At 40.1% G+C, this 238388-nt stretch overlaps 21 protein-coding genes across 28 annotated transcripts; 12 read left to right on the top strand and 9 right to left on the bottom strand.

Annotated features, from left to right (window-relative positions):
* The first annotated feature begins 2543 nt into the window (after positions 1–2543).
* LOC119550684 (serine/threonine-protein phosphatase alpha-2 isoform) lies at positions 2544–3694 on the top strand. The gene has a single exon (XM_037859547.1). The coding sequence runs from the start codon at positions 2615–2617 to the stop codon at positions 3662–3664; it is 1050 nt and encodes a 349-aa protein (XP_037715475.1). The 5' UTR covers positions 2544–2614; the 3' UTR covers positions 3665–3694.
* A 3347-nt stretch (positions 3695–7041) lies between these two features.
* Positions 7042–71461, top strand: LOC119550682. Of its 3 annotated transcripts, none has more exons than XM_037859544.1 (9): positions 7042–7223; positions 9010–9358; positions 50560–50852; positions 50970–51113; positions 55976–56082; positions 57868–58041; positions 61847–62001; positions 62062–62341; positions 68628–71461. In XM_037859544.1, exons 2-9 carry the CDS (start codon positions 9103–9105, stop codon positions 70192–70194), a joined length of 2976 nt encoding a protein of 991 aa, XP_037715472.1. In that variant the 5' UTR covers positions 7042–7223; positions 9010–9102; the 3' UTR covers positions 70195–71461. The 3 variants fall into 3 exon arrangements, with proteins under 3 accessions (XP_037715472.1, XP_037715473.1, XP_037715474.1); XM_037859545.1 differs by having other exon boundaries at positions 7042–7248; XM_037859546.1 differs by lacking the exon at positions 7042–7223 and adding an exon at positions 7371–7386.
* On the bottom strand, positions 12525–13261 carry LOC119550685 (transmembrane emp24 domain-containing protein 2). The gene has a single exon (XM_037859548.1). The coding sequence runs from the start codon at positions 13209–13211 to the stop codon at positions 12600–12602; it is 612 nt and encodes a 203-aa protein (XP_037715476.1). The 5' UTR covers positions 13212–13261; the 3' UTR covers positions 12525–12599.
* A 240-nt stretch (positions 71462–71701) lies between the features above and the next one.
* LOC119551119 lies at positions 71702–72802 on the top strand. Its single transcript, XM_037860303.1, has 2 exons — positions 71702–72109; positions 72176–72802. Exons 1-2 carry the CDS (start codon positions 71908–71910, stop codon positions 72796–72798), a joined length of 825 nt encoding a protein of 274 aa, XP_037716231.1. The 5' UTR covers positions 71702–71907; the 3' UTR covers positions 72799–72802.
* Positions 72803–79037: 6235 nt separating this feature from the next.
* Positions 79038–80275, bottom strand: LOC119551441 (putative gustatory receptor 58a). The gene is made up of 2 exons (XM_037860784.1): positions 79256–80275; positions 79038–79205 (listed from the first exon to the last, which is right to left on the bottom strand). Exons 1-2 carry the CDS (start codon positions 80273–80275, stop codon positions 79038–79040), a joined length of 1188 nt encoding a protein of 395 aa, XP_037716712.1.
* A 192-nt stretch (positions 80276–80467) lies between these two features.
* Positions 80468–81752, top strand: LOC119551893 (putative gustatory receptor 58b). Its single transcript, XM_037861495.1, has 2 exons — positions 80468–81481; positions 81543–81752. Exons 1-2 carry the CDS (start codon positions 80468–80470, stop codon positions 81750–81752), a joined length of 1224 nt encoding a protein of 407 aa, XP_037717423.1.
* Positions 81753–82524: 772 nt separating this feature from the next.
* Positions 82525–83813, bottom strand: LOC119551955 (putative gustatory receptor 58c). The gene is made up of 2 exons (XM_037861650.1): positions 82752–83813; positions 82525–82701 (listed from the first exon to the last, which is right to left on the bottom strand). The coding sequence occupies exons 1-2, from the start codon at positions 83811–83813 to the stop codon at positions 82525–82527; spliced, it is 1239 nt and encodes a 412-aa protein (XP_037717578.1).
* A 1057-nt stretch (positions 83814–84870) lies between these two features.
* On the bottom strand, positions 84871–87051 carry LOC119551216. The gene is made up of 5 exons (XM_037860453.1): positions 86319–87051; positions 85664–86240; positions 85525–85595; positions 85173–85462; positions 84871–85115 (listed from the first exon to the last, which is right to left on the bottom strand). Exons 1-5 carry the CDS (start codon positions 86963–86965, stop codon positions 84871–84873), a joined length of 1830 nt encoding a protein of 609 aa, XP_037716381.1. The 5' UTR covers positions 86966–87051.
* Positions 87052–89746: 2695 nt separating this feature from the next.
* On the top strand, positions 89747–90302 carry LOC119551487 (protein FAM76B). Of its 2 annotated transcripts, none has more exons than XM_037860850.1 (2): positions 89747–89840; positions 89950–90302. In XM_037860850.1, exons 1-2 carry the CDS (start codon positions 89786–89788, stop codon positions 90285–90287), a joined length of 393 nt encoding a protein of 130 aa, XP_037716778.1. In that variant the 5' UTR covers positions 89747–89785; the 3' UTR covers positions 90288–90302. The 2 variants fall into 2 exon arrangements, with proteins under 2 accessions (XP_037716778.1, XP_037716779.1); XM_037860851.1 differs by having other exon boundaries at positions 89826–89890.
* A 535-nt stretch (positions 90303–90837) lies between these two features.
* On the bottom strand, positions 90838–98705 carry LOC119551351 (sodium channel protein Nach). 2 transcript variants are annotated; one of them, XM_037860670.1, is made up of 9 exons: positions 98155–98705; positions 94158–94355; positions 93543–93827; positions 93236–93472; positions 92679–92833; positions 92390–92455; positions 91714–91805; positions 91054–91159; positions 90838–90982 (listed from the first exon to the last, which is right to left on the bottom strand). In XM_037860670.1, exons 1-9 carry the CDS (start codon positions 98703–98705, stop codon positions 90873–90875), a joined length of 1800 nt encoding a protein of 599 aa, XP_037716598.1. In that variant the 3' UTR covers positions 90838–90872. The 2 variants fall into 2 exon arrangements, with proteins under 2 accessions (XP_037716598.1, XP_037716599.1); XM_037860671.1 differs by having other exon boundaries at positions 92649–92827.
* Positions 98706–111038: 12333 nt separating this feature from the next.
* Positions 111039–111485, top strand: LOC119551440 (keratin-associated protein 17-1). The gene has a single exon (XM_037860783.1). The coding sequence runs from the start codon at positions 111039–111041 to the stop codon at positions 111483–111485; it is 447 nt and encodes a 148-aa protein (XP_037716711.1).
* Positions 111486–112181: 696 nt separating this feature from the next.
* LOC119550570 lies at positions 112182–112830 on the top strand. Its single transcript, XM_037859360.1, has 2 exons — positions 112182–112322; positions 112380–112830. The coding sequence occupies exon 2, from the start codon at positions 112435–112437 to the stop codon at positions 112678–112680; it is 246 nt and encodes an 81-aa protein (XP_037715288.1). The 5' UTR covers positions 112182–112322; positions 112380–112434; the 3' UTR covers positions 112681–112830.
* On the bottom strand, positions 112761–114196 carry LOC119550569 (serine protease inhibitor 42Dd-like). The gene is made up of 3 exons (XM_037859359.1): positions 114135–114196; positions 113007–113966; positions 112761–112948 (listed from the first exon to the last, which is right to left on the bottom strand). The coding sequence occupies exons 1-3, from the start codon at positions 114154–114156 to the stop codon at positions 112830–112832; spliced, it is 1101 nt and encodes a 366-aa protein (XP_037715287.1). The 5' UTR covers positions 114157–114196; the 3' UTR covers positions 112761–112829.
* Positions 114197–115029: 833 nt separating this feature from the next.
* Positions 115030–116060, bottom strand: LOC119550678. Its single transcript, XM_037859537.1, has 2 exons — positions 115999–116060; positions 115030–115866 (listed from the first exon to the last, which is right to left on the bottom strand). Exons 1-2 carry the CDS (start codon positions 116038–116040, stop codon positions 115306–115308), a joined length of 603 nt encoding a protein of 200 aa, XP_037715465.1. The 5' UTR covers positions 116041–116060; the 3' UTR covers positions 115030–115305.
* A 5735-nt stretch (positions 116061–121795) lies between these two features.
* On the bottom strand, positions 121796–215154 carry LOC119549000 (leucine-rich repeats and immunoglobulin-like domains protein 1). Its single transcript, XM_037856607.1, has 5 exons — positions 214539–215154; positions 151722–151788; positions 141831–142787; positions 137182–137342; positions 121796–124996 (listed from the first exon to the last, which is right to left on the bottom strand). The coding sequence occupies exons 3-5, from the start codon at positions 142665–142667 to the stop codon at positions 123769–123771; spliced, it is 2226 nt and encodes a 741-aa protein (XP_037712535.1). The 5' UTR covers positions 142668–142787; positions 151722–151788; positions 214539–215154; the 3' UTR covers positions 121796–123768.
* LOC119549001 (serine protease 27) lies at positions 132430–136912 on the top strand. Of its 4 annotated transcripts, none has more exons than XM_037856609.1 (7): positions 132430–132670; positions 132727–132772; positions 132832–132992; positions 133048–133536; positions 133601–133649; positions 133726–133853; positions 136476–136897. In XM_037856609.1, the coding sequence occupies exons 1-7, from the start codon at positions 132463–132465 to the stop codon at positions 136835–136837; spliced, it is 1443 nt and encodes a 480-aa protein (XP_037712537.1). In that variant the 5' UTR covers positions 132430–132462; the 3' UTR covers positions 136838–136897. The 4 variants fall into 4 exon arrangements, with proteins under 4 accessions (XP_037712537.1, XP_037712536.1, XP_037712539.1 ...); XM_037856608.1 differs by lacking the exon at positions 136476–136897 and adding an exon at positions 133912–134401 and having other exon boundaries at positions 132432–132670; XM_037856610.1 differs by lacking the exons at positions 132430–132670; positions 132727–132772; positions 132832–132992; ... (1 more) ...; positions 133601–133649; positions 133726–133853 and adding exons at positions 134524–134757; positions 134812–134857; positions 134917–135077; ... (1 more) ...; positions 136160–136208; positions 136283–136413 and having other exon boundaries at positions 136476–136911.
* Positions 158574–160146, top strand: LOC119551439 (CD109 antigen-like). Its single transcript, XM_037860782.1, has 2 exons — positions 158574–159479; positions 159567–160146. The coding sequence occupies exons 1-2, from the start codon at positions 158574–158576 to the stop codon at positions 160023–160025; spliced, it is 1365 nt and encodes a 454-aa protein (XP_037716710.1). The 3' UTR covers positions 160026–160146.
* LOC119548999 (CD109 antigen-like) lies at positions 160780–165650 on the top strand. Its single transcript, XM_037856606.1, has 8 exons — positions 160780–160895; positions 160959–162149; positions 162213–162474; positions 162539–162767; positions 162827–162907; positions 163023–163122; positions 163179–164268; positions 164381–165650. Exons 1-8 carry the CDS (start codon positions 160834–160836, stop codon positions 165434–165436), a joined length of 4071 nt encoding a protein of 1356 aa, XP_037712534.1. The 5' UTR covers positions 160780–160833; the 3' UTR covers positions 165437–165650.
* Positions 203311–204509, top strand: LOC119549002 (serine/threonine-protein phosphatase alpha-3 isoform). The gene has a single exon (XM_037856612.1). The coding sequence runs from the start codon at positions 203463–203465 to the stop codon at positions 204411–204413; it is 951 nt and encodes a 316-aa protein (XP_037712540.1). The 5' UTR covers positions 203311–203462; the 3' UTR covers positions 204414–204509.
* A 5802-nt stretch (positions 215155–220956) lies between the features above and the next one.
* LOC119550708 lies at positions 220957–222866 on the top strand. The gene has a single exon (XM_037859587.1). It carries the CDS (start codon positions 221031–221033, stop codon positions 222849–222851), a length of 1821 nt encoding a protein of 606 aa, XP_037715515.1. The 5' UTR covers positions 220957–221030; the 3' UTR covers positions 222852–222866.
* A 3672-nt stretch (positions 222867–226538) lies between these two features.
* LOC119551144 (transmembrane protease serine 9) lies at positions 226539–227642 on the bottom strand. The gene is made up of 2 exons (XM_037860335.1): positions 226923–227642; positions 226539–226868 (listed from the first exon to the last, which is right to left on the bottom strand). Exons 1-2 carry the CDS (start codon positions 227640–227642, stop codon positions 226539–226541), a joined length of 1050 nt encoding a protein of 349 aa, XP_037716263.1.
* Positions 227643–238388: the final 10746 nt, after the last annotated feature.

The following is a 238388-nucleotide window of genomic DNA, read 5'->3' as shown; positions in this document are numbered from 1 at the left end:
TTCGCCCATATAAAACGAAAGATGGTCGATTCGTTGGCGTTTCTGGGCGGAATGGTTAAATAGCTGTTGAGAAACACCATCAGAAAAAGGAAAAGAGTTAAACAAGATTGTTACCTTTATTCTTTCTTCAAAAAGCAATCAGAGAAAATTTATTTTATAAAAGCGTACTGATTCGGTCGGCTCCGCAAAAAAAGTGGACGATTATTAAGTGGCACTAACGCCACGTTGACATTTTTGTGATGCGTTGCTGAGCACTGCTCAGTTCTATCGATATATCGCATTTTCCAAAACTGGACGTAGAGAACTAGTTCTATTTGCAATTTAAAATTGTATTTTAAAAATACCAAAATACATGAAAAATAAAATTTATGTTTTAGTTGATTGTTATGTTGCTATTAATTGGGCCAATGCAAGGAACAACAAATTACATGAATACTCCGTAATTATTCCGATTTTTTTCATATTTTATTTGTTATTCTAAAATATTTAAAAAATACTATATATCGGAGTAGACAGGAATGTGATAAAAAATATCGAAGCTATAACAAGGAATAACGCTATAGTCAAGTACCTCGACTATCAGATACCCGTTAAACAGCTTAAGGGACCAAAGGGAAATGGAGATATGCAAGCAGCAGAGCGAGATTGAAATGCGCCACCTACCGGCGGTAGACAGTCTGAAGCGTTATGGGCGTTAGAGTGGGCGTGGCAAATTTTTGGATCAATCGATAGGTATTGACAAGACCAATACATTTCAGTTAAAAATTTTTATCTAGCATGAAAATTGTGGGCGAAACAGGCTTGGGCGGCTTGTGGGCGTTACAGTGGGCGTGGCATAATCGCGTAACAAACTTGCGCTGCGTTAAAAGGCTACGAAATCTAAATCTGAGATCCCAATTATCTATCTTTGATAGTTTCCGAGATATCCACGTTCATATGTACACAGAGAAAAAAACGGAACAATACCCGATTGATATTGTCTCCTCAATTTTCACATATCACCTTTTACATATCAAAATAATACGAATTCATATCAGCATGATACGAATTCATATCAACATTTCTAATTGATATGATTTTGCATCATATTAATATATATTCGTATTAATTTGATATGTTTTTCATATCAATCGTAACATCGAAAAGTCTTCGAAAAAAAAGTATGACTGTGCTTTCGTATTTTTTGTGTATTTATGGTATTAAGTATGGTACAAAAGATATTTTTTGACAGAATTGCCGCGGCCACTCTAACATTCGACGAAAAGTGAAAGTGTACAAAGTGAAACATTTACATATGTTGTTTCTTTATTTTTGCAAATGGTAAGTTAAGTATCTCATTTTCAATTGTACTTGATGTTTGTCTAATTCTAAAAATATTTATTTCTTGGACACTTTAACGAGCGCTTCGGCGGATGACAACACATACTGCACTACACAATGTCAAATGGCTGGCCAAGATGCTGAACTGGGCAAGTTGGCGTTCACCACTTCGCTGGAAAGCTTCTATCGAGGACAGAAGAAGGACTTCCTGGCGCTGATGCAAAGCTACAGGAGGCATCCGAGTACAGAGTGATCGGTCATTTATTGCTAAGTCCTGGAATAATTTTTATAATTGATCCGAAATATATAAAAAATAAATGTTTACAGCGATCTTATGGGTTTTCAATATTTATTTGTTTATAAGATTCAAAAAAGTAAAAACAAAAGTGATTAATATTGATATTACAAACATATCAATCTGATATGAAAGTATATCAGTTTGAAATGAAAGCATATCAGTTTGATATGAAAGCATATCAGTTGGATATTACAAAATACCACAATTTGGTCATAACTTTGATATGTGCTCATATCAATCTGGTATGAAAAATACCAAATTGACATGTTCGAAAATATCAATGTCATATGTTCGAAAATATGAATATGATATGGCAACATAAGGGATCAAAATTGATATGAAAAAATACCCGATTGATGACCAGTTTTGGTATTTTTTTTTCTCTGTGTATATACTTTATGGGGTCGGAAACGCTTCCTTCTGCCTGTTACATACTTTCCGACGAATCTAGTATACCCTTTTACTCTACGAGTAACGGTTATAAAAATAATGCTTGACCTATAATAAAAGTTAGCTTTCAATATTTAAAGATTCGCGCTTATAACATTTTTCTTGCCTTTATATTTTGGGAAAGATTACCAAAATTGGGGCTTTGAGTCATATCTAAGTAAACTTGGGTAAAACAAAACCGCAGATCTTGTAGGTAACATTTCTTTAGAATTGTAAAACTTTATTTATCCGAAGTATCTTAAAGAATTGTTTTTAAAGTTTATAACTTTGTAAGGAAGGGTATATACATTTTTATAAAGATAACACCTTTATTAATATTTTATAATTGCTTTAAAAAAGCATAAACATTTTTATAGGTATACAAGTTATTATTAACAATTATTATTGTTAATAACAACAAAACACTGAAATGCTTATAGGCATTGCCTTATCTGTTGTATTTCTAAAAGGTTTGTATTTTCTTTTCAGCATTACAGTTGCTAGAAAGACTTTTGTTTGAACGTAGTCGAACATTTTAAAAAATTTTACAATTATAGAGAAATCCAGATGTCCCGCCGTTCAATGAGTGTGTTAAACAGCGGAAAGGAGTCTGCCAAGAGCAGCATGGAAAAGGACGAGAAGAACCGACTGGCCCACCTGGACGCCATCATCAATCAGCTGAAGACCCAGACCCTCGGGAACCGGAGGGCGGGTAACTTGACCGAGGCCACCCTGGCCTACATATGCAGTACGTGTCGGGAGTTGTTCCTCACCCAGCCGATGCTCCTGGAACTCAGTGCTCCGGTGAAGATCTGCGGGGATCTGCACGGTCAGTTCAAGGACCTCCTGAGGATCTTTCAGCAGTGCGGCATACCGCCGGCTTCCAACTACCTGTTTCTCGGGGACTATGTGGATCGGGGTCTGCACTCGATAGAAACCCTGGCCCTGCTGCTGACGTACAAGCTCCGCTATCCGGAGACCTTCTTTTTGCTGCGCGGAAATCACGAATCGGCGGATGTCAATAGGGTCTATGGGTTTTTCGACGAGTGCAAGCGAAGGTATAGCATTAAGTTGTGGAGGTGCTTTGTGGACTGCTATGACTGCATGCCAGTGGCTGCCATTGTGGCGGATAGGATCTTCTGTGTTCATGGAGGCCTAAGTCCAGATCTTAATAATCTGGATGATATACGGCGCCTCCATAGACCCACCGAAGTGCCTAGTGATGGTTTACTATGCGATCTCCTCTGGTCGGATCCGGATGAGACCACTGGCACCTGGGCGGCCAATGATCGTGGAGTAAGCTACACCTTTGGAGCTGGAATAGTGGAGGGCTTCCTGCTGCATCACAAGTTCAACCTGATCGTTCGCGCCCACCAGGTGGTGGAGGATGGCTACGAGTTCTTCGCCGACCGCCAGTTGGTCACCATCTTCTCGGCCCCCAACTACTGCAACATCTTCGACAACAGCGGAGCCGTCCTCGTGGTGGACAACAATCTGGTTTGCCACTTCGTTATCATCCGGCCGAGACCTGGGCTCCGGCCCACGGGATTCGAGTCGGACAGTGGATCCAGTGGTCCCGTCGGACCTCCACCCTCGGCCAAGGAAAAGAGAGGTTAAAATAAAAAATTTATAAAAAATATTAATAAAATAAATGACCTATGTATATAATGTTCTTTCTTTTTTTGCATTAAGATTAAATGAAAGTGTTTCATATAAACCTTAAAAATATTTCCGAACTTAATACATTTTCCCATGTTCGAAATAATTTAAGAATCCTGTGGTGTGTATATTTATAGATTAACAAAATGTTTTTAGACCCATTCCAGCCAGTTAGAAATTTAAGCATTTAGTATTTGTTTCTTTTAAAATAATATTTATTGCAAGGTGACCATGTCTTAAGGAAAATATATACAAGTTGTTTATAAAAATTGAGAAAGAAAAGTTAACACTAACAAAATCAGTTAGCCTAGTCTAAGTCCCTTATAACTATAGATGTTTTCCGCTTCAAATATAAACACTAGTAGCGAAGTAATCTTTTAATATTACTATATCCCGTCCAGCAACTACAGCCGATTCCTCCGTTTCCACAAAATAAATATGAAATATTAAAAAACCTTGGCGTTTAATTAATAGAATCCGATAATTAAAACCCATTTTTCTCTTTTCTTTGTTCGGCTTGGAATCATTAAAATGGCTTTCAATTGTGGCTTAATCGAAGGACAATTGAAGGTCACCGCAGCCGTGAGGCCAGCAAAGAAATATGTAATAAATCTTCATTTAAATTTAATTAAAATTGCCAATGACCGAGAGGGTGGCGGATACAAAAGCGGGTTGGAAATGGGACACAAATCTGTCGCCCAGACGAGAGGAGGGCGGCTAAGGAGACCCAGGGGGTCAGAGGTTAACAGCTTGGCAGGTGACTGAGGTGGCGGCGGCGGCTTCTGTTTGACTTTGCAAAATGTCTACCTGGCCACACTTTATGCCAGGGAAAATAATTCCATGAGCAAATATTTAAATGCGGCCGACGGGAGAGCCTTTCTGCCCGGGGCGGAGGTCTCCTTCTGTAAACCCGCAGGCGAAACCCATTTTGTTTACAAAAACCAAGCTTCGTAATTTATACATTCATGTGTGTAAACATAAACAAAGGTTTTCCAAGGCAAGGAAAACCGCCGGCAGGTGAAAGGCGGTGGACTCCTCCCTCAAAGAAAATAACTTTAATAATCTGGGCAAACACAAATAATTACACAGCTTGCGTGTGTGTGTGTGTGTAGAAAAACAAGCAACTGTCTGCATAAATATTTATTATGTGTTCAATTGCAATGGCCAAAGGCATTGGCAAATGAGGGTGGCGTATACGTGATTTCTGATGCGCAGCCGGCACATAAATCACATATTTGCGGCCGCCTGCGGCCATTTTGAATTGTAATTAATTTGTAATTTTTTGTGCATATTTATCGCACAGTTGTATCCCATTTAAATCAATTGTGTAACGAATTTGTTAAATATTTTATGGTCTGCGTAAATTATGAATTACAAATGTAGCCCCGAAAAGTATGCAACAGCCACTGGAATTCCTTTGATATTGATAGGCTTTCCATTCCGATTAAATATTGATCAAAGAGCAGCCGCACCTCTTCACACTTTTCAGATTTCCACACTTTCCCTATACGGCTTAATATGGGACCCAATAAAATATAAATGAAAGCCAAGACACTTGCCTTTATGGGCAACAAAACTTTATGTAGGCATTCCGGAGGCGTACCACAAAAAAGGCCGAAATTAAATAAAAATGTAAGCCGAAACGCTGAAATGATATGGGGGCACTTAAAGGTGCCACATGTCGGGGGTAAATAGCCTCCAACAGGACGGCAGATGATGTATAAAAATGTCAACGGCAACAAGAGGCGAACTTGTAAGTGTCAGCAGGAGATGGGGAAAACTTTACCAAACGGTGTCAAAGCATAAAACGAAAATTAAGCAAAAGAAAAAGGCACATCTCGGGTTTTTTTTGTACTTTTTAGTGGCCCTACCTCTGGTCCTGACACCTGCGCACATCCTTGAGGATGGCCAGGAAATGAGAAAATAAAGAGAGCAGCAGGACTGGCAGGACTACCTGCAGCTGAATCTGATGGCTGATAGCCATAAAAAATACCTCCACTTTCCTTCGCGCCATCTTAAAACTCAGCCGTTACCATTATACTTAAAGGTTATGGGGGCCGGTTCCAGTGGCTGGGTTCCGGAATCCTCGGAGCGGTGGACCAGTGGAGCAGTGGAGCGCAGTGGTCCGTGGCCCAGTTGCTCCGTTTGCCGCGATCCCCAATCTAATTGGCATGCAAAGGTCGTCGCCAGCTGTCCACGCAAAGAGTCGCCCTTGATGATGACCACTTTGGGTGCCCCCAGCCACTCCCAGGTCGGTATTCTGGGAAGGAATCATTTTTAAGGCGATTTTCTCCCCATTTCTTTTCTGTACTTCGTAATCTCTATTTTGTAATTAAAATAAGGGAAGAAAGCAAATTTTTTTTCCTCCCTCCCACTTTTTATGGTAATTACAATGAAATATTAATCTTTATAATGTCATTCAAAGTACATTATGGACTTCTAAAATGTGTACATTGATTTTATAACAAGACCCAAAAATATTCGACCGAAATAGTATACCTAGTACTAATATTATGTTTGAAAAATACCAACATTTGTTTTAGTTACATATACCATTTAAAAGTTTAGCATTTTAGCAGAAAATAATAGGACATACTTAAAATTGTTATTTATAAATGAATAGAAGCATTAAGATTAAAAAAATGCTGATAGGCTTTCAGATAATATAGAATTATGATAAGTAATATTCATAATCGAAGCTATGAACCTTTGAACATCGATTAAAAATTGAAGAATAAATAACTTAATAATATTAGACTTCATTCATTAATAGGAATATAAATAATATTATTACTATTTCATCACTAAGAATGTAGACTTTTAAATATAACTTACTCTAAGATAATGCAATAATGTTGTATAAATCCAGATTTGTAAAGCTAGTAAAAAGATTTAAAATTTTAATATTTTATGATAATACAAATTTATATGTATGAGATATTTTTTAAAGCACTAAGTACTCCCATTTTCCCAGTGTACCTTAATAATCCTTAACACCATTTCCCCGTTAACCGATTCAGTTGCTTACATAATTCCAAATCAAAACACGGGCTTTGTTTTTGTTGTTCTCGACCACGTGCGAGCTGCGCTGCGAACAGCTGATTAGGCGTAAACAAAAGTCAGATGGTTCGGGAGAGACAGTCGTGGAAAATACTGGAGAGATATTACGTACAAATCAGAGCTTTCACGCTCCCCGGAAAAAGGGCTTTACCGTTTCGCTCAGTTTGCGTCCGGAAAACCAGCTTCACTTTCATTCGGGGCTTCGGTTTTCGTCGCGATTCGGTTCGTTTTCGCCAGGGAAATCTGAAAAAATCGCCAGTTTGCCGTGGCAAGTCGAAGCCTGAGGTCGTGTCGGAGGTCGCAGCTTGGTTTTTCCGAACCATCTATATATCCATCGGATTTCGCTACAGCAGCTCCATAAATTCGCGCTCAGTTCGTCTGCAGAAGTCAGCAGAAGCGGTTCACAGTCGTCCGTAAAACCATTTTCAACCCGGAAAAGCAGTGTTTTGTGTCTGTGGTGCGTGATTCTGAATTGTGTAATTGTAATGGATGTCCTTCGTTAAGATTAAATATTAAATTTTCAATGCTCCGCGGGGATGGTTAACCACCCCCCACCCCCCATTGACTCCAGGGCGGCTACGTGATTTTTTATAAAGTGCCTCTGCAAATACAAAATAAGAGTAAAGCAAATATAAAAAGAGAAACGCGTGCCACATCCGTCAATGGCCATCAGGATTTTTCCCCTGCCGTTTTTATTTTTGTGTTGGCTTTTGTTTTTGTCCTTGTGTTATTCTTTCCCAGCGGTTTTTGTCCCTTTTTTCGCCATATGCCGCAACTGAATTTGGCCCGATTTTGATTTTTATTGCCATTCGCTCTTTTTGTTGCTCCCCTCTGAAGCGTTTGCATAAATAATTGAATGCGCCTAGAGGTGCAATAAAAACCCGTGCGACCCATTGAAATATTGACCCAGCTGAACCCACAGAAGGACCCGCCACGAGTCCTTCGGTTGAGTTGGCCAAGCAGGCATTCATCATTGAAATAACAGCGGAGGGGTTTTATATTTTTAATGAAATATAAAACTCGATGGTCCGCGAAAGAGGGAGCCATCTATTAAAGCATTTTAAAAAAACACATATGAAAGTTGAATTGTCAAGTTTTTTAGTGTTGTCTATAAACTGGAACGTAAATCACTTAAATTGATAAGAGAAAATAATATCATAAATAATAATGACTAACGATGGCAATCATGGTTATAAAACATATAATACCTGCATTGAAAAAACAAACAATCGATCCAAACAATTGAATAATATAAAAACCACTTTAAGCTTTTAAAAAACAGTAAAACTTTAAGGACATATCAGGGCAAAAAAGTGAAATGCGTTTAATATGTACCTGTGTAAAAATATAACAACAATATTGTATGTGCTGGAATCAATCGATTTGTATAAATCCTGCAGGCTTTTAAAAAACTATTTGCCAACTCACAAAACGGTGACACCGATTTCACACAAGGTCTATTTCAATCTCCCCAAAAAAATCACACTTTAAAGGCATTTCAGGGGGAAAAAAGGAAAAAGAACCAAAAGTGTAACCAAAATATTTCAGCCACATATTTCTTGGCTGGCTCACGTCGCCAGGTTGCAGGACTCGGATCCTGAGCTCCTGGCCGTGCTGGTGTGGGTCCGTGTCCTTTTTGGCTCGTTAGTTGGTTGACCTCCAGGCACCACTAATTGCTGCAATTTTTCAAGCTCCACAGAGCGTCGCCGGCCCTTAGTTGGCTGCCAGAAAAAAGTATTTTTGCTTTGCATTTCCTTCTCTTTTTTGCCATTGCCAATTTCCATGGAAATGCAACTGTGAGTTTTTGATATTTATCAACCTAAAAAATAAAAAAAAGCACTTGGGATGAGAAGATGGCGGAGAAAACTGCGAAATTTCTGTGGTCGTCCTCGAAAAGTCCTTGACATGTTGGCCCCATCTAATGAAGAATGATTGCCAACGGTTCGCCTCCTGGGATTTTACTCATTTTTCAGATCCCGCTGGATTTTCGCCATGACTAATGATGACCAAACAATGAGCCATTTAAAGATGGCAAACAAATATGGTAGCCGCATAAAAAATCAATTATTGAGCAAATTGCTTTTTAATTAATAGCAAATATGGCCTAATGAATGCGACTATAAGCGAGATTAAAATGGAAATATTTGCAGACCCAAAACAGAGAAAAGCTTAAAGAAAATATTTGCAGAGTATTTCACAATGGTTGTTTTCTTTTCTTTTTTATTTAAATAATGTTTTAATAGGTTATATAGCATATGAAATGAACGAGTAACATACGAAAAAGTGCAATCAAGAGATATAAACGGGTATTTGTGAAAGTGAAGTGCGAAACCGAAATGCACCAAAGCAAACGCTCCAGCGAATTGTGCAATCAATACCAATACCAAAACCTAAACCGAAACCGAAACCAAAACCAAAGTCAAGGATCCAGCGGAGTCGCCCGTCGTCCGACGATGGGCCGGAACAAAGGAGCCGCCGCCGGAGCGGGAGCAGTCAGCTGTGGCCTGTTGATGCTCCTGCTGCTCCTCCAGCTGGTGGGTGAGCGCCTGGCGACGCCGTCGCCCTCCTCCATGCAGGCGCCCCAGAAACGAGGTAAGTGCTGCGATGTACACGAAAAATAACTAGGGACCTATTCCTGAAGAATTCGCGTTTTTTTCTTTTTCAATGTCTCTCGTAACATTTACAATTGTTTGAATACAATTAAAGGACTGTCCCTGAAGAATTCGCGTTTTTTTCTTTTTTTAATGTTTCCCTGCTTTACAACATTCTACAATATTTATTAATAATTTTTGAAGTGCTTCATTTACATTTAAATTTGTTTGAATACAATTAAAAGACTGTTCCTGAAGAATTCGCGTTTTTTTTTTAATAAAACCTAATTTTGTAAGTGCTGCGATGTACACGAAAAATAACTAGAAGCCTATTCCAGAAGAATTCGCGTTGTTTCTTTTTTTAATGTTTTCCTGCTTTACAACATACTACATTTTTTATTAATAATTTTTGAAGTGCTTCATAGCATTTACATTTGTTTGAATTCTATAAAGGGACTATTCCTGAAGAATTCACGTTTTTTTTTTAATATTTCCTAATTTTGTTTTTATATTCTGGCACTTACTAAGAAATGCACTTTTGTTTATTTAAACCTTTCTAAAAATTGCAATTTCAGTAATCTATAATCATTCTATCGATAGATGCATTAGTTATTGTACCATTCTTATAATTTATTCAAAGTGAATACAAAGCGCTGCAATGATTTATGTTCCATTGTGCAATGTGTTAAACAGCCATTTGTATCCCACTCAGATGACTATTTGTCTATTAAATATATTTAATGTATATTTATGTTAGTATGAAAAAAAGTGATCTAACGGGATAAGGTTTTAAGGAATGTTTAATGTTTATAATGTTTAATGATTAAATATTAGTTATCCTCTTAGCAATATGTTTAATATTTTTCTATGTTTAACACATTTTAGTACAACGTTGTAGTTGTTTTTTTTTAGTTATTGCTTAATCTTGTTGTCTACTTTATATTCTCTATCTTCTATCTACTACCTTTTGATTATTAATATTTAAAGTACTTAATACCTACCTGAAATAGGCCCTTTTCCTTTCATTTTATGGCATTTTTTTCGGTGCAACCACTGTCGTATGAAATGGCAAATAAATGTCAAATAATATAGCTCTAACCCCCCAGCTGCCCCCTTCTCATTCCCGTTCTCATATGGCTTGTGTGTTTGCTGTGTTGCGGGTAAATACTCGTAGGCAGGACAAAAGGCGCACCATGTTGCGTATACGCTACGTTGCCATGGCACCGCGCTGCCATTGTTGCTCTAGCCGGAGCACTAGTCCTCATACCGACGACTGAGGCTGTGGCAGTATTTTATTAACATTACATTGCTTTCAACTCGGCCTGACATAATAGAAAATTGAATTGCCACGATGGGCGTGGTGGAACGAAGTTGGATGGCTCTGAAGAGGGGGAGGACATTTGAACCCAGGGCCATCACAACTCAAAAGGAACCAACCCAAGGCTAACCGCCGCCTTCAACCCCCGGCAGCTCTGCAAGTGATGCAATTAAGTGAACAGCTCTGAAGGATGCAAAACATAATTGAAGCCAGAGTGCCATGAGGTCCTGGCATGCGATAATGATGAGAGATGATGGGCCATCGGAATGCTGAGTGGCTGCCGGTGGATAAATCGATTCGGAGCCAGAACAGAGCACTAGTGTTTTCCATATACCTAAAGATAAATTGGTGGTTGATATATATTTACATAATTAGTTTTAGATAGAATTTTAAAGTTGGAAAAGGATTAGAAGTTTAATGTACTTCACAGACACGAAACAGATCCCAGAAACATCCGTCGGGGAACTAGATTTTCTCTCTGCATTTTAAGTAGCTTCTGGTTTAGTGGCTAATAAATTTTGCAAAGAATTGTTTTCTGGAACCTATCCAAGCAATCCTTTAAACTACTTCCCTAATTTAATATGGATAATATCTAAAAGTTCAAAAATGATTACAATTTTAATATACTCCCCATCAAACGTCGCCACAAGGGAAACCGTAGAATGTAAATTCGAAGTAGAATTCTTGGAAAATATCCATCAGGGAGCTTGATTTTCTCTCGGCCAGCAGCCAGCTTTTCCCAGCCTTCATTGCTTTTCCTGTTTTGTCTTGTGAACTTTATTTTCGCGCTGCTCCATTGGCTGCTAGGATACTTGGACCACATTTGCCTCCATCCCACTACTGGTTTCCATCCTGCTCCCCGAACTTTTGCTTTCATTTGACGCTGGGGAACAATATTGTACCGAGTCGGGTGTCCTTTATTCATTCTTCTTGCGCTGCCAGATGCCGCGTCTCGAGAGCTCCCACAACATGCTTCATTTTATTATGCAACAACCGACGGAAAAAAAGCGGAAAACTTGCTACTTTATAGGGCAATGGCAATATATATAGTATATATATCTACCCATAGCACGGGAATAGAAAAAAAAAACAAGAACAGGATCGGGAAAAAAACTTGACGCGACATTGTCGTAAATAAGAGGCAAAAACTTTGGCTTTGTTTTCGCCAAGGACCAAGGAGCCAGGATACAGGGCCAGGGAAGAGAGAATAGAGAAAGCGGCGGGAGAAAGTTGTGAATGAATATGATAAGTTTCCGCCACGACTGGTGTATTGGCCATGTGTGGACAGCCGTCATAAATTTCCAGTGCTAATCCAATGCGGGGCCACACTTTATATAGGTGAAGTGAACTTTATGGATACTTGAACCAGCCCCCCGGACGGAGAAAGTTTTATGGTTTGTGAAGCGTGAAATATGCAACAAATTGAGGGGAAGAAAAGCCACAAGGAAAAGCTGAGAAGGAAACAATTCTGCCACTTTCTTAATTTAATGCTTTGATTGCGAACTTTTAATCAAGCAGCTCAGAAGTAGGTTACGACCTCACAAACCAATAAAGAAAGAGAAAATGCGGTGAAATACCTTATACTTACTAGGATATTCACATGTGAAATACATTTAGGAATTTATTTTCACAACAAAGAGCTTGCCTTTTTTACCAAATTAATATTGTGGTTTTTGAAAAATATTTAGCAGTACCTATAACCTTAACAGCTTAAAACTTTTACATAAATGAATTGTTTTTACCATTGAATACAGTATATTTGATATTGAGAGTTCGCCATTTTTTGATTTCCTCTTTGAAAATTGTCTTAGATTGATCTAAATTACCATCATATTTTATTAGCTTTATTTTTTGTGAGGTCTATTGAGGTGCAGGAATACATTTATTACACAATGATCATACTGAGTAGCGAAAAATCCCAAAGTTAAACCACTCGCCTGACTTCAAAGAAATGCTTCAGATAGTACACCTCCAGAATGGTCATGATAATCAGCAACATGGGTCCAAATATAGACCATGCCAAGACCCGGAGTTCCACCATATCGCTGACTTCCAAGTGACCGCGATAGCGAAAGTGCATATACTCCTGTTCCATCTTGACGGCCCCCAGCTTGGAGGACAATTCGTTGATCATGGTTTGTACCGTAGCCTGCTCGATGACATCGTCCCATCGCTTCGAAGTATCCTGGTAGTACTCCAAGGCCCTGGCTATATGGAACTGGAACATCAGTATTTTTGGGGTCAGCGTGGACATCTTGTTGTCGAAGCACAGTTGGTACAGTCCATCTTTCATGGCCGTGAAGGTGAAACTGCCCTGAGTGTCCTGATCCGAGTGGTGGAGGGGATCATCTCCTGGTCCCGAGATCTCCACACCCACATCCTTGAAGCCGCCCTCCATGACCTCGAAGGATATGGTGACCTTATCGCTGGCATTGGCGTGATCGTAGAAGCACATGGTCTCGTGGGCATCCACTGTGATGATGAAGCCATAAGCTGATTTCAAAAGAACCAGGATAACTAGAAGAAACGACAGCATTTTTGATATATTTCGTTACTGGGCTCCTATATTAAGTACATTTCTATTGAGGTTAGGGACTGGAAAAGTAAATGAGAAGACATTATTCCCCCGGCCAAGCCCGTCGGAGCTGAATAATTGAATGCTGTGCTAATTTAACCAACTTCTCTTCATTACGAACGGACCATCCACCCCATTTTGATCCCCTCCCTGTACAAACACCCTCCAAATCAAATTAAGATGATAAAAGCAAATTGCAAATTGTCAGATCCCAGTGCCCCGCCCCCAAAGTCGGCCCCTTGGCAATGCATATTTGATGTTATCGATTCCTTGGCCCATCAATTGTCAAAATGTCATGCATTTTTAATGCCATTTGGGCGGGCGGACACACATTTGGATTTTCCGCAAATCATTCTTCTTGCTCTTGCCATTCGCCCATTGAATTTTGAAGCGATTTATGGCTTTTGTGTTCAGTAAAATTTTAATGCAAAATTCTGAACATTTTTCAATTGTTCTTTGCCCTCTTTAAAAGCGAACAAAATTTATGTAGTTATAATTATTTTCGGCTGTAATTTCAGTGCTTTGTCCGTGGGCAGAATGCTGAAGTGAACAAAAATTTATGTATAGCAATATTCGCGTACATTGTTTGCATCAGTGAAATCAAAACTTTTGTTAATGTAATTCCGCTAATTGCCATGTTCCTTTTTTTTCCAATAATATTTCCCTAGTCGCAGTAATAACTGCTATTAAAGCTTAAGGTAATATTTTTGCTATTTTATGATGCTGTAATAAATTGCGTGGAAATGCATTCAATTGTGTTTGGTCATGTGAAACCATACGAAATTAACGCCGCTTCAGCGAGACTGTAACAAATTGATTCAATTGCTGTAAAAATGTACTCCCTTCAACAATTTGTTTATCGCCAACGATCCACAGTTTATGTCGCACCTTAAACAATTTTACGAGTCGTCAATTCGACAGCCAGGAAACCCCTTCAACTCCACACGGACCCTCAACTATTTGCAAAATGTTCTCACACCCAGTCCTCCAAAAGTCTCCCCTTCCCTTTCTCGCCGGGTACACCCATCTCACTCTCTATCTCTATAGAAACATTCTACAACTATTTGCTGTGTGCTCTACTTAAACATTTTTTCCCCGTTAGCTTCGCTTGTTCTTCATGGGTTTTTTCCCCGAGTTCGTTTGTAGCCCGCACTTTTGAATATCCTTTATGATATTCAATTTCAAATTCTAATGCTTTAAGCGATTAAGTACACGCTTTACGCCACTTAACTCCATGTCGCCCGCTTTAGACGGTGTCAGCTGCCCTGCTGCCCCTCCAATCCTCCAATCCCCACATCCCGACGATTCCCAGCCAGATCCTATCCTGATCCTATCCAGTTTCGTCCCTTCCCTGCGATTCGCGGTATTTGCCGACTTCAGTTACTTTAGGCGCCGGGAACACTTGATGCCTGCCTGGCCCCTGCCTATTTTGCACTGAGAAAATCATCTAGGGACTCTTCTATGAAGAAGGAACCTTGAAAGATATATTACTATTATTGTTTTAACTATTAGAAGTTAAAAATATTGAATCCCGGTTTTAATAAGTGGTTATAATCGGTTTTATAAAATTTATTTAAATAATTATACTCCTTTCTAGGAATGTGTGACAGTACTTTCACTATAAGGAACGATAGATATTATGTTTATTGGATTTTCGTGTTGAAGGTGCTGAAATTGCCTACTCAATGTGATTAAATCTGTGCAAACTAAGACAAGAAATACTTTTAAGTTAAATATTTTTAATTACACTAAGTTTCTTAATGAAAGACTACCTTATTTGTTTTTGAACAGGTAATATGGTTTTAGCTTAATTCCTCCTGCTCATTATAGTCTTGAATTTTATATCATCTTGATTTTTAAGCAGTTGGCTTACAATTTTGTATATGAGGGACGTCCTTTATAATATGTGCAACGCAAAATGAAATGTTTTTGTTCATTCCATAGTAAAAAAAGGCAAATTTTAGTTTTACTTATACTTTTCAGAACATTTCTTCTACTCTTTAAAATGTTTTTGGATGAGAAATATTTTCCCTTTTATTTTTGGTAACTATAGATCATTTCTCTCAGTGTCTTACCACTCCTGGCCCATCTTTTTTCCCATGCCACCCGCCGTGTCGACATGACATCGACGCTCTTAAGTGCCAGTTCGAGTTGGCCCCGCCACTGAATTTCCCTTTCTTTTATTTTTCTGTGCCGTGTTAAAGGACTTTTTGCTGGATTTTTCAAGTGCGTGCAGCAGCTTAGGAGCAGATGTGCGTGTAGGTGTGGCTGTGACCCCCCTCCCCTAAAAAGAAAAAGAAGGGGGGACAGATTTCGCTACGGTTTTCCCGTTGCCAACGATTGGGCCTGGCTTAAAGCGGCTTAAATTACGTATACGCCCAGGCGGTCAGTCAGCCGACAGCCTGTGGATAATAGCCAGGCTATTCACCCCTCCAACCCCTCTTCTTTTCCCAGTTTCGCCGCCTCTGTCCCCTTATTTTGCATTTTCTGAAACTATTTTTTCTACACCTTGACTAGTTTCGGCATCTACTCAATTATTATTATGCCGCTTGGGGGAAAAGTTCCCATGGACTCACGTGCCTTTGGCTTTGATCATCTTCCCTGCACTCCTCCCAGTTTTCCTGTTTTTTTGTGTCCCGCCCCTCATCCCTCACTTTTCTTCATCAAATCGCTTTTGTGGCCAGGCCATTCGTGCGTGTTCTAATTTGTTTGCAACTCTACGTGTGTGTCTCTTGTTGATTGCCTCTCATGTCCGCTTTTCCCCGCCCCCAAAGTCACATACCCGCCCTCGCACCGGGTCCACTTTTAATGCCCTTTTAAAGGTGCAAATGATTTCATTTCGGTGCCTTGCTTTTTATATCTCCCGGAATTAGCCCCATTTTTTACATCGTAAAACGTGATGAAATTGCCCTCGTTTTGGGCCTGCTTTTCGGTAAATATAGAAATTAACTTGAACGCTGTCTGTTAATATGGTTACTGAAATAATAAAGTAAAATGAATAGATTTAAAAAAAATACTTACCTAAATAAATACTTATTAAATAAAGAAGTATATATTTTTTTTAAATATGGCTTATAAAAATAATAGTTCTACAAGTATATCATATTTAAACTAAGTCAAATATACTTATTATTTTTAGACACATATGTTCTTTTGAATAATATAATTCTCTTCTTTTGATGTGGCCATCATAATAAATATAAAGAAGCTACTCAAAAATAACACTGCATTATAAACATTTTATGGCATTTGGAATGTTGTGCCTATTAAATCTATAATTTATTTATTAACATTTTATTGACAAGCAATTCCTTTGAATAAGCCAAATCCATTTATGTGACCCACTTTTCGAGAAATATAATGTTGGCCATGCCATTTCCTGCCTCATTGTAAACGTCTCAAATCCCTATTTGGCAAACAACTCAAAGAAATCGAGGCAAAAGGAAAACAGTTGAACAAGCAAACCAATCGAACTGATAAAAGGGGCGCATCCTTGCCATAAGCTGCCCAGGAATCGTGCTAATCTCCACTTGAAAAACACTTGACGGGGGGCTGGGGGGTCGGAAAATGCGAGGGAAATGGAAAAGCCATGAGAAATGAGCCGAAGGCAGCCTGTGAATGAGCTGTAAAAAGGCTCAAGCATTGACAATGCCTTTGGTCTTCCATGAGATATCTGCCGCCCACTTTCTGATCCCCCGCCCCCTAATGGGCTAATGGGCGTGGCAAAAGTGGGACATGACAACAAATTGGCAAATTTCGTATTTTTTCCAGCTTCTTTTCTGTGTGCGTGAGTTCTGTGAGGATTTATTTCAATTGAAAGTGCCGCCATGAGCTGTCAACATGAATCCCTTAGCCAGACTCTAGCAATAAGTCAGCTAACGAGCTTCAATGAGGCATGCCAAGTATTTCCGGTACACACACATTTGCACAAATCACACACTCACATGTGTTTAGAGAGAGAGAGAGAGAGAGGGGTGGATGTTGCAGAGGGAGATGGAGAGATCACATAGCTTGGCATTGAAGTGCTGCTGCATTTCGTGTCCTCAAATTTTTGTCCTCAATGTGTTGGCATGAAATTTACATTAGAATTTCCTCTGAATTTCTGTCTACAATTTCCAAGACAGAACGGGACGGCAGTTCTAAGAATATTTTGCATAATTTTGCGCATTTTCCAGAGCTGTAATTTCTACAACATTTCGCTGGCAAATTAAATTGCCTGCCAAACGATGCTGTTAATGTCTGCGTTGCTATTTGCATTTGACATTTGTTTGTTAATTTAATGCATGTTTTTATGGGGCGATATGCATGCATATTCCTATCTGGCCCTCGTCTGGAAATCAACTTGCTAATTGGCATCGGGTTTCCCCGGCTAAGCCCACTCAATTAGTCCAAGTTTCTGGGCCAAAGAAGTTTCTGACGCTTGCGGCTTTTCCAGGAAAACCAAAACGCTTTTCCCAAAGGCTCCAACTACAATCGTTCGAACACACAATAGCATTGAAAGAAATTACATTGGTTCCTGTCTGGTTCTGAAAATGTATCTTTCAAAACTTATAGTTACTATGCTTAAAGATGAAAAGGAAAAATACATTATTATTACAAACTAAATGAAAGTATTTAAGGGCAACACAGAAAAACCAAAAGTGTTGGCAATATTTATAAATATGCTCAAAAGTATGCAGCATTATATTTTTAACCAGGAAACCTTAAAGAATTTATCTGAAATCCATAACTTTTATTGCAAACTTTTAGACACTTTTGAAAATAACTTTCTTTTATCAAGTCAAAAGAATGTTTTGACATAAGAATTGATTTTTATTCAATTTAATGAAATATTTTCATAAATTAGGATTATATATATTATTATATTATATTATGTAGCATCCTAGTGAACTAGCCACATAAAATATTGAATACCATTGAAATTATATCCTCCAAAATTCCAGTATAAGCCAAGAATTTCTTCCAGTGCACCCACATTCTGGCGTCTATCCGAGTCCTTGCGAAGCATTTGACATTTGCAATTTTGCGTCACGCTTGGCGGACAGGCAAAAAGGTTTCTGTGGCTTTTGTGGCTGTCACTTGGCGACCGATTTCGATGGCATTTGGACACTGGACTTTGGCATTCATATTGAACGGCTTTTGGCTTTGATTGAACTTAAATGAAGCTTGATGCGGTTAATGGGGGGGAAATGCCGGGCCATGTGGGGGGTGTGTGCGTATATCAATTATGCAGAGTGCAGAGTCAAAGAAATAGGGGAGTCACAAGGATATTGGATACGCCTCGCCACCGCCCCTCCATAATACCCCATAAATATTAAATTTCTTGGCATAATACTTCATTTGAATTGCTCAGCACACACGTACGCTCCACTTAAAGCATCTCACTTGGTGTAGCAATTTTATGCCCTACAGTCGTCACATAAATCAAATGACAAACGACAAACTCAACGATAATCACTTTTCCAACGGCGCATTCAATTAACAAATGTCGCCAGGCAACAATAACAATAACCAGGCAAAATTTAATTAAATATTCCTTAAACAGCAAATAGCAGTGGGATGATGAAGGAGTGTTGAGAATATATGCAGATTGAATTAAGTTTTATTCTTCACGCCCTTTTTGGGGGGAGTTTTCTGGGCTGGCTAAGGGGAGGTGTTGAGGGCAATGTTTAGCAGAAAATCGCAAACGTGTGTGTAATCCGCACAAACACACTTACACGCACACACCAACACACGCAGACAGACCGACACTTTTGCGGGAGCCACGAAAAATTTAATTTTCTCACATTACTTGTGCATACTTGGAAAAGCCGGAGGCGAAAAACCGAAACCAAAAACCGAACAGAGAGCACCGACAAACCGAAACGAGCACCTACCCAAAAGCCACCCCCTGCCCCTGCCCCTTCCCCTCCCCCGAACCTTTTTCCCCACCCCCCACAAACACAGTCACACTTTAACGTATGCGTGATATTGAAACAATGTGAAAATTGCGCATACGCACAGTTGTGTTACTTCGCACGCATTGTTCTCTGGCCGGGCAGGGGCCCTTAACCCCGTAACCCCGGTGAGCAGCAGGAACCACGGACCAGGGACCCGAAATAAAAAATACTTTATTTGATAAGCAAGTCATTTGCATATGGCAAGTTGACATCCGCGCTGCGGGGTTGATTCTGGGGGGAAGGATGCCTGGCTGTCAAGAGGGCGTGAAATTAGAAACTCTGCTCAAATCAGCGTCGTGCGAAATATGTTACCTCACTGCAAAGCTAAAATTAATTAAACAGCACGTACAGTCGGGGACTAATCCAAAATAAACTTAAATTTCGTTAATTAATAGAGCGCGCCTAGTTGTATGCAACAATTTATTTTAAATCCGTAAGATCTCATATCACTGCATACTTTTTGGCAATTTCATTGGTGATTTAATATCTCGTATGATTAATGACAGTTTGGGATAATTATACAAATATCATCAAAATCAAAACTTATAATACAAAAGAACGGGGAAGTGTTTACGTTGAGGTAATGCCTAATTGTATGCAACAATTTAATGTATATCCATAAGATCTCATATCACTGCATACTTTTTGGCACCTTTTCAAGTGATTTCATATCTCTTATGATTTATGGTAGCTTAAAACAATGATACAAATATCATTTAAATCAAAACTTAAAATACAAATGAAGGTTATGGTGTTTTAGAAGTAAATATTCCCAACAAACAAACAATAGAATTTCAATTTATTGCTCCTTCTTTGACTTGAACAGTATTTTAAGAGCTCTTGCATTTAACCCTGAGTAATGAAATATTTATTGAGGATATTCTATAAAGTATTGGCGCATTTATCAATATTTTATCGATTATGGCAGCTCTGTTGTTCATCTAAAATTCCATTAATCTACTTCGTTGCAGAAACCATTGAATAGTTGCAGCAAACGCATTTTTTACGACCATTGTTCGATAAAACAAGGCTTCAATAAACTGATACCCTAAAACAACAATTCTTGCTATTTCCCCAACCAAAAAAAAACACATCCATATTTTTCCAAACAATTTCTGGGAAGATTCACTGTCAACACAGGGTCTAAACCCAACGAGGACGTACATCATCGGCCATTATATAGTTCCCAGTTAGCCGGGCCAAGCAGGCAGCTTAACCAGATATTCCATATATATATATATCCACCCCCTCCCCTTTTTACCTCGATTTGCTCCACTGGCAGTTGAGAATTTTTCGGGGTAGAGGCGACAATATTTTTGCACAATTTCCATTTTATTATTGCACATAACCCAAAATGCCATTTATTTTTACAAGTGCTTGTTGAAGTTTTCTCCATTTCTCTACACTTGCCGGCAGTTACAGTAAGTGGGAGGGAGAGACACAGAGAGTGCGAGTGAGATGGGGAAAGGGCAAAGGGTAACAGCAACAACAATTGCGATGCCAAACACAGAAATTTATGGTCATTTGGGGAATTTTACGCTTTTTCAGCTTTTTGAGCGCCGCATTAAATGCTTACATGTTGATTTAACATCCTGAAGCATGCACAGTTCCCTGGGTCTTGGGAAAGCCTTCCCGTTCCCTTCGCTTTTCGCCTTTTCCGCCTTTTCCGCTTTTCCGGCAACTTAAAATGCTACTTTGCATGCACTCGTCCTGGCCTCATTCCCCCATCCACATCCTTTGTACATCCAATTCCTTCTGCTTTGTTTTAGCGCGCTCAGACTTCGTTTTCGGCGCTGCAAATCTTTGTTTATTTGCAGCTAAAATGCAAGGATTTATTGTAATTTTATACACAAGAAGGGCCCGAACCATGGAAAGCAAGCCCTCCGGCCGAGCTCAACAAATTGTTGGAAATTATGGCTCAAAAGCCAAGCGCTTTCATAAACATATGGCGGCAAGGACCAGATTTGTTTAAAGTTTGCCCGTAAAGTAGGTAAACTTATTCGAAACAAAGAATGCAGAGATGGCTTAAAGTTTGCACCCGGCTCACTCCTTTTGTAAATGCTAGAAACGGTGAGCTTGTGCAGATTGCACGGTTCTTAATTAAAAAAGGGAGTTTTCCAGGGAAAGCTATAATTTGTAACTTTTAATATGAACGTTTACTTTTAATTATTTGGTAGACTCTTGTGAGCTTACAAAATATCCGAAGTATTTGCGAGTTAATTACGAATTATTTGAAATTTAAGAAACATTTTCCTTCATTTAGTAAATTTTATTTTAAATTGAATGTATATAAAAAACCCTTTTCACTTGATATTATTAAATTTCTTTACGTATGATAATGTTTACCTATCCCCAGTTATTTATTTACCTAAATTATTGGAATTATTTTTCTTACAGTTTGCTTAACTGAATAACATATTTTCTTAAAGAATAGTTAGCTTCTAAATTTATATAAACAACCCTTTTATTCAGGGCAAATACTTGTTTACATATGATAATGTTTACCCATCCCCAGTTATTTATTTACTGAATTGAATGGAATGATTTTCTTACAGTTTGTTTAACTGCATAACTTATTTTTTAAAGAATAGTTAGTATTTAAATTTATATAAAAACCTATTAATAAAATTCAGGGCAAAAACTTGTTTACATATGATAATGTTTACCTATCCCCAGTTATTTGTTTACCCAATTGAATGGAATGATTTTTCTTACAGTTTGTTTAACTGCACAACTTTGGTACCCAGAGTCAAGTACCATGTGTATAGTTATCCAACTATCTCTAGCTAAACCCTCACCTAATGAAGCATAGTTACATCGTTGAACCATTTTCGATATGGTTTCCATTAAGCATTCTCCACAAAAACACTCTCAGCCGAAGGCTCCTCTAAGTCCTTTGTTCTGCCGTACGTTTGTTCTCCCGTCCCTGCAATCCATCTTCATTCGAGGGCCACAAATCAAAGTTCTCACAGAAATGGCTTACACTGTACATGGCTAACACGAGGGGTTGGGGGAACAGAAGTGGTATTGAGTAGAGGAAAATAGGAAAAATAGGGAAAATAGGAACAGGGAGCCAGCGGAGATTTCAAGAGGAAATTGCGCTTTTACCACTCGCACTTTTACTTGGCTGCGTATTTGAATGTTGATTTTTTGAAAGGAATTTCTGCTCTCAAAAGAAATGCCAATGCAACGGGCAAGTGTAAGAGTGAGCGGGTGCACTGGAAAAAATGGGATATGTGTTGGCTTTAAATTCTCGTGCGAAAGTGCAATAAATAGCATTTAAAGTTGAGCCAATAAAATCTTAATACATGTAATATGTGTATCTTATATAGCAATAAGTTAAAAATATTATCTAAATAATATATCATCATATATATATCTTCATCATATATAGGTTAAAATAAAATAATTCTATGAACATCAATCGTGGTTCTTGTATACTTTAAGCCTTTGGAAAATGTAGCACCCATGCTAGTCCCAAAATTCTTGGGACTTTAGAAAATAAATCAGACACAATAGCCAAAAATTCCGGAGATCCCTTAACATTGTTTCCGAAACCCCTATGTTTTCTAACTCTTAGAAATATCTCATCATCTGTTCTCGATTTTGGCTGCCATATTATTTTAGGTAAGCCTACAAGAATTTCTCCAAGTGCACTCGCTGAAAATGGCCAAGTGAGCGTGCAATGAGAACCGCATCTCTCTTGTGTGTGTGGGCCAAAGTTTGTTGTGTGTTTAGTTGCGCGTACTGCAGCCATTTTTTGTGGTTAAAAAGCGAACACACCCCGGAGAGAGTGAGACAAATAGGAATGGAAAGCGTATTGGGGGCGGGAAATCATGGGAAAATGGGGCTGCACAAAAGCAGGCGGCCCATATGCATTTTCGAGTGCCCGACGGCGGTCAAAGTAAAAAGCATCGGGCCCTCGCTTTGCTTTTGTGTTTCACTTTGAATATTCACATGGGTGTGTGCGAGCTTGTGATATGTCAAAGTAAAACTTTGCTGGCTCCTTCGGGCGCTAGACTGTAATCTCTGTCCGCTGTTTGCCATTTTCCATTTTCCATTTTCACGGCGCCGCGTCCGTTTTCGGTGGCCCCCGAGCCATATTGTTGTTGCGGGGGAAGCCCAGGAAAAGTCACCACCCACAGGTCCACATGAATACATAAATATTTGCATACATTACTCGTATATTTGTCCCAAAAGTGCGCTCTTTTTTGGTTAACAAAAAATTAAAAGCGGGAAGAGGTTGGCGGGCCAGCCCCGTATATTTTTGATGAGTCCCGCGGGGACGAGTAAGTCCATGCGATATGCAATATGCTTTCTTTGTTTTTCGCCCTCACTATTTAGTTCGGATTTTTTAAAAATTCTTTGTGGCTTTAAAGGTAGTATAGTAATTGTGGTCCTACCTAAAGACTCATCAAACTTAAAGGCATTAGTTCAGGCTCTAAATCATTTTTAAACAATAAAAATATGTTGCAGGATTTTCTTAAGCCATGAAATAGATTAATTTGAATTTAAAAATATAATTTAAATTTTTTATGGTCGTTTGATGCTTTAAGTCCAATCACTTATCAAACTCATCCGCATAAAATCATTTTTCATAAGCAAAACATATTTCAAGATTATTTCAAGCCATTAAGGAAATTATTTTGTGGTAATAAAAATGTTTGGCAAAATAAGCAATCTTTAAAAAATTCAAATAGATAAGCTGGACTCATCCTCACACAGAATCTCCATTAATAATCCACAAAATTTCCACCTGCTAAAAACTATCAAGATAATTTGCTAAATTTTGTGGCTGCCACAGGCAGCTGAAAAAACCAGGAAAAACCCATGCACGAACGAAACGAAACGAACTTCTAGTATTTTGGCAGCACCTGGTTATGGGAAAACTTTAAGCACATTATGACGTTTATTAAAATGCTTTAAACGAAGCTGGTTAAGGCACGTTTTAGCCGAACATTTTCGGGCCAGTGAAATGTGAAACTTTAATGGCAAACGCATGCAGACAGACAAAAGTTTTTGCTCGGGCCAAGGGGAACTTGAAGTAATTTGCACAGTAATTGGGTATTAACCTGGCTCACAAGAAGAGCGTTGAATAAATGGGCGTAGTTTGAGGCACGTTCTGCAGCTCGGTTCGTTTAAGAGCCCGGCACTCATATTGCTCATACGCCATGTGAGCTGCGGGCTGCTCTGCGGTCAGTTTGATGGATTTCCTTGTCCTCCAGGGGGTTTTCCAGTTTCCGCCGTCAGTTACCTGCCCTTTTTTTGTTGTATATTCAAAACTTGGTTATCCATTTTCAGTTCTGTTTCAATTCCACCTCTGGCGGCTGTTTTTGCACCATTCTGGGGCCTTTATTTGATATTAAATATTAACAAAATGGCCTCAATGTACAATGTACAATGTGCAGCAGGGGCGCATCAAAAGGGGATCCCTTCGGCGCTCTCCTTTTAATTTTCACCACCTACGCCCCTGTCTGCCTGTATGTCTGTAAACTTTGCACTTTATCCTTAAACACATACCCACGTGGCTGCATGTGTTTCGTTTATAAATTTATATAGATGTTGGCTGCTGTTTGCTCCGCAAATTTTCCTATCCATTTTTCCCCCAGTTGATGTTGTTTATTTGCCCAACTGACGCATTGCTGTTGTTGGCCCTGTTGGTGTTGCAACTGCTGCACGCGATGTTGTGAGTCTTCTGGCGGCTACTTTGCATGTGCGGTGGCAATTTCCAGGCACCCGTAAAAGGTTTTTCACCTATTTTCAGCCGCGAGTTGTTTAACTTGATTTTGCTTGCGGGGGAGTGATAAGGGCAGCGGGAAATACATCCATGAACATAACTATCTTTATGGATGAGTTTATGGAGTTAAAACTTGCTAAGATACAAGCTGAACTGTTGTCTTTTAAATAAGTAATAATAGTAATAAAATTAAAAACTGGTTACTTCAGATACAGATACTTTCAGTGTTGAAATACCATTTTATAAAAAGGTTGATCAATAGCACATGATATAAAAATATTTAAAAATGTTTTATAATATCTTTTAATCACTCTAAGCAAATTAAATCAATTCGCATTATTGTAATAAATTATTTATGGTCTACAGATTCCTTTATAAATTTTAAGTGATATCTTCAGAAATCGAACAGTATGTAAGACGGTCACCTAAGTAAATGTATACCTTTTAAATATTATCTTTAATATACATGTACTTTCATAGCATTGTATATGAAACCATGTATTATTTAAAAATCTCTTTTTCTACTAATTATTAATTTAAATATTTCTCAGTTTTGTCTCTGTTTTACTAAAATAAGTTCTGCATATTTTATAAATTAGACTGTTTCAATTATGAAGCTCAAGCTCAGACTTATAAATTTTCTTTTTTATTTGCCTTTTTTGAAATGTTTAAGTTATAATTGAATAAATTTTGCTCAAATTTTGTCAGTTGGACAAATTAACCGACAAACTTACCAAAATAAAACAAAAATGCAAACAAGTTTATATAATTTATATAAACCCCTTGAATGATTCTGTTTCGTTGAAGTTCCCTTGCTTTGTGCACACACATGGCAACCCTGGCGCTGGGAAGTCCCCCGAAATTCCATCCCAATTCCATATAGTCGGCTGTATTAAGCAGCTGTCGGCAGCTGTTGGCCCAGCACTGATAATCACATTTCGCGAAAGCTTTTTGTTTCGGCCCAACTCACTCGCTGCCCCTCTCTTTCTGGCCCACGCCCTGGCCGCTTCTCTCTTTCGCACACATGGAAATTAAGTTAATGTTTGCTTATGAATAAGCAAATAAGCGTCTGCAGTTGGCTGGTTTTTCCGGGGGAAAAGGGAAACGCGGGGAAATGGTGGAGCAGTCTGTTCGTGATGGACTCGCTGACGTTTACATTTTTGAAATGGCCAACACGTGTTCCCCCCAGCCACTTTGCAGAGTCCACCCAACACCCACAGACCACCCACCAAACACCACCCCCTTTTCGAGTCCTTGAAGCCCCCGCTCATTTCAATTTGCTTGCATTTCAATGCAAAACTTTTTCCATTTTGGCCCAGGCTTTCATTTCTCCGAGTTCTCGCTCACGTTTCATACGATTGTGTGCAAAATACTTTGTGTTTTGCTTTCTCCTTTCTCCTTTCCCCTGCGAGGGTGTGTGTGCTTGTGTATCTGTGTGTGCCGGCATAATTAGCATTCTCCGTGCATTAATATTAATTAGTTAGTTATGCTGTGGCGCCTGGATCCGGATCAGTACCGGTTCCGTGGATGGTCAAACAGTGTGGAATATGCATATATATAAGTACGTGTATGATAATAAGGGAGGAGCTCTATCTGAGGCAGCTCTACGAGATGGAAGGGGAAACTTCCATAGATTCTGTACATCCCATTTAAAATGCTAACGTTAAAGAACAGTTTCGGATGAGTTACATTCAATAAAAAAGCCAAAAGCTTTTCGGTTAATAAAAACTACCCAATATATCGGATTAATTCAACGCTCTTTTGTTAATCTGCTTTTTAAAAGTAAAAGCGAGGTTCAAACAAAAACCAATCAATTCTTTAAAAAGGTTTGAAAAAGAGCAGGAAGAGTTATTGTTAACTAGCAGAGCTCTTTTACAAATTAAATATATTTTCCAGCCATACACAGAGAAATTCTGACGTTCTCATCTGAGTTGAAAATGTTCTTAAAAATAGAACGACATTTTTAAGTTGAGAATGTTTTTATCCTGCTCGAATCCCAAATAAACTATAAGTTCAGTCCTTAGTGTATACTTACCAAATAGTTGTTAAATAAACTGAATTTAACTTTTCTCTTCTCACCATTTCGATCTTATATTGATACCAAAATGTACATACACGGTTTTTAAGAACGAATGTTCTCAATCCAAGAACAATGTTCTCAATTCAAGAACAATGTTCTTAGATAGTTTTCTCTATGTAGGTAAAATTAAATATAATTTGTCAACTATTTGCTTAATAAATTTAAGCTATTAATAATCTAAAAAATACATTTGAAATTAAAAACAAAGTAGGGTTATGTATCACACTAATTAAAGCTTTGCCTTCTAAGCCTGCTCCATTTTAAGGACAGCCTCCGTGGACCTGGCGAAATATTCATGTGCCGAAACCCTCACAAAAACCGAGCAAATTTACTGCCCATGTGCAAATCCTGTAGCCCAAAGATACCAACTGCAGTCGGCAAAGTGCAGCAGGTCATTAGGCCCCCCTTTTCGGCTCGAAAAGTCTGGCGAGCAGAAACTTGGACCGGCAGGAGACAAAACTTAGAGCATCCAAAGCCGCTTAGGCATGTCCATAGCTTCCGGTGGTCGGGAAAAGTTCGGAGCTCGTTGCTCCTACTGCCTCTCAAAATCCTGCTGATGCCCGGGCCACAATGGCAAACAAATAGAAATGTGAATGTAAATTTTATGGCTCCGCAAATAAAATCATTTGCTGCGACAATTTCCACAAATGAGAGGAAGGGAAAGCATTTAAATAAATAACAAGAAAAAGTATAAATAATAATGGCAAAGTGGCAGGCAAACAGAACGGACCGGACGGGCCGGGACAGGACAGTTGGCAAACAGGACACACAAATAAATGGACAAACAAACCAAGCCAACAAGGTGCCATGCCAAATGGTCTCCGGCTCACGCTGCGTATGAGTGATATGCCTTGGGGGCGTAAAGCTCGGGGCCTCGGCCTGGTTTTCGGGATCCGAATTGGAATTGGAATCGGAAGCGGCGCTTTTAATTTATGCCATTGTTGGCCGAATGGAATCCAGGCCAATCAAGTGCAATTTATATAGACATTTGCCAATGAAACGGCTTTACAGTTACAGTTTGCCGATGTCAATTCATTATTTACAGTATGTAATGAGGATATGGATGATAATAGCAGTTCGAGGGTCGCTTAAAAACATATATGCCATCCGTACTTGCTCTGTATACTCTTATTTACCCAATATATACCCATATCATCTACAGATATTTATTCATTATGTATTTTATATAACCCATTACTAGTTGGCCAACTCTCGCTCATAAAACCCTTCATAAAGTGAACTTTTTCAACTTCATCTCCATTTTAAGAATGTTGCCTAATTGCCTTCTGTTCACATGCCAATTTGCCTTGTTATTAAGTGGAAACCGAAAATACCTTATCGAGGGAGTAAGAATAACAACCAGGGCTCAAACTCTTTCCTCCGAGTGTCCTTCTATCTGTCTGCTTTTAATGCATTCCGACATGGAGCTGCCAAACAAATATGCAAATTCTGGCAAACATCTGCAATGCCTTTGAATGTTTTTGGAGCTCCTGCTGCTGCTGCTGTCGATGAACATTCAATGGCAATGGCACCGGCATATTGTACCGACAGACGGGCTAATGGCAACTTTGTCCGTTCTTGGCTTCAGTATCTTCGAAAAAGTATTGTGGCACTGCGGAAAAAATTGTAAATAAAGAATTTTCATTTTGTGTGAATTTTATATTATCAAAAAAAATTATTCTTAGCCCCTAGTTTGCCTTACAACTAAAATAAATATTATTAGGGTAGTAAATACTAAATTTGTTTAAATGACTTTTGAATTATTGTTTTAAGAATATTTATTTTTAAATTTTCTTACACTTAGATTTTGTATTTATAATGTCAGTAGTGCCTACTTTAACTAAATATCTAAAATCCCATTCAAATAAATATTTAGATATTATAATAATGGCTTTAAATATTTTGTTTTGAAGTAATTTCTAGACTTCCTAGTGACTTGAGAAACATTTATTTTACATTTATGAACATATCTTATTGCGATCTAAAATAAAAATACTTTTGTTTAAGGAAGTATCTGGTAGATAATATTTTTTCCCGTGCAGCAAGCACATATGAGAAGTCAGAAACCCAAGCAGCAGACAGCAGCTAGAGCAACAATATCTAATCAAGTTGCCATGTTTGAATGGACAGCGTGGCAGAGGCGCTCCTCGCTTCTCCGAGGGAAGTTCGTTGTGTTTGCATTGACATTTGGTCGTCGGAGGGGCCATTGGCACGTTGCCTTTGCATTCGAATTAACAGTTTTTTTTGGCACCGTTGTGCTCCCTCTGTTGCCCCTCACCTGCCTTTTTCCCACTCACCTGAGTGGCGGACCAAAGGTAAACCAGGTGATTTCTACTTTGCTGCCTTTGGCCCGGGCTAATCTCGGCACATTGCAATTTGGCGAGGAATGCTCAATGCTGATTGCAATTGCCTAGGATTCGGCAGAAAATGGGAAAAATCAGAGCAGATAGCGCCTTATGCAACGATTAAATCGAAATTCTTGGCCAAACATTGAATCTGCAGCCACAAAAACAATATTCAATACTCAAACAAAACCTGGCAAGCTCCCTCTTCAAATATTCCTACAAACTCTGGCCTTAAAAGAGAGGAACTTCATTTTGGTTATGGATACAAAGTGGACAGAGAAAAATCCAGGTTGATAGGATTTTAGAAACATCTAAACCTCTTAGGGTAAAATTTTAGGATGCAAGCTAGAGAGAATAAAATCAGATTTATATATTTTTAAAAATGTATTAAGCTGAAAGACTAGTTTTTTGTGATTAAAAAAATAGTAGTCTTTAAATAGAGTTTACCTTAATTACAATAATATATTCTTCCGGTGCACAAAAGAGCTGCTTCGCAGACACGAGTGAAATAATACTCTCAGAGATCAGAGATAAGCTCGGGGATAACATACATATCGAGTGCAAGAATCAAACACAAACACTGGGGGTACGAGATGGGGAAATGATTTCAACAAAATTTTAATTAACAAACCAATTAGTTTTGTGTTATTTCGAATAAAATAAAAAAGGACGGAGAGAGGCGAACTCAACTCGTTGCCAAAGTTATAAAAACAAGACAGCAAAGGAAAACAATGGCAAACAAACAGCATTGACCCAAATCAACTTGAAAAGGAAGCATGTAAAAAGCAAATACGTAACGAAGGCGTAGATAGGGATTCAGATACGGATATGTACGACTATACAGATACGGGATGGGGTCAGGCGGGGTCAGATGGGAATGGGGAAGGGAACTCGAGAGCTGGGGAGAAGTTCAAGCTTAACCGCAGGCCACAAGCTTCGGATCCGTTTTCCACATTGCAGCAGTCTATACGGCAATTTAGATAAACTTGTTCTTGTTCTTGTTCTTGCTCTTGCCATTTTTGTTGGCCATCCTGTTGTTGTTGTTGTTGTTGCTGTTGATATCCTGGCATTGACCAGGCCAAGAGCACCAGATGCTCACCGCAAAAAGGCAAAAGTCAAGCCCCGAATGCAGGTCCTTGCGAGTTCATAAAACGACAATCTACTCGCATGGCAAAATAAAAGAAAAACTCGGCAAATTTGAGCAGTAATCGACAGAGGTGGCGGAGAGGGGGTGAAATGGGGGGCTGGGCTGGCCAAAGGGAGCTGAATTGCAGGTTAGACCACAGGACTTTGATTAGACCTTTGACCTGTGTTCGGGTTCTTTCTGCTTCTGGCAAAAACTGAAAGTGAAAAGGTTACCTCGTTGATTTTGCCCAACAAACTATGGTGAAAAAGATTTTGATTTTAATATGAAATCGATTTTCTGTATTTTCTTATGTCCTTCAATCGGATTTGATTTACATATTGTTCTGTTATTTTCCTTCTCCTAAAGCCTTGAAAATAGTTGAATTCATGAAATATCAATTGTCAGCTTATAATATTTTAGTGAATTTAAAATACAGAATACCTACTAAATTGTATTTATTTTGGCTACAAATTTATAAAAGAGTTATGATCAATTGCTAGTAGTTAATAAAAATTACTTAATGATCTTCAATATAATGGCATTTATTTATTTCAATAAAACTTTTCATTAATATCTATTATTAATTATTATTATTGTTATTATTCTTAATGCTAAAAATATTTATATTATATTATATTTATTTTAGTGAACTATATTTCAAGAGTATTTTATTTGCTTAAACATCTTAAATATAACCAAAATATTCATATGCTTTAAATACTTTAATATTTTCTCTATAAATAAGTACTTGAGAATTTTATTACAATATTAAAAATAGCCTATTTCTTATCTCTTGCAGGTAACTATTTTCTGGAAACTTAATCAGGTCCGATGAAATTACGAAGGGCTGGCGAAAGCGCCTCCTTGCCGGCTAATGAGACTCCAACTACGTGGCCGTCGTCACATCATCAACGGGCCGAAATCACGGCTCGTTCCCTTACTTACTTACCCGCCACCTCGAAAGCACCGCAGATTGCACGTGAAATTCGCAAATTATGCAATTAACCCATTTCCAGCGAGATGGCCACATAAAAGGCAACTGCCAAGCAGTTCCCGGCCAAATGAGGTGTGCTCGTGTGTGTGGCCACCGTTATGGGTATTGTGCGCCTTTTTAACTTTAAATAGCCGCAGGCAGGCAAATCTTTTTCATAAATTCGCACGGCAGCTTTTTGGCCAAGGCCCAGGAAAAATCCAGCGCAGAAACAATGGAGGCCAAGGAAAAAGGAGAGGGAATCTCGGTTAAATTCAAACTGACGCTGCAATTAAGCATAATGTCCTTGCAGGGATAACGTTAAGTGGCGCGTGAAATTACATTAATCATTGAAGGGATTTTTACATGCAACGGCGAAGGAGCCGACCGCAAAGGCAGTTGCACCTGAAGGTCCTTTTCCCGCCTTTCCCCCGCTTTCCCCCGCTTTCTCTCTTTTACTTTCTTTTACTCTCTGTTTGAACGGTGGGCGGCCTGGGTGGCGGTGAGTGAGTCCTGGTCAAACAGGAGCTTATTTTGTGGGCATTTCGCCGACCTTCTTTTTTCGTGTTTGCTTTTGGCATCGAGCGAAAGGAATGAGTTGGCAGCGGAAAAAAGGTAATTTTTAAGGTCCACAAAGGTCGGAGGTGGTGGGCAAAGCTGGCCAAAACGAATGGGTTCCGAATGTTACTTAAACTAATGAAATTACATGTATATCTTGGCAACCAGAGGAGGTTATTGGCAATTATTCAAGTGATTTGACTTCATTTTAAAGGGAGCACATACAAATAAATAGAATAACAACCTTAAAAATGGAATAATCTTTTCATATACAAATATTTAGAATTTTTATTAAAGTATAACTGCCTCAAATTTAAGCAATTTATTATTTGGACATTTAATTGGCCATATTAAAGTTGAAAAATTTAAACCAGCTCATGGGGATAAGGGGAATTTTCTGACTTTGAATCGAATCAGAATGTTCCCCTGCGTTTGAAATGTTTGCTTTACATGTGCACATAGGAGTTATTGATGTTTGCAATTTGGATTCGTGCATTCAGAAACACATTTCGACAGTTGAGATTCCATTTGTAAACATTTCGGCAATCATTCATTCTTCAATTTCACAAATTGGCTCTCAAATGTAGGCGGAATATGGCATATTCCCCATTTTTCCCATAGACGTATTGCACACTACTCCCGCGGCATAATCAAATTTTGCAGGCAAGCAACAATTTCATTTTTAGGACCACGCCTTCTCACAGCCCTCTATTTCAGCCAGTTGGCTTTGGCCTTACTTCATATTTTTTGCGAGCCTTTTTCAGGCCACGAATCCGGGTAATGGATAGCAGGGGTGGGGGCGGGAAAGCGGCAAAAAAGGGGCCCAAACTCAGTTAGGAACGAAGCCCTTGAACTATGCAAATTTCGGAAATGAAACTGGGGAAAAAGGAAAGGGGGATCCCAGAACACAACGCATGATGCAAACTTTAATTGCCGCGAATTCTGCTGCGGGAATGGATTTTTTGGCGGCTGTAACTTGATAATTGATTGCTCAAAGTAAGCGAAGACCCCAAAAGGGGGTCTGAAAGGGCTTTTGATCAAAGCAGAGCGAGTGTTCTGCCCGTCAAGCAGAATTCCATTTTGCACTTCGGCCCCAAAGGAAAGGCAAACACATTTCAATTAGCGCTTCCCCTTCCCAGCGAAAGTGCAGCCCCTAAATAAATGCACAGGGGTTGCTCCTTGTTCGCCATCGGATTTGCTGGCATTTGCAGATTTAAATCTGCGGAAAGCTGCATTTATTACAGGGAGTTTAGTTGGGGGTACTGATACCGATGTGTCCAAAATAAAAATATTATTTCAAAAATGTTGAGCAAATAGTTATGTTTCAACAAAGCTATGTCATCAGAAATGTTATTGATATCTCTGGCAGTCAACATGTAAAAGTTTGTAAAATGAAACGAAATGGATTAAGCTTACAAATTGGTTTAAGCATTCGAGTCATGAAAAATATTTAAGCTGTTATATGAGTGAATAAGAATTAAAAAAGGGATGCGTGTAATACGCTTTATTAAAACAGTTATGTATAATTATTCGAATAGTAGGGAAATTAATACCCTTATTCATTAAAAATATAATTAAGCACGACTTTTTAAAAAATCATTTAAAAATGATTTATAAAGTTTTCAATAAATTTCTTCCTTTTTCCCGCAGCAAAATTAAATGCAAAGGTTCCTATCGCAGGCTCAAGTTCCCTTCTTTTACCAAAGAGGCTTTTAAAACCAGTCGTTCGTTCTACTTTTCCCCCATTTTTCTGTTCCTATAAGGCCTGTAGCATATATGTACACTCAGGGAAAAACACCGTGCTAAAAACAAGTACAAACAGCCTTGATTTAAGAAAAATTGCATGCTTAACATTTAAGAACGTTCGTGCTCAAAAAATTCTCATATTGAGCACATTTTGGAGTTTTTATGTCTGCCAACTCTAATAATTCCCAACTGTTTATTCTGAAAGTACTCAGTATATAAGGCGCATAAATAAGGTAGTGTTAACGCCCGTGAGCGGCAAGTCGTAAGTAAACTTAAAATATTTATATTATTTATATATATCTCGTTTATTTCGTTTCAGTTTCCAATACTTATTTCTCTTACTAGCATAAAATAAAAACTCATTTTAGTTTCATAATATTCATATACTGATTTAAGAATTATTCGTCCTTAAATCATGCCTGCAAATTTCTTACTTTATTATTAAATCGTTCTTGTTTTTAGTCCAAATATGACTTGATTTAAGAATTATTCATACTTGATTGAAGACCGAAAGGTTCTTAAATCTAGTATTTTCGGTCTTGAAAATTCGTGCTCAAAAGTAGTATTTTGTACTCGCGTTCTGTATTTTCCATGCTTGGCGAAGTTTTGACACCGAAAATACTAGGTTCAAGCACGAAATACTTGATTTTTTTTCTGAGTGTAGGCACATCTATGAAGTTCATTTGATGTTGCTTCTGACTTTGGCTTAGTAAAGAAAACATTTGCGGGTCTCCGCTCGATGATGACGTTGATGTCGTTGCTGTTGTTGTTGACAAAGCATAAAGTGCAGCATGCTGCAGAAGGACTACCTGGACCACCTGGTCCACACACATAAAAAAGCATAGGATAGGTAGGGGTTTTTATTATGTCACACAAGTGCTTCCTATGACACACAACTTCCTGGTTAAGGTGCAGTGCAAAGCACAGAAACAGAAAGAGTGCAGTAAAAGCAAAGCTGAAACAAGGACAGCTCCTTGTTTGTTTGCCTGTGTGAAAGTGCACTGGGGAAAAATATATCCTTAGAAAAATATTCTTAAGAACTGGATATTACTCTGGTAAAAGTGTTAGTTTTAAACCTTACCGCATAACTTTTTATTCTATTTTTTTTGGGTATATATGCATACTTGGTTAAACATATTTTATTTTACGCTACACTGATCAAAAATATGTTAATTTTTACTTTAACTAAAACCGAATTCAATTACAATACCTCCTACAATATTTATTGTTGTTAAAAAATATCTTTACCTGAATTTTGCCTTTAAAGCAATTTTTTAAATATTGAACATTTTTTAAAAATTGGGTTAATCCACTTAAATTTAGAAACCGCTTTTCAATGTTGTTCCTTGATACATCGTTTTAAAATTCCCTAGAAATTTATCCAGGTGTAGTTGCCTGCCTTAGTGAATGCCAAGAAATAAAAGAGTCTATTATGAGTGCTACGCCTTCTGGGCGGCAAAGTTTGTGCCTCCCCTCGCCTTTCGGGAGCTAGTAGCTGATATGAATTTTGCGGCTGATTCCGGGGGAAAGTTGTGCGAAAACTTTAAGTTTCTTGCCAGCGAGTTATCAATTGCCAGCACACGAGCTCTCGAGGCGAACTCGAGTCGTTCCGCATGGCGTATACTTAATGCCCGACTCGAGCGAGTACAAGAAGCTTTGCCACACTCACTTAACCCTTCCCTGCCCCTTTCCCTGCCCCCCCCCCCCCCCCTCTACCCACCAATCAGCGACCACACGAAATTCGAAACATTCTCAACTGCTACTTACATAATTGCCAACTCCCCGAAATCCTTTCGTCCTCGGCCCAAACTGTTGCCAAATTCCCGCCGAACTTCATCAAAATTCCAATTAGCGCTTACACTCAATTACAAGGCGCAAGGCAGCTGCCACGCCCACCCGACCAAAGGGGCGGGGCGGGGCGAAAGCAAATACAAATAGAAAATACCAAATACAAAATACAAAATACAAATACAAAACACAGAGCCACAAAACACTGCGCCGAGTACATTAAAAACTTTTCCACGAAAATTGCCAAAGATTTTCGGGTGGAAAGAGTTTTTGGCAAATAGAAATAGGAAATGGAAGTGGAAATAGTATGGGGGAAAAGCGAATGGGAAACCCTTTTGTTGCGCCTTGTTGTTGTTAGAGGCAGCGTTTTAAAGTCAAGCCAAATACAGCAAACGTCATTAGGTTTTCGGGGGGCGGGGATCCTTCTGGGTAAATATTGACAGCCAGCGAAAGGATGTGGCAAAGGAATCTCGCAGAGGAAAGCCAAGCCGCCGCAGGATATTGAAATTCATGTGTAATTATGAACACAAACCCAGGCCCTCGCACAAGGACCTTCTCCTCCTCGTTATCCTTTTGTAATTATTGAGCGCCAGGCGCACAATGCGAACAGTTCTAGCAGCAAATGTGACTTTCCAAGCCGCCCTTCGCCACAAAAGCCCTTCGCACATAGGTACACCCACATATAGATTCATCAGCCAATGGGGAAATTAAGCGAAACGGCAGTTGCTGGATGCAAAACATCCCAGCAAACCCCTCCGAGTGATTTCATCAACGTAATACGATAAATTTCATAATGAAACGATGCGTAATTGCCCCAAGCCCGTGGCTTGGTTAAATATATATGTGGGAGATGGTGTACATACGGCTTTAACCGGGGATTTTGGGGTATTCGGGGATGTTTTTGGAAAGTTTAATTGGCCCTGGAGTTGGTGAAAATATTAAATTAAATCAAAACATGGGAAACAGCTGAAGACTTATGTACCAGAATTCCTACAGGGGAATTAGATTTATTAGGTTTTTTTTAAGTATTGAAAAAAATAAGATCAAATTATATCAATCTATAAATATTTAAAAATCTCAAAACTAATTTTTTATAGCTAAACTCTATAAAAAATTAGTTTTGAGGTTTTTGGATGGTATAACCCTTGATTAAGGTTAAAATATTAAATTAAAAAATTAAAAAATCTGAAAACTTTGACATTATGTATTATATTTAAATAATTTTTCATAGAATTTAGGGAGGTTTTTGGAGAAAATATTAAAATGAAACAAATCATGAAAAACAGTTCAACAAGAAGTTTTTATATTACAAATAGTCAAACCTGAAAATTTTTGAAAGTCCTGAAACTCGTTAGTTCTAGCCCATTTAAAAGAAATTCCAAAAGGTTTAAAGATTCATTTAATATACTTATTTTTTGGGGCATTCAGATATATTTCGAGAATGTTTCATTAGGCAAAGAAAGCATACTATCCTAAACAAACTTTTTAAAAAACTCTCAAACACTCACTATTAAAACCTCCATCACTTACTTCTCACCTCTTTTAAAAGACTGTCAGTTCGCATTTACAGATTTTAAGATTTATTGTATTTCACTACATTTACCTTCCATTAAAACAATTCAATTTCACTTGCCAGCGATTTTTTGCCACCCAGTTTTTTCCGATTCCTTGCACAAACTTGCAAAAAACTCAAACAAAACCCATGAAAAATATATGAAACACCTTAAGCACATTGAATACATTTGCATGCACGATATGCGGAATGTATTTATAATATTTTTTAAAAATTTCCAGGTGAAAAAATGGCCAGCGGTGTTTTTGCGAAACAAAGCATATTTTGTTTTTATTTTGCTCTTCGGCGTGTTACATTTTTTATGCGTACGCGTGAAATTTGTTTTCATTTCATTTACAATAAAAATATTCTGGATGCCCCCGATTTTGTTGGGGCCTCTGTAACTGTTTTATGTCAGCGACAAATTCAAATGCAATAAATTTTTATTAATTTCTTTGGGCTTTGTGTGTGTTTTGTGTGTGTGCAGTGGGTTTGTTTGCTCTGTGATTTTGAGCAATTTGTTAAAGCAAATATTGAAATAAATTTTGTATCCGTGTCAGCTTTGTGCAGCCTCTCTCCCAATGTTTATTTGCTCTTGCGATTATGCAGCCTTTGATTTGATTTATTTATATGCACGAATAGCTTTGATTTATGGAAATTCGTGTCACTCATATTTTCCCCTGAATTTCGGATTATATGGCAAATAATGCTGTTAGTTCTCTCGCTCGATGGCTCCATTTTCCAGGTATATGGCTTATGGTATTTAATATAATATCTGAGCTGAGGCATCTGAGGCGGGTATATCATATTAACCGGGTCGCTTTGGCTGGGGATTTTCGCGGGCTGAGAAAGCTTTGCAAAAACACTCTCAACTTTGCCATACAGTAATTTCCTGTCAAACTTTTTGCATTGTAATTGAGTGTAAAAGCAAAACTTTGCCTACTGCGGGGAAAACGGGAAAAATGTAGGAAAACCATCCTGTCTTGGCTCTTGTATCTTAACTATGTTGCCAAAGCCAAAAGCCGCAATTGAGGAAGCTACTCAAAAAAAATAAACAAAAATAAGGGAAAACTTCCATAAACTGTAGCCAACAATGGTTGGAAAAGGGGGCGGAAAATTGGGGGAGGGTCCTCCACATATGCTGCGGCTTGAATTTATGAAGCTTTTGTTTTCTTGTTTACTTGCAGCCAGCAAAAAACGTAAACCAAATTATGGTTAGAGTTTTAACTTGTTTATTACGCGAGGCTCCCTTTTCTTCGCCGCCACTTGAGACAAGTTTTTTAATTTAATTTTCAAGAAAATTCATGAATATTTCTTTCGCACGTATCAGAAATCTTTTATTAGTCTCAAAAGTTTTCTTTCGGCAACCAAGTCTGAGTTAAGCTCCTCAGTCAACACATCTGCGGAGAGTCTGTGGAAAATTTGCAATTAAAATGCAGCAAAAGAAGTGGAAACTCCGAGTTGAACGAGGGCGGTGAACGTGGCTGTGTGGTGGAAGTCCTTAATTGTCGGTTTGGTTTTTGGTATATATGTAGGCGAAATATTTATTGAGTAATTAATAGCTTGAAACTCGGAAAATCGTTTATATGATTGATGTGATTTGGGACAATTAGTAATCTATACCATACTATGTTTAATGTTGATAAACTTGAACTACTTTACAGCTCAGATGGTTCTTATATAGCTTAAATTTCAATAGAAGTTTAATATAAATTAAAATATTGAAGTTAGGTTAAGTTGGATTCGTAGATATAAATGCTAGGCTTTCCATGAAATTTATACTGCTTAAATATTTATTTTGTTTAATTAAGTATTGGTACTATTTATATTTCAAAACTGGAACTACCTTCTTCATAAAAATGTTTAAATATTGCTTAACTTTAATATAGTAAGAAATAGTAAACGTAACTTAATTATGTACGTTAAGATTTTCAGGTAATTTAGAAGTAACATAAAGAGAATTATTAAACTTTCCATTAAACATAAAATATGAATAATTTTTTGAGGATTTCTTCCATTTTAATATGTGTTCTTTAAAGTCAAGAAGCTACTGCAGCTCTTATAGATTTATGAACACAACTGCAATCTTAAAGATGTATCGTTAATATACGATTTTGGTCAAAACCGAAGCCAAGCCACAAGCTAAAGCCAAACTGTACCCAGCTGAAACCATTATCCTTTTGGCAGGCTATTCAGCCCACGGCGCGATGGATGGCGAGCCAAATCAACATTAGCATTGCTCATACGCCCCATTGTGCCGTCCGCAAATTAAACGCCTGGCTCTAATCGGCTGCTTGGCTGTCTGCTTTCGCAGAGAGCCGTATAAATATTAATAACCTTTCGCATGGCAGCTCGGGGCTCCGCCGCCCCGACTAGCTTGTCAAACACATCAAAGATGGCTGAAGGGTTCGGATTTCGGGGACGGGGAAATGCTATACAATTGCTACAAATTGCATTCGCCTGGCTTTGCTTTGTCCGCGGAAAGTGGGATACATGTCGAGTGGTTGGGGAGTTGCGGGGGCCTCCTGTGCCAAAACATCAGCCTAAACAACATTACAACATGCATCATCAACATAATCAGCAACAAGCGCGGCTACAACGGCGACGGGATGACGATGATGAGGGCTGTTGTTTCGGGGGAGGCCGGCGGGAAATGGAGCTAAGCATCGCTATACGTCGTGTCATTCAACCGATATCGCCCGATCTGCGGGGGCGGTGGGTATGCCTGGGCGGGGTTACCTAGTTTGAGGATAAATTTAGACATGTGCGTGCTGTGCTCGACTTCATCATCTGCCTTGATTCTTTTTGCTTCCTCTGTTCCAGCACTGTCAAAAATGTTTATCAATTAAAGAAACTCATGTAAAACTCTTTTAAATCTCCAAACCTCTATTCATCGAGTCTAAGAGTATGCTACACAATATTTAAGATACCGAAATAAGACAAGATGTTGAGAAAAAAATATAACAGCATAACTTTAGACATTTCATTTTAAGTCTTGTAAATTTTTAATATATGGTTTATGTAAATATGAAATTTCTTTATTTTTAAGAAAGTTTCCTAGGTAGAGAATAAATTCAGACACGTGTTTTCCCTGCTTTATCATCTAACTTATTTCTTTAAGCTTCCTGTACTCAATGATAAAAATGACCTAGAAAGCTATGGAATTTAAGACCTTTATCTAAGGTGTCTTAAAGTATGCTATCCTCATTTCTTTAAGCTTTATATACTCATTTGCTGTTAAAAATGCCCCAGAAATCCCTGGAACCTTAAAACATTTTCTAAGGTGTCTTAAAGTATGCTACAAAATATTTCCATTCGGGAAGTACAAAACATAAATATTATAAATAAATTGATTGTATACTTTTGGTCAAATTTTATTAAAACTCTTAATAGTAAATAGTAAATATTAGCAAGACAGTAAATAAATACTATCTACTTTCTAATAGCTTTTCATTTCATTAGTTATTTTTCCCGGTGAATGTTGCTCCACTCCCCCACTTGAATGTTTTCTTTGTGTGTGTTTATCTGCGTATTAAATTGCAAGCTCGTGCCTTTCCTTGTATTTGTTCTTCGCATCCATTGTTGTTGCTCCTCGCTTTCTCCCTCCCCCTCTTAACTTTCCACTTTCCATCTCTCTCCATTTCTCCACGTGGCTTCTCCCGCTGCCTTTGTCATTTTCCTGCCGTTATTTTTATCTGCACGTGAGTCTTGCGAGTCCATTTCAGTTTACTTAGCCCCCGCTTTCTCTGCTTTCTCCGTTGCTCTCATTCTTTCTCCACTGGCTCTGCCTTAAATTGTCTGCTATAAGTTTTATTATCTCAGCATGTTCCTATGTACCGAACGGATGAGAGATAACACAAATAACCGTAGAAATAGTCTATCTATGCCGGGGCGATTGATGGGCAGAAATAAAGTTGATTTATAAATGATATCAACTTGAAAACAGCGTCCATGTGCGTGGGAATTAGGTGCATCCATCTTTATAAATCATTCCTATCGACGTCAATTAATCGCGGACTAAACTTAGGGATTAATGCAGGAAAAATGTATTAATACCTATTTGTGAGGGAAAAATGATAGTGCTTACTTTAAGAATATTTTCATTTTGGTATTTAAGAAATAATAAGAAGTGTGTGTCGGTTAGTATTATTAGTATAGGATATCATATGTGGCTGTTTTATAATGTTTTTGGAACACTGAAATTACCCAAAACAAATATTTTTGAGCATTAACTTAGTGCTTGTTAAAGCAGACTACTTTCTTTACCTGTTCAATTTTTGCCTAGGTACTTGAATATTGTTCAGCTCAAATGAAGATTCTTAGTATAAGGCAATTTTCGAGAAATATATATTTTTATTAGAATTTAATATTTTTATAAATATCCAAGAATCTTATTGGGTTCTGGGAACCTTCTTCCGGCTGAAAATCCACTTGGCTTGGCCAAGAAGACAACTCAATCTCGCAACATCTTCACCCGAGTGATCTGAGTCCAGTGTTTTGCTGCCTGAGTTCGTGTGTCAGGGTGAGTCAGGATAGGGCCAACAACAGGATGTGGCCAGGACACACACGCACACTCGTACACGTACACGTACACCTAGAGGAGCAAATGTCGCCTGTGACTGACTGACTTGATTGTCTTCTGCCAGTCGGACGGAGGCCTACAAATTTGTTGCTCCTCCAGTTGCCATTTTACTGGGGAGTCGACTCGACTCGAGTCGTTCATGCCATGCATGACAATTTTCCGGGGGCTTTGGGGGGTTTTCAGGCGGTTTTCCAGGGGGGTGGTTCATATGTATACAGCACAGTACACTCACCCACTCGCTCACACGTAAATTTCATGCAATTTGTTATGTTTTATGTGGAGGGGCTGTGATGTTACGCCTGGGAATCTCAAAATGACAGACTTCAATTTATACAATTTATTTTATTAAGTCAAACGTTTGTCTCTGCCTCTGTCCCACATTTTCCGTCTCTTTTGCTCTTTCTCCCTCATGCTGCCCGTATGTGCGTTTTATTAACAAATTGATGAAACAATTTCCGCAGCGTTTAATATACGAAGCCAATTTTTATCTCTCTTTTTGTGCTTTATCCATCAACTTTTTGGATTTCCGTTCTGAAAAATCCACATCGAAACATAAGTGGGTTGGGAAAAAGAGTAGCCAATTTTATTGTGAAACGGATGGACTTTAAGATTAAAAACGTTATTAATAATTATACCATTAAAAAATAATATATATCTGTGAAAAGAATCATTTTATGGCTACCGTTTGCCAGATTATAGAGCAATCCATTTAAGCAGTTTAAATATAATGCGAAAAGGTTTTGCAATTTATACGACTTTCGTTTTAAAATTGGTAAAGTAGTATTGTTATTATTATTATAAGAAATGGGTTGCCTAATTAAAACTAAAAAATATTTATAGATGTTGTATACCGAATTCAGGGGAACCCCTCATAAAAATCATATTATAAAATATTATTTGATTCATTGAAAATAAAACTGATTTGGAAAGCTCGTTAGTTAAACAAAGTTCCTTGACATATGATACCCCCATTAATGATAATTACAGAGCATTTCAAAAATGGGAAATGTTCAATTCATTTTCAGAAAAACCGAACCAAGTTCTCCTGAAACATTATACCCTCATCAGAGATAATTACAGAGCACTCCAATAGGCATTACATACCGTCCTTTTATGGGTCCGTTAAATTTTCATTTTTAGTGCATGCACATAAAAATCTACGAAATTGGCAAAATTCAATTGCTCCTGGCCAAGAGCAGTGGCAACAGAAATATCTGAATGAGGGCCAAGACCGAGGAGCAGGCCATGATGGCCACCTAAGCGCCCATATAAATCTCAATTTATGTTGGCTATTTAGAAATTTTGGGCACGCAGCAGCCATTTCGACTTAGGGCTCTCCGGATAGACGGGCTGTGTGGCATTTCCATGCTTTAGGCCTCAAAATTATTGAATCTAATTAACTTAAATGAAATGAATGAAGAGCAAGCGGGGCCCAGGACCCGTTTAATTTATGGACGTGTATATAAATTCATTTCAAGCTCTTTAATTGCTGCCAAATGGGAAAACGTTTTCATGCCTGACCAACTTCGGTATGTGAGTGTATGTGTGTTGGCTGGTTTTGTGTCCTATGTGTGTAAGCCATTTCGGGTTGAAGGTCAACAGATTGATTGGGGGGATTAGGCTACGACTTTGGCCTGAGGCAAGATGCGGTTTTTGCTCTCCGTTGCTGCTGCTTATTGAAAATTGCTCGTACTTTCGGGAAAATGGAGGGGAAATGGGTTCTTTTCGGGGGGCAACGTGGCCAAAGTTGCTTGAAATTGATGGGATAACAAAATGGTACTGATACCTTGTAATTAATCATGGCAAATGGGTCTGGCACGAACGAAAAGGGGGCGAGAATGTTTTTAATATTTATAATGCGATTTAGGGCAGATTAGGGAATTGTGTACCGAGTGGAGGGCAGGCAGTTCAACAAGAAAAGAGGTTTTCGCACCCTTTACTCACAGATTTTTGTAGATAGCCAGGGAAAGCGGCTTACGGCGTGTTGCCAAGGCTGTAAATATTTCAAGGGGAAAAGTTGAAAGATGGTTATTAAAAATCAATGGGCGGCTTAAAAGTTGATAAATGGTTTTTAAGCTGGGTGATTCATGTATAATAAATCTCTACAAATTGTCCCAACTTTTAGATAAAAGTGATTTTAGCTTGAGTAAAGATTTATGTCTTTCTCTTCCTTAATCCTCATTTTTAAAGTAAACCGCAAATACCATTTTATTCAGTGAATTTCATTCCGTTTCCAATTACTTCCTGCATTAGCAACCAGTTCTGATGAACTTGTCAAGGGGAAACTTCCACTTCCTTCCTCACCTTTCACCTTTTCACCCTTATCCCAAGCTGAGTTGTAAAGTTTCCTGCTTTTGACTCCTCTGCAAAAGATTGACGTTCGGTCTGCTCTGCTCTTGACATATTCGATACAATGAATAAATTCGTGAAAATTCGCCTCAGGTAAAATTTTTTGTGTGCTCATGCTGATGGGATTTTACCCAACCTTTTCTTTATTTAAATCAATGCTGTGCATTCAAACCGAACCCTTCATTTGGCCAGGAAGTAGAGCAAATAGCCCCTGGCAGACAGTTGGCCTAGACCAAGGCCATTTAACTAATGAAGGAAAACCCCAAGACTCAATCTCAGATTTCTTTTGCAGTTGTCACCCACCAAAAAGCGCACAAAAATCAAGAAATGTCAAAAAATTGTTTGTTGAACGATTTCGCCCGAGGAAAAAACAGGGGAGTTTTGCAAGAATCAGCATAAAAAGTGTAAAAGGTCGCCGCACAAATATGGCCCTCGGGTCTGGCCAAATAAAATCTGTAAAAAAAGGGGAGCGAGGGAAACTTTTACGCATCGCAGCACAAAGTGACCCTGGCAAGGAAGTCTTTGCGCAAAGGACACCCAAATAAAAATAAAAAGCAAACGGAAGAGAAACCTTGGAAAGAGGATCTGAAGAGCCGCGTAAGGCGATACACAGACTTTGCCTGTGGAGATATTTCACCAAAAACTGCCCGAAAACTGAAATGCGAACGAGAAAACTTTTTAATGGATTTCCATGTTGATAAAATTATCACAAAACAGAAGAAAAGCGTGCACCGGGAGTATCAACACAGCAACTTAGGCACTCTGAAATAAATTTAAATAGTTAATATTTTTAATAAAGTTAATATAAGGAAAAGTAAAGATACATCAAAGCAAAACAAATTTAAGACAGTTTTTATGAATTCTTTTCAAAGAACGCATAATTTAGGGAGAAATAAAAGGAACTTGTTTAGGGGAAGTGTTTATTTCCAAGCTTTGAAATATTATCCTTACCCCTTTTAAGCAGGGTATATCGACATGGAGCTCTGGAAAGTATTTTCGGCAATATTTTATTTTTGTTATCGCTCGAGTTCGAGTTTTGTTTCTGCTGTTATTTGGTTCTGACAGATTTGCCCGGCTTAGGATGCGAATTTACCTCAAAGTGTTGCCCCTACCGCCCCGAAATGCCCATCATTGGGCATTCAATCAGTCTGTCAGCGAGTCAGTGAATCATTCAAAGACTGAGCGGTGCAGGGAATAACTCGGCCCTCCACTTGGGTGTGAAATTTGAGTAGGCAATTTTAATAATTTAAGTAAATGATCCATCACCGTTACAGTTAATCTATCAACGACAGTCGGAGCATCCGCAGGGGAACTGGGGAGTTTTCTTTCCGTAGCTTTCCTTCTTAACAAATTGTCTTGTTCAAAAGTTTTTTCTTTGCCCACAAAAGAATGCAAAAAAACTGAAAAAATAAAAAGAAGAGCATCGAATGAGATAAAAAGTGACGGGGAAAATGTTGAGAAATGTTTTTGCTCTGATAAGAGAGAATTTGCTGGCTATTAGTATTTAAAGCGTCAGGTCATTTATATTCATTTGACTGCAGGAATTTAATGGGAAGGGAAGCGGGCATTGAGACCAAGTGTTGATGGATAATCTTAATATCCTTGGAGTGGACAAGCCAACAAAAAGGACCAAAGAGCAGATAAATGCCTCAAAGGAAACTTTCTTTAAGTTGCCTGTGAATGGAAATCGTTTAAGAGCAATAACAGAGAATTGCAAATGGAATAAAATGGAAACATGCAATTTTCCATTAATTACATTTAAACAAATAATTTTATTTTCTCAATTAAGCCAATATGAAAAATCAATTATTCTTTTACTTATATTAAGCAACAAATATGCAAATATCTAAAATATTTTAATATTTTCTCCGCCAAAGACGTTATATATATTTTATAAGAAAATAAATATATAGTAAGAATAAGAAAATTGTAGTCTTTTAATCTGTGGGCATGTATTCCAATATTAAAACGAAAATTAAGAAAAAAAAACACTAACCAATGCTTAAAGCTTAGGAAACTTTGAAAGGTTAACCTAGACATTATGGAAAGGTCGATCGGTTATTATTTAAATTGATTTTTCCTGACCCTGACAAACCTCTCGTAGCCGTATTAATTTAATATGTCAATAGATTTCCCTACGCATTTCATCCAATCAAACCTTGGCAGTTGTTTCCTCGAGAAGACCCACTTCAATTTTTGATGGCCAACCGTAAGTTTTGGAACCATTTTTGAGTGCTCCTGTTCGGCAGTTCCTTTTCCAATTTTATGCAAATTTCTTGTTGTTGCCGTATTTTACGAGTTTTTGGGCTGCTCGTTGTCGTCAAGTGGTAAATCACTTATTTGAATAAGTCAATTCCATTTCATTCCTTGCGTCCCTTTTCCAGGGCCCGGGACCCCCATTAAACGTCAATCTTTATGAGGCGATGGGAGTTCCGGGAACAGCCTCAGCTGCAAAATAGTGAAAGCCGCTTTAGGGACGAAAATTCTATTAAAATATTTATGCAAATGCAAAAAAGGAGAAAAATCTACGAGGCAGCGACAACTGAAAAGCCCCTTCGATCTGATTCCCGCACTTTCCCCCATTTTCCCATCCGCTTTTCCACTGCTGCTGCTGCGTATCTGCGTGAAAAATGTTGAACAAACGATTTTCATAATCGATTTTCATGTCTGCCACGGCAAGGCCTCAATGGCGGTTGACAGGGGCGGGGGGCGTGGCAGGGTTGGGCGGAACGCTTGTCAACCTTTATCAGAAAAGGGACACACAGAAATCAGGGGGCGGGGAAACCCCAAACCACCCAACCCCCAACCCACCCGAAAAGCCAAGGGAAAGCGGAGACAAATGCTATGTGCGTCTGTTGACAATATATCAACATGTGGCCAAGAACAGAAGAATCAGGCAAGGAAGTATCGTGGCTATGCAAAAGACCAGCGACTTTCAGCATTTTCCCAGCTTTTCCAGCTTTCCCTTAAGCTGGACCAGGAACTACTGAATCCTGGGCGAGGCGAAAAGGAGATTGAGTCCACTAGTATTTCCTACTTCGCAGGTTGCCCGAGCACATCTAATCGATTCGCCTCAAAGGATAAAAACTGGAAAAGGGAACTGGAGAGAAGCTAAACTCTAGTCTACACGCAGAGAAATAAAGCAGATAATAACAATGGGTGTATTATAAAATTTCAATCTGAAATATAATGAATTCCAAAAGTTAGATTCCATTGCCAATAGATTTGTAGCTTAAGTAAGCTTCTCTATTTTCCAAATGAATATATTCATCACCATTAAATGTTTTTAACTTTATATTTTTTATTTTAGCCAATAAAAAATAGGCAGTGCAATGATATAAATATAATGTATGTGAGAATTTAAAAGGCACTGTAAATAAGCGTTCTATATACATCAAACAGTTAACTCAAAACCAAAAATCAGTGTATAGCCGAAGTCAGTTAAATAACTCCCTTAAAATGTTGTACCCTTCAATTCTAGTATTTAAATACCTCCGGTACTACATCTAATTTTTCCTCTGTGTAGTCCCCTACTTGATATTGTTTTCTAGTCGCTGTTGCCTTTCCGTCCCCAACTTCAGCTCCTCAATGGGCTTGTAACCCATTGAGTGGGTGTATCGCATGTGACAATAGTTGTGTGAACTTTACAGGACGAAGATTAAGGACCAAAGAACGGGGATCTGGGATCCCAGAACCCAGGGAGCACCAGAGCAGGGTGAAGTCAAGTGGAGAGGCTGTGCTGTGAGCCGACTTAAGGCTTAGCAAGTGAGTGAGTGCCACCAGTTGGACTTTGCCGTCTGGCACTTGGCGAGTGTTTAAATCATGCCTCAGCCTGCCTTCTCCTCGAACTGCAACTGCTGACGGGGCAAAGGCCTCGGCTGAGTGATGGTCTGTTTGCTTTTCTTTCTTGCAACGCACCGTAAAAACTTTTAAAGATCTTTCGTCAACGTTTTCATCGGACATTTGGGAATGCGGAACTGGCGTTATTTATGGGATGGTCTGGTAGAGTACCCTCAGAGGTTCAAGGATAAATGTACGAACTTGTGAATTAAAGTTAAGTTGCCGCTCATTATAATGGCTTAACTTTAAAAAAACAAGATACAAGATACTTATTATTATTGAGTGCCAATTCATTTGTCTGTATACTTATTGTTTCTTAAACTTTAAGAACTTTGTATTTCTTTAAAAAGCAAATGTCTCAAGTTTCCATTGCCCCACTTTTATACACCCATCCCACCTCCTTTAACTTTCCCATTCCACCGCTAATTACCAAAAGCTGAATTTGAAGCCACAATTTTGCCGTTTATCTTTGACAGGCGACCGCAGGAAAGTAAAACAGGCAGATGGTTGGGATAAATGAGGCGACACGGCGGGGGGCCTTTCTATAGAATGTGTATTACATAATGAAACGCTGATAAATTAAACAGATTTGTTAGACGCCAGCTCGCCTGTCGCCTTCGGCGATTTCCATCAGGCAGCGGGCGCAACCCGTCCAAAGTCCACCCCCCAAAAGTGTTACCTCCCATCGGGAGGTATCCACCGACCCGACCCCTAATCCTTCTTGATTTCAGCTTAAGGAACCCACAGGACAGGATGGGGATCCTTGTTAAGCCCCAGACCACATGCCGCGCGGAGATGGCGATATTGGCTGGCGGTTTTAGTGGTTCCGGATGGGTGGTTCCGTGGGTTTGCCTGCAGCTAAGCTGATTGCGTTTCGTCAAAATTCTGATGTGCTATACGTTCTCGCGTATCGATTCGCACAAAAGGGTCCCTTTGAAGCGATAGCCTAACTCCCACCCCCACCTTGTGGTTCCCCCCTCTATAATCTAAATGAAAGTGTATGATATTTCATTTAATTAAATCCTGTTTGATGTTATTTCGAGCGGCTTCTGCAAAAAGCTCTTCTCGTATTAATTAAGTGCCCGATTCAATTAGAGGTGACGGCTAAGGATATCCCTCTTTTGACTTTAATTATGCAAGGCACTCGATGAAAGACGTGGGCTAAAAGACTTTTCCAACACGCTTTTTGTGCCCAACTGTACCCGGTATTTTCCTCACATTTGTCATTCATAATTTAACCGAGAGACAGCCGGCAAAAAGTTAAGCAAATAATAAAACAGCAAAACAATCAGGGAATGCAAACTGATAGAAACAAAAAATGTTGGTCACGTAACCTCCTTGTTTGCCAACTCCCGCGAAAACCAACAAGTTCGCTTCTCTGATTAAAAAGTTGAGCACAAGAATATTTTTGCATTATAGGCGAAAAGATCCTCGGCAAGGACCTGCACTCGCCTTTGGGGTAATTTATAAGGCAGGCAGACCCCACAAACACTCGACGCGAAAACCCGACTCTCGACACGATTCTCTTCCCGTTTCCCCGTTTCTCCGTCTCAGTTCTCTGAGTTCTCCTCAAAATTTTACGCGCCTTGACTGCTAAAGTGGGCGCTGCGGGGGCGTGGCAGGACCTTCCCTCCTCTTTTTGTATTTTTTGGTCTTTGTCACAGTCAGGGACAACGACGTCTGCGTCTTTTGCATGTGGGGGGTTCGAGACCCCAGCCCCCCTGGAAATAAAGACCGTAAGGGGGTGGCATTGTTAACAGCCAGACTTGAATTACAAATTCAGCACAATGTCCTTTTGTCATTTATGCATTTCGCTGTATAAATTAAGCACAATGAATAGAAACGGCCGCAGGAGCTCTGAGCTGGTTTTTTTTCCGTTTTTTGTTCCTCTAGATAAAAATAGAGGTTAGCGGTGGCCGGGGATTAATAAGCCTAGTCCTGCGGTTAGCATGCCCACATGAAAGTACCTTAAAATCCCTTGGTGAGATAGGCAAAAAGCACAACACAGCTATCTAAGCTGGAATCAAGAGCACGGCTTTGGGTTCCCATGGACCTAGAATGGGAGATGAAAGCTCTAGGGGGAAACCCATTGTTAGTTTATATTTAAGTTCATCAACAAGATTCATATCAACAGATTTCAGTTTAAATGTGATTCGTTTTTTATGTTAATTTACTGAAAACTATCAGTAGAGTGTTATTGGGTTATATTTAAATCTGTCAAATGAATTCGAACAAATTTTTTAATATTTATCCCTCTATAAATTAAATACTAACTGTTAATAAATGTATTCGCATTATGTTACCAATCCTCTCTTTATATAAGAATTAATGAAATGACTACATCAGAAATTCCATTTGACTTGGAATTATAAAATATTTTAGCCAACCTACATATTGTATTTGGCATTTTCAATGTATTGACTTTAAAAACATTGTTAAAATTCAGATATCCTAAAAAATTCGTACAATGCTTCCCATATATGTATAGTATACATTGCATACACCTTGTCTTTCATTAAACCAATAATTATATTGTATAGAAATTATATTTCACTTTTATATTTAAATATTATCTTAAAATAGCTGAACCTTAGTCATGTCCATTTCCATTTATGTCCTTATAAAAAAGATTTAAACGAAGGCCAATAAATTACTATAATAAAGGCTTACTTAAACTAACTTAAACTCTATTTTCAGGTGGGAGTGGCAGCGGCGGAGGCGGTGGTGGCGGAGGAGGCGGCGGCGGCGGCGGTGGGAGTGGCAGCTCGTCGGACGTGTCGAGGGACCACTGCAACAAGACGGTGGACATCTTCGAGGACATCAGCTCGCCGGAGGTCAGCAGCCAGAACGTGGGTCGTCCGCTGACCTGCTGGTACCGCTTCCGCACCCTGAAGGGGGCGCCCCGCGACTTTGTGCTGCGCCTGCGGTTCAAGAAGTTCAAAGTGGGTCAGCTGCTCAACGCGACCCACTGCGATGGTGGCTACTTGCAGGTGGGTGTGGCCGCTGGCCGACTCTTGATTTATCTCCTCCGCCTGTCGGGGCTAATTTATATCGCCGCTAAGCGATGACATATGCGAGGCACTAAATCGAGCCGCCCCTTGTTGCAGATTGTTGACGGCAATGCCAAGACGGATGTCTCGAATCGCCGGGAGCCCGGAATGTTCTGCGGGGAGGCGGAGCAGCCGCAGACATTCATCAGCGAGACCAGCTATGTGAAGGTCCTCTTCCACACGGACAACTTTACGGATCAGGTGAGGTGCAGCCGGGCAACCCGGCAACCCGGCATCCCGGACACTTTCTTTCCTTTCTTCGTCATCTCATATAAGATCTCGGTGGGACTTTTCATTTTTGCGCTCCAGCCAGGAGAGAATTCCAATTACTGCCGGAGCAACAAAGACGGGCATCCTTGAAGCTCTGCCGTCTGTTGTCCTCTGTCGCCAGAGTCTTGCCACTTACACTAATAAACAAAAGTCCCCTTGTACTGGTTCCTTGCATATTTCTAGGGCTTTAGATATATATCTGCACGGAGAACAATTCTTTGTGAGTCTAGAATGGGGTTAAGGAATTTAAAGCTTGGGATGGCATCAAAATGTTTAGGGCCAAGATTCTTAAGCTAAGTAACTTCTTTAATAAGTTTAGATTATTTATTATTTAAAACATCATTGATACTGATCATGATTTAAGCTTATATAGTTAAATCACAGGATATAATATTCTAACATAATGATAAATAGACACAATTGTCTTTAAACACAATTTCTGTGTTTTGAATTTTCTACTTTCGGTTTATCTGACCTTTTCCAAATTTTTACAGATTTGACTTTACTTGATATTTATGAGTAAATAGCCTTAGTGATTCAAATCCTTCCTTAATAAATCACAGAAAAACAATGCTTTGGCATTTTTTGATATTCTAATAAACTATGATAAAACTGTTTAAATATTTTTTCCTAATTTTGTAAATTGGGTAATTTTTTTTTTTATATCCCCGCACTTTCCCTTAAATCTCTTGAATATCCTAAATGAATATTTAATATGTTCTAATTATATACAAAATTCCATTCAATGGAATTGACGTGATTTCTCCCAGTGTGCGTATATAAATGTCTGTGTATTTATATTTATCACATAATTTAAGGAAAATATTACAGCACACAAGTCTTGGCAGCCTGTCTTCGCCCTTTTCACTCCTGTCGGCCCCCATTTTCCATTTTCCCTTCCGCTTTTCCCGCTTTCCCGGCGCTCCCTGTCGGCTGGGCTGCTGCCATGTCCTGACCCGTGTTGCTCTATCTGCTCGGCTGCATCTATGCAACTCACTTTCGCACTTAGCGAGAGTTATACACACAGATACTCCACACCGCTGTGAGTGTGCTTTATTTTCCCTATTTTTTCCATTTTTTCTATTTTTCCGTATTTATTTTTCCCCTTTTCTGTATTTTTGCATGCATTATTCAGGAGTGGGGCGAGCGTCTATGGCGTGGGTGGACGGCACTGTAGTCTGGCCCGCGTCTGTCGGCGTGTCCTGCGTCCTGTCTCCTGCATCCTTTTTGGCTGGCTGGCGCCGTCAGTCTCCTCCTGCTGATATACACACAGCACACCAGATTATATATATGTATATATGTATGGACGCATATCTATGTGAATTTTCAGTTCACAACTTGAATTCTATTTAGCTCTGCCCCCGTTCGCCTTTCGTTGCCATTTTCCTCTGATTTTCCTCACTATGTTTGTTTTTATTATTTTTGTTTTGCTTTTTGTCAACTGCTTGGCTGCTGCGTTTTTGATGCGGTATTTGCATTTATAAAATGAAAGATAAGTTCTTTATGTCACATAAAGAATTTCAATATTTATAATGGATTTTTTTTGGTGAGGGCGGAAGGAAGACTGTTGAAAAATGCATGGCTTGCAAATGGTAACAGATGGAGGGAAATTATATCCGAAAGAAATAAGACAATAAAAATTGTTATTAGACGAGGAAGTGGCAGAAAAAGTAATATCTTTCTTTTTGATTCAAGTTTCTAAAAGAAAGAAATTGGGGAAAAGAAATAGATGTCTTACAACTGCCAGAAACCCACCCCATTCCGACGAGCTTAGCCGGTAAAATGGCTTTGTAACATTAAAATGTTTTCAATTAAAGTAACTGATAATATATAATTTACTTTTATTAGGAGTTACTACAATACATAATACATAATTTTTGTTGGGAACTTGTACATGCCCATCTTCAAACCAATTTCCAATCTCCCCCTTCCATCACAATGCCATAACCTTCAAAATCACATCCCACTGAATATCCATAACTCCATTGGAGCCTTCCTGCTCCACTCAATCCCGAAGTCAAATAGTTGCCCCCCTTTTCGCAGTGCGTAGTCAATGCAGGCGATTGGCTTTATGGCCCGGCTTACAACAAGTTGCAGGGATGTGCAAACACAAACAACCGATTTAAGCCATGAATGAGTGCTCCAAGCTCGGAGCTCGGAGCTCCGGAGCGGGCCGGCTGGAGGGGGTGGCGAAAAGGAGGGTCCTCCGGCAGGACTGGCAGGACACCCTCCAGAGTGTGTCTTATGCACACCTTAATGGAGTCATAAATATTTATGAAAACTCTCCAAGCTCGCTGGAAGTTGCAAGTTGAAAGTTGGAGGATGCTGCGCTTTGTATTCCTCCTTTTCGCTTTTCTCGCTTTTTGTTTTTCCGGCAAGCAGACGGGAACTTTTTGCCACTTATTCGGCGCGAGTGCGTCGGATCGGCAAGCCAGGGGCTTTATTCAGTAATAAATAAAAATAAGCGACAGCTCTGGCAATGTAATAACACGATTTAATGAGGGACAGGATAGGACGGCAACTACGACGGCGGAGGACGAAATAATTTCGCATTCGCATTAACATAAATTCCATGCGAAATAAATCAAATATAATTTCACAAAAACGGGACGCCAAAGAGCAGGCGGCAACAAATCAGTTTGAAATTTTAATTTATTCGAGCGCGAATTTGTCAGAACATTAACGGGAGGACGACCGGAGAACCTCATCGGCATAATCGCCACCGCCATCATCATTATCGTCCTCATCGAATGCGAGTCGGGATCAGCAGCTCCACTTTTAAAAATATTCAATGCATTCCAAATCTGCACAGGGAGAAGTGGGATATATAATAATGAATAGTACCATTTTGTTTTTAAGAAACAAACATTTTAAAAAATTTTAAGGATTTCCTATAAGTTTAAAATACCTCTCTACCGACTACAACCTCAGATAATTTATCCATTATTAAGATTTTTTATAATAAAACTGCGTCTCTAAGGACTAAAACCTCAGATAATCCATCCATAATTCAGATTCTTTATAATAAAACTCTAAAGAGTAAGTTAAATTTTTTAAGACTGGTCCTAAATATTTTTATTGTATTATATAGTACTTTGTACGTTATAAGACATTTTGTTTGTAATATTAAAATTCAGAATAGTAATATTTTAAAGTCCTATAATAATTTCAAATGTAGATGAATCTATTTGAGAGATTCGACTTTTTATGTAGATCCGAAGAGTCCTAACTATATTTTCCCTCTGTGTAACCTCCAATATGGGCATCCACATATATATATATACGAGCAGAGGACTGCAGCTTTGGGAGATACTTTTGGGGTGGCCAGGGCGGATAGGTATCCACGTGAGCAGCATCTGGATAAATCGAAACGAGGCTGCGTCTGCCATTGTTCACATCGTTAAGTGGCACTAACGTCATTGACGCCGGTAACGCATTTAATATTGACATGTGCATTACGCCCCTCCCAGGGCCCCGAAACCCCTCCCCCCCCAACCAATGGCACTCCCCTGGTGAAATCCCCCCGAAAGACCCCCGATGGAGAATGGCCAACGAGGTTTATGCGGCCATCAAGGTTGGTGGAGCGATTTGGGAGCGGGGAGAATTGATAACCATGACGTTGACTTTGCGGCAGGTGGAAATGGTATTGGAAGTGGGTGTGGTACGGCCCGTAAGGAAATCGCTTTTGCGGCTGTCTGTCGATAATTTCGACTTCGATATCCGTAATTGAAATGAATGTTTTTCGGGGATGGCGCAGCATGAATTCGATTAGCAAGCAAAGCGAATCAAAGCTTGCAAATTGGCAATAATCATTGCTTTTGTTTAGCCTATCGAGTTGGTAAACGTTGTGGAACAAATCCTGTTTGCTTGTGTGCATCGCTAGTGTTTTATAAAGCTGAATAAGCATTTATTGCAATTTGCCATGTATTATTAGGCTCATTAAAAATAGCAGTTTATTTTGCTATCTAATTAGCTTTTTAAAAATGTATACATTTCTGTTTATTTCATAATTTAAGAAGCTTTAAATCTTGTTGAAAAATAATGCATTCTGAGTATATTTTATTATTAAGTAGCTCTAATTATTTTTTTTTTAGTTTTTGATTGACAATATTTCCTTGAAGTTTAATATTTTAAAAAAGAGTAAAATATTAATTTGGTGTGGTATTCCAACAACTTATTTAAAGATAAATATATTTTAAATTTTTAAATAGTTGTGTTAAGGGCATGGCGAGAATGATAAAAGAGCTGCCTTCAATTATTTGTTACCATTATTGTTCTGAAATACATATTTTTTCTGGCATCTTGGTTCGTTACCCTTTCGCAAACCCTGCCTTTTCACCCCTCATTCAGTCCCTTCACTTCTTTTGGCCATTTCCAGCTGTGTGGGCGGTGGGCGGTGGGCGCGGCCTGAGGTGAGGGGGCGTGGCAGCTGCCTACGTCACTGCAGCACGTCATTAGCGCTGATGAGGCAACGGCAACCGTTGCAAGGGAACAACAGCCAAACAGGATGGCAGAGGCTCGGGGAAAACTCGCAGTCTTGTGTGGGCGTGGCAGGTGGAGGGGGTAGCAGGGGTGGCAGGGCAAATGACATTGCACATTTCCATGTGGCAGGCCATGGAATGAAAAGCGGGCGGAAAGGGGGCGGGCTCAGGGCAAAACAACACGCAATTGTCTGACGGCGAGCCAAGCTGGAGGGAAATTGACAAAATTCATCAGCACACACACTGCGTATACGTGATTTTCCGCCATTGTCCACTCACCCCGCACTTTTCTCCATATCTCTCCCATTGCAGACCTACTTCACATTCGATTCACGCGCGGAGCAGCAAACGGAAGTCTATCTGCGATATGGCCAACATCCGGAATTATATCCAAATCGCCGCGGCGAAGTTGTCCAAGGGTGAGTAGATGGTCGAGAAACGGGTAATCAAATGGGTTTCCAAAGAGGTTTTTTTCGGGGATTTTATAGCCCCGGCGTTAATTTAATTTTATCACAGATTTATTGAGCCAAGCAGGGGGGGGGGGGGGGCACACATATTTTTGAGGGGCCTCTCCAGACAAGGTCCTTGTCTTCGATTCGCTGCCCCATTTCATAATCATACACGAGTCGGAAAACAGCAGAGAAAATCCGGCAACAGAAGGTCGCATTAAATTGAATTACTTGTGCTTTCTGCACTGCGGCAAACATAAAATTCGCGAGCGGGAAATCGAGGGGACTTTCCGTACGCCTGAAGGATGGCTGGAAAAGTCGGCAATTGAAACCGAATTCCGAAGAATTCATTTCGCTGGGTTGGAGCCTTGAAGCACCTCCCACACCCGGAGCCCTGACAAAAATACAAACTTTGCAGACATTAAATTTTATTTGATTCTCTCTTTGGAGTTGCCATTTTTTCTATATTCCTTGCCTCTGCCAGTCCAACTTTTATCTTAATAAAATAAGTTGCAAGTTTTAAGCAAAGATTTGGCAGCAAGTAACGAAGCAGGGAGGAATATGCTAGATTTACTCAAATGATATTTGTGCATATGCAGGCAGATGGTTGGGGAAAGTCTGCGAACATAAAGTTTTCGAGTAGGCATTTTTCTCGAATAACTTGCAATTGCAGATGGTACTTGAAAACGCAGGCAAAACGAACGAAATTCAACGAGATATGGCCTGCCAAGAGCTGTTATTAATTTCTTTTTGAATACTCTCTGCAAGTTAAATCAAAAGTTTAAAAATATGAAATTTATGTTATGCATTTAAAATTAAAATGTAGGCAGATAAAATAGATACCTGAAAATAAACATAGTAATTTATATATCCAGCAAATACAGAACATGGAATATGATTTAAATTAAAGTGGGCTCCACTTCAAAAAGTGTTCAAGAAGCAGTGAAATAAATCGTGTTGGTGAATATAAAAATCAATTGAAATAGTAACTGTGAATAGCAAAAGGGCGCAAAAATTTATTGAATGGCTTCTCTCAAGAACCCTTGCTCGCAGTTAAACCAGCATTTTTACACATTAAGTGGCATCAAGAGCCAGCTCTTTAAGATCCCATCAAAAGGACCTTCCCCTCTGGGAACGGAGGGTTATCCCTCCCCATCGCCCACATGGCCAATATGATTTTTATGCTAATTTTGCGGTCACGCGCTTCGACACCAAAGCCAAAACCCAAACGCAATCGAGGAACCAAACCAAAGCAAATTGCCAAAGACATAGTGAAGTGGAATGGGAATGGATATAGGGATAGGGATAGGGATAAGAAAAAGGACCAGATTCAGGGTAAGGGGAATAAAAATGGTAATCATATTTACGCTGGCCCCGCCTTTGAATGATTTTCCATTTGTTTTACTTAAACAAATTGAAAATTATACCCACAAAGCCCAGAAACGAATGAAAATTTTACACAATCTTTTGTTGTAATTTAACAACAATTTTACAAGCTCGAAAAAAAAACGCAGTGAAATGGGTGAGCGAGTGGAACGGGAATTTCCAAATCAGTGAACACAATTTTCTGGCTTCCTTGACGCAGCTTAAGGACTGGGCAAACGAACCCGAAAAGTTCGCTGGATCATTTGGGACGCCTTCTGGTGAAAACATTTATCGGGGACTCTGGTCTGAGTGATATAACCAATTTGAAACAAATTAAATTAAATATTTCCATGGCTGTAATTCAATGATTTTGTATACTTGTATAAACAGGTCCTATTGCGAACGGGAGTACCGGGATTGTCGCCTGCAGACCTGCTATGTTCAGTCGCCCGCGTATCCTGGCCTGTATCCCCGGGCCCTCAACTGTCGCTATAAGCTGCACACCCGCCAGCCGTACATTAAATTGTATCTGCAGAACGAACAGTTTGCAGTGGACGGTCAAAGGTGAGTTGGTAATGGATTAGCCACAACAAAGAATGCATAATAATTTGATTAATGAGTGTACGTTTATGTTCATTTGTAACCAAAGCAAAAACTATTACAATCGTATTAGCATTAGATAGCAAATTGAAACACAAAATAATCTGCGTGGCAAAAATATAATTTAAATGGTCTTTGTTTTTTGACTTTCCATCAAAGCTAAAAAGGCTTGTTTTATTTATGCAAATTTAGTTCACCTCCATTTATCCTCGCTCGGTTTTGGTCTCTTTTTTCAGCGAAATTAGTGCTAAATGCAACACCCTGTAATTTGTCATTTTGGCACGGCGATTGCACAATCCACAGAATTCGACGACATTGGGGCCAAAAACATGGTTGTTGCACCGGTCGTGTTGTTGTAATGCATTTGGCATGCTGACAATGACAATTTGACAGAGCGTTCGTCGCAAAAATTGGCACCAATTTGCTGGAAAACGTTGGCGACATGTCCTCATGGCTTGCAACCCAGCGCATCTGTATGCGTCACTTTCTGCATCCACAGAATCCGTATCTGTATCTGTATCTGTGACTGTGTTTGTGTCTGGCAAAATTGGCTAAAGGATTACGTTTTGAGTGAGGTTGCCCTCGATTGTGGAGAAAAATGGGGCGGGGAGTGGAGTGGAATGCCTGCAGTCATGGCTGTCTTGTGTTATTAATGCCAAAATGATGAAATTGTCTGAGGAGAAAAGCGATTGCACCCACCTTAGGGTTCACCTTTCCTTTTAGCTTCTTAGATGTGCAGATCTTTGGGATATTTATTTTATTTGTGACTTTTGAGGAGCAAGAATCTTGAATTTCAGGAAGTTATAACTAGAATAGTAAGATATTATATTTGTTTTCTAAATAGAGGTTAGGTTTTATGAAAAACCTTACCCTTTTATTATGATTTTCGAATTTCTCTGTTAAAGAAACTTTAAACTTCAAACGCATTTCGCCGACCTACACATTCTCCCTTGGCCATTTAGGCCAACTCATTTGCTGACGCACCTGCAAATGGCAACCTTTTTGGGCTTAAATCAGAACTTTAATATTTTATTACCGACCGACCCTCGACCAAGAAGGCAATAATCCCCTGGACGGACCCCACCTCTGCTCAGTCGCGACAAATACAATTTACATTTGCTTAACCGAAATGACCTTTCACAAAATATTTGCTTTCTCATGAACTTGGAGCAGTGGGGGTGGGTCAAAGTCCTCGGCCGTTTGGGGACTTTATGGTTGGGTGGGAAAAACCTTCAGCTTTTAACACTTTGCACATTCCCGGCACAAATGGCCGGCAGAAGTGGCCGAGTATCTTTAAGCTTGTTTGATGTGCAAATTCTGGAGTCAGCATATTTCCCCAGGACCATCCACTGGCCATCTATAGATAGTACTCCACTCCGACTCAGATTCCCCGGCCCAGCAGCACGTGCACATCGGGCAACAGCAAGCTGGAATTAGATAAGCAACATTCAATTTATTTTTATAGATTCAATTTGAATATTTACCTTTTGAGAAGTCCAATGGCAAAAGACGACAGACGCATGTCAAAGTTGCCAACTTTGAGTTGGGTTCCGTTGCGCCACTGGCTGAAGAGAAGGGGTGAAAGTGGGGATACTCGAGCTTCAATCCCCCCAAAGTGTGTATTAATTTGCAAGTCTAAGTTACTTTCGGGGTCTGCAGAAAAGGATTAGACAAACAGCCTTTGCCAGGGAGCTAATCATGGTGGACAGCAGGGTCTGTAAATGATTTTCCTGAGAAGAGGAAGGAAGTTACTTAAATACTGTTTACTTGGGCATCGGAAAGGGATTTTAAAAAAATATAGATCAAAATGCAATTTAAATAGGACAAAGTAAAGCCAGAAAGTATCGAGTCAATATCAATAATCAAATATTTAAGCTTCTCTCAGCATTTTTCCCACCATATCTAAACAATCAGTATAATCCGCCCAGGCCTTGTATAAATCCGCCATAAATCCAGTTCATAAAACCCGACCTGTTCGACAGACCCAGTTATACAGCTCCTAAATTGAGGCCGAGTCAGCAGAAAGTTCCTCCCGTGCTGCCGCTATTTTATTTTATAAATCACTTCAGTTTATTGCACAGCTCCTTTGGCTGTCAAAAAATACAACCCACAACAACACTCCTAATTTCTGTGCGATATACCAAAAATATTTCTGCCTTCGCAGCAGAAAAATTCAGTTCGCAAAACTTCGACGGCCGGATGCCAAACAAATGCAAAAGTCATCGAGTAAAAAAGTTTTTTAATATGCCAAAATTATTACCAGTCAGTAGATGTTTTTTCGCTCCTTTCTTTCCTCCGTTTTGATATGTGGTGTGCTGGGTTCTCAGAGGGGAAAAAGGAAAAGTTTTTCCCCCAGACTAAACAGTCATTTTCCCCCTGTCCCCCTGCTTTGTAATCAACTTTCGGGCCAACAACGCATTTATTATCAATAAGTTGGACTAGCTCTTCGCAGACTCGGAGAAAAACTTGCTGACAAAGTGATTAAATTGACTGAAACGAACCGACTAGCTAATAGAAATCTATCTATCTGCTGGATAGATGGATATAGATACAAAAAAGTTGGTCAAAAGTTTCTTCCCCAAACTTTCCGGCGATTGGTCAAAAAAGCGAAGAGAGTGCAGAGAAAGCAGAAAGGCTCAATGGAACTGTCAATTAAATTGCTATTTTTGTTACACTGGCCTTTGGCTCCGACTCAGCGACTGGTTCTCTATTTGATTAAAGTTCAGTTGGTAATTGCCAAAGTTAGCTTTCAATTAGAAAGTTCGCACACACAGGTGAGAGGCATTTCATTTGCCTTTTGAACTGCCCACCAATGCCAATCAGTCTGCTCCGCCGGGGAGCTAAAATTCAGAATCCCCGTCATCAATGGCCGGGCACAAAGGTCACTTTGTCTGCCCCCAGTCCTTCGACCAGCAGTCAGGGTTATGTGCCATTCGCCAGACGGCCGGCAAAAAATTAAAAGCATCCTCGACCGTCTGACGCAAGAAATTAGAAAAGGCTTAAAAACAGACGCTTTGGATTTTCCGCCGCCTTTTTTCCTGCCTTTTCCATGAGAACTTTCTTTTTTCCCCCATTTCCCGGTTTCCTCGGGCTGGCAAAGTGCAAATGAATGTCATGACCATGGGCGCCGAGCACTTAAGTTATGAAGCTCACAAATCATTTATTCAAGTCCATTTTAAAAGCATTTGACTGACAAGCCAACTGATCCCTCTCAATGATTACTTTTTGTTGAAGTTTGATAGAGATTTTACAACGACAAGTCTCAGATAAAAGTTTTAAAAATTGTATAAATTACAAACGCAGTTACACCTTTTTTTGTTTAAGTACCCAAACACTGCATACTTTCAATAATTTGTTAAGGCAATAAAAAATCCCAGATTAAATCAAACATTTGTTGAGTTTGGATTAAAGGAATAAATCCACCCATTAAACCCCCGTGTGTTAATATAAAAATCAGTTAAAGCCAAAGGTTTTCCCAGCTACATCTCAACCACGCCCCTGTTTCACCAACATTTTTTCACGGATTTCCGCCGGCACTAAAAGCATCAGCACTCAGTCAGTTATTCAATTGCCAGCCTTACTCTTTATTCCGTTTTTTGCCTTTTATTTTCTTCGTTATTTGTGGAACGTGAGTTTTTTAATTGTTCAGTTTTTCACAATTTTTTATTGAATCGTCGGCGCTGGATAAATTAAATCTACCCCTTCGCCACTTTCATAAATGTAACAAAGAAGTGGGTAATCAAAGAGCGACTGTTTCTGCTTATTGCAGATGTGAGAACGTGATGACCTGTCCCATCAGACCCATTGGATCTGGCAATGAGCACTGTCCCTTCGACTGGCTGGCCGTCTACGATGGGCGGGACGAGCACTCCCCGTTGATAGGAAAGTTCTGCGGCCTGGGCAAGTTTCCGTTCAGCATCATTGGTGAGTACCGCAGATGGCGGGTGACCCTTCGAGTGATCTAAACAATTTGCATATCCGCAGGCACCTCGCAGTACATGTATGTGGAGTTTGTGACGTCGCCGGCGGGTCCGCTGCTCAACACGGGCTTCCATTTCAACGTTGGCAACTGGCCAGGCCATGTGGAGACCGCCGGGATCAAGCACGGGGTCTGCGACTGGCTCCTCAGCTCCGACTCCCTCAAGGACAGCAGCGCCAGCGAGGGCATCTTCCTCAGCATCGCCCACTGGTATCCGCCGAACACCTCCTGCAGCTACCACATCAAAGGACATGTCGGCGAGATTGTGCGCCTCTACTTCCCCAGGTAGGCATTAAGAATTCCATGCATTTCATTGGGCATCTTTTACGAATGTGTGCCATACTATCCGGTCTAGCCCATTCCGTCATTCTATAACTAGATGTGTATAATTTCGGAGCTAGACGTTCCAAAACTTCAAACTAAGGTAGTATTAATATTATTTTATTAAGGGTTTTCAACCCATTTTCAACTATATGTTTGATCCTTTATTTCAGTAGCCTCTTCGTTATTTTTCTAAACATATTTGGAATATTTATCCACATGAAATTCCATTAAAATTAATATTTAATTCCAACTTCTTATAAAGAATCTGTTTTTCAGTGAAACACTCGACCTTATGTGCACATCCTTACGGGCCAGAAGAAACCACTCTCTTTAAAAATCTTTGACTCATTAGAAAATATACCTTAAAAGCTTAAATTTTCGGTATAAACATGTTTTTGGAAACTAAACAATTTAACTATTTGTGGCCAAGGCTTCGATTTCAAGTCCCTAGATGGTGGTGAAAGCTAACTTTCAGGAAAAGTTACACTTTTAATCAAAAATCAAATAAGTTTCAAGATTCTTTTAAATTATCATGTCTGCAAAAACATTTGCAAACTCGTACCTCGGGTCTCAAGATCGGGGTCACCACTTGCCACTTTGCAATTGCAAGTTTTTCCATTAAAATTTCCATTTTTGAACCAGTTATCCCGACAAGGACTATCCCAGTTGATCCCCCTTCGCAGTCCGAAATCCTTTGGCCGGCCGTTCGCTGGAAGTGCAAAGTTTTGCGGCTGTGTGGGCGGTTGGCACTTGCTCCATCGGATTCCTTCCTATACCATCTCTTTCTGGGACAATCCTCGGGCCTTCCTCATTGCGTTCTATGCTGTAAGCGTATTTTAATGAAATTTCCCGCAAAGATTTATGTGACATTTTAATTTAACGTGTCGAGTTGGAGTTGTTCTTTGTGTTCTTACCCGTACATAAATCCAAATATATATGTATTTTTACTTTGTCGCCGTTGTCGGCGTTGTTTGTGTCTGGAATGCTGCTGCTGGGAAGTGTCTGAACTTTTGGCCAAGTGTCGCATTGATTGTGCATTTCATTTTGAGTATTTTCCACTGCATTTCCCGCCACCATGCGCTGCGAAATATTTTATTGTGCTGCGGTTTTTGGCTTTGCATGCCGCACTGAGTGGTAAAGGCTGTGGCGAAGTTTCCAGCTCCCTGACACTTTGAGGGCACATCAATGGTGGCGAGGAAACAGGAGGAATACTAAAGTTTTTAAGCTGATAATGTAAAATGAGGGGTCATATTGAAATCATCGTTCACGGATTTAAGTTTATAAGGAGCTGAAGTTTGACTTGTTATGTCCTCTGTCTTGAAGATGTCTATCTTGGGTTTTAAACAAGAGAAATAGAAAAAATTATACAAGAAGGAGTGCTAAAAACATTATTATTAAGGAGAATAATATAACATTTGATACCTCCGAAGATTTCTGCCTAGTATCCTATTTAAGTACTCATAAAAGTCTACACTTCACAAGATTAAAATAATAAATAAAAACATTTTAAAACATCAGATCATTCAAGATCTCCAAAGAATTTAGTCCAATATGCCATGAATTCATTTAAATTAGCTTTAGTTTTTCCTTTGTATAGTGGGATAATGTCTCCTCCGAATCCTTCTCGTCCGTAATCTCGAGTCCTACCATTTACACAAGTTCGCTTCGAGTAATCCAGCTGCAATCGCAATGATTCTGGAGCACCTCCTCCGCCTGAAGAAGCCAAACAACCGCTTGATGTTGCAGCCCTGTAATTTATGCAGAAATTGTTACCGAACATTGCCAAGTTTTTGCTGGAAACGGCTAAAGAAAACTATGTGTACAGGGCAAACATCACAACAGCACATGGGGAAGATGGCAGGATCGGGCGGAGGCAGGGGGTGTTTTAAAATATCAAGCAAGTTTTTGCCAAAAGATAAATATTTATGACCACCTACAGAGCAAAAGAGGAGTTCCAAGGGAGCCTCCAGTAACCATCGTAAATCCATTGTGCTGCTGGATAACAGGGCAGTGGGCAGAGTGGGTGGAAAATGGGGCTGGGGATTGGGGGTTGGTATTGGGGGTTGGGTTCTGGGGTGCTGGAAAAGTTGTGCGCACGTTTACACCGATTGCCATTAAGAGTTCAGAAGTGGGCAACATGATTGCGTGATTACAGTGCACAAAATGCAACCGAATAGGGTAAGCAATCGAAAGAGAGAGCTGTATTCTGTGCGAAAGAGATGGCCAGGGCTACGTGGATTTGCCATTTTTTCCGTTTTGTTTTCCCTTTTTGGCCAAAAGTTCAAAGTAGACGAAAAATGCAATGGGAAACTGCGTTCGGCACACACCCACAACATTTTTCCTGCTTTTCTGGCCAAGTTTTTTTCCTTGTGGTTGTTTTTATTGCCAATGTTGTTGTGGTTGTTTTGGGTTGTTGCTGCAGTTTGTTGTTTCTGCCAACTTCACTCAAGTTGCAGCCGACAACGCCAAGGCAAAGCAACAACTACTGAGGCAATAAGAACGAGGGGCCACTATGGAGATCGAAGCTTACAATACCCTGCCAAATAGGTGCATAATATGACACCTTTTACTTAGAGAGGTAACTTTTACTTATATTATGGGATCTTTGGAAGAGGTGTCAATATAAATGTCTATAAAATAAGAGCTAACTGAAAGAAACATTTAATGTAGTCCCTTTTTAGCTCGTTCATTAGTCTGTATTATTCACGGAATCTCAATCTTCTCTTAGTCGGATCTAGTAAACATTTTTTATAATTAAAAAAATATAATATGTTTAAAATTAATATTATTAAAAATAATATATTTTTAAAATATTGAATACTTGCTTGGGCTTATCCAAGTGTTTTTGAATTATCTATCCTAACGTGACCTATCACTAATAGAAATATACTTTATAGTGTAAGTCACATCTCCTTTCCTATCGAGGCAAATTATCATATCCCCTGCAAGGGTATTGCCCACAAAGGCAGGCCATTAGGAAGGTTTTCTCGCAGTCCTCTTCGCAACTGTCAGTTTACATTTACCTCGTACACCTACCTACCCAGTTTCCCCGCCCACATAAGCCCCTGAAAGTGCGCCACCCACCTAAGTGTGTAGGAGCTGTTGTCCTGCTGCCTGTCGCAGGAGTCCCGAGTCCCGAGTCCCGATTCCCGGGTCCCAAGTTCCGAGTCTAGACGCTGTCGACATTGTTTCCAACAAAGTTGCTCATTTAAGTAACATGTCATGGCTTTGCTTTCGGCTGCTCGCCTGCCTTCCTCGTTTTTTGTTTGCTCGGTCTTTGTCTTCCACCTATCTACTGCGATTTTTCCAAGTGAGCTGACCAGATGTTGAACTACTCCTTGAGTATATTGCACTTAAGTTTGCTCCTTAGTAGTGCGGGGACGGGGATGGATAAGCAATCCATTTGCTTGTGCAGAGCACACACTTTTCCCAATAATGTTGCGAATGTTCTCCCGGGGGAGTTGCCTTGTACTAGTTTTACTAGCTACTAACAACTCATCAGCGTCTGGTTTAGTGCGCCATTATCCGATAGATTGTGTTACTATTGTGCATTAATGTCCACTATCATTTGCCAGTTCCTATTACATTGCGTTGTCGTTTTGCGACTGGAAGAAACAAGGATGCAACCATTATTTGCTGAGATACATTTTTGATGACCTCTTCAAGTTTAAATTATTACTATTACCCAGTGGATTCCACTTGTTATTACATCTTTATTTACCGGATTCAAGTTCTTCTGATCCTTGTATCTTTTATTACACTCAAATGACTAATAAAATCCCTGGCTCCCCCGTAGTCACCCTTGGGCAATCTTGCAAATATCCAAAAATAAAATCAATTGTAGCTATCTGGTACGTTTTTTACCCCACTATCGCAGGGCCATTGGATCCCTAAAAAACGTAGCAAAAATCCGCTTGAAATGCACAAGACATGTCGCATACTTGGGCTATTTATAAGCCTTATGGCCACATAAACTGACGCTCTGGGCTTTGGCCACGGCACCAATCGACTCCCATATGCACATAACCAGGCTAACCAGTTGACAACAGACCCCGCGACCCCTGCCCCATCACCACCCCCAAAATAAACCCGCCCACTGAGTCAGCATAACGGGAAACTCGGACTGGGAGTTCGGAGCTCGGGGTTACACTGAGGGAAAGTCACACCAAAGTTCTAGAACCCATGTGAGAAATATATACTATAGGAAATTTTGACAATATAGGGATAAAAATTCACCATTTCATGTTTATAGACTATCTTAAAAACGCATTTTCAAGAAAGTTGAGATAGTTTTTAAATATAATATAATATATATAATATAAAGTCGGACAAATATAGTTGTATTGTATGTACAAAATAGGAATTAAAATTCACCATTTCATGTTAATAGACTATCTTAAAAACGCATTTTCAGGAAATTGAAGATAGTTTTTAAATATAATAATATATATAATATAAAGTCGGTAGAATATACTTGTAGTTTATAGTTGGGGATTAGTCGCAAAGCATTTCCTAACAGATCTTAAACTCATAATTCTTGGCAATTGAGGACCCAATGTTGCTCATATATTAATTAAGAAGAAGGTGATGAAAACAAAGATCTTGCGTTCGATTTCCGGTCATTTCGATAAGATACGACGTACTGATTCGAAAGATAAAGATCGTTTTAATAGGTTAATAATACTATCTAAAGTTGTGGACTTAGTCACATTTTTAAAAATTTACCAGCTGGAAACTCTTTCCAAATTTAGGACACAATATTCTTAACATCACTTTTTCACAGTGTAAAAACTGGAATTGGGCTAGGCTGCAAACGGATTACGAGGACATGCCGCAGGGTGTCGGGGCTTACTTTTCGACGACGCGTACGTGAATAACGGTATGGGCACGTCGAAAAGCGCCGAGAAGGAGCCGGGGGATATGGGGATATAGTTGGGTAAAAAAATAGTAACTCTGCTCCATTATGAATAGTGGGGGCGAGACTCACGGGCATAAAAAACAAGAGGGAAACCAAATGAAATTTGTGCCACACTGCTGCCTGCCGGCGACGTAGATTAGGGGGCGTGGCTGTCGCCCCCGCCCGCGTTCGCCAATCCCCCTTCAAACTGCTGATGATGGTGATTTTTCTCCGAGCCCCACCCCCTCCCCGAAACCCTTGGTCCTGCTTTTTTAGCCAACTTTGTGTGAGTTAATAAAATGTTGTATTATGTCATATTTTTGGATAGAGCCAAATGTAATTGCATAGAATGTATTCACCGCACTCTGAATGGTAGTTATATAAAAGGATATTCGCAAAACCTACACAGGGGTCGAGTTATATAACCATTTGTGGATTTTGCGGGATAAGTAACCGAGAACGATGGATGGAATTTTTAGGGGCTTTGCAGTTGTGTGTACTCGGCTTTTGTAGTATGCGAAAAAATGTGTTTTAAAAGTTACGAAACCATTGTATATGGTTTGTTGAACTATATTTTAACAATATGTCTTCAATTATAATCCTCTGAACTCCTTTAAAATCTATAGAACTTGATGCTAGTCATTTTTTTAGCACTGTGATGTTATCGAACCTTAAATAAATAATGTAGGTTGATCTTTTCATTTCCGCTGACCTAACTTGAATTTCCCGCCCCTAAAAAGACTGCAGTCACATCAACTAGCAACGTAATGCAGGAAAACTGCAGAAAATTGGCCTTCCACATCAACTCCCTTCAAATATCCTTGGCGCTCTACCATCGTTTTTGCCAGCCTGCCACAAATAGTTTTGGAATGCAATTTGATGGAGGCAGAAATGCAACTCACATCGCGACCCCAAAACCCGAACGACGCTACGTGTGTGCGATAGAGATGGTTCCAGTGGGCGAAAGAGAGACAGTACTACTTTACCTGTTGGCAGGTGGAATTTATATTAAATTGTAGGACGTAGGGACACGGCCAGAATTGCGGCCTGGCAAAGAGCCAGTACTCGAGTGAGGTGTTTACCAGACGCGACTTATGATTATGGCAGGCACTGTACCACAAAAAGATGTATCAGTGAACTGCAACCGATTTTCTTCACAAATTAAGCGTGGTTTTACTTGGTCATATATCATATTTGATTCAAATCTTTGATTATGAATCCACTTCTAGTATATTATGATAATATTGTTTCAGATTTAAAAAGTTCTATAATTTAAAAAGTAGTATTAGGCTTAGAATTCTACTAATTAAAATCTATTAACTTCTGAGTTTACCTTTCGATTATTTTCAGTTTTCGCATCAATCGCATCGAATCACCAATTCTGAAGTACGAAGGTGACTGCGGTGAATCCTTGACCATCTACGATTCGGATCATGCCGATCCTGCGAGGATCATCAAGACCTTCTGCGACACCTTCTCCCGGCCAATGGAGAAGGTGGACTTCGTGAGCACCAGTCCCTCGCTGTACGTTCAATTCGACTCGAAGACAGGCAGCTATAGCGGCAGCTCACTGTACTACTGGGCGCACTACGATTTCTTCAACAACACCCGCTTTGGGGATCCTGTGCCGAACACCCTTTGCGATGAGGTGATGTACGCCTGGAAACATCCAGGTGGTCGTCTTAGATCCCCTCTGAATTCACTGATTTTCAAGCGAACCGGGGGCAGTGATGTCCGCTGTCAATACAAGTTTGTCACGGATCGAAGGTTATATGCCAGGGCCATTATCGAAGTGAATGCGGTGTCCTTCAAGGAACTTCCCTATAACAGCAATGCTTGCACTCGCTGTCACGAGGAGCGTGTGGATAAGCTGGTGATTTGGGAGGAACGGGATAAGTACCAGAATAACCTGGCCTGCTTCTGCGATAATATTCCCAGGGCGGTAAGAGTTATATCTTCGGCGGATCAGATGAACCTGGAGATGATTGTGCAGGGCCAACATGCCATTACGTCCTATTTCAAGAATCCGAACCCCCTGTTCGAGGCAACCTATGAGTTTGCCCACGGTCCCTTGTGTGGACCCATTACCCTGGGACCCTCACCAGATGGTGAGCTTGTGTTCCCGTATAAGAAAGCCCTGGCCATGGTCTCGGGCCCCATGGCACCGCCGGAGCATCATTATCGCCGGGAGAAGTGCATCTGGGAACTGAAAGTGGCCGCCCAGCGGGATTTGTGGCTTAACTTGGAGAAGGCTCGCTTTGCGGATCGCAGCTGCGAAAGTGCCAAGATCGAAGTTTATTTGGCGGGACGTCTGGAACCGCGCTTTGTGGTTTGCCCGGAAAACATATCCCTGGCCAGGGATTTGCCCATACTGACCACAGCGGAATTGGGGGCCACGGGTGCCGATCAGGAACCCCTGCCCGTGCTTATCCAATATACGGGAGATGGTCAGCCGGGACGCAACATCTTCCGGCTGGTTTGGACGGAACTCTTCCACCTGCCCCGCAATCCCGATGGCAGTTTGGCCGCCTCACTCCTCCAGGATGGCGGATGTGATTTCCGATGTCCTGGCGACACTGAAGTCTGCATTCCGAAGCATTTGATCTGCAATGGAATAGCCAACTGTCCAAATGTGACGCACACTTCGACGTTGTCGCAACTCACCCGACATATCGAGTGGAATCTGGAGCAACTGGGACTACTCCATCACGCTGGCGAGTACCAGCAGTTGGTCCTTCACGATGAATCACCCGAGATCTGCCTGAGACGCGATCTCAGCGAACTGCCATATGGAAAGTTGGCTCTAATAACCCTGGGACTGTGTCTCATGTTCGCCCTGCTCTTTGCAATTTTAAGACGAATGTGCAGGAGTTCGGCCAAGCAGCAAGGAAGACACCATCTGGAAGAGGAATATTAAGAAATGATTTAAGAGTGGTTTGTTTTAAACATTTTATACTTAAAGAACGAGAATTTTAACCCTTTTATATATTATTTACCCAATATTGTTAGCTATGTCTAAAATTTCCCTTATTACTTTGGACGTTTACTACAAGTTTAAGTAAATAAAACTGGAAACTTTATAATTCATTTTGGTTAATTAGTAATTTTAAGAAACCAACCAAATGTTGTATTAGTTTTTAAACATTTAAAAACTATCTTTGGGATTCCTGCAAGGGACTTTAATTTTTCCAACTGAATTACAAATTGAATAGGAACCCCTCATAACTATGTAAGTAGCTCTGCCCAGTCGAGTCTATAACTTTCGCTCTACGTGACATCTAATGAATATTAATTGAAAATAATTGTACGATAAAAACTATAAAGCCCTCAAACATATAAATGTTTAAAAAACACACTCACACAAAAGAAAGAACTTAAACTGCCCTGAATAAATTAATTAAAACATGAAAAATTGTCACGTGATAATTGTTGAAATAAAAAACGGAATACTTTAAAAGGCATAAAGAAACTAGATTTTAATTAAGGTAGACAGGTAAAATGACAAAACCAAAATGAAGCCAAAACGAAAACAAGCGTTTAATTCAAAGTCATAAGAATAATTAAAATAAACAATTGTTGGTGGTTTTTATTAGTTATTATATCGGTAAACTACAATACGAATACATTGTACTATTGTTGGCAAATTGTCAAGCAAAACCAGGCGTATATACATACATATATACATGCATATGTATATAATGTACGATATACAATATATAGGGTATATTTTTTGCACATAGATTTACCTAGTCCATAATTGAATAAAGAACTTCCCCCGTGAATTCCACAAATTGTGGCAGGAATTTTAGAAAGGAGATACCAGAATCGATAACCCCCAAAGAAATTGTAAATTGAAACCTAACAAGGGTTCTAGAATTTAAGTCTATAAAGTAATGGATTCGGAAGAATTATGGGTTACAAGAAAAGATCCCTGTTCCACTTACTCCCCCGCAAAAATTGTTGACAGTAAACTCCTCACTGAAACTGAAAAACTTCTTAAAAATAGATTCTGCACCTCAAAGGTACAGTTGACCCCCACAATAAGTATGTAAAAACCCCAAAGAAAGATTTAAACAGGAAGGCCCCAGAAAAGAATGGAAGTTAATACCAACAAAGAAATGAAAAAAAAGGAAATTAGGACACATATTTTAGTGTACGTCAGAATTAAATGTATAAATAAAAGTACGAAAATAAATAAATGAGAAATTGAAAAACCGTTGAGTACGATTGATGGGTTTCTCGCTTATGGAGCAAGTTGGCAGCCCCGAAGCGCGACAAAATGCAGCTCTGCGTTGAGGGGTTCGCTGCAGAAAGAAAGGAGAAAGCAGCAAATGGGGAGCAAATGTCATCGAAAGGGAAAGACGAAGAGGCCTGTGGGAACGCGAGGGAAAACCACCTCATCGCCGCTTTAAATGTCAGCTGACCCAAACGCAAAAGGTCCGGGGACCTCTCAACTCCTGTCAAACAAATCGTCGTGTCGAGCTGAACAGAACGTCTGGAATAGGGCAACGCGAGTGAAATTGTGTAAATCTCTAGACCCAAAAACCAGTTGAAAGTTCTTCTCTGCCTTTCTTCTTGCATCTTCGCTTGGTTAGAATACCGGACTTTCGATTTTTGACTTCGCCGTAGAATGGAAAGATTTGGAGTGCCGCGTGGTAAGCGTCCCCGGGTGCAGGTTTCCTTGGACGACAAGGAGCGAGCCATAGCCCGGATTCGTGGTGGTGAGACCAAGGCCGGTATTTCCCGAGAGCTGGGTGTCCCGGAGTCCACGGTTCGCGGTTGGGTGAAACGGGCTGAACAGCGAATGGCCCGCGAGGCAGTTGGCCAGCCAGGTGAGTGTGGAATGAGGGGCCTTTACACCATTGCCCTATGATACATATATCATCCCTAACGAACAGATACTGCCAACTTTCCCTCAATCCTGGCCATGACCTTGGCAAAACCGCAAGTCACCATCAGCACAAAATCATCGGCCTCGTCAGTCAATTCGAAATCGTCATCCTCATCGCCTCCGCTGGCCTTCCAGTCCCTGAAGCTGCCACAAAAGCGGAACATCAATGGTCATCCGGTGGCACGTCCACCCCAGGACTACCAGCCAAATTCGGCAGCTGCTCCCATTCACATCCCCGTGCCGATTCCCATGCCTTTCCCCATGCCACCAGTGGTTTCCTCCGACAGTCAGCAACAGATTAACGCCTGGTTGCATATCTTCAATGCCGGAATCCTGAACTTCACCCTGATTGCCAGCGCTGCAGTGCTCCAGGCTCGTTCTCGTGGCTTGGATCGCCTGCCGTTATGGCAAATTATCACGGATTTTGTTGACGAGGCCGGACGCAATGTATCGGCCAATGGGGGTCAGTATGTCGAGCCAGTGCCATCCGTTTTGGACGCAACGAGTCCCAGGCAACGACAGGTCCAGGTGCCAGTGCATCCGTATCGCGGAAATGTGAAGGCTCCACCGGTTCACATCACCGCCGAGGATGACGAGGATTGCTCTACGGATGCTGAGATGGAACACTGACCATTACAAGGATATTAGTTAGGAGATTAAAACATATCATTAAACATATTCATAAAGATTTTCAAGTGCCTTTTATGTTTAAAAAGGGTGACATGCTAAATGGGTCAGATATATTATTCATCTACGCAAATTGAATTATACTGACTTAAGAATAAAGAAAATCATATCAATGGATTTCATTGATTTGACAATATAATTGGTTTTATTTTTCGAATTTCAGAACATTTGGGCTGATGTAAGAAATAAAAGTTTGGTTTATCCTTTGCGCTAGCCTAAGCAGATTTTAAAAATATAAATTAAAGAGGGATGTTGTTAGGAATGTATTGATCTCCATACATTTTCAAATGTCTTTATATTCCTCTTTTTTTTGTTACACATTGTATAAAAGTTCATTTGAAAAATCATTTATCAATCAGATTAATGTCTGTGTCAAAAGAATCGGCTTTCTAAATCCCTCGAGCGGTTGCCAACTCCATAAAAAACACCCACTGCAGGCCGCAATACAGAACGATTGGCCACCCAAAAGTTTACCTCAATAGCCTCGATATATGCAAATAAAATGAAATGCCAGTCCCTGTCAATGGGATTATGTTGTTTAAAGCAAATAATTGCATTTTAATTAGCAGCGAAATAAGTGCGATAATTGGCCTCGAGCCGGAGAGTCTGGAATCGGAATCCCGGCCAGGAATCGTCGGATTCGGGTGGGCTGGTGGATTCGGGCGATGTGGGCGAACATCTGGGCCTGGATGTGGCAGCGTAGTGAATGAATCAGATGCGGCTGGCTTTATTAACCATATTATTATTTCATTTCGATGCGTGTCATGCAAATTTCTGCATTTCAGCCGCTTTGCCTTTGTTGCTGTCTGGTTCGCCTGCCTTTTGGCCGTGTCACGTAATTAAGCGGTTTTATTTGCGGCTTTGCCGCACATTAATTGGTCATGTTAAATGTAAAATTTCATTTTCGCAAAAAACGCGAAACGTTTCCATAAATGAAATATATTTAATTTTTTCCCAGTCCGGTTACCCATATTTCAGCATTTATGAAAATGATTTTGAAGTGGATTATAGATGAACTCGACTGTGAACTGTTAGTTGTGTTTTGTCACTTGGCTGTCTGGTTGTGCGGCTTGTATTGCTGTTTTGGATTTTTTTTTTAAATTTATTTTTGCATTTATCCTTGAGCGAACCAATTAGTGTATTGTGACAAAAGCAATTGCAAAAGTTGTCTGCGCACAGAATGGTTTTCAGTTAGACAGGGGTTTTTATATTTTTTGTTGGCCTTGATTGCTCTTTATTAAATGTTTTTAAGCCATTAGTCTGTATCTTTTAATTATCGTAACATACTGAACAATGAATATAAATATGCCTGCATTATTAAGTAGGCTATAAATGTAATTCCAAAGTGACATATTTAGCCCTTATAATATTTAGTTTAGGCACTGTCCGTATATTCAGGCGTAAGATAGGGTTACATTCCTTAAATTAGTAGATTGTGTGATAATAAGTATGTGGAATAATGTTGAAAATTGAACTGCTACTATTTATATAACTCTGTATTACCTCTCCCTAATTTTTTTGAACTTAAGTAAATGCTGTGCTTTTTCTTTTACTTATACCAAGAAAGATCTCCTAATCAGCTATAATTTAATTAAATGCATTTTCCATGTTCACTCTAATTGCACCCCAATCGTGCGGCTGGCAGGCATTTCCATTTACCTTTCACCCAGCTCCATTAACTTGGCCAACGTCTTGGCCCTGCCACCAAGTACCACCCACAAACACGACCGCAGCAAACGGGCCAAACTAAGCCAGTGGAAATGGCCAGGAAAAGGCCTTGCGATTATCCACACAGTTCATCGACGAGGGCGAGAGTGGCTTTAACATAAACTTTTTCCATTTACCTCCCTGGCCATAAAAAATATGGATAAGGGACTTTCGCCTTGGCCCCAAATGTTAGACGCGGAGATTTGGGCGCCCGTGCTTTTTCCGGATTTCTTTTGCGATTTTCCCAATCATTTTCGGCATTTTAATGCCAAGGCAAGGGCGGAAAAGCCTACAAGGCAGAGTCGAGACCGTGTGGCCTTTGGAAACGTGTATCAAAGTTGATTATCGTGGAATATTTTTCAGCCTGGATTGAGCCAGAGATTTGTGCCTGTGGCCTGGCCTGATTTGCGGCACACAAAAAATCCTAATCCCAGGGATTTGCGCCTAGGCACCTGCTGCTCTGCCTGGCCATAACTTCCAACTTCTAACTGGGATGATGAACTTGTTGAGAAAAGTTGGCCAGTTTTCGGGGCAGAAATGCAACTTTAATGGCCACGAAAACAATAAACGCTTAATGGAACATGGGACCGAGCAAAGATGTGGCGTTGGCAAGGTGCTAGGTATTGTGTGCTGGAACGGAAGCGGAAACGGAAATCATATGGCACCGAACACTAGAACACCCGCACACAGCTGCAGCTGCCATAAAGGTGCTTGGCTTTTATGTCCAGCGTGGGAAAGCGCGGAAAAGTGCGGGAAACGAGGGGAAAACTCTAGTGGAGCAGGGAACTTTCGACCCAAAATAAACGCATTAGGTTTTCCGAATTGGAATTGCGGTTGCAGCTGCCGTCAGAATCCGAATGCCCAACAAGTCATAAATCAAACACGTTTAATTAAACTTTACGCACCGGGGTTTCCCTCCCCGGAAAATTTTTCGTCCTGTTTGCTTTCCCCCCCTCTCCATTAAAACCCTCGAAAAGGAGAAGAAACTTTCCGACTGTGCACTAAGTAAAAATGCAATTAGAATTGCCAGACGAAAAGGACTCCGAATGGAAAGCAACGATCTGCGGAAATGGCCACGCCCCCACCGCCTCTGCCGCCCCTTGGACTTCTGGTCACGTGGCGGTACGTGCATAACCGTTACTTGCATTGGCGGAATTGTAAACTAGCCTCAAGTGCCCTTAAAGTTTAAGCACATTCGAAATTCGAAGGTGGTGCTATCACCTAAACGACTGCAATTGCAACCAGCTGCTGTTCGGTTTATTAAAACCTAAAAAAACCAACTAACTTTGGCAATTCTCTGAGTTACTACTCTAGATTTTTTATTTTTATTAAAGACCCTAATATAAGGTGTGTGTCCCAGTGGTTCCTGTGTACTTGAAAAAATTATTTATAGTAAAATGTGGGTACAAAGTAAAAGAAAAGTATATAGAACAGTTTCCCTGAAAACGGTCTCAGGATATCAATTTACCTTGCTTTTTAAGGGTATCTATCTATACGTATTTAAGTATAATACTTATTGATGTTCTACTGGTTCATTTAGTAGTTTATACAATACAGTTTCCCTGATAAGGATCTGAAACGCCACCGTTGTACTATTTAAAAAAACTCTGTCAATGAAAAGTAAATAAATCAGTATCTCCGGTGCTGGATAAATAAAACTCTATTAACCGACATGGATTACATGACCTTTTTTGTATGTGACATATGCTTTGAGCTTTTTCAATATTTTATACATTTGTAGATCGGCTTTTGGTAGCTATATTTATAGTATGTTCAATTCATTTTTTCTCCTACTTTGGGAACAAATGTAATCCCACTCCAAGTTCGTAATACCGTAGTTCCCTTTCAAAACAATAAAGGTTTGCACTTCATTTTTATAAATCCTCTTATATAATGAGTGCTCCTTAAATTCCTGCAGTTTTGCGCTTCCATTTCATTTGGTATTTTCCCAAAAGAAAGCCACAACTTGTTAAAAGCCGCACAAATGCACTGGCAGAAACTGTGAATTATGTGGCAAAATGTTTTCTCGCCACCTTCGCCTTGCAGTTATCACTTGCCACTCAGACCGCACCACCGCCCACAGCCCCACCCACGCAATGGAACCACCCAAACCACCCAGCCACCCACCGCCTGTCATTGCGAAGGAAATCACGCAATAAACTAGCGGCGAAAACAAAACTTTAACTACTTTTTCCGCTGGCCGCAGAAACTCAGTGGGAAAACTTTTTTGAAACAATACAATTTATATTTATGCGCAGAGGCGACGGCGATGACAAAGAGGGTTTTGGGTTGGGAAATGGTCGGAAAATGGGTGGAGGGGTGGTTGACTGACCCAGAAAATGGGCGGCTAAGGAAAATGCTGGCCAGCATTTTGGCAAAGAGCAAGCAGCAGCCAAGGCAGGAGAGTTTATTTTAAGTGTTGAAAATAACTTGACCCACATTTGTGTGGTTCCCCTTCCCGGGACTTCCCCCTGTTTTTCCCCGGTGTTGATAACTGTTTTGCCGACCCCCAAATTCCCCGCAAAACTCGTTGAAAAACTTGTCCATGTCCATTCAGAGGGCTCAATGTTGAACGAAGCTTAGTCCGAAACTATTGCCAAAACTTTATAACAAATTAATTGCATTTTAAGGGCATGCAAAAACCAGGGATGCACGAAATATTCAAATTTTCATTCGACTCACTGGGCTGTAATGGAGTTTTCCAGTTTCAAATGGGGGTTCCCTGTCTGACCTCTGCGAATTATCGCTTTAAAAAAACACTTAACTACATTTGCGAAATTCTTTACTAAAATCTTAGAACAACTTTCTTTTCATTTGGTTCTTGAAAATGGAAAATATTGGAAATTTGAAAAATCTAACTTTAAAATGGGTTACAAATTTAAATCTCTTATAAAAGACATTTTCTAATGAAGAGGAAGAATAAAAAATGTTCCAAAGTCTTGGTATGCAATCCTTTTAGTTTTTGCGATATAGGTTTTAATTTGTAATTTATTAATACAATCTTCTCATTTTAAGCTTCACTGTAGATTTATTATTCTCGAAAAATAATTTATCGGGAAAAGTTGCAAGTAAATTGCTAATTTATCTGCCCTATTTTTGCCCATTTTCATAATTCTCATTTCTGTTTATTACTGTCAAAGGGTTAATTAAAGCAGCCCAAAGGAGGGGCAAAAGTGGCTTGTTTGCCAAATAAACTTACCCAGTTTGCTAATTAGTTACCAAAAGAAATCGTGTTTGCTCTCGTTTTGTGGTTTCGGCCATGTCACAATCACAATCCCCAGTTCAGTTTGCAATCGATACACAAAACCTTGGCCAATTAACCCCATCCCGCCCCATCTTCAGCTAGTTCGGGCCCAAAAACAATACGATCGAAGGACGAGGAAGTGGCAGGAGCAGGGCGAAGGAAGAATGATGAAGTAGGAGCTCATAATGACCCGAAATCCTTTCAGTCCAAATGGAAATTCCCCAGTCGTGCGTATAATTGGAATTAATACAAAAAGCAGCCGAGGAATATCGAACCACAAGAGGCGGTAAGGGGCAAAAGGAGTGGCTTAGGCTATCGGATAGTTTTGTGCCCCGCAGGCCAGATTTAATGGCTAAATCCTGCTCGGGGCCTGACTTCCTGAGAGCTTGATTAAATTTGATTTGTTAGCAGACAAAGAGGTTTCGCTACATGGTATTAAGTCCACAGCAAGAAAATATCCTATTTTCCTTTTGGAAATTTTCCATTCTGTACTGGTCTTACAAAACCAAAACTTCTAATATTTTATTTGTTATGTCAATTCATAAATATACGATGAAAAACAAATACACTTGTTGTCCAAACTGAAGAAACATATGTATTCTTATTTTACGAATTAATATATGTAATATTCCTATTAATTCCTATGTCCTATTTTCACACAATTGTGAAATCCCCATTTGCTGACCACAGTTGCTCGATTTTTCTCTCAGTGCCCACATATGGTGTTATTTTGTATGGAGTGTTTGGACTTATTGAAATTGTCTTGGTTGCGGAATTTGTCCTAGCTTCAGGGCGAATTATAATACAAATAATTTTTGGCAATCTATGTACATATTTATTTTTGTATGTATAATTGATGACCCACCTTGATTACATACATATGTAAATACATTATTTCTTAGGAAGTCTTCTCACTCCATGTGATACGTATTCTGTGTTTTTGTTGTAGCTCAACGGCGGTCGAAAACACATTTGATTAATTGATTTTAATATTTAATTACTGTTATCGTTTGTAATGAGCTTTTAAACACGCGTATGTTATGTGGATATTTATGTGTAGATTCACGAACTTCCGTTTTCTGCGATCGAATTTACCATTAGCTAGTATAGTTCTTAGCAGATTGCGCCTCTAACCTATTCAGTTATTTAGGAACGGTTGGAAAAGAACACATTTTAAATACTTCACCATTTTACCCATTTATATGTTTTCCAAAAACATGTTTTAATTACATTAATGACTTTCACCGACTTTATTCTTCAAATCAAATTGTACAAGCACCAAAACTTGAACAAGAACGTAGAAAAAATAAACCAAACTCGTTTGTTTATTGAAAACAAATAATCCGCAGACCTTATAAGTAGCTGGATGACAACGCAGGTGATCGGAGAATAGTTCCAGCTTTAAGAAATAATATTAATTTAAAATATATTTTAGCGCAAGCTTACTACCTCCAATTGAAACTCCCTTTTGACCAGCTCCAGGTGACTGAATTCCCGCAGGCGGTTTCCCATTTTGAGATCACTTCTGCGGGTCACATCATCCACAACATTCATCACCAGAACCGCACTCCAGTAATGAGAAATTAGCACCCACTGCCCCAGGATTCTGGTGTAAAATGATGTTTCTATAGATTCGTTACCAAACTGCACTCCATGATAAACCAGATTTACATTTGTTACAAACATTTTCAACAGCAAAAGAGCGATGGGGATGTCCAAAGTTTCAAAAACTACTATAATGAGTCGCTGATTTTCTGCAAAAAGCTGGAAGAGATTACGCAGGTGGTCCAGGGACTTTTTGGACTTGTTTTCCGTTAAAACTAGGGAGTTGCGCTCTTCATGATTCAGAAAGAGACTCAGATCCCCCAGAGCTATTTGCACCCTCTCACTTTGCCAGTGGAGGATTACCAGGATCACACATATACCCGCCATCATAATGACTATATATGTATATTGGAGGATGTGCGTCATAATCATGGATACTTTGCCGAAACCATGATCTGTATCGATTTCCATCAGGATTAGAGTGCCCCCCAAAAGGCTGAAGTTCGTGACGAAAAACATCTGGCCAAGTACTCCTCGAATTTTCTTTCGCAACTTGGTATACTTTTCGGAATGATCCTCCAGTCTACTGCACTTCAGGCAGTGACTTAGTAATCTATCACCCAATTCCATGAGTCTCTTTCTTTTGAACCACATCATAAGACCGCCCGAAAACATGGCCATTATACGGGTGATATTGGTTAAATTGAAGGCCCATTGAAGCACTAGATTGCTGCTCATGTAGCTTTCATCGTACATGTATCGGGGAAATGTGAAGGGTAGAAGGACGAGCAGAACTCCATGCAGACAGGCCGTATAGAGGAGGTACCATCTCAGCGCACATCCCGTAAGGAACTTTCTTTTTCGCAAGGGAGCCGGCATTAGACCGCAACAAACTGTGTATATGTAGAAGGATTTCAGCAGCATGATGGACAACTACAGCCGGCAAAGGACGACTGTCAACTGTCCTGCAATCGATGGGAGCTCCACTATCCAGCCGGAAATCGGATAAGCGTGCAACTCATCGCCATTCCATCAAACCGCAATGGACTTTCACCTAATTAGTTTGTTTTTTCGAGTTCAGAACTTGGTCAGTTACCTGAACACCTCCATTTTGACATGTTGCATTCGAAACTGGGTCGCGTGATGAACTTGGTGTACTACCATTCCGTATTCTTTGCCCTAATGGGCACTACTTTAAGGATACGCTCCTACAAGAAGACCATTCGCCTGGATAAACTTTCGCGGACTTATCTTCTATACAGCTTATTTACTAGCGCATTTATGTTTTTAAACATATACTACATGGTTCCTCAGGTACTACTAGATAGCTATATAAAGTACAACATAGTCCTGCAACTAAACTTTGTTGTGATGGTTTTTCTACGCATAATGTCTGTCTTGTGCTGCTATTTAACCATTTGGCTGAAGCGCCGGAAAATCATTAAGCTCTACAGGAACTCTCTTATTTATTGGAAACGATTCAGAAACATAATGGATGCCATAGTGAACAAGCAGGAACTTAAAGACCTCCAAATATCTCTGGCCAGGACAATGATGCAAGAAATAATGGTGCTCTATGCGGCTTTTTTGTTCTCCGCTCTAGTACAGTATCAACTACTCAATGTGGTTAACAAACGGAGTTTACTGGCTTTTAGTATAAGGCTCATACACTTCCTGCACTTGCTCGCAGTAAAAATGGCGTTTTATGGGTTACTCATACTGCTAAACCATCAGTTCGTGGTAATCCACCTAGCATTAAACACTCTTCATAAGAAAAAGGTCGGTAAGAAATGGAAAGCCGTGCGATCCATAGCCACTATGCACTTGGAAACCCTTCAGTTGGCCAGATCCATCTTTAGAATCTATAATGTTATTCATACCACGGTGTTTATCAACATGTTCATGGCCACAATGAATATCCTTTATCATGCTGTCCAGTTCAGCAACAAAACCATCAAATCCGATGGTTGGGGGATAATATGTGGAAATGGATTAATTTTCTTCAACATCTGGGGAACCCTGATGTTCATGGAAATGCTGGACAAAGTGGTGACCTCCTGCAACAACACTGGCCAAATGCTTAGACAATTCAACGATCTGCCAAGCGAGAACAAAACGCTACAACGGGAGGTGAGTCCTTCGATTAAATGTAAATACTTAATGTAAATTTTTTGAATTCTATTATTTTTAGTTGGACATTTTTACCATGCAGCTGAAGCGAAACCATTTGGTCATCAAAATCTGCGGGCTTGTGGAGCTGGACAAATCGTTTTGCCTTAGTTTTATAGCCTCGATTCTGAGCAACGTCATTATCCTTATGCAATTCGACTTGAGGCGGCAGCAACAGCCAAACCATCCGCAGTACCTCACACATTTGATCAGGAACCAATCTGACGTTTAGAGGGGAATTCTTAGATCCAGGAAAAATATATATTAATAAATTAACTTTTTAAGTAAGAATCAAATTCTAAAACTCATCTATGATCCGCTTGATGCTGTTTTTGGGTACGGGTTTCTAGAGCACGATTCCTCCTAGTCGGAAGTAAAGTGGTGGAAAGAAAAGTGGGCAAGGACCTAGAACTAGATGATCTAGATGAAGAACTTATTTGCGTATCGATTAATTAGGCTTCTTTCAAGATTTCAAATTGCCTATGCTTGAGCCCTGTTTGTAGATCCAAATTTTGCGTTGATCCTTTTAAAATTGTTTGAGACCTTATCTTTTAATTTGCTTGTGGCAACGCTGGTTTCAAATGTGAAAAGCTTTCAGGACATTATTTTATGGCTTTCAAAAGCTTTCAGGAGCTGAAGTTATGTGGTGTGTTTATAAAGTGAAACTCGAAGGACAGTTTTTTTCGGTTTCTAGCGGATAATTTCTTCGATTTATGGAAAATACATAATTATTTCTAACTCCGAATCCCTATAAAGGGAAATTCAAAAACATCATAGGTTTTTGTGAATGAAAAAATTATAGATTAAATGTAAAATTTATGTAAAATGGATGTAAAATGTATATAAACGTGATGTAAAACGAATGTACATTTATGTTACAATTGATGTAAAATTGATGAAAGTTGATGTAAGCTCCATGTATAAATCATATAGAATGAATGTAGATACTTTATGTGTAACTTACATTAAATGCATCAAAGATGCATAAATGAATTATAAATTTATTAACCATATATTTTGTAGGCAATCTGACAAAGAACCAAAACATTGGTGATTATGTTTCTGGACATTCGATGAACCGATGAGTTACTTAGGTCGAAAAATCCTACGATGTGAAGGCGTCTCACACGATTTGGATTCAGTTGAAGTTTCCGGTTGAGATACAAGATTGAGAACTCTAACTAAATTTAAAATATGTGACGAGCTTATCAAAATAATTGGGAATATTTACCTGTCTGGAGAGGATCAATCCCTGACTGTTTCTATATTGGATGGCCGAATAATTGACATCCCATAGTTTTACCAAAAGATCACGGAGCTCCATCCACTTCCAGCGATTGATCTCAAAAATGGAAAACTGCATTATGATCTCGGCGTGATGAGTGAGAAACAGAACAACATACAAGATGCCCTTCCATATATGAAAAGTTGTGTCGAACTCAAGGTAAATCCACAGTCGAAACAAAATGGCTATATTGACAATATAAGTGGTTAGCAGATTGAAGAGTAGCTGCCACTGGAAGATATCAACAATGTGCTTCAGAACCTCGTCCAAATGGAGGCAGTGCTTCCAAAGCTTTCGCCAGGCGGGAAGGACTTGCCTCAGCCCCATCTCTCGGGGAACGCCCATTCGTTCGGGCAACACCTCCAGATCCTGGATCATTTCCTGGACACTCTTGGCCATGTTTACCAGCAGCCAGTTGCCGGCCACCTGGATGATGTAGACCGTCAAGTCCACATAGCTCATTAGTAGAATCAAGATTAAAGCGTACACCACGGAAGCCATATGGTACGGAACCATAGCTCTCCTGAAACTGGAGTCATTGTCACAATGGACCAAGGAGTCTCGGGTCAGGAGCTGCTGCGTGAGGATCACAAACCGGGAACTGGTCAGCAATACTTTGCACATACATCTCTTTCTGCAATCGCTTTTAATAGCAAAGCGAAATTTGTGCAGCATTTTTATCAGATCATTTCCCAACTGCTGAAACCGACGCCTCTTTATCCAAATACTGGACATTAGGAGCAGCATGGTCAGGAGTTTGGTCAGAGCCACCACATTATAAAGCACTCCGAACATTCCCATAGTTTTGCAACCGTAGACATTGCCAGTTAGGACGGCCAAGGCAAATGGCAGGATCAGAAGATAGGCCACATTCAGAAGGAGGCAGTAAATCACAGTGGGGACATGGTTGAGGATAAATCGATTATTCCGGGAATCGTAGTGTAGATTGCATAGTCCTATCAAGCGACTCACTTCAAAATAAATGCGCAGGAGGGAGAATCGAACCATTTTGCTGGAGGATTGAACAGGAACTAAGGCCAGCCATATGGATGTTTGCATGAAAGGTAAACCAAAAAGGCTCCAGGGATTATAGAATTAATATGGGACATGCAACTGGACCTTCGTGTCAAGAAGTTCCTGTTAATCACTATTTTTACAATGCTAAAGGGTCCAAGATGTGGGTTGATTCATCACCCACTCTACACACTACGTGGTAAAACTTCGCCGAAGCTCTACAGTAGCTGAAAACAAATCAAAGTCGTCTCTTGAAGTACTTATCTAAAAATGATTCATTTATTTCGCTATCTTTCTTTTAGCATTTCAAGTGGTTTTCTATAGACGTTGGCTTGTGTGTTTGGTTTGTTCTTATCAAAATACCGCTTGATTGTTTGGGAATCTATGCTTATCTTAGTAGGTAGTCGGTAGTTCGTTAAAATGTAAGCTTATGCGATAACTACCGCAACGAAAATGATGATGCTGAAGCGTATTGTATCGAATCGTTCTCCTATGCGTTAACTAGAAACTAATTATAAATTCAAGCATATTACATAAAATCACACAACAATCTCTGATGCATTTTTTGCACTCGCTCTGACTTCGTTGTAAGTGGTACACACTATATGGAATATACACGCAGATAAGTTTATAACTAGGTTATGGTGGGCCGACTTTTAGACATTCGAAAACGGAAGTTGGAAAAGTAGTATCTGCTTTGCTTTCACTTTTAGGAAACATATTTGAATACAGAAATATAGGGTTAACTATTTAATATCATTCATTGGATGGTCACGTTTACATTTACTTTAATTAAGATGTAACTTATGTTTTGTTGGTTTGCAGAAAATTATCAGTAGACTTCTATTATTCCAATATAATAAAACTTCCTTTTTCACAACCAAAGTCCTAATATTTTAACTAGCAAACGTTAGTTTCTACTTCTAAAATACCTTGTCGAAAAAATCAACCCACTTCAATCTAGTTATATGTATGATTAATTAGGATGATTAACATTCCGTGTTTCATTTAGCACAATTGACTTCTACAGCTAGTAATTAACCCGTTGCATCTACGCCACAATATGGCTATTTTTGTTAAGATCGGTGAGCAGCTCGGCGTCGAGATCTTCCGCCTCCAGAAGATCATTGCAGGCATCGCCGTTCAGTGAATGTGGAATGCTTGTGGACAGCACCATCCCCCGACCTCCGCCGCTCCCCGTTCCAATGGAAATATCATCGGGCGGGGAATTGCGACGCCTCTCACGCTCTCTGACAATGTGGGGCGCTTCGTTGAACTCGTCCAACTCGTCCATGCCTTAAAAGATCCACATCGTGAAATCTTGTAACTCCACAATGGATAAGGGAAACTTACCCGCATACTTGGTGCCCGCCAGGAGCAGATATTGGCCCGCTCGATGTGGCCACAACAGGCCCGTCATCACACAATAGGCCATGCAGTCGGCCGAGTTAGTGATGCCCTGCAGCAGCTTGTAGCGCCACATGGGGCTGACCTGCAGCGCCACAATGGCAACGATGGGCAGGTAGATGAACCACACCAAACTGGAGGCGCCCAGATGCAGCAGGAAGTCAAGTTTCTTCGTAGAGTGCTCGTACTTCATTGTGTTGCGCAGCTCGTAAAGGAACCACATCATAAAGGAGGTGCTGTGTTTAATAAATTCGGAGTTAGGAAGAGTTGAATTTTAACCTGAGCTTTAATAACCTACCGTAGTATCAAGACTATCCAGCCGGGCCAGGTCTGGTATTCGTCAATGTCGGAAACCACATCGACTTCCGTCTGCAAACAAGTAAATGTTGATGTAAATTTAATTTAATAAATTTTTTATTTATTTTCGAACTACTCACCCTATCCCAGATGTAAAGGAACACGTGAAACGCGCAGTATGGCACCCAGATGGACATTAGGATAATCCAACCAGTTCTGCTTATTTGTTGCCTAGTTACAGCCCAACCTTTGGCCAATAGCAACAGGATCAGCATGAAGGTGGTGCGGCTCAGAATGTCCAGAACATCGCCCGCCGCCTGCAATCTCGGCTCTCCCACTCCATTGGCTGCATAGTGAATCAGATGGGCGGTGATCAAAGCCAAGCTAACGAACTCGCTCAGCAGACTAAGGGTGAACAACTTGGTCACTGGATGCTTCTGCCGCCGCACCGCGTAAATTTGCATGGGCAGCAGCACAATATAGACGAGCATGAACACGAGATACATCTCCAGAAGGTTCTGCTGATCGTACGAGTATTGGTAGGTCAGTGGATGAGCGGCCGAGTTGTTTGGGTGTAAGTTGACCAGGTGGATGTCGTAGTGCAGGGTATTCAGAAGGTTGCTGCTGAGTTTACTCAATCTGGGCAGGCTCTCGTGGGCGTGCCACTGGCAGGTGCTCTGGTTTTGATAGCAGGCCACCAGGGAGAGGTACCAGAATCTGTCGGGGAAAGGTTGGAAGAAAATATCAAGCTCTATGTTCATAATCACATTTACTGATAGAACACAATGCACCCACCTTGGTTCCGCCTCCAGGTTGATAACATAGGTGAACTGCGATCCCGGGACGACGTTTCCGGGTGCATCCTCATCGCTGCATAGCTGATTGACAGGACAGGGGACGTGTCGCAGGAAGTCTCTTTTGGCACGGGGATTGCACGTGGAGTCGTAGGCGATCCTCTGGAGGCGGGAGAACATGCCCGTGCAGGCGGCCTCCCTGCTCCGCTGACTGCGATTTCCGTAGAACTCGAGGAAAGTGCTCCTGTCCAGGACGACGAGAGTGAGGGGAACCCCATACTTATCCTGCGACGTGATGTTGCCGTAGATATATCCAAAGGCATTCCGTCGCGTGGGATCCGCCTTGTTGAAGCCGAATTTCACCAGGAACTGGAAAAAGTCCTCCGTCTGGAACTGCCCGCTGATGTGGGTGGCATTGCTCGAGGGCAGGGGAATCGCGGTGAGGAGCAGGATCAGGAGTTCCAGGAAGATTATCCTGCGACTGCAAGACCACCACCTTTCACTTCTTATCAGTGGTTGTAGTTGTTTCGTGGACGCAGCCTCTTCTTCTTCTGCCCCCTCTGCGGGAGTCCCGGCCAGGTGGCCATCCAGCATTCCGGCTGCCTCGTTGGCACCGCCCACTTGCCAAGGTGGCGCCCCTTTGTGCATCGCTTGCTAGTTGGCCAAGCCGAGCAATTTCTATTTTTATTTTTATTTTGCGGAAATTTCCACAAATCCGCTAGAGATGGCAAAACATCGATGACACAATATCGATTACGTAGTATCAAAAACATCGATGTAATGTTCAAAACGGCCACACTAAAATACCAGGAGGGTGTCTCCGCTATGTTAGCCTTGTCACCCTCCCAACATTTTAGTAAGACCGTAAGTGAAAGACAGCGGTATATTTTAGCATATACCAAATTATTACTATAAATATACCACATGGCTGGTGTCCTCGCTAACTTAGCCGTGACACCCTCCCGCCATTTAAAATATACGGCTTTCGACATAGCGGGTACATGAACCTTTATTTTGACTTTTAGGCCATCTCTAATTGCTAATTGGATTTTGTTTTGGCAATAACGGCAATTCAAATTCAGAAATAGTAACTTTGTTATTTTGAAATTTACGATTAAACATTGGATAAAAAAATAAGCGAAATATATGCCAGTATTCTTAAATATACCTTATGGTAGTTTATGCCAGCCGCATTTCCGTTTTCATAAAACCAAGTCCTTGATCGGCAAAATAAAACTACTAATTCAACATTTTATGTCGCCAATTTGTTTGTTTTTTTAAAACCACAGTTAAAATCACAGAGAATATTTAAAATGAAATCTGGTTTTATATAAAATAAGGTTAATAAGCCAATCGATCAGAATAATTTGTACATACTTCAAAAACGTGGGGACGAAAAATTTCAAACAGTTAAAAACAGTATTAAACTTTGAAGTCATTGGTGTTATCCCAAATAATAAAAAAGGTTGTATTTATCAATACGACTTCCAATCGTCTTCAGAAAATACAGGCAATATAAATTTAAATCGCTTTGTTTTTTGAAACCACTATGAATCAATCAAAAATGAAAGGGGTTATTTGATTAATTGTGTAATACTTTTTATTGATTAAAATGTATTTTTTCACAAAAAATTGTTCCCAAACAAAATGTATGTATGTAGGTAATTTATCAATTCTCAAGGGAAGTTTACAACAAACTGCAATTTTTGGGATAAACGAACAATGCAAGTCTTTAGCAGGTTCCCAAATGGGCGTCTTATCTATTTTATTTTTAGATCTTCTTATACCTTGAGCTCTCCCACTCCTCACTTTGTTCACGCCAATGGCAATTTTGAACAATAAATTTCAATAATTCCCAAATTTATGTGACCACCCTTTCAGCCCCCAAAAACTTCAAAGTGCAAAGTTGGGTAATACGAAATACGCAGCCCCCAGATCTCGCACCCAAACCTCAATAAGCGTCCCTTTCGCTTACTCATTTAAAATGCAGCCGGCGGTGGCGAGAAAAATCTCATGTGGATTGTGGTTTTCCACGCCCCCTTTTTTCCAATTCCACCAGCAAAGGTGCAAAAAATCCACACTCTTTGACAATTCCTTTGAGATTCGGTTGCGGGAGGGAGACAGCTAGAGGGTGTGCGAAAGGGAGAGTGCGGTTTTGCATAAAAAGTATGAAGCCATTGAAATGTAGATTTTCCCATTGTTATGTGTGGCAGATGAAAACTTTGAATCTTGGAGCAGATCAACCGAAGCTTACAGCAAGTAATATTTCCCCCCCTTTCGATGACCCATTTCCATTCGACCATTTCTCACTCATTTATTGATGACTCCGCAGAAACGAAGAGGGAGTTGCAGAAGGAGCAGCATAAATTCATGAGCTTTCTTAGCCATAGTTTTTGGCATTTGTTGACAGTCACAGTTCACTCAGTTGTGCAAAAGTCAAGACAAATACAATAAATGAGATTTCCAGGGGGTGTATATAGAAATACAGGCAAGCTTCTATAGTTTGAATTGTAGTCATTGTAGTAATCAACTGAATTTGATGTGGAGTAATATTCAAAATTAGTTTTTATAAAATGCATTAGAATTATTTTTGAATTGAAATTTTTTTGTATTTGGCTAAAAAAGCAATTGTAATTTGTTTATATACTCGAACAATTTTATTGACAGACCAAAATTATATATAAAACTGTCCACCTTGATCAAAATTTGATTATAATGGCAATTTTACATTTAAATGCATCTTATGTAGTATCTTGTTTTGTACTAATTTTAACAATGAAATATTTATTTTTCATGTAGCCTGTTACTGATATGCTTATAGAAGCCAGACTGTACGGCTTTCCAAACAAACAATAGCTGGAGCGAAACAACTTACTTCAAATAATTCGGCAAATATTAAGCACACATAACATGTGAACGGGACGAAACGTTCATTTCAATGTCTGCCGTCGACCCCAATAATAAAATCCGACAAGGTTGGCAAAAATACAAAGGGAGCGCAATTTGTCGTCCTTTTCTGACAGGTCCCGCCCTCTCTTTCTCTTTCTATTCGACTGAAGGAGCAAACAGTTCATTGAAATGCCGGCGACGGAGCATGGACAATGAAGGTTCGATGATGATGAGGTGGAAATATCGGGGAGATTCGGTATGATTTTCGCCAACTTTGCACAAATTGTATTTTATTTTTGATTAGGCCGGCGCGACTGTTTATGTTTGGCCAATAAAAAGATGGTGGGGCAGTTGGCGTGATTAGGCAGACTCAAGTGTGGGATATCTCCGTGGGATCGGTCAGATTGGCTTTGCGATAATAGAATTGATAATTCTGGCTTACACGCAAAATAATACAAAAAGTAAGACCCTTGGATCTCGAAAATTGCATTAAAAGGTAAAATCATAAAAAATATATTAAAATCAAAACAATACGTCACCACACTATAGTACTTTTTCAAACAAATTGGTAGGCTATAAATGTTAATGACATTTTCAATCAAATTCAGAAGGCTTTGGTTTTCACTTCTCCGGAGTAAGTTGAGAATATTTTAAGCAGCGTTGAATTAATATCAATTCTTATCGGTTTGTTTTTCGTATTATTTTATGGGTTTATTACATATTATATTTTCTGTGATCCACAGATATGGAATCGCCCGACAACAGGCTGTACATGTGCACCGTTTGCTTCCAACGATACCTGTGGAAGGATCTCTCGGATAAGGAACACCGGTGCTTCCGCTGTCGCTTGCCACCAAAAGTATGTTTAATCTGCAGTACGAAGTTCGAGCCCCGAGATAAGATCACTAACTACTGCAAACGCTGCGATTTCTACATACACAAACATGTGGCCGTCAAGCCACCTCCGATTCCCGAAGGACGAGAGGACTTTGAGCCAAACAGAGAGGGATCCTCGTTCACAGAACGCTGGGAGGAGATTAAGGCGGCCTCTGGCATAACCGACGACTATTTGAGTGACTAAGTTCGAGAATCACAGTGCTGCAGCACTTATAAAATATAAAAATAATATATTAAAGAAAATAAATAAACAAATATATTGGTTTGATGGATTTGTTGTTCTCTTTGAAACTTTATAAAATGATCAAAGGAAGAACTTTACATCATTGGACCAAGCAAACATTAGCTAAATTATATAAAACATGCCAAGGAAAGATTATTATTATTCTAATAACATATATTACAAACCATTTAGAACATTGTAATGGCATGTCCTTGGGGCTAATAAAAGATGTTAATATGGACTATAATAATTAGAAGGAGGAATAGAAGACCTCCTAAAAATAAATAATATATTTTATTAAATTTATAAAATGTTGATATGGAAACCAGATTTCTGTATCTATTTATATTTAGAAGCTGTTATACAGACCAGATATGTAATCACTATAGGCTTCTTAGTAAGATATATATTCATAAATAGGAGAATAAAAGATTTCTTAAAGCGAAACCGCTAGTGGTCTAATAAGCAACATTTAAATTCCTTTTTATTTTATATTACTTGATAGTTGTGTAGAATATTTTAGGATAGTTTAGTAACTGATTTGAGTTAACTGAGAAACATGCGACGCACTAATCGTGCTGTAAAGTAGTAGAGGATTTCCGTAAAGCTCAGGGCGCTGCAACCCAGGAAAAAACCAACAAGGCCGCCGATGTAAACTGCGAAAGTGGAAAGTGAAATCGAGTGACCCAAGTGAGTCCTAAAGTTTAGATAAGAGGCAAAAACTTACCCAAAACATCTGCGAAGGAAAACAGGACGTCGCGACGCAGTTGCATCTTGGGATATTCCACAATACCCCATTGTAAATTAGCGCCCAGAAACCAGACACGCGAACGCTGAAGATAAGCCGGAAAATACAGAGAAAATTCCGAAATATATACAGATAAGCAGATAAGTGAAAGAAAAGCTAAATGGGAACAACAACATCATCATCAGTATTCTGGTAACAAGGCAAGTAAGCAAAAATTATTATTAAATGTAAAAACTTTCGCCGCACACAGCGCGAAAAAAAGTTAAACAAAACTTTTGGTTCACCCGCCTCTTTTCGTACACCTCATACCCAAAATAATTGCATATTTCAAGGCGCCCAGTTCCTGCAACTTCTGCGCTTATTATTTTTTATGGCCCGGACTACAATTTTGATGTTTGTTTAAGGCAAAATGCCCCTCCGCCTTGCTCCGCTTTTCTCCGGCGGATTTTCCCCAGTTTTCCGGGCATTTTTCCACTTGAAATGCGCGACGCAGCGGCGTCTGCAGTTGCCACTTAACGAGCACTAGATGGCGCTTCTGTTCGCCATAAACATTTTTACAGTTAAAGTTTACTTTATATTTTTTAATAGGGCGCTCGCCATTTTTTCATTTATTTTTATTATTATGTGCGATGTACTTACGTAGGATTGCACAAAGAAGTTGGAGTCATCACAGTTGGCCAAACAATTGCAATTGATTTTGTATTTGTCCGATTTTAAGGAGATTATCTCGCCTGTGTGGTCAAAGAATTGAATCTATTACAAACAAGTTTGAACTAAAGTTTCTAAAGTATGCTTTCTAAAATATGATAGACACAAAGTTAATAGGTTTAATAGGTTTTTAAGAAAAACAAAGAACTTTTCTTTCGGTAAAAATAGTAATAATCAAAATATAATTTAATCTCAGAAAAACTATGAACTTATAAACAACGCTCATAAAATTTCAACATAATATAAAATTTTCAAAAAATATTACATTTAAAAATCTGTTTGAAACTACTATTCTTCTTTCATGCTCTCCAAACTTAATATTCCTCTCTCTTAAAAAACACAAGCTTTTCCGGTCAAAACATTTATCCAGCTTATCAATGTCAACCTGTCCGATAATCTCTTCTCCCCTAGCAAATTACTTCCATCATTTCAATTACGCAACAGGTTGTCTATTTCCAACCTTGACTTTTGACCACCCCCTGAAAAATTAAATTATGGTCACGTTCTGGGAAAATGCGGTCCATTTTTTCAGACCGAAAAAATGTAAATCGAATTTCCGGCCCAGGTTAAATATTTGCATGTTCTCGGTGCGGTGGAAATTACTCACGTTTAATTTTGACCAGGCATCCGATGCCCTCCAGCCCGCAAACAGGCAACCTTCGACCGTTCCGTACTGGAAGCACATAAAAGAAAGAGACGGATGTGGTGCATTGGAGCGGGACAGATAATCGTGCTAAAGTTGCCACTTAAACTACGAGTATTTAAACATTTTACGACCGAATTCGCCCCATAAAACTGGGCAGCTTTTGATGCATCCCCGTCCGGCGCATAAAAGTTAACTATAATGGGGGCCAATTAAGTGCAACTCTGTGTCCCGAAAATATGATTATACCCACAGCGGTTCCGGTAGAAGTGGGGAATGCAGCCGCAGACCCGAAGAGCGAAAAACATTCTGCACTCGGAAAGGCAGAGGCCAAAGCTGTAGATGGGCACCGTCAGCATTTCCTCGGCCTCGTAGTTGAAGCGACAGCTCCTTTGCTTGGTGCTGAAACTGTCGAAAAAGTTTAAAATATATTACAAAATAATTACTAAGTAAGTAACCTGGATAGAGATTTAAGTAAGCCTAGTAAAATAATAATATCTGTGGCTATTCAAAAAAAACGCGAATTCTTTAGAGAACACAGGTTAATAAATAAATGTAGTTTTACGATCTTTAAAGCAGCATAAATTTTTTCTCTGACGATGAAAGCAATTTAAATGTAATAATAATAAATTAAGAAATATGAAATCTGAAGAATTCGCCTTTTTCTATTTCTCCACCACAAGATTAAAAAAAAAAAGCGAATTCTTTAGAGGGAATAAATAGAGAGGAAACATATATATACACTTCTGTAGACTTTGCGATATCTTTAAAAATTTCTATTACGTTTAGAAGAAACTGATTTTGACTCACGCTCTGGCCTCCTCATTTGTATAGATTTCCAGGGCAATGAGTTCCACGGTGGTATAGTCACTCTCCGGGAAGGTATATCTCTGTTTCGATATGCTCGGCACATCTCCGGCCCCGTGAAAATAAACATCGTACGCAGTCGATAGGTTTATAATCTGGGCGTAAATCTCGCCATCCAGCGGATGAACTGTTACCCTGTCGCCGTGGTCCAAAAGGCTCCAATCTCCGGAGCGCCAGTAGCTGCCAATAAGCCAAGTGGCCGGGAAAGAGCCATCAAATCAGGGCCACTTCCTGGCCAACAATTACTCACTCGAAGGAATTGTAGCGAGCCACCAGCGAGTTGACTGAATGGCAAATGCCAAACTCCGTTTGCGTTTCGTAGATGAACATTTTGACGGCGGCGCCACTGCTGATTTCCGGCTCGAAGGCCCATTTCAGCTCGTAGAGCAGGTCCAAGTACTTGTAACTGGGAATCCCATACGACTTGTTCAGCGGCAGCGTCTCCAAGTTGTCGTAAGTGAGGCTGGCAAGTTTCACAATAAAATCGCGGAAATCCTCTTGATCCTCCTCGGACAAGAATTGGTCCGGATGGGCCCTGCAAGAGTGCATTGGAGGAAATACACTTCAAGTATGATTTTTACATACTTTAAATTTAAAGCTTTTTGTAGCGCATTTCTACTTTATAATTAAAAAATATATGTTCTGGGTCTCACTGTTTTCTTATAAAAATAATTTTTTAAGTTTCATCATATCAAATATATTTTTTATAACGAATTATTATAAATATATATGGTTTGGCCTCTTTTTTTTCCATCGGGTGTAGCGCCAAATTCATTTGTGGTGGGGTGTCAATAAGCATAATTTAATTCCGAAATCCGACTTAATAAATTATAAATATCATGAATGGAAGAGCTTTCCTACTCACAGTATATACTCCTCCACTTTCAGCTCGTCGATCCGCTTGTGCGGACAGACTGTCAGCGATGGAAAGCTGGTGTTCCAGACCAGCTTATTTCGATCCATGGATATAACCATGGGTGAGGTCTGAAATCGGTGCCAGGTCCGCTTGCTCAACGAGATGATGCTGAATAAAGCCACGCAGATGAATGCAAACCAGAGCATGCTAAAAAAGAATGTATAAAAAGCTGAATGAAATACCCAAAAATGCGGCAGAGTCAAAAATGATATATGGATTCGGGGGAATAATTCGCACTGCTGTTGAGTGTGCATTCTGGCGGAGGACATAAAAATCTATTGCGTGTAAATTTTTTTCTTGTAAGCATTATGCGAAATATTCGCGACGAAAGAATTATGGCCAAGTCGAAGGAGGAGTCAATGAACGCATCAACGCTTTCGCAACCCTTTGCCGGCTTTTCCTCGACTTTTCTCCATTTTCTTTGAACCGCCACAAGGAAACTGGCAGAGACACAGACAGAAGTCGCCAAAAATCCTTTGCAGATTTTCTCCATTTCGAGCGAATGTCTTCTACAATGACATTTTGATGCCAGCAATGGCTCATAAAGCTTTCAGCGCTCTCACACACAGAAAAACACCCTGCTACTTGGCTTTTAATTTTCCCTAACATTTTCCAGCTCTTTATTATTTCTGTGTCAAGCTCCATACTATTTTTTTTTGGAATTTTCTTCTCCGACAACTGAGTGCTGTACGTTGTCTAACACCACAAAATTCCTTTTGGACATCGCATATGACAGACTCATTGTGATTTCCACTGCCTTTCCCACTCCCATTTTCACATTTTCCCCCTGCTTACCACTGCCATTTTCCATTTCCCAACTCTTGTCAGTCTGGCCTGCAATTTATGTATTTGCTTTGTTTCATCATCTCGCCACTCATATGCATAAAATTTGTGCGTGAATGAGGCTCAGTGATGCATGTTTGATGACACAAAATTCTCGTTTGTAAATCGTGCAGCAAGGGTTGTTTGTTGACTTTTTTTGGGGTGGATGCTTAAATTTCCACATAGTTCCTAGCTGAGGTATGCCATTGAATTGTGCGTGATATGGGATTTATAATGTCAAAAAGCTGCAACCCAAATTCCTCAATTATTTAATATGCTTCTTGAAGAAAGAAGTTTCAAGCTTAAAGTTAAACGAATTTATGGTTTGTATTAAATATTATGATTTTGATTGGAAATGCAGATATCTATTTTTACCATACCTTTTGAGTATCATTATTAAAACATTTTAAAAGAAGAATGTTCAATTTAAATCTGAACATATTAATTTCTATTTATGTTTTGTGCAGTGTAGCTCAAAACAAATAAGGAAGACCTAAACCAATTTGTTGATTATAAAATATTTTAATCTCTTTATGCATTTTTTTATTTTTGCTAAGCTATAGGTAATTAAAAAATTGTATTCGTAGTTCCAAAAAAATGCATTGAAATTCAAAGCCCCCTGATACCGTAATTGCTTAACAAATTTCAAACCCTTTTTTCGCACAGTTTGTGGAGTTTCGACTCCCCCAATGGAAGGGTTTAAGTTGTGACAGAGTTCAGGGCACTCGAAAGCCCGATGCCCTGCCATAGATTTCGGATCCGTACCCCCCTCGAAAACCCCCCTAATCCTGTGCGTCCTACGCCGCTGCGTGTTTTGCATTTGCATTTGCAGTTTTCGGTTGTGGATTATGCAATCGTGCACCTGTCGCCGCCACCCAAAAAGGGGGGAAAATCCCTCATAGTTACCATATCAACGCTTGTGAAATTGAGGTTATCACATGTCAGCGACACAGACTCTTTCTCTCAGGTTTATGCATTTCACCTCCCTCTCCCCAGCTTGTTTTGTATGCAAGTGGGTTCCTTTATATATACCTATTTTTTCCACAAATTCTTTAGTTTTTGAGGGAGGGCGGGAAGAAGAGCTTAAGTTGGGCTTGTGATGGAGTTGTGCATAATCCAGAAATTTGTGCGTCACAAGCTGATTTTTTGCCATGGCAAAGCATATTTTCCCCTTGTATTTTCTACTTTATGGTTTGCAGGGCCAAATAAATCCAAAATGTGCCAAGTGGAATCGGTCAAAGAAATAAATTTTCCGAGAAAAATGCTCAATAAATCATTTTCATGAAAGCCCTGGGGGAAGTGTATTAATTAAAGCTAAGCTTTGCGTGACCTCCTTCGCTTCATCTAGATTTTACCTTTGGTACCCCTGGCCTTTCCCCCAAACAACACCTGTCAGTTGGGATTCGGTTCTGGCGGAAAACTAACAATAATTGTAATTGAGCTTCATGATTTTGGGGAGAGCTCATGGGGTGCACTTCGAAAAAATGTAGTCGGCTATTGATTAATTAACAAAAATAATTTTTAATTATTGATACCTATTAGAAAAATAACAAATTAAATTTATTGTTCTTGTGTCTCAATATCATGTTAATTTCGCCATTTAGTTAAAGTGGTGTTTCTGGAAAATTTAGGAATTCCCAATATAGTTTTAGCTCTTATCTGATTGAAAGCTCTGAGCTGAGGTAATGTTATAGTTAAAATGTGTCGCTCGATCAAGTTGACTCCATCTAACTTAGACCCTTAACATAGCATTGTGAATTCGGCCACTAAACGATACAATTTTGAATACTTAGACCTTCGAAGCCTTGAAATTTTGTTATAACTATATTTTGTTAACAATATTTTGATACCTTTTCCCGTCTTTCCTGCCAGTGCCTACTTGGCCCTGTCCTTGGCCTGACTGTTATCCACTAATTAACCCTCAGCCGGCAGCCCTGACAGATTTCCCACCAACCACGCATCCGCATCTGCACCCCCGTCCCTTCCTTTTGGCCACTTTCGTGGAGTGTTGCCAATTTAAGCCTTGCCGCGGCCAAAACGGAAAGAGAAAGGTAGCGAAAGCATCGGAGAATTTTCCTGCTTTCCCCCTTCCTGAGTGTGTGTGTGTAATCCTGTTTGTCATGTCATGTCAGTTTTAAGGATTTATTGCACCGCACGAAAATACAAATTCCAGCAACAAAAATATTACTTCAGACCACAAGTACTACCTTCCCCCATCGACCACATGAAACGGAAGATATGTGGAAAAATGTATTTCGCTTCGAGAAGTTTTATGTGGGGGCTCTCGGCACGCACTTCCCCTTCAGGACCGCTCTGCTACGAAGCCGAATCCGAATCGGAATCTCTGCACGTGGCCTTGGTCGCTGGATAGTCCTTTTTTAAGTCCCGACTTATAGTTTTGTATCGTTTTAGTTTCAACTTTATGGTTTCTAGGGGGTAAACTGTGGTAATCCTATGTATAAGTTAAACTAGCGGTTTCTGGTCCTTTTTGCTCGTATTGAGGTTTGACAATAATTTCCTTGTAAATTAATTGAGTGGAAATGTTGCCTGAGTTCTTGCGGTCGCCTAACCAAATATTGTCTAATAAGATCTAGGTTAAGAGGATATTGCGTTTTAGATAGAGACCTTTTAGGGTTTTTTTTTTAATATTCGATTTTTTAGAAGGAGTTTCGGGGTTATTGTCTCAAGATATAGAGGGTATTTTCAACTCTATTTTAGAATCGCATCAATTAAAAAAACAAACTCAAGAGCACATTTGTCTTGATTTCAAGAACGCTTCTTCTCAAATAAGTGAGAAGACGAATTCTCAAATGTAGATAATTTAAATATTATCGACTTTTGTATGTTTCCCTGGAAAGCTTTTCCATTTTTCTGAGAGTATTTAAAGCATTAGGGCCTTTAAAATTCATAGGATTATAACAAAGTCTGTTTTCCCAATTTTTTAAAATTATTTTGGTGCATATTGGTTATGGCTCTCCAAATTTTTGGTTGGCTTTGTTTTCTCCTTAAAAACTGATATTTTCCTCATTTCGTTGCATTCCGTTTTCCCACCTCGTTTCCAATTTCATTACCCATTATCCAATTGTGTGGCCAAATCCAGCAGTCTATACAAGTCACTACTCACCGTTCGACAAAGTTCAGGCCGAGCTTGGCCAAATAAATGAAGCCGTGTATGGAGGAGCCCTGCAGGAACTCGATTATGAAAGCCTGCACTTTGGCCAGGCAGGCACCGCGGCTATCCCTCGGATTTTGCCGGGCCAGGACCTCTGTGTCCTCTTTCCCCTGCTCCGCCTTGCCTCGATCCTGTGGCGGTTGCCATAGTGGCGGACGGCGAAAGGAGCGAAAGCTCCTGCTGGTGGGTCCTTGCTGATTAATGGCCACGTTCTCGTCATTAGCTTTCGCAATTGTTTTGCTGCCATTTGGATTATGCTGATGTCTTTGCGCGGTGCCGGGAAAAATCAGCAGTCCAGGACCAGGACCAGAGCCTGGACCCCACCTCCTGGCATTGTCCTGCGGCGGCTGCAGCGAAGCTGTCGACGAAGTCAGCAGTGAGTCTCTGCCGGATGCGGATCCCTCGATTTCATTTTCATCCCAGCTGCTCCTCCTCGAAGTCAATGTCGTCCTTGTCGTCCTCGCAGCCGCTGACGGCGAGCTGTCGACAATTTTCGGTTGCATATCCTTGGGCGCTGGTTCAAGACAGGATTTATTGATGCAGTTTTAGAAGGTTGAAAGCTAAAATCGGGGAAATACAAATTTTTAGAAAATATGGAATAAAGAGTAGTGTGATTTCGAAGTGATATATGTACCTCTATGAGTTTGTAATTGAATTTTCTAACGATATATATTTAAGTTTTCACTTTTAAAGAGGGTCAAAATTTTAACCCATTTTCATGTTCGATTTTCCCGTATTTCAAATGGGTTTCGGAATGGGAACCTAAAACTGCACTTTTAGATTTCATAACTTCTGTTATTGGACCCCGATTATGAAGTGTGATACCTCTATGAGTTTGTAATTGAATTTTCTAATGATATATATTTAAGTTTTCACTTTTAAAGAGGGTCAAAATTTTAACCCATTTTCATGTTGGATTTTTCCGTATTTCAAATGGTTTTCGGAATGGGAAGCTAAAACTGCACTTCCAGATTTCATAACTTTTGTTTATCTTTTAAAGATAATTTAAGGTTTATAATATAAAGCTTATATCAGACAGAGGATTCGTACTTATTTAACTAATGAAGATGAAATGATGACCGCTTAAAAATGTTGAAGAATTTATTATATCCTAAACCTTATATAGAAATTAAAGCGAATAAGTTATATTTAATCAATACAAATTTTAAATAAGTTAATTAAAAACTTAACACAAACAATGCTAAAAATTCAAATAAATCAAAATATTTTTTGAATGTTTTTTAAAAGGTAAGAAAGTAATATATTCCAGTATCTTGAACAACATACCTATAATGTTAATCTAATAATTTGGATTTCATTCCCTTAACTTACTATTTATTATAATTTAATTTAATATCATGGCTTTAAACAGGTTTTAGTACAATGGGTTAATTTTTCAGTCCTTTTTTGCTATTGCGAATCCTCTGTCTGATATAAGCTTTATATTATAAACCTTTAGTACCCCAATCGCACTTGTCCACATGCTACCAACGAAATCCCTCTTCAGGGAGAACACTACAGTAATCGCTTGTCGATAACACTTGCGGAATACAACGCTGCGCCTGTATTACAGTGCTGAACATGTGCAATGGACCACCCGCCCACGCTGATTACGGTACAAACTTCATAATTTGCCCGACCCACGACCATTGTAACATGGTTAAGCTGTGATTTTTTATCACCACTCCCGATCCCAGGTTCATTAAAATATAAATACGTCGCTTTAAATATGTTTTTGCGGTACGGCAGCAGGTCGCAGGACATGGCCAACAAGGACAATAATAAATCATCATCGGAGGTTTTAATGCGCAGTAAATTATGCCTGATGTTGAACGCAGTTCTGCGAGAGTAAATCCGTTGGATGACACGAAATGCAATCAATGCTCGTCAGTGTGGCCAAGTTGGATGGGGATCGAATATATCCCTTGGCTGCAGCCCCATCATCATTATCATCGTGAAATTGTGACTGGGCATTAACTTAGTTAAGGATTTGCATTCACGAGTGGCTGACGTTGAAGAGATTGCGATTAAATGGTAATTGGATGGTCAAGATATTAAGGAGCTTTTCGCTGCGATCAGAACAGCTTTTGTTCAGATAATTTTCAATGTTAGTATTTAAAAACGTATTTAAAAAGTGCCCACATTCGTTAAATGGCGTTTCTTCTTCTGATGAGAACATTTTTTCTCTACTAAGTAAAAGCAAAAGTACTTAACAACATTGTTTTACCCTTGTAATAGGCATTCTAGTTGTTGTTTACCATTAAAAGCACCTTTAAATTAAAATTTATTTTTTGGTGTAAGCAGATGTGATTCTTTTCGATCTGATGGCCTATAGTTGCTATAGCTCACGCCCAGAATTTATGTTATTTAGATTTTAATCATAATAGATTGAAAATATATTTGATCTTCACGAAAAAGATTCTAAACTTTTCGGGCTATATTTAAAAAATATTTATTTTCTTTCGACACTTTGTAAACATTGAGAAATAAGATCAGTAGGCTTGGTCCCGGATCGAACTGCCAACCAATAAGGTCCCCGAAGGTAATCAGCAAGACGAGCTGGAACATCAAAGGCTCCCCCGTAGTGTCCAACTGCGTCCTTAAAACTGGATTAAAATTTCATTTAAATTTGCATTTAAATGAGCGTCGAACACTCAAAGTAAATGACCCCATTCAGGCCCAGTCCTTTCGGTTGGCAACTGGAATCCACTCCACAATTCTGCCGGGGACAAAGGTCCAGACGCGAACTTGTGTTTTCCAGACCCAGACATGGGCGGCGTCCCACCCCCCTTCGACCCCCCTGCACATGGGCAACATTAAAAGGGTTTTTTCCTTATTTTTTGCACTTTTCAACATTTTATTGCGAATGCGAATGCGACTTCTCCCAGCAGTTGATTACCTTTGGCAGTTGATATCGTGGGCTCGGCCGAGAGCGCTTTATTTGTATATATGCACTGCAGCTTAAGCAGGCAGACTGCCACTGCCACTTTTAATGGATATTGTTTAAAAATGTAATATTTTCCAATTAAATAAAGGCGTTTGCTGACCCTTGGCATCACCCGTGGCGACCTCGATTTGAGTCGATTGCCAAACATTGACCAGGCTTTTTATTTTTTTAAGAATACATGTGCATTTTACTTGCTGCCTTTTTCATGTTAATTAATATTGCAGAAACGCTTAAAGGACATTTTAATTGGCCTTCACTTTGTGGGCCAAACGAATTGTTATTGAGAAAGGGTTGAAAAAGGAAAGGGATTGGGAAAAAATAAAATCTGCAGGCTATGAAAACGCATTTAACTGGGCTTTCAGCCTTCTCTGGAGAATGTGAAGGAAATTAAAAGGCAAAGTAAAAGGAAAATCGAAAAATATGCCAGGGGAATTCGTTTTAAGAATGCTGCGTAGAACAAATTGTTCAGTTCTTGGGAAAATAGCTGGCATAAATATAAAAAAAATGTTAAGGAATTATAAAACCCATTTTAAGCGATAATTTATCCATAATGCGACTAGTAACCTCAGCACCTCTTCTCCACCAATTCCGGTCAATTTATTCAGAAGCAAATCGATTCCTCTTAGCATCTTCCCAACAAAAGTTGGCTACATACATTTGCCTCGAAACTACCGACGTTGTTCACTCGTTGAAATAACAAATTTTCCAATTTATTTCTTGATTTATTTTCACGCCAATTTCTTGGCTTTTGTGTCCGCCCTCAGCAACATGGCTTGACATTTGTTTATTTATTTGGCTTCATGTTTTGTCTTGTGCCATTCCTCTTCATTGTTTTCCGCAGCTTCTTCGCATTTGCCCCTTTTGCGTGAAATCACGAATGAATGAATGACTGCCCCGGCAAACGCCATGAATATTCATGGGCCATGCCACCAGACCCCACACGAATAACAACGGGAACGGAAACAGGACCAGGACCAGGACCAGGACCCAGTCGAAGGCAACAACATCACCGGGACAGAAACAGAAACAGAAACAAGAACAACCACAGGAACAGGAGATCGTCTATAAGGACTACAGCTACAACTACAACACACAGCTAACTCAGCTTGCATTTCCGCTGAATGCGGCAACAATTCGCAGCGCCATTTCGCTGTCCACGAGCAGCAGTTTCTCAGAATACCCTGCCAATCGACAGGATATTCGAAGGATGCCGACTTGATTGGGTGTTCATTCGGAAGTCTCTTTGATGTGCATCTGCTTTAATTGGATTGGATAGGATTTTCTAAATTTATACACCAATGAACAACATTTCATGCACCAATCTACCCCGCAATATTAACAAATTACTAGGCAGCAGATACTATATCAACACCTCTATAAAAGAAATTCTAAGACCATGTCTAAAATAAATAGTAGTAGAAAAGGGTATGCCTTGTTTTTAAAGATTATTATAAAGATCAATTAACAAATCTATAAAAAAAAACATATAGACTCACAGATATGACATACAATATTTAATGCACAGGCAACAAAAAAGACCTTGAATGGGTTGTACATTTGTTTTCCAAATTGTTGGATTTTTAAGCACTTTTTGGACTGGATTGGAAATATTTTTCTTTTGAAAATGATTTTTTCGTAGGTTTAGTCACTACCTACAAATAAAAGACTAAGCAAAATGTGTGTTGATTTAACTTATTGCATGCATCCGTTAATTTATACTGATTGTTCCCAAACCTAATGCCCAAATAATAATTCGATTAGAGTCTTTCCCATTCGGTGGATTTCTAAAATACAGTTCTTACTCCTTTGTAGACGGTGCTATTTGTCTGCAATGTGTTTGTGTGTTCGCAGATGTTTCTCGGCAAGATGCTGCAAATTGTTTGGGTTTAGTTGTTGTTCTGCAGCCAGTGTTATTGTTATTTGCGCTATTTGTGCAACAGTGGCTCCGAGTGGCCCGGTGGTGCTCTGTAGGTGGTTGATGGTGGTTGGCTGTTGCTTGTTGGTGGTGTCAGGAGCAGCCAACATTTTGCGGCTGCATGTGCAACAGTTTCTTGCCCCGCCCGGAAAAGTAGGCAACGCTTTTTGCACTCGCATCGAACAACAAGAAATTTAATTAAATGCACTTTCTCGCTGGCACTGCGAAAATGTTGCGGAAACTTTTTTGACGTACCGCAGATTTACCTTTACCTTCACCTCTACTCTTTCCTGGTCACTGCTCCCAGTCGACTGTTCACTGTTGGCCAACGAAGCGCTTTGGCTTAAATGCAATCAGTCGACCGCCTACACTTGACTTTTGTAAAGGGCTTACACGGGAAAGAAATCAGCTGGGATACCTTAATTATTATGCACTCCAAAAATTATTTTGATGTATTTTAAAATTAGTCAATTCAGAAATTATTAAGAAGGTCTAGTCCTAAAGACATTTACTCAAATCAATTTCTAAAATGTATCTAACCCCAAAGATATATAAGTTTATAAAATCTAAAACCGATTTCCACCAATATTACATAAACAACTACTAAAACTATTTTTAATAATTAATTATTTAATAATTGGGATGCAATTTTTCAAAGCGCAGTAATCTATCTAGAAAAATGGGATCACCTTATAATAAGGGCTTTCTCGACTTAAAATATAAATATTATGTAAAAGCTAATGAACATTTACCTATTTTTCTCAGTGCACTCCTCATGAGAAACTTGGCAGCTGCTGGGCTATTTCAGATTTGGTCACTCAGTCTCGCTTTGATTACCCTTTGGACAATTTGGCATTTGTGGCCCGAAACACGTAACTCTGGTTCCGATTTTGATTTGGTTCTGCCGGCGATTGCTGATTGTGTTGTTCTCGCTCAGATTGTATTGATTTTCCCGGCACGCTAATTACTGGCACTGAGTAAGGGGAGAAAAATGGGAAAAGTCGCTCGAAGGTGGCAGTTTGTTGGGTAATCGTGGTCGGATAACTTTTCAAGCTGGAAATTTAACAGATTTAAAGGGTGCTTTCTGAATGAGCTTAAGCTTTAAATGGTTTCTAAAATATTTTTAGTTCAGATAAGCTAAAAATTAATCTTAGTTTGCCCTTTTTTAATTGGCTTTAACATTTTACATTTTACTTGCCTATTATAATATAAACCATAATATAAATCATAGTCGAACAGTTCCTTCAAATAAATTAAATCATTTGGACCAACTTATAACTTATTAAGAAACTTAGTCCTAATACCTAAATATTTTATTATACTATAAGCAAAATATGGTGCTTTCTGTTTTGATGTCTTGCCGACAGAGATAAACCTTTAATGAGCATATCTTCTTCTACCACTTTTAAGCACACCAAAGTAAATACCATTTAAAGGTTATTTATGACACTCTCATGAATCACAGCCCAGTTCTTACTCTCCGGGCGATAATCCAATCAATTTGATAACGCTAAATTAATCATAACCCTGCAGTCGATGGAAGCTGCTCCGCACATAATTTCAACCGAAGAGCTCAACCACCCACTCCATTCAGCGATGTTTCAACATTTGGGTTCGATAATGGGGCAAACACACAAAGTTGGACCATTAGGGTGATCCCGCCCGTTCTTTGATTTTGCATTCAAGTTGCTTTCCCCGGGATGAATCAAAATCGAAGCTTCTCCGCACTGCAGCTGTATAAATTTTACATTTGTTTCCTTTCAATTTAACAATGTGTACTTTTGGTATTGTTTTGCTTTTTAGCGTGTAAAAAGTGGAGTGGTTCGAATCGGGGCTTTCCCTTGCTAGCCATTTCTCTTTTCGTTCGGTTTTTTCGCCTGATTTCGCAATATTTATGATTAGCAATTTATTATTCATCATTTTCGAGTGTGCAAACAGAGGAAAGAGGGCGGTGAGTGGAAGAGTGGAGCAATGATGGGCGCAATAACTCTTGTGAAAAATATCTGGGGTTGGGGTCGGGCTTTGCCCCACCATTAACTTGCACTTAATTTGATTAACAAAAGCCGATGTTTACATGCGCCGAATGCGATGGAAATCTATCATAGCTCAACTCAATGGAAATTCTCGGGATTTCACGGGGCAGTATATTTATCGAGTTGTGTGCGGGCATTTTATGAGCGAGCTTAGTTTGCTGGATTTGTGTGCTTTATTTTTGGGGCTCTACAGGGAAAAAATTGGGTTACTATAATATTTTTTGAAGCAGTTAGATGGAATAAATAAAAAAAAATCTGAATCAAAGATTTTTAAAATCCAAGAAAAAATGTCTTAGAAATTTGCCCTTTCCTTGAGTGAAATTCATTCGAAACCCTTCTTCAGACCCCAAAAAAACTGCAAACTGTCAGATGCAAATGTCTTCGAAGTAGAAAAATGAGTAATATGAAAACTGGCTAAAAGAATCTGAAAGAGGGAAATCTGAATGACAGAAGTGGGAGTGGAACAAATCGCAGCACATGTTGGCATTAGCTTCGAATTACGCACAAGTGCAACAGCGGCACACCAGGACATCAGGACATTCAGACACCAGGACAAACGGGACGAACAGGACACCCGGCACATCCTGGCTAAGAAGTCCAGCCAGGGGCGGACTCTGGCAAACAGAGGCAACATTTTATTGATGTTAATTTAATGCAGAAGAAATAAAAAAGCCAACGGCGACGGCGGCCATGCAACGGAAATAAGAAATGAAACGGAGGCAACAGCGAAATAAAAGATTTGCATATAAACAGTTACTCACACACTCATATACGAGGGCAGATTTATGCAGAGAGAGAAATAAAGTAGTACCTTTGTAGATACGTAAAAAGAAAGAAATTATTAACAATTATTTTATGAGCATACAATGACTTATTGGAGTCTCATTTGACTGAGTGATTTGCTCATTGAAACATGTCGATGCTTATGTGCCGACCACTATTTTACACTGTGTGTGTGGCGGCAGAGCTGCGGCAGAGAAAATTTGAATCCCACGGGCTGCCACTGATTCTGTTTTTGGTTACCACTGCTGTAAATCAGTTGTTAATCATCCAATAAGTTAAATTTAATTACAGAACATATTAATTAATAGAAAATGATATACTATTCGAATGATATGGTTCATCTATTCTGCTACTTTTCATGGAACTACTCACCCTTTTTTTCCCAGTGCCCACATATTTATATGTAAAGATATTTGCATAACAGACGTAGACCGGATCGGAGCCCAAAAACTGTCATTGCCAAGGTTTTTACATCCGCTTGCCGCAATCATCGTCTGTTGCTGTTGTTGCACCAGAAGGGGCGGACCCTTGAGCAGCGGAACGGAGTGAAATACTGCGGGGGGCTGGAACAATTCAATAATATTTATAGCGTCGTCTCATTCTCGAAATGTCCGCGGCAACATATGCAAGTGGATATTGCTCTATTTTCAAGTGGGATTCCATTATAATATTGTTGTAAGTAGCGGAAAGAAAGGGCCTGCCATATAAAGTGAAAAGGGGATATGCGAATATATGCAAATCGGAGGGCTCGGCCGCGTTGACACTTTGTGCCTCGAAATTTATTGGCATGTGCGAGCAGACAGGGCACGAGTGCAAGGATACTCTCGCAGACACCACCCACTCAGCCGCCTGAGATCCGAAATCGAAATCCACACATGGCCAAACATTTAAATGTAATTGCAAATATTTAAATCCAATGGGTCCCGTGCCAAAATATTGGAGCTCTCAATTTATTACCGCCGTCGCCCGATTGGCAGCACAAAAATGGGGGAATGGCCGATTGATGGGCTCTTATGGGCGCTGTTTGGAATCCATTTAATAGCTCCTAAAAGGGGCTAATTATTTAGCCACATAAATCAGGGCGAACTTTTGCAGGCATTGGTCGGGGGAAAGGCAATCATTTCGAGTTAGCAGAGAGGAAAAATAAATTAAATCATTTGTAGTAGGGTTTCAGTAATGCACTCAGAAATTGATTATACATATCATTAAGATCGAGCCAAACGACTTTCATTTCCAGCAACTTCACCCTGTTTGTGGGATATATCTTGTATAAACCATACTACAACATTTTTGTAAAGGGGAATGATTTTAAAAATATTTATAAAGTAAATATTTATTTTTTCTTTACTTAAGCTTTACTGCATTGATTACTAATAGTAATTCTTAATGGAATGCAAGCCATTCCTATATATTCAAAATATATGCGTGGTGAAACTAGACCGTTTATATTAAGTGAATCCAGGATCTTAAATATGAGACCATAATCTCAGCTTCTTATCGATTCCAGCTGAAGAAACCCCTATATCCTGTCTGGCCGGCAAACAAATAAAAATGGTCATGCAATATTAATATTTATGCACAAATATTGGTAAGAGGGAAAAGGGAGTACGAGTTTGCTTTATCTAAGTGAAATGCGGAAAGATTGATGACTTTGGCGCTGGGGTTTCCCTGTGTGTGTTTCTGCCACGCTTATAAGAATTTATGGCAATCGTGGGCAAGGCAAGCGCTGCGTATACGCAATATTTATATTTATGTATTATGAATCAATGCGAAAGGGCAGCCAAGGCAATAAGAACAGGAGCAAAAAAATCGAAACGAGTATAAAAGATGCGCACTAAAACAAAAGGATAACAATAACTTTCCGCCGGATTCGTGAGGCGGAAAGCAGGGAAAAGTAAAGAAAAATAGGAAAAAGCCAAAAGATTCTGGTCCGGGGGAGAGTAAATGGTTTTGCAGCCTTGCAAAGAAAGGTCCATTGGGGCGGATTATGAGTGAGATTCTCTCGACTCGCCCCCAAATATAAAAAAACAAAGTAAAGAACAGCGAATAGAGCCAGGTCATAAAAATTGCATGAAAATGGGTTCAGGAAATTCAGCCGCCTTCGTCCACTGACTCATATGTGCGGGGATTATCCTTGGATGGGATATCTTGGGTGCCCTCCCCCTTGTCTTGTTTATTTGTTTGGCTTTTACGCCAAAAATTATACTATTACAATCAAGTTTACGATTGCAATTCGCTGCCTCCGTTGAGTGCCAATGAATGCGATGATGGCCAAGCACGAACATGATCATAGCCTCTGCGTTTATTCCTGATGATGATGATGATTGGTTGGGAATATACATAAATTCAGTGGGTAACGTTTGCCCTCGGGGACGTAGATCTGACCGGTTGAGACTTCTCGCTTTTTAGAGCAAATCGAAAGGGAAAGTGCTGGGTTTCTCCTTATCCGATATTCCTTTCAGAATTATAATCTTTTCAAAATAAAATTGACTACTGATTTCCCGAAAATGCTAAAATAAATGTAAATGTCGTTTGAAAGTCAAAACAAAATAATGTCAAAAATAAAAATATAAGTTTAATTTATTAAGTCTTACATGAACTTACTTACTTATTTATACTTATTACTTATAAAATGGTTAAAGTAAATATTACAACCATTTCTTTTAATATTTTCTATCGTGACTTAAGTATTTTGATATAATATCAAACAATATAAGTCTTTCGTATTTATTATAAGGTTTGTTTTATTTAATTTAAATTTAATTACATTTTATCTTTAATTTTCAACTCAATAGACACTCCATTTTTTTTATCAGTGCAGTCCTTTTGCCTTCCAAGCCAGCGTGTTTGCTGTGCCTAATTTCCCTCGAACTCATCTCTCGTCGAATTCTAATGTGCAAGTTGACTTTGTGCATTCGCGCATTGCTGCCACGCATTTACCCCTCGGCCCCGAACCTTAACCCCCTAAAGCCCCACAACCCTGGGAGGGATGCAACTACAGCCACCGCAGCAACAACAAGGACAACGGCAACGCCAACGACAGGATGTGGCAAGTGGGCAACTTTGGAGCATGCGAGTTTAAATTGCCAGAGCTAAAAGGGTTGCCAACAACAACGCCGGGGAAAACGCAACTTTTTTCTGGCTTTTCCCCTATGATTTTCTCCGCTTTTTTTATTTTTCTGAAAACATCGACAAGCGGCTCTTTTGACTGCCATTACCCTCCGAATGCCACCCCTCGCAACCTGTTTTTTGTGGCACAAAACTTTGCACTTTGACATGCAGCCACGTGTGGCATGATGCTAAGGGCTAAGGTGTGTGTGTGGGTGTGCGAATGAATGTCTGAGTGTGGGTGACAGCGCGATTGTGTGCGTGTGAGGTAGTGAATTGAATGAGCTTTCAATGCTGCCTGCCAATTGGCTGACAAACGTGTCTAATAGTTCCCAATCGCAATCAATGATTTGTGATTGAAAAAGAGAAGTGGATTGACGCCATCTTGGGAGCATTTTATGAAGTTTTGATTTAGAAGCTCAAGGAACTGAGTTCTGAGGAAAGCTAGGACTGTAAGTTTTGGTATGCTGCATTGTAAGGTTCCTTAAGTCTGGATTTTTATATATTCGTTCTTGCATAACGATTTTTTTTAGCAACCTTAGGGAACTCATTTCTGGTTAAAGTTAACACAGTGAAAATTGGCATCCTTCCTGCTATGTTTCTTTAAAGAATATTATATTTGTCAAAATATATTTAATATACCGAAATATATATCGCAAAACAGCTTCCCCTTTTTTATCGCGTTTAGTTGTTGACTCATTGTCTTAATTTTCTCTGTGGAGTAATCAGCACACAAAATACAGTCATTATAATCAACGACCTCTTGGTACAGTAAACACCCCCGTGTAACGAACCCACGCGCACACGTGTGCACACTTGAAAAAAATCTTTCTACTCGCATGAATATTTTAAGGCTCGCATCACATTCAAATTATGATAATGATGACGAAAGGCGAGAGTGGGTTTTTGCATATGAGTTTTGGGGCGGGGAAGTACCCGAGTGGGTGTGTTTGGAGCGCTAACGAGCGCAGGTACACTCAGGAGCTCAGGGACAGGGACCCCAGAACCCCGCTCGAGGACTACCCCTCTCGCAAGCCCATTTTCCACCCCACCACTGCCCATCCCCTTCGAAACGCTTTCGTTAATGCATTTCATTAATTTTTATACAATTCGAATTCGCATTGTGAGTGCGAGGGCGTGTGTGTGGGTTTAATGAGCACTTTTGTGCGGAGGATTTTGAACGGGGAGGATCGTTAGAAGTCACTTGATGTGGCAATCCCCAGAGGAGTGACGAATGCACTTCTGGCCTTGAGCTGCCTAACTTTTGAAATTCAAGGGTGGGGTGTTTAGATAAAGAAAATCGATTGAAATTATATATATTTTACATTGAGAAGGCCCTTAAAAGGTTTGCTATTTAATACATGTTTTAGTTTTATAAGGTAGCGCAATAAAGATTAAAGATAAAAAGCTGAGACAAACGGTACGTAATATAATCTTACAATGATAAAAACAATACTTATAATAAGTAATACATCTACATATACACAAAGAAAACTATCTAAGAACATTGTTCTTGAATTAAGAACATTGTTCTTGAATTGAGAACATTCGTTCTTAAAAACCGTGTAAGTACATTTAGTATCAATATAAGAACGAAATGGTGAGAAGAGTAAAGTTAAATTGAGTTTATTTAACAACTTTTTGATAAGTATACACTAAGGACTGAACTAATAGTTTATTTGAACATACAATGTACTTAAATACCGCTAATTCAACTTGATTCGAGTAAAATAAAAACATTTTCAACTTAAAAATGTGGTTCTATTTTTAAGACCATTTTCAACTCAGATGAGAACGTCAGAATTTTCTCTGTGTATATATGTATATCAATAGGGTCTTGCTTCAAATCACCATAATAAAACCCTATGTTAGCTTAACTATAGGATAGTATTAGATATTAACAATAATAATAATGCTACGTACCAGTACTGAGGTAAATTTGACATTTGTAAAAAAACCTACATAGGTTCTTTGGGAGGCTTTGATTAAAAGCTCAAAAATTTGTTATTTGCATTCCACCAGTTTATGTTGATATAATCTCTGAGCAATAATGGAGGAAACACTAGCACCGGTGGATTCTTCGGAACCACCGACCGTAGCCCCGGTCTATGTAATCGACTGGGGGAACTACTCGTGGAGCACCACCGTGGCCACCACCACCACCGCCGCCAGCAAGGAGTCCTCGGGCACCATGGGCGTGGGGATCATTGTCCTGATCGTGTTCCTGGTGCTCCTGTGCTGCCTGTGCATCATCTGCCTGCCGCTCCTCTGCCTGTGCGGCTGCTGCGGACTGGCCTGCTCCGCCTGCTTCACCTGCGGCGATGGATGTTGCGGCGATGGTGGCGAGGGAGGAGACGGTGATGGGTGTTGCGGCGGTGGAGGAGGCGATGATTGTTGCGGAGATGATTGCTGCGGCGACGATTGCTGCAAGGGCGGCGGCGGCGGAGGGGAGGAATGTTGCGACGGCTGCGGGGACTGCAACGTAGACGAGGATTAATCAGTCAGAAAATCAATTTCCAAATTGTGTGTACTAGTCCCATGTACGTCCGCAAACAAACTGCAATAAATTTAATATGTTTAAATAATAATTATTATAACTGCTTATAAGTACACATCGAAGTATATGTAATATCTATCCTAACCATAGAATTTTTAGCGATTCTTTATTGAAAACATATTTTTATATTTAAAAATCCATATTTTTCAGGGGAGATAGCTTTTAAAATAAAATGATCGAATTAATTAAAATCTTTATATTTATGTATACAGTACAACAGTTTTCAATGCAGTCCCATTTCTGACGTTAATGTTTACAATGTATTATACATAATATGTTTCGTTTGGGAGTCCACGTAACCTTATAAAGATTTATGATGGTACTCAAAAACTCCAAGTAGTCGTTCATGAAACTATATACAGAGATTACCTATCAATTGAACCTATTCTTCTAAATGCTGTTCTTAATTTACTGAACCCAATCGAAACTGCTTCTCACCTTTCTTCTCTTTAATATCTAAGTCTTTTACTTATTCTACCTAACGCTGGGATTCTATACAGCAAAAATAGTGTGCGAAGTTAGAAGTTCATTAGTAATTCGTGAAGTGAATTACTAATGAACATTTTTGCATCTTAAAAAACCATGGTAAGTCTTAAAAAGAAACCAAATTCCTGATAATAGAACGTGCGATTTAGTAAGCTGCGACTGACCTCTTAAAAATTCAAATAATTTTAACAACCTCTGAATGATTTACAATAAACTTTCCAACAAAGGGCTGTCCGAAATTCATAATCTGCTATGCGAGAAACCAGAAGACGTCATGAATTGAAAATTGCAGTAAGCTATGGCTCTCTAATAAACCACTATTTTCCTACCACACTTTTCTTTTTTTAGAGGTGTCAATCTGGAACCGGAAATACCAAAATTGTCCAGTTACTTCCCATAAGCTATGGACGAGTCGACGGCGATAACGATCATAGACTACGAAGATTTAGAAGGCAATGTAACAATTGCGGCGATAAAGACGACCACTTATACACCGGCAACTACTATTGGCCTGTGGGGACTTTTGTTCGTATTCGTCATAATAATCCTCTTCATTGCCCTGTGTTGTACATGCATGGGACTTCTGGTCCTCTTTGGGTGTATTAAATCCTTTCTTTGTTTTCGCTGTCGACGTCGAGATGAACAGTAAAGGAAAAGATATCCCTCAAAAAGACTTAAGTTTCCTGTAATACGCTCATCGAAACCCTGATTTGTGCTTATAAAATTATATTTTGTGTATAACATCTTAAAGATTATATGTGGATAAAAGATAATAGTGTTAAATATTTTATAATAAATTCATGTAACCTTCGGCACAGCCACATGACCAATGAAATAAATATGATTCGGGTTCTTGACGGCAAAGATAAATGGACGATTGGCCCAGAATTGAATGGGTTCTCCTCTGCCTTTAAATTCTGAAATAGAAGATTAGGTAGAATCTTACAAATACATTAATTAGAACTTAGTACAAACCTGATGTTTCTGACTGACTGACGAACTCGCTGATTTCGATAAAGCTACTGTGCAGCATAGTATTGATTTTGTAGCTTGTGTCCTCCCCAGTCAGGCCAATCAAATTGGGGTTCATAAAAAGATTCCTGACCCCCAGTGGCTTGAGAATGGATTCCAAAGCGATCCTTGAGTGCACTCGAAACTTGGGAAGTAGCAGGTGTACCATTCTTTGCTTCAATTTCCTGGCCACCTTCATGAGATCCGTATTGTTGACAAGGTTGCTTAGTTGGGGAAGCCCCTTCTCGGGATTGCGGGGCATAAGAATAAGCATTGAGAGCTGGTTGTTTTGGTAAGGCACTTCGACCACTTCCGCATCCAGATCTGAACTTTCGCCCCAGAGGAATGTGCCAAACGTTTCCATGGTGTCCACAGGGATGTCAAAACCATTTCCCTGGTAAAATGGTCGCTTTTTGGTATTACTTATCGAAAAGACACTGGCCCACTTGCCATGGAAATGTGCCGAATTGGCCACCACTATCTTGGTATTTTTCTTAATTCGCGTGTGATGGAAGAGATTATCCATTTTGTGACTGGTTGTCAGGCGTATGAAATCATTGATCGCATCGCTGGCTCCTTGGGGATCGCCAAAGTGCACCCTATCCGCATTCCACTTATTGATCTCGGCTGTTGTTTTCTGGTAGCTGCTAAGCAGCGGCACTTCCCTATCGACAAAAATTCGATTGACCATGGTCACATCGTCTAGGAATATGTCTCCATGGGCCACCTGTTCCATCACAGCCTGCAACTCCTTGCAGTGTTTCATTCCGAAGTAAACAGAGCCCAAGGCCAAGTTGGTGGAAGCTGGGGATAGCACAATGTTCCTGTGAAGGTTCTTTCTCGAGGCCTGGTGGTACAATTGGCTGGCAAATTTATTCGATCGACCCAGCTGGACCAGTAAAACTACAGTAGTCGAAAGGTAAACTGCAAAGGTGGGTGTACAACATTATTCCAGATTTCAATGGTACTTAAACCATTAAAAATTAAACTCCCATATATATATATGAACGTTTATTTTAATATTTCTTAATATAAATTCCAATCGATTTCAGTTCTCTGGAGGCCTGTTTTAGGGAGGCACATTAGACTCACCAAGTTTCTGGACAACTTGCATCTTTCTGCGAGCGTCTTTGGTCTGCAACTGGGATGTATTTACTGAATCTTTGCCAGAGTGCCAGTGTGACAAATGTAAACCGATTAGCCACAGCTGGGGCCCGATTATCAGATGGCTCAAAGAAAATACCCCAGGCCACATGGAAAATTCCCCAGGCCAGGAATTTGCCCATTTTCCTCTGAGGACTGAGTGCATAAATTCCGGGCAGCTCCTGCAGCTGCAGGAAAGACACAAAACACTCGTCCAAGTCCAAGTCGTAAATGCACTCAGCACTTTGTCAGCTCTCAGACAGGAAATGCAGTTGCCATTTTTCTTTTATCCCTGCAAATCCCGCTCGCCCCTCCCCGGAAAGTCGTTCTCCAACTGTCTACATTTTTCACTTGCCATCCATAAAAAGTATCAGTTTTAGTTTCAGTTTTAGTTCTCTCATGGCTACGAGTCTCGTACGTCTTCTGCCTGTCCTGTTGGATCTGTTGTTTTGCTGTCTCAATTTCGCCAGCGCTTCCATATTCAGTTTCATAATTTTTCCCCAAGTTTATCATCCTTTTTGCGAGGCATGACAAAGTTTTCATTGCCGTCGACACAGGGGCTGGAAAAAAGTTTTCTCCAGCTGTGAAGTGCATTAAACAAAGCCCTCATACATGATCTGAATGTGGGTGGTGTGGAAGGGAGCGCGTGATGGAAAAATTGCATTTACCAGGGGGAAGTAAGTGGGGGCACAAGTAGATAATGCACTCACTTTTCGCAAGGAGCTGTACATATTAAATCTATATATCAATATTGTTTTGAATAAAACCATATAAGAAAGTCTGTGTCTATTTACATATTGTAATATATTTATATATAATCATATACATTTTTTTCTTTGCAGTATTGTTTATAATTACTTTAATTCACTCGCAAATGTGCTCTTATATTTCTTTATCTCCGTTTTCTATTAGATTTAGATAAAGGTTAGATTTCATAAATAATTTACTTTTGCACAAAAGTAGTTTGCTGCCTAAGCTCGAGGTCATGGTCGGTTATAATTATACCACGAATATTTGGTTTGGTTCACTCACCCATACACAATGTTTATACAAAACTCATTTTATCACTTAATGGCCTATCTTAACGTCTAAAGAGTCGTTCACCTGGGATCGTCACTCGCTAGTCTCTGAAATTGCCCAGCCATTTGACGAACTCCCTAAGCTTCTCCAATCTTCGGGGTCCGCCACGAGTTAGGATCCTTCTCCACCTGCGCTCCACAGCCAAGCGATCCTCTTTATCTATGGATTCCAGGTGTTTCTTAAGCTTTCTGTAGATTAACTTTTGAAGTTGGGCAGTTCGGGTTTGCACTGTTCGCTTCCATCGATCGAATCCATTGCGCTGCAGGCAAAGGGCAATCAACTGGGTCTCAATGCTGGAAGTTCTCAGGGGATCTCCTGTGGTATCTGAGTCGAGATAGTCCTCTACCACGTCATAAAAGGCATTCAGCTTTTCCTCTGTATAGTTAGCATTTACGGCTGTAAAGGCATCGAAACGATCCAAATAACCCAGGAGAACCGCGTTCTGGGAGTCCAAGACGAGGAGATCTTCTACTACATAATCTACCAGTTCAATTGCTTGGGCAACCAGCTGACTGCTTATAGTTTGCAAAGCCTGATCCGACTGTAAAAACAATCTATAACGACTTTGATCTCCATATGCTTTTGTCTTTGAAGGAGCAAGCTGAAACGATATTAAATTCCATAAGTTTCCAAGTTTATAATGTAAGAATATCATTTTAATGGGTATATCTTAAAACCAAGCTATAAATAAAAAAATTTTAAATATCTATATCGTACTTCTCTCTCCACTTACCAATGCCAAGATCAAAATTCCTAGGTAATTCTGAAACCTCATGGTGATCTTGCCCGGCCAAAAGTCGTTCGTCAACTGGAAACCCTCTACTCAACTCAAAAAACTCGGAAGCATGGCAAATCGTAGATAGTCTTATCTCTCTGAAATTTCCATGTCGAATCGGTGCTTGTCCCAATGATAGAATTTATTAAATTATTTAAAAAGATGACGGATGATGTCATCAAGTCAATGACGTTTCTTGGGTGACGAACCCTTAGATGAGAGATAGTCAAAGGTTTATGGGGTTAAAATTTATGAATGGAGGCCCGACAGGGGGTAGACAGTAGTTATCTGCACCGACATAACAATGATTGTGATTCAGAAAAGTTTCTGTGGCTCTTTATCTTACACAGAGAACAAATAACCCATCAAAAGCTGTGAGATATGTGGTCAAATCTAAATCGCTTAGCAACTGAGATGGGCAGCAGAAAAGGCGGAAAGCTCGTCGGCGAAACTATTCATTGCGTATACGCCGGCTGGGCCGTAATAATAGTGAAATAAAAGTCCACTTAGTCAGCAGTCAGTGGGGAAATGGAGGAAATGGGGGAGGGGAATGGTATGGGATGGGATACGAGGAGGTCAGTCATTCATTGTGCTGGGGTTAGACCCTCAGGACAGTCGCCTGTATCTGTTTTTTTCTGTGTGTGCCGTTGTGATAAATGTCTGAACTGGGTCAGTGGCGTACGATGATGAAACTCGGCGGCAAAAAGCGGCAAATAAAACGCCGATTGCTCGTATCAGAGTTTCAAATGAAATCCCTTATCCCCACTATCCCCACTATAAATGCCTGGCATTCGGAGTTGAGTTTTCGAGTGGCCGACAAATCCCCAATGTGCGCTGCAATTTCAACTTTGATAAGCGAAGTTTAGTGGCAAAAGCCCCAACAAAAAATAAAAATCATTTTCTCCCCCGCCATATGACAATGTTATTAGCGTAGTTTTTGCGATTTTCAGGGATTTGAAGCGTTTTTTATGCCCTTTTTTGTGCGGTTAGCGTTCCGAATCCTGATGGATGTGAAAGCGTTGAACCGGGCTAAAGTCTAATTGGGTATCTGCATTCGAGGGAGAATCACAGGGAATGTTTCAAATTCCGCAGTCGAAAAATCAGGGAACATAATCAAACCGAAAGACTACTAAACAATTACGTCCTCTGGGGCTGGGAAATCCCTTACATTTTATATGGCGAAACAATAACCGAGAAGTTTGCCCTCAGCAGAACAGCCCCCCAGAACACAAGTGCTATAAATTGCCTCAACAACGCCTGCTGTTCCTCCATATCCATCCCCCCATTTACATTCCCCTTTATCACCCGCCCCTTTGCATGCAAATTTCAATAACTTGTATTCGGTAACCCTTTTTCGAGCAACTGACACTGAATATCAAATATGAGTTGGAGCCAAAAATTATTTGCATACTTTCGGGGATGCTTTCCACCACACCAAAAAACACGCAGAGCGAAACAAAAAAGGAACTGTAAAAATAGAGATTGTATCTAGAATGGCTTCGACGAACATTCAAATACCCTGGGTGTTTATCTACAAGATATGTAGAAATGTATTTAAAAAAGCCTATAAACATTCTAAATTATTAATCAAATTGTAGATGGAAGATTGATTTTTATAGGGTTGTTTAGCATATTATTAAATCAGTCCTTTTCACAACAATTACATTTCTCTATTGAACTTAAAAACCGTATACTATTATGTTATTACATGTTTATCTACAAAATATTAGGAATGTAGCTTATACCAAAATATGGTTTAAAAAATCCTAGAAACATTATTATTACATTTTCACAACAGTCCTTTTGTGAATCTAAAAACCGAATACTATTATTTCTGATTCGGTATTTCAAATAATGCAGACAAAATAAGGTCAGAATATATGTCAAATAACTTAGAAATAAGAAGGATTGTCTTTAAATATATCATTCCGATTAAAATTAGTCAAAGTTTGAAACTCGTCCAAAACTCAATGGAACTCTATAGAACTCCTTTTTATAGAGTAACCCAGCCAGAAGAGTAGGAACCCACAGGAACTACAAGCAGACTCGCACATGTGGCGCGCTTTTGGTTTTTCCGGGGGGAGGGGAGTGAAAAACCTAAGCAGGAGCCAAAAAAGGAATACGGAAACACAAAAAAAAGGGGAAACGCTACATGCCTTTGAAAGGGGGTGTAAACAGCAAAAGCAAAACCCCTTTCTTTTTTTTTTACACCGAAACGAGTTATTTATTGCATTTGCAAATTTTACACAACATTTTGCAGTTACCTCAGTGCCGTAAAATCCCCGGCTTCTTCCACTTCTCTCCGCAGAAGGTGTAGCCGGAGTTTATCGCGGTAAAAATTGATTCAGTTTATACATATTTGCATGTGTATCGGGGTGGCAGACTTCTCCCCGGGCTCTTTGTAATACCAAGCTGCAAGTTCAATGAAGCCAAAAGGTGTTGGCTCCCCGTTCCTCAAGCAGTAAAATTGATGTGCAAATATTTTCATAAATTTGTATGCCAAAGTTTTAGGTGTCATGTTTGAAAACATCCCAGAGAAACCCCGAATTTTCCATAAAAAGGAGAAAAATGCTTCTCCTGGCACTTTTCAAGTTCTGTAAATTTGATTTTTGCGGTGGCGATGAATTTTTGATTTGAAAAATTGCAGCGATAATTTTTGATAGAGCTGTAAATTCTTGTTGGATTGGCTCGAAGAACCTAGATTGTTAAATTGGATATGTAATTTATTGGGTCGCATAAGTATCTTTGAGTTATTTTTGACATTTGGTTAAGTGGAATCGAAATTGAAGCAGTTAATATTGTAGGAGCTGACGAAAAATAAATATTCTTTTTAGTGGGCTATATATAGAACTTGTTCCTTAAATTATATTCCTATTTTTAGTCCTTGGCTTTCCCTTTCTTTGTTGTGCAACTCTTACTTTCTGAACCCTTCCCAAAAGCATAACTAATTCGCATGTCCTTCCGCTTGCCACTTATCTCAGCTGCTGTTATTCGGTGAAATATGGGGGATGTCATGCCAAATAAAGGCGACCAATAAAAAGTGTGGCCGAGATAAGCAAAGTGGCGCAGACAAAGCCCGCAAAATAGGAACCGGGAAAAAAGGCAACAGAAACCAGGTTGCAAAACTGAACAAAGCTGGCTATGATTTAAGTTTTCTTTTTCCTCCCTTTGGCCGGCCAAATTGATCAAGATATACTGGTGTATTTTGCGGGGTAACCTGGTTAAGTGCACAGTCCAGCTGTCAAGATAAGTTCCTTGTTTTAGGTTTTGGTCTCTGCACTTTAAGCCCCTTAATATGTGTGCCCAACTTTTGTTTAACTTTTGTGCGGATTTCTTTGACTATACAGGTTAGCATTTCCCTTTTTTCCCTTCGATATTCTGTAAGATGAATGCGTTTGCTTATCTGGTGGTCAGTTTCCTCAGTCTGTGGATTCAATGTTGGGGATTCCTGTTCGAGGATTTGCGGTTCCCGGCTTTCGTTGCCTGTCAAACGGAGTTTTAGTGCCGGTTACGGGATACTCCTGTGTCTGCCCGATTATCTCCTAGACTCGCCCCTTTTTATCCCCGCTTTATGCCCGTGCTGAAAGCGATGTGTCTTGCCCTCGAGGACGGGATATCTTCGGCTTGACAGCATCTTAACTAATATAATGCCCAATTTTCTGTGGTTTATGGCTTACAACTGTCAATGCCTCGTCCGACCATCCATCTAAGCATTTCCCTCAGCTTTTTACGGGACTTTACAGGCCATTGAAAGGTCGTTATTTAAATGGATATAAATGATATGTCCTCTTTTTCGCAGGACCTCTGTTTGGTCAGTCCTTTGACATTGTGCATTCTGGGCCGTAAGTGAATTTCAAATCGACATCAACGCTAAGTGACTTTGATTTATCATGGTGCATGAGTTATTTGCCCACACGTTTGTGTCTCGACCATTATTTGAGCAATTCTCCTTGTCCCAAAGTGCAAACAAAGTGTCCTGTGTATAAACAGCTGTTGGACCCGCATTCTCAAAGTGCACCACGCAAACAATTAGCTGAAGTGGGTTCCAGATTTTGGCCACTCACCCACACTCTTTTCAATCACATTAAAGCCACCATCGTCTCAGGGACATTTTATTGGGCAGTTTGCGCATCTTTTAACAAATTGCAGGACATTAAGTTTTTATGTTCGCAGGCACTTGGCCGCGTTGTGTCGAGTGTTTATCTCTGGATCTTAATGGCTTCTCTATATCTTTATAAGGAAATTTCATTTTGCCGGGGCAATTAAAATGCCACCGAAATCGTTATTCAGATGGCTAGCTGCATTTAATGGAACCCACTCATTCTTCGATTTCCTGCACTTTATGACTTATGCGCAAGTTTTTCCGAAACATTTTCCGAGCTAATTAAACCAGAGAGCGTACAATGTAGCTTCCTTGCCTCTTTCAGAAGAATAATGTCGAAATATTAATTACTTGCCATTATTTACACGCCTACATCTGGAAGGCTCTCGAGACGCAGACTCAGGTGTTTCTTTATTCCAAGGGATTTTCAGGTAGTGGGTGGTTTCGGTGGGTGGTTCGGTGGTTGTTGCCCGGCTATATTTCATCCCACAACAAATGCCCCACAATCATTCAAACGCAGACACGGGGGATTTGTCGCCTTCTAAGCCGCGCGTTGAGTTGAACAACTCAATGAGTGGCGGGGACCCAGTTTAAAGGAAAGTGAGCTCCATCCATGTTAATTATTTAGAAAGCATTCAGATTTATTTACCTAATTCTTTTGTCCTTTTGTTTCTCTTTTTGTTTGCCACCCTGTTGTTCCACATTTTTTATTTGTTCTTGCAGGTGGGTTGGCTATTGTTTAATCACAGGGGTAACTATGGAACTGCTACAACTGCAGCAAATGGTTGTAAGTAAAATTAATTTATTAAATCAGGAAACTTTAAGATTAAATAGTGTTTAGATATTACCTTCCAATTATTATTTCTACAGTATAAAAATATAAAGAATAGATAGATATATCAGAATTTTCTTGTTTTTAAGGCTAGTTTCATTCTTAAGATACTCAAGATACCTCACTTATCACATAATGAAAACGTTTTCGGAAATTAGCAATATTTTAAGTTATCTTTTAACAACACAGTGCATTGAACTTTCATTAGATGTTTTTGCATTTCTAGAGCCTGCAAATTCCAGGAATTGCATTTTCCACATCTTTTATTTTTTCTCAGGATTGGAATTTTCCTGAGATGCAGCTAAAATTGTATCCCTTCAACTGAATTTAACAGCTTTAGTGGAGGCCAACAATCCAGAACAATTGACTGGGCAGTAAATATTTTACTTACTTTGGTTTACTGAGCCACATATTTGCTATTTTTTTGCCTCTGTCCTGCTGTAGGCGTTTTGGGTTACTTACTTATGTGGGCGGTGTGTTTGTCGAGCACTTGTTTCGGCACTAGATTTATGCCATTTCCCCAGCAATTTTGGTCCCAGTTCACTGGGGCCACTCCCTTTGCCAGGATGTACAAGTATTTTATTTGTTTTACATGGATTTCAGCTTTGCTTCGTTTGCTGCCCAGCAGATTTGTCGTATTTTATTCCAGTTGATGGGGAAAAAAGCAAAGGGAAACACAGAGCGAGTTCATCTAGGTAAATCCTTAATTTATTACGGGCTGCACACAAATTTGCTGGTTCTGTTGGCACTTTGTTGCCTTCGTTTGCAGTTGATTAGAGTGAAAAGGCGTTTTTAATTTCATGTTTCTTTTTATTTTCCATCATCATTTTCTTCAGTCTTCGTATAAGAAATAACATTTTTTGTTGTTGCTGTGGGTGTGTCTATCATTTAATTAAATATTTTGCGTATATCATATTATTAGATTTAAACTTACGGTTGCCTGGCTTCTATTTGCCTTTCCCTTGCTCTTGTTTTTGCTCCTTTTATACACAAACCGGTTTTTATATTTATGTTCAGAGTTTATTTTCTGTTTTTTTCTGCTTTCCTAAATGCATTTCGTGTGCACTGCATTGCTTGTCTGCCTTTTGATTTTGCTTATTTAGTATACTTTTATTTTCGAAATATTTTTACACTCGCTTTTTGTGTGCTCTGTGTGGCTATTTTATGCAAATACCGGCTAGTTTTGCCATTCGCTATTTGCCATGCTGTTGTCGCATTTAATTAAATTATTATTCGCAAATCAAACTCAACCGAAAAATAACAACAAACGAGCTTTGATTCTGAGTTATTGCTTTTGGAAATCATTTATTCTTAAATCAATAATCTATGCACTTGACTAATGTTTTTAAATGCATTCCATAAATTATTTACACATAAACGCAGGATCACTTTGCAGAGTGCTCCATCATAGGGGATATATATATTTACAAATTATATTTATCGTTTCGTCAACTTTGAGTTCGGGCTCACTAAGATACATATAAGTTAGTATAGGTGTTTCATATAATTTAATGTTTTAGTTTTCCTCTTAATTTTTGTATATTGTCATTCGAGATGTTTTCGCTAAAGTTAGGAAATATGGTTGGGAATACGGTTCAGCGGGCCAATGGATGGGAAAAGGACCCCTTTGGCAGCTGGATTCATTCAGTTAGTTCTAGGCTGGACTGGACTATTTGGTCCCCATTAGGTTATTTGTCTGCCAAAGTCTGTGTCTTTTCCAAATATAACCCAAGTGCTGAAGACATATTCGGTAATTTCGAGAATCAAATCAGGAAAACCCATAAACTCCTTTAGCTTGCTCTCCTCTCCATAGTTAAACCTAATATATACTCATATATATATTTAAATTCACTTGTAAGCTTACTCACTAAATGCTATCTAGAGTATTCGAATGCTAAATGCCATTTTAACTATGAGTGGGAGAGAAAGATAGTGATTTGAGATTTTCAATGCAGCTTAGCTTAGTCGGGGGCCAGCAAAAAGGTTTCTTTGAAATCGTATTCTTCTCTTAGTCTAGCGGTTAGTGTACATATCTAATATATCTGTTATCTGTTATCCGTAGGTCATTAAGAATATTTGTATGCTTGCTATACACGTAGACATATCCCTTGTTTCATTTGACGCTTGTTAAACTTTGTTGTATTTTTAATCGAAAAAAAGTAATCCAACCTAAATCACTATGATGGTGTTTTAGCAGAGAACTTCGATGAGTGAGCAGTTTGCTTTCTATATAAAATAATTATTTTAACCTTCTGTTTTCAGTGATACTTGATTGGCTTCAAATGTTGTTCATAAAGTCATAATTCATTTTAATCCTAAGCCAATCTAGTTTTTATTCTAAAAATCTGACAACAGTTAAGGATGGCGATTTTAGAGCGTTAAAATAAAATGTTGGTTAGTGCCGATTTCACAATGTCATGTTACCGTTTGTCATTTATCTTTATCTGACTGAAAGCTCTTAACTGACAGACTATAAAGATTTTTAGTTCGTATTCTGTTTTTAATAAGATCTTAACTACTAACTCATCGAAATTCACCCCCAAAGTTCCAATTTTTAGTGGCTCTATCCTCCCTTAATCTCGTCTTAGCCTAACCTCTCACTTTCCCTGTTTTTGCTTGAGTAAACCCCCTTGTTTTAGCCCACTCAGAACTGACCACTGGCCTTGGCGCTCTGTACACAGCCCCTGTAGTTGTTATTGTTATTGTGGTTGGGGTAACCATGGTGGTGGTTCAGTCCGACCATCTCGATATCCGTACCCATGTGGGACACCCGCTCGCCCTTGCCACGCCCACGTCATACGTAGACCACGTGTGGCTTTCCCGAGGAGGGGGGCACGGGGGAGGGTCCGCCCGAGGAGGTGGTGGTGGAGTGGTTCAAGGCCGCCGCCTGCTTCAGCTTGCTCATGGTGTGGGTGTCCGGATACTCGTAGTGATCGAACCGCTCGTACAGATGCTCCGGTTCGTCATCCGCCTCCTTGACGGGCAGGTCCCAGGGCTTCAAGGCCCGGTACTCATTGGCTATGGTCTGGGCTGCCAGATAGCGCTCCAGTTCCAGTTTGTCCATTTGGGGCAGAGTCGGCTGCTGGTAGTCATGGCTGTTACCATGGGACCCCTGCAAGGGCATGGCCTGGTGGTAGTGGTGGTGGGCCTGCAGGGTCTGGGCATGATGCGGGTAGCTAAGGGTCATTCCCAATCCATTGACGTGGTTGCCACCGCCCAGGGTCATGCTCATGCCCATTCCCAGGCCGGCATTGTGGCCCTGCAGGATGCGATCGTGCACGTTGATGATGCTCTTGCTGGTCCTCAAAGGACCCCTCTCGTGGAGCAGCTTCCTGCGACGCTTCACGAATCTCAGGTAGTAGAGCACACTGACCCCAATCATGGTCACCAGGAGGCAGGTGATCACCGCGCAAACCACGGTCACGATGTGGGCGGGGCAGGTGATCTCGCCCTCACTCATGGCGAGCAGTTGCCGCCTCGTCCTGACCTTGTCCCGCCAGATGTCGCAGCCGATCTGCTGGCGGTCCATCCGCAGGATGCCCGAGTTCCGGTTGGAGGAGGAGGTGGCCAGCTCGTAGGCACTGGGCTCGGTGGTGTGCAGGGCATTCACTATGTGCTGCTCGGCTATGTAGGCAGCCAGAGCCGCTACCCCGTCGTCGGTGGAGGCCACGGCGGTTGCCTCATCCGCCTGCTCCTCCTCGTCATCCGCCTCCTTGGCCAGGGCGGCCACTGCTCCGCCGGCTGCGTGCTCCATTCCCGGGTCCACTCCCTCGAAGTTCCCGGTCACCAGCCGCCAGAGCCACAGCAGCGAGCAGTTGCACTGCAGCGGATTGTCCCCCAGATAGAGCTTCTGCAGCTGGTCCACCGGGAACTGGGCGGAGTAGAGGGTCTGCAGGCTGTTGCTCTGCATGTACACCTCCAGGATGTTGGGGTTGCCCTGGAACAGGCGCATCGGTATGTCGCCCAGCTGGGGATTGTTGTTCAGGTGCAGCGTCTGCAGGTGGGTGTTGTCCACAAAGGCTCTGGAAAGATGGAAAACAGGGAAAACTTCAATTAGTGGGGAACAATTTTGGGAAGTATACCTATATATATTATAGGTTTAGAGGGCGAGTGATCCCTGATACTTTGGTTAAACTGATTTTAGCTTAATACTCAATCCAATAAATAAAATAATTCCTAAAGATTATACCAGACTTCAGATTAACTTCATTCAAATACCAAATTTACTAAAAGTTTACCGTTTTCTCGTCCGCATGCTAAACCAAAGAAGCTCGCTCGATTTCTCAATGTCATGTCAACTTTTGTAATTTAGTTTAATTGCTGATGTGGAAAAAACCAGTTTCTCAATATCATTATTCGTTTTCTTCGACTTCATGTTAACTTTCTCTGACAGATAATTACCTAGATCCTAACAACACATTGGGAAATCGACCCTTAGACCTTAAAACCCACTTTTGGTTTAACATGCAGTTGAGAAAACTGCTCTTGAAACATGAAGGTTGTATCTAAGATGCTATGTAACTTTTGATCAGAATATATATAACACATGTGTTATATAAATTCAAAATTTATTTTAGTTTTTTATATATTTTTCCTAATTAAGGAATGCGGAGGAAAACTCCCCCAGCGACGGCTTTAATTAGCCCGACAGACTATCTTTCTGCGCCACTCGTCTTGCCTTTTTTACAGTTTTTCCCGGCTGCAGTGCACTGTTCGTTTTAATTATGCACACTGCACGATGCATCAGCGTTCAACTTAAATGCCAGGCAATGAAATACATGAATAACATACATACGCTCAGCAGTTTTCCCGGCATTTTCCGGCGACACACACACAGTCGCACTCACATGACAGCTCCGGAGCTTCGACTTAAGCGACATGGATTTATTTAGCCTGCGTCTATTTCAACTTAATAAAAGAGGAGGTGGATGAATGGGGGGGAGGACGCAGGACGAAGGACGAAGGACGAGGCTGACAAGGATCCATGTTATTCGAGCTCCGTGGAGCGTTGTCGTAAATCCCTGCCAAGTTAAGTCAACGCGCTAAGTCGCCGACTCGGAGGAAGGGACGAAGGATGCAGGGCTGCCAGGATGCAGGGAGCCTGGGACCCGGGGATGTGTGTGTGCTGAGTGGAGCAGTGCATTACCCGGTACCTAAGACCTCCAGATCCTGGCAGACAGCCTCAGATGTGGCTGCAGCTGAATGAAACGAAATAAGTGCAACGTGGCGTATGAGCAACATTCGCCGACTTGACTTACTCCGCTGACACAAAGCGAATTTGTCGCTTTTAAGCGTCCCGCAGAAGGCCACATTTCATTTCAATACTTGCAGCTTACAGCTTGCGTCTTGCAGTCCATGTCAAATGAACGCATTTATTGCACAAGCTGCAGTTTGCACTTGCAGTTGCAGTTGCCTTTCCCCAGCTCCCAAGGAGCCACATTGATTTGACAAGTGGCCACATTTTGTAAAATCCTTCGAGGCCATAAGTTTGCTGCGAACTCATTCGACTGCAACGGGTGATGAATTCGAATGGCAGTGGCAATGAGAACGAAACTGTTTGTCAGCTCTAAAGGGTGGAATTCATTAGGTTGACTGATGTCCTGGGGGACTTGGGGTTTGTCCTTCACAGCGGGAATCTCAACAAACCCTTTCTCTATTGATAATAAATATGACTAAGATTTGTTGAAGAAAATATATATTTCTTATTGAACAAAAACTTTAGATGTTTCTTAGTTTTCAGTTTCAATGTTGGTCATCTACTTATGGCTACATGACACTTGCTTAAATATAACTATAATGACCAAAATAAAATATTGTTGAACTGTATTCTCTTTATTCATTAGGTATCTATGACTTATTAAAGTAGCCATATGGCCATAGAAAATATTTGAGTAATTAAAGATGTTTTTGGTTGTTTGCCTTACAAGTTCATAAGATAGTCTTTGTCAACTTCCTAGAATAATCCCTAAAACATCCCCCTTACCCCTGCCAAATCTTCGAAATCTATAGACCCAGCCAGACGCACTTATCAAGACCATTTAATTCCCACCAATTCGCAACCCTATTTACCTGAACTCCACAACTATCTTTCCACCGCTTGCACATTCAATTTCATGGCAAGTTTAACATTTAACTACGGTATAAAAAAACTTTGGGAAAACCTCAATTGCAGGCGATCAGCGTGGAAAAAATGGGTCTTTGCATTACCAAAACAAACTCTGTCTGCATACGACATAAGCCGAAATTTACCCAAAACAATTTAGCGGGTAGCGCACAAGCCGCACGAGCAAAAAATAAATTCAATTATTTGTGCAAATATTATGCAAATATCCCGGGGAAGGCGAACGTGACATCTAAGGCAGTTCTTGGGGGCCCCTGGACTCCACAGGTTGATGATTTTACCTCATCGACCTGTTGTTGTTACCTATCCCCGAAAATGCAACTGCCTAAAAAACCAAGTGACAGGACAAACAAAATGGCGGGAAAGGGTGGGGAAAGGATCCACCTTTTCCCTGTTTGGCTTTGGTTTCGGGTCTGTTTCCCGCGATTCAAACTTAATTTTGCATGTTTCATGTTTTCGACGGGGGCTTCCACCTCCCCGAACTTTGGACTTCCTTTTTTCTCGACTATTTTGTCTGCGTTTGCCAACGTCAAACGTGCGGAAACGGAAATGGCTGCCATGTGTGTGTTTGTGAGTGTGTGTGTGTGAGGCATAAATGTTTGCCTTGTTCCGATCCTTCTTTTTCCCTTTTATGCAAATTGCTCGTGTGTGTGCGTGTGTCTGTGCGAATCTGAATTGGAATTGCTCGAAATCCGATTGAAATGTTTGCTGTCCATGTTCGCTGGGTTCAGTCACGACTCCCAGGACTTTACAGGGAATCAGAGTTCAGTCACATCGTGTGGCTGTGTGTCTGTGTGCCTGGCCAGTCAATCAGGCAGTCTGTCAAACAGTTTGTCAGTCAGTCATTCCCTTTTTGATATAGTTTTGAATGGCAGTCAATCCCTCGGTCGCCCGACCTCCGCAAATCCCCTGTTCTCTCTATTCACTTGATTGACGTTTTAACTACATCAAAATGTGAAAGGATAGGCACTCGATAAGCTCGGAGGATCCAAACTTCTGGGTTCATTGAGCTCGCCGACAGTGGGCCCTACCTATTGGAATATTTTGCTATCCCTATCCCGAACCGATAATCAACTCATGCTTGGAGACACATTATCAATGTGCAATTTGTTAATGACATTTTAAACGTTTTTAAATTACGTATACGCCCCATAAGGTCCTTTCTTTTCCACCCATGCGATACTCAAGGGGGCGTTGTAACATGGAAGTGCTGCTTAAACAGGTTCCCTTTCGCCCCTTTAATTTAACATAATTGTAGTTTATTTGCAAACAATATTTCTTGGTCAACCAGTTCGGGGAAAATATTTAAATTTTACTTAGGTACCTTCCTTAGGATAGCTTGATGCAAATATTAAGTTTACTAACGGAAAACTATAGGAGGTACATTTAGAACAATGCAATATTTTTTACTAGCACTACACATATTTGTTTAACATTTTCAGAATACTACTTATTCACTATAAATATTATTCATGCATTATTTAATTGTCAATGATTTCAATGCACGTAATCCCGTAAAAAATCACTGAGCCTTAAAGCTTCTCTGTCTGCTAATGATGGCAATTTGTCAGTGTTTTTTCCGCCTTATGAATATGTTATCTAATTATGTCACATAGAAAAATGTGTGGAGAGCTAATTAAGCTCGTACATCAAACGAGGACATTTATGGCCCACACACTGGGATATTTCCCCGGTTGGTTTTTATTGCCGGCGACATTTGCAACGTTTCCCATTGAAAGACAAGAGGTCAACGAGTGGCCATTAAATGGAGCTCTCAATGCGATTATCAACCGCAAAGTCAATGACTGCCATTTGCAGGAGTTCCCTTTTTTACGTTTTCCACTGCCCTGATTAAACGGAAAGTTGATAAGAAATATGTCAGCCTAATGAGCCAACAACAGAGCGAGAATCTCTATAAACAAGGGCCGGGTAAACACAAACAGAGGGACGAGTCAAAAGTTGGGACTTTTGTGAGCAAAAGTATGCAATGCATATTTTCCCAGGGACACTGAGTGTGCTAACAAAAAAGTGCAAACAACAGAAAGCCGGAGAAAAGACGAAGAAATGAAGGCAGGAAGAAATTACGGAAACAGGAAAACATAAACATGTTGCGACCCCAGCCATATTTCTCCATAAATTATGAGCTGAGAAGTATTTCAAGGCGGCAGCCCAAGACCCGAGTAGCTATTATGCGTATTTACCATCCAGAGAAGGACGTCTAAGCCAGTCTGTTTATGCATATGCATGTTCCACCCCCTTAACCCACTGGTGCACTTGAATTGGCCACGCCAAAACGGCGAGAATTTGAATTCAAATAAACATAAACTTCTGCATAATGAGCCAGCACTCGCTACAGGTGAGAGTGATGATGGCTGAAAGGTGGGCGGGAGCTCCGGCTCCAGAGTAACCAACTTAATTAGCAGTGTTTTTTAAGTGATTCCGCTTAAATGAAAAACAAGACGAGTGGCAATTACCCAGAAATTAGACGGAAAACATTATGAGATGCAGAAAAGTAGCTAATGAAGAAGATGATTGAAGCTGCTTGGGGAAATAATTATGTATATTTATGCAGGTCAACGAGCAAACACCTCTTAATATTATTTCTAGTGTTTTACCGCTTGTATATTTCCCCATCTTTTGTAAAATATATTGTATGCCTAACCTTAATGACGGCATAATGAGAAGAAGTTTCCCTAAATCGTGACCCATGTCCTTAATCCTTTATCCCTTCATCTCTTCAAAGACTTTATTTCTAACCCATTACAGAGAGCACAGTCCATTACACTCGAATTTAATTCCCAATTGTCGCATTCAACTGCGGCATCCATCCTCATCAGAATTCCTAGCGCATTCAAGGCCCCAAAAATTTGGGGGGCCGCAACCCCAAAGCAGCCACAAAACAAATGTCACACATGACCCCCCGAACCCCCTCTGCGTAAATTTTAAAACAATTAGTTTCAATTTTGAAATCCACAACCCAATAAACCGGGCAACACCTACCGTCCTTTTTCCCGACTGACTTTCTGCTATTAAGTCGTGTTCACTTTCGCATTCCCTTTGAAATCCTGAAACTCCTGTTTCTGAGGGTTGTTTGTTTTGCGAAAGCGGGTGAAAGGGGTGAAAGGCGGTGAAAGTGGGTGGACAACGTGCTGCTGCCTAATGAATTTTGCAAGGACTCGCGCTGATTGTTTAGGTGTAAGGATTCCATAATGAGCAGCGATTCGAGGGTTTTTGGGAACAGGGAAAGGGAAAGCACACACGGTCTTTTTGGGAAATGTATCCTGTCGCCCCACAAACTCGACTATCAACGTGTCGCCATCGCTGGGAGTCCTTTTCCTTTCCCGTTTTCCCTTTCCTTCGCCAACCTGTCCACATTTCAGATTTCCATTAACGCATTTGCATAAATATTTACATGTATGTCTGTCTCTCTATCTCTGCCTTTGGGGTTCCGCTGCCTATCTCTCTTAAATTTAGAATGTTTTGGCTTTTCCTTGAGGGTAAATTGGTGGGGGCTAAGGTAACAATTTGTCTGGCAACCCCTTTAATAATTTGCATTTACATACTCCTCTCTATCAACTAAAAAAAATACACATGCATATCATTTTCAGCGTGGAAAAATAAAAGGATAACATGGTATACCTTTGAAGACTTTAGTTACCTCTGGTTTGTAGTAAATATTATATTTATTATAGTTCTAAAATATGCACTTTTTATAGTTTTAAAAAAATCTTTGCATACAATAAGGAAAAATCATAAACGGTAAGCCTAGCATACTTTTAAGGTCATATCTACCTTTATTTGTAAAACCTTACCAACCCAGAAATTCCAAAACAATATAAGTTCTTGAGTAATTTTGTAGTGTATCCCTTTTTTAATAGTTTCTAGATCTCCCCCGCAAATTATTCCATTTCGGCAGGCACACGAAAATTGTAGAGAATTAGCATAAGAAAGCGGTATCCAGCGGATTGCAGTCATCTTTTGTTCCGTCATTCAGTCGAGGCAAACAGGAATTGAGTTTGCAAATCAGTCAACGCAGACAGACACACCATGTAGTACGTATAAGCAGGCCCATATGTAAATGTGTTTGTGCAGATTGAGCAACAATTTCAACAGTCTGCAAACAATGTGGAGGGAAAAGTTTGCACAAGACTGAGACAGGGGCCAAACAAAAGCCGAACAAAAGCAAAAGCAATTACAAAGGCCAACAGACGGGGTGGTGGGTGGAAAGTGGGCGAAAATGGAAATGGTGCTGGGCGGTGGGCGGTGGATAGGCCTCAGCCAAACTTGGGCCAAGAAAATCAAACGAAAATTCCAAATTAAACTCATTTAAATGGCATACGATGCTGTCTGCTTTCCCTTTCCTCCGGGGGATCCCCAGCCCCCGGGGCCCCCTCTCATCGCTTCTCATGTAAGTCATGTTAATGTCATTGTAAGGCGGCATGTCGCCCAGGGGGCGTGGCATGTGGCTGGTGCTACTGGCGCAGATATATATCTGCCACATAGGAGCACAGAGCTACCTCTTCCACTGGCGGTGGTTGATTGACGTGGCCTCAACTCAAAGGAAGACGAGTCGTCGACGAGACTCGCTCATTGATTTGATATGAAAATTGCCCGGAATTATTGAATTAACATATGCTCGAGCTGAGCCCAGGCATTTCCCCTGCCACGCCCCCTCATCGGGCCGCCCCTTTCGTTGAGAGGGCTTGTATGTGGTGGCATCCCATTACCAAAAGCGTATTAGGCATGATTGATTGCATTGAGCAATAATGATTTGTCTGCCGCTTAGTTCCGCAGCTGGATACACGGGGAAATTAATTCACCAAAATTGATTCAAAACTCGGACTTAGACGTTTAAAATGGGGATTGCAATTGTAGTCAGACCTTATGTAGTCACTAACAATAAATAAAATGTATTGCTTATAAGCATATCATCTGAACTTGAATACAGTCACACACAATCAAACATAGAAGTAGTCATTTTTCGATCTTTTTCTAATAAAACATGGAATTATCTCGGTTTCAGCCTTGAAATAATATTGGATTGGTATGTAGGAACGAATAGCCTATATAAATATTAAATTAATCCGCTTAAGAAGCTTCTGAGAAATATAACGCAGATTAGCAGTTTTTCATAGGTTTTCGCTTTTGAGGTTCACAGAGATGAGTCTTATCAAGTGCCCAGCTTTAAAGACCTCCCTCTCTCACCTTAAAATATGTATTTTCGTGTGCTGAATATAATGGTATAATGGTATTATAAATGATCTAAGTGATTGGTAAAAGCTTTCGAGTGTTCTAGTCAATTCAGTTTGCTAGGAAGAGAACACTGCTCTATCAACTTAGTCAGTGATTATCAGTGGAAGCGAAACGATGTGCGGCTTCGCTTCGTTAGTCCTTATCGCTTTGGTGCTCTTTCAAGATGGGCACTCGCAGCTTCTCGACGATGATTGCGGTGGTCCGAAAATGATAACTTTTAGAATAGCAGGAGGGAGGTTGGCCCCAATAAATACCGCTCCGTTTATGGCTGGTCTATACAATGATACCGAAATTTTTTGCGGAGGATCGCTCATTCACAAAAGTAAGGAAAGCAGAATTCAAATTAGGGATATATGTTAACTTATTGTTTTTTTTCAGGATACGTTCTTACAGCTGCGCACTGTGTACGTGGACAGGAAGAGGTGTAAGTACAATTTTGACGTTCTCTAGACGAAGTATAGATTGTTATTCCAACTGTTCTAGGACCCTCCGCTTGGGAGAACATGACCGATCATGTTCGCCAGCGATGTGCCCACATGTGCAGCGTTACACTGCCAAGGTTATAATACACCCCGGTTTTAAGAACGACTCGCTCCTTGATGATATAGCTCTGTTGAGACTGGACCGAGACGTAGCCTACAATGGTAAGATAATTGTGTAAGAAACAACTCTTAAATGAAGTTAATTTGGCTTTTGTAGAAAATATCCGGCCGGCTTGCATCATTTTGGATGAGGACGTAACTTCAGATGAGGTGTACAAATTTTCGGTCTTCGGCTGGGGTAAAACGGAGCATAATGTGTCAAGCCAAATACTGAAAACAGTCGATCTTGACCGATTGGGCCCAAACCAATGCTATTCAAGCCGTAACATAATTTGCGCGGGCAGCATGTTGGGCGACACCTGTGGTGGGGACTCTGGAAGTCCGTTAGGATCGAATACCACATATCGGGGAAAAGACTTGTACGTCCAGTACGGTTTCCTAAGCTACGGTAGCACTGATTGCAAAGGCTTTGGCGCCTATGTAGATGTTAATGCGTACAGATTATGGATAGCCAATACTGTGCTGGAAACCGAACAGAGGCTTTTGACTGAGAAGTGCAAAAGTGATTGGGGTGGTAATGTTCTCATCCGCCTATGGGAGATGTCACTGTTTGAGCACAATTTTTCTGGAGCCCTAATCACAAATCGTAAGTAGAACTAGTAACTCAATATCACTTAGATCTCTGATTTATATCTTTTTAAATTTACAAGAGTTTGTCCTGACTGTTGCCAGTGCTTTCCCCTCAAATATCACTAAAATGTAAGTTCCAGCTTTCATTATGTATTTTCATTTCCCTATTAAATGTTACGTATTTCTCTATTATTGTTTTGTGCAGAAAAGTGGAATCTACATATCTTAGCACCTATGATGTTGAATGGTTTCACATACATCCCAGCTTCAAATCCTCACCAATACAGAATAATATAGCTGTGATAAAGCTGACTGGGAAACTGCCAAAATCAGGTATAAAAAAATAAACGTATAAAAATTACCTCTTCATTAAAATAACAAACTTCTTTAGTTAAAGATCTCGAAGCACCGATCTGCATGGGTCTGAATTTGAGTTCTCCGAAGACGTGGTACGCCTACCTATATAGTCCCGACAATAGTTTCTTGGGCTATCGAAGTGTGGATGTCAAGGAAATCGATAATTGCTCTACCAAAATTAAACTGCCCGTAGAACGAGATCAGTTCTGTATCGAGAAACCTGATCAATTAATGTATTCACCTTATCAAACACCTGGTTTTGTGATAGGCACAAAACAAACCTTTAAGGGCACCGAAAAATATCTTATTGCTGCCTTAATAAGCCATACTCAGGGCAATGTCATTGTGCTCACAAAAATTCAATACCACCAAAACTGGATTACGGATGAGTTGAAAGGTTGATTACTGCTTATTATTATATTATAATGATTATACTCAATTATAGTATACTCAATACGCATACTAATGCAAATTTTACTGAATAAAAGAGCCGGATGCGTGGTCAATTTTTGACTTTTCTCTAATCAGTCTTAAATAGATCAGTTTTGTTTGCATGAGAAGCTTTGAAGATCTTGCACATGAGAGTGGAACGGAGAGGTAAAAGCTTTCGTGCGCTCCTCGGATTCTTTCGGGTCCCTAATAGCAACTTAGTCAGTGATTACTCGTTGATGGGAAACGATGTGCGGCTACGTCTCGGTATTTCTTATCGCATTGCTTCTCTTTCAGGATGGGTTCTCTCAGCTTCTGGATGATGCATGTGGTGGCCCAAGGCAGTTAGTATTTCGAATAAGAGGAGGTAGATTCGTGGATACTGCTCCATTTATGGCAGCTATTTACTATGGTACCGACTTCCTGTGTGGCGGAACCCTTATACACAAACGTGAGGAAAGGATAATTAAACTTATAAATGTTTATTAACTTATTCTTTTCTAAGGTTACATTCTATCGGCTGCACACTGTTTTACTAAACATAATAATGTGTAAGTACCACTCAGAAGTTGTTAGGATTACGTCTAGGTTAATGTTCAAACTGCATTAGAACCGTATACTTGGGATTGATTGACCGATTGTGCTCGGAAACGAATTGCCCACACGTCCAGTATCGCAATGTTGAAATTATCAGTCATCCCGGTTTTCAACGACCTGGCGTTGATAATGATATAGCTCTGCTGAAACTGGACCGTGATGTGATTTACAAAGGTAAGCTTATGAAAGCAAATATAATTAGAGAACGGATTTTAAGCATTCTAAACATATGGGTACATTGATTTATATCTTAGTTTTAGAACGCCTTGCGGTGCTCAGAAAGTATTCAAAATGTGAAGGTATTACTAAGTGTGATAGGATCACCTAAATTTGTAATTGCTTACAAAAAAAAACTAAAAAAAAAATGCCCCGGCGATCTCTGGACAAGAGGACGTCATGTCTCTCGAGCCCTAAAGCAGTAAAAATTGTTTTTGTTCAATTATTGTAAATATTGTTAATCACCTTTTCTGTTATGTATCCATGTTAATTCTTTCTCTTCGTATACAACGTTTTTATAGCCATTAAGTTGGTTAATCATCGTTAAATAAATTTATATGTTATACTAAAAAAAAAGCTTACAATATAAACAAAGCTGTATTTAGAAAATTTCAGAGAAAAGGAAATTAATATCTTCTCCGTTTGCGGATGACTTGAAATTTTTGAAAGTGAAATCCCTATCTTTCCTTACACATCTCCGATTCTATTTATCTGACTTTAGATTTTATTTATCCGATTTGCATTATCTTGGATGAGGAGGTAACATCAGATCCAATCAACACCTTTTCGGCCTACGGATGGGGAAGAACGGAGAACGAAACGCTTAGTAGAGTGCTGAAAACCGTCACTCTCAACCGATTGGAATGCCCGATGTCCAACATTTGCGCGGGAGGTAACTCGAAGGACACCTCACGAGGCGATTCAGGAGGCCCCCTAGCAGCGAGCACCCCGTACCGGGGTGAAGCTAGGTTCGTACAGTATGGTGTAGTAAGCTTCGGAGATCCGAACAAAAGCGATTGGGGTGTCTATACAGATGTGAATAGATTCAAACTATGGATAGCCAATACCGTGCTGGAACCCGAACAGAGGCTTTTGACTGAGAACTGCAAAAGTGATTGGGGTCGTAATGTTCTCGTCCGCCTATGGGAGATATCACTGTTTGAGCACAACTTTTCTGGAGCCCTAATCACAAATCGTAAGGAGAATAAATATTAATAACAAGAGCAGATCACTGAGTAATATTTTCTTATATTTACAAGAATTCGTCCTGACTGTTGCAAGTGCTTTCCCAAAAAATTTCAAAGGAATGTAAGTAACTTTTTCAGGGATTAAAATGCTCTAAATCTAATTTTAATACATCTTTCTACTTTTTTTGCACGCAGGAAAGTAGAATCCAAATACTCGTATATGTATGATGTAGATTGGTTTTACCTGCACCCCGAATTCACAGCTTATCCATCTATAAAGAATAATATAGCTGTGATTAAGCTAAGTAGGAAACTGCCAAAATCAGGTAAAAAACTGTTTCCGAGAACTGTGTCGTAATACCTTCAAAATCAAATATTTTACTTCAAGATCTCGAAGCACCGATCTGCATGGGTCTGAATTTGAGTCCTCCGATGACGTGGAACGCCTACCTCTATGGTCTCGACGCTAATGTGCTGGGCGTTCAAAGTGTGGATCTGAAGAGAATCGATAATTGCTCCGCGAAAATTAAATTACCTGTAGAACGAGATCAGTTCTGTATCGAGAAACCTGATCAATTAATGTATGCACCTTATGAAACACCTGGTTCTGTGATAGGCACAAAACAAACCTTTGAGGGCACCGAAAGATATCTAATTGCTGCCTTAATAAGCCATACCCAGGGCAATGTCATTGTGCTCACAAATATTCATGAACACCAAAAATGGATTGCGAATGTTTTAAAAATCTAAAGAATGTTTTTTTTAATTGCTAAATCGAAAAAAATGTAGCAAATAATATTGATAAGCTAATACAATAAACTAAAATCCTTTCCTATTTTTTGAATTTAAATTACAAGAAGGATAGCTGACCGGAGGCTGAAAACAATATGTTGCAAATGGCTTTCTTTGTCCTTAGCTGCAAACTCCAAAAGGATCTCAAACTTTCCGACAGCTTGACAGCATCTAACGCTGGTGTCTTGTTTATTGTTAGCTCGTCCTAAAACGAAATAGTTTCGTTATCATCTGACCCACTTTCACTCGTACTTGGGATCACCGAATTGAATTGTTGGGGGAAGTTTTTGGCGAGAACTTACCTCGAATCGATGCGCTGCAAATAGTCCAGTCGACTCAAATGCAATTCGCGCAAATGAAACAAGTTCAGGAAGGCGACGGCGGGCAGCTGGGAAAAGCGATTTCCACCCAGGTTCAGATAGGTGAGGTTCGAAAGTTTCGAGAGCTGCTGTGTGGGCACCATCTGCAATAAAAAAAGGAAGTTTTCATTTAGAGAGCATTCAAAACAAGAATGAAAAGTTTGGCCCAGCTAGAGCCAATCGAATATTAATGCAGGCCACTCAACTTTGAAAACGTTTTGTGGCTTGTAGGGAAGGCTGTCCTTCAACCCGAAAAAATGAGCACTAAACAGGAAAAAAGGGGAAATCAATAGAAAAGCGTTGCTTAAGCGACTGCAGCGGAAACGGAAACGCGCGTCATGTACTTCCCCTTTTTCCCTGTTTTTCCATTTTTTGCTTTGCTGGCCAGCAAATTCGTCTGTGTTTTTTCCCTTTTTAGGGGCAATAAAATCAATCTTGCAACGAATTTGTTACAACCACTGAGACAGCTTCGAGGAGAGTGTGGCATGCATAAAAGAAGAGGTTTCCTTCTTTTCGGAGGAAGCAGAGGGCCAAAAGCTTTTGGCTGTAATTTTGGCTGCCACTTGTGTTCACCTTCCGCTCACCCTTGGCTCGCCATTCGTCTGCCTTTCGCCCTGCTTTCTCCTTTCGTCGCTTTCCCAGCTTTCCCCGAATTTTTCCTCCCCTAGCGTGTCGGAAGCTACGTGCCAGGCGTCCGGACACGAACACACTCCGCGATAACGTAATGAACTTCGGGGTGGGGAGGGGTGGAAAACCCCGGGAAAGCGGGGGAAATAAAGAAAAATTGGGGGAGCTGAGTGGAGGGGTGGGGGTGGGGCACCAAGTGTGTGGCAAATGAATTCAAATGCTGGCCAAAAGCTCATAAGGCAGCGAAAATGGCTGAAAATTAAAAGGCATTACGCATACGCAATGTAGGCCAAGCCGGGCAATTGTTTAACCGAATGGCAACACTTTTTTAGCCCCCATTATTTATACTGCGACCCCCCACCGTTTTTTTCCCTTTCTCTTCGTGGGTGTTTTCATGTTGGCACTGCACTCAAAGGAAAAGCGGCGACTGCTGGACTAATTAAAAGGATTTTCCTCTCCAGCTCCCAGTTTTCCAGCATTTTCTGGACCCACAGCAGCGTGGAAAAGGGTGTGAGTGCAAACTGTGAAAAACGTAAAGGGTTGCACAGGACCCGGAAAGAAAGTGAAATTATATTGACTTTGATTTTTTCAATTTAATTTCCTATTTCCTCTCACTTGCGAATGGCAAGCAAGTATTGGAAATGTGAAAATGAAAGCTAATTGCCAAGAAATTGGAAGGGGAATCGGTAAATCAGTAGGCAAGTAAAATATTATTTGAAGAGCACTGAAACATTTACATTTTTTGCAACCCACACCTGTTACATTTCTCAGTCAGCCAAACTATTTTGCAGTTATTCAGCCGTACGCAAAATTTATGCAACAAAACACAACAAAAGTGAGTGGAAAATGCAAATAAATAAATTCAGATAGAACAACAATTCGCTACAAAAATAAAAGGAAAATATGGTTTTATTGAAGCTTTATGCGAATTCGTTTTTGAATATTTTTGCAATTATTCCATTTAATCTGAGAGTTGAGTGCCATAATGTTTTTGTATATTTATGCACTTAATGCAAAATCAAAACCCATAACAGAAAGTACAAACAGACACATCCCCCTCTCTCCATTCATCGGCAAATATTTTTGTTGAAATATGAAAATATAAAATTGTTCATAAGTTATTTCAACGTGTGTTATTGAAATAAAATTAATTTGTTTGTACAGAAGAAGGGGAGAGGAAAATAAAGCTGAACAAATGAAAATGGGATATGCAAATGATTTTAGGAAGCACAGAAAATATGGAATTTTTAGAATGATCAGTCAATTGTGCGAAACATTTACATTTACTGATAATTTCGTTTTAAATTTTTCCGTTATGTGTTGGAAATTGAGCAAAATAATTGAGAGACTAGTTGGGTAATAATATATTTTATCGTTTTGCTGGGCAAAATCTAAACTTGATAGTGAAATTGGGTGAGCTATATTTATATTGCCTCGTTAGGAGAAAACCCCTATCCCCCCGTTTAAACTGGCAACTCAACGCACTTCATAAATCATATTCAACCTTTGCATTTTACATGCTTCCCGAAACGTTCATCCAGACTCCAGACACACTGCCCTTCGACCCCGTCGGTTTTCCGGAAAACTATGCAGATGCAGACAACAATTTCATGCACTAGCCGCATGCCAAAATGGGGCAGAATGTTAGACGGTGGATATATATCCTCTGTGCATAATAAAACAACAATCTGTCCAATAGCAAAAAGAATGCCATTTGAAAATACCGGAAGGGGTTTGCAGCGGGGGATTTGGCTTCCCGGGAATAAAGGGCTGTGGGTGGCAGACCAACCGACCGACCAACCGACCGACCGTATTTCAACTACAAAATGCCAAAAGGTATTTTAAGTAGTTTCGAACTGATTCCGAGCGCCATAAATTCCTCCGCACCGTCAGTTGCCGTTGACTACGCGAGGTTGCCTTTGCCTTTGCCGGTGCTGCTGCACCTGCTTAGAAAGTCCTTTTTAGCCATCAGACAGGACACACACGCACACTTTATCCCCTCCTAACGACCAAAAGTATATACAGGTGGAATATGGCTGGGTTCCCGGCCACGGGGTCGGGCCGAAAGGGGGCGATCCGGAGGCCAGGACTTGGCTGCATTGCATCCATCAGTTTGCATAAACGGGTCCTGCTGCTGCAACTACAGATAGAAATATTTCCCTATACCATTTTGTATTTCATTTTTACAAGGGTAACCCTAACCCAAAACGGATCTATGGTAATATAACAAAAAAAGATATTATTTATATAAATTTATATTAATTTTAATAACTTCCCTGTACCATTTTGTATTTCTTTTTCACAAGGGTAGTCCTAGTTTGGGAATTATATTAACAAAACAAATTAATATATACGTACATATTAATAAAAATTTCTTTGAAGAACTCTTTTTTATTTCATAAAATCTCATTTTCTAAAACATATATATCACAAAACTAACCCAATTGTTTCTCTCTGTCCACAGACTATCTGTGATTACGTAAAAACGCATTTCTGGAGACTGTTTTTCATCCCCGTTTCCATTCTCTGAATGTGGGATACCAACCAGGACTTGCAATTCCACCTTTGAGCAGGGGATTTGCACAACTCAACTGAATGTTCCGCTCCTGTGGCAAACTCACACACAAACTGCGTGTCCTAATGATTTGGTTTGGTCAATTTAAAGACGAAGTGAGGGCTTGAAATAAACCACTGCCTGGGTGAATTTTGATTGCCAATATGGGGAAACAAAATTAAAAGGATTTCCTTGACTGTTATTTTGGGGAATTGAATAATAATCCGAGGATCTTTTTGTTTTCATATTTGTATTCCTATTTTTTATGTCGATAAATCTAAAAGCAATTCTTAAAGTGGTTTAACTTTCCTTAATTCTCATTTTAGGTGTCTCTCAGTTAGCTTTAATTTTTCCAACTTCGAATCAATTTTCTAAGGAACTGCAATGTGAAGAATTTAGTATACCATTTATATATATAACATTTTTCTCTATTTTATCTTAATCAACAACTCTTTCGCAATTTAAGCACTTGAGTTCAGGACTACATCCGTTTTGCTCTTCTTTCCTTCGATTTCACATCTTTGCCTCGGCTCTATCTTGACCTGGCTCAATTTAGGTTCACAATTTTTGCACAATTGTCTGCTCGTAAAGTTTTAAGCAGCTTTAAGCTGGCTCAGTTGCTGGGAAACGGCTATATGTTTGGGCCCTGTGGGAAAGTGGGGAAAGCTGAAAGGCAGGCGGCATTTAACAAAACCCGGAGAAACGCTGGCCAAATGGCCGAGGGCCTAAGCAAAGAGTGCGGAGGCGGCAAAAATCAGGCAACACGGACATGTTTGCATGCATAAATAGCAGAAAGGACATGGCCGGCAGCAAGGACTCCTCGGGTGCCGAGTGCGTGGTGTATCCTTGGCATATCCCCACACTCACATGGGTGTGTGCGACCGGACAGCAACAACGAGTTATGGTTATTAATTTTGCGTATGCAAAATTCAGCTAAACTCCAGGAAGGACGAACTTAGACGGGGTCCTTCGGGGAAGGGGGTGGGAAATCCGCTTTGGCAAAGTGTTGCTCACAGGATTTAGTCCTGCAAAGTGTCTAAATTTATGAGACCAGCAACGCTGGTTCCCCGTGGCCATGGTGCGAAAATGCTTGTGTAGGTTCACACTTAGCATTCGCTTTGAAAAGTGATTTTTTAGACTTTTCAAAAGTGGATTTATTTAACGCAGACATGTTGGTATTGCTTCTGAAAGTAAGGTAATAACTTTAATTGTTATTAAACAGTTTTATGAAATTGTTTTAAAAATTTTAGCTAGTTTTTAAGGTTGCGCAAGTTGACTTTAACTTAAAGGGTTGGGACCATCGATAGTTTGGGCTATCGATACAAGTCACTATCGATATTATCGATAATACCAAAAATAGTAAATAAGTTTTTAGAAGAGTTTCTTGGAAATAGATATAGCTATCGCTCACCGTTAAATTGTTATCCGAAAGGTCCAGATGCTTTAAGGATATTAGTCCCTCGAAGGCACTCAAATCCAGTTCGCTCATCACATTGCCCTGCAGGCTGAGGGCCAAAAGCTCCTTTAACCCCTCGAAGCTGTCGTTCCGCACAAACTCAACCAGGTTCAGGGACATATCTAGGCTCTTGAGGGCATGAAGATGCCACAGATTGCTGGCCGGAACGTCGAGCAACCGGTTGTTCCGGAACACGAGGACCTCCAGGGTGTTCATGCCCTTGAAGCAGTTGTCCTCCAGGCTGACGATATTGTTGTTCGTGAGATCCAGTTCCACCAGGGCGGCCAGATCACTGAGGGCGGTGGGATGCACCGTCTCGATGCGATTGAAGCTGAGATCGAGGAGCAGCAGGTTGGTCAGGCCCTTGAAGGCGTGCTTGTGCAGGGAGCTGACCAGATTCCTGCTCAGGTTCAGGGTTCTCAGTTCCGACTGGTACTCGAAGTTCTTGGAGCCCAGCGTTTCGATGATGTTCTGTGAGAGGTCGAGGATCTCCAGCTTCATGTAGAAGGGCAGCGAGAACTCCAGGTTGCGTATCCGGTTCACCGTGAGGTTGATGTACTTCGTCTCCGGATTCAGCTGGATGGGCACATCCTCCAGAGCGGCGTCCACACACAGGGCTCTACTGTTGGCCTCGCCCCCCAGACACTGGCACTTCGAGGGGCAGAAGGCGGAGGACTCCAGGGGCAGGATCACGAGAGCCAGGAGGAGGAGCAGCACTGGGATGGAGCCACCTCCACTCCGCCACGGCCTCCTCCGCCTTGTTGTTGTGGTCACTCCTGTGTGCTCAGCCATTTTGTGTTTGCTTCCTGTGGGCTCAACCTCGTCTCGTCTAGATAATTATTTGTTGACCAGTTTGCGGTGCGAAGATGTTACCACCATTTGATGTCCGACATCTTGGCAACTGAAGAGGCTCTGCAAAAACATAGGAAGCAAAAAACCAGGCTTAACATTTTAAACACTTTAAATCACAGCTCCTAGCGCTGCAAGAATTTCCTTAAATAAATAATGGCATATGGTTAAAATTCTGCAGTTCGATTACGGAAATTAACTTTGTTATTTATGTCCATTAATTGAGTGAATGCATAATTAATAAAGCAATGCTTTATCTCTGATAGAAAACTGTTTTACTACTTATATATTATATTCAATGAATTTTTCTGAATAAAACAAAAAATTCATAAATATACTGTGCTGTGAAAACATTTTTAAATATAAATTTAAGAACTCCAAGGATACCTTTAAATGCCTAACAAAAAACCACAAAGAATATCTCATTCCTATTGCCAACAGCCAAAGTAACTTGAGCTCTTGCAGGCAAATTAGCGTTTATTTTAATGAAGATACTTTGCAATTTTGAAATGCGATATTTAAAAGGACTCAGCGACTGCTCCATTCTTTTCACACCTTTTTTGGGAGGTGCTCTGTTCTTTGGCATTATATTTTTTTGGGAAATTCACGAAAAACTTTTGCGGCAAAAGAGTCTCTCTACGACACTGCAAGATTTATGTGCATAAGTTGGTAGCTAATATTTCATAAAAGTCGAGACGCAGACAGAGAAATAAAGTGAGAGAGAGTTAGGTCTCCTGGCGTTAACTTTTTTTGTGCTGACAACTTTGCATTCCAAACTTGCTGACTTACCAGACAGGATCGCAAGGACGAGGGGTTTCCAGGGGCTAGGCCCAGTCGGCTGCATTTTATGGTTTATAAGTTTTGCATAATGCAGTCGGACCGTCTAATAGTTATGCCCATGATGAGCTGCCACCCCAGCCAACAAAAAATAATGGAATTCTAACTGCATATTCATGAAAATTTGCAGCCAAGAACTCTGGTTTAAATTCACAAAAAAAAATACATTTCAAATTTTAGGTAGAAATAGATGGAAAATAAATTCATCGTAATCCAATAAAAAAACATTTTAAGAAAAACGAATGGAAATATTTATTATTCTTATTGCAAAGCCAAAATGATGGATGAAATACATTAAAAACTGTTTCATATGTAGTAAACTTTAAACTGAATATAAATTCATCTTAACAAAACCATAGCAGAACATTTTAGATAAAAAAAAATGTGAATATTTACAATTCTTATTGAAGAAATTAAACAGACTAATTTGCCTTATGGTATAGTCAAGCTAAATCAAGTGAGACTAAAATTCGGAAATCCAAAATAGCTGACTTCAAGCTTTAGTTTCGAAATGAAAGACAAATTGCTGCATCCTCATGTCGAGACCAAAAGCCAACCTAGTATAGATAATCTGGTAATAGTGTTTGAGCATACATTTTTGGTAGCCCACAAATTCGAAATGCTCCCCACTCTCAACTAATTGCATATAGCCGACTTAAATTACATATTTGCCCAGTGGCAACACTCAATTAAGTAATTAACAAATTATGGGAATGTAGAAGGGGGCAGCCATTCAATTCCACTTGTGAGTGTTTGTCTGTGCAACTCTGATTTGCATACAAAGCACAGACAATGGACCGAGAAGAAGCAGAGAAGTAGAGCCCCCCTTAACTCATTTTTACCCCTCTAAAAAACACACACACACTGGCAACAATAACCTTAACTAGCTGTAAAACAAATAATAAAGAGCAAAACGCAAACTTTTGAGGTTTCATAATGTCAACAAAAGTTAAAAGCTCACAGAGAACTCACCGCGCCCCCCTCCTCCACATCCTTTCATTCACTCACTCATTCATTCATTCATTCAGCTTGTGGTTCTGGTTCATATTTTACGCTTCAATAAAATTGGCAAAAAAGACCCAACCCCGCGGTGGAAAAAGTGAAAATTGTGAAAAATTCACTCCCGTGTGAATTATTAAGTTTCACATGGCAGTTGCTCTTGTTGTTTTCTTCCTTTTGGCAAAAAGAAAAACCCAGTTTGTGTGTGTGAGTGAGTGTTTGTGTTTGTTTGCAAAAAGCACACAAAGTTTTTAATAAACTTTCGCACGCCAAGCGAACTCAACTTTGAACCCCCACTTTTGCCATAAAAAAAAATGTTTGAGCCAGGGGCGGAGGCCTATAAGTGGAAAGGGGGATGGGGGTAGGTTCCACACACAAACAGGCATGATTTCATTGTGGCAAATATTTTGAAAGCAAACTTGGGGCCGGGGGTACAGTTGATTGTTGGAAATGCTTTTTGGGGCCTGTCAAAGGCCAACAAGTCGAAAGTTGTGGCCTGCACTTTGGATGCTCGCTTTTCACTGGAAGCCAAAGAGATCGAAGCGGGCTGCCTTTAATGGGTTAATTAAATGAGGGCTAACTAACCCTGGCAGGGAACTAACGAAAAGTGCAAGGGATATCGAAAGTGGGTTTTTAAGAGTATTCCATATTATTATTATAACATATATAAAATTCTAGTAAGCTTTTTATTTAATTTTGTGTTACTGGTGCTTATTAATAAATTAATTAAGGATCAATTGTACAAATTTGGGTATAGTCGCTTTAAGAAGTTTCCTCCTACATGGCTTCCTGAAATAAGAGTATTTCAACGAGCTATATAAATTATAGTATTAACAAAAAATCTCATATTTTTTATCAATTAATCTGTAACCCCACAAGAGCAGTATTTTCAAGGATTACAGCCTTAAGCTCATCTCATTTAGGCCTGTCGTTCTCCCGGCCTTTTTCTTCTACGTTCCATTCAGTTTATGACTGCAGCTAAACCAAAAATCCAATCAACAAAGTTGTATGTGCTCCCCAGGACAGTTGCCACCTCCCCAGAATTCCGCCTTCCTCTTCAGTTTTATAAGCTTCATTTAATTATATTGACATTGTTGGAGTCTGCTTTACTTTTTTTGGCTCAGGTGAGCAAGCTTGTTTCCTGGGAAAATTCTGAGGCAGTGACACCCGAATCGGGGTGTCGTGTCCTTATCCCACGTTCCTCATTTGAACTTAAATGCCATAAAAATGGGAAAATAATGTGGAAGCGGAAAGAGGATCCCCAGCAACAAATGCTGATAATAGAAATAGCGAGAGTTCCCCCAGAAAAAGGAAAAGCGAAGGACCCTGTGCGCCACGCATAAAGTTTGCACATAAATTTTCCACGAAAAGAACCGCTGAGCATGCCATTGACTTTAAAGGCCACAAATGGCAATCGGGGTCGCGGGGTCCTGGGAATCTGGGGTGGATTTGAGGTGAGGTCAGGGTTCAGCGCAAGTAAGGAAATATAGCAGGCAAGTCGGGTAGCTGGAAAGCTGGGTGGCGACTCGAGCAATCAAAGGTGAAAAACTTTTGTGAACTATGCGGGGAGCACACAGAGTCAATATTAATATTCACTTGCTCGGGAAAAGAGGCGTCGGGGGGCGGGGCAATCTGACTGACAATGGCCAGGGAAAAGGCAAATGCCACGCAAATTGAAAATGCGACGAAAACGTGAGATGCCGTCTAGGCACTCCTCGCAGCCCCCTTACACTGGGAAAAAATGTAAGTGGGAAAAACATTAAAGACAAAAATGTTTTTCCTTGTTCACATAATCTTTTTTGAAGAAAAATTACTTGAAAAATTACTAAAATAGCAAGCAAAGTAACATCTTATTTGAAAATACTTTAAATGTCATTCTGCATTTCATTAATTTTTTAGAGTTGGTTACTATGTAACCCTATATAAAAGAAAAATAATTCAATTTTATTTCCGTTTTTGACAGATAGTAAGAGAGTATAAAAAATATTTATCAAGAAAATTTTTAATATTTTAAATGAGTTTGTTGGATCTCATCAAAATAATAACGTTTTTATGTGATTATAGGACATAGGATTATGTGCAAAACATTATTCATAAGAATTGAATTTCCAACAATCATAATTTTTGTTAAGCTTAAGTCTGAATAAGAATTCAGGAAAATAATTAATTTCTCATTTCCGAACGATTGGAACCAAATAAGTAGACATATTAAATTTGAAATGTATTATTTTTGTTTACCATTAATTTTGTTAACAAAATATTTAATGTTAAAGTTCAGAATTATAATTTCCAACTTGTTTCTTCCCGTGTAGCAACGTGCCCGAGTGCGTTTATTTATATCAAGATTAGCATTTGCTCCTCTTCACGGCACTGGGCCTCTCCTGGTCGGATCCCCATTTCCATTCCCATTCCCGTTCCCGTTCCCGACCTCCTCTAGAGACTTATTGGATAGGCAAACACTCGGCGATGGCAAAACAAAGAAATGAATTCCCAGATTTTGCACGCACAAATTGTCTCCTGGGCCTGGGTGTTCATGAGTTTTGCCGGCATCGCCATCAAAGATGAATTGCTGTTGTCGCCACAGTGCAGTGTTCCAATCCCCTTCCCCGAATTTTCCCCCTTTCCACCTTTTGGCAGCAGTTTTCCGACGTTTTCCGTCCGCATTTTCACTCCCAAAAAGATTTCACTGCACGCATAATTAATGCAATTGTTGGTCGCTTGGCAGGCAAATAAGAGTTTTGTTGTGTTTAGTTTTTTTCGGTCAGTGGAGGGTAAAGTGAGTGGTCTTAGTTTGTTCAATTAGTGGCTGCCAAAGAACCGACAGAAATAAATGCAAAATGTGTCCCGACAAAGTAGTGCTTTCAAGAGAGGATGCTTAAAAATCCATTGCGTTGAACATTGTTGTTAAATATTAAGGGAAACTCTTTTCAAATATTTTACTATATATGCACAATCTTTAGCACTTATGTTTAAACCAACAACTTTTTAGATAAAAAGGAAACCCAGCTACTAGCAGTGCAAATGCTGTCCTGGGAAAATGAAAAACTTTGCGCACATGTGATATGGCTCTCCGCTGGCCAAGAATTTTAATTTAATTTCGTTTTTTAACACTCTGCTTGATTTTGCAACAAAAAGAGGGGAATGAAAATGGCTTAATAACCAAGAGACCCGAGGCAGTTGCCAAACAAGCGGAGCAGAGCACACACACAGCATTATTTTATACGAGGGCAGAGAAAACTCCCCCCGTTGGCCCCTATTTGCCCCTACTTTCCCCTATTTTCCCCCTTTCCACTGAATTTGCAGACGCCGTGGCAGACGCCAGACGAGACGCCATGCGGCAAAATAAAAACCAAAATACAGCAAAACCGAGAAAAACCGGGAGAAACCACCGAAAAAAAAAACACTCGAGTGAGGTATTTAAAAATATATATATTCCTACCCATATATATAGGATCTGTCGCTGGGTATATATCATTTCGCAGAGTGTTTCGCCAAGTGGCCGGAGAAGCAAGGGAAATAATGCGACAATTGCATTAAGTCTACAAATGCTGGAAAAAAGAAAGCATGGTGAAAGGAGGAGGGGCTGGCAAATGAAATATTTTATCTTTATATGCAGCTCCTCCTTTTTTTAACGCTGCGGTGCACTAAATGTTTAAAATGGTTTAGAGATCCTTAACTCGTTTTTATTGTGCCGTGTTATGGCCCGGATAAAGTTGAGTCAGTGAGAAGTGGGGCAAGAGGCGGAAGTGCAGGAAAAGCAACTTTATGCTCCTGAGTGTGTGGCCATCCGCTTAAGCTTCAGATGATATAGCAGCCGTTGCAGCACTCAAGACCCCAGATCTTTATGGCTGCGGAGATGGGGTGGAAAATCAAGCCGGCGCTGGGAAAAATCCACGAAAATGAGGGGTGCCTGTCTAGCTAAAAGTAGAACCACTGGAATAACTAATCTAAGTTAAGGCCTTTTGGAAAGCAAGGGAAACTAAAAGCCACATTGGAAATTAGTACTCAGTAAGGACCTCATGAAAGGTATTGGGGATTATCATTAATTATATTAATTTTAATTAGAACTATACAATTTCAGAAAACTAGAGTATTTTAAAAGGTTTAGTGGTAGAACTAAGTACAACAAATTGTATTAAAAACACGAAAACATTTTTTTATGGGTTCCTACACCTTTAAATACCCAAACATCCCCCCTTTTCACCTGTAGTTTCCATACGCCTCGTTGGACATTCAAAAAATCGATATTTTTTGGACAGTCAGCTCCTGAAATATATATGTGGGCCTAAAGGAAAAGAGTACAACGCACTTTCCGTTTTGGCTGCTGCCCCAAACTGGCCGAAAAAAAAGCAGGAAACAAATGAGGCAGTTGAAATAAAAAGGGGCCAAAAAAGAGGGAACTTTGAGCCACTGGCACAATAATTTGGCACGCAAACCTTTTTTCCCACTTGGGGAAGGGGTTTCCACACATATACACATAAATAAAAAATGAAGTGAAATACATTTTGGGAGCCAGAGTTCCGAGCCCCGCACATTAAAAAATGGCCAAAGTCAACTCGGAACGGGACTTTGGGGATATAGTACACACAAAAAGTCCTGAAAAAACAGATATATATCTAGATTTGGGGCAGGTCCTTCGCTTCTTAATGCGGTCATAGTTTGCTGTGCGGATAAACATATAACAATTAGAGACCCGTTTCGCACAGTTCCTTTGTTTTGTTGGATTGCCCACTTGGGGTTGCCTTTCTCGCAGGACGGCATGAATGGGTTAAGGGTCACCCATATGACTTTCCATGCTCAGTTAAATATTTGAGTAGTTTTCATATTTAATTCACTTTAAGGGAGTACGTTTTTTTTGGGAGCCAAGGACTATGCAAATGAGCTCCAAAATTTGGGTCAAAGTTCAGGGAGTGGGTGTGTCCTGGGTGAATATTTATGGGGCCATATGTGAGCCCCTCTATTCAAGTTGGTCTCCAGATAACGTGTGGGTCAGGTCGGGAAAATAAAGTGGACGAGGGAGCATCGCTAGTGGAAAATGTCGAGTTTAATGTGGCATAAAATTAAGTTTTAAACTAATAGTTTTTAGTACAGAATTATTTCTTAAGAAGTGACTTGCCCAACTTTTTTTTACTTGCTCAACAGTTGTCATTAAGTTCTTGTCACAAATATACGAAATTCCCATTTTTCAAAAGGGTTAAGTGAGTTGATTTTACCCCTGCCCCCATTGCCCACGCAAAATATGTTGTAAAAATTTCACAGTCAACAAACATAAATTAATTTAACAAATGAACACAGAACTTTACAAACACCGAAAAACGACAAAATAGAATCCCAGGAATTTAACCTGAGCACATAAATTTTGTTCACCCCCAAACATTTTCAGGCAAAGAAAACAAATGTTCATTAATATGCCAGACACATCTAGGGCAACTCAGCAGGGGGAAAATGGAAAGTAAAGGGACTTGGAATTTTCGAAAAATTTATTAATTGGCAGCTAAATGAGAGGCAAGAATTAACATGCTCATAATTTTATTAGGCACTAAGGAAAGGGGTTGGGAAATCAAGTTCTAAGCAAGAAATGTGGCAATACTTTTGTCAAAAATATGTGAAACGCCCTTTAAAAATGCACATCAAAAACAAAGGAACATTTTGCAAATTCCTCTATCCATTTAAATCAATAAATTACATTACAGGCCCCAAAAAACTGAATCTGACAACGCTTAAAGCCAGCTGTTGGCATACATTTCGCCTAAGTGTTCCCCACTTTCCAAGGCAGTCGACAGCTGGCCACGCCCCCTGTCTGCCACAAAGTGGGCGGAAAAGGGTGGGAGTTTTGGGGGAGTGAAAGATCTGAATTCATTGCCTTTTAATTGCAGCTGGCAGCGAGAAACGAGAGATTTTTCGGATGTCTGCCCATCGATTTCGGGGACTTTTCCAACTGTTTTCCCCGCTGTTACACATATAAATTCAATTGTTAATTGAATGCTGGCCAACTTGAAAAATGGGGTTGACTGCGGCAATCTGTTGAGGCAGCTTGAGTGATTTATGGTTAAGAACTGGAGCCCCGGAAAGTTAATTTAAGCATGAAAGTCAACTTTTAAAATATTTCAGAGCTGGGAAATGGTATACTTCCTATTTACCTATCGATTCACGTCCATAAATACGAGCGTTTTCATCGGGCCTTTTCTCCTTATTTTCGGTAAAAATAAATCAAAAGCAAAATCAATGAAATTCAATGAACTGACTCCAGCAGGCCCGAAAATGTTCGAGCAATTTATTTATAACAAGGGGCTGGAACCACAAAGAGGTTCCCTTGAAAAGGAAAGAAGGGAAAGTCGGGAAGGGGAGGAGAAAGATCCCCAAACGCACATGTGTGGTGCCTATAATTGAATTATTTTTACGCATAAAATTTATTTATTCATGATGCCCTCGTATGTGATTCGGCTTGAATGCCGGAGAACGCCAAGGGAAGCACGTAAATGCAATTTAAATTTATTTAGTCAAACCAGTATTACCAAGGCAACAGGCATATTCTTTATGGTGTAATATTTACCGACTGCAGAATTAAACTTTCTTTTCACACAAATCGGCTTATTTCTGTTTAGTTTTCAGTTGGCTAGAAAACAGAAAACATTTCTGAGCGACTTGTTGCTTTTCGCGGCCCTTTTGACATTGAGGCACACGCACTTTCCCCCGGTTATTTTTCAGTCCATGTCCTGACTTTGACACGGATTTAATTAAATTTTTGTCAAAACTTTTGCCAAAGAACTAGAAAGAGGGAGAAAGCCAGGCAGTGGCAACAAACTGTTGACTGGAGTTTTTCCCCAAAGCGTTTTGGTCTTGGACTTTTACTTTTGCTTTTGCCTGGGTCCCTGAGCCATTTCCCCATTTCCCCACTTTCCCATTTCCCTATTTACCTTGTGCCACCCCCTCCCCGTTGCTTTGCATTTTTTGCGGAAATGAAGAGAGCTTTTGGCAAATTTCAGAGCTCCGTTCCGGCATTTCCGTGTTGCATTAAAGAGTCCTGCTCCAGGAAATGTGATGGAAACTTCTTTAAACCTGCTCTCAGGCATTGCGAAAAACTTCAACAGGTGCGAGGGCCACAAAATTGGTTTTATATGGCATTTCCCGGGTTCTGGGGAATGGGTAATTGGAACTCACCTGGCTGTAGATGAAGTGTCCTCCAGTGGGAGTCGTCCGTCTGCCTGATGGCAATTATAGCATCGTTCTGAAAGGAAAACATGGGGAAATCTAGGTCAGGCAATGTGTGGAAAAGTTGCATGGTGCATGAAAAACTCAGACTTGTCTGAGGGAAAATCGAAAAGAGTTGCGTTCCATGAAAATCCAAACCGTAAAGTTAGGCCTGATAGCCGATAACTTTATCGATGGCCCACTTGGTCGTGGCTTTTTAAGCCCGCATTTTCAAACCCTGCCGTTGAGTTACCAATTTTCCTGGCAACTTTCCTTGGGGCTGTCAGCAAAGTTTTCATCACTGTCAGCGGGGCTAACAACTTAACTTTAGTCAGATCGGACATGAAGTTGCTGTTGCACATGCAACACGCTGTTGCACATCAACAACATGCGGCTAGGTGGCGTCTTAAAATGCACGCATGCTTGGTTTTACAGGGCGGAAAGTATAGAACTATTTTTGAATAAAATATACCCCTAAGAAACTGCACCAAAACACATAAAGCACTTGCTATAAAAGTCAAGAAACAATAATTCTAAAAATGTTTTATTTGTGTGTTGCTGATACATGATTATGAGCCTTAAGTAAATATCTTAAAAAACAATCAATGTATGGATCTGTTAATAAAAAAAACATTTATTTGAATTAATCATATGACCAATTTATGAAAAAAGAAACGATTTTAAAAGCGAGACTTTCTGTTGAGTGAAACTTTTTAAAGAATACCTCAAAATGCATTTCTCCACCCCTGCTTTCTACCCACAAAAAAGAAAACCCAGAGAGGCCTTTAGAGGCACAACCACAGCAAACAGGACACAGTCAGGACACGAACTAATCGCCACATCAGGATGTCAGGTGGCATGTTATGGATTTCCCTGTGCTCCCCCTACTTGCAACACTTTTTGCTCTAAGCAGCAACATGACGTACATACTGGGTACACATGACCCTTTTGTCAGGGGAAAAACTTGGTTTGCTCTGCTGTCGACTGGCTTTCCGCCTTGGAAAACGTTGGCAAAACACTGTGTGCCAATGCGATGGGGGCATGCAACATTAATGAGCAGCATATTCTCGCTCTGCTGCCAAATCAAAGTTACGACGTCTTCGCCGGCGAGGCGACGTTGCGTATACTTGATCTTGTTACACGCACAGCTAAATGTCAATTTATTTGCCACACTCCAAAACACTAAGCCGACAACCAGGGCCACATCCTCCCTCTCTTTCCCGGAAGAGCCACCCATCTCTTTCTCCGCCTGATGAGATGTAATCGATGAGCTCTGCGGTCCTTGACTGACTTACAGACTTACAGGCTTGTCGACTGACAGACGATGTCTGCGAAACTCTCTGGGCAATTTGATTAAAACTCATCGGGGCAATCGAGTTATGGCGGAAATTTATGCGCCTGAGCGAAACTTTTTAATGATTTTAATCATCATTTATTCTAATTACATAAGTCCTTGTAATGAGCGGCAATTGAAAATGTGAGCACTTCAGAGTTGTTGGAATTGAAATGGGTTGCTTGGACGGTTTACTTTTTAGCACTATCATTACATTATAATCCAAAATGAGGTCAGCCATTTCCAAGAAATAAACAAACATTCCGGATGATGAGCAAATAAATTTAAAAAACCTTGTTCAAGTGAAAAACAGATTAGGGTAGCAATAATAAATATGATTTTTGCTGAAATGAAACGAAAACCATTACATTTAACCTTGCCCTCTATATTTTTTAATTACCAGTATTCAGGAGTGAGATTAGGTTTCGGAAACGAAATGGAATTCCCCAGAATTTATATTGCTCTGCTATGTACCAATACCAAACCAACGAGCGATGATAAGGAAATGTCAATAAAGGCTTTTCATTGACCACAAAGCAATTTTTCATTTAACCTCGCTGCCTTATGTTCTTTTTTCCGTTTCACCTCCACTTTCATCTGTTGAAAAAGAGAACCCTCGAGCCCATTTATAGAGCCCATTGTCTGCAGTTCAGGTGCATTTTACACCCTGTTTATGGGGAGCCTTCTGAAAAGGGCAGCAAGAAATCCCCGTAAATTGAAAACGAAAGTTGAAATGCAAACACAAATGGAACGAGACACAAATGGGGGAAAAGCCAGTAAGCGAGGAATATTATTTTTATGTAACCTTCTATTTTCCTGGGGAAACCGCAGACGATGGGCTGCTCCTTCGTTTCCTTTCTATATTTTTTCCCTGTTGGCCGCAGCTGACGATGAGGGCCCCAAAGTCAATAATGCCGATAGACGGCAAATAAAAATTCCCTTTTTTATTTGGGGGGCAGGTTGGGGACTAAGAGCACGTTTTTCGATTTCATTGCTTTGTTGTTATTGTTTTGGGTCAGACAAAAGGCGTCTGGGGCTACGAAATGAATGCCAAAAGCAGCCACGCTGCAGAAATTTTGATCCAAGGGCCGCCAGCCCTCCTTTTGGCTATTAATAAAATACCAACGATGGCTAAAATCCCTTTTCACCATTTGCCAGTCGCCAATTCACTCCTTTTGGCCAGTTTTGCCCAGCCAGATTTGCCAATTTCTCGCCTGTCTTTGACTTTGACTTTGGCTTTGGCATTGTGGCTTTGTTTTCATTTCAATGCCAGACACCGTATCCCAACAGTTACAGTTCCATCCCGAGTGGCCGTTGAAAAGTTGAAGTCGGTAGAACCGGAAACGGAAATCGCTGGACACTAACAAGCAGCGCGAACAATTGTCAAATCTCCTTCCCCAAAAGCGGAAAGTCAAAGTCGCCACGGCAGACGAAGTGGAGTCCCCAGCTCTTTGATTGTTTGATGTCTCGTCTGCATTGTCTTTTTGGCCATTCTTTTTCAGCGACCAATTGGCAATTATTTTAGACAAATAATTGCTCAAGCCAGAAATTGTTTGGGGAACGTGGCTCAACTCCCAAAGCCAGTTAACTGTGTCTATAAGTTGCGAGAAACTCCCATTTTCCCAGACTGATTTGTCAGAAAAAAGCAAGTAGTATTTAGAATTTGGGCATAAGGTTCAAATAATATTTTTAATATGGAATATATATCGACTGTATTCTACAATAAATAGAAGACGTTTAAACAAATGCTGGAATAGTTTTCTACCTAATACTTCGTTTATTTCTAAGCTACCTTCCCATTAACCACTAAAATCACATACTTTCCTTAATTGTATGAACTAAACATTAAGATACTTACAATTTGTCAATTAAATTAAAATATTATAAATATTAAAGAAAGGATAAAGCTGCTCGATTCAAAATATAAATCTACCCAACTTTATGATAAATACTGCTCTTAAAACTGAGTTTTAAATTAATCCAAGTACTTTTTTTCTAGCAAATTATTTAAGTTAGGCATTTAAAATTGGTGAGTACTAAAAATGATTTAAAGATAAATACTACCGAAAACAAAGACTTAAAATATGCCAAAAAATATATTTCTTTTTGATAATCAATACCTCACTAAGCATTTTTCCCATTACCTATTTAAACTCAAGGAAGGTAACATGAGAAACTCTTTCGCACTCGCCAAAGTATTTGGTTACCCCGAGAAGTGAGTGTTTGTTATGTCGGAAGCCGCTCAACTTAATTCAAAGTTCAGTTCAATGCGGCGGCTAACTGGTTCGACTTGGGGGTCTGGTTCAGAGACCGGGATCCCCTCGGTCATATGAGACACTTGAGAAAGAATACGCTGCTCCCAGTCTTTCAACATGGGAACTTAACACTCGGCGTGGGTGGAATGGTCTTCTAGAGGGGATGGGGAGGGGGCAAAAACGGGGCACTCTAAGTACACACAGAGCTCGTATTTTCAGCTTCATTTGTGGGTCATTTGCTGTGATTTCTGTTGGCCAAAGCTGATGCTAAGCGGATTTTAAATGCCTCTCAAGTGGCTGGCTGCTTTGTTGATTTTAGATGAGTTATGAATGGCTAATTGCCCGATGAAAGCTTGGCATTAGGTGGAGAAATGAGTGCTAAGCGAAAGAAGATTACGCAAAGAGCAGTACGTTACTTAATCAGAAAAGCAGAATATTAAATTTGATTAAGAATAAATGATTCATAGTCTTACGAAAGCTTAAACAGGTAGTATCTTAGGTTAGAAATTCAATTATATTCTATCAATCCTTTCCTAATCGGGTGTAAAGCAACATCTTCCCCATTCTTTCCGTGGTGTAGATTTGTGCCAGGAATGAATTTTGGCTCACGTGATCCATTTGTATCCACTATATGAAAGTAAATTCAAAAAACGCAACTCCATCCGCAGACATCTCTCGACTGACAATGGCTGAAGGGCTTTCTGGCTGCCATTAAAGATACAATATATCTGGCAAGGAGTATTCAATCTTTGGGCGGAGAATTCTGGATGCTGACAGTTGATTGAACACTTTTTGAAATGACAAAAACGCCCCACGGGTGACATTTCTCAAAACACTTTACTGCGTCTGCACCGGGTTCGCTTTTCCACCTTTTCCCCGCCCAGGGTTTTCCCCCAGGTTGGTTAGGTGTTGCAATCTTGATTTACGAGTCAGTTTGGGGAGGTGGATGGGCTGGGCATTGGGGACTTCGGGGAGTACGGGGAGTTAAGGGAACCGGAGGGCTGGAGGATACCATTTGCATAGCGTCGGTCCAACGGAAAGAAGCCAGCGGCCAATCATTAAAACGTCGGCATGATGAGTTCTCCCCGAGATCTCCAGCGCTGCCCTATCTGCCAAGTGTCCTGAGGCTTCTCTCGCGGTTTTAAATTACCATTTTAATGTTGCCCAGTGCCGTTGATTGATGTGGTATGATGCTGATGCGGATACTGTTTTCAGGGGCAGCAGCAGTCAAAATGTAAATGCTTCCTCGTGAAGTGAAGCGTTTTCCTGCTAACAAGCTTTTGGCATTTTGTCTACCGTTTTCGCTTTAAAGCCATAAAATAGGGGAAAGATTTTTTAATGCTGACCATAAAAGTGAGGCCTCTACGGCAGACATACCGAACCATATATATATATTTCTGTCTGAGAGATAGGCTCACCTATTAACAGATACTTTGGGACACTTCATTTGGACCCTGCTGCCGTTCGGATGATTTGAGTTATGAGTTTCCCCCCGCCCCCTTTCAGCATAGACACATACGCAGGGACCCACCCACGCAAAAGTCCCCATTCTCCATAAGAATTTCTACCCGCTGATTGAGCACAAGTGCCTCGCTGACTGACAGACTGACACTTTGGGCTTTTAAATGCCTCAAAAATCCACTTATTTTCGGATTGGCTTTTAAGCAGCTCCCGAAAGATGCACTTCCCCACCTTGAATTTCATTTTTGTGTCCCGGAGTGTGTTAATATGCTTTTTAAGACCTAAAACTTGTCTCATTACCGCTGATTATTTGCAGCAGGCAACAAAGTAAATTACTTATTCGATTTTGGAAATGGTCATTGACTTGAATTAGCCTTGGAACCTTATCAACTTCCTCTGATTCATAATTCCAGATGAGACACAATCACGAATCCACACCAGGCTAATCACATGATCTGAAACATTTCGTTTTTGGAAATTCCCTTAAAAATCTCTGGGTTCTTCAAATTTAATGCTGTCATGTGTCACCTTTAAGGGTAATTCCCTCTGCAGCTGAGACATTTCACGCCCCCAGGCAGCCGACAAACAGGCATGAAACTTGTCTCCTCTTATTTCACTCACAAAAAGTAAAGGAAATGTAAGAAAATAATTTTAATGGCGCCAAGTACTTGTAAGTAAGGAACGACGGAGGTGGCAAGTTGACACTAAAGTGAAGTTGGGCCAAATGCATTTCCTGCTGGAATAGGAGACTCACACTTGTTCTTCCACTCGACTTCCGTTTCGATTTCGTGTTTTGCGGACTGCGTAGGTGTGATGTGAATTTTGTTCCTTGTGGCAAAATTACCCCCATTTCCTCCTCAAAGACTCCATGCATAGGAGGAAATCATCCTCACTGTACTTTACCCTTTGTGAGGGGGCCAAGGGCCATGTCTTTTCATATTTCTCTTGGCGCTGACATGATTGCTTATAAATGCAATTTTATACATCATATCAATCCCGAGAGAAGCAAAATAGGGGGCCCACCAGCTGAGGTTGTTGCTTTTGACGATTATTATTACAAACAGATTTTGGGTCTGCATGCACTTTTTACATATCATACGTACATTGCCCAAGGCTGACATGGATGCTTTCTACTAAGGTGTCTGCTATGGGATTATCATTGAAATTTTCCTGGAATCAATGACAACGACAACTATCTTTTTCTAGTACACACAATAAAAATACAAATCATCTATTGATAACGCAAATATACATAACAAAAAATAAAAAACAAATCTTAATTCTAATAAAATTTCAAGTGAATGAACAATGTTGGGTTTGTTAAAACTTAAATAAAAAACTAAATTTATTAATAACACAATTAAGTGGAAAAATAACACCATAAATCCACATATCTGCTTAAATAAACTTTCAAGGGATACATTACCATTATATTGGGGATAAATTTTGTTTTCAGGTGTTGGTATTTTTAAGGTTTTTTTTTTGTGTACTAAAATTCTTATACATAAGAGGCTGCGAGTTGGGAGCAAACCTCATTTTGAATTGTCTTATTAGCAGAAGCGGTCCAGACTGCGATTTAACTACGCTGGATAGATAAGTATACAAGATGGTGTGGCTATTTCTGTGGACATTTATTTTTCAATACATATTGATAGCATATGCAGGCGGGTGAGTTGAACTTTATCTTTAACTTTTTTTTTGGCAAACATAATATATTCTCTGTTATTTTGCAGAATATATTCTGTTTCGGCGCCTGACACCATTCGGTCATATATGAACTATAATGTGGCCGTTACCCTGCACAGTGCAGATGGAGGTTGTAGAATCAGGGTGACCCTTGATGGTCCCTCGTTTACCAGGGCCCAGGAGGTCTATCTTGAGCCCATGTCCACGAAAACGCTTTCTTTCGGTACCCCGAAACTCTCCAGTGGAGATTACCACCTCACGGCCGAGGGTCTATCGGGTGTTATATTCAAAGAGACCTCCAAACTTTCCTTCTCAGAGGACAGGCACACTCTCCCAGCCAGAATAGACATTTCTATCCAAATACACGATGGACAAAAGAACCAGATCGAAGAGTTGACAAAAGTAAGGTCTACAAGGGAAGTGTTCTCGGGAGAACACCTCCTATCCAGTCATCCGGATCTGGTCCTCGATGGGACTGTCAATGTTGTCCCAGGTGCCGAGTACTCGGAGATCTCTGTGGGTGGTGACATCCAGGCGCCCACTTTAACGAACCTTGAGGACCTAGTTCGCCTGCCCTCTGGACGCGGCAAGCAGAATATGATAAACTTTGTGCCCAACATTCTGGTGCTTCGTTATCTGGAAGCCACCAACCTTAGGGATCCTGCCATTGAGCAGAAGGCCAAGGGCTTCCTGGCCACTGGCTACCAGAACGAGCTGAACTATAAGCACAGTGATGGATCCTACAGCACTTGTGGACCAACAAAACACTGTTCCCACAGTAGCACTTGGCTAACAGCCTATGTGATCCGCTCTTTCCACATGGCCAAAAGATACACACATATAGACACCAGTGTCTTGAGGGAAGGACTAAGCTTCCTGGCATCAAAACAAAGAGGAAATGGGAAGTTCCGGGTGAATGGCGTCAGTTACAGTGAGATGAAGAATCCCCTGGCCTTTACCTCCTATGTGCTGCTTACTTTCCTTGAAAACCAGGTAAGATTGTGGTCCCAATAAGCATGGGGAGTACCTGTGCTCGCTCTCTGGTAATGATAAAACTTTGCCAAATTGTTTACCTTCCAGGAGTACCTACCGGAATACCAGCACGTGATCAACAGAGGAATTCAGTATGTGGCCAGCCAAGTGGACGGTTGCAATGATCAGTTCTCCTTGGCCGTTGCCGCCCTGGCTTTAGCCCAAGCCAAAAGTCCAAAGGCCGGCCAGGTCTTGAGCCGACTAGAGGGGATGGCCAGGCGCAAAAATGGCCTTAAGTGGTGGTCCCGCAATGCCGATACCATCGCTAACAGCGACGTGGAGCTCACCTCCTATGTGTTCCTCGCCATGTTGGAGGAAGATTTCACTGAAGAGTCAATGCCCGTTGTGGAGTGGCTAACTGGCCGGAGGAACAGCCCCGGAGGCTTCGGATCCACCCAGGATACGGTGGTGGGTCTGCAGGCCCTGACCAAGTTCGCACTGGAAGTTTTCCAGCAACCGGAGGATATGGACATTTCACAGTCTGAAGAAGGACGGAGAAAGAAATAGAATCAAGGTCACCCCGGGCAATGAGCCAAAATGGTGTCCCATGAGCTACCGCAGAAAACGAATAAGGTATTTGTTTCTTAGGAATTCTTTAAAGCAAATTCTTGAAGCTCAGGCCCTCCGCTTTAAAATTTTACGTCCCAAATGCTAATGACTCACATAAGTCATTAACTTGGCCCGATGAATGTTAAATAAACGCTGGAAAACAGTTGTGAGAATTTCGTGTTTTGTGGACTGCGTAGGTGTAATGTGAATTTTGTTCCTTGTGGAAAAATTACCCCCATTTCCTCCTCAAAGACTCCATGCACAGGAGAAAATCATCCTCACTATACTTTACCCTTTGTGAGGGGGCAAAGGGCCATGTCTTTTCATATTTCTCTTGGCGTTGACATGATTGCTTACAAATGCAATTTTTTACATCATATCAATCCCGAGAGAAGCAAAATAGGGGGCCCACCAGCAGAGGTTGTTGCTTTTGACGATTATTATTACAAAAAGATTTTGGGTCTGCATGCACTTTTTGCATATACGTACTTTGCCAAAGGCTGACGTGGATGCTTTCTACTACGGTGTCTGCTATGGGATTATCATTGAAATTTTCCTGGAATCAATGACAACGACAAATGGCTTTTTTAAGTACAGACAATAAAAATACAAATCATCTATTGATAACGCAAATATTTTGTTTTGCGTACTAAAATTCTTCTACATAAGAGGCTGCGCCTTGGGCAGAGACCTCAGTACGCTTTGTCTTATTAGCAGAAGCGGTCCAGACTGCGATTAACCTACGCTGGATAGAAAAGTATATACGATGTTGTGGCTATTTCTGTGGACATTTATTTTTCAATACGTATTGATAGCCAATGCAGGCGGGTGAGTTGAACTTAATCTTTAACTATTTTTTTTTGGCAAATATAATTCTCTGTTATTTTTCAGAATATATTCTATTTCGGCGCCTGACACCATTCGGTCATATATGAACTATAATGTGGCCGTTACCCTGCACAGTGCAGTTGGACGTTGTAGAATCAGGGTGTCCCTTGATGGACCCTCGTTTACCAGGGCCGAGGAGGTCTATCTTGAGCCGATGTTCACAACTACTCTTTCTTTCGGTACCCCGAAACTCTCCAGTGGAGATTACCACCTCACGGCCGAGGGTCTTTCGGGTGTTATATTCAAGGAGACCTCCAAACTTTCCTTCTCAGAGGACAAGCCCTCTATCTACATTCAAACGGACAAGGCCACCTACAAGCCCGGCGACCTCGTGCAGTTCAGAGTTCTCTTCCTGGACAGGCACACCCTCCCAGCCAGGATAGACAAGCCCATATCCATCCAAATACACGATGGACAGAAGAACCAGATCGAGGAGTGGACAAAAGTAAGGCCCACCAGGGGAGTGTTCTCGGGCGAACTCCTCCTATCCAATCGTCCGGTTCTGGGAAACTGGACCATTGCAGTCGCCATTGAAGGGGTGAGCCAGGAGACCAAGGTCATAGCGGTGGACAAGTACGTTTTGCCCAAGTTCGAGGTTCGGGTTGAAACACCTCCGAATGTGGTGGCCACCGATGGCAAGATCACGGCCACCATTCAAGCCAAGTACACCTTTGGAAAGCCCGTCAAGGGAAAGGCCACCATCTCAATTGAGGGTGGTAGGACGGAGAAGACCGTGGACATCGATGGGACTGTCAATGTGGAGCTTCCCTACGAGGCCACCCTAAAAACACCCCTGAAAGTTCTAGCCACCGTTACTGAGGGGCTGACGGACCTCAAGCACAATGGCTCTGCCTATGTGACCCTTCATCAGAATCGTTATATCATGTCATCCCTCGATTGGCCCCAGAACTACAAGGGAGGAAAGGAGCACTCCTTCCTGGTGGCGATCACCAATGTCGATGGATCTCCGGTCACGAACTCTAGCAGCAGTGTTAAATTTAGTTTCATTTGTGGTCCAAATGGAAGAACTAAAGAGGTTCCCCTAAAGGACGGTTTAGCCCTGGGCACAGTTAGGTTTCCGGATATTAACTGCCAGAGATGCGAGGTGACTGCCTCATTCGAGGGCTCAGCCAACATAACTCAATCCATTTTCAAGCTGCAAAACACACTTAGGATCGAGATCGACGGCAGAAAGTGAGTACTATCAGTGGCATATATTTTAGTACATCTTCTCTGATCACGATAGATCCTACACAGGCACGATATAAAGAAACACGTTGAGTTCGATGTGGTATCCACCGAGAACCTGCCCAACTTCATGTTTGCGATCGTCGCTCGTGGTAATATCATTCTTAATGAGTACGTTAAAGTTCCTTCAGGAGTGAAAAGCCAGAGGATCTCCTTCCCACCCAACTTCGATATGGTGCCCCAGGCCACGCTTTTTGTGAGCTACGTGGTGAACGGAGAAATGCGATCCGATGAGGAAACAATTGTTTTCCAGAAGGACTTCGGCAATTCGGTATGTGCAAGCTCCATTAAAAAACAATTCAAACTTAATGTATGGCTTGGTTTTTTAACTTCAGATTGAAGTCGCGGCACCTGCAAGTGCAGAACCTGGGGATGTGGTTAGCTTATCAGTTAAGACCGATCCGCATTCCTTTGTGGGACTTTTGGGAGTCGATCAGAGTGTTCAGCTCTTAAGATCTGGAAATGACCTCAGTCATGAACACATCCTTGATAATCTCAGCAGTTTTTCATCAAACGAACTGGTGACATTTACCAATGCCAACATAAACACCGATGAAAGCTTGGGTGAGTTAAATACTTTGTATAAAACTTTCTATCTGGCTAATATATATATATACACCTAGGGGTAGGTAAAATTGGTTCTAACGATATGTGCAGTCCCAGCGTTCGGTCTGCGGGAGAACCAGATCATTCTCCGAAAGCGGGTAAGTTATATCCAATTTAACTGTGTTGTGTTTTTGTTGAAAACTATTGTTGTGTAAGATGATTGAAATCTTAAAATCTTGTATCCACTAAAGTTTTAATTATTATTAAATCTAGGCAAATTATCACCCCTTTCAAAGTCGACCAGTCCCACAGATGCACACCCACCGATTCGTCAGGAGTTCCCTGAAACCTGGTTATTTGAGAATATAGTCGAGTAAGTGTCGTGCAATATTCCCGAAACTTAACGTATATCCTAAATACTACCCCCAGCGTTGGAGAAAATGGTGCTGTACTACGCAAGAAGATACCCGATACCATCACTTCCTGGGTAATCACTGGCTTCTCCCTGAACCCCAACTCCGGGTTTGCCATGACCAAGAATCCCTCCACAATCAGTGTCTTCCGACCGTTCTTCATATCCACCAACCTGCCGTATTCCGTAAAACGGGGAGAGATTATAGCCATTCCGGTGGTGGTTTTTAATTACCTGAATAGACAGGTGGAGGCTACGGTTTGGATGGATAACTCGGACAAGGAGTACGATTTCTCTGAGGTCATAAGCGAAAAGGTGGCGAGGAATCTGCAACAGGGTCGCCGTTATAAGCGAATTACCATACCGGCTCAAAGTGGAGGAAGCCTCTCGTTCATGATCCGCACCAAGAAGGTGGGACTGACCTCGCTGAAGATCATCGCCCAGTGTCCTTGGGCTCAGGACGCCATCCACGAAAGACTGCGAGTGGAGGCCGACGGAGTGACCAAGTACGTGAACAAAGCCATTCTGGTGAAGGGTACTGATAGAATGCGTCGAAGTCTGGGGGAGCCGGAAAAGTCCATCGTGGTGGAGCTTCCCCCCAGTGTTGTCCCAGACTCCGATTACACGGAGATCTCTGTGGGTGGTGATGTCCATGCGCCCATTTTAACGAACCTTGAGGACCTAGTTCGCCTGCCCTCTGGATGCGGCGAGCAGAATATGATCAACTTTGTGCCCAACATTCTGGTGCTTCGTTATATGGAAGCCACCAACCTCAGGGATCCTGCCACAGAGCAGAAGGCCAAGGGCTTCCTGGCCACTGGCTACCAGAACGAGCTGAACTATAAGCACAGTGATGGATCCTACAGCACTTTTAGATCACCATATTCCACCAGTAGCACTTGGCTAACAGCCTATGTGATCCGCTTTTTCCACATGGCCAAAAGATACACACATATAGACACCAGTGTCTTGAGGGAAGGACTGAGCTTCCTGGCATCAAAACAAAGAGAAAATGGGGAGTTCCTGGTGAATGGCGTCTATTACAGTGAGATGAAGAATTCCCTGGCCTTTACCTCCTATGTGCTGCTTACCTTCCTTGAAAACCAGGTAAGATTGTGGTCCCAATAAGCATGGGGAGTACCTGTGCACGCTCTCTGCCGCCACACGTGCAGTGTTTTTATGGTAATGATAAAACTTTGCTAAATTGTTTACCTTCCAGGAGTACCTACCGGAATACCAGCACGTGATCAACAGAGGAATTCAGTATGTGGCCAGCCAAGTGGACGGTTGCAATGATCAGTTCTCCTTGGCCGTTGCCGCCCTGGCTTTAGCCCAAGCCAAAAGTCCGAAGGCCGGCCAGGTCTTGAGCCGACTGGACGGGATGGCCAGGCGCAAGGATGGCCTTAAGTGGTGGTCCCGCAATGCCGATACCATCGCTAACAGCGACGTGGAGCTCACCTCCTATGTGTTCCTCGCCATGTTGGAGGAAGATTTCACTGAAGAGTCAATGCCCGTTGTGGAGTGGCTTAATGGCCGGAGGAACAGCCACGGAGGCTTCGGATCCACCCAGGATACGGTGGTGGGTCTGCAGGCCCTGACCAAGTTCGCACTGGAAGTTGACCAGCAACCGGGGAATATGGACATTGATTACAGTCTCACGAAGGACGGAGAAAGAAATACAATCAAGGTCACTCCCGGGGAATGGAACAAAATGGTGTCCCACGAGCTACCGCAGAAAACGAATGAGGTATTTGTTGCGGGCCATGGCAGCGGAGTCTCCCTTGTCCAGCTCTCGTACCGCTACAATGTGGCCTCCGAGGAGGAGAAGTCCAGCTTTAAGGTGACCACCGCGGTTAAGGATGCTCCAAAGAACAGTCTCAAGTTGGAGTTCTGCGCCGAGTATACCCCCATCGAGGCGGCTGATAGGGGAAAGCCCTCGAACATGGCCCTCATGGAGATCCAATTGCCCTCTGGCTTCGTTCTCACCGCCGAGGATCTGGACAAGATCCGCTCTTTTGCCGGCGTGAAGCTCGTCGAGGCCAAGAAGGAGGACTCCATGGTGGTGGTCTACTTCGACAGCCTGAGTGAGGGTGACCCCAAGTGCGTGACCGTGACCGCAGCCCGGGCCCACGCCGTGGCCATGCAGAGGCCCTCCTACGTCCTCGTCTACGACTACTACGTCAAGGAGCGCCGGGCCACCCAGTTCTTCCAGGTGGGCTCCTCCCTGTGCGACATCTGCGACGACTGCGACACCCAATGCTTGAAAACAGCTTGAGTATGAGGACCCTAACTAAGCAGATCCCAGCACTTTTAACATTTTACATACTGGGTTTTATAAGAAAATAACAATTTAAATAACTAAAGATTATTTTATATTATTTCAAGAAGACACCACAGATCTTAATACTCCAAATTCAAAACTAAAGTTTCAAATACGATTGTGAATAACTAATTAAAATAACAGCATAACCTACTTCGTTCCTTAGGAATTCTTTAAGGCTTTTCCATATTCCTTTATTTTATAAAGCTTACAAATTCTTGAAGCTCAGGCCCTCCGCTTTAACATTTTGCCAGCCCCGAATGCTAATGACCCACATAAGTCATTAACTTGGCCCCGATAACCGTTAAATGAACGCTGGAAAAAAGTTGTGAGAATTTCCGCATCAAGGCGAGAAGAAAATTCCAAGGGGCAAAAAAAGAAGGGGCCAGGAAGATGGAACGGTTAGCAGCGTCGTAAACTTTTCACAGGACATCATCATCATCATCAGCAGACACATGCCGCCCCCAGTTTTCCTCCCTGGATTTCAGCGGGCGGAGGGAACGGCTGTCAGTTGCTCATCAAATTGCGTGCCGCCTGCAGGAAATTAAATAATTTTGTGTAATGAAAAAAGACCAGCGGGAAAAAGAAAAAGTGCGGCAGCATTAATGTTAATGCATTTTTTCCCTATCCACCCAGCGCCAAAACAAACACTTAAAATGATTGTTGTATGTGTGCCACGCCCTCTGGCAAAACGCACATAAAACAAAAAAATTATAGCATAAATTCTCAGTTGTTGGCTGGGTTCCATTGCAAATGTGCGCACATTTTCCAATTGAAATGCCAAACACGAAAAGCGAAAATTTCACAGCTCCCATTTGTTGTTGCTACCTGATGGGCGATACATGTACATATATTTGTACATCCATATAAAGGTGGCAACTGCAGAAGCCGAATGTTCTGCCTCTGTCGCCTTTTTGATTTATGTAGGAAGGTGCCACCATTTTGCACTGGCTGGGTATTATTGTTATTGCCCATAGGCAGAGACACGCGAATAAACAAAGGAGGTCTCCTTAAACAATTGGGAACTGTGTGAATTAAGTACAGTATTTTGGAAAGTCAGGGAAATCCATTTATTCAAAGTATAATAAAAAAAGGACTAAGGGAATCTTTATAATTTATAAATATTTTCAAGTTTCAAGTTAAGATCTGTTTTAAGATCTGTAATATTTTAATCCATTTTATTTGACTTGCTAGTTTCAATTGAAACTCTAATATCAAATTATTATTATTATTATTATATGCCATTATATCTTTTATCTTATTATTTCTAACTTCTTTTTGATAATAGAAAACTAAACTAAAATGCATTTCTCTTTTATCTGAGTGAACATTGGTATATTATGTTCGAGGCTTCTTTAACCGTATCTTTAATCTGAATTTCTGTTCCTTTGATATTGTTTTCCAATTTTATTGGACTTACATCCTCTGCAAACGTTCCCATCACAAATTCGCAACTCAAATTAATTTTGACAGCCGACGCACCCAGACCATTTAACGCTTTTCCAGCAGGGCAGCCCGCACCCCCCACTCCCCATTTTCCGGGGTCCATCGAGGGGGGAAAAACCAACAAGAGCTGACCATTTGAAGGGCGAAAAACACGCGAGGAGGAAGGGAGATGGACACACACCTAAATTATGGCCCCAAATGATTTGAAAATAGCAGCTGTAATTTGTTTGCCAACACACAGACACGCACTCAAACCCACACGCAAGGACCCCAGAATTTTTCCCCATTTGGAAAATCCTCCAGCTCTGGCAGAAAAACCCCCAGCAAGTCCTCTCCACTCCACTGAAAAAGGCGCAACATATGCGAGCATTTTTCCATGCACTCCGAGACCTTAGGGACTGCATTATTATGATGGTGGGTGGTTTTTTTGGGTGGCGGAGCGACAATTAGACAAAAGCCGGGGACACGCAGACATAGCTTCAATTTCATGACATTGTCAGGTTTTCAGAACAGGATAAAGTACAAAAAAGCGGGGGAAATGGAAAAACTGGAGCGGGTGCGGCAGCTTTTCATTATTATTTTGAAATTAAAATTCCCCACTCAAAAGTAAAGTCCTGGGGAGCACTGCACATGTGCATTTGGGACTTTGACATCTCATCCTGCGTTTTGGAGGACATTCCCCGATTTTTATGAGCGAGTCCAAGGGTGGGACAAAAAATATATGCATGTACACACCATTTTTTAATTGATTAAATATGAAACAAGTAAAAAGCATATGCAGATGGGAAAATACAAGGGGGAAATCAGAAGCTGGTGCCATGAATATTAAAGCAAAGTGCATAGCATTAAAAAATAATATTTAAATTCTAAGGGAAAATACAAGGGAGTATTTAAGCTTTATATTGCACCCTTGGCAGAGAAAGTCTCTTAAACAATCTTAAAACAAATAAATTACCTTCCCCGCTTCATATAAGCCGACTATTTTGTCGAAACTGACATGTACCCAAACCGATGTTCAGCTAAAATAAAGTAGAAATAACAAATGTGTAATTTTAACTGATAAATGCAAAGCATTTCAGTGCAGCCAGGAAATGTTTACCTAAAATATCAAAGTTTATTCAGCTGGAGTTGGAAAGTGATTGGGGCGGGAACTAACTCCCCTGACTAACCGACTCACATTGCTCACCCAATCACCAACCCTTTTCGATCCCCGACTTCCGGATGGAGTGACAAATTTGCACTTAGTCCTGGCTTTTTGGCTCTGCACTTGTTGAGAATCGTGAGCTGCATTTATCTGCTATTGAATTTCAACCGAGAAAGGGCCATAAAAAATATCCGAATTTATAGCTCAGATTTGCCTTCCTCGTTTTTTCCCTCCTCACTTGATTTGTGGGTGGAGAAAAGTTTGCGTCTCGCTAGTTTACACGAAAATGAATCGCATTAGTTGGGGTTGAGTGATTTGGATTGCGAAATTGTGGCAACGGCAAATGGCGCTAATTTCCCTCGCAACTTTATTTTCGTGGGTGAGCCTGTCTGCGGCTTAAAGTTTTCCCTGACTTTGCTCACTTTAATTGAACTTAATTAAGTTTACCCCGAAAAGTTGAACGAGAAAGTAAGTAAGTGGAAGTATATATAAAGCAAGTATATATAAAGGTTAAGCAAAGGGGTGATTCAAGAACATTTTATGTTTTCTATAGGACTCTTACTTTTATTTAGTATAGCTAGACGTATACGTAATATTTTTATATGCCTTGCCTATGTAACAATTTTCTAATTACATAATTAGGGTTTACCTTCTGTTAATTGCTAGTTTGAGTTGGCTTACCCAATAACTTCCCATATTAACTTTCCCAAACTCAAAATCAATAACTCTGTTACCCACTTCAAGCGATTAATTTCCAACCTCTCAACAAACTCTGTAAGCCAGCAATTTTATCTACTATGAAATGTACATAATTCGTTGACCAAATAGCTAAATTGAAGCCTACAAGACCTGCTAACTTTGTTAAAAGGAAAGGAAAACCTGGAAGGGAAATCCTAAGAGCCGAAAACGTAGTACCCCTTGATGGAGCTGTAAAAGTTCTAACCAAATGAAAGGATTTTCCTTATATAGGGTATACGAAGATACGTCATTTTGGATTTTGGAAGTACTCTCGCCGAATTGACTGCCACAGTTCACATCATGAAACATTCAAGGCATCCAGCTCCTTGAAACAGGAACTGGGCAGCTCATCGCCCAATCGTGTGTAAAGTGGCAACTTTATTCCGGGGCTTTGGGATAGAACGGAAAAGCAACCAAAATGTCAACCTAGTCCGAAACTATTTCGTGTCCATTCGAATATTTAAAGCGTTTGCGGCTTTTTCGGCCGCCCAAATAAAAAATAGAAAGAGCCCCTCACCATGGATAGTCGGGGTTTATTGGTTAGTTGTGCTGGTTTTATTGCCAACACTGTGTCCTGTTCACTTTGTTTATTCAAACAAGCCCAAGTTTGGGACTGCCCGGCTGCGGTTGCCTTTAAATCCTCAAAAATACCTCAATGTATACGTATGTACCGGGTTCGAAAACGGGGATCCCACCTCCGTTGCTGCTGTCAATGCGCCTCATAAATTGTATATAACATTCTGACCAGTTAATGGATTTAAATTTTCATGTGTGTTTTGCTGAGGCGGCAAACTAGCACACAAATTCCCTTCCATCAGAGGTTTTTGCGGCTTCCCACCGCACTTTTGGCCCCAACAAATTACATTCGGGTTTTCAGCAAAAATTTAACTAGATTTCTTAACCTAGTTTTTGACGGAGGAAAGTGCCCTTTGTCTTGACACAAATGTAATATACGTTTTCGGTGAAAAACCGCAGGAAAGGCATTTAGTTTTCATCACAAAGATGTGGCTTTAAGTGTTTATTTAAAGTTGTCGAGCGATCTGTAAGCATACTTGGCATTTGACATTTTTATTTATCCTGAGTGACCACTAAAGTGCAGCTGGAATTAGCAAGCCAAATGTTTGGTCCAAAAAGGTCATCTCTAGACCTAAATGCCAGCAATCAAAAACTAATCAATATGACTGAATAAACTCGCTAGATCTGCCAGATATTTGCATAAATTCAGCAGTGCAGCCAAGGTAAGTCGAAGGCCCCCTCGAATTCAAAACCTCATAGTTCAAAACATTTTGTGGGTAAATGCAAATTTATTGCAAGTAGTTGTGGATGAAAAAAAAAAGAATTTGCGTATTCGAGTCCAAATCGAACTGTGAATACAAAAAGTCTCTCGGCTGCATGTAGTAAAATATGCTAAAAGTAAATCCAAGTTGAATTAATGGACAGCAATCTTTGGATAAATCTTATGCATTTTCAAATGCACACAAGGGGTATATGTGTGTGTGTGTGTGTGGGGGGGGGGTTCAGCATTTGCATAACCGCAGAGCAAACCAGTAAACCAGAAGGAACTCGACTCCGGCCACAATTTATGCAAATTCAATTGCAACAACTTTAGCAGTCGCCACTTTTTCAGGTCTTTTTTCTTGGCCTTATGTATGTGATGGCCAGGCCAATCGATGGGCTGTAATCCCGATCCCCGAAGATAGCTTTGTCCGCCTTGATAGCCGGAATTTGTGGCTGCTTTTTGTTTGATTTCAACACATTAAATTTAATGAATGAATACACACATTTCTTGCGTGATTTCTGCCCAAGAAAAATTCAACTTCTGACAGCTTACACTGATTACAGTTCAATGCCACAGCGAGAGTTGCCCCAGAGTTTAATCCACTTCCCATTCAATTGCCTTGAGTTCCGCAGAGTTTCACAGAATTCTCAACTCAACGAGAAAATCAACAGACAACACAAATCAACACCCACACACGCCGAATGAAAAGCTCTGGGGCTGAGGTATTATTATGTCTCCATATGCGAAGTCTGGGGATAATAATCACAACTAATGCGACAACTGCCTCAGTTGCTTAACTTTGATGTTGCTGCTGCTTTTCCATGGTGAAGTCCATGGAGCGCAAGTATATATGCTCATAATGCCTCTGCTGAGGATAGGATTTTCGCAGGAATGTAGAACAAACCGAATTCGCCTTGAGCCAATGAATGAAAGTAACTTTGGCGGAGAAAAATGTTCCAATGAAGATGGGAGAATAGGGAAATCTTGGGAAAACTAGTAGCAGAGTTAAAGGAATCATGGAGTGGGTGTGTAGACCTTAAGGAGCTTTAAACGTTTTCATCAAATTGTATTTCCTTATTTACTATACTGTGCATTTTGTGGTATTTAATATTATATGTAACTATGGATTCTTAAAATGTATAATCCGAAAGTAAAATATAACCATTTGTGAAGTAATTCTTTAAAGAGGAATTAAAATTGTCTCACCATTTTGGGTAATGTTAGTTTTAGGGTTTTTCTTGGGTGAAGAAAATAAAGGATAGCTACACCCCATTCAAAATCAGCCCAGAATTAGTGGAGAGACCCTAACTACATAATTCTTGTGACAACTCCTTTCGCTTTTCACTTGCCGAACTTCCGCTTTCTCCTCGAACGCATCTGCTTCACTTTCGTTTACATTTGAAGGCGCCTCATCGATGAGAACTCCATTGCAGCTCCTCCGATTTATTCCCGAGCTCCTTGTGGGCCAAATAGTTGGCAAAGAACCCGAACCCGAACCCGGCACAGACAACGTCTTCCTGGATGGCAATCTTACACATGATTGGCTTCTTGGGGGAGTGGAAAAGCGGAGGGAACTTGAACTTCTTCCGCAACATGATTATTTCTTGTTTATTGTTATTTTGCGCTACTTTGAGACTCCCAACCAATCCGCTTCGCAGAGTGCAGACAAGCTCGAGGAAAATAGTTTTTTAAGACTATCTCGCCGAACTCCGTTTCAAGCCGTCATCTGTTGACGTTTTGCCTTATCGGCGAGGCAGCTTGGGTGGCGTTTTAAAGTCGCTTTCTGTGTCGGGCTTTTTGGGCTACTGTTTTCACCTTATCTCCCCAGAGTCGCAGACACGTTTAATTTTCCCTCCGACATCATAAATCGATTAACCAACGTTGCCCCGGATCATTAACAGCGAGCAGGCTAAAGTTTCAGACATCGGAACGCGACCCATTAGACCCTTTTCAATGTCAGGGCAGCCAAAGGCGCTAATTTGGCTACAACAGCTCTCAGCCAGTTAGACAAAGGGTTGGGCTGGGTTGGGCATCTCGAATTAAATCGTTTTTACACTGGAAACAACTATTTCAAATAGATGTAGATTCTGGGTTAAGAAACCTTATCTTAAGCAGATTGTTTCAAGTAAATGTTTCAAAAAATATTGTTGAAAAGTAAAGATATCTGTCTTAAGAAGTAGATAGATAAATAGATACTTCCTACAAAAATACTAAAAAATATTAGCAAAATAATATAGATCCTAAATTAATATTTAAATTTGTATATGTATTCCCAAATTTATTTGTCTTTAACAATTTTATTATATTGCCTAAATTTGTACATTAAAGGTTTAACCAAACTATATTTTTCTCAGTGCCTCGACTGCAGTGGACAGCAGCAGGAGTAACAAACATTTTGACGCAGATGAAGGCAACGGATTCCCCTGCTCCGCAAACATTTCACCGAAAGACATAGACATTTTCAGATAGCCAAGAGAGCAGCAGCTGTCATATCTAACATTCGGGGCTAATGCATTTGAATATCCACTCAGCCCAGTCAGTAACTTCAGCCAGCCCCAAGTGATTTGGTAATAAATAGTTTAGGTTTTGGTTTTTGGCACAAAAGGCGTTGCTTTGTGGCTGATTTGGTTTCCAGTTTTCCTCCGCCGCCGTTGATTTCGGGTTGGAAAAAGTATCGCCTCGGGCGGTTAGTTGAAATTTCCCCAACTAGTTGGCCATGGTGGTGGAAAACATTAATCTGTACATCATTAAGACTGCTTCGGAAAAGGAGTTTGTCTGACTTTTGACAGAGGCGTGTGAAGAAACGTTTTCGTGTGGGCTTCCCTGACTTTGGTTAATCACTGACTAATGGAATTTTTTCTCAAGATATGTGTGAGCGACAGAATGAGTGAGATGTGGTAGAAAGATAAGTGAATATATTTAATGTCTTTAAGGACTTAACTCTCCTTTTGGTAACATGTATTATACATAGAAAATACATTCCCTGGATAAAAAACAACGCGTCCTAACTTTTCCCAATAAATTCGCAGAGCTTTCCAAAACATTTTTACCGACTGCTGCATATATATAGTAAATATATTCCAGTTATTTCTTTCCTCATTTGACACTCCACTCTGATTTCATTCCATCACTTATCTGATTTATGGCAAAGTCGAAACCAAATTGGATTGCTCGCATCATAACATGTCACAACACTCAAACAAACACACCCACACATGAAGTGAGGGAGTGGAAAATGCCAACTCGTAACATAATTCATGCAAATCACATTAAAACCCATTCAAAACTCACTTGGGTATCACAGCATTCGTAATTTCGATATTTTAGGCAGATAAATCCGGAAAACATACCTGTAACGAGAGAAAGAAAATGAAAATGAGTTACATATATTATTTTTTGTGCAGAAAGCTACAGCTAATTATCATAATTTGCATTCCATTAGGTGATATTAGTTTTATGATGAGATTCGAGGTTTTGAGGATAGGAATAAGGGGCGTATGAGTAATGCAGCTGCTTTTAAAGGCAGCGCAGCGTGAAATTTCAACAGCCAAAAAGAAAACGAAATTGGAACACCAAACACTCCACTCATAGATTCTCGAATAAACATATGTGGGTGGACCCCCAACTGCGAATTATTTGGACACAGACGATACGATACATTTTAGACACCGCATGTTACAATCTCATTTGCATCACAAAAGTTGGCCAAAATAAAGTGGTGTTGGGAAGGGGCCAAAAGCACTCCCCGAAAAGGGCGTGTTAATTATCCACTAATGCTGTCTGCTCCACAGTCCACTCTTTGACATATTATGTACTGTATAATGTGTGTATCATTTTGTACCCTACCGCTTGGCCTGAAAAACTAATGATGTGAGCTGAAACTGTGCCTAATTGATTTATTTTCTCTGGGTTAATGGTACCCTCAGGTTACGTAAGGTTTTTGGGTTACAAAACCGAAAGTAAATGATAGCTTGAAGTAATAATATATTTTTAAGTATAAAATAAAGAGGGCTGTAAAAAGATGCTGCGTTTTCTGCAGGTCTTTAAAACAATGTTAAAATGTATACATTTTGTAAATGTTGCTGATCTCTAAAATATTTTTCTTCAACTTCTTCCTCCAATTTAAGCCCCCTTTAAAATCCCAGCTAAAGTCGTCAACGGCTGGCCCTTACAAAATCGATTCAGGCCATTCCGAAAATGGCTTTATCCGGCATCTTACACTTCTCACTGCCCGAAAACAGAGAGTTGGGGTCAGGTTTATGAGTTGCTTTTAAATTTTACAACTTAAATAGGAGCATTTAGCCCTCGCAGTGACCAGCGTGTGTCCATCGGCATCTTCGGATTCTACGGTTTCTTTGGTTCGAGAGCTGCGAGCAGATAATGACCCCCTAGTTCCCTGGTTCCCGGTTCCATGGTGATATAATCAGAGACACACGCCGGGGAACAGTGACTGAAACAACAACTGAAATGCCTGGAAGCGAGTTAACTTTTTCTCATTACACGCTGATGGGTTTCGCTTGATGGCGATGGCCAGGAACTCGGGACTCCTACTCCTCCAGTCGTAATCTACGCTTATTTTCATTGCCAATTTTAGTTGCGCCCCGAGCGAAACTCGCACATTTCCGTTGACTTTTGTCTTCGACCCTCATCGGGTGCTTCCCCCCCAGCCACTCTCCACTGTATTTTTCCCACTGATGACACCAAATTCACACTTACTAAACGTATCCTCGGGACACAATTCCCTTTAACCCCCCTCGCCGCCTTTTAAGTGGTAGTTCTCTGATTACAAGGCCTCACCTTGCCACGCATCTCGTTAATCGCAATCTTGGAAAAGTTTGCTGAACACAGAACCTGATCCCGAACCGCAGCAGGAATTCAGCCAGCCAAGTCGCGTCCCACACATCCTTGTTGGAACTATCTTAATCCCTGGTTGGCCACTTTTTGATGTTCTTCGCCCTGGCTGCCACTTGCTTTCAGCTTATTAGCAATTTTCCAAGCAATTAATTTTTATTTAAAGCAAATTATAAGAATTACCAGGGGGAAAACGTGAACTTAAAGTTTGCAGTCAGCAGAGAGGAAGGGAATTTGCTCTAGCTAGGAGGAGAGATATTTCTTAAAGGTTGCAATTTATGAAAGAATTCTATTTATGGTGGGACTTAAGCAATTTAAATATTCGTGCTGGTAAGGATACATATATTACAATTAAAGTCTGGAAAATATTGCTTATGTTGATAAATCACAAAAAAGAAAAACAAATTGGATTTAATCTTAACTCTATTTCAATAATAAATATATTAAATGCTGCTATATACCAATCCCAAGTAAATAAAGTTGATTTGATTTTTATAATATTTATTCCACCGAAACATAATGGTTTCCGAAGGCTGTCCCCTTTCCATCTGATAAGCAATGCAATAGGAATGCAATTTCGGTTTGCATCCCTCATCGTTTACCGATTACCGAATCGATAGCTATATAAATTCCCCTAAATAACCATTAAAGCCAAACCAACTCGTCGAAGTCATTGCCATGAACGGCTTTTGCACAAATGAGGGTTCCCCGTCCCGATCGCAATTTCCGCAAAGGCTTCCCCCGTTTCCCCCCGACCATTTCCCATTTCCCAGTCCCCCTTTTCCGCAAGGCACTCCACAGGCCACATCGTTCACTCAGCTTGACCTCATGCATTGCATTCTGCAATTTTCGCTATGCCAAATGTGGCACTTTAAGTGGACAACAAGCAAACTACGAATTGTGGCGGCGACGGCTATGTTGCAGCTACACCAGCAACATCAACATCAACGGCAGCAGCAGCAGCAACACCAACTTGCAACTGAAACAATTGCAATTGGCCAAAGGTTCAACGCACAGCTGCATTGCGACCGAAAACCGAAAACTGAAAACTGAAAACCGAAAACGAAACAAAAGAAACACATTAGAAGGAGCCCGGGAGCAAAGAGCCACAAACCGTCAGCGAGTTCATGGCCAATGGCAAATAAAAAAATATTCTATACCAAAGCAGGAAAAAAGAAAACCAGCCAACGAGGAAAAACAATTTTGCACGCCGAATGAACGAAAATTGCAGCTAGGCAGCGGCAATGCGGACAAGTAACGCAACCGAAGGAAACCGACTCGAAAATCTATTATTGAAATCTATAAAGAACCAGCAGGGACCAGACCAGCAGCAGCAGTAGGAGGCGGATCAGCAGGAGCAGCCCTGCACTGAGAGAAAAATATGTAGTATACTTAAACTAGGGTAAAAATAAATAGACATAAATAATTTTATATGGTCTAGGAATTTACTAGAATAAAACAAGTATAGTAATATTTATTGTTAATAATCCTATACCATCAAATTATATTAATCATTTATACCTCCTCTTTATACCTCTCTATAAAATACCTTTATCCCATTTCAATTTTACTTTATTATAATAAGACATAATTCCATTTCAATTTAAGTTTTATACTTTTAATCAAATAAGTTAATTATGTAAGATATATGATTTATGAACTTACATATTTTCATTGGTAAGGGGTGTTGTCATTTGTTTTTAACGTTTTTTATTTTAAGTTAATTTTAAGGCGATATTAATAATATTCCATTTTCTAGCTTGTAAAATTGAATTGAAAATTCTTCTTTCTGAAGTTGAAATCCTGTGTTCTTGGATAGTTGTTCTTGAGTTCTTCCTATTCAACATTTATTTACCAATCATCCTTTAATACTCCCACTATTTTTTGGCAGTGCACAAGGGCAGGAGCCATTGACCATTGACCATCTCAGCTAGATTCGGTCGAAGGAAGGTTTGTTTAAGAGTTTTATATACATTTTTAATATGGCCAGCAGAGGGGAGGGCCCCTGCCCCGCCGCTCCCTTGACCAGGCTAACTAACTTGGCCCATAAGGGGTCGAAACCGGCAGATTGCGGAGCGATAACAGCAACAACAGCAACTATTAAGTAGCAAATGCTGTTTTTTTTATTTCGGGCGGGGGAGTGGGGCCTCCAGAGGTGGCAGAGGTGAAGTTCTGGGCGTTGTCAGTTGACTGATGCATCGGGCACTGAATGGAAACCGAGGAAGCACGCGCGTGGAAAATAGATTGAGAAGTGCAGGGAAAATCAGCAGAGTTGGGGAGCAAATCTTTCAACTCGAAAATCTGATAAAGGCGGCAAAAGTTCCATTGAAGCGGCATAAAAAGCAAATGTAGAAACACAAAGCCAGACACACACACAAAGGAAAGCGGTGGGGAAGGGCGGAAAAGTGCAGGGCTGGGAAAAGCGACCAGAAACCCTCAAAAAGAACCCAAGACATCTTCAAGCCAATCCATCCGTAGTTGAAGTCTTTTTGGCCAGGGAAAAGAGTAAGCAAGACTGGCTGGAAGAGAGGGAAATTGATGATGTGGATGAATGAACATTGAGCAAAGTGATTAAGATTACGTTAGAATGATAACAGCCAAAAGGTCAGGACTCTCAAAAGTATATACACACAATAAAGTGAAGTAAGCAGGAAAGTAGAGGGAATATGCTAAGAAATTGCATTTAAAAATGGAGTAAAACGCAGACGGGCAATCCTCAAAATGAAGATAAACTTAAATGCGAAATGAAAAACCCTTTGAGCTCAAAGAACTCCATTAATTTGATTTGAAAATCAAGCATCTTGAAATGCATGGCTAATAACTAGATACTATGATGAATGCAAGGCATTGAATTTAGAGTTACCTGTGAATCGTAAGTTTAAAATACATTTAAGCACATAATCCCCTGCCTATTAATAGCCGAATGTGCTTGCTTTAAAGCCCAGCCCCCATATCATTTTGCACAGACCCACACAATCTGTTTGCAAATCCCACATTTCCCAAAGCCTTGCCAAGAAAGGAAATCCTTGGCCATCATCAATTCCGCATAAAAAGCCAAGTGAATGAATTGAATGAGTGACTGGCTGACTGACTGGCTGACTGACACAACCGTCGTGGCTTCTCCCCTGGCAGATTTTATGCACTTTTAGTTAACATAAACCCCGAGCGCTGCCCCTGTATATATATGCATATATATCTATATATATTTAACACTTGACTGCCCCAACTGACACCTAACAAGAGCCTTGCCCCTCGCCCAGAAGCCATTGTATCGCTCACTGACAGGCAATCAACACAAATCGATCAAATCAACAGGCAGCGAGGGCCCCAAGTCTTCTTCGGTTCCTGAGTCTTTTGTGGCCACAGCCAATTTAGGAAGCGGGTTCAAGATCCCCATACCCAGGCCATCCTCGATCCCTGAGTGACAAACAGACAGCCGGGGGAGAAATCCAAGACCAGGGGACACCAGTTGTCCGCGGACATTGTATGCCAATTTATACTGCCCTGCCGGAGACGCAGAGCCCCAGATCAAATAAATCAGCGTAAATTGCATGTGAAATTAATGCAAAAGCGGCGATCGCCTCCTCGGCCGCCCTATAAAGTGCATTTAATGAACGGAAAGTCGTATCGAGTGGCTTTTAAATCAAGTCTGCGATGGCCCCCAGCCGGAATCATTCAGCGATGGTGTGTTCTGGAATTAATGCAGGTCCCCAAAAATATATTACCATTTTAATTTGCATTTTTTTCGGGAAAATGTAAAGGGAAGATATTTACAAATTTTACAATGATTAATTATGATGATTTTTTGTATCTTATCAATAACAATATTAAATTTAAATTTTAAATTTATTAAAGAAACTTAATATTACCATTTAAATTTGTTTATTATTCAGAAAATAATAAATATGTTGAACGATTTTTCAAATAATACAGGGTTGATTTAGGAAATATCTTTTTCATTGAGAGTATAATGTTTGTTTTGTATCCATAAGATGTGATATTTAAAAAATGTAATTTAAATATCTCTGCTAGTGAAACCAAAACCAAAGACATTCTTTTGTCCGTGCCCACTCTTTATGCTTTCTTTCCTGAGAAATTCCTCAATTTGCGCAGCCCAAAAATAATTATTTCAGTTTTCCCTCCTTTTTTGGAATTTCAATTTTCGCTTTTTTTCCGCCCGTGGCGCTGATGAATGTTGCGTGCAACATGTTGCAGCAGGCTGTCCTGCCATCCGCTCTTAATTTATTGTTTTCCCCTGGTAGCCTGCGAGAAATGTTAATAAACATGTTTATTATGCGTTCAGTGACAAAAAGCGCAGACAGACAAAAACAATAATAACGACTACCAGCAGCAAAGATTCCTTCACCGAAAAATTCCCTTTTCCATAATTTAATATGAATTCTTTTTTTTGGTTGCTGGCATTGCCAATGTCCTTTTGGGTTTCGCGAGTCTTAAACGCACAAGCGTTTATTCCACTGGAATTTTGATGAAATTTATATGCGTACGTGCTCAAAATTAGCCAGACCAGATCAATCCTTTGCGGAACCCCCTTTGGCCGCCCTATAGAGTACGTGCGTTGCGAATGCGCCTGCTTAAATTAGACTTTAAATTGGCTAAAAATGCGGCGTAGCAAAAATGTGAATTGTGCCTGCTCGGTTTGAGATGAGCAAAGCAGATGGAGATGGTGCTGGTGAGCCGGGGAGATGACCATCTTTGGGCCATCTTTGGCCCATCCATACCATCCCCATCCCCATCACCATCCTCTGCCTCCATATCTCCGAATCGATCGTTCAATGGCTCATTGACTTTTGGTATGCGCCAAAGCCTTTCTTTTGAGCCTCACGTATCTACTACGTTTGTTGGATTCCTGGCCACCGATTCGGTTTCGGTTTCGGTTTTTTATAAACTGGGTTCGGGCCCATAGACTTTGGAGCTCCTTGGCGGCTGTCACGGCATTTAGCGCACAGTTGCCGGGGCTAGAAACTGATTTATGTGGTTATGCGGGGCTCGTTGGTCGGTTGGATTCTGTCTTCCCATAGAATACTCATAAAGTCGCGGGTCTGAAATTCGAATTTCGATGCGTGAGTGCGGCTTTTGGTCAGCCGTTAACAAAATTTGTAAATACTTTTGGTCATTGCAGGATAATGAATCGAAGCAGAAGCAGCTAAAAAACCAAAGGGGACAAAAATTGACTTGCGATTGACTTTATAATGGAGCCCGAATAGTTAGAGAGCCAACCGATAAGGCAGCTGAAATAATTGAAATTACTATAGAGCTGGTACAGCAAAGGCACCAAGTTATTCTCTTTGTTTTGGTTCTGACTAATGAGCAGAATATTAAATTGTTTATAATATATAATGCCATCGATAAAAAATATACCTAGGAATTCTTATTCCTTTGATTATAAGAGTATAAGATAAAGCTATACATTAAATCAAAATACATCATGATATCACATTTAAAGCTGGTTAACCCTTTACAAGTTAATCAATGTCCGTATTAAGGTATTTATTGAAATCTCTTAAAATTATTGTTCAGAGATTTCCAAACAGGTACCCAAGTATTACTTAAACATGTTAAAGCGATTTAAGCTTTTTCCCGCCTTCCCCCAGGGAATTGACAGCCAGACTATCCCCATCCATATCCCTCGGCACACTCAAACACACACTGTCCTTGTCTCTTGGTTTTTAATTTATGAGTGGAAATTTATTTAAATTAGGAACTCATTAGTTGTCGTTGTCGGCGACGTCTGCGCAGGCTCCTCTTCTTCCTCGGGAGCCAGTCCACCTTTGTTTGAGGGGCTTACGAGGGGTTTTCCAGCCGGGAAATGGGAGATCTGGGAAAAGTTAGGTGGCAAAGGGACCCTGTAGTACTATACGTACTACTGTTTCGTGTTTATTTCTGTTTGCTAAGTGGCACGTCGGCCCCTGGACTTTATTACATTGTAAAGTTGCGTTCGTTCTGGCAAATTGAGTGAGCGACTTGACTGCAATTGAGTCATGTCCTGTCATAAATTCCTTTCCATTTATAAGGATCTCGCCACTGTTTGTCCTGTTCTCGACGGACTTTAAAAGACCCAATCAAACATGTCATAAATAAAATTATGTAAGAAAAACCTAAACAAACACTTCACGAAGGTAGGGAAAAACCCTTGACAAGCTAAATGGAAATGGAAAGTGGAAAATCCTCCCGGGGGGAATGGAACGCTGAATGATGAATTAGCAGGGTCGAAGTTAAAGTGCCCGAAATACTAATTTTCAATTCAAATGCAAACAAAATAATGGAAAACAAGTGAAAAAGGCACAAGAGAACAGCAAACAAAACCCAAAACAAAGCGGCTAAAAAGGGAGAAGGCCAAAAGTTTTACAAACCGCAAAATTGTGGCGGTAAGAAAAGAATTTCCCCGCAACCCAAAGAACCAAAAAAAGTGAAACAATTTTTTTTTAAGGGGGGAGGGGACTTTGGCACCCTCCCTGTGTCAAGGATACTCGTGTTGTTGTGGTTGTGGTTAGCCTGTTTGACTTGAGTGTTTGCGATGGTCATAAAAAATTAAGCGCCGTTTCAATTGTGTGCTCCCATTCTGGTCGTTGTACAACATGAAATTTAACATAAATATTTGTTGGTTTGGCTTTAGTTTTCCCCTTTTTTTTCAAGTTTATTTTGTTTTTTGGGGGTTGCTTGGTTGGTCAAAAAAATTTGTTGGGCCAAATGAGGCAATTTGTAGGCCACCTTTTACTCTAGTAGGATGTGGCTTGAAAAAAAGTTAGAAAGGGAAAGTTCGAAAGGTAAAAAATCATTGTAGATTGTCGCAGGACAGTTATGAAAGTCAATGGAGCAAAGGTGGATTTTTCAGGCAGATGAAATATTATGTTATTGAGATTTAAGGGGTTCCAAAACGACCACGTTAAAAAATCATATTGATAAGATGGTGGTTTGTAAAGACGAGAAATATTGAAGAATTGTTATTTATAAGATTCTAAAAATAAAGGATGAATGGACTTCAAATTTCACGGGTTCATACTGTAAGTTTAAGAAAATCCTTTAAAATATGAGAAAATCCCGCTCTCCGACTTTAATTAGACGTGATTTGTTGATTGCAATTATGCGAATTGTGCCGCCTTCAAAGACCCTGGTTCCATCGATTTTCTCAGACACCGGCTATATCCATAGCCCCCAAAAAGGGGGCGTGTCTCGCGGTGCTGCCTATTTTGCATTTCAAATGCTCCGTCGCCGTGTCGTTTGTCTCGTCTACATCGTTGTCGCATTTTCCGTGCTCCCGTGCTTGTGTCGTCAAATTGTGCGACATCTTTTCAAATTGTTTAGCTATTTTCGGTGCCCGAGCCGTGGAGACATTTGTGTGGCTTTCCCCGGTTTTCCCCGATTTTCCCTGGTTTTCCCCGGCTTTCCCAGTTGTCGCCCGAGACGCCGCCACAAATTGCGAAAGCGGCACGTGACCGACAAGACAGCCTCCTTTGAGGAGGCGAAAAGGAAAACTCCGAGGGAAACAGCATGGGGCTGAAGGTATTGCCAGGAAAATCTGTCTGCCTCACTCGCCTCGTCACTCTGCCTATATCTTAGCCTACTTATTAAGCCCCATTTATTATAATATATGGTAATAATAATTTTATTAGATAAATTACCTGCAGGCGCAGCATTTGCCAAATGTTCTTCATACGCTGTAACAGCTGCTGCGGTTTTATGTGGGGGAATATGGTGGTCTATAAAACATATCCATATGGCTAAAGACACAGTGTGTTTATCTTACGCCAGATATAGAAATTTGTATTCAAGTGGTGATTATTAATAAACAGGAGAAAAGTATGCCATCTTTAAATTTCATGGATACATAAAAGAACGGCTACCAAAACGGATACCATCTTTACATTTCATAAAAATATTAAAGAACAGTTCTCGAAGGGGATGTAGAAAGATGTTGAAAAAAGTATACCATCTTTAAATTTCAGGAAAACATTAAAGAACGGTTCCCGAAAAAACCGCCTTTAGAACTTCGTTTTCGAACTCCCTTTGAACTAATTGAAAGGCCGAGAGCGGAGTTCCCCTTCATTTCACAGCGAGTTGAACTTATTCTTTGGCTCAAATCATCTATCACCCAATTTGGAGCTGTAGCCCCCATTTTTTTGTATTCCCCAGAGGCAGAAAATTAGGCAAACAATGGCCCGAAGAAGTCGAAATGGGAGTCAAAAAGAAGCGCACACCAAAATTGGTAAGGCGGGCACAGGGCAAAAATAAAGAAAAGAGTAGGAGCCAAAGTTAAATGCTAAAACACAATTATGCCAGACTTGTGTGAGTATATATATGTAGGTAGGATTAACTTCAAAGGCCGCCTTTGACGGCTGGAAAAGCGCTCAAGCAGGAAACTAAGCCAACAAGAAGTGGAAAAGGCGGGAGTGGAAAAGTACATTCCAACCGGCTCACTAAAGTAGGCGAATTAATTCAGCCAGGCAGAAGTAATATATACACACATGGAGGATCTGTTGCAAAGGACATACATACATTGCATAATGAGAGGAAAATGCCTGTTAGAAGGTGGCAACAAAGTCGCCCTGCCGACCAAACAATTGGATTTTCCTCCTTTTTGCGATTATTCTGGGCAGATTAATTTTGGGTCAATAGCGGCTGGCCTTACGGGAAAATCAATAAATTATTACCTATACTTTAATATAAGATGAAAAGGCTGAGCTTATTTCTGAAAGAAGCCTTTCTTTTCAGTTGTTGCCTTTATGAAAAAAGCTTATAGGATACTTTTTTGAGATTAGAACTAGTCTTGATTTGCATCAATCTTGATTGAATAATCAAATATTTCTTTGGCTTTAGTAGCTTATAAATTTACCAAATTATCTTTCACTAATTTCTCTATAAATACCAAAAATAAGATATAATCCTTTAATAATCATATCCTCAGCCAATTATTTTTTATCAAATAATTATTGCTTTATTAAACTAAAGCCAAGCAAACCCATTACGAGAGATAACCCAGAAATTAACTCTCTTTATCTAAATACTGTTTAAATCATTTTTAATCTGATGGGAACTAATCTTCTAATTAACTATTGGCTCTTCTTCATTAAACCATCTTTCAATCAATGCAACCCACAGAGGAAACCGGCAAAAGAGTGAGCTAAAGTTGGTTTCAGATCCCAGATCCGGGGGAAATCGTTGGAAGGGGGACTCACAGAGAAACACCCACAGAGGACGATTTGCCAACGCTGATTAGGGGATTTGTTAATGCGCTTTTAATACACGAACCCCTTTTTTCTGCCCAGCCCCGCCCCTCCGCCTTCTGTTCGGCACTATCGGCAAATCAGCAAAAACTACTCACTACTGGCAAGAGCTTAACCCCTCGCTGGGCGGACTGGATAAACGAGCCCCGCCGCCGACGACAATACAATTAATTATAAAAATTCGCTACAATTTATTTGCGTTGTCGTTTTTATTTATGAACGGGGCCGCGAGAAGGAGCAGAGTCGCCTTCTTTATCCGCAGCACTTTAGCCTAATTATGTTCGATTGTTTCCATTGTTCACGCACCTTCCGCTCGCGATCGCAATCAGTGAGTCACAGAGGGGTCTTGGGGGAAAGGGACGGAACGAGGCCATATAGACGGGGCCTGCTGCATGCCACACCGAACTGGATCCCCAGACGATCGAATTTGGCATTGTCGGTCGTGCTCCACACCGAGTACCATTGTTGTTCTGGGTGTGTTCCTGTTTCGGTTTTGGGTTTTTTAGTTTTTCTGTTTGGGTTCGCTTCGGTTTCTTTGTCGCTCGTTGGCGTCGGCGTGTGTTTAAATTATATGCTTTTAAAAAACGTTTAAGGATTAATTGGATTATATCGTTTTTTTGGGTCTGGGTTGCCTACTCTCTCGGGTTTTTTCTGTTTCCCTCTGTTTTTTAATGCATTTTGAATGTAGTTTAGAAGGTATTTGGGATATTTAAAATGATACTAATGGTGCAACATGTTCCTACTTTGGGATCAAAGATAAGCGAGATTAAGAGATCAATTTAGATCAAAGGGGTTTCGGTTTTGGGGTTCTACAAGATAATTAAATCAGAAAACTTAACCATAGTGATTAAATAGTATATGATTTTAAAAATTTTTTTTTTTAAACGTTGGTACTTAAAACATGGGAATAAATTTGAAAAATATAACTTTCAAAAGGCTCTTTAATTTTAAAACTCATCTCAAACCCATTTAAACCCATTGTTGCACCCCAACACTTCCATCATGAAAACAAAAGCGCCCCGAACACGTTATTTATGATGCCATTTGGACCACTATTGATACCGATCTCGGCCAGAGTTTATAACTCTTGGTGAACCACAGAGTCGAGAACTGTAAAAATCAATTACAAACCCAAACAGACACTTACCATAAATAATAAGCCATGGAAAGCGAAAGAAAAGGCCATCTTGGCCTTATATTTCTTTGGGTTATCCCATTCAACTCTCCATCCTCTGCGATAGAAATCTTTACGAGGCAGCAACAAAACTATTTGTGGTGGCCGGGACACAATCAAACAAAGTAGCCGGAGGAATAGTGAAGGGTATGGCGAAGGGAGGAGTTTTCGACCACGAGGAACCCGCACATTTTTGATTGCATTTTGATCGACGGCAAACAAGAAAAACAGGGCTAACGATGCGTTTGTGTCTGGTTTCTGTGGCTTATGCAGTCGTAAGAAAAGAAACACTCAGCAAACCAAAACCGAATCAAAACCAACCGAAACCATATCCAAAACCCAAGCCGAAAAGCGTAACCAAAGCTCAACAAAGATGGAATTCATAAACCGAAACCGAATCGAGGGGCAATCTGTGAGGGGGAATAGGCCTAATCAGATAAAACTGGCTTTGCATAAGCCAAAAAACATATTTTTACAGTGGGTGCTGGGGAAATATATAACAGAAAATAAAATAAATGTTCTTATAAATGTTGAAATGGAAAAAACATACCAATTTTGTTCAAAGTAACTTATATTTTATTTTTAAAAAATTAACACTCATTATTTTGACTAAAGAATACTTCTTAAATTTATTTAAGAAATGATTACTCATTACACTAACAGATGAGTTCTTCTTCAGTGTGTTTATCATACTTCAAAATCACTGCAACTCCCAAATTCGTTTCCAATTCCAGCTTTTCCCACTGTAAACTTTGGTCAAATCGATCCATTGAACAGCTTTTACCATTTGGCCAGGCTTTATCTGTCTACCTGCTGGCCAAAATCGAAATAAAAAGCGAGGCCCCGAACCCAGCCTAACCAAATGATTTGTGCGCATATTTCATCGTCTTCTCTCAATCTTTTCCTCTACAGCAGCAAAATTTAATGCATTTCTATGGAAAAAGTCCAGCTCGAGACAGACAAACTAAGCCAGGCCAGCGATTCGTTTCATTTCATTTTGAATTTGCTACGCATTTTCCTCGGACTCGGATTCGGATTCGAACTCAGACTAAGACTCTCTTCAATTTGTGATTTAAATTTGCATTTATATTAAGTTTGGGGTGAAAGGGGAAGGCGTGGCCTTAGTTGGGGCCCAAATTGATTGATTCGATTATGGGTATTGTGAACTAAAATCAGGTTTGGTATAACTAAGGGAGTATTTATGGGGGAACTTTAATCAAAAATGATAATCAGAAAGACATCTTTGATTATTATAATTACAGAGTAAATATTATAGGTTTCCTCTGAGATTAAGGAACTGCATCTTCTGAATATTCCCATAGCGAGTTCTGCAGCACAGACTTATCAAAGATGAAGACTACGCTCAAATTTTAAAGACTTTTCGCCACGGCTCATCACCATTAATGCACAATATTTATTTCCATATACCAAGCCGGCAAAAGGAGGAGTCATATATGTAGGATTTCTTTGATTATCATTTCGGGAAATCTCCCCTGGCTGCGAAGAGTACGTGCCATAATTTTTCATGCCTCGTGAGCGCGATGATCCTCATCAGACGTCAGACGGCTTGAAATTGCCATTGTAATCGACACATCTCGAAAAGCAGAGGGAAGTGAGCCGAGTGGGGACTGAACTCCAGCTCAAAGTCAGAAACTCCGACTCAGAGCAACTCATCCTCAATTGCTGCCCACGGACATCTCTCTATATATATACGTATGATTCTCTGGGCCTTATCAAAGTTTAATAATCTGACATTTTGAGTTTAAATGAGTCGTCGGCTGGGAGAGTGCCTCAATCGCCTGGCATTTAATATGCCGCTTAGGCCGTTGATCTGACTGCGGTTTGACACATTTGTGGGCCGATTCAGTGACAGAGCAGACAGATCGATGGAAAGGCGATTTATGGACTCAGTGAGAGACAGGAAACCATAACCATAACGTGTTCTTTAACTTCACTTGAACTCTGACCCACTTAAAGGACTCTCGGGCATGGGAAAGCCAGTAATCCGACTTCCTTAGGCTTTCATTTACTTGTTCTCTGTTTTCTGTTACCCCCGATAAGTCGCTCCCTCAACTGGGAAAATATGCAAATGAATTCGTATTATTATACACCAGGGCCTACCTACCTACCTCAAAGAGCGAGGAAGAAAAAAGAGCGCTCAAAATAATCAAAACGAAACCTATAATTTGTTTTAACAAGTGAAACGCCCCGAGTTTCATAATTTACCCTCGGCACATATTGAAATGAATCGAGCGACAAGCGCCACACGAAAAACGTCGGAAAATCGGGGGGTGGGTCGGAAAAATTTGCATTTGTGTTTCGGCTTTTTCGGTCTTTTGGTCTTTGAAGTGTTTCCGTTTAACCAGAAATCAGACAAGAGAAGCTGCTCTCATCTGGGCCAAGAATCTGGCCAAGACTGACCCCGAAACTCGGTCACAATTACCGGGTCTAGACTGTAGGGTATCAGGTATCACAGAAGCGGGTCCAAGTTGAATGGAAAACGAGGCGGTGGGCGTGGCCTTTCTGGGGGTGTGTCAACCGAGTGTAATTAGTGTTTCAATGCTACAATTTTTTCTCTTTTGGGCGGAGTTGTTGAAGGTAAATAAATGGTAGCATTCAATGGAAAGAAAAAGTACAAGTAAGGACCGTAGAGTCCGAATACATATTTAATTTGAAAGGTGGAATCACAAGGCTATTTTTGAATTCAAAGAAAAGTTATGGTAAATACGATTTAGGTATTTTTAATACATTAATTTTGGTTTGAAAAGGAAACCGTTACTGGTGAAGAATTGTCTGTTTTTGTGATTCAAACCATGTAGAGTTTGTTAAAAAAAATCAAAATACGAGTGTACATCTTCATACAAATCTAAAAAAACCTGCGTTTAACTGACCATCAATTTGATAAAAAAAAGTCACAAAAAGCCAATGCAATCGTATTTTTCCCCCCTGCTAATACTTTACAACCACCCCTGCTGTTCATGGATAAAACCCCCATTCGTGTGCCAAGTTATCAAATGGCAACCATAAAACTTCAAAAGCTTCTCTCGGCTCAACGTGAATTGGGCCGGCCGAAACATGCAAATTTGTGCGATGTATCGAATAAAGGGCCTCAGCTGTTGGATGGTCTTTCATGACCCCAGTTCCCCTGCCTTCCCAGCTTTTCCTGTTTTCCACATTGCCACATTTTTTAATTCTGTTGTGCGGAAAAGCGCTTGCACACGGCCAAGAGCGAGGACAATGGAAAGGCGAAACCGCACCTAAACACATTTGGCAATTAAGCCAAAGCCTGGCAGGGGAAATGGAGATGGGGCAGGGGCACTCGGGGAAACCGGAGGACACTGGGGATACAAGAGCAGGAACAGGAGCTGAAGCCGAAACAGGAGCAGGATGCCAGGACATTGAACAGGCTGCCGCTCGCTTTCCTTTGCCGGCTGGCAACCGCACGACAGGGCTCAGACACATGAGCTGGATCGCTTGATATATGGCACAGCTAAATGCTGGCGAACTGAGAACGAAACCGAAGCTGCTACGGCACTGAGGGAAATCAGAAATCGTATCAAATATGAATATAAAAAGATTTTAATGTCAACAAAGTACAAAAAATTCCCTTTTAAGTGCTAAGAGTTTTGAAATATAATCATTTTACAGGAAATGTGTTGAATGATTTTCAGTTTATAAATTTCTTTCTTTTTTAGTTTCGAAGTTTTCTTATACTTATAACTATAGTCCTTAAATTTAAAATTTTATTGTAGTTTTTTATAGAAAATATAACAACCCAACAAGTTACAAAAATAAAAAAAGATCCTAGCTTTATAGTTAGAAATAATAATTTTGATTTACAGAAAAATTTTCAAAAACAAATGAAAATTGAAAGAGGAACAAAGGATCAAACCAATTTAAAGTTTAACAGACCCGAAGAAACTATAAATGGATAGTATACATTTCGTATCCTATAATGGTTTTGCAAATTTCCTAAGGAAATTGAAATGGTTTTTCTGAGTGTGTACCAGCCGAACGCTGTTTAGAAAACTTGAAATGGGCGGCAGATAAAAATGTAGCGCTGAAAACGCTACAGGGGGACAATATGAGGTCCTCCTCCCACTGCACCCAACCACCCACTGAATCCCCCCCCCCCCCCCCCCCCCCCATTTATTCCCTGGCTCCTTGTTCGAACATGTTTTATGACGTTATTTATGCGGGCTCTTTGGGCGGAAAGGGCAGGAAAATTAGTGGGTGGGTGCCGAGACCGTGTAATTTGTGGAAAACGAGAGGGAGAGTAGAGGGAATTATATGGCACTTGAACCTGAAAATTATTTACTCCTGGATGCGATACACAAGAAAAAATAGAAAGGAGGGGCAGCACATTGGAGTGGCGATCCCAAAAAAATGGCAACTATTTAATACGCGCCCTAGACATTGGTTGGATGTTCTTTTTTATAGCCATCTCTATACTTCTAATTCTGCCTCTGTTTTTCCTCCAAAGTGTGAGAAGTTTTTTCATTACACTGTCTGCCGAAGTTCGGATGGGGATTTTGGAGCATGTCCAGGACGCTCAAGTGGCGCCCTTGCGTGCCATTTAAATGAAGCTGTTGTGCTTTTCCCTGTTTTTCTTTATTTTCCGAGTGGGGAGCCCGGCGTTCTTTTTCTATTTTCGTTGTCTGTGCTGTCTGGTATTTAATTTAAAATTGTTTTTTTATATCCGTCTGCATGCGCTGCAAAACTTTGGCGTTCATAGTTTCCATGGCAATTGGGCAGGGTCTACTTTTTTCGTGGGTTTTTATTTAAATTAAAACTGATATATGCATGTTGTATGCGTACTCGTATGAGCAGAAAATGCGCAATTTTAATTGATTTATCAGGCTTTTTTTGGTTAGTTGATTAACCAGCAGGAAGTTAATAAGCATTAATGATAAGCTGAAGAAAATTCAGGACATTTTGTTAACCAAAAATATATGTAATTAATTTAAGCCGATATAAGGCAATTTTAAATACCCTATTCTAAGTTTTAGATATATTTCCTTTATTTTTCATCAAATCATATAAACCCTTTTGAAGGGTATCACAAAGTATGGCTAAAAGCTCAAATAAACAAACTACAGAACAAAGGCAAACAGAGAGGGTAAAAATATGGAAAATACAGAAAAAGAAGGTGATGAATTGCGGGGTAGCTACGTGATAAACGCGACAATTTCGTGCCATAAACAAATTAATCGACAATTGTACAAAAAACGAACTAGAAGGACGGGAGTAAAACATTAGATAGAGATAGGGAGCACACAAACGGGGTGACAGCGAAAAAGAGCACATCAAAATGGCCATAATAAATGATTAAATAAGCGTAATTATCACCTTTCCACTGAAGGATACTCCGAACCCGTGGCTCAGGACACCCAGCGCCTTTGCAGCATTAAAACAAATTTTATTACTTTAATTACTTTATTTACATTTCGCCAAATGGCTGACACGAAACGCCAAAGCAACGGAAGTCAACATAAGGACACCCAGCAAAGGCGCCGGAAAAGGAAACAAAAATTACTCCATGTTGCGGAATGGGGAAAATGGTAATGTGTGTGTGTTTTAGTATACTATAGCCGTGGCGATTTGTGGCTGATGAGCGGCGACATGCAAAGCCACTAAAACGGAGTGGGCCAGAGTGTAACGGTACATTAACGTAGTCATAATTTAATTAAGACTCCACTGTACACGTAAACGCAGTAAGCAGGCTATTGTTAGCCGCGGCTAATGACTTTGGCCAAAAAGAATCCAAAGAGCTAACATGCCCACAGAGACTTTGTGGGGTGCTTTTCGTAATGCTCAGAAAAATCTGGTATAACATAAAGCGGGGGTTTTTCGCTTTACTTCAAGTTAATTCTATCTTTTGATCCATTCCTATACATAAACTCTTACTTCTATGTTAACTTTTAAAATAATATCGGCTTACTACTAACTAAAGTATTATGTTTATTATCATTTATCATATTATGTGGTATTTTGATTTCTTATTTAAAAGCGCAATCTAATTTTTAAGTTTTGCATAGCTTTTTATCCATTCCTTACAAAATTCTACTATAAAAACTCATACCGTTTTTCATTACCTTAAGCCCTAATTTTTCATATCCCTTAACAGGGTGGAGTGCTTTTCAATTTTCGATAAATTTTAATTAAGCTTAGCTAATTAGTTTGTATAAATATTTAAACTTTTGGCAGCTTAATTGGGTTCAGTATTGCTGGGGACTGAAAATCAAAGGAAAAGCGGAAATGAATTAGGCGAAAACCCCAACGTTTTAACCCCCTCCGATATTTAAACGCCTCCGATATTTAAACGCCTCTCGAAAGTAAGGAAATCTGTGCGGAGGTTAGGGAAAATGGAAAGAGAAGGGGAAACTGCAAATTAGTTCCACACGCATGTACTAAACGCGTTTTAAATGCGCTCTTAAAGACCATTAACCATTAACCAAGCCATCTCGATGCGATGTTGATGAGCCAAAAACAGGTGGCGGCAAATTTTCTTCCCCAGCCAAATTTGTTTTTGTGCGACGGCATTTGGTCTTTGATGTTTTATTGATGATTGGAGTAATTAGGGAATAGAGGAAAAAACGTGGAGAAGAGCTGGGAACTATGCAAAATGGTTGTATAATCATTAGCTGGAATTCGATTTGTTTTTGATAGTCTGCAAATCATCCGAAACCCATATGGAAGGCAAATCATTTTTAATTTGATATGTTGAACAGTAATTAAGATTTTAGATTCTGTTATTATCAGCCATAATAATTCATTTAAAATTCCCCAAACTCTTTTGGGCTTTTCCAAAACAATTTAAAATTAAAATAATTTAATTACGATTTAATGATAGCAATTATCGCATCTATCCGACAATAAAATGTCAACACTTCTAAACGATTTCAAATAATTGACAGCAATATGGATTTTAGAGAACACATTTAGTTTCCTTTGATGTTATTAGCACATTTATAGATTTTTCCGGTCTGACTTCAAACAAATATGTTATTTAATTAGAGATCATTGTAATCAACAAAATATCTGACATTCTGGGGTTTTTCTGCAAACTTGACAAAGAATATTAATGTGAATATTTTAGTGGCTTCAATTTGAGGTCAAATACCGAATAATGAATCAAACAAATCTCCATTTTTGGAATGTTTTGTGTATAATTTGCCATTAGAATGATTATCGAATTTCAAATTCGACAAAATCCACTGATTTTCCCCCTTTATCTATGAATAATTTATGTGAATTCCTAACCTTTACCAGGGCAGAATGAGCCAAATCTTTTTGTTATCTGCGCTCATTTGGCATTGTTTAAATGCATAAATATTTTGCCCACATGCAACATTCAGAGCCCATCCCTTTTCTCCCGATTTTCCCGCTGTTTGGCAACAATTTTCAATTAACAATTATTCAGACAGTGGCTGGCTTTTGGGGGGGGTTAAGTATGGGGGCCTCGAGACTGATTTTGACATCAGCCAAATTGAAATGTAATTGTTTTTGCCAGGACCTCGATTGTCTGTCGAAGCGGAGCCCTTAACCCCCGGCCCCGCTAGCCGATCCCCCTGCGGACGCCTCTGGCTTCATGCTGTTAATGATGCAGCCGCAAAATGCCGTTTGCATTTGCTGCCACTCCCACGGGAGGCCAAGGAAATAAAACCAGATAGATGGGAAACGCGGGGAAAATGGGAAATTCGGGGGCGCCAACGCAGACATCAAAGGCGCATTTAAAATCCGAAACATATTTGAAAATTGCATGGCAATGAATTGGAAATTGAATAGCATTTCCATAAACGGAATGCATCCGATATTGATTGCAGGGCAAATATGGTTTTTTCTCCCCATTTGTTTGTTTTGCCGTTTTCGCGGCATTAGCCAATCATTGGAATCGCGTTTTCAATGGTTTTACTTACGTGGGATGTATATTCGATTGTGCGGATATGGTTAGCAAAGTCCGAAAAAAGTGCTTACCTGAAATGAAAAGGTTTAGAAAATAGGTTAATTATTATGTTTGGTGGTTTTTAATATGTTATAGATTGGCAAGGAAAATAACTTTTCAAGCTTAGTTCACCCATATAATCCTTTTTCTAAATATTAAATATCTTTCAAGCCCGCTTTCACACCTTTTCCAACCATTTTGAGCAGCTGTAAACTTCATGCTTGACTTTCATTTATTCCAGAGACCTTTCTCCACCCAAAACAGCCCACATATGCTGTCATAAATCAACTCGATGTATATCGCCACATAAGTGACCACACTTGATTCAACAAAAATAGGCACACACCCTTGTGACCTGTTTGGGTTTCCATACGTGCCATATGTTCCAGCCACACCTCCCGAGGGTCAAAGGGCACCCTTAGAATGGGCAGACAAAAATGCATTTAATTATCGCACCTAATTTCAATTTAAGTAGGAATATACGTGGGCAATTTGTAATAATTTTTCGGTCCTTTCTACAAAACAAAAGTTAACGAAAAATGTGGCAAATAAGTCAACGAGATGGGGAAAATGTCGGCTTAATGCTTCCAGGTGAGTGCACATTACTCATTACCCAAAACACACCCCTCAAATGGACGAGGGAATTCCATATGTGGGTGGATTGTATTATCCCTTATGTGAGGAAACCCCCCAAACACTCCATCTCTGGCCCTTTTTAAGTATTATTAATTGTCTTACATGTTTCTGCTCAGCCGCAGGATATGTATTCTAGAGGGAGAATCTCTTTATCATTGCATCTTTGTGTTTTGGATAAGAACATAATTTGAATTCATATTCATTGCCTGCTTACAGCGGATGGTTTTTAAAATATGCAAATGGATTTACCCAAAAAATGTGTATTAAAAGCTGTACGGAAAGTAAAGATCTCCAGTCCCTTCTATTTGTTTTAATTTCTCGCACCTCCGACTTTTGCCTTTCCTTTGTCCTATCTTTGACACCGCCCAAAATTATGACAGAGTGTGCCCGAAAGGCAGGGAAAACTTGAACTTTCCAATCGGAAAACAAAACGACAAAGTCGTGTCCAAAGTGAAAAACCCCCGGGCAAACCAACGGAGCAAATGGCTTGGAATTGCTGGAAAAGTCAAGACCAAGAAAAACAAAGCTCAGGAAAAGGAAAGGTTCGTCTCGGAGCCAAACTGAAGCCCAGAGCAATGTGACTGCGATTTACTGGTTCAATTAGCTGGCGAAGGATGATGGCTTCGACTTTTTTGGTTTTTATTTCTGCCCCAGAGCCCCGGGACTTACTCGATTTTTTCGAGTGTGGGGAGCCATAATTTGCGAAATTTATGCATGCAACCAATGTCGGTCAAGATTACTGGAAATCTTCGCATCGATTGCCGCCGCTCCAATCCATAACTTAAAGTTTTTATTTCGATCCGAGACATCCAGGGGTTCTCTCAACGCCCGTCGAGAATGCTACCATAAATTTGGACATCCAATGGCCACAATTAACTATCGCCGCCACGATCCGTGGCCCCCATCTGGTGTTGTGACATCTCCTAAGTGGACACAACTTTGTGGGGCCACGAATTTATGGGAACTTGTTTAAACCGGCCGAACCCAATCCTATAGAGCCGGTGCGTTTAGCCGATAATATATGCCATGCGCTTTCCAATTACACACATGCTGACGCATTCTCATTTAGATTGCGCAGACCTTTGTCCCGCTAATGTCTTCATTTTGAATATCAAAGAGGGCTCAGCGAAGCTGGGGGTCTTGAAAAGGGGTTTTTATACAGAGCTAGGGATTAGAGAAGATCGGGCTTAATCGTGGGTAAGCAGACACATTTGTAGGCTTATCTAAATATTTTAAGACCTACATGTATTATGACAGTAAGTTGAAGGGGTATATTTACCTTCTATAGATATTTCACAATATATAAACCATAGCAAGTTCTACTGTTCAGTACATTCATAACAATATAAATATGTAACATATTTAATAGTAGTAGGTTAAAGTGGCATAGAAATATTCTAAACTCTATCACACATTAATAGTTATTTCACATAATATGTTTCCTCATTAAATTGCATCATAGCCAGTCCTTAAACTCTGCATTTCCATACTAATTTAACCTTTTCAATGCACTCCAACCGCATTTTAAGCCACTCAAAGGCTCCGAGTTACATCAGATGACTAAATTAATCCCTGTGACACCTGGAACAACTGCCATGTCCATCTTCCGTCAGACTTAATTAGTTATGCAAAACAGTTGTTGGGCCTGTACTCGGTGTACGAGGAATGTCACCGGCTGCCTTCATGATTTGTCACACGCAATAAATTATGCAATTTCGGATGCCAAAAAATGAAGATGAAGACAAAGTCGTTGCGTGCCATTGCTCAATCATCATCATCGTCATCATGGTCCACGGCAGAGGAGCCCCATCCTCAAGAAGTGGGATGCGGATGGTCCATGGCAAATGGAAATGGGAATGGGATGATGATGGGAACTTTTATGCTCACTTTTGCATGGTAAATGCCCACTGACATGTCTCTTTCTCGCTGTATAAATAAGTAAACACTATAGTTGGCACACAAAAGTTGACTTTTTATGTTGATTATAATGCTGATGAACCTGGAATTATCACATGTTGTTTGATGGACTGCAGACACGCACAGTGCTGTAGAGTGTACTACATATATATACATTTATAAGGCAGTCGGCAGAAGTCAACTCAAGTCAAGCGTGGAGGCTGTCTCTATCTCTATTCACTCGCCGTCTCTTTCGACGAGTTGATAATCCGCCTGACACTTTGATGAAATGCCCTCCTCTTTATTTATGCTGGCATTGATAAATCGTCACAAGTGACAAACAACAGAAGTTCTGACCCCCCGAAAACCGAACCCGAACCGCCCCCACCGCTAGATGTCGCCACTGTGGAGCTGCCCTATCAACGTGGGCCTCTTTTGACTTTCCGCTGTTGTTCAACGTGCTCTACATACTCGGACATTGATTAATTTCATAGTTAATTTGTCAGCATTAATCAGTATTAACTTAAATGGACATCAACACGTCTCTGGGTCGTTCTTTCTACTCAATTGTTTTGTTCTTTTTTGCTTGTTATATTAATTAGATTTCACTTCTGGCTAAGATCAAGTTATCTTCTGGGATTATTGGGGACATGGGTCATGTTTAGCTCAATTAATTGCCACAGATCTGTGTGGATAAGCGAGTGATTAGCCTGGGTTAAGGTAGAGCAAGAATAAGGCGTTTTTAAGCTTATAATTCTCAATTAGTTGAAATGGTAAGCAACCTGGTTTTTGTTACCAAGATAAGAGGGGAAATCCTGTATCAAAGCCAACCATCAACATGGGACATACAGAATTTCTCAAGAATGAAAGTAATTAGCGGGCTAATATAAGTTTACAAGTAGTTCCAGCAAAGTACAGTCACTACAAAGGCCCAAAAAAACCACCGACCACTTGACAACCCTATGGGCTAAGCAAACCAGAGTTGCCCCATTTCCCGTGTTTGCGTGCGTGTGTGCGTGACTCTTTGGGGCTGCAAAAAAATGTTTGCCAAAGCCCAACTTGCTCACACACACCCAAACAAACACACCGTCTGAGGAAAGTCGCCGAGCGGTTAAAGCACGTTTATGGGTTAAACAGAGCAGAGCAAACATTTGCGACGGCGGCAGAGTTTCCCACTTCCCCCGACTTCCTGCCATTTCCCGCTTTTCCGACCTTTTCCCACCTTTCCTCACCTTTCCTCACCTTTTCCCCCCGAAAAGGCGCTTGCACTTAGGCGTTGTAATGGCCACAAACACATGCGGCGAACTAATGCAACGCGGCGAATTCAAGTGCCGAACGTACATAGCGGCAAACATGCTAAGCGGTTTTTCTGCCCACCTTTCAGAGAGTTCCTGCTGGAAGGAAAAGCGTGGAAAAGCTGGGAAAGTCGAGGAAAAGCGGCAGAAGGGCAGCAAAGTCAACGGTAAAAGTGTTTGCCCAAAGCTCTGGTTAACAAAAAAACGAAGCAAACGAAGACGAAGTGCAAAAAGGCGAAGACAAGGCGTCCAGGATGAAAATGCAAACACTTCAAGTACACTGGAAAACTTTATGTAGTATATCAAAAAAAATTGGGTAAAATATTTTATTTTTAGAAAGGAATTTCTAACGATTTAAATGGATACAATTTTAGTTTACTCAATGGGAAATACATCAAAGACTATTATATTTATGCATAATAAATGTATGGTATGATATCATACACGAACTAAATACTCAAAGAAGGAACAATTACCATTCCTTTTGGGGGTATATTTATTTGGATATTAAAAGAGAATACTAAGTATGTTAAATTATGAAGAGTTGCAATCTGTTTAAACAAGGATGCACATACATAGTTCCTTCATTTGATATCATATCATATCATGTTAAAAGTATTTCAATACTTAAGATTATAAGTATTTTTTCTAATGTAGCTTTAGAGGCCCGTTTCTGGGATCTGGGATCTGGGGACTACCCATCCTGTGTGCCCAATTGCGGTTAACAAAACTGTCCCAGCTCACTGGCTCTTTGGGAACTGGCCCGAATGCCCCCTTCTCTCCAAGGCAGCTTCTCCTTGGGCCCATGTCGTCCTGTCCAATTGACGGCTACTTGACATTTGGCGCTGCTCCCTCAGCTTTTGTTTCCCTTTGCTGTTCCTGCTGTTTGCACAGCCCACACTCAAAGGAAAGAGAGGGGTTGAGGCTGAGAGAAAGAGACGGGTAGAGGGGTTTCGGCCAAATGGAGTAGAGTAAACACTTCCTTCTGAAAGTCTGGGCCCCTTCCATACCTCTTCCTGCAGCCTGCAAAAATATTATTTTAGCGTGTGAAAAGTGTAAAGTGCTATTATGTTTGGAAAATATATAACAGTTCCCCCAGTCGCGCACACAGAGACATATAGTATGGTATAGTACACCGACTTGGACGTTCAACGACCGCACCACGCCCACTTTTCCGCCCCTTTTCCAGCCCCCTTTTCAGCCCCCTTTCCACCCACCGACATGTCGAGTTGACTTGACTTGTTAGCGAGTGAGTGGAAATGCGAAAAAGTGTGAGTGAAAATGTTATTCCTCATTTTGTTTGATTTAAGCTGATCAAGTGTTGCACTTGCTTTTATGGCCAGCGGTACTAGATTTCTTCTTCTTGGGCTTCTATTGTTTACACTCAGTTGGCTAAGTGCAAACAACAGAAGGAGGCGCCTTACTTTGATGGGATCAAGGAGGGAAAATAAAAGGAGCTAAGTTGAGTGGTTCAAGAAAGGTCCTACAGAGGTAAGGGTTTCCAGAACACCATTTCTAATGATTCTTGGGATAGGAATCTGATTAACTCCAACATATTGTATAAAATATATTTAAAAGTAACTAAGCATGGTTTTCCTTTTAATCCCTTTACTAGATAAGCACTAAATCAAATCAATTTTCTACACCCAACGCCTTAACCATTGCTTTCCCCGCAGCGTGTGAACTTTTTTAGGAGTCAGTGTGGGATTTTACGATCAATTTCCGTTGCAGAACAAGCCTATAAAAGAGAAACTGTTTGAAGTGGAGGTGGGGATCGGAAACAGGAGATTCGTGTATAGAGTGGCAGTCAGACGAAACCACTAAATATGGAACATTAAAAACCATAAATATTAAAACATAAAAATAGTCATAAAACGAACGAAAGAACTCCCAACAACTGTAGCAACCACAAAAAAAGAGATGAATATTAGAATTACAATGAAAATACGTTTAGGGGGAAATTAATTGCCAGCAGGCGGGGGGAAAACAGCTGGAAATCAATGGGAGCTAAACAAAGCAGCTTCCAAAAACGAACAAGAAAATGCCACCCAACGACAAACACGCACACACACGCACAAACAATTAGTCGGAAAATGGAAAAGGGGGAAGGGGTGAAAAGGTGTCGGCGGGGGAAAATCAATTTCCAATGCTTTATCGAAAACGCATTTCCATTTACAAGGAGTTTTTCACTCCCCTGTCCGCGGCAGTGTATTAAAATCAATGAATAAATAAACAAAAACCAGCAACTATCTCCCACTCCCAATTCTTTATGTCGGGCGGGATCTTTTGTCTCTCGACATATAGTGGAAAGTGGTGGGGGATCCTCTGCCTCCGGAGTTGATTTATATTTTTGTTTCGGACCGCATTGTGTGAACGGCGACAGCTATAAAAGCTTTGGCGGCACACGTCTCGCTGTCCGTATTTTTGTCCGTATCTCGGCGTTGAACTCTCGACCTTTTGTCCGCCAGTCCGGAATTTTCTTTACTAAATTTTGGTCGTGGTTGTAGTTCTATATAACTCCTATATGTGTTAAAAAAAAAAACGTTTGTTTTGTTCTTTTGTATCATCTTATAAATTTTTGTCCGTTATTATTTCTCCTCTACTTAAAACATCTATTCAAACCTAAAACTTTATCTTAGTACCCCCACGACTTTCCCTTGAAAACTTTCATTACCACAGCGACAACTATTTGATTGCTTAATTAGCAAACATTTTTGGGGTCGCAATAAATGAGGACAATTGAAAATGTCAACAGTTGTCCCTTTCGGTTTGCGCATAATTACAAACGCAGCAACAAATGTTAATGCTCAGGGTCACTCGAGTGGGTTTTCCTATAAGCAGGAACATATCGTGTTTGCATATATGAGGGCTGTGTGTCTGTACATCATGTTTGTCACTCCATAAATGTGTTAATTAGTCGCAGCCCGCAAAAACTGCATCCAGCACCCAGGAAAATGTCAAAAATCGAAATTATGAAATGACATTTTCCCTTCGGTCCAATGTTAATTAAGTTTCCGATTGTATACAGATGTATTTAATGTTTTCCAAGGGATACGATGTGGGGGAGAAAATTGCAAGGGAAATTCGATATTTATTTCCGAATATTTTCGTCAATAAATATTTAATTGATTCAAAATCTGTCATTTGGAATTGGTTAAAGGCTTTGATTGATGGTTTGTTATGAAGGCTGAGGGGAAACTGTATTCGCTATGGGAAAAGAAGAAGTGGTTCGAGTCGAGAAAACTCAAAATTGAAGAAATACTTTTTTAAAACTGTGAGTTTTTAAAATGTGGGGCATACCGACAAACGATTAATCATATAAACAAATGCTTGCTCTATTTTTAGCCTCTATTTTCCAGGCCCTCCACAAATCTTAAGAACTTCAAAAGGCCAAACAAACAAATAATTAATAACAAAAGCTAAGAGGCCAAAAATCAAAAAACTTTTACCGTCACGCCCATTTAAGTATAAACAATTTCGAAATTCTAGCCACCCACCGCCCCTTTTGCGAAGAGCACTTGTCGTTAAAAACATTTGTAAAAATTCCCATGGGTCTCGGAAAAGAAGAAGCAGCGACTATCGCAAAGATAAATAGAGGGTTAGAGATATAGATATAGAGTGACAGGAAAAGATGAAGAGTGGTCAGCAGGGGGCATCCCTCATCTCGGTACTCATACATGCATAAACAAATAAAAACCCATTAAGCAAAGCCAACAACAACTACCGCATTGATGTGTGCAGTGATTAACAAAAGAAAGAGAGGGGTATGGAGCACTAGAAAGAGAAGGGCAGTGCAAGAAAGTAGCGGCAAGCAATTAACAACTACAGCGACAAACAAAATGAGTGAGGGAGAGAGATAGCTACTGCAAGGACACTGAAAAAAATATAGTCTTTTTAAGGATTACTTAAAGATGGTTAAATTAAGAAGATACTAAGTAATAGATAGATTCTTTATAAATCAAAATATATCTTAGAAGTAAAAACCTGCTAATAAAATTGTTGCTATCATATTCTAAATGCCCTTTCAAAAATATTCAATAACTCTTAGTATAAGAAATAAAACATTTATGTTTAAAATACATAGTCTTGTTAATAACCATTGTAAATTCTCAGTGCATTCCAAGTCCACTGAAGTACAAAATCAACAATATCATCCGCAGAGATAAGAGCATCCGTAGAAAGAGATGACAAAAGTGTGCGAGAAAGAGAGGCAAAGTGTAAGGGGAGAAGTGCATTAGATAAGCAAAAACTCAGCTGGAACCCACCAAAAATGGAAAATAAAGGGTCCAGCTGTGTTTACTATATGAAACAGAAGCCGCCCATCCAAAAATAGTAATCCCCATCCCCATCTCCTGTTTGCCCTTTTCTCTAAATGCAAAGTGCAGAGATAATATTTCGTGTGAAATACTTTCATATTTACTTGCACAAAACGAGGAGTGTTAATGTATGAAAGAAATAGGTATTTAACTCGAGATCCGACTAAGAAATACTCTTTTTACTATACCACTGGATTCCAAAATTCATGATGATTTCACCAGTTCAATACATCTGAAAATCTTGCACTAAAGGAAAGGCAATACATTTTTTTTTTATTAAAGGGAAATCAACACGTTTTTATTAAGATTATAATTTCATTTGCTTCAACTTTACAGTCATGCTTGTAAAAATATTTATTAAAACAGAAATTACCCCACTTCAAGACAATTTTAAATAATCCCAAGTGCGGGTGACAGTGGTTGAAATGTATCAAGAAATAAGTCTGAGGGTCTGTGTCAAGGCGCTGTGCAAAAATATTCCTCATCAAAGAACAAATGTTCATATGTGGGCAGATTTGGTCTTGTCAACTTGACGGATCAGGGATGAAGTTCAAAAGAAGAGTGGGTCCAAAGCTGAGTGCTTGGGGCTACCCCCACCGCTTTTCCGCAGCGCCCTTTGCGGAATCCGTTACTAATCACACGACTTACATTTGTAGCCCGCTTCCGACTTTCCCTCCTCGATTTCCATTTCCATTCCTCGGTTCAGGGTTGATGCATTCGCAGAATCTCAGCCTGTCACATGCTCGTAAAGTCAACAAAATGCAGGCGACTGTTGTGACACTTGCCATGACAACAGCCCCGAACGGCAGCAACAACACTCCGGTTGCAGTTAGCAAAATGTGTAATGAGTGACGGAGATACGGATGTGCACTGGGAAAAATGTCTCTAATATCCGCTCTAGCAAACCAAATATATTTAGGAATTTTGAGAATTTGAATGGTTGAAATTTATTAAACTTAAGACACCTGTTGTCTTGATATTTTGAGTACCGATATTTTGAGTACCAAATAAATATTAGTTTTATAAATATAAGAATCTTCAGATCTATTGTAAACTTCTAGTACATAACCCCAACTTTATAAAGATCCTAAAATGATAATATGAATATAAATAAAACAATGTGCTGGTTTTTACTAAGGTTAACCCAAGATACATACATTAGACATTCATTATGGTCAAAAATAAATTACAATTAGTGTTTAGTAACTTAAGATATTTTCCAATATTTATTTAATGTCTAAAAACAATCTTATTAATAAAGTATATAAGATATTATTTATTTGCAGTGCCTTAGAAAAAAGGACAAAGCATGGAAATTTGCATCTGCGGTAGGTTTTGGCTTAAGAACTGATTGTGGAAACGGGGGCTGGGGGCTTGATCCACCCCTAGAGGGGGTTGGGCTGGCAGAGGGGGCTGGCCCACCCACTCGAAAATGCGTCGCTCTCTTTCTGCATTCTATGTCAGCTGTCAAAGCCCAAAAACTGAAGTTGCCTTTGTGTTTTTTTCGTTATATATGTATGCATGGACATGGCCGGAGGGGCCATGGCCAAAAGGGGGTGGGAGGTGGCTGGATGATGCTGCCGTCGGGCAAAGTGTCCATTATGTTGATTTGAAAAATAAAAGCAACGGATGCGATTGCTCACACAAAGATGAAGGGCGAACTGACAATGCAAAGGGAGTTTAAAAGGGGAGTCCACTGTGGGGGGACTTATAAGGCGGGCTTTTTCAGGGGTGGGGCAGCAGGAGGGGGCATTAAGCAGGGGCTGGTGCTTCAAATTTAGTTCATTGAATGACAGTTATGTGGCTTTGTGATGGTTTACATTTTAGCTGAGATTGTTTGGGAGAAAAAAACTTAGGATAGCAGCATTAGTGAAACACTTCAAAACAATAAAGACAATTAAACGTAGAAAACTATACCCCTTTTTAAAAAATCAAATAAAAAAGCATAAATATTTACACGATAACAAAGAGAACCCCCTCTTAAACACAATCGAAATTCAAAGTTGCCCAGGATTGAAAATGATGAAGAAGATATTGGGCAGGGCCACCAAGAACCGGAGTCCCAAGTTCGATGAGGGAATGAATCTGGACCAGATAATCGCTAAACTGAAGCTGGTGGGGGAACTGGGATCCGTGGTTCAGATTTCCGCCCGGGATATAGAGTGGGTGTGCGTTAAGGCGAGGGAAGTGCTCCTCGCCCAACCCACTCTACTGGAAATATCTGCTCCCATAAACTTACTGGGCGATATACACGGACAGTACCTCAATCTGCTGCGGTACTTCGATTCGAATGGCTATCCGCCGGATTCGAAGTATCTGTTCCTGGGCGATTATGTGGACAGAGGCAAGCAGTCCATCGAAACGTTGACTCTGCTGTTGGCCCTCAAGGCGCGGCATCCCAGCAAGTTCTACTTACTACGAGGAAACCACGAGTGCGCCAGCCTGAACCAGTTCTACGGATTTTATGATGAGTGCAAGAGGCGCTATACGGTGAAACTGTGGCGCACCTTTGTCGACTGCTACAACTGCATGCCCCTGGCGGCGATCATTGAGGACAATATCTTCTGTTGTCATGGGGGCTTGAGTCCCAGTCTGTTCAGCATGAACCAGATAAGGAAGATCGAGAGACCCATCGAAATCCCCGAATCCGGCTTGGTGTGCGATATCCTGTGGTCCGATCCGGATCTGAGGATCATGGGCTGGGGTCCCAACGAACGGGGCGTGAGTCACACCTTCGGTTCGGATGTGGTCAGTGCCTTCCTGCACCGCTTCAACCTGAACCTCATCTGTCGGGGTCACCAGGTCGTGGAGGATGGGTACGAGTTCTTCGCCAAGCGGCAGCTGATCACCATTTTCTCCGCCCCCAACTACTGCGGGGAGTTCGATAATGCCGGGGCCATGCTGTGCATCGATGAGGATCTGCTCTGCACTTTTCGGGTTCAGAGACCCATGGGCGCAGAGCGCAAGTGATGTGATATAACTTGTTTAGGGGGAAAGGTTTATAAGACCCGTCAATTGTTACACTGTAAGCTTATGCGTTTTTATTAAATAATGTATTATACCATTTTTTACTTGACTTTTTATTTTTATAGCTCTTATATAACCTTTATTTGACTCTACAATATCACAACTATATCATAATAATAGTTATATATATTATGTATATTGAGCTGCAATATAAAATCACGAAATCACCACAAAGTAGGGCATATTACCATTGTATAATTAACTGCTACAATTACAATGCAATTAATCGAAAAATGCATTAAACAAATATCCCATAGTCTAGAAAAAGCCATAGTGATTTCTTTGTGTAGTCCCATAAAAAGTAATATATATTAATTTGATAAATGACAATCATTAATTTCCATCTAGTAAAGTCATAAAGGCAATTAAATTATGGCAAAGTTGGCAAAGAATCTTGTTCAATTCCCCAGTCCCTCGTCGCCATTTTTCTAGCGCCCAGCTCAAATGTTAATGACTGCCCTCAACAAAAGTGAAAAGCAGCTAAAATAATTACTAAAATGCATTACAGCACGCACACTCATACAGAGGGAAATGCAAATTGGTGGGAAAAATAACAAAAAAAAGAAGCGAAATTAAATGACACTGCAATTTGCAAAGGGAATAAATTAATGGCAATCCATTTCGGAAAATTGGAATGATGCACAGTGGCCATTCAAGCCAATTTATAGGGTAATGAAAGGGAGAATGGGCGGGGATTATGTGACAGATAGATAAAGTCGAGCACCTTGAACCATATAGAGCAGGGAACTTATGTTTAAATTCATTAAAGAAACAAATATCTCTTTGTGGAAAATGTGACTTCACTTGTATAAAACAATCCAGAACCTTACCATGACATTGAGAAATCGGTTCTTAGCCAATTAAATTTTCAAAGTTAAAATTTCGCTTTCCTGCCAACTTAAATTTAATGTTCTAAGGACCAAAGTTTGCGGAAAAGTTGACTTTGCAACAAACATGACAACAAGGAGACGCCCTTGCATGCATATTTCCGATCCTACGATGTTGTTGACTAATGACAACACAAGCATATCAGTGTCGCAACAGCCAAGGAAACAAAAACAACTGGGCAAATAAGCAGATGTGTGGGGTTGAAAGGACCCGGCAGCATTAACCCCACAATGGCTGCACTGGATGTCCGAGGAAAAGATGGAGATGCACAGATATGGATGGGAAGACAGGGACAGGCGTAAGCTGAAATATCCACAAAACTAATCTGGGCGAAAGAGCAAGGGCGAGACAGTGGGAGAGAGACGGAGAGAGCTGCAAGGATTTACATATTAAGCCATTTTTAATTTACGACTTGCCAAAAAGCTGCCAGCACGAAAGGAAAGAAAGACTTTCTCCCCGAACACCCAGCCACCCACCGCCTGACTAAACAGCAGATAACAAAGGAGGAAGAAGGAAAGCAGGGAGCACAGATGGATGATAAGGCAGCCAAAGGGATAACGACGACCATGTATCCTTACGCAAAAGCCACATAACGGCAATGGGAAGAACCACCCACCCTTTCGTCACCCCCAAAAACCTTGGACCCAAAGGAGGGGGAACCGAGTGAGCTACAATGACAGTAATAAAATAAAAGTAAATCCATGCTCCGCTTTTTTCCCAGCTCTTTCTCCTTTCTCCGACGGCTGGCATCTGTCAAAGTTTGACATTGACGTACAAGTCTCGGAAGTAGAGAATCGAGAACTGAGAAATGAGACGCAGCTTGTTTAGAGATTTAGAGATGTTTTCCATGTCGGGAGTAGCCCTTCAAAAAAACTGTGAGCTGAAAGGGGGGGAAGTGAAAGTTGAGCTCGACAGCAAGAACATTTTTAAAAGGTTTTAAAGGTGTGCAAAAGGGATTTCTCAGAATAGGTTGGTTTAAATACAAGTATACACTTAAAATAGAGATCTTTAATTTTTAAACCATATGTGCTATATATTTTAGCAGTGTTTTAAGGATAGTAAGCGTATAATAATCATAACCCCCATATATCTTGGGGGTCTCAAGATAACCGAACTTAAAATATAACTAATATCTTTTGGAGGGTTTGGGATCATAATTATTTTTAAAAGGATTTAAGTATTTTTAATTTATTTGATAATATTTTGATCCTAGAAGTTTTTATTACGGTTCCTAAGAAAATAAGTCCTCATAGCTAAGCTTCTTTTTGTCACCCCAATAATATAGAGCCATAATCTGCATTTCCTTGGGGTCTCTTTCTCAGGGAAAAATATACCCAACTGGAAATGGCAATAATAAGCATTATAAGGGATATTTCCCTATGGGCTGTTCCATTTTTAAAGAGCTCCAGCATATCGGTGGGAACATCTTCGAGTCTCTGCCTTACTTTTCAGCAACTTTTCCAGTTTGCTGGTGTGACAACAGGTGCAGATGAAAACCCAAGGAGGGGTGAAAAAAGGGTGCAGACCATAGAAGAACCATCAATCACGTGGGGCTTCGAGAGCCAAAGCCAACTCAACCATATGCCAAAAGGTAGTTACAGTAGACCCTCGAAAAGCCATCCCTTCCAACCGCAAGTTTTCCGTTTCGTGCCAATCCCCCTCTAATCCCCCTTCGATTTTTGGCTGGCGTCAAATGTGACGCTGGCAAAAAAAGAAAGAAAGAAATTCAGCCTCCACCCCCGAAAATCCCCAAATAAAACCTCCTTTAACAAGAGGAAGGAAACGTTGGGCTGCCTGATGCCGACGATGATGATGATGACAATGTTCCTGGCTTCGGTTCTTTAAAGTTTTCGGATTCGGGGCTCCCAGAGTGGGAAACCAGGAAAAAGTCAATGTCTGTTGCGGTTTTGTCACTCAAAACACACAAAAACCGCTTTGTTTGCCGGGCGAAAGTGAAGAAAGGAAAAGGAAAGCCCTCCCTGTCCGGATTCGCCTCCGTTCCATTGTATCTCTGGGTGTGAAAAGATTTTCACTTGATTTGACTTTGCTAAACGAATGATTTTCTTTTTTTCGGTTGATTATAAACTCTGCTTACTTGCTTGTTATCCCTCCGCAAAGTTCACTCACCTGCAAAAAACGAAACAGAGATAAGGTTAGGAGGGCCAAGAAAAGAGTTATGTTGGCTAATTAAAAGATTACAAAGACCAAACCCTTTTCAAAATTGCAAACTAGCCTGGCATTTAATTAACACAGAAAAAATCAACCGCAATCGACCCCGAAAAAGGACCGAAAAAGCCAGCAAAATGAAAACACAAGTAACAACTCTATTAAAAATATGCACAGGCGAATGATTTATAACATTTCTGGTTCGGTGAGACGGCACAAAATAAAACGTGGAAATTATAATGGTAGGACATGGACATTAGCTTGGTCACCTTTCTGCTCCTTTTTTAGGGGAATATTTAAAAAATAAAATAACAAACATTTTTTGACAGGAAAAGCGGGTGCCTTTGGCATGCCGTGAAAAATGATGACTTTGGCAATTGGTTTTTGGGGGAAAAGAAGGGATATTATGTGGAAAAAGGACGCCAGATGATGATGAGTTGTCTAATATTGGTAGAACATCTGAGGGGTTAACGAGGAAAAAGCGAAATATGCAGGTAGCGGAAAATTAATCGAAGCCAATTGGTTTCTCCAATTAATACAATGACTTTTAGGTTTTGCTTAACCTATAGGATTCTTACCAATAAAATAAAAAACCACTTTAAAAATTAGTTAACTAAATGCAAAGTTCGCCGAACGAGTTTCTACCTCTTGAAATTACTTACAATTAATTTTCCCCGAACCCTAATTCAGTTATCAAAATATAAGAAAATTAAGCTCGAGGCACTTTCACTGGCATAGGAACAGCTGCCAGCTAACCCAAAAACGCATGATTAATCAGCAAAAAAAATGAGGGAAACCACAAAAAAACTGTAACGAGAGAAAGAACAAACAAAGTTGCAGTTATGGCTCAATAAGCCAACAAAGGAGATGAACCTCAGGCCTTGGCCTCCAGTCGATGATAAAGCATTTTCCCCTGGTTTCCTTCATTTTCAACGAAAAGCCGCAGACAACAACAATGGACTTGCATGATGAGCAAAGGAAAAAATGACTAACCACAATGAAAATTGAAAAACATTTATTAGAAGAGCGCACAATGCACGGGCAAAAATATTACCAATGATTAATAATTATATTTTAAAATAACTAGTCTTTAAATAAGAATATATATAGTTTTTCTTGGAGAAAGAAAAAAAAGATAAATATATTTAAAAGTATACAAAGAAAAGATTATTAATATATGTGGGTACCATTAAAATAATATAATATGATAGTAATATTAATACTATATTAAATTCCAAAAGCGTACTTCTGATAATACTTTTAATAAAGAGTTTTATAAAATTATGAATGTTTTCATATTCGAAATAAGATAATGAATATAAAATTACATAGAATACTCCTTATATAATGCTTAATTTAATCCCTTTCTCAGTGTAGGTTAAAATAACAAGGAGATGAGGTGCAGAGGCACATGTTCATGAAAATGGAAAGACTGAGGCAGAGGTCTGTGGGTTAAGGCGCTTGGAGAGAGGGGTTAAGAGGGCTACTGTGCGAGGGCCTTATTTATGAGGGTTAATAATCGAACGCGATTGCCGGGACAAGATAAACTCCCCGGGATTATTGTAACTCTTATCGTGAGTCGGCAGAAATCATTTTTCAGACTTTATTTGCTTTTGCGAATGCGGGCGCATCACCATGCAACTCTCCCTCCATTTTTCCTACGTCGGATTTTTTCTTCACGCAAAATGATTGAAATAATCTATTGATTATTAAAATATTCACAAAACCCATCTGTTTTGGTTACTCTACTTCGAGCGTGGGTGTCAAATTAATGAATTATACGGCGATAATCAATCACGGAATGCGCTATTGTGTGGCTCGAATAAAGGGAAGATCACCCACGAAGCGTTTGCTTATAAAAGGCAGAAGATTTATGTGCGAAAAAGTGAGAAAATACAGGTTGAAAAAAAAAGAATTAAGAAATGAAGGAGTGGGGATTTGATAAATATTTTAAAAGAATTATAAAATGCTACAAATATGGGTAATTTAAACTGGCTGGACTACTTTTTTCCTAAAATTACCACAAATCAATCTAGTACCCCCACTGCTTTTTGGCATATTTAGCTGATTGCCGGGAAAAAGCTGGAAATAAGTCGGAAACAAAACCGAAAAACCAACGGCAGCTGGTCAATTACAAAAGAATTACCCGCCGCAAGAGTTTTGCATTGGCATTTTCCCCGACTTTTGTCAATTGCAATAAAAATAATCAACATGCATCGCCCGGTCTGCGTTGCATTTTGTACTTCGCCTTGGGTTTTTTCCTGGCTGCAAACTTTCAGACTTTCGGAGTCGAGAAGGAGTTGGAGCTGAATTTACGACCCGCATGGGCAACACGTTCAGCAAACCGAGAACTGCGAACTGCGAACTGCGATTGCAACTGCATTTCGCTGCCATTAACATAATAATGCTGCGGCTGCAGCCCGTTTATTTGGATTGCACAATTTGAAGCCAAAGTAAATAATCAACTCGCACTAATCTGCAGCCAAACTGCATTTAGCAAAATGTTTTCTCCATTCGGGCCATTTGGTCAGTTCATTTTGCGGTCGAGGCGGCTGGCGAGATACAAAACCGAAGAAAGACCGATGGGGAGAATGGGTTTTGTTTGCCGAGGCCCGGCTTTATCATAATTTAACGCAGTTTTCTATTTGGTTTCGGTTTCGAGTTCGGTTTTCCCTGGGTTTCGGTTTGGTTTCGCATTTAGGTTGGACTCCAGTAGCTAAACTCCCAGATCCTGACACTTAACTTGGACGTGAGCCGGATGCAAATTGTGTAATCGTTGTGGGCAGATGGGCGCTTTGAGTGGCCAGTTTCTGATTACTCAGAAATTATATCTTTTTGTGCGGGGAGTCCATAAAAATGAAGTTAACTTTGATGGAAGGTTCTCAGTATTCCTTCAGTCGGGAGAGAAGTAGTTTGATAAACGCGCAATAGATCACTCCGACGGTTATTGGAAGAGGATGTGTTGGTGATAGTTCTTCGTAATATGTATTTTAAAGGGAAAGAATATCTCTTAAGTGGTGTGGGAATGGAGTAAAATAGTTAGTTAACCTAGGTAATGAAGAGAGATATAGTAGAATACTAATGAAGTAGAATAGTGAGTAATTCTAGGTAATGGATAGAGGAGTAGTTGAATACAAAGCAAGCATATTATAACTAATAGACTTCTCGATTCATCTTCAATTTTCTTCAGGTTATGTTTATCATTCAATATATAATTAAAAAACTAATGACTTATTATAAGAACTGCTGTCTTAATTTATTAAAATATTCAATCTAAAGGATAAGAATCATAGGTCTATCAATGCGTCATTCTGTCTTATACCAAAAAATCAACTAGAGTTTTATTTATATTATTACAACAACTCTCATCTTAAATATTTTCCACTTTGAACATCAATTGTATCTTTTTCATCTAAACATTAATCCCAGCTATAACCAAAAATATATGAAATTTGTAAACCAATATCACCCGAATATTTAATTGTCCCCACGCACAGGCCCATAAAATTGAAAAACCCTGAGGCTAATGCCACAAAATCCCTTGAAAATCTCGCCCATAACTCAATCACTCAAAAGATGCGTGTCCGAGTTCCGTGGAAAATGTCACCAGCCTTGCTTTATTATTTATCTGCTATTTGGGATCTGTAACCCAATACAATGCCCCTTACTCCAACTCAATTATGCAAATTACCCAGACTCAAAACAAATTTGTTTGCCTGTCGTCATCTTTTCTATGGCCCTTGTTTAATGATTTCATATTGGTCAATTCTGGCCATAACTCTGGGTGTGTTTATGTGTATATTCGTCTACAGATGGACCACATGTCATGCGATGCTTTATCTGCGAGATATAAATTAGTCGGGCGACAGGTGTAGGCATCTGTGAGATTGTTGGGCAACGGCAGGGAAAACTTCCCAGATGAAAGAAAATTTGTTTGGTTTTTAATGCCCACTGACACTGGGCAGACAGAATGACATCGAGAGCCGATGAAGATGACGATACGGATGGTACTCCTCCCTTTCTGTCTTGTGTTTTCCCGATAAGTCACGTCTCTCGTGTCATCGCATATTTGTCACAGAGTCCGGATAATTGGAGTGGGCAGATACGAGATACATCCATCCCCGTGTGGTGGGCATTAGTTGGGCCAATTAAATTCAACTGCAAACTTATTTAAAACTATTATCTGGGGGCAGCAACTCAAAGCAACCGCACCGAACATGCCCATAATAAGTTCAAACAAATCAACTTTCCCGAAACGAAACCGCCGAAACCACCGTTTGCAACCACCGAAATGCAACCACTTGCCTAGCAGAATGTGCACCACAAATGCAGCTGAAAAGCGGGGAAAAGCGGGAAAATCGGGGGAAAATCGAGGGGAAGGCTAGCTTGTAATGTGGTGGAATTATTCACATCACAAACGGATTTCGCATTCAAATAGTTTTCGTACTGGGTGCGGCTCGCTCTAATGGCCAATGGCTAAGCAGATAGTCAGTCGTAGGTGAAAATGTTTAATTCGGTAATTTTTTACAGCCAGAATTAAGGCGAAACCATGACTTTGCTAAAGCTATCAAATACATTTTCATAGGAAAAAGGGGTAAAATGTAAAACCAAAGTAAAGTGTGAAACTTAAGAACACTTAAAAGTATTGTTTTACATTTCTATCTATAGGGATCAATAACGCACTTTATTTTAAAAATGCAAGGATTATTAAAAGAAACAGTAATTGTAAGCAATGGTTTAAAATTGATCTACTAAAAAATTATTATTGTTATTAAATTTATTTATAATTTAAATACTTTAATGAATTTAAAAAGAGGAAAAATAAACCAAAAATGCTGGCAATACTTGTAGACTGTATTATTATAAAACAATAAATTGTGAAGTGTTGCTCTACTTTTAAAAGTATTTTCAAAAACGTAAATATTTTTATAGAACCTTAGATATCGAAGTGAATATAAATGTAATAAAGGCGAGGGCTCTGTTTAATTCAACACCCACAGACCGAGGTGATACGAATTTAGAATATCTTCTCTCGATAAAACGCAGCTGTTTACCCACATTTTCCGGGAATAACCCATAACATCCACACCTTTGACACCTATCCCAAATGCGCGACACTTTGAGGGCCCAAAACGGAAGTGCAGCGGACAAAGTACTTACTTAGGTCGCCTTAGCTCCATTTACTAATGCAGTGCACATCTCATTCACACTTTCAGTTGGAAATTGAAATTTTCGAAAGAGGTGGGTTAAGTTGTGTCAGCTGGCTGGATCCGACACACTTCCACAAACATTGCACAAGCCCAATCCCCAAGCTAAATATACAAAAAATACCAGATATATAAGAGGGATCTGAGAGAGAGGGAAGATCTGTGATGCGTAACGTGTGACAGTTGCTGTCCTCCGGGCAGAAAGAGAGGCAAGATAGCCAGGTACTTCTTAACCCCTGTCTGTCAATAAAAATGCGTGGGTACATGGTTTTCCCCAGCTAATCTTTGAGTGGAAATCTGTTTACATTTTGTTGAAAATATTAAAAAGCCATTCCTGTACTCCTGCGTGTTTTTTAATTAGCCCGGAATACAATATCTCTCCTTGATTTTCCTCAACCACTTGAGTGTCCACTTGAGGTAAATTCTTTTCGCAGCGAGAGAGCTGTTTTTCCTCTTGTGCGTAAATATTTGTTAAGAATGTTTCTTGCACAATTTCCCGTCGACTTGACATACACATGCTCACATTCTCTAATTATTCTCCAAGCACTTGAACTAGATTTTCAGCCTCACATATTTTGAAGAACAATGTTCTTACTGTGGCCCGAGATTTTCGAGCGACAGCTTTGGGTTAAGGTGAGAACAGGACCTTGCCTTAGATACATTTTGATGGCAACATAAACACAATGGTAAGAAGAAAAGGTTTAAGAAAAACATTTCTGCAAAAATGAAATGGTGTAAAAAATATATTATATATGATGATTAAATTAGAAAACTAGTTTAGAAGCCAGATATTCTATCTCATTAAATATACAACCATATCTTTTTTACGAAATAAAACATGGTTTCCCCTCTTAAAATCGATGGTAAATTATTTAATTACTAAGAATATTGTATCAGGGCGCCATAAAAAATATAGGAATATTTTCTTCTTCAATGATTCTTGTATCATCCCCATTTCCATGATACCATAAACGAACTTATACCGAATGTTGTGTCTGCATCCATCATTATTCCCCAAGCCCCCGTCTCCATTTTGTTTAAACAAATGGCTTGGGGCCTCTTGAAACTGTTTCAATAATGTTCGATTTGAGATCCACTTTAAATAGACGCACGTACCGAAAGGCAAACAAAGCCAGCAACTAGAAATTACTGTTAACAACTGCAGCAATAATATTTGTACATGCGTTGCATTTTCACGCCGCATAATTAGACAGCCGGGAAAGCCTTACAACTGCCGCCAACTTCAATTTAAATTCAATGCAGCCAGGCGGTGCAACACCAACATTCAAATTAATTAGATGCCAGCCGCAGTTAACGAAAAAGTGCCTTTGTATACTTATGCAAATCAACATTGCAGGGTTGGGTTCTCTCGGAAAGATGGTATCCGAAAAACCGAAACGTCAAACATGGCTGGCATTCTGAAAACGCCGTTCTGACCCACTTCAAATTGACCATAAAGGTAAGGAAGTGAGGGGGAGGGGCAGGAAAACTGCTGGAAAAACCGCCAGTCTATTGACACTTTCAATGGTTCTTATGGAACTGGTAATTAATTTTATTTTTTCGTGAGCCATTTGCTGCTTTTTATTCAGGAAATATCAGTAATGGTAATTTATTCAAACACTCAAAACAAAATAATAAGTCTCATATTTACTATGGAGTTTCAGCTATCCAACTACTATTCTTAAACATTTTAGAATACTTCCCAATTGTATTCCCATTTGGAAATTGCACTCTACTACTAGAAAAGTGGATCTTTAATTGCACCATATTCAACCCCCATCAAATATAGGTTTTTCCACCGACTCACCTCTTTACAGATGAACACTTGCAACACAGATATTTCCAACTTTTCAGCACGGACCTTTGAATTATGTCAAGGAATTTATTTCAGGCTCAATTAATCCTTTATGATGATTGCTTAATTTGCAGTGAGTGCGCACTTTGCAACCGTCTTTGTAATTATACCGATGCGGTGTGTAATATTAATTGAAAATTCCTCAATTTGCACGCTTGACAAAGCGTTAAAAAGTGGGGATGAGCCCCCGGCTGCTTCCTCTTCTTCACTTATTGAATTCTAACGCACTTTGGTCACACTTTCAGACAGCTTTTAATATAATTGCTGGAATTTCCTTGGGCGGGGGTGCGAAAGTCGCTGTCAACGGCTATCAATCAAGACAATTACACGCACACAAAGGGCCAATAAAATCTTTAAAGCTGCGTTCTCTGTTTGCATTTACATGGGTAACTTTGTTCACTTTTGTTTGCACTCTTAATTGTGTTTTATGGCCCAAACGAAACTTTTAACTTCCGCTTTTGAAGCCAGCACGCGCACTTCCAATTGGCCAGCGAACTTTACGTAAATTCGTATCTCGGCGAGCGCAGATACTCTGTTATCCGTGAGGTGAGCCGCGTGAGAACCGCCTTCGTCGAACGAATTTTTGAAACTAAACGCCTGCTTTCAAGAAGCGAACAAACGAACCAACCACTTCTCTTCAAATTCGAATAAATTCTGGAATTAACAGCAGACCCGTTAACATTTACCGGTTATGGGTGCTATTCGTATGGCAAGTGAGCGGGTGGCCCTGTAGTTCCTATAGCTCCAGAGCTGTTTAAATCGGTTAACAGCGTGCTAACATATCCCGCTCTCTGGCGTTCGGTTGAAATCGGGTTTATGGTGCGATTTCTCGCAAAGTAGCATGCGATAAATGCTGCAGAACAATAACAAAAGCCGGTGCATGGGAATTTGTCTCCTTTCTAAAGAAATTTAATCCATATTTCAACAGAATTTGGTTTTCCAGGTATATAAATTAAGATATAACATTATTAAATTTTCTTTTAGATTTTAAGTTGAATTCCTAAGAATAGGTCAGCTTTACTCACACCTAATTATTATTCCCATAAGGAACTATTTAATCCAAATTTTTAACAAATTAATGTAAGAGAAATATAATATATTAAACATACAAAATTTTAAGCATCTTCTATTATTATATTTAAAATCCTTTAACTTCTTGCACTAAATTCTCACTTGATACACGAAGTCTTGCTATAAAAATCCCTTTATCTGGTTTGGCTGCTTTTTATAGCAAACTTCTCGCTCTCTGCATTTCCGACTCTCTTTTTGTCTTCGTTTGGCCATCACAGCTGTTTTTTGTTTATTTCAATAAATTCTCTCGCATTGTCTGATAAGCACGTGGATTTTTTCCCGATCCAACAGAATTTATAAAGCGGCCACAGGTAGCAGGCAAATTAACAGGGAATGTTAAGTGTTCTGATAAGACAACTGTCAACAGAAAATATTGTTTCGATTTTATGACAACCAAATATTTTATTAAAATTATGATTAATATGTCAGTGAGTTAAATAAAAGCCTTAACATTTATATATTACAATATATTCATATATCTTACAATTATTTTTCCCAAGTTAATTAGACATCGTAGCTTAATTAAGTATCATCCAATTAGCTAAATAAATACAACTTGCCACGCCTTGTTACCCAAAAGAAATGGCTCGCAGAATCGCTGAAATCATCCGCACAATCAATTAAAAATTTAAAAACTCACAAACTAATAAGTAGGCGCCACTGACGCTTAGAAAATATTAGATATTATGGGGTGGAAAAACATGTTTATGATATGGCAGGGGCAAAGTATCTGCCGACTCCCCATATTTGCTAAATCAGCAAATGTGTCACCCAAGGAAAAGTAGGGTGGGCAAAAAATGCACGGGAATTCTGCTTGATGTAGAATGAAACGCATTAATTTGGCTCGTTATGATTATTGCCACGCCAGGCCACGCCCCCTCCAGGACGCCCCTGGTTTGAGGCTGAAGGAGAAGTAAATACACAGAAAAAAGTGGGTTATTTTATACTTTATATAATACATTTTTGTCTTCAAATTATTATTTTAAATTCCTAAAAAAATATATTTTTGTTTATTTTATGTATTGTTGTATCATTTCTTATCTTTATCTTTTTCCATATTGTCTAGTTTTGTTTTTTCTTTGGTTGAACATTACAAGAATGTATACATTTGCTACTTTTAATGTAGGCGTTGCTAATAAATATATACATTTTTCTTATTCTGAAGTATAATATTGTATTTTACTCTTATATTATTATATAAATGTAATGAATATTGTTATAAATTCATAAGTGATATATAAGTTATTATGTCATTCAGCATAAGTACACTTTTTTAGGTGTAGGTTTCAAGTAGACCATATGGAAATGCCCTGAGTAATATGTTTGTCTGACTCTGCACAGACCAAACTCTGACCCTCATTCAGCGCCCCTGCCCCTCGCCTCCCCCCTCGGTGAGCCCCTGGAAAGGGGGTTCGAGCAGGGGAACCACCGCCAAAGGCGCACGTTAAGCGAATCGTGCACACGCCCCATGACGATGATTAATTACCTTTTTGGCTGCTCCGCTCGGTGTTGTCTCGAATGTATCTTTGTATCTTGTATCTTGTGCACATTTCACTTATGCACGCCTCACGCTCCGAAGGTCGGGGGGCTGTGGGGGGTTTTGGGGGGAGGTCCTCCTCTCGGGGGGAGGAACTTCGCTTTTGGGGGTTCGTTTGTCGCTGATGAAGTTGTATTATTTATCGTAAAATGATTTTTCGCACTTTCTGCATGTCTTCGGCTGTCTCTCCTACGTCTTTTTCTTACAGGAAGGAGTGTAAAAGGAACGAGGAGTACAAGAAGAAGATATAACTAGGGAAACGGATGCTATAACTTAAGTGGGACTTAAAATATTACTTGAGCAAGATGGTTCTCCATTACTAAATTTAAAATTTAAATTTATTTTTGATAAGTACTATTATTTGGTTCTTAAAAAATGTAAGTTCTCCCATACTCCAATTCTATAATAAAACACTCCACCACAACCTCTAAAAATTTACGAACCGTACCGACCACAAATAAACTCTAAGCCCAATGATCTAAACAGACCCACTTTAGATATACTTTTAACGACCATAACTTCATGGAGTAATTTTGGCTGGGCCAGCTCATAACTCTAGATTGCATTATCTTCCATGGGATCGGAATATTTAAGAGACACATGTGTTGCACCCCTACTTTCGGCACTCCCGACTCCTTTGGAACCGAAGTGAGGACATATCATGTTGCCCTATCCGAGGACTGCAAATCGATTGAGGACCCCAGAGAAGGAGTTTCGGGGCAGGGGGCTTGGGTGTTTCACAGAAATTCGAAACCGCGCAAAGTCAATGAACCAAAACAAACGAAAACAAAAGGGGCCACCACCAAGATGGAAAGGAAAACAAATACAATAGGAAAGGCAACAAAAAACACAAAATGCACAACAATTTGACATCTGTTTCAACAATTTCGTAGAGCGAAAAAGGAGTAAAAAATTGAGGATGAAAGGATGTCGCGTAGATTGACTTGTACTGCAGACAAAAGCAGCCCGAAACTTCAACTTCAACTTCAACTTGGGATCCCATTGAAGACACCTTCTACTTGAAAAAAGCAAAACGAAATTCCCCCGAGTTCGTGTGACAAATGTCAAGGGTTAATGAGATCCCTTTTCCAGTACTGTTCGGAAATGGAGTTGTGTTAATTATCATCAGCGAACGGGAGTTTAAACGCTTCATTAGACAAAGCATTGCAACAGAGGACAAAGAACCACGGGGAACGTATCTACAGATACGAGGGTGAAAGCGATACCAGAAGGGAAATGAGTTTAAACATATTTAGTGAAAAATTTGTGGACAACGAAAATATCAAATTACCAAAACCGGGAGTTGCCTTCTAGTCTTAACGGGAATGGGTTTTTAGAGCACAAGCGATTGAGGGTCAACAAAAAACGGGGGGAGTATTAGGCATTCAATTAGTCACTTCAAGCATGGGTGAGAGATTGTAGATAAAGCTGGGAGATATTTTATAAAGATACGTTTTCAGTTGAACTGATTTCGTTCTAGGAAACTTAATACAATGTCTTTTGGTATTATATATCATTTTGTTTTTAGTAAACTACCTAAGAACTATCTTTATATTTCTTTTTCCTTAACCCATTTCACATTCATCTTTCCCTATAGCGATTCCCAGAAATCCTTTGCCTAATGAACTAAATTGTAAACTCTTTAAATATGTTTAATTATGGTGCTTCCCAAGAAACAGATCAGTCAGATCATTAATATGCATTGTGTTTTGAGAAATGATTTTTCTGCATGCTATATGGCAAAGTGATATTTTAGCCGCTAATTGTCAAATTCCCCGGCACTTTGGCCCTTAATATGCAGTTCCTAAAATTATGGAAAATATATTCATTTATTTTAATTAGCCTGAGCTTAAGGCGAAGAAAAGAAGAGCAGTCAAACAAGTTCAATGGGACCCCAAGGCCTGCCTTTTGGCATGTGGAATGATTGATGGATTGAAACTCCATTGTCTCCACGTGAGTCATTCAAAAACGAAAATCTTATAGAGAGTATCACTTGCTGCAGTGACTCACTTCCGAAGAAGAAATGTAATCGAACTGGAAATCGGGATCGTAAAAATGCAATTACTAGGGAAGGGCCGGAAAACAGCTGGAAAATTCAGGGGTTGAAGGTCGAGCTCAGCCTTCTTCTTATTTTATTGCTTGGAAAACAAAGGCCTGAAAGGAAAACCCCTAGAGTAGCGCCCCATAAACAATAAAGTTCATAATCTACGAACACTTGACACGCATTAAACAAAAACAAAACTAAATTGTGGTGGCGGCATCTTTACATTTATTTTGAATAAAAATATTCCTTAGACGCCAGAAATTAAGCCGATCGTCGGCTATCATTTGCCCAGATAAGGAATGCAATCCCAAACCCCATCCCGAAATACAAAACTGAAACCGATACTTGTGTAGTTTTTTATGAATTCATGTGGGGCTTCCGTCACACGACTAACTCAAATCATAAAAAGTACAACAAAGAAAACTTTTTTCGTTCCGCCGAAAAAATAGGAAGCTATGAAAAAGTAGTGGAGGTTTCATTGTCAAAATCACGTGCGTGCTGGGGTTCGGTTTTTTTCGAAGCTGGACTTGTAAATTTATTCGTCATACACAGCCGTCGTTCTTGTTATGCAGCTTTTCATGGACTGCCCTATGTTTTTCCGAAGGAAATTACTACTTTGTCATCAAATTTGGGCTTGCAAAATAACAAGTCGCGTAATAAAAGAACAATAAAATAGGCGGAAATACTCGCAAAAATAAATGTTTAATCAAATACATTTTTATAGTCGAGAGCAGAGGTATTAAATTAATTTATGCAGCTGTAAATAAAGTGAAGTGAACGACTGAATTTTAATAACTGCCACTCTTAGATGTTTTTCCCAATAAATATGAGCATTGAAAAAGCAAAAGAGTATTAAAATTCTCTCATGCTTGAAGTCATTGTCCACCTTTCCATTTTAATTTACCTCTGGTGACACGTAAAATTATTGTATAAAAGCCTTGATAGTCGGAATTTTTACGCCTCCACCAAAAATAATTGAAAAGCAATAAAACAAGAGGTCACATTTCCCAGTTCGTTGATCCAAATAACGTACATCAGTCAGAATAATTTGGGGAGTGTGCAATGGACGCCTCATGATTAAAGGATGTTTATTAAATATTCATATAAATGTCGATTTAAAGCTACTGCTATCCCTCTTTCTCATTGACTGGCTATAGACCAGTTGAGTGTCAATGTTGGCGGCTTTTTTGTTGTCTCTGCTCCGGTCTGCATTATTATCGATATAGCCCATGAATCCCCAATTGAAAGGCTTCCCTTACTTCCTTTTTGAACTTTGCCGCCCTTAGAAATAAAGGGGTGGCTCAAAAAACGGGGGTTTTGGGGGTATAAATAACAATAGATTTATTGCAAACAATACATGGAATGCATTCAAATAGAATGAAACCGGCTTTGTTTCGGGTTTGTTCTGTCCTTTGACTAAAGCTGAATTTACGTAGCTTTAAAATACAATCTTTATTTATATATATTCTTTTTGCAATGTTGTAAGAACTTAAAATAACATTTTGTAAACCAACGAATTTAAATTTAAAAAAAAATTTAATGTGGCTGCTTCGAATAATCGATAAAAGTTTGCAGCAACTCTTAACGGAGTTCCCCTTTGTCTCCAAAACTTTTCAACACTCTGTTTGAAAGGAAAAGAACTCAAATTTTCTAACATAGCGATAGAACGACAACTCTATTTTGATCTCACTCCGTTGGTTGTCAGTCTAAATATTTTTCCGGCTTGCTCGTTTGTCCGAAAAATCCACTACGCTCTGAAAAATAGTAATAAATCTGTATATAAGAAGGGACAATGTCGAGGAACCGAACCAACCTGCGCCGTCAGCAGAACGCGAATGAAAGTGAGGGCGAAACAGCTGACGAAGATGGCTTAGCGGCAACAAGTCTGGAAAATAGGGAACCAGGGTCTCCTCGGGAAGACCCACAGTTTCTGGATTTTCTGGACCAAGCAGAAGTTCCGGAGGAGGGGAGTCCACCTGAAGAATTCGCTGAAAGTCCGGTGCGAGAGGAAAAGCCCCTTCGACTGGCAGCAAAAACTAATTCTACCTCTAATTCCAACAACAATCAAGAGGTCGTGGAGAATCATCGGAGGATCTACCGCCAGTTGGGAATCCATGTTCCCGAACCGCAGCCCAATCATCCGCTAATGGGCTATCGCTTTATCCTGAAACTTTTCCTGGCCACGGATAGTAACGCTGTGGATTTCCTCAGCTGGTCGGGAAAGGGAACCCAATTGGAACTCAATTATATGGGCTTGCAGGAGCACTTATCCAGTGGTCGCTCCATTTTCCATTGCCGGAATACCTTGCAGTTCACGGCTCTTCTTTTGGGCCACGGATTCGAACGAGTTTGGTTAGGAGAGGACTTAAAATCTTTGGATGTTAAAGCTTCCATCAAGCTACTCTATCGGAATCCCAATTTCGTCAGGGGTCAGCTGGAAAAGTTGGAGAAAATAGAGGACCACCACCCAAATCCCGATAAGAAGGAGCCACAATTCCCACCTCTGCATCTCCCGAACTACGCCCACATTGCCAGGATGATCCGACGGGGAGATCTCTGCTCCACTTCCTATACATGTCGCTCGCCCCTGCAGACAGCTCGTTGTTCTTTCCAAACCCTACTCAACTATCAGGCGGATTTGGGTGTCCTGAAGGAACGCAATAGCAACGATGTGTTCAATCAACAGATTATGACGCAACTGAATGTGAAAAGGGGCCGTAATACCAGTGATTCCCTGCTAGATCCTGCGCCCAGTAAAGCCTACCAGGCGAAATTCGTCAAGCCCCACGAGTCGGTTATAAATATAGGCATCGGCCAAGCCCCCGATTATGCTGGTTACTACGGCAAGGTGGAACTATCCAAGGTCAACGAATTCTTCGCAGAGTATCTACCCCGTTATGGCAGTAAAATCACTGGCTACAAAGATATAGTGATGGATGCCACCAACAAGTCGATTGGCTTCCAACAGAATCTGCCCATTGGCATGAATTATTCGGACGACGAAGACGATGTCCTGCCACCACTTTCCTCGGGACTGGATTTGGATTTCATGCCATCCACCTCGGCGGCGGGAAAATCGAAATCTTCTGCTCGCAAGGCGGCTGTGGAGGACTCCGACTTGGAGCAGGCTATGCAGGAACTGTGTGGTTCCAATCTCAACGAGGATGACGATGATGTGCCACAGACCAGCAGCAGTAGCAAGTTAAAAGCGAAATCCAAGCCAAAGGCCAAAGCCAAGCCCACAAAACGCCTGGCCAAACTCCTGGAATCCAGTTGCAGCGAAAGCGAAGAATTCAAAGCGGTTGAAGAGAAGAAACCCAGGAAACCAAAGAAGATCAAACTGAAGACAGAGGAAGACAGTGCCTCGTATGTTGTGAAGATCGAAGAGGATTCCGAGACGCAAGAAGGAGGAGACGAAATCGAGGAAACGACGGATGAAAAGATAAAGGATCTGCAATACGATGAATACGACGACGATGATGACGAGGAGGACGACTTTGGTGGCGAGGACGATGACGACTATGTTGACAAGTATGTACAATATAGGACCGCTCCAGAGCCGCCGAAAAGACGACGTTATGATCTTCGCAACTCCAAGCGAAGCTCTCCATAAGAAGTCTATAATACAACTTAACGCAAATAGGAATTAAAAAATTTAGTTAAATCAATTTTAGGCTAAATCTAAAGAAGGATTGCAAGAAAAGTTTGCATCTCTTTCCTCAGAATTATTAAACGTTAATTAATCCCTTAAAAAAGTGGTTTATTTGTGGAGGAAAGGTAACTTACTTACACTTTGATACTAAATAGATCAATATACTTACATACCCCTACCTTAATCTATTTTAAAATAAGAACTTATGGAAAATTTTTCCTGGTGCCATTTAAGTCTTAAAACTAGATATTTTTTACCGTGCCCCATTTCTCATCTCCACCGACCATTCACCTCGGCCATATCTTTTGTTTACTCACCTAAGGTCCCACTCCTTTAACCATCTTCCATTCCGTATATCTAAACCTTCCATTATAATAACTTTTGTTGGCCTCTTCGAAGGCAATAAGTTCGGACATATGGGCAATTAAACCGCCTATCGCCCTTTGATCTCTCACGCCCTCAGTGCCCCATTACCGGGCCAATCAAAAGTGTAATATCATCTGGAAATATCTTACCAATTCGAACCGAAAGCACCCACAGACTGGCACAAAAACAGAAACAGAATCGGAAAACACAAGAAAGAGCCAGACAGGGGCACAATCAGTGGGATGTTTACAAGTTTTATGAGCCACCAAATAACAAGATGAACAACAGGCAACCGAAAACGAAACCAGAACCAAAAGCGAAACCTAAACGATACTTGATTTCGAAGGGATTCGGATTTGGATTCGGATTCGCTTTTGGTTTGGGACACTCGAACATTCGCGTTTGCGACTTTTTTCATATAACTCAGCGTGAGCCGAGACACGATTTTATCGTCTTTAATTTGCTTTTTATTTGATATCATATTTCAAGACAGCCGGACGGCAGGCAAAGCTGTTCAGGGAGTGAGCCTCAACTCCCAGAACTTTTAAGCGATGAAAACAAAAGCCGGTATCCTCTTATTTGCCCCACTCCCCCCAAACAAAATCCCACCGAAGGAGATTTTTCGGTTGGCAAAAGAGGGAACCTTGAGTCAAGACGTCATAATGTCATAAAAATGTCACATACTTTTAATAACTTTATGACAGCTACAAAATCATAAACAAAATGCTCTGACAGCAGCACACGAAATGAGAGAAGCCGAGGGATTCGTATTCTGCGGTTGAGTTCTTTTGGGAGTCGAGTCGTCATAATGAGATGTGTCATGTTTTGCCTTCTGAGAAATGTTTCTTGTCCTCCATTTCGGTGGCTTTGGCCATGATTGCCCATCGAGGAGCCCTATGGTTGGGAGAATGGGCCCAATGACCGGCTGCTTGCCCCCCAAGAGTCTCAATTATAAATATGACAGCCTGATTATTAAATTTGATGTTTAAATGATGATCTGGGCAGAAGGGATATTCGATATTAGGTGGGGTTTATGGCTTGTGATTTCGGAAATACATATGTAAAGTGGGCTCTTGGAAGATAAAAATATCATTGCATTAAAATAATAATATGAACTTGAAGACTACAAGAAATCATGACAATAAGAGGTTAATAAATATAAAATACCCTTAAAAAAATATTCCTAAGCAGATCACTTTAAAAGTAAATAAAGAACATTAGTTTTCAGGACCTCTTTTTTTTACTATAAGAATCCCTCAGATATATTTAGAACTTATGTACTGAAACAACCCCTCAGATAAATCTAAAAAACATTTAAAGTAAATTCCCAAAACTATGTTTTTAGATTTCAGAGATACAACGACTAGGTTTATAATGCCATCACCCATTTCTGCTGTACACAATGTTTACAGAACTCCAAATTCCTTGAATAATTTTACTAAAATTAAAAATATTCAAATTTTTTTTTCACACGCACCTCTTTTTATACAATCCATACTCACACGCAGAAACACACCTTTTTGGCCCAAACTCCGCAATCTCAGCCTTAGTTTCAACACATAAATTCGCCCTGCGACAAAGCGCGCAAGTATTAAATTATGGAAGCAGGAGTAAAGTCGGGACTTTTGCTGCATTATAATGAAGTCGGTTTTGGATGGAGGGGGGACAGAGAAAGGCCCCGAATGCAGAGTTATTAAATGCCAAGTTATTTGTCGTTTAGCTGGAAATCCAGGCAGGTCGGCAGTACTTTAACTTCTGAGGCACACAAACTTTTTTGAGACTGCTTTATGGGTTTGAGTAGGAAATCTTTACGAGTTTCTGGTGGGGAGACAAATTTATTGGCAAGGCATTAATGTTTTCTTTACTGTTCTCCTCTTCTCTTGTATTTTTCCCGTTTTCTGTCTGACTTTAATATGAAGTCGTAAAGATTTTTAATGATTCCAAGCGATGGTAAAACTATTTACATATGTATCTTTATGCTTTATGGGGCCAACACGAAAAGATCTCTCGTTAAGGTTTGGCAATTTGTCTTGTGATGGGAAAATGCCAATCGGAATGAGGTGTTGAGTGCGGGTTATGTGGTTATAGACAAGAGGAATCGTAAATAGGTGGGAAATGCAATTTTCAAACACTTATTATCATCTCCAGTTGGCCATATCGATGGGAGGAAGATATACTTACTAATTTTTAAAAGCCCCTAAAATCGCACCCAAACTCAAAACTCTTCCCAAAGAAAAACTTACTAACCTTAACTCTCGATTACCAACAAATCGAAACTCAATTTAGCAGTTCCCCCTAGTAAATAATTTGTTGAACATTTGTTATAAACTTTGCGCTTATCTATATGCCTTTTCCGAATCCAACTTTGTAAATAAGCCATACACTGACTGCAAAACTGGCCACCAATAGCAGGGAAACTTGCTCCTGTGAGTTTGGCGTGTCCTTGGGCTTTCTTTCCATTTTTGCGAGCAGGTAGGGGGTTATTTTATGATTGCACAAATGCGAAATGCAAAATGCATAACAATCACAATTGCACAAAATATTTCGCCAGCAAATTGGGATTTATATGTATGAGATATGGCCCCGTTCCATCTGCTTGGCAAACTTTCCTTCCCAAGGAGGCAAAGGGACCGCAGTACTTAGCTTACCTTCAAGTGTTGTAACCCAGTTTCGAATTGCTTTTTTATTTGCCATTGGCCACAGTTAAGGATGTGGTTATGGATATGGATGTGCTCCCCGGGGGATGACTAAAGCGAGTCCCAAGTGGTTTATGCAACATTTGCCAGAATCTACCCGAAAAGTTGGCGCAAACTTTTGATCGATGTGCTGTATGGCTGCAATTATGTGTGCACTTTTAAAAATAAGCTAATAATTGAAAATGCCAAAATGTTTTTTAGCTTCTGTTTTTTTTACATCCATAACAAAATTTCCAAAAAGGGAAAAGTTAAGTAGGCGATAGGAGTCTCGAATTCTTAGTCGATTTAAGATCACAGATCACACAATTGAACCCTTTAATCGTAGAGAAATAAATCAGTATTGGGACCAAGGATTTTGTGACCTCCTGGATTATTCGCCATTACACAAACCATTAAATTGAAGATTATACTTAAATTCAGTTTGATTAAAAATTAATCTTTTTTATGGTCCTAATAAAACATTATAGTGCATATTTTTGCTTCATATAACAAGAACTATTTATTTTTCTAACGTTTTAATAAAATGTTTTTTAACTAATGTATTATCTAAACAATGATGTTTTTCCCAAGATCGTATAGATCGTATTCAGTAATCTTCCTCGGGATAGGGCATGCAGTGGCAGGCTCCCGGCGTATTAGATCCCAGCCAGCGGAGATATTGGTTGACCCTGGTGTAAACTCCCGGGGACTGGGGTCTGGCACATCCTACGCCCCAGGAGACGATCCCCGCCAGTTGGTATTGCCCCGGCTGCTCATCGAAGGTCGTTTGCAGGGGGCCCCCACTGTCGCCACTGCAGGCGTCCTTGCCCCCCTGCGAAATATACCCTGCACACATCATGTTATCCGTGATTTGCCCCGGCTTATAGGAAGTGGAGTTCCGGCAATCCGATTGGGGCAACACTTCAACTTGCACCTCCTGAATTTAGTTATTTTTATAGCATTATATTTGTATTATAAAACCTCTTCTCACCCGCAAAATATCCGATCCCAATCCTCCCTCCTTCTGAGCTCCCCAACCAGTGACTATGGCCAATTCGTGATCAAAACTGTAGGATTGTATGGGCAGGCAAATGGGTCTCAATCGCTGATGCTCTATATCAACCGGCTGATTGAGGCGTAGAATGGCTATATCGTTGTCGAAACTTCGGGGATTGTACAGCTCGTGCACCTTCACCCTGGAGACAAATCGCTGGACCACGATGTCTTCATTGGTATTACTACGATTGTGTTCGAGGAATCGCAGGGTGATTAGTTCTGGCGGAACTCCCTCCACACAGTGCGCTGCTGTCAGGACATATAGATCATTGATCAGAGAACCCGAGCAGTAGAAGCGATCGTATATCAGGATCACAGCCATCCAGGGATATTGATGGACTCGGGTCTCCTGACCTCCCACGATTTTGTACAGGGTATTAATCAGGCCACAGCGACACGTGACGCAGTCCCTTTCTATGGGAAAGTTGGCTACTGTAGGTCTTGAAGTCGTAGTTGTTGTGGACTTTGTGGTCCTCCTAGTTGTAGTTGAAGAGGTACTCAATGCCGGAGTAGAGGTCGTTGTTGTGGTCACAGGGGGTAAAAATATCGAGCCTAGCCACTCGAAAAATTGCCCCTGACTTGGCCGAATCCTCTTCTCGTCTAGGCCACAACACAAGCCGCAAAATAAACCGATCAAAATAAATGGAAGCTTCATCTTTCTTGGACTCTCTGCAACTAAACTGGATACTGTTATGGATCATCCATTTAAAGCAGAAAGTCTGCCTGCTAATCACGTTTTATTCTGGCTGGGCAACTTTTCATTTTGGCAACACATTTTCCAGGCTGTCGCACAAATGAATTCATGAAATGTTTGCCAGCAAAGTGTAAATGCCTCGCAGGTTAACTAACAATCAGGGTTTGAACTGACAGGATGGGGGCATATATGAAGGGTTTTCCAGGGGAGTCAGCCAGTAGGCTGCACTTTTCATTAATGCTAAATTAAAGGGATTCATGGGGTCGGAATTTAAATTAAACATGTGTAATGTGAATTCCGGGAAGCTAATATGGTGCGGAATTTTTGTTATAATATAATGGCAGCCGAGTTATTTGCCGCTTTTTGTGGAAAGTTTAATACAATTTGTTCTTTAATTAATATTATTTAATAACATTTTATTGCTGGCTTTTTTTTCTAACACACCATTCATAAAATAAACATCTTTTTAATTTGGATACATTTTTGAAAATATTACTTAAATTACTTATTAATTATAAAATATTACTTAAATATTACTAAACAATTTTAAAGATATTGATATTTCTATTTAATGTGTTTTTTGTTATATTTAAGTTTTTACTTTCCTTAATCATCACGAATCTCCATAACTGCCAACTTGAATAATTTAACTAACAACTTTTCCAACTATTTATTAAACATTATGCAAATCAGCCGCCCAATAAGCGCTCCAATCAAGACCTGACACTCCACACATTGTTGGCATCATGTCCCGCAAGTTTCCAATTTCCTCCCATTTTCCCCTGATTTTCCCGCCGATTTTCCCGCCACTTGTCATTTGCGTCTGTGTAAGCTGGCACAATAATCTGTAATAGGCTTAGGCATGAAATATTGACGCTTAGTGACCGCTTAGTGGATGCCAAATGACTAAGTAACATCATCTCGGTGGAAAAACTCCAGCCCGAAACTCCAAGTGTAATTAGAAGAGCTCTGAAAATTAGTGAAAGCATTTTCATAACAATTTTCGTGTGTATATGTGGAAAACTAAGCTGCTTATGGGACTGTGAGCAAAGCTTTTCGACTTTGACTAATTGAATTTGGGGTATATCCATTGGGGCGTAGCTCTAACCCCAGCACACGACTTCAATTCAGACGGGCACGCCCACATGCTTCAACGCCTAAATGGTAACATTTTCCCCCAGTCACAATGTATAGACTACTATACAGCACTGGAAAAAAATACGTAGTAAATTTAAATATATTAAAATATTTTTCCTTGATTTTTATGAAATATAAATATGGAAAACAAAACAATTATACTACCTTTAAATTACTGAAACCATGTGATTTAATATGTTTTGTATTGAATAGGTACTTAGTTTATGAATTTCTTTTATATTTATTTTTCCCAGTGGTACTACCGAACTTGATGAGCTCAATTGGAGAGTTTAGAGGGGCCTTTTCAGGGGCAGCACCTCAGTAAATTGTCCAATTATAAAACTGCGTAGGCCAGGTAGCCAGTTCGTAGTCCAGAAAACCAGAAGCCAACTCAACTCTACGGGGAAACTCGAGACGCATCCACATGTTTCTGTCACTTTTGATAGTCGCTCCTCTCGCTTAATTGATATTTATGGAAATGGGATTCTGCCGGAAAGTGGAGCACATGTGGGGAGATTTACAAGCCACAACATTGAACTTCATTGCGGGGACAGCTCATTAGAGAGTGGGAGACACTCGGACTTGGAAAAACAATGCTGGAAAGCCGGCAAAGTAATCCACTGACCCACAACTGCAGGCCTCGAGGAAAAACCAGGGGAAAAACAGCAGGAGAGCTGCTTTTGTCCAAGAAATATATGGCTTAATTGTGGCCAAGTAATAAACATGTCCAGAGTAAAAACTTTTGGTTGCCAAGAAGTTTCGACCGTTGTTTGTGGTCGCAAGCCGCAAAAGAAAACCAATTAAAATGGCAGAGAAGCAGAAGTCAGAAATTAGAAAGTTTATAAAATGTAAGGCGAAACCCAGCTGAATTTATATAAAGGCAATGTTATAGCCAAAATAAAAATTAACAAAAAATATGCTTTAGTAGATATGATGCAAAGTAAGAATTAGGCAATCATATGTAAGTAATGATGTTTAACTGCCTTATGTTGTTTAAAAACAAATATATCCTATTTCAAAAATAAAAAGGCTAGAACAAAATGAAACTAATATCTACAGCAACCATAATAAATATTATAAATAATAAAAAACAAATATAAGCAATCACATATCTCCCTTTCACAATCCAAACATTCGATTGCGAAATATATTTTTGAGTACAGGGAATTTACGTTTATCTCACTGAGAACCGAATGTTTCGCATTGCGTAGGCTGATCGGCGTGAACATGATTTAATGGCAAAGACTGGGAAATATTTATGCACACACAATATCGCGACTTGTGGCAACTACTAAGTTGTCGAACATGAGCTCTTTGGCCGCTATCGTGACAGGATCGGGCTTTAAAATACGGCTTACAAAACAGCAGGCAAAGCAGCCAAAACATTCCAACCACTTTTAATTAAAAGCAACATTTTCACAGGCCGCAGAACAAGCTTATTAACAGTTACCCGACCCAAACTAAGAAAAAAACAGAAATAAAATCGGGGGAAAAAGGGGGAAAACAACGTCTGTCAATTGATAAACAAGTCAACTGTCACTTAGGCCCAACATTGATAGCGACTCTGCGGAGCGGCCAACGTTAATCAGGCAAAGTGTCCGGCCAATCCGAAGAGTCCTGCCCGAGGACCGGATCCCAGGCGCCCCGACTCCTTCTGAAAACTCCACTTGTTGCTGCCGGCTGATGGCGATAAGCAGCGACACATGTCACAAGATTTTTCTGCCTTTCTGCCCAGTCGCCTTTCGTTTTTTTATTTTCTTATTTTTATTTTAATCAAAAGTGGAAATTAAACGCGGCTAATGAAGATTTTAATTGCGTGCAACGGCCAAATGGAGTTGCATGTGGGTTTCGTGGCTGTCTGGGCAGCACTACCACAATATCTATGGAAATGTACAGACACAGATGTACAATTGTACATAGGGAGTGCATGCAACACATAAACTTGCAACTTAGGATTTACATGATCAGCGTTTGTTGCAACACGCAATCAATGTGCGAAAGAGATGGCTTCTAATCAACTTCGGCTAAGCCGCTTATGACAGTCCATAAAGGACAGTGGGCTTAAAGCAGAGGTGAGCGGTGAAAAAGGGAGGTACAGTGGGATTTATTTTGCCAATAATAGTTCTTCAAAAGCCCGCAAATGTTGAGGTGGTTTAAGGACTTTGACTCCACCATTTCGCGTTGATATGGTATACATTTAAGCTATCCAATGGAATTATAACCTGAAAATATTCTATTTTATGTATATTAAAGATAAAATTTAAAAAAGATTTGAGGGCGGAAGTAGGTTTATATTAAATGATTTAAGTTTGAGAATTTTTCTTCTTACTTATTCGAGAAGAAACGTTCTTAAAATCAATGCCGTTTATTATTCGGCATGTTCATCTGTGATTATTGGAATGTAAGCCCTACAAAATATTATGGAAAAGTATTATCTCTTATTATTTATCTATCAAGTTTAAGTAACCTCTTTATATCGAATACCTATCAAGTAGCTACCTATATCTTTAGCAGCTAAATTCCATCCACTTATCCCTATACACCCCGTCCATTCTATTGATACACATGCTGTCAGCCAGTTAAAGAGCAATTGATTGCTCAGAAAACATACACATCAAAATCCTTTGTCATGCAGCCAATTTACATAGAGCTGGTTTTCCCCCGACTCCGCCAAACCCCCCGGCAATTTCCGCCCCCAACCGGAAAAACTAAGAGAAAATGTGAAAAATGTCACGCTTCATTTGCCTTAACCGTTCAAACGGACACCTGGCCGAGAGGTAACCCCAAAGGAGTTGGAAAGAAAGAGCACTATCATAGATGAAAGCTATAGTATGGTGTGGCATGGAAAAAAGTCAACGCGGCACACAAATTCCATGAGAGACGGGGAAACAAATCGAATCGGACAGATCGATTAGGCATACAAATGTGCAATTAGAAGTGGAAAGTTCACTTTGTCCACTCGAGATGGATATGTGTGCCATCTGTATATGTGTCGGATATATATAGGTAGCTACCCTTTGCCCAATTAGGCGTTACAAACTGTTAGATAGCTGACAGGAACTGGAACAGGAAGCGGAAACAAACAAACATGTAACGAGCCATGTAAAAGAGATGACAGCCAGGTTATCTCCATCGCATTTCCCCTTCATTCCCGTCGGTCTCGATTAATTGAATTAAATTTTGTGAAATTTTTTGTAATTTACGCGCCATTCGGTTAACCAACGTCTGCCGCTGGCCACAAATTTCAATAACTACCGACCGTTTTTAATTATCCAACAGAACGAGAAGTTCGGCAGAGTGAGGGCGTTTATTGCCCAAAAATAGTTTCAACAGCATTTAATTATTATTTATGATTGTTTAGCGCATTTTTACTGAAATTGATTTATGCGGTTTTCTCGTGTCTGGTCAAGTTTATTAATTTGTTAAAGCCAGCAGCGATTTGACACAAAATCCCCAGCACCGCCCACTTTCGGACACATATATGTGGGCCCATGTCATGCCGCCTGCCCATTACAATTACATATTAATTAATATCAATTTTCTTTCGGGGGCGGGCGTTGAACCGTGTAAAGCTATAATTAACAAATATTCGATTTCGATTTGGGGAGATGAAATTATGGCAACTTGTCGAGTGGAAAGTGCTCGGATAAAGGAGAACGAGCAAGTCTTTATAGGTATTTATAATTAATTTCAGTTTAATTGTTGTAATAGTATTCTTGGTTTGTAAATTAATATTACAACCAATTGGTTCGAATTCGATTTCAGTTTATACTGATTTTGTTTTTAAGCTTTAGAGATAATTTGGGGACCATTATATTTAAGTGCATTTATAAAGAGTGTACCTGAGAATATTGTTTCATTTTTAAAAATTCGGCATTAGTTCAAATTAGGTCACAATGAAACTGAAATATCTTATAGAGTTACATTCTTTCAACACATTATACACATACTTAAAAAATTATTGTCCTTGGAAAAAATAAAATAAAATTATTTTTGTCAATACATTACATTCTTCCAACACATTATACACACACTTAAAAAATGATTGTCCTTGAAAAAATAAAATAAGATTGTTTTTGTCAATACATTACAAAATACGAGTTCATAATAAGGATATGCTAATCAAATCTTTAAACATCGATGCACATCCGATCTGATTTAAGTGTCTACTCCTCTCAAAATGGGTTATTTTAAGTGGCCAGCCCCGAAAGCAAACATTTCCTGCTTTCGCCAGTGGTTTCTGCTTTCCCCGTGCTGGAATACCCGGCTTAACCCACTGATGGCAGTGCAAATAGCCAGACAGCAGAGCAAACCCAATGAGCAACGCCTGCGTGAAAAATGCAAATCAATTCAATTAAAAAAGAACAAGAGCAACGTGCAACGTGCAACATCGGGCGATGCAGCAACAATAGCGAGGACGCATAGCCGCAAGGTAAGAAGTATACGATCCTCCAGCTGAAGAAAAACCCCGACCCAAAGGAAAAGAAAACGAAACGAAACAAAACACGCTCCATAAAGATCCCGAGCAACAACAACATCAACAACAGCAACAGCAACTACAACACATGCCACAAAAGTGTTGCAGTTACAAGAATTTTAATCAAGCGTTTAACACTAAACGCGCCACAAGTCGCAGAAGGCAAAAGACGAAGGCGACTGTTGCGGCTGCGCAGACGCATAAACAATTTTCAAATTGTTGTGGTGCTGCCTTTGTTGTTGTTGTTGTGTCTGCCTTGTGGCAGCCTTTTATTGGCATTGTGTTGTTGCCGTGCCGCCGCGTGTTGTTGCTGTTGTGCATAAATTAACTTGCCGCTTGTCTAGCCCCGGCAGCAACATCAACTTCTTGGGGCACAGGAAGAAATATGTGTTTTTTAATTTTTGGCTCAGGGGATCGGATAAGTTTTAGTTTTACGGGATAGCAAAATGTATAACTGCTGAAATAAAATTAAGACAACGCATTTTATATCGAAATATATGATGGAATACAATTTATGATAATAAGATGTTGTTCAGAAGAATAATATTTATAAAGAATTCTAAAACAAGCTCAATATATAGGCCTGCTACGGTTTTTACTTTCAAGTATTTTACTCGGAACCATAGTACTAAGTATAAAGTTTATGAATAAGTCTTGGTATAATAATATTAGGAAGCTGTTTATTTACTAGAAATATATTCATGAAGCACATTCTCTTACATATATGTATCTATTATCATACTCATTAAATTGGTTAATTCAATCTAAGCTCGTTTTTCCCTGTGTGAATGTTTTTGAATTGTCTTTGGCTTTTCTCCATCTTATACAAACCTCTCCTTTGGTTTCGGACAAATTTAAATTTGCATGACAGACGCACATTGATCATATTGGCGCTGGGCGCAGGCAGGGGCACCAGGGGGTTAAACATGCCACAACGAGCTCCAACTGTGCCAAAAGGAGTCTTTCAATTCTATTCGATTCAGCGCTGTTTCTTTTCCTTTTTCAATTAACCAAACATGCGGAGCACTCAAAATGTCATTTGGTTTTGTCAAATGTTTTGTGCGTCTGTCTGTCGGGTTTTTCTCGTCTGGGGGAACAGAGAAAAATTTAGGCCAGCAGCATGCGTGAAACTCCCATAAAAAATCATTCAATAAATCACAACAAATTAACATAAATCTTGTTCTGTCGTCGGCGCTTTTCAGCTAGGGGATTTCAGTGTCCACGGGGCGGGGCAACTCAAGTGGTGTTCCTCCTCCGAGGCCCCCAGCCCAAAAGCTCCTCTGGAGCTACACTCCTGATGTTGATGATGATGTCGATCGTAAATCGTGAAAATTTTGACAAATGCCCAAAAGCTTCCACGCACTCAAATGGGCAATAAAAAATTAAAAAGTAAATATATTGAAACGGAGCAGCCTTCGTCGGGCCACAAAGATGGAGAAAAAAATGTTTATTGCATCTTTAACAGCAGCAAAAACAGAACGCAGAAAACGAGAATGGGCAGTTGTTATCGAAGAGGGAATACTCTAGATACTATACCACCTTATAAATACTGGGCCATTAAAACACTGTTTATTTTCATAAGTTGTTAGTAACTAATATATTTATTTATATCAATCTCTAGTTGGATTATATATATATATGGGATATAATACGACCTAAAATTACTTTAATATGGGTACATTTAATACGTTATAATCGCTGGCATATGAAACCATATATGAAGAACCCATAGGTATGATCCCCTTGAAAGGGTATTCGAGTCGGGTGTATTACCATCTAAAATCTAACCAAAACAGATGCACAAACTCTCTGTGACTCTCCGCACACACACGTGCAATCTCCCCATAGATGACACAAATGGCACACAAAATGTATCTTTTAAAACGCAAAATGAGCGCCATAAATGCGAGGCAGACAACAATGTGAGGGAGATCGGGGCAGGAAGATATAGAGTTCGGGGCCCCTGAGGGAGGGACAACCGCGCACATGTCTGCAAAGTGTTAATGTGAATTTATGATGCATTACGGGCCATCGCCACTGGAGAGCCCCATATGCAAACCCATTCTCCACTCCACTCCAAACTCATATACCTAACTGTCGTCTGGCTGCACTTTCGGCCAAGACAGATAGCTTCTTTAGCTTCTTCTGCTGCGAGCTTCAATTTTTCTAGCAGCGTAATGAAAAACAGATTTCAGAAAGTTTTTACGATTTTTTTTCATTCGACTTGGTCGATTTTTCGGTAGTTTTTATGATGGAAATTTGGAGTGGAGTTTTATTATTGTAATAAACAGAAGAGTGCTGTAAGATCAAAGCATTAAGTTTGGACATTTTCGTTATAATTAAGAATGGGAAATACTTGAAAGGATTTGTGTATCTAGTGTAGCATGATGTTACAGAATGCTAATAGATAGGGAAAGGTTTTTGAGTACTTTTCTGTAAGACGACTTTATTATAAGGAATAGAAAGTACTTAAAGAGTAAAATGATGTAAGGAAATCCTAATAGATAGGAAAAGGTTCCTTATTACTTTTCCTTTAAGACTATATTGGTTCCTCTTTATGTAAGGACCTATTAAACTCCCTTCCCCTTTCTTAATTCCCTATTTCCAAAAATTTCTTCACAGCTGACACTTATTGAATTATCCCGCCCCTGACTAATTGAAACCAGAAATGGTTAACCCCAAAATCTCGCGGTTTTCGGCGACCACCCCTGAAAAACTCACACCTGAAGTCCATAATAAAGTTAATTAGGGGCCCGGCTAATGCCTCTAATAAACTTTCAATTAAGACAAATACCCAAAAATAAACCATGCCATATAATGGGGTGGGATATGGATATGGCACCAAAAATAGGAGGCGTCTGTGCGTGCAACGCCCATTAAAATGCATTATCGAGGGGTGCGGCAGGTCGGTCAATTTTTTGAAGTCTCGGCGAAGACAATTTGCTCCAGTTCACAATTGTGGGCGGGTGGAAATGGGAAAGGCATCGGAAAAAGGGGCGGACGGGCGTTGACAGCTGCGCCTGGTGGCCGCAAACTATACGAGAATCGTATAATTTATGCAGTTCCACAAGTTTAGACAACCGTTTCAGGAGGAATCGGAGAAGCAGGAGGCCGGGGAGTTGGACTCAGAGCAATGAGCATGACAAATTTTTGTTTCTGGCGCTCGCTGCTTTTGAAGTTCCCTTTTCTTTTCGCCAAACTCCCCGATTCACCTTCGCAGATGGATCTGCGCTATATAGCCATATAGCCATATAGCCTGGGTGCTTAACCCACTCCACGTTCTCTTGTTGGCGGCAGCTCGTAAATAAAATCGTAAATTGCCATTTTGTTTTATTGTCGTCCAGCCAGCCCGGTCGACAGACAGTTTTTATTTTTATTGAGCTCGTTTTGTTGCCGAAGCGCAGGAGGATGAGGAGGCTCCTCCGGAGGAGGCCTTGTGGGATGCAAAAGCTATCGTGGTTGCCACGACATGTCGTTAATGAGCCATAAAGGTGTGCAGCAGGAGGCTCGCCGCCAGGTATTGAAATCGAAAATGCGGGGAGTCGGGCAGGTATATAACTCCCAGATGGACAAGTTGAGGTGGGAAATGGGAATTGGGCACTGAAAGTGTTTCTCGATTTCCTCCTCTTGGGGATTTATGATCGCTGGAGTTCTTTAATTTGAGCTGGCTATTCGAAAGTGATTTATGGAGGGGGGAATATACCCGAACATTAACATTTCACTTCTTTTTTAAGAACACTTTCTGTTAGTGTGTGTATTTGATATTATATTTTGGTAAATTAAGCTTATACCTTTAATCCTTTCCCTCTTAGAACTTGTTTCTAAGGAATCCATAAGCACTCCCTCAGCCATGTGTTGCTGATGTGTTAATGCAAATTCTGGTTCTTCCAGTTGGTATCTATGATGTATGAAGTCCCAGCCTGATGCTTTATAGAGAATTACAAATTGCACGCACAGACAGCTCCACAAAGGCAGAAGAAAGAGGGTGGGGATGTGGTGCTTCACTTAATGATTAATGTAAGTCGCGTACCAGAATCGAAGAGAGATGATGACGATGGCACTGTGACGGAGCTTTTCTTTCCTGGAACCGAGCACAATGGCCAATGGCAATGTCATTGCCTGACTGACGGAGTGACGGACTGACTGGCCAACTCTCCGGCTGACTGACAGTAAATAATCTATCAATAATTGAGAATGCCTCCTCGGCATCATCACTGGCATTGGCATCATCGCCCGTCCAAAGGGGAGCGGCTCGTGCTATCGGATCCCCAAATGGAACCCTTCTTGAACCACACTTGGCGACGCTGAAGGATTCCGATTCCGATTCCCTCCTCCGATTATTCTCTTTATGGAGCCAAGCCAATGTCGTTGATAGGCTGCCCTCGAGGCATGCGCCTCTGGTCCCCGATTTCCTGCCTGGGTATATATCTCCTGGACCTCCGGAGTCCAAGTCCAAACTCCTCGGAACGCATCGCTTTCATGGCTGACTGGGTTTGCGCTCGATTCGATTATTTATGTCATTTGCTTTGACATTTATCATTCCACGATTTCACAATTTTTTTGCCCCACTCCTTGTCTGTCTATAAGTACACTCGAAACAATAAGAGGTAAGTAAAAAGTAAGATTTTAAATTAAGGTTATAAAGACATTCTGAAATATAAATGCTATATTTAGGCTTCATATATTTATACCCCTTAATCGTTCTTGTTAGGATACATTTTATGTGAAAAATTACTTTTATACTTAGGAAATGTTAGTTTGAATACCATTCGAAAGGTTATTATTTAAAGGTTACAATTATTTTAGTCTTCAAAAAATTCAAAACACTTAATATATTTAAGAAGATTGTAGATATTTATTTATTTTATTTACAGGCCTTATTCATTTTAACAATTTTTCTAAATATTTTTTAGAATTTTCGCAAAGTTAAGTCTTAAAAATTCTTTTAAAATTAATTCACTGTATATTCGACAATGAGTCATGTGATAACAGAGAACCAGTTTGTCCTTTGGAGCATTTTAACTTCATGTTAACTTTCTCGGATAAATAACAAATTGGAACCTTAACAGGACATTGATAAACCAGACCAAAGT

The sequence above is a fragment of the Drosophila subpulchrella genome, chromosome 2R (genome assembly GCF_014743375.2).
Source record: "Drosophila subpulchrella strain 33 F10 #4 breed RU33 chromosome 2R, RU_Dsub_v1.1 Primary Assembly, whole genome shotgun sequence".
In the NCBI taxonomy this organism is placed as follows: domain Eukaryota; kingdom Metazoa; phylum Arthropoda; class Insecta; order Diptera; family Drosophilidae; genus Drosophila; species Drosophila subpulchrella.
Note: the sequence above shows the minus strand (reverse complement) of the source record. Positions and strands in the feature narration are given on the sequence as shown.

Coding starts and splice junctions, on each gene's coding strand:
- LOC119550684 (XM_037859547.1), top strand. CDS start 2,615: ATGTCCCGCCGTTCAATGAGTGTGTTAAACAGCGGAAAGGAGTCTGCC.
- LOC119550682 (XM_037859544.1), top strand. CDS start 9,103: ATGCACCAAAGCAAACGCTCCAGCGAATTGTGCAATCAATACCAATAC. Junction 56,083..57,867: donor CGCGGCGAAGTTGTCCAAGG/GTGAGTAGATGG, acceptor TTGTATAAACAG/GTCCTATTGCGAACGGGAGT. Junction 62,002..62,061: donor GTTTCCGTTCAGCATCATTG/GTGAGTACCGCA, acceptor GCATATCCGCAG/GCACCTCGCAGTACATGTAT.
- LOC119550685 (XM_037859548.1), bottom strand. CDS start 13,211: ATGCTGTCGTTTCTTCTAGTTATCCTGGTTCTTTTGAAATCAGCTTAT.
- LOC119551119 (XM_037860303.1), top strand. CDS start 71,908: ATGGAAAGATTTGGAGTGCCGCGTGGTAAGCGTCCCCGGGTGCAGGTT. Junction 72,110..72,175: donor CGAGGCAGTTGGCCAGCCAG/GTGAGTGTGGAA, acceptor CCTAACGAACAG/ATACTGCCAACTTTCCCTCA.
- LOC119551441 (XM_037860784.1), bottom strand. CDS start 80,275: ATGCTGCTGAAATCCTTCTACATATACACAGTTTGTTGCGGTCTAATG. Junction 79,206..79,255: donor AAAGGGAGTTTCAATTGGAG/GTAGTAAGCTTG, acceptor TATTTCTTAAAG/CTGGAACTATTCTCCGATCA.
- LOC119551893 (XM_037861495.1), top strand. CDS start 80,468: ATGTTGCATTCGAAACTGGGTCGCGTGATGAACTTGGTGTACTACCAT. Junction 81,482..81,542: donor ACAAAACGCTACAACGGGAG/GTGAGTCCTTCG, acceptor TATTATTTTTAG/TTGGACATTTTTACCATGCA.
- LOC119551955 (XM_037861650.1), bottom strand. CDS start 83,813: ATGGTTCGATTCTCCCTCCTGCGCATTTATTTTGAAGTGAGTCGCTTG. Junction 82,702..82,751: donor GATTGATCCTCTCCAGACAG/GTAAATATTCCC, acceptor TTTTAAATTTAG/TTAGAGTTCTCAATCTTGTA.
- LOC119551216 (XM_037860453.1), bottom strand. CDS start 86,965: ATGCACAAAGGGGCGCCACCTTGGCAAGTGGGCGGTGCCAACGAGGCA. Junction 86,241..86,318: donor AACCTGGAGGCGGAACCAAG/GTGGGTGCATTG, acceptor TTTCCCCGACAG/ATTCTGGTACCTCTCCCTGG. Junction 85,116..85,172: donor GGCGGGCACCAAGTATGCGG/GTAAGTTTCCCT, acceptor GGATCTTTTAAG/GCATGGACGAGTTGGACGAG.
- LOC119551487 (XM_037860850.1), top strand. CDS start 89,786: ATGTTAATGACATTTTCAATCAAATTCAGAAGGCTTTGGTTTTCACTT. Junction 89,841..89,949: donor TTGGTTTTCACTTCTCCGGA/GTAAGTTGAGAA, acceptor TGTGATCCACAG/ATATGGAATCGCCCGACAAC.
- LOC119551351 (XM_037860671.1), bottom strand. CDS start 98,705: ATGCAACCGAAAATTGTCGACAGCTCGCCGTCAGCGGCTGCGAGGACG. Junction 93,828..94,157: donor AAAGTGGAGGAGTATATACT/GTGAGTAGGAAA, acceptor GCACTCTTGCAG/GGCCCATCCGGACCAATTCT. Junction 91,160..91,713: donor ACTTCTTTGTGCAATCCTAC/GTAAGTACATCG, acceptor GCTTATCTTCAG/CGTTCGCGTGTCTGGTTTCT.
- LOC119551440 (XM_037860783.1), top strand. CDS start 111,039: ATGGAGGAAACACTAGCACCGGTGGATTCTTCGGAACCACCGACCGTA.
- LOC119550570 (XM_037859360.1), top strand. CDS start 112,435: ATGGACGAGTCGACGGCGATAACGATCATAGACTACGAAGATTTAGAA.
- LOC119550569 (XM_037859359.1), bottom strand. CDS start 114,156: ATGCAAGTTGTCCAGAAACTTG. Junction 113,967..114,134: donor GCAAGTTGTCCAGAAACTTG/GTGAGTCTAATG, acceptor CCACCTTTGCAG/TTTACCTTTCGACTACTGTA. Junction 112,949..113,006: donor CAGTCAGTCAGAAACATCAG/GTTTGTACTAAG, acceptor CTTCTATTTCAG/AATTTAAAGGCAGAGGAGAA.
- LOC119550678 (XM_037859537.1), bottom strand. CDS start 116,040: ATGAGGTTTCAGAATTACCTAGGAATTTTGATCTTGGCATTG. Junction 115,867..115,998: donor GAATTTTGATCTTGGCATTG/GTAAGTGGAGAG, acceptor ATATCGTTTCAG/CTTGCTCCTTCAAAGACAAA.
- LOC119549001 (XM_037856608.1), top strand. CDS start 132,463: ATGTGCGGCTTCGCTTCGTTAGTCCTTATCGCTTTGGTGCTCTTTCAA. Junction 133,537..133,600: donor TGGAGCCCTAATCACAAATC/GTAAGTAGAACT, acceptor TAAATTTACAAG/AGTTTGTCCTGACTGTTGCC. Junction 133,650..133,725: donor CCCTCAAATATCACTAAAAT/GTAAGTTCCAGC, acceptor TGTTTTGTGCAG/AAAAGTGGAATCTACATATC.
- LOC119549000 (XM_037856607.1), bottom strand. CDS start 142,667: ATGGCTGAGCACACAGGAGTGACCACAACAACAAGGCGGAGGAGGCCG. Junction 137,343..141,830: donor TTTCGGATAACAATTTAACG/GTGAGCGATAGC, acceptor TTTTTATTGCAG/ATGGTGCCCACACAGCAGCT. Junction 124,997..137,181: donor TTGCAGCGCATCGATTCGAG/GTAAGTTCTCGC, acceptor CCATCTTTCCAG/AGCCTTTGTGGACAACACCC.
- LOC119551439 (XM_037860782.1), top strand. CDS start 158,574: ATGAACTATAATGTGGCCGTTACCCTGCACAGTGCAGATGGAGGTTGT. Junction 159,480..159,566: donor TTACTTTCCTTGAAAACCAG/GTAAGATTGTGG, acceptor TTTACCTTCCAG/GAGTACCTACCGGAATACCA.
- LOC119548999 (XM_037856606.1), top strand. CDS start 160,834: ATGTTGTGGCTATTTCTGTGGACATTTATTTTTCAATACGTATTGATA. Junction 163,123..163,178: donor TTATTTGAGAATATAGTCGA/GTAAGTGTCGTG, acceptor TACTACCCCCAG/CGTTGGAGAAAATGGTGCTG. Junction 164,269..164,380: donor TTACCTTCCTTGAAAACCAG/GTAAGATTGTGG, acceptor TTTACCTTCCAG/GAGTACCTACCGGAATACCA.
- LOC119549002 (XM_037856612.1), top strand. CDS start 203,463: ATGATGAAGAAGATATTGGGCAGGGCCACCAAGAACCGGAGTCCCAAG.
- LOC119550708 (XM_037859587.1), top strand. CDS start 221,031: ATGTCGAGGAACCGAACCAACCTGCGCCGTCAGCAGAACGCGAATGAA.
- LOC119551144 (XM_037860335.1), bottom strand. CDS start 227,642: ATGAAGCTTCCATTTATTTTGATCGGTTTATTTTGCGGCTTGTGTTGT. Junction 226,869..226,922: donor TGGGATCGGATATTTTGCGG/GTGAGAAGAGGT, acceptor AACTAAATTCAG/GAGGTGCAAGTTGAAGTGTT.